Genomic DNA, 248,961 nt, shown 5'->3' with positions numbered 1-248,961 from the left:
TAGAGTACAAGAGTAGGGATGTGATGCTGAGGCATTATAAGGCACTGGTGAGGCCACACATTGAGAATTGTGAACAGTTTTGGACTCATCTAAGAGATGTGCTAGCATTGGAGAGGGTTCAGAGGTTCATAAGGATGATTCTGGGAATGAAAGGGTTATCATATGAGGATCGTTTGATGGCTTTGGGTCTGTACTCACTAGAATTTAGAAGGATGGGTGGGGAGATCTCATTGAAACCTTTCAAATACTGAAAGGCCAAGACAGTAGATGTGGAAAGGGTGTTTCCCATGGTGGGGGGAGTCTAGGACAAGAGGGTACAACCTCTGGCTAGAGGGGAATCCATTTAAAACAGAGATCCGATGTTTCTTTAGACAGAGTTTGGTGAATTAGTGGTATTTATTAGCACAGGCAGCTGTGGAGGCCAAGTCATTGGGTGTATTTAAGGCAGCGCATGATAGGTTCTTGATTGAACACGGCATCAAAGGTTATGGGGAGAAGGCTGTGGAGTGGCTTGGAAGAAAAGCATTAGCCATGATTGGATAGAGGAGCAGACTCGATGGGCCAAATGTCCTAATTCTGCTCCCATGTCTTATGTCAAAGGTAGTTTTCATTGAGATTTTCCAACTGCTTCTTCCAGTGCTCTTGGCTGGGGTGGTGCCTTTGGTATATAGAATGTGAATGATCTTGATAGAACCAAATAACCTATGCATTGAGGTTATTAGCCAATTAGCTGCATTTCCTGTGCTGCTTTCATCAACCATCTGTATCTGTGGTCTTCAAATAGTTGATTTATTGTAATATTTCCAATCCAATAATACCATACTTTTACAGTGCAAGAACTCCTAGATCCCCTTGACAGTTTCATCTAACTAGTCTCAATGTATTCAGGTATAGAAAACCAAGAGTCTCTTCCATTTATCAGGTTTACACAAAAATAATGGCTGCTCTGGTTAGGAAATTTTGTGCATCTGTAAAAGCAAAGCCAGAAAAAGGAGTAAGTTGCAGCAGAGGAGACAAAACTTGGAAATAGAGGAAGGAAGAGTGAATAGAGTTCAGAACATTGCAATTATTCAGCAACACAGTTGTACTGTCACTGTAGAACATTCAAGCCTTGTTGTAGCTAAAAAGCTTGACATTTCAAGTTTGTTTGTAAAATGGAGAACTGTACAAGGGTGCAATACTTTACTAAAGCAGGAACATGAATTTATATTACACATTTCAGAATCCTTCAAAGGACTTTAATTTTGAAGAGTGCCATTGATACTTGCAAGGACTTCAGTTCTAACATTGGTGTTCTTGTTTTCAAATTCTATCATGGTTTCATTATTTTTCCATCTTAAGAACTTTCTCTTGGCTTCAACCATCTGACATCTTAGGGCAATTGTGATTCTTGGTGCATCTTGACTTCCATTGTTTTCTCAGGCTGTCTCTCAGTATCAGGAATGATTTACTTCCATTTTGGTCTTATGGTTTCTGAGGACAAAAATGAGAATCATACTCGTGCACAAATGGGGTGGTCAGCGGCCAATGAGACAGGCAAGTGGGTGGTTTGAGCAATAATTTGCACCATTTGCTCCTTATATATTGGCTGTTTTCTTTTAATTCATCAATTGGCATAACTGCCAATGGGAACTTAAGGACCTTGCCTGGGTATTAAGCTGTGGAACTCCTCTGCAAAACTTGTGATTTTTGGATCATCTGTCCTACTTAGCAGGTAATAAAAGGTAAAACTCAACAAAATTATTAACAGTGATCTCAACAAATGAATGATCTGTCCAATTAAATTTAATGTTCAAAATTGGCTATATTTCTCAGCCTCGATTATCATTCAATTGTTTGCTAGTGATGTGTTATGGGATTTTCAAAAATTAGTTTTTACCGAAATTAATCAAAATATACTAGTAAGAGATATTGCTGGTTATCTTCCAGGACAGATTACTTTTGGGCCAACTATTGGGATTAACATCCCCAGTATTGTCTCAATACATGAACCATAATTGTATTAACGCATAGGAACATTGTATTACATAGAACATAGAATAGTACAGCACATTACAGGCCCTTCAGCCCACAATGTTGTGCCAACCCTCAAACCCTGCCTCCCATATAACCCCTCATCTTAAATTCCTCCATATACCTGTCTAGTAGTCTCTTAAACTTCACTAGTGTATCTGCCTCCACCACTGCCTCAGGCGATGCATTCCACGCACCAACCACTCTCTGAGTAAAACACCTTCCTCTAATATCCCCTTTGAACTTCCCACCCCTTACCTTAAAGCCATGTCCTCTTGTATTGAGCAGTGGTGCCCTGAGGAAGAGGCACTGGCTATCCACTCTATCTATTCCTCTTAATATCTTGTACCCCTCTATCATGTCTCCTCTCATCCTCCTTCTCTCCAAAGAGTAAAGCCCTAGCTCCCTTAATCTCTGATCATAATGCACTCTCTCTAAACCAGGCAGCATCCTGGTAAATCTCTTCTGCACCCTTTCCAATGCTTCCACATCCTTCCTATAGTGAGGCGACCAGAACTGGACACAGTACTCCAAGTGTGGCCTAACCAGAGTTTTATAGAGCTGCATCATTACATCACTACTCTTAAACTCTATCCCTCCACTTAAGAAAGCTTATGGTGTATTAGCTTTCATAACTACCCTATCTACCTGTGAGGCAACTTTCAGGGATCTGTGGACATGTACGCCCAGATCCCTGTGCTCCTCCACACTACCAAGTATCCTGCCATTTACTTTGTACTCTGCCTTGGAGTTTGTCCTTCCAAAGTGTACCACCTCACACTTCTCCGGGTTGAACTCCATCTGCCACTTCTGCATCCTATCAATGTCTCTCTGCAATCTTCGACAATCCTCTACACTATCTACACCACCACCAACCTTTGTGTCGTCTGCAAACTTGCCAACCCACCCTTCTACCCGCACATGCAGGTCGTTAATAAAAATCACAAAAAGTAGAGGTCCCAGAACAGATCCTTGTGGGACACCACTAGTCACAATCCTCCAATCTGAATGTACTCCCTCCACCACCACCCTCTGCCCTCGGCTGGCAGGCCAATTCTGAATCCACCTGGCCAAATTTCCCTGGATCCCATGCCTTCTGACTTTCTGAATAAGCCTACCATGTGGAACCTTCTGAAATGCCTTACTAAAATCCATATAGATCACATCCACTGCTCTACCCTCATCTATATGCCTGGTCACCTCCTCAAAGAACTCTTATCAGGCTTGTTAGACATGATCTGCCCTTCACAAAGCCATGCTGACTGTCCCTGATCAGACCATGATTCTCTAAATGCCCAGAGATCCTATCTCTAACAATCTTTTCCAACAGCTTTCCCACCACAAATGTAAGACTCACTGGTCTATAATTACCCGGACTATCCCTACTACCTTTTTTGAATAAGGGGACAACATTCGCCTCCCTCCAATAATCCAGTACCATTCCCGTGGACAACCAGGACATAAAGATCCTAGCCAGAGGCTCAGCAATCTCTTCCCTCACCTCGTGGAGCAGCCTGGGTAATATTCCGTCAGGCCCCGGGGACTCATCCGTCCTAATGTATTTTAACAACTCCAACACCTCCTCTCCCTTAATATCAACATGCTCAACATCAACCTCACTCATATTGTCCTCACCATCATCAAGTTCCCTCTCATTGGTGAATACCAAAGAGAAGTATTCCTTGAGGTCCTCGCTCACTTCCACCGCCTCCACACACACCTTCCCACCTTTATCTCTAATAGGTCCTACCTTCACCCCTGTCATCCTTTTTTTCTTCACATAATTGAAGAATGCCTTGGGATTTTCCTTTATCCTACTCGCCAAGGCCTTCTCAGGCCCCCTTCTTGCTCTTCTCAGCCCCTTTCTTGCTTCCCTATATTCCTCAATAGACCCATCTGATCCTTGCTTCCTAAACCTCATGTATTCTGCCTTCTTCCACCTGACTAGATTTTCCACCTCACTTGTCACCCATGGTTCCTTCACCCTACCATTCTTTATCCTCTTCACTGGGACAAATTTATCCCTAACATCCTGCAAGAGATCTCTAAACATCAACCACATGTCCATAGTACCTTTCCCTGCAAAAACATCATCCCAATTCACACCTGCAAGTTCTAGTCTTTATAGCCTCATAATTTGCCCTTCCCCAATCAAAAATTTTCCTGCCCTCTCTGATTCTGTCCTTTTCCATGATAATGCTAAAGGCCAGGGAGCGGTGGTCACTGTCCCCCAGATGCTCACCCACTGAGAGATCTGTGACCTGACCCGGTTCATTACCTAGTACTAGATCTAGTATGTACCTTCTTGAATCTAAGTATCGGATTTAAAAAGATTGTTTGGAAAGGAAGTGGCAAAGGTGTTTCTTTTAGTTCAATTAACCTACTTGTTTACTATTCCTAGAAGTCTACTTACAGCCTCTTTTCTTTTGTTCACCTTTCCATCCCTTTACCTAAACAACTCCTTGTCCCAACTGGTTTCATCAGCCCATCAACCACACACAGTACCGGTCTATCTGGGTTTTGCATCCCATGGTTCATGTTTCCAAACATTTCCTCCTCCTGGCTCCATCTGCCCATCATTCTACCATTATCTGGTTCCAGTCACCCCCACCCTCAACCCTTGGCTCTATTTGCTCACCATCACTCCCTCACCTGGTTTCATCTATCTGTCTTTGTCTCACTCTTTGCTCTCCCTTCTTCACTCAGTCCTGATACAGGATCATAACCCGCATGTCCATTATTACTTTGGCTCCACAGATGCTACTTGACCTGCTAAGTTCTTTCACTTGTTTATTTTTTGACTTCAGCCTAATTATAGCTCTGCCAGTGTACTGACCGATATAAGGAAGAATGAAATGGAAGTAGATTACTTCCATCCAGTTTTCATGGGTCACTTGAGGATACTGAAGTCTTGATCTGGGCAGACCTAAAGAGCATATTCATTGTGAAAGTGTTAAACAGAAGTACATCCCTCACACTGGAAATGGGAAATTGATGCATGCCTGACTTTTTTTTTCAACATTTTGCTAGCTGAACTAGTTGCAGATCATCTGTCCGTTCTATTACCAGGCAAGGAGTTGTTTAGACTTCCTACATTACTTGATTGCTGGGTGGTGTGGCTGGAAGGTCCTGCTCTGCCCTGTATCTTGATAAATAAATGCATTGGTTACAAAGTCATTGATCATTTGCTTTTTGATCTTTTCAATTGCCAACATACCATCGCTGCAATCACTGGGCAGGTATTAAGGCATAGATGAATATACATAATTAATAAACATTAAGATATTATTGAGAAAACATTATAAACTTTGTTCCTCCTCTTCTATTGGTATATTACAAGTTGGGACTAGGAGGGAAAAGGTGGAACCTGGCATTTCGCAACACATTTTACTCTCTAATTTAACTTTGATAAACAGCATCCACCTAAAGTAATGAATTACACAAAGCCATTTACATTGGCACTCAGACTGCCTATTCAACACACAGACATGTCACATCTGACAGACTTCCTGGACTGTAACTGAACTGACCTAATGACAAGATGGAAACACATCAAGTTTCTCCTCTTCAACACTTCAATAATTGATATCCAAGAAGATTGAGCTTTAGAAGATATATTGTAAAAGACTTCACTTCCTACCCTTTGCTCAAAGTTAGTGGCTTAGGTTGTTGGGGACTAGACTTGTAACATGCCTAAATAGCCATACATACACTCACTGGTCACTTTATTAGGTACACTTGCTTGTTATTGCAAATGTCTGATTAGCCACTCAATGCATAAAAGTATGCAGACATGGTCAAATGGTTCAGAATGGGGAAGAAATGTGACCCTAAGTGACACTGACCATGGAATGATTGTTGGTACCAGATAGGATGATTTGAGCATCTCAGAAACTGCTGATCTCCTGAGATTTTCATGCACAACAGTGTATAGAGTTTACAGAGAAAGGTGCAAAAAAAAAAAAATCCAGTGAGTGGCAGTTTTGTGGGCGAAAACATGTTGTTAATGAGAGGGGTAGAAGTGAATAACCAGACTGGTTCAAGCTGACAGGAAAGTGACAGTAACCCAAGTAACCATGTGTTACAGCAGTGGTGTGCAGAAAAGCATCTCTGAACACATATTGAATCTTGAAGTGGAGGGGCTGTAGCAGAACAGCACGCCAGGTTCCACTCCTGTACCTAATAAAGTAGCTACTGAATAAAGTACCAGTACTGTTAATGGTATGAGTCAACTTCTTAATTTTTCAGTTTCAGTTATAACTTCAGCTTTGCTGTGTGCAACAAGTAGTGAATTTTAATGGAACAGCATGAAAACATGAAATAGAACACACAATCACTGAAGTTATGAAAAATAATGATTCAGTGCTGCTGTTCATATTCTAACTTGTCCAAAAGGCTAGTTATCTATCGTCCATGTATGTCTTGTTTTAAAATTCTAGTTTTAGTTATCAAACTTTTTGTGTCCTCTCCTAGTCCTGTGAACGACACTTTTCTGGATGAAAAATGCTATATAAATACAGTTGCATTTGGAGTCTAACCCATGTGAAAAACAAATAGATTTTAAACAGTGAACTTCAAGTAACTCATTTAAGATTGCTGTAAAAATCACAAGCAGGGTTGTTTAATACATGTCCTTTATTATGCAGTAATGCACTTGCCCATACACTGATTTCAGAATCAAATACAACCCTGATGAAACTTGCTAGTTTTCTAAGTTTACTAGTTACTTTGAATGTATAAATGATAACATATACAGGTTTCAATTACTCAAAAATATAATCTGCAAAAATGCAATACAACAGCGTAATTTTTATATGTTGCAATTCACATATTTTTTTTGTTCCCCTCACAGCATAAACTACTCTTAAAAAAAGAAAAGAAATTCCTGCACTTATTTACAAAGAAGCACCGATCCACAGTGCGTAATTATTTATTCAATACTCACTTCGAAGTGCACTAAAATCTAGGGTACTCTCCCGCTACATTTCAGTGCTCACACATTTACCACAGTGATACATATAAATGTTGGAAGAGTTTTTTTTTTATTAAAGTGATGGATTAACATAGGAAAAACCTGTTAAGGTGATGGAAAAGGTAGTTTATAGTGTGAAGGAAATTCAGCATTTACTTGTTTAAAAGTCATTGTTGTGGTGACATTTTAAAAATTGAAGACCACAATGAGGGAAGCATTTAAACAGCACATGGTTGGAATTTCAATAAGAAGCATTCCTGGTTGGATGTACAGAAGTTCCTTGGTACTTTTAAATTTGCAATGAAAAGGGTAGCAGCAAGTCAGTGTGCTTCATCGACATTAGAACTTAAAATGAAAATTTTAGCAAAATATGTGCAGACAAGTGCTTTGAAAGGTGTTCCATGCAAATCAAAACCTTAAGAAATTATTGCAGCTTAATTATGTTTTTAAGACGGAGTCAATTAGATTTCTAGATGGAGAAAGCCAGAAAACCAGATTTATAACACGTTCTGTTGGCTTCTTGCTCCATTGGCACATCTGTATTTATTTGCATTAATAGTAGTTCTCAACCTTAGAAAACATGTAATGTAAGGTTTCTTAATTCTAATGAGAACATTAAAAAGTCAGTGATCAAATGAAATTATTGTACACCAGTAAAACTGGCCCTCGCATATTGTAACTTGTGATAATTTGCTGATTTGTGCAATCACAAAATCCAAATATTACGTACAATAAGCCAAGGTCAGGGTAGGGAAATAGGAGGAACTATGATCAATGGCAACATAGGAAACAGGATTCAAACAAGCTTTGTAAATTTATGTCCACAAATTGGGGGCTTCTACTTGGTTACTGGAAGGCTCTTGGCTGTACTGCATGTGGAATGTAATTTGCTATTACCACAAAATGAATTATAATTAACTTGTTATAAATCCATTTTAAGAAATAAATTACTTGTGCAAACTATGATTACATAATACTGAGCATAATTTGCAAGTTTCTGAGTTCTCAGGCTTAACTAGCTTGTCTTTCATAATTCTCTCCTTGCACGCAAGTAGGAAGCCTGCAGGAGTCTCTAATTTTGAAGATATGGCAAATTACAGATTGCTAAAGTGACCTGCTGCATGTTTCCAGTATTTTCTTTTTTAAAAAATTCATGATAACATTGATTGCTTCCATTATGCATTTTCATATAACAGACCAGATCAGCCTCCACAGATTGAACTAGGATTATTTTATGATGCATTTCACACTAAAACAGAGCTAAGCATTCAGGAAGTTATTAATTCCCAAATATTTGGCAACATGAGATCATGAGCAGAATGACAAATGAAAAGCTTTCAAAAATGAAAAACACAGACTGAACTCATAAGATCTTTCCTGCCTACTTCGTTTTCCTCTCTCTGCTGTGCCGCTCCGCCAGCAACCCCTCTCCTTCTAACACAGGCAATTCAATGCAAAAAAAAGAAACAAGCTCAACAGTTATTATTAACAGAAACAAAGATGCTATAATTTACATCACAATGAGGCAACTTATGAACAAAAATCTTTCTTTACATTTGAGAGCTGAAACAACAATATCTGATGAGTTTCAATATCACTCTCAACATGAGTGCCATCTTGAACTATACAAATTATTTGATCAAGAATATTATACATTTTTAAAAAGACTTCCCTGGATATCTACATCAGCTAAAATGTTATTGAAACATTGAGTCCCTTTGCATTCCAGAGCACAATGTAAATCTACACATATCAGGCTATTGTCCAAATCTTGAACTAACTACCTAGTGCTCCATGAGTAAATAGCATGTTTATTTTAAACATTAGAATAGCTATCACCTGCTTTAAAAGAACTGATTGTATATACTCTTTCAATTTTGTATATAGATGAAAATCCAGAGAAAACAGTGCCAAAAGCCAATGTATATTATTTTCCGATCCCTTTTTTTGCCTCTTAACTCTATCAAAAGAAAACATGATGTAAAGCCCAACTCTGAGCAGGAAAAAGAAAAAAAAATGTGGAATAAGGAATGAATAGGGAAATTCAACATAAAAATTGCCAATGACATTTAATTATCCCTTAAGTAGCAGAGACTTCAGTACTGTATCTGCAATTTTTTAAGTAATATATTAAAATGTAGGTGGAAAACTTGACACTAAAAGGCAGAAAATATCAACAATGGAATACAGCCTTTCCTGATTTATCAAAATATTGTTAAATTTAAAGTAAAATAATCACATAAATGTGAACAAATATTACTGAGTAGCTATTGTAAGTTCAGAGATATCATAATTCACTTACTTTAGCAGGATCTTATTTAGAAATTGTAAAGGCTTACTAATTACAACTGGATAATTTTGAGTTGGCACAGATAAATAAAATATGCAGATTCCAACTTACTTGAAGAGGCATATCATCAGAAAGGATACAAAATATCAAGTAATACAATATAAGGAGGAAGGGGGAAAGTTACTATTTCAACTTTGAGAATTAAGCCTTGTATGTAGACTAACTTACCTCAGGCTGAAAATATATAGATGCTCATCTATAATTGATTCTACCTAGAGAAGTATAGGGTGGGTGATGAACATTTTCCAGCAGTTATCCATCTGCTGCCTAATAAAGGTTGCTGATTGAACAGTTAATCTAAATAATTAGGGCAACGTAAAACAGGATACCCTCTGATTTTTTTTGAAATCGATTACTTCATGGAATCAGAACTGAATATGAATGAGTAGAAGAGTACAATAAAATTGAGCTTAAACAGATCCCTGCTGGAACTTTGCATATCAATACTACATAATGGTACTCAATCCCACTTAACACCTGTAATTTTTTGTTCATCCTTCCTATAACTTGAACATTTTGTATTAAGTAGCTTGATACAAAATATTTGCATATCGTCCTGTTGGTTAATCAATTCTTACCATACATTTCTGTAATTCCAGTGCTGAACTGTCCTTTTAAAAATGTATCCTCAAAAATCAAAGTTACAGTATTTGTAAGTTGAAACTTATTTATAAACAGAGCTAGTTAACAGTATAATATTGCCATAAACCCAATGAGGAGATGGAGAGTGGAGCTGGAGAACAGTAATCAAATTAAATTTCAGTCACCTGTCATGAACACTTTTAGTATAATCAAGGGGGTGTATCAAGGAATCCACCTTCATCAGAGAATCCTTGACTAACTTGAGTTTTAACACTAAACTTTTATGGATGCAGGACCTTGGAGAAAATGTACACACATTCAGAAATTGATAATTAACTTGGTTACAGTTGCTCTAAATGCACATGGTGCTTTTCAACAGATGTCCCAAGTAGTACAATTGTGATGATTTCCACAATTTGTTCTGTAGTCACCCGAAGCCAGTACATGCTAACCCATCAGATCTTGGTGCTGATGGCAAATTCAATTTCAGATGTATTTAGAATAAGCAGTCTCTAACTAAACCATTTCCAAGATCCATCAAGCAGAAGTTGGGTGCTACACATTTCTTCAACCTAGTTTGCATTAATTTGAAAATGCTCAATTTCTACAGCCTTATCTTTAATATCAAGAAAAGCTGGTGATAACTTTTGAAAAACATTCATTTCATGATTTGCAGTTGTTCAAAATAAACACCACATGTATACGTATATTTTCTTTTCACACATTCTGTAAAATTAATACTCACTTTATGCACAGCAAAGCACAATGATATTCCCCAGTAACTTGCCTGACAAAAACAAAATCATGTAATACACCCAGTCACAAAAGGATGAAATTCTCCCAAGTTGATCAAATGAACAGGGAAGTAAACAGCTGTCAATAGAAACTTTAATTTTCAATGATGTGCATTGAAATACTTATCTGGTAGTAGGTTAATATCCAATTCAAGCACCCTGACAGGATCTAAGAATTGTTTAGGAATATGCTTGAGTCCAATGACTCCTCTTCAGATTTCCATTTACTTGTTAATATTACTGGTAACTTTTGATTAGATTCAAGAGTTGTTTCAATTATGTTCAGCAGAGAGAAAATAAACCACACTGAACAGGTCAATAAATATAAACATCATTTCAGGCCTGCTCACTCAGATAACGACCATTCAACACAGATCAGACTGTTTTCATTCAGTATTTCACCATTAAAAAGTTAGATTAGGAAGCAGTAAGATAATGTAAATTCAATGAGATTTTTAAAATGATGAATAAGCCCCAAGTCTTGGTCTGTTTTCATCTGCCTTCATCCAGATATTTGATGCTTACTGAAAGCTCTGCGGTTGATACATCATTGTAGCCTCTACATGAACTGCAACTGAGACAACAGAAAAAAGTTAGAATAAACTTTTAGCGTGAAAAGGAACAAAGAAACTAGTTTGCAAATCTGTGAGCAATCAAAATTTGTGGTAAATACTTCAGTTGGGGGAATTGTTGCCAGTGTAATTAATGATATGAAATTTCTGCTTCATACCAAAATTATCACATTATCTATGAGAATGACTGGATTTTTGGAAACTTAGGGAAGAAGTTACTGACTTTGAATCTGTCCTTCATAATGAGGGTCACAGAGTCAGCCCACCAAGTCCCTGCTAACCATTACGCATCCATTTATACTAATGCAGTTTATTGGCTCCACATTCCCATCAACTACATCCAGATTTTATTACTCAACAACAGATCAGTAACCAATTAAAGAAAACCTACAAAAGCAGAATGTGCAAACTTGATACAGACAACACTGGAGGTAAAGACTGAATGTGGTTCACTAGAGCAATACGCAGTAGTTCTATAGACGCAGCCACAGTGCCACCCTGAGTATTTGATGACAGATTATTTGAGAAAAAATGTCAGAAGAACTGAACAGTTCATGTGCAATGTTTACCTGAGCCCCATTAACTGGCGCAAAAGGATTAGTTGCCCTCATTACTGCTTGAGGATATATCATTGGCTGTTGTGCTACCATAGGCACAGTTCCCATTGCAGGTACCTGTGAGTGATTAAAAAGACAAAAATAATCAATAAAAGAAAACCTAAAATGATTATATGCAGCTATTAGGCAGGATAATCACATTTCTAGAAAGCAGAGAATTCAGTTTCTTTCTATCCAGTTTTGATGCAGTATTAGCAGTCATGTCTACTAAGTTTAGAAAGTTAACTCTAAGGAATAAATGAAATTGATGAATAAATATTCAAAAAGTTTGCTCAGTTATTTTTAAAGACTGTATTTGCTAATAACAGCAGAGGAGGCAATCCAAACACTTTGGTTTAGATTGCCTTTTCAAGTACTAACTTAACCTTCTACCTTCAGCACTCCCACACCCCAGACGACCACCCCGCCTCTTCCAATTCACTGTGGTAGTAGCAAGCAGTTCTTCCAGGAATGCACAGATAACAAGCACTCCTGAGACAATTCAGCCCAACAATCTACATTTGAATCAAGGAAGAATGGAATCAAATATCATTATTGATAGTACAAATTAATTCCTTCAGGATGCTGAAAGAATGGAAAGATTAAGTAAAAGTTGCTCACCATTCCATACATAGGCACTTGAGGTGCTGACACTGGGAAAGATATTGGGGGTGCCACCTGCATGCAAATAAACACACCTGTTAAATAATACTGCAAATGCCTCCACGATTTATCATTCAAGTGGATTATAGGAAAAAGGAAAATCTACTAGATCTCATTTGTTCTTCAGCAGGAGCCTCAATAAATGGCTGAATATACACTAGACTGCCTGGTGATACCTCCTTTCAAGTTACATGGTATAGGATAGTGCTCCAGGGTATTTAGTTAAAAAAAAACGCAAAACTGCAGGAGACAGAAAAAAATGGCCATAGATATACTCAACTATTAAAATCCATTTTTCTACCTTGGCAACATCTCATATTTGGTTTCTATTTCACAACACACTTATCTGCATTCATACTAGTAACAATCTCAGACATATCCCAGACCCCGTCAGTGAATGTACCCGTACTGAATGAAATTTTAGAAACTGAATCCATGTCAAAACCATCTCACAAAGAATTATTGGTTAGCTGCAGATTCATGTCCATTTTGGAAGGTCAAATATGATAGCAGAATATAGCATTAATGGCAAGACTCTTGGCAGTGTGGAGGATCAGAGGGATCTTGGGGTCCGAGTCCATAGGACACTCAAAGCTGCTACGCAGATTGACTGTGTGGTTAAGGCAGCATATGGTGCATTGGCCTTCATCAATCGTGGGATAGAATTTAAGAGCTGAGAGGTAATGTTGCAACTATATAGGACCCTGGTCAGACCTCACTTGGAGTACCGTGCTCAATTCTGGTCGCCTCATTATAGGAAGGACGTGGAAACCATAGAAAGGGTGCAGAGGAAATTTACAAGGGTGTTGCCTGGATTGGGGAGCATGCCTTATGAGAATAGGCTGAGTGAATAGGTTGGAGCGATGGAGGATGACAGGTGACTTGATAGAGGTGTACAAGATAATGAGAGGCATTGATCGTGTGGATAGTCAGAGGCTTTTTCCCCAGGGCTGAAATGGCTAGCACGAGAGGGCATAGTTTTAAGGTGCTTGGAAGTACGTATAGAGAAGCTGTCAGAGTTAAGTTTTTTTTTAAAAAACGCAGAGAGTGGTGAGTGCGTGGAATGGGCTGCCGGCAGCAATGGTGTAGGCGGAAACGATAGGATCTTTTAAGAGACTCCTGGATGGCTACATGGAGCATAGAAAAATAGAGGGCTATGGGTAAAGCCTAGGTAGTTCTAAGGTGGGGACATGTTCGGCACAGGTTTATGGACCGAAGGGCCTGTACTGTGCTGTATGTTTTCTATGTTTCTATTTTCATTTCAGACCTTTGGGCAAAAGAAAAATAATTTAAAAATCAGTTATGAATTAAATTTGACCCAGCTTTGACGCAAAATGAAGTGGTAAACAGTCATTTTCCCTTTTCCCATTTGAGCATTTTGGAAAAGGATGCAAGTGCACTAACATTGTTTCATTTCACAGAGTTGGGGAACTGCAACTTCAAAGGTTAATGAAGCCATCAAGGGTATCTATATCCAGAACAGGGCATTAATTGAGAGTACCTGCCTTGATGACAAGGCAGTATGCTGAGGCAGCAGATCGCCAACTGTAGCGTGCAGTTTGTGACACTGCATCTATGGATACCAGTGAATTTTTAATTGAACCAGACAGTTTTGTTTTGTTCAGATGTTCATAATGAACTAGGGCATTAAGAAGAATAAATTAAATGAAGTAAGTCTTCTTCTAGCTTGAAAAGAGTGTGGAAGGTCATCTCCAGTAAGTATTATCAAAAGAATGGAGGAAGAAAAATATACTTGTTTTGTATGGGAGGTAGTGCACAGCAAGAGGACAGCAGATAGAACCAAGAACAAAGGCACCTAGATTTATGAGGAAGGTTCAGTGACCAACTGATGTAGTTTATATAGGATGAGACAAGTTAAACACGTAAAACCCTAAATAGATAAAGTGTAAAATAACAAACAGTGCCCCAGGTCTTCTTAAATGCTGGCAGATATGGCTGGATCTGCCACATTTATTGCACTTAATCAAGCAGTAGCTAGGGACAATTCAGCAGGGAAAGGTGCTTTCCGAGATCATCTGCAGTGTGCTGTTGGGATTCCTCATGGAATTCAATAGGTAAAGTCATCCTCAGTATCAAGGACTCAGAAAATGAATGAGACTGAACTAAACATACTTGAATATATACAAATGCATTAACAAATAGGAGTAAAAGTTAAAATTTTAGTAATTGCCAAGAGAAGATATATCAGTTTATCCGATGATTAGATACATAAAAAGTGGATTATGAGATGAACATACCCAACAACAAATATTTTTCAGCAATGAGTGTACAGAATGAAAGAAAACTGTGATTAAGAGTAGGGCAAGGAAGCAAGATGCCCATTAATAAAGTTGAGCAGACCTGAATTTTCATATTTGCCACACTAGGGAAGGGCAGCAAATCCACTTTCCCTTAAAGGATTTGGTAACATTGCAATTTTATGTGGTACAGGTGGCCCCCATTTTCCGAATGTTTGCTTTACGACACCTCGCTGTTACGAAAGACCTACATTAGTTACCTGTTTTCGCTAACAGGTGTTTTCACTGTTACGAAAAAAGGCAGTGCGCGCCCGAACAGCCAAGCTCCTCCCCCGAAACTGCATTCTAGCCGGCATTGTTTAAACACATGCTTTATCTCGATTTATTTTGTGCATCCGTTAGCAAGATGAGTTCTAAGGTATCGGAAAAACTAAGAGCTCGTAAGGGTGTTACACTTAGCGTAAAACTAGACATAATTAAACGTTCCGATCGTGGTGAACGAAGTAAGGACATTGTCTGTGCATTGAACTGCCTGCGTCCACCATTCGCACTATTTATACGCAGAGAGAAAGAATTTTGAAAGCTGCCAATGTTACTGTTGGTTCTGCTCGTAGCAAAGTGGTCTCTCTTAGTCGGCATCCAATGGATAAAATGGAAAGTCTATTGCTTGAGTGGATTGATGGGTGTACAAAGCGTGGTGTTCCGTTAAGTTTTCTTATACTTAAGGAGAAATCAGTCAGTCTTTTTAATAAGCTGAAACAGAAAGCACTGGATGATGGTGATGAATGTGTTGCGAAAGTGGAGTTTAAAGGTAGTCATGGGTGGTTTGCTCGGTCTCTGAGGTGAGGGCAGCTTCATAGTTTAAACAGTGGTCCCCAACCTCCAGGCCACGGACCGATACATTGCCGCAAAGAATGCAGTGGTGCAGCAGTAGTCAGAATGCACCCAGCACATCTTTAAGAAAAAAGCCGAAATAAACAAGCTAATTAACTAGATGCCGCCCAGCACATAAATGTTGGCCCAGATCAGAGGCGATTGTCGATTGCATCAGGTGGTTATACGTATAAGCAAGTGTTTAACTGTGACGAAATTGTAATTTATTGGAGTCTTCCCGATTCAGGTAAGTGAAACTACACTGTACATACATTATTTCTACTTTATATAGGCTGTGTATTTTTATGTGTTATTTGGTATGATTTAGATTAGATTAGATGATGAGGACACGCAGTCCTCTTTTATTGTCATTTAGTAATGCATGCATTAAGAAATGATACAATTTGTTCCTCCAGAACGATATCACAGAAACACAAGACAAACCAAGATTTAAAAAACTGACAAAACCACATAATTATAACATATAGTTACAACAGTGCAAAACAATACCGTAATTTGATGAAGAACAGACCATGGGCACGTAAAGAAAAGTCTCAAAGTCTCTCGGAAGTCCCATCATCTCACGCAGACGGTTGAAGGGAGAAACTCCCTTCCATGAGCTTCCAGCGCCACAAACTTGCTGATGCAGCATCCTGGAAGCACCTGACCACAGTCCGACTTGAGTCCGTCCGAAAACTTCGAGTCTCCGACACCGAGCACCATCTCTGCTGAGCGCTTCGACCCTGTCCCAGACCCCGGCAACAGGCAATAGGCAAAGCCAAGGATTTGGGGCCTTCCCCTCTGGAGATTCTCAATCGCACAGTAGCAGCAGCAGCAGCAGCGAAGCAGGCATTTCAGAAGTTTCTCCAGATGTTTCTCCGTGTTTCTTCACGTCTGTCTCCATCAAATCAGGATTGTGCACGGCAACCTACTTCACAAATACGCTATCAATCGGAGCGGCCTATGATTTGGCAGCTTCATAGCTTAAAGGTTACTGGAGAGAGTGTTTCTGCCGAGAGCGCTTCCGCGAGATTTTCGCAGTGCTGGACAGTGCTGCAGAAAAGTATTTCTACTTATATAGGCTGTGTATTTATCAAATCATTCCTGCTTTTACTATATGTTACTGTTATTTTAGGTTTTGTGTTATTTGGCATGATTTTGCAGGTTATTTTTTGGGTCTGGAAAAGCTCAAAAATTTTTCCTGTTAATAAATGGTAATTGCTTATTCACTGTACCACATTCCAGCTTACGAACCGTTTCATAGGAACGCTCTACCTTCAGATAGTGGGGGAAACCGGTATCACAATCATCATGGGGTCCATCGGGTGTATGGGGTGTTAAGGGGGGGAACACCTCTGGTGGGGGAACATGTCGCGTCCTTTTCAAGGCCGTTAGTCCACCTTTGGTCCCCACCTGGCACTCAGCTCTCAGCTGTGGCTCCCCGTAGCTGTTTGCATGTGACAGTGGCCCTGGGCAATGGCTTCGACAAGCCGGCTAAACCAGGTGAGGGTAGCCAACAGGTCTCAAATCCTCGGTGAGATAGGGAGTTGTCTATCCCAGCATGCGAAGACAGACTCCAGCGGATTGAGCGGACGAGACCAATGGAAGGTCCAATGGTCAAGAAGGCGGTCTGCAAGCGTCGTGGAACGTGTAGCACGGGACAAGACACATAAGATGTCCTGGTCATCCACTGCGCCTAGGCCCATCTCCAGCCGTCTCGACTCTGTCTTGCCACTGGATCCAGATGGGAATTGGGAAGAGAGAATGAGGTTGACGCTGTGCAACTCTCCCTCACTAAAATCCAAATCACACGCTAGTCTTGACACCATTAAATGGTGTCGAGGTCTTCATCAACATCGACGATGGACGAACACAATCATCATAACTAATATACTCATTTTTATCAGATTATATCATAGTTGGGCCCTTGAAGACAGAAATGGGTGAAATTATTATGGGGAGCAAGGAAATGGCAGATGAGCTGAACAGGTACTTTGGATCTGTCTTCACTAGGGAAGACACAAACAATCTCCCAGATGTAATAGTGGCCAGAGGACCTAGGGTAACAGAGGAACTGAAGGAAATTCGCATCAGGCATAAAATGGTTTTGGGTAAACTGATGGGACTGAAGGTTGATAAATCCCCAGGGCCTGATGGTCTGCATCCCAGGGTACTTAAGGAGGTGGCTCTAGAAATCATGGACGCATTGGTAATCATTTTCCAGTGTTCTATAGATTCAGGATCAGTTCCTGCGGATTGGAGGGTAGCTAATGTTATTCCACTTTTAAGAAAGGAGGGAGAGAGAAAACAGGCAATTATAGACCAGTTAGTCTGACATCAGTGGTGGGGAAGATGCTGGAATTAATTATAAAAGATGAAATAGCGGCATATTTAGATAGCAGTGGCAGGATAGGTCAGAGTCAGCATGGATTTACGAAGGGGAAATCATGCTTGACTAATCTTCTGGAATTTTTTGAGAATGTGACTATGAAAATGGACATGGGAAGGCCAGTGGATGTAGTGTACCTGGACTTTCAGAAAGCCTTTGATAAGGTCCCACATAGGAGGTTAGTGTGCATAATAAGAGCAAATGGTATTGGGGGTAGGGTACTGACATGGATAGAAAATTGGTTGGCAGACAGGAAACAAAGAGTAGGGATTAATGGGTCCTTTTCAGAATGGCAGGCAGTGACTAGTGGGGTACCACAAGGCTTGGTGCTGGGACCTCAGCTATTTACAATATACATTAATGATTCAGATGAAGGGATTAAAAGTAACATTAGCAAATTTGCAGATGACACAAAGCTGGGTGGCAGTGTGAAATGTGAGAAGGATGTTATGAGAATGCAGGGTGACTTAGACAGGTTGGGTGAGTGGGCAGATGCAATTTAATGTGGATAAATGTGAGGTTATCCACTTTGGTGGCAAGCACAGGAAGGCAGATTACTATCTGAATGATGTTAAGTTAGGAAAAGGGGAAGTACAACGAGATCTAGCTGTCCTTGTTCATCAGTCACTGAAAGTAAGCATGGAGGTACAGCAGGCAGTGAAGAAAGCTAATGGCATGCTGGCCTTCATAACAAGGGGAATTGAGTATAAGAGCAAAGGGGTCCTTCTGCAGTTGTACAGGGCCCTGGTGAGACCGCACCTGGAATATTGTGTACAGTTTTGGTCTCCAAATTTGAGGAAGGACATTCTAGCTATTGAGGGAGTGCAGTGTAGGTTCACGAGGTTAATTCCCAGGATGGTGGGACCGTCATATGTTGAAAGATTGGAGCAACTGGGGTTGTATACACTGGAATTTAGAAGGATGAGAGGGGATCTGATTAAAACATATAAGATTATTAGGGGATTGGACAAGCTAGAGGCAGGAAACATGTTTCCGATGTTGGGGGAGTCCAGAACCAGAGGCCACAGTTTAAGAATAAGGGGTAGACAATTTAGAACGGAGTTAAGGAAAAACTTTTTCATACAGAGGGTTGTGGTTCTGTGGAATGCTCTGCCTCAGAAGGCAGTGGAGGCCAATTCTCTGGATTCTTTCAAAAAGGAGTTAGACAGAGCTCTTAAAGATAGCGGAGTGAAGGGATATGGGGAGAAGGCAGGAAAAGGGTAATTGTGGATGATCACAGTGAATGGTGGTGCTGGCTCAAAGGGCTGAATGGCCTACTCCCGCACCTATTGTCTATTATGTAAGGAACTAGTAGTAATTCAGCTTACATTTGAGGGAAAATACAAAGTAGTTATCTTTCCAACCTACAAACACTTTAAAGTTATGATGAGAGTTCTAGTATAAAAAATACAGGAATGAGTTGATAAAGAAGCAGACAAGGCAACAAATATCCAAGTGCAAGATTTTCTTAAACTTAAGTGAAAGATGTTCTCTGTTTAAGTTAAGGGTAAAAAATAAAGCCCAGGAGAAAGTAGCATTTTATCCACTACCATAAAGTAAATATTATACACTTTGCATTGCAAACCTTTTGTGAAATTCCAATCGTTTTTAGTCCAGTATGAAGCATCACAAATTGATTATATCATTTAATGAATTATCATTCGGCTAACATCCATCATCGTTATCAGGTGCCGTGCCTAGTTTGAGCTTTGATTGCAATGGCCCACACACTCCTGTTTTGGGTCAACTGGATCAATTCATTGGCATTCATTTCCAGTTCTCTGGCCGCTGTCTCCATCATCATTTGTCTTTGTCTTCCTCTTGCCTTCTTCCCTTCAATCTTTCCCATAATTACGGTGCATTCTAACCCCTCTCTCCTAATCACATGTCCGATGAAGTTACGTTGCCTCTTCATGATCTCATACATTTCTTTTTTTTGTGTTTGCGCTGTTCATGACATCCTTGTTAGATATTCGTTTCATCCATGATATTCTTTGCAACCTCCTCAAAAACCACATCTCTGCTGCTTCGATTCGTTTCCTCATGTTACTAGATATTGTCCAACATTCTGAGCCATATAACATAACTGGATAAACTGGATAAACATAACATTTCAGTACTCTGAGGTGGGTTGTCATGCCTAGTTTAGTATCGGTCAGTATATTCTTCACTCTCGTAAAGGTGTCTTTTGCCATCCCTGTTCTTCTTTTGAAGTCCATGTCGCACCTGCCATCTGATATCACCCAGCTTCCTAAGTAGCAAAAGTTCTGTACTTGTTTTATGTCTTCCCCGTTTATTCTCAGTCTACAGATAGGATTCTCCTTCTTTTTCGATATCACCATATATTGTTTTTTTGCAATTGATAGACCGACCCATTTTTGCACTTTCTTCAACAATTATATCAATTAAGTTTTGTAGTTCTTCCTCCGTACTTGCAATTAACAGTGTCATCTGCATTTCTGAAATTATTGATGTTTTCATCGCCAACTTTGATTCCCAAGGTGTCTCTAATTTTTTGTAATATTGTTTCACTGTACACAGTAAATAAATCAGGGGAGAAAACATACCCTTGTCTAACGCCTCTCTTGATTTTCACAAACTGACTCACTTCTCCATCTATTCTCACAGCGGCAGTTTGTTTCCAGTACAGATTTCTGATTAGGCGAAGGTCTTTCAAATCTAGTTCTAGAGTTTTCTGTAATATTTCAAATAACTTATTGAGCTTCACTTTATCAAATGCTTTTGTGTAGTCGATAACAAACAATCTTTTTGCACTTGAATAGCTCGTTCTGATAGTATCCTTAACATCAATATCGCGTTTCTTGTTTCAGCTAACATTAGACAACACTAGAATTATTTTTTCCTATACGGTAATCATCAGCTTATTTTATAAAACTGAAACAGATCAAAACAAACTCCATGGATTATTTAAAGCAAATTATTCTAGATTTCTAGTTCAAAGCTCTTCTCTCTAGTGCCTACTGGAACGATACATGGGTACAAAAGAACATAGAACAGTACAGCACAGTACAAGCCTTTCGGCCCACAATGTTGTGCTGACCCTCAAACCCTGCCTCCAATATAACCCCCCACCTTAAACTCCACCATATACCTGTCTAGTAGTCTCTTAGATCATACAAATAGAAGTGTTCATATTTCTAAACAGTCAACTATAGGCAATTACACTTTTAAGAAGGAAAAAATATATTCAACAGTAACATGGTACAACAAATTTATTTCTGTAGCTTAAGAGGTTTAACTTGCACCCTTTTAATATATGATACTTGAATGGGTTTCAGTCAAAAAGACCAGCCATTAGATCCAAACAACCTTGGACATTGTATTCAACTCAAACGTGAGGTTTTAATTTTCTGCAGTTTTTACATTTTTGTGCAAGTTTGACGGAGTATTATTCTGTTTTAAAAGTGTTGCAAATTGAGGTGGTTTTAAATACAAGGTGTTGGTCATAGGTTGTAGTAGAACCATTGCACTGTTGATACACAGTAAACAATTCAGGCTAGTACTTTATTCAGCAGAATCCACATTAATGAAGTTCCAAACATACCATTGGAGGGACATTCATTGGTGCTGCACTCCAGGAGGTTGATGTAGTGGTCTTTGGTTGCCAATTTGTTCCTCCTGTCAATTTCTTTTCCCCACTCTGGGTCCACTGCTGATCCATTCTAGCACATAAGAGATAGAATTCAATTTTTGTGAGGGAGAAAAACTAGTGGTAACTTTCACCTTAATCAATTATGAACATGATTTAATACTCCTGCTGTAAGCTGAGATTTTAGAAGGTAACTTTCCTCATTATATGTTGCAGTTCACATTGCCTTTCAATGCCTTAACCAGCATGTCAATTCTCACACTAGTATGCAAAATCCAGGACTAAAAAGAGATATGCTTCAGTTAAGGAGGAGAAGCTGCTGCAAGGAAGGCAGAATTTTTAATGTATTATTGGAGTCCTCAAAGTGGTTGTAGTAGGCAAAGCATTCTTATTATTATGATTACACTTTTCAAGACAATTAAGCCAGCTAGGTTTCCAGCTCTAGGTGATTGGTGTTGTAACATAAACCTACTTGTGTAAAAGTTGCTACCAATATTATTACAAGAGCCAATTGTATATTTGATAATCCAAAGCATTCACATGCTGGTAAACCTTTGCTGTACCCTCACCAAAGCCTCCACGTCTTTCCTATAATGGAGGGGCCAAGTGTGGCCTAACCAGATTATTATACAGCTGTAACATGACCTCTCGACTCTTATACTCAATGCCCTGACCAATGACGGTAAGCACGTTGCATGCCTTCTTTGTCAATCTATCTACTCATTTCTCCACCATTATTTTTTCTGTTGTCTGCAGAGTTACTAATAGGTCCAGTCAAGTCATATGTTTGTTTTATATACAGCCTTCCACCACTACCTTCTATTCCTTCAATGGGCAAGCCAATTCTGAAACCAAACTATCAAGTCACTGTGGATCCCATGTATCATAATTTTCTGGATCAGCCTGGCATGAAGGACCTTGTCAAATGCCTTACAAAAGTTTATGTAGACAACACCTACTGCCCTACCCTTATCACCTCAAAAAACTATCAAGTTTGTAAACTAAGATGCACCCTGCACAAAGCCATGCTGACTGCCTCAAATTAAGCCACATTTTCCCCTAAAATAATCTCTACCCCAAAGAATCCTCTCCAACAGATTATCTACCATTGTTGTGAAGTTCAATGGCCTGTAATTCTCAAGATTTTCCTCTTTCTCTTTTTAAACAAAGCAACAACATTTGCAATTCTCAATTTCACTGCAACCTTGTCCATGGCTAGAGAGAATACAAAGATCTCCAAGGCACCAGCAATTTCCTATCTTTCCTCTCCCAATAACCTGGGACAGATTCCATCAAACCCGAAGACTTATTTACTTTAATGCCGTACATAGGTAGCTGCAAACTGAGCAAAAAAGAAATTGTGTTGAAAAAAAGTTTATGAACGCTATTTATTTTGTCGTATTAAAGTGCTCCCACCAACTAATTCTAGACTATTAGAGGTGTCCACTTGGATTCCTCTGCCATCCCCCTTAACCACCAATGACAGAGTTTGGGAGGTGGCAAAGCATTTTTCCTTCCAAACTCTGATCTTGCTACTGCTGCTCTTTCTCATGGAGTTTCTGTACACAACTGTTTTTTGGGATTTGAGGGGCCAAAAGACAAATGCTATCTTGCAGTCATTCAGTGCTGGATTATTTTTGTAGGTCAGGCCTGGTCTGACCAACCTGTAAAGAGGGGTAACTTTGAAGGTATGAGACGTGAATTAGCTGAGATAGACTGGCAAATGACACTTAAAGGATTGATGGTGGATATGCAATGGCAAGCATTTAAAGATTGCATGGATGAACTACAACAATTGTTCATCCCAGTTTGGCAAAAGAATAAATCAAGGAAGGTAGTGCACCCATGGCTGACAAGAGAAATTAGGGATAGTATCAATTCCAAAGAAGAAGCATACAAATTAGCCAGAAAAAGTGGCTCACCTGAGGACTGGGAGAAATTCAGAGTTCAGCAGAGGAGGACAAATGGCTTAATTAGGAAGGGGAAAAAAGATTATGAGAGAAAACTGGCAGGGAACATAAAAACGGACTGTAAAAGCTTTTATAGATATGTAAAAAGGAAAAGACTGGTAAAGACAAATGTAGGTCCTCTACAGACAGAAACAGGTGAATTGATTATGGGGAGCAAGGACATGGCAGACCAATTGAATAATTACTTTGGTTCTGTCTTCACTAAGGAGGACATAAATAATCTTCCAGAAATAGTAGGGGACAGAGGGTCCAGTGAGATGGAGGAACTGAGCAAAATACATGTTAGTAGGGAAGTGGTGTTAGGTAAATTGAAGCGATTAAAGGCAAATAAATCCCCAGGGCCAGATGGTCTGCATCCCAGAGTGCTTAAGGAAGTAGCCCAAGAAATAGTGGATGCATTAGTGATAATTTTTCAAAACTCGTTAGATTCTGGACTAGTTCCTGAGGATTGGAGGGTGAGTAATGTAACCCCACTTTTTAAAAAAGGAGGGAGAGAGAAACCGGGGAATTATAGACCGGATAACGTCAGTGGTGGGGAAACTGCTGGAGTCAGTTATCAAAGATGTGATGACAGCACATTTGGAAAGCGGTGAAATCATTGGACAAAGTCAGCATGGATTTGTGAAAGGAAAATCATGTCTGACGAATCTCATAGAATTTTTTGAGGATGTAACTAGTAGAGTGGATAGGGGAGAACCAGTGGATGTGGTATATTTGGATTTTCAAAAGGCTTTTGACAAGGTCCCACACAGGAGATTAGTGTGCAAACTTAAAGCACACGGTATTGGGGAGTAAGGTATTGATGTGGATAGAGAATTGGTTAGCGGACAGGAAGCAAAGAGTGGGAATAAACGGGACCTTTTCAGAATGGCAGGCAGTGACTAGTGGGGTACCGCAAGGCTCAGTGCTGGGACCCCAGTTGTTTACAATATATATTAATGACTTGGATGAGGGAATTAAATGCAGCATCTTCAAGTTTGTGGATGACACGAAGCTGGGCGGCAGTGTTAGCTGTGAGGAGGATGCTAAGAGGATGCAGGGTGACTTGGATAGGTTGGGTGAGTGGGCAAATTCATGGCAGATGCAATTTAATGTGGATAAATGTGAAGTTATCCACTTTGGTGGCAAAAATAGGAAAACAGATTATTATCTGAATGGTGGCCAATTAGGAAAAGGGGAGGTGCAACGAGACCTGGGTGTCATTATACACCAGTCATTGAAAGTGGGCATGCAGGCGGTAAAAAAGGCAAATGGTATGCTGGCATTTATAGCGAGAGGATTCGAGTACAGGAGCAGGGAGGTACTACTGCAGTTGTACAAGGCCTTGGTGAGACCACACCTGGAGTATTGTGTGCAGTTTTGGTCCCCTAATCTGAGGAAAGACATCCTTGCCATAGAGGGAGTTCAAAGAAGGTTCACCAGATTGATTCCTGGGATGGCAGGACTTTCATATGAAGAAAGACTGGATGAACTGGGCTTGTACTCGTTGGAATTTAGAAGATTGAGGGGGGATCTGATTGAAATGTATAAAATCCTAAAGGGATTGGACAGGCTAGATGCAGGAAGATTGTTCCCGATGTTGGGGAAGTCCAGAATGAGGGGTCACAGTTTGAGGATAAAGGGGAAGCCTTTTAGGACTGAGATTAGGAAAAACTTCTTCACACAGAGAGTGGTGAATCTGTGGAATTCTCTGCCACAGGAAACAGTTGAGGCCAGTTCATTGGCTATACTTATCAGGGAGTTAGATATGGCCCTTGTGGCTACGGGGATCAGGGGGTATGGAGGGAAGGCTGGTGCAGGGTTCTGAGTTGGATGATCAGCCATGATCATAATAAATGGTGGTGCAGGCTCGAAGGGCCAAATGGCCTACTCCTGCACCTATTTTCTATGTTTCTGTCAGTGACAAATCGGGATTACTCACAATGTTTATTTACAAACACTCCAAATTGTAGGATGATTCAGGTATAAATATCAGCTGGAATCTGGAAAGTTATCTGCTTTAACTACCCCAATCCTATACATTTGCTTAAGCTACATATTTACAACTCCTAGGCCAAGGAAGATATTTCTTTTCTCATTATTACTGCTGCATGCTGTTCTGCTGAACACTGAGGACATACTATTTGGCACCAGAATGTACGGCGACACTTGCAGGCTGCCCCCAGCATATATTCAGATTGTGTTGGCTGACACATTTCAATGTAATAAACAAATCTTAGAAATGGATTTAAATTTCTCTGAACTTCAATTCAGAGGTTTCTATGCAGAACAGACTCAAAATATGAATAAGTATTTTAACAGTATTAATTACTTTCAGTTTAACTGTTCCAATATGTACCTGTAACCAAAATCAAAGTGGTTCATTTACATAAAATGAGATTTGAAAAAATACATGCAATATACAAACTATTTTGGACATTAAGGACGAAACTCATATTTCCTCACCAGTTAATGGCATGGATGAACTGAAATGGAGACTGACAATGTTAGTGATAGGGAAGACAGCAATTTACAGATGGTGAGAGGATGTTACGAAAATCGAAGTATCTTTGGAGTCAATCGCATGCCAAAAGATGTTAGACAGAAATACACTGAGTTTAAGTTACAATCAAGGAATTTGTTGCACGAGAGTTGTTTTGTCCCTTCATCCCTTCTCCTCTACACCTTTCCTGTTTAGTTCAGTTTCTAATGAGGGTAAATAATAATCCAAACAATTTTATATTTCCACCTTTCCCTCCTCACCTGAATAGATCCATTTATCACTTGCCAGCTCTTGTTCCACCTCTTTATTTTGGCTACTCCCCTCTACTTTGTCAGTTCAAAGAAAGGTTTTTGACCTAAAACATCAACTGTCCATTTCTTTGTACTGATACTACTTGACCCACCAAATTCCTCCAGCAATTTGTTGCTGCAGGTTCCAGCATCAGTCTTTGGGGTCTCCATTTGAAATATTTCCCACTGTGATAGATACTTTAACTAACACCAAATCTACTCCCCATTTCCATTCTCCCCCTCGGTTAATTTCCACTTCCTGAACCAATAACATATAATATTAAAATCCTTACTTTTTCATTGGGGTTCCTCCAAAATTCAAATCTATGAAAAAAAGGAAAAGTGAATGGAACTTCAATAGTCAATTATGGTCTTGATCAGTACCATAGAACAGAGGCAATAAAAATGTCGCGATACCAGGCAGTTTTATATTTACTTAAAGAAATACAAAAGCAAACTTGATTTCTTTACACGTCTATGTATTCAAGGCTCATTTCAAGATATAAATAATAACCTAAAATTAATCACTTAGTTCTGAATTTTTTGTAAGAAATTGTAAACTGACGCTTAGTTTGAATAAATTCAAAAAAAGTCCAAAGCACAATTCAGGACTGTTCTGCTATTGCTTGGTGCTCTAATTAATAACTTTTTTCCCCTCAATCATCAGTAACGACATAGATTATTGTATGGCTATTTGTGGGATCTTGTTGAATTTGGCTGATTTAACTCAAGGCCCTCCATTGGTTGAGGTCGACCATGGATGCTGTGTCCCAGCTATCTATGATACGCAAGCCAGGGTAGTACAATATGGACAACAAGCTGTTGCCCATGTAGTAGGCTTCTCCTCTCCACACAGCTGATGAATTCAAAGGAATACTCACAACACGCTGGAGGAACTCAGCAGGTCGGGCAGCATCCGTGGAAAAGATCGGTCGACGTTTCGGGCCGGAACGTCGACCGATCTTTTCCACAGATGCTGCCCGACCTGCTGAGTTCCTCCAGTGTGTTGTGAGCATTGCTTTGACCCCAGTATCTGCAGATTATTTTGTGTTTTGAATTCAAAGGAATGGTAGAGACCAATACAGTCTGGCACCAGTGTTATCGCAGGAGTTGCCAGTCGGCGTTGAACTCAACATAGGACTGCCTTGGGGTTTATTTGCAAAGCTTTCCCTATGAATGGGTATAGCCACAGGGCAGCAGAGGTTTGAGATCAGTTTTCCTTCTCCACAGCTGACCAAAACAATTGGTTTTAAGGTGCCAGTAGTCCACCTTTACCCCTTTTTCTGTCAGTAGAAACAATTATGCTGAGATTATTGGGCTAAGATCTATCCTGTAACAATAATTTAGAAGCAAAATACTATTTAGGGAGTACTTCAAGCTATTCTAAAGATGCTATACAAAAGCAGGTCTTGTTTTGTAATAGATTTGATTACAACTTCCCTCACAAAAAAAGTTGCCATAAAAAAAATTTCGTAAAGAGGCATGTGGCAGTTTTGTCTAAAGTCTTCAAGTACCAATATTTTACTGTTAATTTTATATTCTCTGAAATAAAGAATCACCCCAGCTACACTGGCCTCATCTGAGTTTTTTCCTCCCCTTCTTTGTCCCATTCACTCCCAACCCTCTCTACAACTTAAAACTAACTTATTTGCTTACTTCCTCAGTTCTGATGAAGAGTTTTTGATATGAAACACCATTTTTCTATCCAGGGATGCTGCCCGACTTGCTGAGTTTTGCTAGTTTTTATTTGCGTTTTTATTTCAAGTTTTCAACATTTGCACATTTTATTTTCAGCATCAAGGTTCATCGCCATGGCCGGAGGCAAAGCAGGGGTGGGGGAACACCAAATCAGATTGAAACACAGGATGATGAAGCCTCCTCTACCCAGCATCTTATTAGCAAATATGCACTTGCTAGAGAACAAAATTGAGGAACTGAGGGCAAGATTGCTGTATCGAACAGAAATGAGAAATTGTGTTCTTTGTGTTACAGAGACATGGCTTACTCGGAGTATGCCAGATACAGCTTTCAGACCTGAAAGCTTCTTGATGCACAGGATAGACCAAACTACTGATTTGAAACGGCAAAAGGCGGAGGTCTGTGCTTCATCATTAACTCTCTGTGGTGCTCCAATGTGGCATTTTTGTCGTGGTCATATTCCCCCGATCTTGAACACCTAATAATCAAATGCAGGCCGTTCTATTTACCAAAAGAGTTCTCCTCCATGACCCTGACCACAGTTTACATACCACCAGCAGCAGACTATAATCAAGCACCTGAGATATTGCATGATGCTGTCACCAAATAAGAAATTGTCCACCCAGCGCCTTTCATATCATTGTCGGTGATTTCAATCAGGCTCGTTTGAAGAAGTCCCTGGCCCAATTACCATCAGCACATAACCTGTAGCATCAACCTATTAGACCACTGCTAAACTAAGATAAGGAATGTCTACCATTCCATGCCCAGGCCGCATTTCAGGAAATCTGATCTCTTGTCTACATAATGGCAGAAGCTGAAGAATAATGGGTTGCAGAGGCAGAGGAGCAGCTATGGGATCGCTTCAAGTTGGTGGACTGGGCGCGTTCAGACTCATCTGTGGATCTGAATGACTATATCACGGTTGTCATGGACTTTATTAAAACAGTTGTACACAAGTGTGTCCCTACAAAATCATTCAGAATCATCCCCAAACCGAAGTCAGAGATGAACCAGGAGTTCTGCAATCTGCTGTGGGCTAGATCAGAAGCACTTAGGTATGGTGATTAAGAAAGTTACAGGAGGTCCAGGTACGATCTCCAGAAAGCTATTTCATAGATCAAACTTTAATCAATGAAGGATGCTTGACAGTTGTGGCAGGGCTTGAATGCTATCACCACTTACAAAGTGAGAGCAAGTGACATACTGTAAGTGACAACAGAGCTTCACTTCCAGATGAGCTCAATGCCTTCTATGGTCACTTTGATCATCGAAACATGGAGGAACCATCACAAACTCCCCCTGATGATCCCTTAATTTCAGTGTGTGAGGCTGACATGACAGTATTCTTCAGGAGAGTGAATCCACGGAAAGCATCCAGCCCAGACGGGGTACCTGGTCGAGTGCTAAAGACCTGTGCTGATCAGTTGGCTGGCGTGTTCATCAATATCTTTAACCTCTAGCTTCAGCAATCTGAGTTACCCACCTGCTTCAAGCAGGCTTCAATTATACTGGTGCATAAGAAGAACGTGGTATCCTGCCTCAGTATCTACTGTCCACTAGCATATGAATCCACAGTGAAAAGTGTTTTGAGAGGTTACTGATGAAACATATCAACTCCTGAGAAGCGACTTGGATTGGCTGCAACTTGCCGACTGGCATAACAGTCCACAGCAGATGCCATTTCATTGGTTGTTCACCCAAACCTGGAACATCTGGACAGCGAAGATGGACACATCAGGATGCTCTTCATTGACTATAGTTCGGCATTCAATACTAGCATACCCTCAGAAATAATCAATAAACTTCAAGACCTTGGCCTCAATACCCCCTTGTGCTATTGGATGCTTGATTTCCTCACTTGCAGATCCCAGTCAGTTCAGATTGGCAACATCATCTCCTCCACAATCTCCATCAGCACAGGTGCATGACAAGGCTGTGTACTTAGCCCCCTGCTGTTATGACTGTGTGGCTAAGCACAGCTAAAGTACCATCTTACTTACTACAATGAATCACAGTGGATTTAATTTGGCATTTTTGACACTGATCAACGGAAAATACTTTTGTGTCAAAGTGAAAACAAATTTCTATAAATTGGTCTAAATTTATTACAATTGTTAAACAGAAAATAATCGATTACATAATTGATCACCCCTTCCAGTCAGTATTTAGTAGATGCACCTATGGCAGCAACTACAACCTTTAGTTTGTGTGGATATGACTCTATCAGCTTTGCACATCTGGACACTGCAATTTTTCCCCATTCTTCTTTACAAAACTACTCTATCAAATGGCATGGAGATCGTGAGTGATCAGCCTTTTTCAGGTCCAGCCACAAGTTCTCAATTGGATTGAGGTCTGGGCTCTGACTTGGCCATTCCAGGACATTAACTTTGTTGTTTCTAAGCTATTCCTGTGTAGCTTTGGCTTCATGCTTGGGGTCATTGTCTTGCTGGAAAACAAATTTTCTCCCAAGTTGCAGTTCTCTTGCAGACTGCATCAGGTTTTCTTCCAGGATTTCCCTGTAGGTTGCTGCTTTCATTTTACCCTCTACCTTCACAAGCCTTCCAGTGCCTACTGCAGTGAACCATCCCCACAGCATGATGCAGCCACCACAATTCTACGTAGTAGGGATGGTCTGCTTTTGATGAAGTGCAGTGTCCTGATGGCCAAAAAGCTCAATTTTTGTTTCATTAGACCATAGAACTTTCTTCCAGCTGACCTCAGTGTCATAGGTCTCTTGGTAGCCTCCATCACTAGTTCCTTTCTTGCACGGTCACTCAGGTTTTGAGGGTGGCCTGCTCTAGGCAGATTTACAGCTGTGCCATATTCCTTCCATCTCTTAATGATTGACTTAACTGTACTCCAAAGGATATTCAGTGACTTGGAAAGTTTCTTGTATCCATCTCCCGACTTGAGCTTTACAATAACCATTTCGCAGAGTTGCTCGGAGTGTTCTTTTGTCTTCATGATACAGTTTTTGCCAAGATACTGACTCACCAGCAGTTGGACCTTCCAGATACAGGTGTATTTTTACAACAATTGAAACACTTTGAATGCACATTGTGATCTCCATTTAACTAATAATGTGACTTCTAAAACCAGTTGGCTGCACCAGTGATGAATTGGTATGTCATATTAAAGGGGGTGAATACTTCAGCAATTAATTATTTTATGTTTTATATTTGTAATTAATTTAGATCACTTTGTGGAAATCGCTTTTCACTTTGACACAAAATACTTTTTTTCTGTTGATCAGTGTCAAAAAAAGCCAAATTAAATCCACCGTGATTCAATGTTTTAAACAATAACACATAAAAACTTCCAAGGGGATTAATACTGTATATGGTGACATACATGTACTTTTGATAATAAATTTACGTAGAACTCTAAAACTTTGAAGTACTACTTTTATAAAAGAAATTCACTTGCTAAACAACACAGGCTATTGTGTTCTTATATACGTACTGCCCACAAGGTTTGCGAGGGATGAATCCAAGTCCGTTGCTAATAGTTTGTTATTCTGTTGGCTCATTGATGGTGGTGCTGTCTGATTTTTGGCAAGGAGAGTTGGCATCAACATTTCACCTGGTTGACCGAAACCTAGGGAGAAAATAACAGAATTGGAAGATTAAAACAATCTTCTAAAAGATTTGTAAGATCCTCCAAAGTAAGATTATCTATTTTTTCTAAGTTATTGAGGAATTTTGTGATGCATACGAGTTCCTCATGTCTTACAGAAATGTAAAATTACTCCTCAAACTCCTTTGCTACCCAATAGAAGCAAAAGTATTCTTTGAGTGAAGTCAGTGATAAATTTACTCACTTGTAACTATGAGTTGAAATGCAAGGGTAAAAGCTGGCAACATTTTATCTTTACCTAAAAATACTAAATATATTCTTTAATAACCTTGTCTACGTTTTTGGCTATCTCTTTTACATGCACAGAATCAGATATCGCTGTGATGATTGTACGTTATAGTACCAATTGTTTGGCAACAATAAAGTATAAAGTATGTTCTTGTGTCTCCACATATAGGCTTTGTGAAGTTCCTTGGCATGTTTTGTAATAGCATAAGTGTTATATCAAAACAAGATGATTTTATGTTCACTGCAAGATACTGACTAAAGTACACTGATCTATAAAAAGTAGTGGATATAGCCGAGTCCATCACTGGTGAAGACTTCCCCACCATTGAGCACATTTATATGGAGCGCTGTCGCAGGAAAACAGCATCCATCAGGGACCCCCACCACCCAGGTCATGCTCTCTTCTTGCTCCTGTCATCAGGTAGGAGGTACAGGACCCTTAGGTTCCACACCGCAACCTATGGACTCACCTTCCAGAACACAATACCTGTTCTCAATGTTTATTTATTATTTATTTTTTCTCTTTTTGCACAGTTTGTTACCTTTTGAACAATGGTTCTTTGTCTGCCTTTGTGTGCAAACTTTCATTGATTCTACTGTGTTTCTATGTACTTACTGTGAATACCCGCAAGTAAAATAATCTCAGGGTAGTATATGGTGATATATCTGTATTTTGCTAACAAATTTACTTTGAACTTTTACTGAAAAGACTGACAAAATCAGAAACAGGCATGATCAGGCACATTTAAAAACAAACACAAAGATATGCCCATACTAATATCCATAGGCTTATAGGTGTGTGTAAAAATAAATATGATCTCTAGTTAGCAGATTTTACTCAGTCAAGCAATGAAATCCAACTCACCATTCAGTTAGAAGGAAGACACCAGGTCAAAATGGAAGCATGTAAACAGAATGAGTCATAAGAAAGCTGAATCAATGTCAATACAGAGCATGCTCAATAGGCAAGAAGCTCCAAAGATATTAGAAAAATCTACTATTCATTTTCTCCATGTAAATAAAATGAAGGTAGAAACACTTCTACAACACAATGGTAACTGATGCTTAGACGATTCTTAATTTTATACCCTACGATTGATTGATTTCTGATGACCAGAAGGTATTCAATCAACTTAGAGAATTTCATTAGAGAATCTGATTATTCCTTGATATATTGTTTGATTAGTCAACCTGAATGCAATGTTTGGTGGATCAGGCTTTGGGACTAAATAGCCCATTCACTCTGTATTGCTATTAGTTTATCACTGTATATTGAATGGAAATTTAAAGGTGTTAGAAATAAACCACAAAAAATGCTTCAAATAAATTATTTCAAGGTGCACCTGATTTAAGGTCTTTGGGCATTTCTATGACTGGAATGTATAATGGAAACTACTAGATGTCCCCAGGTAGCATACCATATTATAGAAAAAAAATTGAATGATTAACAGGCCAATATGTAGGTTAACCTTTTTTTTGATAACTATCAGGACAATTTCCCTTACCAGAGAATGAAGAATGTTGAGCATCTTGCTTGGGGAAAAGGTTAAACTGCAAAGCCTTAAAAAAATTGGCTTTGCTTAAGTATATAACATTATAACAGAAAATGCTGTAACAATTTGTGACATATAGGAAATATTTAGTATGATTAAAGCAACTTAGGACTTGTTACCGCTTGCATTCTGGGCATCATTGGCACCCAACTTGGATCCAAACACCGAATCGAAGTCCACATTCATTGGTGTTGGAGCAATCATCTGAGGAACAGGCTGAGGAGTGAATCCTAGGGAAGAAAGTTTGATCCAATGAGTCATTCAGAAAACAAAGGGAAGAGCTACTGTACATACATTAGATATCCCAGAATGGTTTATAAAAATTACTTTTGAAATGGTGCAGTCTTTACATAATTCCATAAACACCAATTAAGCCAATACTTTGACTTATTTTGAAGGCATTCATTGATGTCTGTCAAAATTCTCTAGTCATCATCAATGAGACGTAGAACTTTATACATCCAAAAGAGTATACCTCTAACACAGTACCATTCTAAAGTGCATGGTGAAGAATGAACAAATAACTTGCAGAATTGCTTGTTAAATGAACTGAAGTAATAATTCAAAACCTTGTTGTTTTCCTAACTTATTTTTCTCATTACAGCACTGCTCTGGTTGATCTATAATCTGTATGACAATACAAATACACCTTTTCAATATTAACTGTTTCCAAAGAGGGCTATGTACATTATTCCAAAAGGGGATCACATATGATCTTCTTGACTCCAAATTTGAAAATCTGTGGTCATCCAACCTCACTTCTCCCGAAATACTCAATCATGGTAACATAAATTTTTAACAAAGTACCTTGTATGCACCTAATGCTCCATCATGTACTTTCCAATTAGATATATGTAGTTAGTGATTTCTAATTCTCCAATTATGAAATCTGATGCCTGTGAATCTAACTGACTAATCTTGGGCTGTTAGGAACAAGGGTTACTGAGGGACTAGTTTATCAAATGTAAAAACATTATGAGTGAATTGGACAGGGAAAACAGAAACCTTTTCCTCCAAGCAGAGGGGATCAATAATTAGGGGGGCACAGAATCAAGTTAATTGGTAGGTTAATAGGATAGCAGTGTTGTAATTGAGCCACTAGCTCATAGTATTGGATTGATCTATCAGTGTGGAGCTTACAGATTCTTCCTGAAAGGTGTAGGTTTCCCCTGTGTGTTGCCATGTGTCCAAGTGTTGATCAATTAAAGGTTGATTGTAATTGACCATCGTGTACAGGCAAGTGTAGTGCCAGAATATGGTTGGAATGTGAGAAGAACTGATAAAAATGGGATTTGTACAGGGTTAGCATAAATGGATACTTGCCAGTTGGTGTGGACTTGGTGTGCCAGGGTGTTGGTTTCCATACTAATGACTATGATTAAAGGAGAATGGAGAAAAAAAATCCACCTGGTCATGGCCTACAGCTCACCATCAAATCAGATGATAGAGGCAGAAAAACATTTTAAAAATAGTTGAATAACCATCTATAGAATTATAAGTCAAGAGCTGGGAACTGGGAGTAAGCTGATTAAATTCAGTTTTTGGCTTACATGAACAGAGAGAATACGAACCACAGCACCCAGTTTTACTCCCCAAATCCCATCCAACATTTCCTACAATAAATGATAAAATGATTTTCAATTTTCCTTTTCCATTTGGTGTTTAGATCTACAATTTTAACCTTGTTCAATTCTGTAATTTGTACCTGTAGGTTACACTGTAACATTATAAAACACCCAATTCAGATACCTCACATGAGCCACTTTGAACTTTTCAAATACATACCTCTGCAACCAAACCCAAATCTTGTAATTTTAATTTTTCCTCTGCAAGTGACATTAACTGTCATCAGGCAACTCTCAGGTCTTCTAAATGTTCAAATTCCAGACTATTTTTTAAAAATGAGTTTGACACTTAAGTAATGCATCCATTTCTGGCCACTAAGAAATCAATTTCTGGACAATACATAGAAGAGCAAAAATGAAGGAAAAAATCTTTATTGTTTAAACTTAAACTGTAAGCACATGAGAAGATGTGTTCAAAACTAGGAAGAGAAAAATGTGCAAATGATTCAAACAGTTTCTCCCCATCAAGATTTATTAGAGTAAGCATTCAGGAGCTGGATGGAACAGAGTATTTCTGGGTACAGGCTCTCTCTAGGTCACAAATATTCAACTTATGGACAACCTGAACATATCAACAGTGCGCATGGGAAACTGGCAGGATAAATTTGCCGATTGCTGTAGAGCTGTCGGTATCTTCTGCCAGTTACAGATAGGACACTTATACATGTCTCCCTTCCTTCTCCACATCCCCACGCATCTAAGCTGCTACACTGGGAGCTGGATTGAGCCAAGGAAGCCTGGGAACGCTGAACAAAATCATTTGTGCACTGAGACCAACAGGCAGCCACTCTGCCCACCCTTGCTCACTCTTCCATCACAATTGCTTCTGTGACCCACTCTCACTTATTTCTTGTTTGCTTCTGACTTATGAACAGTTCCCAGGAACAGAATACCTACATACAAACTAAGGTACGCCAAACAACTTCTGTCATTAATCATCAACTCTTTCATTTTCTGACAGATGAAATCTTTTTGTCCATACCAGAAAAGATTAGATTGATGGGGTGGAGGGTAGTAGCTAGTAGGTAAAGACAGGAAGAAGATAAAACAATATCTGTGTGCATGTTTGCAAAGGACTGTGGTTCAACAGAGTGGGGACAGGCAGTGTGGGAAGAGAGATAATACACAACTGAGAGCGTAAGGCGGCCTGATGCTAAAGAAAACCAAAAAAAAAACCATGTAACATTAACTGGGTGAGAAGCCAGGAGGAAACAAGTGAACAAGGGCAAAAGGCAGTGAGAAAACAGAGATGCAGATAACTTACTTTTCAAAGGAAAGCAACTCACCAAGAAAGGGGTCATGGGTAGAAATAACTTCAAGAACAGAAGCTGATCCTTTTGAGGTGAAAGAGTCTGATCCGAAAAAAGGAAGAAAAGTCCAGAAATTCGGATAACACAAGACTTACAAAGAAGAGTATATAACATGGTTCATTTGAACCTGTTTCCATTGTTAACTATGATCGTAACTGATCTTCTGGTTAGCTCTATTTTTCTGCATTAGCCCAATATTTTTGTACTCTAAGAAGTCTTGATCTCTCTTTTGACTCAGTGATAGTCCTCTAGGGTGGAGGTCTAAGTTCATGACTGTCTGCATGAATATAGTTTCTCTATCTCAATTTTACATGACCTATCCCACGTTTTAATTCTTGGCCTAGACTCCTCAACCAGGAAAATATCCTTCCCACAAGCACAATGTTAAGCCCTGTAAGAATCACCCTCATCTAGAGGATACAACTTTAGTCTACTCAACCCATGCTAACCCACCATCCAGCAAACAACTTGGTGAATCGTTATTGCATTCCCAATGACCTGTATATTTTAGTGTGCTCACACATAATTGGAGTGATATTTCACTCTTCTCGAGCCCTTTTATAAGGCCAACTTTGCATTTTCCTTCTTAAATACCTTTAAGAGACTTGTGAACAAGGATTCCTTTGAAAATCAACATTTCCCAGTTAGTTACTAATTAAAACAGTTCCTCTCTGCTTTGTGAGGTCATTTCTGAGATCAAATGAGAGGTCTCTCAAAATGGATGACCTCTTTTTTCCCCATATTGTATTCCTAATCCACTCATTTAGCTTGATGGTATGCTCTTAACACTTCTTTATATTCTTCTTTCTGCTCACAATGTAGTGTACATTTGAATGATAAGCAGACTTTAAAATATGACATTTGGTTTCCTCAGTTAAATTGTTCATATTGATTAAGAATAACTGGGGCCCAAACACTGATCCTTACAGTATGCTATTGTCTATCAACACTTGTTTCTTTATATTCCTGGCCTTTGTCTGTAGGCAATACAAGGAAATATTTTATAACCAATTTCATGTGCTCTGACTTTGCTGATCAACCTATTGAAAATCTGTATACATTACATCCACAAATAATTTTATTAGCCACATCCTAGAATAACTCCAAAAGAATGGTCAAACATAATTTCCCTTTCATAAATCCCAGCTGTCTGCTCAATCATCTAATTCTTTTATAGATACTTCTCTACAACATTCTTCATAAAGTCTTCTAGTATTCTCTAGCCTAATATGTTAGCCTACAAAACTGGTAGCTCCTTTCTGCTTACCTGTCTTAAATTATTAGCCCTGTTTGCTAACCCCAAATCTGTAGACACCATTCTGGAATCTATAGAATTTTTGAAAAGAAACACCTTTATTGTCATCTCTAAAAACTCTGGGATCTAGATTATCAGTACTTTAGGATTTATCAGTTATCAATCTCTCAAACTTCTTTAGTACTAAATTTCTACTAGCTCTAATTTGCTTCTTTAACTGTATTTGGATTTTTTCTCTTCATTCCCCAATACAAATTCTCCTGTCTCTGACTCTAACAGACACATTTGACATCCCTTTGCTTTTACATTTCTGATCAGTTTCCTCTCATTGACTCTTTTTTTAAATAAAAAAAATTCAGTATCTTGGATCTCCTCTATGAAAGTGTCTGTGCTCTCCCAAGAGGTAGAATACATCAATTAGCTTCCGTATTCATAAGTGACAATTTAGTAAATGTATGATATGTGACTACATTTTTGGACATTAAATATATGGGTGTAGAGCTTAAAATTTGCAGTTCATCTATTATGAAATTAGCAAAATATTTAACGTCATTCTCCAAATTATGACAGGCTAAAATTTATCATTCTTCAAGAACTAAAAATTAAAACTATCCTTGATTTTCAAAGAGTAGTCAAAGATTCTGTCACTTAGAGACTACTATTTCCTTGAAAAATACGATAAGCTTTCAACTCAATTGTACTGTAAAATAACAGCTTATTTTTTTTTTTAAAAAGTAAGGAAGTCTGGAAATCAACAGATAAAATCTCCGGTTTGATATGGAAGTAGGATTGAAGTAGGTCCACCTGCATTTGGAAGCTTGCATAGTGGCTAAATACTCATTTACTGTGCATCAATTTCTATATTTTCATATTGCTCTAGATATATCATTACTACACTGTATTTATTATACACAATAGATACCTGCATCAAAGATGTCTACCTCAGGAAAATGTTCAATTTTTGTGGATGTAGCAGGACTTGGTTCAGCAAAAGAGTTGAATACATCTAGAAAAAAGTTACAGAAATTATGTGTAGTACTAAACTTTTCTCACTTCACTAAATGGGTTTATTTTGGCCTATATTTAACTCACAATAAACTTTACCAAAATAATTTCCAGTCAGTGACACAATGCTGTTTTGAGAGCCAGCAACAGGCAAATTATTCACTATACTTCCTATGTCAGAAAAAAAAATAACTGAACATTAAATATACTTTGTTAGCTGTGAAGGACATTCTGAAGTGAATGTACAACACCGAGAAAAAAATTCACAATAATGATCCATTTGTTAGTACCAAATCATTTCCCCTTGATCCTCCACAATAACTGCAAACTCATACCTATTTCATGCAAATCTGAAAAAATGGCATTAATTCAGTCAAAATACTGACACTCAATCAACAAAGTCTGCATGAGAAACTCGGTGGGTTGAACAACATCTGTTGGAGAAAGGAACTGTGAAGATTTGAAACCCTTTATCAGGACTAAGAGGGAAGATAGCAAGTAAATAAGAGGAGGGGGTGTAGTGTAACAGGTGTCAGTGGGAGATTGATGTACCAAGGAAGGGTAAAGGATGATGGGCAGGTCAAGCCAGGTAAGTGAGGGGGTAGGGGCAGTATTGGGAGATGGAGCAACCAATAATTAGAGGTCAAATATGTCTTCAACTACAAAGTCAAGTGCCAAAAATACATGTCATTGCAATAATATGTCCTTCATACAACTCTTGAAGTGCGACCTTTCTCAGTGGAAGTTTGAAACTGCCCATCATTTGAGGCAAATTCTCAATCTGTTTCTGTTGCTGATATATATTGATTCAAGAACAAAATGGTCATTTTTGGAACCTAAATTTCTTAGCATGTGGCTCTAGATACCTGTACAACTTGTAGGATATCATGTATGAACAAGCGACATGATGATTCTTCTTTAGTTGTTTAAATTGCCAATATTATTCATGTGGAAACTTTGGGAGTTTACAAGTCTTATTTTTTTAAATCATGTGATACGAGTAAGAATGTACATATGATAGATACACACCTGCCGCAAAGAAAAATTCTACCTGCATAGATATCTGAGTAGCACAGCTTGGAGACCAAAAACAATGGCAAAGGGTGAAAGGAAACAGCAAAAACAATTACAAAACAGCCAATTAAATTACAACACGTTAATGTATGAGAACCTATTTTAGTAAGAATGAATAGTAATTAAAATAATGTGGCGATTTCCATTTAATGCAAAGATGGTGAATGTAGCACAAGGTCCAGCTGTGGTTTGTATTACAATCAGAAGCAGAAAGGGGATACATTAGATGGAGAGTGAGAAACACTAAGGGGAACCAATGTCGGCTATATAGCAACAAGATAAAACGACAATAATGACGTAACCTCTCCTAGACAATCAATAGAAGCTACTAAAGAAATACTTCTCACAACAATTATATATCATTCTTGCTCTGCAAATTAAATCCATCTACCTTTACCTTGCCTTTTGAAAGCCACAGGCTTTTAAACTCACGGCATAGCTCCAATACCTCTACTTCACCTGCCATTTGACTCTACCTTTGTCTGTCGATAGACCTTGACACTTTAAATTTAAAAAAAGACACAATTCTTCTTGATTTCAAATGCATTTAACTATTAAAAAACCTGATGCATAAAGCTGTAATCTAACCTAATTAAAGAGTTTGCACTTACTTCATGTAAAAGAGCCACATTCTATCCTAATAGAATATATGATTACAACAGAGCAAATTAACCACAGAGATATCTTGATGTTTAAAACTTTATTATTGTCTAAAATTATCTGAAAATTATCATTAAAAATATCAGTGTCACCAGTTTAGGTACCATTGTTTCTACAGAAATGTGAACTGCTTATCAGCTAGTGTCAAAGTGACCTGTAAACACTCAATACATTTAAAAATTAATTCAGGGATGCATGTCCGATTTTGAATTATCTGTTGGCAAAAAAGCTCAAGATCTGAATGTGCTTAAGTAGGGAATATGCACTTCTGTGCTGATTAATGTTATCTCAAAATATTTCAGTCACAAGTCACAAATCTAATTACCAAAGAAAAAAGCACCAAAAAGCTTATATTCATCTATTCTAAACGTACATCTACAATATAATAAAGTGCTTACCCATAACCAGATCTGTACTCCAAATCCAAGAAAGGGTGAACAGAGACAGGATCTGAACTTAGTTTGGAGTTGGGGATGTAGAAGTCAAATTCTCAGGATTTAGAATGAATGAACAAGATATTTGCAGGTTTGTGAACTTCCGGTAATTTTTTCACTTTATACAATCAGAGGTGGGCAGCCACACATAACCAATAATATGACCCAAATGTGATGGAGTAATTTGTTAATGTGCACAAGTTTAAAAAAAAATGCTTTTTCAGCTAGAAGGGAAGATGGCAATTGAGGACATTAGAGGTGGGGGGGGGGAGCGCTGAAATTTCATAAACCGATACAACTAATTAAGAAAACAAATTCCATTTATTTAAAATACAAAACAGCATAATCATTAATACTAGAGTACTCATGTGGCTGACCCAGTTGAATATCAACTCAATGGCAATCCTCAAATTATTGATGGGGAGGCGGGGGGGGGGGGGTAGGGAGGATACTAATGTAATGTAGATGGTTATACTCTCTTGAGAAAAAATCATCCATTGACTTAAACAATTAACCTTCAACAACAACAACCATCTTTGTGTGAAATACAACTTTGACCATCAAAGTGCTTTTACTTTGATGGCTATTCAGCTCCTTACTGATGTTAAGGATAATCACTGTGACTTCACCTCTGGAATTCAACTCTTTGGTCAATGTTTGGATCATGGTTGCAAAGAAGTCTGGAGCTAAGTGATCTGGCTGAAACCCAAACTTGGTTCATGAGTTAATGAAAGTACTGCTTGATATCACTATTGAGAACACCTATCGTTCTGTTAATAACTGAGAGCAGACTGTCATTTAGTAATTAGTAGGACTTTGTCCTGTTCTTGTGAACAACAAACATCGGGGCTATTTTCAACATCATCAGATGGATGCTGGTGTTATAAATGTATTTAAGTAGTGGTGTACCTAATCCACAAGTACATGTTCTCATTAAATACAGCTGGGATGCTGCTTGGTCCCAGACTTTACTGTATTCTCAGCCATAATTTTTAGCATTATAAGATTCATAAGTCCAAAGTAGATCACTTCAACCACAACTTCTGTCCATTTTCTTTGTCCAACAATGCCCTTTTCATAACTAGAGTAGGAAAGAGTAACTCAAGTGAGGAAACTTGACCATACAAGTTTGTTTTTTTATTTCTTCTTTTAAGTAATTGATATAATGAAAAAGGTAGACCATATTATAGGTCTCTAGAGGACACTGATAATTATTTTCTGCTGAATGAAAATGTGTACCCGGAATCCTTCTTGGTTGTCTTCCAATTTCCTGTCCATTCACTAATTTTCTCCCAGTTTCATTTCTGCTGAAAAATTGTTAGAAGTCTGGTTTGCAGTCTTTGTTCCACTTTTCTGTACTGTAAGCTCAGCAAGAATTCTTTGAGATATATGAAGGTAAAATGAACCATGCTATTGATTATAGTTCATTCACAAACTGATCAAATTCATACTTTATCAAAATGAAGATGGTGTCAAAATAATTGTTCGAGTTGATAGGAACCAACTTACCTCCCCAAGCATTAGCTACTGATTTTGATATTTCAGGGGTGCTCTGCACTGTTGGTACAAAAGCTGACTGCAGATTGAAGATATCATCAGAAAGACTGGGTGCACTGTATCAGAAACCAAAAAATTCCAAATTTAACGATACATGAAAATTTCCAATATAAAAAATTTGATCTGACATTTCTAGATTGAAACTGCAAATTGCAGGAGAGTCGTTCTCAGTGCTTAACAATGATATCCATGCATCTTTTATTGGTTTGAATTTATATCAGTATGCTGACTGTCAATACTGAATCCATTGAGAAGTGAATGTCAAAGATTTACACTTTTTGCACTACCTTTAGTCATCATTTTTGATCTCCAGAAAATGGGGCCCTAAATGCTCAAAGCCTGTCTCCTCTCTGGGAAATGTTCCAGAAGGTAGGGTTATCAACATTAAATACTCCCCCCCACCCCCAGAAGTTCAACAAGGGGCAAGAATTACTGCAGATAACACAAAATACTCTGCAGATGCTGGGGTCAAAGCAACACTCACAACACGCTGGAGGAACTCAGCAGGTCGGGCTGCATCCGTGGAAACGATCAGTCAACGTTTCGGGCTGGAACCCTTCGTCAGGACTGAAGAGGGAAGGGGCAGAGGCCCTATAAAGAAGGTGGAGGGAGGGTGGAAAGGAGAAGGCTGGTAGGTTCCAGGTGGAAAAACCAGTAAGAGGAAAGATAAAGGGGTGGGGGAGGGGAAGCAGGGAGGTGATAGACAGGAAAGGTGAAGAAGGAATAGGGGAAAACACAATGGGTAGTAGAAGGAGGCGGAACCATGAGGGAGGTGATAGGCAGCTGGGGGAGGGTGCAGAGAGAAATAGGAATAGGGGAAGGGAGGGGGGAGGGAATTACCGGAAGTTGGAGAATTCGAAATTCATACCAAGGGGCTGGAGACTACCTAGATGGTATATGAGGTGTTGCTCCTCCAACCTGAGTTGAGCCTCATCATGGCAGTACAGGAGGCCGTGTATGGACATATCTGAATGGGAATGGGAAGCAGAGCTGAAGTGGGTGGCTACCGGGAGATCCTGTCTGTTGTGGCGGACAGAGCGGAGGTGCTTGACGAAGCAGTCCCCCAATCTGCGTCGGGTTTCACTGATGTAGAGGAGACCGCACCGGGAGCACCGGATGCAATAGATGACTCCAACAGACTCACAAGTGAAGAGCTGCCTCACCTGGAAGGACTGTTTGGGGCCCTGAATGGTGGCAAGAGAGGAGGTGTAGGGACAGGTATAGTACTGACGCTTACAGGGATAAGTGCTGGGTGGGAGATCCATGGGGAGGGACGTGTGGACCAGGGAGTTGCAGAGGGATCGATCCTTGCGGAAAGCGGAGAGGGGTGGGGAGGGAAAGAAGTGCTTAGTGGTGGGGTCCTGTTGAAGGTGGCAGAAGTTGCGGAGGATAATGTGCTGGATCCGGAGGCTGGTGGGGTGGTAGGTGAGGACAAGGGGAACTCTGGCCCTGTTGTGGTGGCGGGAGGATGGGGTGAGGGCCGAAGTGCGGGAAATGGAGGAGATGCGGGTAAGGGCATCATTTATGACGGCAGAAGGGAAACCACAATCCTTAAAGAAAGAGGACATTTGAGATGTCCTGGAACAGAAAGCCTCATCCTGGGAGCAGATGCGGTGGAGACGGAGGAACCGGGAATAGGGAATGGCATTTTTGCATGTGGCGGGGTGGGAAGAGGTACAGTTGAGGTAGTTATGACAGTCAGTGGGCTTGTAGAAGATGTCAGTGGACAGTCTGCAGAGATGGAGACCGAGAGATTGAGAAAGGGGAGAGAAGTGTCCGAGATAGACCAAGTGAATTTGAGGGCTGGGTGGAAGTTTGAAGTAAAGTCAATGAAATTGACGAGCTCAGCATGGGTGCAGGAAGCAGCACCAATGTAGTCGTCAATGTACCGGAGGAAAAGTTGGGGAGCAGTACCAGAACAGGTTTGGAGCACAGACTGTTCCACATAACCAACAATGAGGCAGAAATAGCTAGGGCCCATGCGAGTTCCCTTAGCTACACCCTTAGTCTGAAGAAAGTGGGAAGAGCCAAAAGAGAAGTTATTAAGTGTGAGTACCAGTTCCGCCAACTGGAAAAGGGTATTGGTGGTGGGGAACTGGTGAGGTCTATTATCCAGAAAGTAGCGGAGGGCTTTGAGGCCTTCTTGATGGGGAATGGAGGTGTATAAGGACTGGACATCCATAGTGAAAATGAAGCGGTCGGGACCAGGGAACAAATCTGATCAACTGATTTTGAAAACACAAAAAAGCCAGAGTATGGAAAAACTTGGTGTCATAGTCCAACACATACTTTAGCAAACTATTTTCACTCATGCTCAGAAATCATCATGAAAACACTACATGAAAGAAAGCAGTATTCAAGAGGCAAACATTTAAAATAAAATTATGAGTTACGTCAACAACAGCTTCTGTAGAAGATTGATACCAGTGCTGGGCAATTATTTGTGTGCAATTTCAGCCTTGATATTTGCTGTCTATAAAAATTTGGTGATTAAGCAAAATAAAATTATGTTAAGTGAAGGATATGCATGTACTTTGAAGGAATTCCTTTTCTACTTTACATTGAGTCATAGAGCATAGAATTACTATTCTGCCTAGACTAGCCCCATTAATCTGCACCTGGAACACAGTTCTCTATACCCCTCCCTCCCATCCATGTACTTATCCAAACTTCTCTTAAATGTTGAAGTCAAACCCACATCCACCAATTCCGCTGGCAGATCATTCTACTCTTTCACCATCCTGAGTCAAGTAGTTCCATTTCATGTTCCTCTGACATATTTCACTTTTTAACTTTAACCCATGACCTTTAGTTGTAATCCCACCCATCCTCAGTGGAAAAAGGCTGCTTGCATTTACCACATCTACACCTCTCATCATTTTGTTTACTCAATCAAATCTCCCCTTATTCTCTTGCACTCCAAAGAATAAAGTCCTAACCTAGTCAACCTTTTCCTATAACTCAAGTACTCAAGTCTTGGCAATATCCTTGTAAATTTTCTCTGCACTCTTCAATCTTATTGATATCTTTCCTGTACATACGTGACCAGAACTGAACACAAAACTCCAAAGTAGGCCTCAACAACAATTTATACAACCTTAACATAACATCCCAACTCCTGTACTCAATACTCTGAATTATGAAGTCCAATGTGCCAAAAGATCTCTTTACGATCCTATCTATTTGTGATGCCACTTTCAAGGAATAATCTGTATTTTCGGATCCCTCTATACCGCTGTTCTGCTTCTAGAGGCATTGCCTGTTTTGTATGCAGTTTATTTTGTACAAATATTGCTACCCGTTTGTAAGCTATTTATTACATCATTTCCTGTGTGTGTCACTTTGGATTTCCACTTAAGCAAGCCCTCTAATATGACATGGTTGCTCAAGAGGATGAAATCAAAGCAGCAGGCAAAGAAAGGAACCAGCTTCCTATCATGCTTCACACTAAATTTTTACCCAGTCCTCCTCCTGAACTTGCATCCTCTACTTCAGATTCAAACCCAAACTAAGATGAATCCTCATTTAAAGTAGAAAGTAAGAAGAGCCCAAGGTCACCCAACTTGGAAACAAATGGGTGTTGACTACTTGATAAGAGTACACAAGGGCTGAAGAGTTCACCATGCATCAGTGGCTCACCTTTCAACAGAAGCTAGTGCAGAGCCAGCTGCATGGCCCTCACTTGCTGCACCAAGCTGTGGTGATAAATAACCATCGGACAATAGTTTGAGTGAGATGCACAGTTTGGCCAGAGGAGCCCTCAGGCAAAGTCAGACCAAATGTGGACAAGATGGTCATCCTGATTGTGGAGGAGAATCTTGGGGAGTAGTAAGAAGAACTGGAGAAATAGTAACAATATATTGCAGAGCATGGTGCAGCAAGCACCAGTGGTCTCCAGAAAACTGAGCCAAGAATATATTGATACTTCCAAAGAACTAGACACAGATACAACTGTAAATTCAGGGCCAGCAACTTGGCCAACACAACCACGGTGGGGAGCCAGCTGAGGGTCCATCAGATGTAGCCTCTTCCCCGTACATTCTAAAGAGATGTTCTAGAACAGCAGAAATCACCGGAAGCAGAGCCAGTGGATTTGTCGCAGAGTCAATGGAGGGGAGGTCTTCTTACCCATCTTTCATTGACTGCAACCATATTCCCAATAAAAGGGATGAGAATCCAATCCCTGAAGCTGCATATAGTAGTTCACATCTTAAGGACATAGCTGACAAGATCCCACTACTCGACTCTTCTGCTGAGATTCTCTTGTTGCTTGGCAGACTCCTTCTGTGCACATGAGGTTTGTGAACAGTGCAACGGTTGGTATGATGCAACTTATGCCCAATGACCGGACCTGGGTTGGGTCACAGTGGGTGCAGCCTGCCTTGATGGTGCTCGTCAACCCAGTGTCACAAATTTAAGATTAATGAGTGCCAAGTCATTTTAGACCTTGTGAGAGCTGTATCTATATGAAAGTGAAGATTGTAGGAGTAGCTAAAGACAGCCTTTGTAGTGGTTATAACATTTGTAAGCAACCTCTCTGTAGAGCAACTGCATCAAGCAAAGGTTAGAATCCTTATTGTTGTTCAAAGACAGATATATTTAGAGGAAGTGCAGTGCATCACAAAGCAGAACCCTCTTTCAGTCCAAAGTTACCTTAGTGAACTAGGTCAATACTGAGGGAAACAGCAAGTTGGAGGACATATTAAGGGACATCTCACTTCAGAGGTACCTCACCCAATCGGCATATTGGGTGAGCACTGTGTCACCGGTCTACTCATCAGACATTACCATGAGCAAATATGTCAAAGACAACATTCCTGAAGCAAGAACAGCTAAAGACCGTGCAGAAAGACTGTTTCCAAGACCAGTCTCTGAGATAGTCCTTGCTTTGCCAAAGACTTAATGGAATTATTGTTTGACTTTTGGTTTCAGTAGTTAAGTTTCTCATCATGGATGTCAGGCTGGGAGTGTTCTGCCTCTAGAGACACTGTTTATTTTGTATGTACTTCTTTGTACAAACATCACTCCTGATCACAAACATTTTCTTTTTACATAATTTCCTGTGTGGGTTAATTTAGATTTTGATTTGGAGCAAACAGAGTAGAAAGACATCCATCTCCATCCACTCCTTATTTGCCCCTTGAAATAGCTTTCTTAATATTGGTAAACACTTAGTAGATGTACTTTGAACGATAAACATAATAGTTCCTTTATCGCTATTAAATTGTCATTGTACCACGAGTTCACTCTAGTTCACGGCATAGCTATAGAATTTTGCATTTGTCCATTACCTTGTTTAATGCTGATCGTGGAATAATTGTTAATATTAGTATATTCAGGCACGTGATGATTCTGTATTGAATCTAATATGTGTTTTACTTTTTGCATTTTTATAAAGTTTTCTCATTAAAAACTCTGAAGGAAGCTTCTGGCTCGGGTGATTTTTAAGAAGGTGTTTAACACCCTGCCTACCTTTATACACAACACTCTGTGAGGGCAGTAGAAATGTAGTCTTCAGTGGCTGACCGTTCATGATGCAAGTTCTACCCTGGTTATTCTCTTAAAGTGCAACACCTCACACTTGTCTGGATTACATTTCACCAGCCATTTCTCAGCCCATTTTTCCAGCTGGTCCAAACCCACTGCAAGCTTTGATAGCCTTCCTCACTGTTCAGTATGACCCCAATCTTTGTTACCATCCTCAAATTTGCTGATTCAGTTTACCACATTATCATCCAAGTAATATAGATGGCAAATAACAATGAACCCAGCACAAATCTCTGTGGCACACCACTAGTCACAGGCCTCCAGTCAGAGATACAACCATGTATCATTCTTTGACTTCTCCTGAGAAGCCATTGTGGAATCCAATTTGCTATCTCATCCTGAATGCCAAGTGACAGAACCTTCTTGACCAGCAGCTCACGTGAGACCTTGTCTATAGACTTGCTAAAGTCCATGTAGATAACATCCACTGCCTTGTCATCTTCAACTTTCCAGGTAACTTCCTCGAAAAACTTGAAGGTTAGTAACGACTTACCATGCACAAAGCCAGTTTTACTATTCCTACTCAGTCCCCATCTATCCAAATATTTATATATCTGTACTTTAGAAAACCTTCCAATAACTTACTTACAACTGACGTCAGGTTCATTAGCCTATAATTTCCTGGCTTATTCTTAGAGCATTTCTTGAACAACAGAACAACATGTATATCCTCTAATCCTTTGGATCTTCATCCACAGCGAAGGATGTTTTAAATACCTGTGCCAGGGCACCTGCAATTTCAGAACTATCCTCCCACAAAGTCTGCGGGAATACTGTCAGACTCTGAAGATTTATCCATACTAATTTGCCTTAAGACACCAAGCACCTTTTCCTCTGCAACTTGTATACAGTCCACAATCTCACTGTTGTTTTGCCTTAGTTCTACAGACTGTGTCCACCTCCTAAGGAAATACAGATACAAAAAAAATCTATTTGAGATCTCTCCCATTTCTTTCAGCCCCATGCATAAATAACCACGCTGATCTTCAAGTGGACCAATTTTGTCCCTTACTATCTGAACAAGTTGTTTATTTCACTGTAAGTATTCAATGTTACACTAATTTGCACATTACTAAATCTGTATTCTTGACGTACTTGGTATTTTAAAAATCACAACTTTCATATACAAGAACTTTAACAAGTTTAATTTTACTCCTACAATCCAATTCCTGATAATTTTATTTTTAATAGTTTCTATTATATTTCCATAAAATATCTAAAAGAATTGACAATTTTCAGCATGCAACTCAGATGAATTAATTGAGCTCAATTTGTAGTTAAATGGTGAAATTAAATTTATGGCTCACAGCTTTCACAAAGTATTTTGGGTTAAACTAAAAGATATTCACCTGTTAGTACTTGTTACTGGTGTGGCAACTGAGAATAGATCAACTGCTGTTGTTGTATTTATGCTTTTCCCTGATGTGGAGCTTGGAGACACAGTGGTGGATGCAGTTGCAGACTGTGATTGTATCGGTAGCTCTTTATGCCGCTGTTCCTGTTAAGAAGAGTTAATTCAAATTTATCATGATGTCCTTGCAAAAGTGTAATATGTATAAGCAAAATAAATATGAATTCAGCTGTTAAAATAATGAGAAATATTATTTACCTGTATCAAAAATCCAGGTCAAATAGCATCACACTACATATGCTGAGATTAGATTAGGTACTTCGAATTGAAGGGACTGGTTCTAAATCAAGGTCTCTCAAATTCAAATTTTTGGCCAAGTTTTTACAATCTAATGAAGCCCCGGTTAAAAAACTTCAATATTCTCTTCAAAACTACGTCATTAATTGGTTTGCAGACTTGGAATGTCCTAAATTCAACTGACACAATTTAGGAGAGCTCACGTTGGTCATGGTTAGGATGTGATAAGCTGCATTACTACCCCTAAACTGGGATAAGGGTGGAAAATAGACATTCACAAGTCATGAATCAAAAAGTAAACAATTTTTTAGCCATTGATATCACTTAGTCTATTTAAAATAATTTTCCAAATAATATCCTAAAAAGGAGCAACGCAGGGTGAAAGGAAGTCAATGGGTAGTAGTCATTATCTGGCAGGTTTTGAAACTCAACTCCGGACTAAATGAGGAATACAAGGCTAGGTCATGCATTGTGATTTTCTTAACAGTTACTTAAAATCACACATATGTATACACACACACACATTTTATTTATATATATTATATACACACACACATACACACACACACACACACACACATATATATTTATAGAGTTAGTGTGCCTAAGACTTTTGCACAGTACTGTATTTGTAAAAAGTGGAGTGGAGAGTGAGTTTGTAAATCTGGTGGGAGCAAAAAAATGTTGGGAATGGAGAGGGTGGAGTGCTGCAGAGGGGTGTGGGACAGGTGGCAGAGGAGGAGCGCTGGGGAGGGCAGTGGCACAGGTCCAGATACACCCAGCCCTGAGAATCCAGGCAAGCCATTTGATTCCAAACAACTGGTTTATTGATCATTACAGAAAGCCTCTCTGGTGTTTCCCATTCCCTCCCCTCTCCCAAACACGATTCTCTCTCCTTGCCCCCTTCCCACTCTCAGTCCACAATAGACACCCATATCAGAGTCAGGTTTATCACCACTCACATCATGAAATGTGTTTGTTTGTGGCAGCAGTACAGTGCAAAACATAACATTACTACAGTACTGTGCAAAGAAATAAATTCTCTCCCCCCTTTAAAATTTTGTCAGAAGTTAAATTCTGGTAAGATGGCAGCACACTTGGATGCAGCAGCCTCTCCAGGGTTAACCAAAGGTGTTTTCGTCTTTTTCCAATTGTCTTTTTTATGATTGCAAGACAATGCTAGAACATTTAGAACTTCAAGTATTGCAGATCTATCCCATCAGCAAGTTGCTTGTTGGCAGAGGAGCTGGAATCGGTGCGATGCAACACCCTTTTGGACTTTGGTAATGCAAAATATTGCTAGTCCATTTCATTGGTTTATTGGCAAGACCGAAAGTGGGGGAAACAGTGTGGCCTCAGTTATAGTGAGGACTAGGCTTCAAGCTGCAGCCTTGTCTGATGCACCAGTCCAGGAGGGAGGATGGTGGAGATGGTGTGGTGCAGTGTCCATTTGGGGCTAGCCCTTCCATCAGTGCTTCCCTCCAGTGTTTGCTCTGTGGAAGACATCCTGGATTGCATGCGTGCATTCTTCTGCAGACTGCTGAGAATTGCTTATTCTTGCCAAAAATACCCATGCACCGTCAATTTACAGGACATGGCACACAGGGACTTTTATGTATAAAAATATATACATCTTATATGTGCTATACATGTGTCAGACATGGATATAAGCAGCACTGGGCCCCACAGGGGACTGTATTGACTCCTTTCCTGTTTACCCTCGGACTTTAGATACAACACTGAGTCATGTCATCTGCAGGAATTCTCTGATGACTCAGCAATAGTTGAGTGGATAAAGGGAGGACAGGAGGAGGAATACAGGGCCCTGGTGGAGGACTTTGTCAAATGGTGCAAGCCAAATCATCTGCAGCTCAACGTCAGTAAGACAAAGAGGAAGTGATGGACTTCAGGAAGACTAAGCCTGCACCGCCCCCTGTTACTATTGATGGTGCGGATGTGGATGTGATGAGGATCTACAAGTACCTGGATGACAGAATAGAGTGAATCACCAGCACAGAGGCTGTATACAAGAAGGGCCAGAGTCATTTCAATCTCCTGGGGAGTATGCAGGCCTCTCCTTCACATGTTCTACCCATCTGATGTCACCAGTACAATCTTCTCTGCAGTGGTGTGCTGGGGCAATGGTGTCAACACGGGTGATGCCAACAGGCTCAATGAACTGAATAGAAAGGCTGGCTCTGTTACTGGAGTTAAACTGGACACACTGGAGGCTGCGGTAGAACAAAGGACCCTATGGAAAATCCTGGCAATTCTGGCACCTTGCCTGAACAGATGAGCACTTTTAGACACAGACCAAGACAACTGTGCTGCTCCAAAGAGCACTATATGAGGCCACTCTTACCCTTGGCCATTAGGCTCTATAATGATTCAACCTGTAGCTGGGGAAGTGATGACCCCGTCCTGAGAAACTGAAACGACTTATTTTTTTAAAATTCTTTCTTACTTCTCTTGTAATATTTGTACATCTGTGCGCTTGTAATGTTTCTGTGTCACTGTAATTTCCTTAGGGATCAATAAAGTATCTACGTGCCTTGTGCTGTGTATGAGTGCGGGAACTGCATCTTGCACCTTGTCCCCAGAGGAACACGTTGCTTCATTTGGCTGTATCCATGGGTATTCAATGTGTGGTTGAATGATAATTAAAAAAACTTAAACTTGAACCTTAAATGTTTTAACTATTTTGTTCTCCCAAATGAAATATTTGATGGACAGAATTGTATTAGATACATTTGTTGCAAACATCTTTCAAAATTGTAATAAAATAGATGAATTTTATTTTGGACCCACAACAATAGAATGTAACTTCAAAATCTAGTTTATCTGTCAATCTGAGATAGTTCTCAGATCCAAAATACTTTTAGCTGCGAAGTACATACTCTATCACTATACAAATTCAGGCAAAGGTTTAGTGATAGTTTTGAACATGTATTACTTGAGTATTGAAAGGAGATGTGTTGGTATAGACAACATAATACAGGACATTCAGCCCATGATGTTGTGCTGATTTTTAAACCTACTCAGAAGATCAATTTAAACCTTTCTTCCTACATAACCTCCATTTTTCTATCAGGCAGGTGCCTACCTAATAGTTTCTTAAATGCTCCTAATAGATCTTCCCATCTTCCTCTACAACGAAACCTGGCAGGGTGTTCCATGCATCCACCACTTTGTGTAAAGAACTTACCTCGCGACAATTCCCCCTATACTTTCCTCCAAACACCTTAAAATAACACTCCTTTGTCTAAGCCATTTCTGCCCTGGGAAAAGGTCTCCAGTTATCCAGTCACCTCTCATCCTCCTTCAAGAGAAAAGCCCTAGTTCGCTCAACCTATCTTCATAGGACATTCCCTCTACCCAGGCAGTTGAATGGATAATTATGGACTTCAGGAAGGCAGAGGCTGCCCACTCCTCAGTGGACATCAATAGTCTGCTGTAGAGAGATTGAAGAGCATAAGGTTCCTTAGTGTGTACATATCAGACGATCTAACCTAGACCCAACTTAGGCATGTTAATTTGTTGCCAATTTATTGATAAGGCAAAAGCTGCCAAATTAACATCCTCTGAATTGGAGGATGAATGTTAAAATCTTGTTACAAGTTTGCTCAACACATAGTGATTACCAGCTAAAAAGCTACAATAGAGTAGAAAATGACGAAAAGTGGAATGAGGTACAAAATGTACCACAGCTTCTTCTCTTCAGCCTGACCTCTAACTGCAAGACACCTGTTTGTTAGAATCCATAACCTCACAGAACCTACCAAATAAATCCCTCACTCCATCCCAAAGTTTGTAACTCCAAGGTCAAAGATCCAAGATTTGATTAAGAGCACTTTAAGAATGCTGAAACAGTATTAAGGGATATTAATGAATGCTGAATCAATTTTTCACCACTCATTCACAAAATGAGCATCCAAATAACTTAACAATGAACACAAGAAGCTGGTGTTCATGTTTCAGTACACTTTAATCACAAACCAAGTCAGGATACATACAGGAAGTTAAATGCTAAATGGGGAAGAAAGCCACAAACCTTGAGAGCTTGTAGTCTAGCTTGTTCTTCTTCCAGAGCTGCTTGCTTTTCCCGCTCGTCAACTTTACTCAAAGACATCCCTGTATTGGAAAGAGTGGAAACTGCATTCGATAGGGTTGTTGCTCTGCAGAGTGGGAGGAGACAAATTTAAGTAGTATCAATTAAGCTCAGTGACAACAGTACTATTAATGATTTAATATACATTTGTAACTATCCCTCTTGCACTATATTTATGTGCAAAAATTAACTTGCATTTATTTTAATTTACTGTAACTTGACTCCTTTCCTCTTTAAAGACTTTTATCTGTGCAAATTTACTTTGCTTTAAAACACCCTACTTCAAATGTAGCTCACTGGCTAACAGCGCTGTCAATAAATATACTGAAAAAATAAATTGTGGATCTACTGTTCATCTATCTATTCAAAAACATGACAAAGCTTACTGTGTAATTTAGTTCCCATTCTTGAAAGGACTAGAATACATATATTGAGGACAGACAGAATTAACTGACTTTAGTGTTTTATAATTTGCAACAGTGGCATCAACAATGAAGACAAGTTGATTGTTGTAATGTTCAGCTTGTAATGTTGGCCATGTTAAAAGCTGTAATCATTGCATACTTTAAAATATGTATTAAATAGTCTCTGTATCATTAAGTATTTCTGAACAGTTGAATTAAATGAACTGAAAAGACGCAATAATTGTTGAAGGGTATTTAAGATTTTTGTTTTAAACTATTAACTTTCCCTATAAAATTATACGATACAAACATTTGGGCACCCCTGGTCAAAATTTCTGTTACTGTGAATAAAGCAAGTAAAAGATGAACTGATTTCCAAAAGGCATAAAGTTAAAAATGACACATTTCTTTAATATTTTAAGCAAGAAAACTTTTTTATTTCCATCTTTTACAGTTTCAAAAGAACAAAAAAGGAAAAAGGCCTGAAGCAAAAGTTTGGGCACCCTGCACGGTCAGTACTTAGTAACACCCCCTTTGGCAAGTATCACAGCTTGTAAACGCTTTCTGTAGCCAGATAAGATCTTTCAATTCTTGTTTGGGGGATTTTCGCCCATTCTTCCTTGCAAAAGGCTTCTAGTTCTGTGAGATTCTTGGGCCGTCTTGCATGCACTGCTCTTTTGAGGTCTAGCCACAGATTCTCGATGATGTTTAGGTCCGGGGACTGTGAGGGCCATGGCAAAACCTTCAGCTTGCGCCTCTTGAGGTAGTCCATTGTGGATTTTGAGGTGTGTTTAGGTTCATTATCCTGTTGTAGAAGCCATACTCTTTTCACCTTGGCTTTTTTCGTTTACAGACAGTGCGAAGTTTGCTTCCAGAATTTGCTGGTATTTAATTGAATTCATTCTCCTCTCTACCAATAAGTGTTCCCTGTGCCACTGGCTGCAACACAAGCCCAAAGCATGATTGATCCACCCCCGTGCTTAACAGTTGGAGAGGAGGTTCTTTTCATGAAATTCTGCACCCTTTTTTCTCCAAACATACCTTTGCTCATTGCGGCCAACAAGTTCTATTCAAAAGGTTCAAAGGAACATCTAAACAAGCCTGATGCATTTTGGAAACAAGTCCTAGGACTGATGAAGTTAAAACAGAAATTTTTGGCCACAACGAGCAAAGGTATGTTTGGAGAAAAAAGGGTGCAGAATTTCATGAAAAGAACCCCTCTCTAACTGTTAAGCACAGGGGTGGACCGATCATGCTTTGGGCTTATGTTGCAGCCAGTGGAATGGGGAACACTTATTGGTAGAGGGAAGAATGAATTCAATTAAATACCAGCAAATTCTGGAAGCAAACATCACACTGTCTGTAAAAAAAAAAGCCAAAGATGAAAAGAGGATGGCTTCTACAGCAGGATAATGAACCTAAATGCACCTCAAAATCCACAATGGACTACCTCAAGAGGCGCAAGCTGAAGGTTTTGCCATGGCCCTCACAGTCCCCTGACCTAAACGTCATCGAGAATCTGTGGCTAGACCTCAAAAGAGCAGTGCATGCAAGACGACCCAAGAATCTCACAGAACTAGAAGCCTTTTGCAAGGAAGGATGGGCGAAAATCCCCCAAACAAGAATTGAAAGATTCTTAGCAGGCTACAGAAAGTGTTTACAAGCTGTGATACTTGACAAAGGGAGTGTTATTAAGTACTGCCATGCAGGGTGCCCAAACTTTTGCTTCTGGCCCTTTTCCTTTTTTGTTATTTTGAAACTGTAAAATATGGAAATAAAGTTTTCTTGCTTAAAATATTAAAGAAATGTGTCATCTTTAACTTTATGCCTTTTAGAAATCAGTTCATCTTTTACTCGCTGAGCTGTTCACAGTAACAGGAATTTTGACCAGGGGTGCCCAAACTTTTGTATGCCACTGTATCTATTTCAATTTTATAAGTAAATAGTAATGTCCATTACAAAAGTGGGTAAAATAAAATCTGAAAATTTGAAGAGATTTCAATTGTATTTATCATCAAATGACCATCAGAAATAGGGTATCTTTAGTCAAATTTCAGGAAAGTTTATAATTGCCAGGTTAGAAGAAATCAGGCAGAGTGGCCAAACTATTAGAATGTGAAACACAATCATCATCCTGAGGATGGGTCTCAGCCCAAAATGTTGACCGTTCATTTCCATGGCTGCTGCCTGACCTGTTGAGTTCTTCCAGCATTTTGTGTATGTTACAACATTGACAAGTTTGGTGATGACAAATCTGTATGAGAGTGAGCAGTAAGGTACATGCAGAGAAGCCTCAGTGGGAGATGTAGACATGTTTAATTTTCTGTGTTATATTTCACCTATTCAACATGGAAAACTGAGATAGAGAAAGCCAAAAAAAGTACGTTTAAAATGGTGACAGGTTAAAAGATTTAGAGAGATCTGGGTGTCTGCATACACAAAAGGTACTAACTAGCAATTAGGAAAGCCAACTGTTGCCCCTTATTGCAAGAGAATTTGTGAATAAGAGCAAAAGTATCTTCTGTCAATGATCTACTCAGTAACTTGGGACAGCAGATAACTTGCTTCCAAACTGGCTAGTGGTTTGTGGGTGGGAGGGGTTGGAAGGTTATGAAACTAATATGCAAACCAAAGCCTCTTCCACAGATGGGGCTGGAAGTTCATTACATGGTATACTCCTTCGCCACTCATGCAATGCTCAGTGTTCCCAATGCCTGGTGTCAAAGTCCCTAATATAACTTCTTGAATTTTCTTTCTCCATTTTGACCAGTCATAGGCTAGGCATTCCCTGGAGTCAGTATAGACGTTACACTTCTTCAAGGAGGCACACTTGAATCTTCTTTTTCTTGTTAACCTCCTTCCATGACAGAGCTCAGAAAAGAGTGTCAGTTTTGTAATTTGGCATCAAACATAGTCAATGAACAATGCAGTATGTACAACATAGAAAACTGAGTGCAACTAGAGTCCAAAGCTGAGGATGTTGGCCGGAGAGAAAGCTGCAAACTTTCCCTCACTCTCCAGTGAAAACAGTGGATTTTGCAGGGATAGTATTGATAGGTTGTGTCAGAGGAATAATGGCACCCAATGGCAACTCTTTTGCTTGCATCTTCAGAAACAGCTCTATTTCCACCTTTAGTATCTTTATTTTTCCCTTTCAGGGTTCTTTTGAAGACCCTGACCTGGAGTTACACACAGGCTTTGGTTCTTTGCGGGAATGGGACCCATTCTCTGGGTTCCACGACTGGTCGTTATTCAACATGCCAAGGGTTTGGCCTGAGTCTCCATCGTGTTCAGAAGCCTAAGATCTCGGGACTCTGGAGATGGGTGGATCGAGGGTTGGCGTCACTGCCAGAGATTCATGTGTCGTTGGGGAGGCCAGAAAATCTTTCATTGTGGGCCCAACGACCCGAAGTCTTGGGATCTTTGGACACAGAGCTCGAAAAAAGTGATGAAACGGACTTTTAACATCGTAAACCAGCGAGTTGTTGTTACGTCTCCCGCTCACTGTGAAAATGGGGGACACCTCCCTCTCCCTTGCCAGGGAGAGAGAGAACATGTGGTTTGTCAAATATTGGATGAAATGCGAAGCCTTTGGGGTAACTTTGGTCTGTGTCTTTGCTATTGCTTAGCACACGCTTGGGTTCGGTGATGGTACCAATGCGCTTTTTTTTGCTGATGGGGGGGAGGGGGGATCATTGCTTGCTACTGCTTACGCGCAGGAGGGGGGCTTTGGGGTTCTCATGTTTAAACGTCATTCATTCCTTGGGGCATTCTCTGTTTTCGTGGATGTTTGTGAAGAAAAAGCACTTCAGGATGCATATTGTATACATTTCTCTGACATTAAATTTGACCTTTGAAACTTTGATAGTATTTTCCAATGCCTTGAGATGCCCACTACATGCGATCTAGATCCCAGAAGCATATGAGGGCAGTGAAGCATTGCTACACAACACAACATTAATTTTGGGCTAGGTCTGAGGTTCTGATCTTCAAATACACTTTAAAAATTCCTCCATACATTAGTGACCTCTTCTACCACTGCAAGCTTATTTGCATGCCAACAAATCTTGTGAAACCCTAACAGCAAATGTTCCATTATTGAAACTTATTTTAGCTGATTTGGGCACCAGCTCTGAATTTTATCTCTATGCCTCTCCACTTGTATCTCCACCCCCTCCCTCCACGCCACAAGCTGCTTTTTTATAAACCTACAATGACCATGCTTCTTGCTGCCTTGGTAAAACACCCGGCACATTCAAAAACTCCACCCTGGACATTCTCTCTTCCCCCCCTCTTCAATTGGGCAGAAGATACAAAAGCTTGAAAACACGTACCACCAGGCTCAAGGACAGCCACTGTCCCGCTATAATAGACTATTAAATGGTTCCACAGTATGACAAAATGTTGACCTCACAATCTAGCTCATGATGATCTTTTATTTTATTGCTTACCTGCACTGCACTCTGTAGGTGTTATAGTTTTTCTCCATTGTTATTGTTTTACCTTGTTCTACCTCAGTGCACTCTAATGATTTGAACTGTATGACTGGTACGCAAAATAAACTTTGCACTGTATCTCAGTATATGCAACAATAATAAACTAATAGAATTACTAATATGTCCTGAAATCTCCAACTGTGGATTAATGTCATAAACACTTAAGTCGTTGGGATGTTTTCATATCTTGAATAAATTTCTTGCTGCGATCCTAATGGTAATGCTCACCTGTTTGCTGCAGAGAGTTCTTTTGTCTTTTTCCCTTCCAGAGATGCCAGGTGCTGCTCCAGTGCTTCAAGGAGACTGCTTGGAGCCTGTAGTGACAATGCAATGAACCAATGGTTAGATTTGAAAGTGAAATTTACCAAACCCCATTTTAATGAAACTCACATTTTCATTGCTTCAAGTGGCTTCTGGTGAATCAATAACAACAGAGATTCGAAGAAGGCAAACTTCTTTTCACCTGCACCAATGAAATCTATACAAAGGTCAATACCAAGAAATTGCATTTGTACTTGTACTGTAAGGGGAAAAAATGTAATTTGATCTATACAAGATCATTCCAAAATATCAAGCTTTTTGAATGACAGAAACACCATTGGTTCATTGTACTTTTTGCATTTAATACAATAGTTACTTTGTATTAGAAAGCACAAGTTAAAAACAATACTCAACTTTGAAGGTCTTGCAAATGCTAACATCCAGAATAATAGACCCACTGTACTTCCTCAATAAGCCACAAGGTGACAATATTTTATAAATAACTAGCTCCTCGGTATACATAAATTTAAGCCCAAAACAGTGCAATTATAAAGCTGTTTGAGTACCTCACCCCTCTTTCCTCACTGTCTACCCCCCTCCTCCAACTTGCTTATTAAGTGCTAAATATGGAATCTACTAGTTTAAGAATAAACCAACCACAATTTTAATCTTAGTGTGCTTAGCAAAATGAACTGGAATTATTAACTTTAGGTCTGTTCATTAATGCACAACCATTTTGAAACATTCAAACTTGCATTTTCTGAGAGATTGAATGGAGACCAGAGTCAGCCTAATAAATAAATTACTGACACTATGGCTTGGAGAAGTGATAAGCTACTCAGCTTTTAGCGTCACCATTATGTAAAGGAGGAGCAGTATCCATTAAATTCCTTGATAAAGAGGCAGAACAATCTATGGATACATCACAAGGAACTTAGGCAATCATATGGAAAAATAAATCTTTAACTGGTAAACTATAGTTGTGCAGATTATCAGAGATAGCATATTTTCCCTGAAGAGGATGCTCTGTGATTGTCAAATTCATTTGGTCAAAAATGTCGCAAGCTTTAATATTAGTGATTTTCTGCAATAAAAATGCATATCTGGTCAGAAACCTCCAATTTTTCCTCTAAATCTTTGCATGGAATTTGAAAGACATTCTGAAAATCTATATTTTTTTTACAACTCAGTGCAGCATCTTAAAACCATAAATGGGATACTTAATGCTTCAAAGCACTTTGGAAGCAGTTTTCTCCCCAAAAGTTTAACTAAATTACTGTACAACGGACACTCAATTTTAACAATGGTTTTGATCACGTTGTTTCATCTGCTGCACAGGTGAGAGACGGTGAATTCTTACTCATTGAAGGAATGAAATTGAGTGAAGAATTGGGCTGGAGAAAAACAATTTGTAATAAACGAATTTTTAAAAGATTAATGTTGCATTTTTGAAGATAAAAACAGCATCATTTTATGCCCATTGATGACTTGAGCCATGCAGGTTTGGTTCAGGCAAATATGCCCAGAACATAACAAAATCAATGCTATCCAGAAACATGCATATAATATGGCATTAGTCAAAATACTTTCCTACTTCTTGCATCAAGAGCAAATGTTGCGACGCACATGCTTGTTTTTCTTTGCATCTTCCATTCTTTTCAGAAGATACATTAATGTAGTGTCTCAACATTAATAAGATTTTAATAAGCTTTAAGATTAATAGCTTAAAAATGTTCGCAAGCACTTACAGCAAAAGATACAATAAAATTATGAATGCATTACTCTGTGACTATGTTACTACATGCAATTTGGGTTTACGAGTGTATTTACCTGCCTTCAAGATTAGCATTTAATAGAAATGAAGATTACAGCATGAGCACAATTCATTCGCCATGTGGCTATCACCCTCTCATAATGCCAGAATTACTTCAATGTTTTTAGTGATCCTCTTGCATCTTACCTATCATTGTCAAATTTGCTCCCTTTGCCCAAGATTCCAGCTGCTTGGGAAAACTATGGTTAGTATTTTCCTCTGAAATAGATTTGACCACTATTTTGTATAAATGAAGATTTGGAACACTTTTGCATAAAGAAAGTGCACTTAAAGAAATCAGTTAATTTATGCAATTTCAGTTGGCATCTCATAGTATTCACACAAAATTTTAGAAACTATTCATGCTTATATACATGTGAACACCTCAAATTTCCGGCACCAACTTTACTGACAAAACTTAAAGCTATTCAAATCTTTATTTCCAATAGCCTTTTCTTCTGCTACCCACAAAATTTAAAACTCAAAATCTGCACCATTCAACCTCTACTTTTTAATAACCTCCTAATTGTTTATCCATGAACTGCATTCCATGTTGATTAAGAACTTATGCTGGCCTCTATGGTAAAACAATAAATGTGTTTATCTATCCAATGTCTAAATCTATCCCTGCAGCCAACCCATTGTCTATGTTTGCCTCCATTGATCTTCAACATATTATTCACAACAAGCTGCACCCTGCCAATTCTCGCAGCAATATATTCAGCAAGATAGTTATCAAAGTCAGAAAGGTTAGTGTTGGGATATATTGGTCAACCACCCTTTAAGTCCTATTCTGCTGAGGAAAATCTTTTAGCACTACTTCATAAACCACAATGTTAACAAGCACAAAATTGAATTCACATACAATATACATGAATAAATCATGTATGCACAGAGACTCATGCTCTCTGTAGAAAAAGAAAACTTAAAACCCAGGATAAGGAAAATGGATAAAGCTAAATGATATATGTACACTGACCTGAGTTAGATCTGGAATGTCACCCTGATCAATTCCAACTTGCTGTGTCAACAAAGAAAAAGTTCACATTACTTCATGCAGTGGCAAGTAAATAAAAACGGATAGTGACTTGCATGCATATAGAAATGCTTAATATACAGGAAAGCAAAGTGGGGTTGTGGGAAGGAGAACGGGGATGGGTGGCAAAACTAGAATGGGTTGCGATGGACCACAGATGAGAAAAAATTGATGCTCACCTCTGCAGTTTTGAGGAATTCAGACAGCTTTGTCATTCTAGCCAAAAACTTTTTATAGATGTCTAAGGCCTCCTTGCACTGATTTTTCTTCATATCGAAGTATTTCTCTAAAAGATAATCAAGATAAGAGGTCTAGTACAAGTTTAAAAAAATCTGTTCCATTTCAAGAGTTCGTTTCAAAAAAACATTTAAATTCTTAAATATACATTTATTCCATACCTGCCACTGTATTTGTTTTTAAAGCAGCTGTAGTCAGAACCATTGAAATGCATGAAAACAGGAAATAAAACACACCTAATTAACTGCAACATTGCTGTTGAAATTGGTACAAGCCAAATAATTTCATAAAAATTGCTAACGTCCCAAATTGCACTTCTCATATCAAAGTTTGAAACTATGACTCCCAAAATATACTTTATTTCACATCAGGTATTAATATATTCTAAAGTTCTGAAATAACTAGGAATGAAATGCTTATAAAGGCTGAAAGTATGGCTGTTTCCCTACTTCCAAATGAAAAGAAGATGCATACTTAAACCTGCTTCTACATAGCTAAGATTGAATAGTCAATCACAATAGCTTGAAGCAAACAGAATAAATTGGTAGATGGTACACTGAGAATTATCACTCAATAGAACCCTTTAATGTATATGTGCAACAGCTAGCACTACCATATTTGTTGGCCTGCAAAAGCCCATTTTACTGAAGATTTAGAATGCTGAAAGCAGTAGCACTCAAAGGTATTAAATACAATCCTTTCCTCATGAATCATTGTTGGCATATCATGCCAAATAAGGCATGTTTGGTGTAGTTGAAGGGGTAGGACCCCCTTTTTAAAATAAGTTCATACGTTTAAAGTTCTGAAACCCTTTACATAATTAATTATACCGTTCATCCCTGTATCCTAGCAATCCTCTCATTGACCAGATTCAAATGTCTTAAAAATCAGTCAAAACACTTTATTAAAACAAGTCTATCTTTGAAAAAGAAATGAAATAGCAGTCAAAGTCCAGCTGAAGTAAAATACTATGATCAATGCTGGCAATTAGGAAATCATAAATTAGGTAATTTAAAAGAGGAAGGAAATATTCCATCTGCAATCAGAAAAGACTGGCATTGCTGCCATAACAGAAAAATAATTCAATCCTTTTGGTTGTTTTACCTTACCCACATGGGAAATATCTTGTACTCATAACAAACTATTTTTCATCAGTCCAGGAATGCAAAGCATGAAACTAAAAGGGTGATATCTTGGACCTGTTCATGAAAGTATTTTTATTTAAATATTAGCATCCTTCTAGGTTTATGTAGCTTCGAATACAATCCATCTTCATGTGTCAAGGGAGGTGTCTCCAGTAGCTAGGAATGGAAGATGGGTTAGGTGTATGGGTAGGTTGCAGGGTCGAGAGCAGGAGTTTCCAACCTTTGTTATGCCATGGACCCCTACCATTAACTGAGGAAACCTCTGGTATAGAGGATATTGCTCGATAACTAACGGTATACATTTCAACATACATTGTATTGTATTAAATATGATTAAATTTGATTGAAATGCTTGCTCAGCAGAAACCTCTAATGTCAATGATATGTGGACAACATTTGAAATCACAGATTTTTAGTGGGAACAATATCCATCTGTGGAGGGAAAGGAACTGTCATATTTCTCGTCGCAATATTACATCGGGACTGAGGCAGAATCTCAATCACAAACATCAACAATTCCTTTACCTCCACAGATGATGCTCAAGCAACTGAGTTCTTCCAGTAGTTTGCTTCTTGCTCCAGTTGTACATAAAATAATAATTGAGGCAATATTTGAAATATATACAAGTTTGCCACTGAAGTGATGAGTTATTTAAAACAATTGATCAAAACATTGGTCAGGCTAGAAACCACATTTGTTTAGACTGCAGACTTATTTTTTCAGATTTATTTCTTCACAAAGATAAATTGCTGAAAATAAGACTCCATGTTGTTCACAAAACTTAGCTAAAACCTTTCCCAGTGGTAGTAATAGCTAACCTTTTAAGATCAGTCATCCAGGACCAGGAAACATCTTAAACAGGCCTTACTAGATTTGTTTGTGAACACCAGCAATTACCACCAAATCCTCTTCGGAAGTTAGAATGAAATCTTGAAAATGGTATTTGATTAACATCAAGCCAATCGCAAGTGTGAGTGATTATACACAAAGACAAGGACCAAAAAGAAAACAAACAAATTGGTTCCAGTCAGATTGCTGGTAAATGATCACTTTTAAGTTCATTTTTATTTTTAATTTCACTGGCCCATTTTATGCTTCAATTACATTTGCCTCCACAAATAGAAAATGCACACACGAGGAAATCTGCAGATGCTGGAATTTCAAGCAACACACACAAAAAATGCTGGTGAACGCAGCAGGCCAGCCAGCATCTATAGGAAGAGGTACAGTCGACATTTCGGGCCGAGACCCTTCGTCAGGACTAACTGAGAGAAGAGATAGTAAGAGATTTGAAAGTGGGAGGGGGAGGGGGAGATCTAAAATGATAGGAGAAGACAGGAGGGGCAGGGATGGAGCTAAGAGCTGGAAAGTTGATTGGCAAGATACGAGGCTGGAGAAGGGAGAGAATCATGGGACGGGAGGGCTAGGGAGAAAGAAAGGGGGAGAGGAGAAGCCCAGAGGATGGGCAAGGAGTATAGTGAGAGGGACAGAGGGAGAAAAAGGAGAGAGAGAAAAAAATTAATAGTAAATAAATAACGGATGGGGTACAAAGGGGAGGTGTGAGGTCACTTCTCTAACTTCCATTAATGCCCCATCTCCCCTTCATACCGCATCTGTTATTTATTATTATTAATTATTAGTTTTTCTCTCTCTCTCCTTTTTCTCCCTCTGTCCCTCTCACTATACTCCTTGCCTATCCTCTGGGCTTCTCTCCTCCCCCTTTCTTTCTCCCTAGGCCTCCCGTCCCATGATCCTCTCCATTCTCCAGCCTCATATCCCTTTTGCCAATCAATTTTCCAGCTCTTAGCTTCATCCCTCCCCTCCTGGCTTCTCCTATCATTTTGGATCTCCCCCTCCCCCTCTCAAATCTCTTACTATCTCTTCTTTCAGTTAGTCCTGACGAAGGGTCTCCGCCCAAAACGTTGACTGTACCTCTTCCTATAGATACTGCCTGGCCTGCTGCGTTCACCAGCATTTCTTGCGTGTGTTAATAGAAAATGCACAACAGCTTATGTTCAGCACCGCATGTTGCAGACAAACTGAACAGCTATTTTAAAAAATTAAGTATTCTGCAAGAAGTTGTTGAAATAGGAAATTCTGCTGTTGATGCCACAACTTGCAGGTTATGTAATAGCACTGCTATTTGGACAAGAAAGGCACTTAAGAATATGCCACAGAGATATTTTAAACTTGCAAGATTTTCAGAACAGATTAAAATTAAAACAAAAATCAATGAAATTTTATCACTTATTATAATTGATAAATGGTCTGCATCACATTAGGCACTGAGTTAATTCCAAAACTATATCTGCATGGAATAAGTTATTATAATACCTTGTGCTGCAAGTTTGAATCTATAACATTTTATTGTAACAACATTTTTGTGATAATTAAGTCTTGTTCAACTGAAAGCAAACATACATACATACACACACACACACACACACATTTATGCACCCTGTTGCCTACCCAGTAAGTTGATGATCCCTTCATTGTAGGCAGCAAAAAGCCTGATGGAATCTTTGAACAGTAGCATGAAGGCAGCATTTATTACTCCATTAGTTAGTTCGTTTGGATTTGCCTGCATCCAAAGAAGAAAGGGGCATTAAACGTCAAAGCTAAAATTGACATGCTATGCTTAAAAGGGTTCATGAACTTGAGCATGTGCCAACCACTTGCTGGTAAGTGGTGTTCTTTGACAAGCCAGCACACAACACCACCCCATTTATCAACACTGGACCTGGTGATATTATCGTAAAAGTTACACCCATTAAAACTCTGTTTTACAACTTATCCAAAACTCCTATGTTCAAAAGTGAAGGGAATTCAGTTATTCCATTGCATATAATGACCACATCTGATCCAAATATGAAGTGCTTTATTCTGTTAATATTTAAGTCACTACTTCAATAATTGACAGCTTCACTTAGCATATTACGGCTACATTTTCCATAGGAAATAGAAATATCAATAATCAAAACATATTGCAGATAGGTAAATTGACCTACACCTAACTTTCTTTAGAACTAAAATGCCTTCAGAGGATGAAATAATATTATACTACTATAGTCTAAATCTATAGCCTTTTCAATATTTTGTGTGGTGCATATGATGCACCATAAAAAAAACTTCCAAACTGTTAACAATAGTAATAACGTTAATGAAGTTCATACATACTAATCAAAACAAGAAATTGCATTCTGGTACCTGCCTGTCCATAACCCTCACCCATACTAACATCGTCAGGTCTAATACAGAGGCAAAAACGCAGTTTTGTCACGCAGTCTGAGGTGCACCGAAAACAAAGAGGCCTGCTTCACTGAAAGAGATCCTCATTAAGACGCATGCAGAAAGATTAACTATTGACATCTTTGCAAATGACTGATGAAGTTGGCTATCTTCTCACTGAAAAGAAGCTATCCGGAAACTAATTCTGAATACATGTATTTGAGCAATTCAAAGAATACTCCAAAGTAATTTAGTTTGTTATTTGCCTAGACTTTAAGATCCAATACAAACAGCCCAGTGGACACTCGCATTTGATTCTAAAATAATAATGATTAAAATATAGTTTGTACAGACGAGTTAAAAGAATGGGTATTTTGGAGTGGCAGAGGATTATAACTGGGAAAAATACAATGCAGAGCTCAAGACCAACTCCTTCAGATAAAACAGCAACATTTGGGCAATGATTAAATTTCAATCTAGAATTAATATCTATCACACACTGACTGCCAAAGGAAAAGCATCAAAAAGTAACAAAGTATCTCTATGGGGGTAGTTGAGAGGGGTTCATAAACATACCATTCTGTAAAACCAATGTAAGACCTAATAATTTCCCTCAAGAAATGCTTTTTTTAAAGTGGATATTTATTCAAATTAAAATCAGTAGGGCCATCATGAAAATTCTTACCTCACACTGCAACAAAAGATTCCAACCCCAAATCATCTCCTTTCCTAGGTTTCAGTGAGGTGCAACTTTAATTAATTGGCTGCAGCAATACATGTTTTGAATGGTATTTTTGTGCCAAAACAAAAAAAATGAGCTATCAGCCTGGAACCATAAAATTCTTCAGAGTACCACAAGGTAACTAAATAGTTCTGACACAACAGGTGAGATAATGTGAAGAATTTAAAAAAGAGCCAAGTTAGTGGACCAAAGAGCAAGGTTAGAGATACAATGTCAAAAATATTATGGAAAGTTTTAAGGAGGAATAAATCAATGCATAGAAAGAACCCAGTCAACTGGGGAGCAAAGAGATCTAGGTGACTGAGGTTTAGGCTGCATAAGTTTATGCAGAATAGAAGTGAAAAGAATATATTGGAAAAATAAAATTTAAAGATAACAAAATGCAGATTTTAAAATATTCTTAGCTGATTCTTTGCATCACCTTTTCAAAAACATTATGACAACTGGCACTTCAAATTGAAACAGCATTCTAATTCTAGACATAGTAGCAACCTGAAAGATAGGTTTCTATGAATGTCATCTGTTGATTTCTCCTAATTATGGGATTCTTATTTTTTATAATGCAAATGTGATGTAAGAATAATCTTACTCAAAAAAATCATTTATTAAAACAAAGAATGGTAATATTAAAAAATGGTAGCTGGCAAGGTTTGTGGAGACTCATTTGTTATCTTTCCTAAAGAATTGTCTGTTATCTGTCAAGTAGGGTACCGTGCACAATTCTGATTTGATGGAGACAGACGTGAGAGTACAGAGGAACATCTGGAAAAGTTCTGAAATGCCCGCTTTGCTGCCGCTGCTGTGTGGTAACTGGAATCTCCAGAGCAGAAGGCCCCGAAATCCTCGGCTTTGTGTGTTTCAGCAGCTGGGGAGAGGTCGAAGGTGCTCGGGAGGCTGTATCGGAGAGGCTGGTAGGAAGCTCGAAGTTTTCGGACAGATGGACTCGGTGTCGGCTGTTTCCAAGGCATCGGCAAGTTGACGGTGCCTGGAGGTTTATGGCAGGGAGTTACTCCCTTTTGCTGCCTGCTATCAGGGACTCGGGAGTCGATCAACTCGGGGACTTTTGAGACTTTATTTACTGTGCCCATGGTTTGTTCTTCACCAAATTATGGTATTGTTTCACACTGCTGTAACTATATGTTATAATTATGTGGCTCTGTCAGTGTTAGTCTTTGGTTTGTCCTGTTTTCTGTGATATCACTCTAGAGAAACATTGTATCATTTCTTAATGCATGAATGCATTTCTAAATGACAATAAAGAGAGGACTGGGTGTTCTCATAATCTAATCTAATATTTTTGAAATTAGAAAATGATAATTGCATTTTAAATTTGGAACATATGATGTTTCTAAATTATCAGACAGATATATTATACAAGTATAATTGCAATACAAACACAATGGTCACATCAATAACCAGTCTCATCTATTTGCTCTGTACTTTTGTCTCTTTCCATCCATAAATTATCCAGACATTAACTATCAAGGTAATAGAAAGGGAAGGAAACAACTTTAAAAAAATTCAAACAGAACAATGAAGTACTGCGATAATTTCAAGATGTTCCGATGTAAAGGAGGCACATTTAAAGGCAGAGTTCAATTTCCAATAAATCTTAATTTTTAATACAAATTATTTCAGTTGGTCACTTGCAAGGTTATAAAAATACTTGCACGTACATCAAAATCTAACAGTGCATCAAGTTGATTCTGTATTAGTGGCAGTGTTTTCAGCAATTTCTCTGTATTCATTGTTCTCATTACTCCATCCGTCCTACAAGAATACATAAAAAGTCATTGCACGTTTCATTTACAAGTTAATATTGTTAGATAAGAACTTCTCCTATGCATCATCTGTTTGCTAAGAACATAAACCCCTGTTTATAGGCATTGTTTTTTTAAACAAAAGAGCAAAAATATCAAAATTTGGGCTTCTATCCAGATCTATCATAATTTTAAGCAGTTGCGCTGTCAGATCACAAAGCTGAACATGCTACAAATCCATTCCGACCCAAAATTAAAAGCTTGCAGCATTTTTAAACAGAATATAGACATTTCATGCAAGTTAATAAATCCTATTAAATTTTCTGCTATTGCTCAGTAAAATTAAGACAACTCTTTTGAACAACAGTGTATATTCTCAAGAGAAGTCCCAGGATTAATTAAAAATCAAACCAAAGCAAGGCAATGATTGCACAGCGTTTATGTAGACATTAAACAAAAATGTAACCAATCAAAAAACAATAAATAGATTTACAAATAGAAACAACTAAAATAACAAACAAAATGAAAAATGAAGAAAAATTACAAAATTAAAACTGGTTACCAGGAAAGTACTGAAATTTACATTTCAGGGCAGAACATCGTAAAATATTCCTGATGAGAATTCATTAGGCTGAAACTTTAAACATTTTCCTCACTAATATAGTTTTAACTTTTATTTTAAACATTCTTATTCCAATTTTATAAAAAGTAACAAAGACATCATACTGATAGCTATAGCAGCATTATAATAATTACACTGCAAATACAGTGGATTCTGGTTAATTGAGACAGGGTCAGTACATTTTGACCCAATTAAGCAGTTGCCCCAATTAGCTGATTTCATAAAAATAATTAAAAGGTATAAAAACAAAACTACCATTTAACTGAGTAACGAATTATGTATTTAAATGAAAAACAGAACAAATCAGAACACTACCAGTACCTCTACAGTACTACAAAAGTGGATAAGTTCTGAATAGTTATCGATGGAGAAATTCATCTGCTAGTGAAATCATTTCATTTTCACTCCCAGTCGTTTCTGGCATCTCCAAGCCAGAATGCTTGAAACCACAGTGGACAAAACAGTTCCAAATTATTTTGCTGCTTATTTTTTTTTTAACCAACTATCAGTGATAAATATCACTGCTTTTTGAACACAAACACACGCAACTGATGCTATTTAAAAACTAATTGCTGTAAGCACAGTGCAGTGTAACAGCCAGACAAGTGCACACAGCTGTAGTGAGTCAGAAACTGTTAGGATACAGTCTCCTGCCTGAATAAGCTGGCATATTGTCCAAAATAAATGAAGGGAATCCCAGCTATTTTTTCGATTTAGATTTTATTCTTTAAGAGTTGTCCCAAATAAACAGCTGCCCTGATTAACTGATGGCCCAATTAACTACAAATTGTATGTGTACTTCCTCACCTGACCTATTTAACAATGTGATTCCACATTTGTAAACAACAAATGCAGACTGAAAATGAAACAGAAAGGGCAGTTCCTTCAAGGGGCTTGAAATATATTTTCTTAACCAGCCACTCACTGCACTGAAACATTAACTTTGTTTTCTACAGACACTTCCTAATCGGTTCAGTACTTCTAGCAAATTTTAATTTCATTTCAACATGGGAGTAAATTGATAAGAATACATCTCAAATACCAACTTGTCTGTTTTCTTTACAGTTGTTAATTAGCTTTGCTAAGTGCTTCCAGAATGTGTTTCAGAATTTTAGTGTTTTCAGATTTGTTTTTCTTCACTTGTACCAAATATAAATGTGTTCCACCCATTGTATTTAAATTGTTTGGCAACCTTGAAATTTGGTAAAAGTACATTCAAATAATAGCCTCACAGTGATGTCAATTATGGAGTTGTAGTATGTACCAAGTACCATTTTGACATTATTTTCATTGAAGTATCTTATAGAATTAATTTTATATTAATTTGCTATATTGCCATATTTATTAATGTCCAGCCAGTTCAGCAATACTTAAATGTCATACCCTCTCTTCATTTTAGTGAAGTCAAATGCCATTAGTCTGTAGGAGAGTGCTTTCTCATTTAGGTATCTGCTGTACCGTCTGATGAAAGTTGACATATCGTATCCTATAAAGGTAAAAGAAATGTGGTCAATGATAATTTTCATGCCTTCTTCTCAAACCATTAAGTCCACTTCAACTACTCCTTAAAACATGTTCAAATATCTGTAAAGATCATTAAAACTTATTTTTAGATGTTTATTTATACTATCAATGTTAAAAATCAAAAGAAAGTTAACCCATTCTTTCGATTAATTTTTTTGTTAAAATCATACCTAAATAATTCACTCACAAACTTACCTTGCATGGCACTTTTATCCAAAAAGTTATTCAAGTTGAACAATGTGTTTCTTGAAGCCAAATACTGGATAAACCGCTAAAAGAGAAAAAAAAATCTGATTCAAATCTCAGATTACAATTAATACCCAATTTATTTGATCTAAGGCACCCATGGAAAGTATTTACTATTCTGCTGCTTCCAAATGGATTGCTGGTCCTGAACATAAATGAGCAAGAAATTTCAATAATGAATTAAAATAAATTAATAACAAGTCCAAAACCAAATTTTGAGAATTTGGCTAAACTGATACATTGATATTCTTCTGTGCCATTTTTCTGCAATATATATCTCCCTAAAATTGACTTTAAAAGTCCTTAAAAGAAATCAAAATTTGTAAATATGAACTCCGAAAACCAAAATAATGGCCTCCTTTTTTCAGGAACAGCTTCTGTGGGGGAGAAATTTTTCACATTAGCAGTACTCCGCTTCACAGCTCTGACTGCAAAAGCAGCTCTAAAGTGAATGCAGTGCAACCAGCGTTCTTTCATCAGCTGGAAAGTATTGGAAAGAAACAAGTCTATGCTACACTGGTGGGAGAGCAGGGGCAGAATTCTCCTGGAAGCACAGGTAGAAGAACCTGCACAGGCTTCTGATAAATTGTACATGCAAGGAACAGTTTCCTTCTGAAAAGTGAACCATGTGCTTAGCTGGGGATCTGAAGTTCTCAGTGCCATTTTGTATGTTTTTTTTCAAACAAAAAAGCCCCAGGGTTTCAAAGGGAATATGAATTAGAACATTGAGTGGAAGATCCAAAGCATGCACTGTCACAACAGCAAAATGGACACATTAGTGAACAAAGGCCCAGCTCACTCTGAGCTCAGGACCCCCCTTTAACTGTGTGGCTCAGTTGCTTTGTGCTGCTATACTTAATGCACCTTCTTCCCAGTAAGACCACCATTTAATTTACAAAACCCAATTCATCATATGACTGTGGTACATATTCACAAGCTTAAAACAACTTTGACAGTAGAGTTAATGAAAAATTTCCATTTGCAAAGGTAAATTGATACCTTATAAAACTCTATTATTATGTTTTTTTTTCTCTCTGCTAGATTATGTATTGCATTGAACTGCTGCTAAGTTAACAAATTTCACGTCACAGCCATGATAATATACCTGATTCTGATTCTAATTCTCTGCCTAGAGCTGGCTTAATTGTTTATGGGTAGGATCAAAATAAAGTCGATCACTTTATCATTTTACAAAATGGCAACAGCAAACATCACAGTGAAATTAATAAACATGTGGGACAGTGAGATATAAATAGAAATCTGACAATCACTACAGAAGAATGCATAAACCATGGTTGGAAGCTACAACTATCATTTTCAATAGATTACTAGTGTGGTTTGAGTTTGTTTTATTATGCTTCCTAAGGAGTGTGACCAACTTCTAAAGGCTAAGATGATTCTAAACATTTGTATATATTTATTATGATGGAAATTAGGTAGGCTCAGGCTAAATGACTTCATTTGAAAATAAAGTTTCAAAAGACAGTTCAAGATAAAGTAAAAGACTAACCTTCGGAAGATACATAACAGATTTCAGGAAATTAATAAAGAACTTTATATAGACATCCGCTAGTCTCATGAGACCATGGATTTGCGCCTTGGAATGTTTCCAGGATGCAGGCCTAGGCAAGGTTATAAGGAAGACCAGCAATTGCCCATACTGCAAGTCTCCCCCTCTCCACGCCACTGATGTTGTCCAAGGGAAGGGCATTAGGACCCATACAGCTTGGCACCGGTGTCGTCGCAGAGCAATGTGTGGTTAAGTGCCTTGCTCAAGGACACACACACCGCCTCAGCCAAGGCTCGAAATAGCGACCTTCAAATCACTAGACGATCGCCTTAACTACTTGGCCACACGCCAACACATAAAACTTTATGAATTGTTTTAATTAAAGTAATACTGGATTTAATATCTTCCCTTATACTAAATAGCTTCCCTTAAGTGAATCCTACAATGCTTTGGATTATAACGACACTTGCAACTATCTTGGGGAGAGGAAGAAAACCACACTTTTGCTGAGCTGTATCGATACCAAGTTGGTTCCTGGATAATCATTTTCTATTGTATGGTATGTAGAGATAAAGTATTATCACCGTTATCATAGCCTGGAACTAAAGCACCATCCACAGAGCAAGAATTTCAGGTTGTATACATTTTCTGATAATAAATGGAACCAGCTGAACAGCTTTTGTACCAGCCAATAGATCCTGCTGCTTGCCTCAGCCAAATCAAATTAAACACATTATTTCTGTTCCAGTACAATGTGGCTTCTGTGCTCCAACAAAACTGTTAACAGAAAATCAATTACATTTCCTGGAAACTCTACAGTCATACCTTGTGCAAACTGGAAGGTTAAGCTGTTTAAAAAAAAAGAGGCATATACGCCAAAATGTCAATAATTTTCATTTTAAAAGAGTGCATTAAAGTTTAACCTGTGGTATATTTAATCGACACAATAAATAAAACCTAGCTGCACAAAATAATCGTCATGATCCTGGCACATTGAATACTTCATAATTTCCTTTCTTACGGGAGTGGGAAATAAATGAAAAAAAAGTTAAAACAATATAGAAAGATTTGTTTTTCAAAAACTCCAGATGTTGGAAATTTGAAGTAAATAGAAAATGCTGGAAACACTCAGCAGGTCAGATAGTATCTGCAGAAAAAGAAAAAAAGGGTTAATGTTTCAGGTCAAAGACCATTCATTAAAATGATAGGAAAGAAAACATGCCTGCAATTTAAAACTAGAAAGCGAGGTGAGAAGGCAAATGAAAAACTGAAATTTTTTTTTAATACAGGGAATACCCAGCATGCTAATGAAGAGATAACAATTGAGCTTATAATATGAATGGCTTGTCAGTTCTGATAAAGACTAAGAAAGCGAGTTACCTAATGTGGCAGAAGATTGGGCCTTAATGTAACAGTGCGAGAGACGATAGAAAGATCAGTTGGAGTGGGAGCTGGACAGAGTTAAAGTGCCAGTCAACAGAGCTCAAAGACACCCTTGCAGACTGAACACAAATTCTCCACACACAAAATGGAGGAACTCAGCAAGTCAGGCAGTTATCAACTACTCTGTGACTTGCCGAAATCCTACAGCATTGTCTGTGCTGCTCAAGATTTTCAGTAACTGCAGGATCTCCTCTATAAATTCTCTAGTGTTCACTCAATCTTTGTTCGGTTTTGCTGATGTAGAGCTGACATACATAGATGGGAAGCACAAATGAAGGACCACATGTAGTGTATGAAGGGGAGTTGTAAGTGGAAATGAAAGAAAGCGTGTGTGCACGCAATGGTGAAAATTGCAAAGCAACTATCCCTTGAATGGAAAGGCTGGTTTGCTGGAAGGTAATGACTACATAACTCCATTGTTGCTCTGTACAGAAGGACAAGGGTTGAGGTAAATGCAGGAAGCAAATATGATGCAGTTGAGGGCTCTGTCAACTATGATAAAGTTTCAGAGCTGAGCGAAGCATCACATTTTGGAGGCAGCTGTATAGAAAGTTTCATCACCACAGTAAATATGATGGACATTCACTCTGGTGTTGAATCTTTCCATACAGCTGCCTCTGAAAGTGTAACAGAATCCTGAGATGAAGATGGATGGAAAGTATAGTTAAGAGAGCGATGAGAGTCTAGAGGTTTACAATGCCTTAATTTCAGATGATGGGCAAGCAACTAAGCAATTCTCATTACTAGTTGCCATTTATTAGCCTAATCCAGAATGCTACGTTTTGCTGAATGCAGACTTAGACTGATTCTGAGGAGCTGCAAATGGAAATGAATGTTCTGCTATCAAAAGCAAACAACCCCCTTTTTCTACATAATAGGAGGAAGATCATCGATGAAGCTGCTAATAGATGTCTTGGGGGATGGAATGGTTGATCCTTTGTGTAAAGTGCACTTCAAGTCATTGGGCTTTTTTTGATGCCCCATATAACTGGATGCCTTGATGCTGCACTTCACTTGGTCAAGAGCAATTATTCTCATCTCATCTCTAAAATTCAGCTCTTCAGTGATGCTAATGATTAAATCTGGAGCAGTGTGGTCTGGTCAAAACCTGATCTGAGCACTTTGAGGAGGTTATTTAATAATACAGTGGCTGACAGGCTTTAATCACTCTGTCAATGCCCGAATATAGACAGGTAGTAATTAACTGGTTGGATTTGTCCTGTTTCTTTGCTAACAAAGGTCACACCTGGCTGATTTTCTACATTGCCAGGTAGAAGCTCATGTTTGAACTGTAGCAGAACAACTCAGCTGGATGGACAGGTACTCCAAAGTGCTGGTCCTCACTGCTATTGCCGGCACATGGTTTGATCCTGTAGCCTTTATGCTTTCAGCCTTAGTATTTTACAGAGTGATACGAATTTAGTAAAGCATGGCTTCTGTTATGATGGAAATTTGAGGGGACAGCCAAGATGGATCATGTATTTGACACAAGAAAATATACCAGGTTTCATAATTGCTTTTTAATGGCTTGTCTGATCTCAATGACAGATGTATGACAATAATCACAGGACAGCCCTCGATAGTTGAATGAGTAAACCTACTGCCATTGTTATCCTGGCTGATATAAATAATTATCAATGGTTGCATTGGTGATTGGTGAAATGGGAGAAAAAGCTGTTTTAGAAAATAAATTATGCTTCCACCTGTCCAAATATCTTTTAAGTCAAACATTTAAACAAAGTGCAGAAGCAGAAATCCTACTACTCATAGAAGGCCTGCACAATCACACAAATACATTTTTCATTTAAAAATAATCTTCGAAGCTACCCAGGTGGGATCCAAATGCAGACTATAAAAAGCAGAAAATGAGGTCACAACTATTTCTGATCAAAGGGATATTAATTTATAATGTTAACTTTAAATCTCTTCACAAAAGCTGTCTGAACTGCCAAATAATTGTTTTTATTTCCGATTTCCAGCATTTTTAGTTTGTTTTGCTTTCCATGTGTTGACAATAACCTTTTAAATGGCAATAGTCATTTGATAACACTTACCTCATTCCCATACATCATCAAGTGATGTGTTGTGATTAATGCCTTAAACACTACAACCCAACTGCTGTTGGTTGCCCTCTCAAATAAAGTATCAGCCATCTGTGGTATGTTCACATTCATCTCATTGGTACACTGGATCAAATCTAGAAGAAACCGAAAGGAGAGACAGGAGAGACATTTATGATGCATGATGCTGTTGCTATGTCTATTTGAGATTTTAAAAATTGCTTCCACCAACAACTTATAAACTTAACTGAAGCAAACTTGTATGATCAAAGTTACCTTCCTCTACTCGTTAAATGTAGCTGTAGCTTTGATTTGGTATTACCATTTTAAGAGTTCCAACTGATAACATGCATTAAGTGAATTTAATTGAAGCTTTTGATGGCATATCTTACAACAATTCACAGCAAAGCTGGCAGTGAACACTTTATGGGGTAGATACAGTACAAGAAATATAGAAAGACATCAAAAATTATTACTTGAGTCACATGAAAAATGGAGTGGAGAGAAGAAGAACATAAATCCTATGGTTTAAGTAGCGTGGAAAGGAAACTTGTCTTTGTTCAACAGGAATTGTGTATGAGACACTTGACAGCAGTTGTATAGTGGCAAAACTCATAAATATACAGTAATTATACAAGCACACAGCAAAACCAAAGGCTTTTCCAATTTTCATACAGCTTAAATAAATGCAGAAGATAATTTTCCAGAATATGCACAGGATAGTTTTCTGCCTCATTTTGTCTTGAATTAAGAAAGATTTAGCACTAAATCCTGAGCTGGTTTTATTTAGTAGCCTAATAATGCATGAATCTTCATTTAATAGCCATCATAATAAGATCAGTTCAATGCAATATCCTGGAGAGAAACAGGGAACAGTAAAGTTTCTGCATTTGGCTAATGCTGGCTTCAATGTGATCAGATAACACTGAGTCTTTTAAGAGACCCGTAGATAGGAACATGGAGCTTAGAAAAATAGAAGACTAAATTCTAGGCAGCTTCTAGAGTAGGGTATGTGGTCGCACAACGTTGTGGGCCGAAGGGCCTGTAATGTGCTGAAGATTTTCTATGTTTCTAGAGACTGGGCAAGTCTACAAGGTAAAACCAAAGCACTGCAGTGTGAATAATTAAAAATGAAGTTGCCACACCAATTTATATCTTAAAGGGACCAGAGGCAATACACAACATAAGTGATTAAGTGCACATAATCCATAGAGGAAGCGTGGACACAGGCCCTTCGGCCCAGTGAATAAATGCTGACCATTAAGCATTCATTTTAAACCTTAAGTTAGTCTAACCCGGTTTATTCTCCTCAGAACTCCATCAACTCTACCCTAACTTCTGCTAATCACTCAAACATTAGGGACATTTTATACTGGCTAATTAACCTAAGAATCTGCACATTTCTGCGATATGAAAGAGTATCCCGAGGGATACCAAAGGTCATGGAGCTATGATGCAGTGGCTTACCCAGCTGCACCACTGTCCCATAACAAGGCAAAGACTAGTGTGAATCCTAGCAAACTGGAAGAGATATAGAGAACATCACAACAGAGCAGCTTTTTAAAAATATGAAGCAATTTTTCAAGCTTTTGAATCCAGAGTTTATCCAAATTAAAAATCACAAGAACACAGAAGAAAAGTAAGAGCTGGTGGGTTCCAAACCAAAATTTTTAAAGGAAATAGACAAATGCATTGAAAAATTAGTCAGGCCACCTACAAAACTAGTTCAAAACCAATCCTTCAGACAAGTTAACTGAATTTAAGAAAAATAGTGAAAAGCAATTCTGATGGTAATCAAGGAATTAAAGACCAGTTTGCCAAAAATTTGTTCTGAAATTACTGAACTCTAAAGCAGATTGAAAATTCGTGCAAGTCAATACATATAGAATAGCTTACGTCTGCTAAACCAGTTTAAAATTTTCATTAAGTGACAGATTGAAGATAGGGGAATTCCTACCATGGATTTTCAGAAAGTCATTTGATACATTTCCTGTTAGTAAACTTTGAAGCTCGTGAAACCAAAGGCAAATTTATTAGCCCTGTTATGTAATGGACTCAATGGCAAGATGCAAAGGATCCCCAAGTAAACATGACAATCTATGCAGGAGATCTATCTCAGCTCATCACTCTGCAACTGGGTCCTGAATTTCTTGTCAGACCATTCATGGACAGTGAGACTGGGCCCTCACCTGTCCTCCACTACTATCCTGAACACTGGTATACCACAATGTTGTGTATTGAGTCCCATACTCTACTCCCTCTTCACTTATGAATGTGTACATGCATTTAACACCAATACCATCGTCAAATTTGCAGACGACACAACAGTGATCGGGTTGATCTCCAGCAGAGACAAATCAGTGTACAGAGCAGAGGTACAGAACTTAGTGAGCTGGTGCTCAGAGAACAACCTGTCTCTTAATACAGCAAAGACTAAGGAGCTAATTATCAATTTTGGAAAGTCACGGGATAATGAGTATGCTCCAGTCTACATTAACGGAGACATAGTGGAGAGAGTGTCCAGTTTCAGGTTTCTGGGAATACATATCTTAAAAGACCTTACATGGTCCACTAACATCACTACAATAGTTAAGAAAGCACAGCAATGCTTGTTTTTCCTCAGGATGCTGAAGAAAGCTGGTCTACCTGAACAGATGCTGATGACCTTTTACTGCTGCACCATAGAGAGCATCTTAACATACTGCATCTCTGTGTGGTATCTCAGTTGTACAGCCGCGGATAGGAAAGCACTTCAGCGGGTCATCTCTAGCGCACAGAAGATCATTGCGACACAGTTCCCAGCCCTGGAGGACACTTACAGCTCTCGCTGCCTAAGGAAAGCTACAAGCATCTGTAAGGACAATACACACCCATGCAATCATCTGTTTGAACTTCTTCCAACTCGCAGACGTTATAAGATTTTCTACGCCCACACTTCCAGACTGAAAAATAGCTTTTCCCCCAGAGCTATAATTGCTCTGAACCAATCGACCAAGCATCATCCATAAGTTCATTATATTGCTACTTTAATACTGGTTTTATGGCTGTCATGCATCAGAGTTGCGCTTTTGTACTGCTGGGCATTGCACTGATACCCCAATCTTATTGGACTATGTTACTTCCACATTTTTAGCAATTTATGGTAGGTATTAGGTCATCCACTTTGAATCCATGTGAAAGTTCATTTGCTATACCTTTGTCATTTGCACAGTCATTCAATGACTAAAAGCTTAGTATACTATTGAGTCTGAGTAACATTTTTCTGTATCTCTATGGCACACACAAACTTAAAAAACTTAAGTGAATGAATTTGATTGTAAGTTTGAATGAGGTAGATAGGGTTGTGAAAAAGCATATGACATGTCGGCCTTCGTCATTCTGGACATTGAGTGTAAGGGTTGGAAATTTCTGTTGCTGTTGCATAAGACTTTGGTGAGACTACACTTGGATTATTGTGTATTTTTGGTCATCCTGTTGAAAGAAAGATGTCATTAAACTAGAAGGAACTATTAAAGGTTTTCCAGGATTTTGTCTAGTCTTGGGGTTGCTGAGTTACAAGGAGAGGTTGCATAGACTAGGACTATTCCCTTGGAATGAATGTGGGAGATTAACTAGGTGAGGAGGTCAGATGCAGTGTTGGTTAAATTGACAACCACTGCCAGCGAGTCCCAGATGACTTCTTCAGCTAAGTGGCTTCTTTACCTTTCCTACATTATTAATCAAAATGTGCTCATGTATTCAGTCAGCCACATTTCTTCACCAAATCAGCTTTACTTCTCTCAGGCCCAGAAACCACCTGCAGTGGAATTAATGGGCAGTCTGTTCACCTACAATGAGGAGGAGGGAATGGGGAGGGAATGGGGTGGGAAATGCTTTTAGAAACAATATTCCTGGTGGGCCAAAGGGCTTGTTTCTGTGCTGCTTACTCTATGGGACAGAAAGCAGCTGTTTGGACATATTTATTGAAGAAAGCTAATTAGCACAGGAACAACTCTTCGGCCCACAATGTTGTGCTGAGCAAATTAAATTAGTAATCAAATACCCAACTCATCCAATCCCTTTTGTTTGCCACAATTTCCAGTCTTCCACTTCCTGCACATTCATTTGCCCATCTAAAAGCCCCTTGAAAAATATTGTATTCGCCTCCACTACCACCCCAGGCAGCAATTCCAAGCACCCACCACTGTGGGGTGTGGCGGGGGGGGGGGGGGGGGTTAAAACCTCCCCTCCCCATTAGGCTGTGACCACAACTTTTCTACGGTTTTTTGCAGCCATGGACAGAGCAGTTGCCATACTATGCCCTCTGGTAGCTTGGAAAAAAATACTGGCAGTTTAATCTGTCTCTCATAATCTTATCAGCTTCTATCACATCTCCATCAGCCTCTGCTGCTACAGAGAAAACAACCCAAGATGGACCAACCTCTCCTTCTCGCTCATACCCTCTAACCCAGAGGGCATCCTGGTAAACCTCTTCCACATCCCCTCCAAAACCTCCACATCCCTCCTATAATGGGGTGATATGACTGAATGCAATACTCCAGTCCATCTCATCACCCTTTACTCCCTGTATATCCATGACTGTATCGCCACTCACAGCTCTAATCTGCTAATTCAATTTGCCGATGACAATACATTGATTGGCCTTATCTCAAACAATAATGAGATGGCCTATAGGGAATAAGTCATCTCTCTGTCACAATGGTGACACAGAGAGAAAATAATCTCTCCCTCAATATTGCAAAAGCAAAGGAGCTGGCTGTGGATTACAGGAGGAATGGAGACAGGCTGACCCCTATTGACATCAATGAATCTGGGGTTGAGAGGGTAAAGAGCTTTAAGTTCCTCAGCATCCACATCACCGAGGACCTCGTGGTTTTGTACACACCAGCTGTGTGGTGAAAAAGGCACAATAGCGCCTCCTTCACCTCAGACGGTTGAGGAAGTTTGGAGTGGGCCTCCAAATCCCAAGAACTTTCTACAGGGGCACATTTGAGAGCATCCTGACTGGTTGCATCACTTCCAGGTATGGGAACTGTATCTCCCTTAATTGCAGGATTCTGCAGAGAGTGGTGTGGACAGCCCAGCACATCTGTAGTTGTGAACTTCCCATGATTCAGGACATTTACAAAAATAGGTGTGAAAAAGGGCCTGAAGGATCACTGGGGACCCGAGTCACCCCAAACACGATCTATTCCATCTGCTACCATCTGGGAAACGGTACCGCAGCATAAAAGCCAGGACCTAAAGGCTTTGGAACAGCTTCTTCCATCAGGCCACCAGACTATTTAACTCATGGTGATTTGAGTGTATTTCTATGTTACATTGACTCTTCTCTTTATTATAAATTATTGTAAATCACCATGATTGCACATTGCACACTTAGACAGTGACGTAACAAAGATTTTTACTCCTCATGTATGTGAGGAATGTAAGAAATAAAGTCAATTCAATTCATACTAGGACACTGATTAATAGTCTTATTACAGTTAGGTAGGTGTCCTTGAGCCTGGTAGTACATGCTTTTGGGCTTATGTATCTTCTGCCCAGTGTAAGGCTGGGAGAAGAGAGAATATCTGGGGTGGGTGGGTCTTGGATTTTGCTGGCTGCTTTACCATGGCGATCAGATCTGTGGACAGAATCTGTGGAGCGGAGGCTGGCTCCACAATATGTTAAGCTGTGTTCATCATTTTCTATAGTATCTTGCAATCATGGGCAGGGCTGTTACGTATCCAGAAAGAATGCTTTCTGTGGTGCAACGATACAAATTTGAGGGTCAAATTTCTTTAGCCTCTTGAGGCAAAGTTTTCTTGACCCTAGTGTCAAAGTTGGACCAGGTCAGGCGATTGGTGATGTTCACTCCTAAGAACTTGAAGCTCTCAACCCAGTCACCCTCTCAACCTCAGCATTGTTGGTATAAACAGTAACATGTGCACAGACCCTCTTTCTGAAGTCAACGACCAGCTCTCTTGTTTTGCTGACATTTAAGGAAAAGCTGTTGTCATGACAACATGTCACTATGCTCTCTTTCTCCTTCCTGCTCTCCAATTCATTGTTATTTGAGTTACAGTCCATTACAGTGGTATAATCTGCAAACCTGTAAATCAGGAATTCCCGACCTGGGGTCTGTAGATCCCTGTTAATGGTATGGGGCCATGGCATTACAAAAAGGCTGGGAATCCCTGCTGTATATGGAATTAAAGCAGGATCTGGCCACAAAGTTGTGAGCATTTAGCAAGTAGAGTAGGGGGCTGAAGACACAGCCTTGTGGGGCACCAGTTCTGAGGGTAACTATTAAAGAGGTGCTGCTGCCCTACTAATTGCCATCTATTGGTCTGGAAGTCAAAGATCCAGTTGCAAAGGCAGGCTTTGAGTCCAAGATCAAGGAGATTAGTGATGGGTTTGCTTGGAATTATAGTATTGAAAGCGGAGCTACAGTCAATGACGATAAACTAATGCAGGGGTTCCCAACCTTGGACCAATACCATTAAGCAAGGGGTCTGAGGATCTCAGGTTGGGAACCCTTGGTTTAATGCTTGTATCTTGATTACAGTACCTTGCTTACAGTGCCTATAAAAAAGTATTAAATTATTCCTCTCCCCCCACCCCAGAAATGTTCATGTTTTATTATTTTACAACAGTGAATCACAGTGAATTAAATTTGGCTTTTTTGACACCGATCAACAGAAAAATACTCTTTCGTGTCAAAGTGAAAAGAGATCTCTACGAAGTGATCTAAATTAATTAAATAAAAAAAACACAAAATAATTGATCGCACATGAATTCACGCCCTCCAAGACAGTATTTAGTAGATACACCTTTGGCAGCAATTACAGCCTCGAGTTTGTGTGAATAGGGCTCTATCAGCTTTGCACATTTGGACACTAAGTTTTCCCCATTCTTCTTCGCAAAACTGTTCAGGCTGTCAGATTGCATGGGGATGCTGAATGAACAGCTCTTTTCCAGTCCGGCCACAAGTTCTCAATTGGATTGAAGTCTGGACTCTGACTTGGTCACTACAGGACATTAACTTTGTTATTTTTAAGCCATTCCTATGTAGCTCTGGCTTTATAGTGGGGGTCATTGTCTTGCTGGAAAACAAATCTTCTTCCAAGTTGCAGTTCTCCTGCAGACTGCATCATGTTTTCCTCCAGGATTTCCCTTCATTTTGCCCTCTACCTTCACAACCCTTCCAGGGCCTGCTGCAGTGAAGCATCCCCACAGCATGGTGCAGCCACCATCATGCTTCACAGTAGTGGTGGTGGTGTTTTTGATTATGTGTTTGGCTTACACCAAGCAGCGTTTAGTCTGATAGCCAAAACTCTTGATTTTGGTTTCATCAGATCACAGAATTTATTTTCAGCTGACTTTAGAGTCTCCCACCTGTCTTCTGGCAAACTCTAGATAAGATTTCATGAGAGTTTTACTCAACAGTGGCTTTCCCTTTGCCAGCTGCGACTGGTGAAGCACCTAGGCAACAGTTGTTGTATGCACAGTCCATCTCAACCATAAGCTTGTAACTCCTTCAGAGTTGTCATAGTCCCTTGGCGACCTCCCTCACTCGTCCCCTTCTTACACAGTCATTCAGTTTTTGAGGATGGCCTGCTCTAGGTAGATTTATAGCTGTGCCATATTCTTTCCATTTCTTGATGATTCCAAGGGCAGTGACTTGGAAAATTTTTCTGTATCCATCTCCTGACTTGTGCTTTCAATAACCATCTTGAGCAGTGGTCTGGAGTGTTTTGCCTTCATGGTGTAGTTTTTACCAGGACTCTAGCTCACCAGCAGTTGGACCTTCCAGATACAGGTGTATTTTTACTAGTCAATTGGAACATCTTGATTACACTCAGGTCTCCAAAAACAGATTTCCATTTAACTAATTATGTGACTTCTAAAACCAACTGGCTGCACCAATGATGATTTGATGTGTCATATTAAAGGGGGGGGGGGGTGAATACTTATGCAATCAATTATTTTTTTGTTTTATATTTGCACTTTAGATCACTGTGTAGAGATCTGTTTTCACTTTGACATGAAAGAGTCTTTTTCTGTTGATCAGCGTCAAAAAAGCCAAACTAAATTCTCTGTGATTCAGTGTTTTAAAACAATAAAACATGAACACTTCCAAGGAGGGTGAATACTTTTTATAGGCACTGTAATGGTATTGGTCCATGACATTAAAATGGTTGGGAACCCATGGTCTAGATGGTCCAAAGATGAGCGCATGGTCAGGGAAATGGTATCAGCTGTAGACCTGTTTCAGCAGTATAGGAATTGCAGTGGTTTAAGGCTGCCTGGGAGGCTGGAGTTAAGGTGTGCCATGACCAGTTGCTCAAAGCACTTCATGGCAGTGGTCGTTAAAGCACATTATCTAGTTCTTCTTTGGCACTGGGATAGTAGTCGTCTTCAGAATGAAGTAGTAGGTTGTTAAAAATGTCAACAAATACAGAAGAAGAGGAAGAATCTGAGCCAGAAACTGTGGAACTGAAACAAGAAATTAAAGAAGAACCAGCAGATCTGCACAGGATCCAAAGCAATGGCCAGGGACATCATCCAGGTCACATGCTTTCTGTGGATCTTTCTCTTATAGACTGATCTTATGGCTGTAACTGTGACTGTAAGTTTAGATGCATTAGAGGCTGTCTGGTGACTTTCCAGTCTCCTGATGCATAGAATACATTAAGCTCATTGAGAAATTATGTGCTGTTGTCAGCAATGCTGCCTGACTTCATCATATAACCCATTATAGTACAATTGTTCTGCCACTACTGTCAGCTGGTCTGGCAATCAAGCTTGGACTGCCTACATTCTCATCCAAATCTTTAATATAAATGACAGACAGCAATGAACCGAGCACTAATTTGTGATACATGCTGCTCACAGGGTTCTTGTCTAAAAATAGAACCGTCTATCACAACCGTCTATTCTAACATCAGGATAATTTAGTATCCAGTTGACAAACTTGCCCTAGATTCCATGTGATCTAAATTTCCAGCATAGCCGATCTTGTGTACCTTGTCAAAGGCCATACAAACAATGTCTACTGCATTCCCTCATCGATCTTCTGGGTTACCTCATCAAAAACTAAATTTGAGGCAGACAATTGCCTCCACACAAGTCATGCTGACTATCCCCAATTAACATTTTTCCTTCCAAATGTATACACGTCCCATGGTTCAGAACTCCTTCGAATAACTTACCCATCACTAAAGTTAAACTCACCATTTTCTTGTTTCAAGGCTTTTCATTTATAACCTTTCTTAAAATAAAACAACAGTATTAGTCATTCTCCAGTCCTCTGGAACCACAGTTATCAATGGTACAACTAACTCCACAAGATGCCCTGTAATTATTTTCCTTGCTTCCCAGAAGTTGCTGAATCCACGGAGTTCTTCCAGAAGGTTTTCTGGTACGTGTTACAGCATATTTAGTCTCTTGTACCTCAGTCTTTCCCTCCATGATCAGCACATACTCAACAATTATCCGTACAGCATTTTCCTCTTTTCTGTCAACAATGAAATAGTTATCTGACAGGTTGTTAAAATTTCAGTTAGCAGTGAATTAATGAGGCAGATTTGTCCTGTAGAAACAGCCTTCTGCTCTACTCTCTTTTCACTAAGCACAGCTCCAATGCATATTTAAGTAGGCTGACGACACAACTGTCATTGTCTAAATCAGCATATAAGAGGAACCAAGAGGTACCATGACAACAACCTCTTACTCAATGTCAGTAAGACCAAGGAGCTGATTATTGACTTCAGGTGGAGGAAACCAGAGGATCATGAGCCAGTCTTTGACTGGTGGTGGAGAGGGTCAGCATCTTTAAATTCCTTGCTGTTATCATTTCAGAGGATCTGTCCTGGATTCAGCACATAGTGCCATTACAAACAAAGCCTCTACTTTATTAGAAGTTTGTGAAGATTTGGTATGTCATACAAAACCTTGACAAACTTCTATAGATGTACAGTGGGGAGTACATTGACTGGTTACATCATGGCATGGTATGAAAGCACTAATGCCCTTCCGTGGAAAAGCCTACAAAAAGTAGTGGATACAGCCCAGTCCAACATGAGAAAAGCCCTCCCCACCATTTAGGACCTGGACTACCAGGTTCAGGAACAGTTTTTACCCCTCAACCATCATGCTATTGAACCCAAAGGGATAATTTCACTCAGCTTCAGTTGCCCCATCACTGAACTGTTCCCACAACCAATGGACTCACTTTCAAGGACTCTTCATCTCAAGTTCGATATTTATTGTCTATTTATTATTTTGCTTTTTTGTTGTTTCTTTGCACTTTGATAATAAATTTTACTTAATCTTTGAAATGGAAATTAACTAAACTAGTTTCAAAAGATTTTTATTTTCGTATGACCAGTTTGAGATCAGATTCCAGAAACAAACTACTGTTATCCAACTCAATGCATTACCCTGTTCCTTGCAGTTTATTTCTTTGGAATACACATACAATGTGAATAAAATGATACGTTTGGATTGTCCATTTTTCCCACAAAGAATTAAATGAGAGAAATTAGTTACACAAATATTGCAATTGCACCATAGCAAAGGATTTTTATGTGCAATATACTATTGTTATTAATGGAATTGCAAAGAGAGAAAACAAGAAAATAGCATTGAACTGGCCCAATGACGCAAGAAGTATGCTCATGCTAATAGTTCTTGCTAATGCTAATAGCCACTTTGTTTTTCCTCAAGCATATCGGGATCACTGCTGACTAGTAGACCTTGATTTTTACACCATGTCTGAGATGGTCAGTTTAATATGTTTCTTAATGTAACAATAATTATAGTTAAACTTAATCGAAAGGCTACTTAAAAAAAACATGAAAGGCAACTGGACCAGAATAAGGGAAACATTTATCAATTCTAGAAATAAGTCTCACACCATCACCAACCTTATTGACTCTGGCGATGTCCCATCCACCGCCAACCTCATAGTTTCCATAGTGACCATCCTGCGCTTTCCTACGCTGCATCAACGACTGCATTGATACTGCTTCCTGCACCTGTGCTGAACTCGTCAATTTCATCCACTTTGCCTCCAACTTCCACCCTGCCCTCAAATTCACTTGGTCCATTTCTGACATTTCCCTCCTATCCACCAATGTCTATTATAAACCAACGGACTGTCACAGCTACCTGGACTATACCTCGTCCTATCCTGCTACTTGTAAAAATACCATACCTTTCTCTCAATTTCTCCTTCTCTGCCGCATCTGCCTCAGAATGAAGCTTTTCATTTGAAAACAAAGGAGATGTCCTCCTTTTTCAAAGAAAGGGGCTTCCCTTCCTCCACCATCAACGCTGCCCTCAACTGTATCTCTTCTATTTCACGCAAATCTGCTCTTACCCCATCCTTCCACCACCCTATCAGGATAGGATTCCTCTTGTCCTCACCTACCACCTCACCAGCCTCCACTTCCAGCACATAATTTTCTGAAACTTCCACCACCTCCAACTGGATCCCACCACCAAACACATCTCCCCCCCCCCCTTACTTTCCACAGGGATCACTCCCTTGTCCATTTATCCCTCCCCATTGATCTCCCTCCTGGCATTTATCCTTGCAAGCAGAACAACTGCTACACCTGCCCCTACACCTCCTCTCTCACTACCATGCAGGGCCTCAAACAGTCCTTCCAAGTGAGGCGACACATCACCTGTGAGTCTGTTGGGCGTCATAAACTGTGTTCGGTGTTCCCAGTGTGGCCTCCTGTATATCAGTGAGACCCAACATACACTGGGAGACCGTTTTGCTGAGTAGCTACATTCCATCCGCCAGCAGGATCTCCCAGCATCCACCCATTTTAATTCCACTTCCCATTCCGATATGTCCATCCATGACTTCCTCCACTGTCGTGATAAGGCCACACTTAGGTTGGAAGGACAACACCTTATACCCTGTTTGGGTAGCCTCCAACCTGATCATATGTACATCAATTTCTCAAACTTCCAGTAATGCCTCCCCCCACACTTCACCATTTCCTATCCCCTTTTCCCCCTCTCATGTTATCACCTTGCCTTCTCCATCACCTCCCTCTGATGGTCCTCTCCCCCTTTTTTTTTCTTCCATAGCCTTCTGTCTCTTTCACCAATCAACTTCCTAGCTCTTTGCTTCATCCCTCCCCCTCCAAGTTTCACCTATTGCCTGGCATTCCTCTCTTCCCTCCTGCCACCTTTCAAATCTACTCCTCAGCTTTTTATCTCCAGTCCTGCCGAAGGGTTTCAGCCCCAAGTGTCGACTGTGCTTTTCTCCCCCACAGATGCTACCTGGCCTGCTGAGTTCCTCCAGCATTTTGTGTGTGTTGCTCTTTCAATGGATAGATAGAACTGAGAAATTCTAAGGGTAGAAAGACCCTAATGGGAGTTAGCTACAGGCCCCCAAACAGTAGTCTGGATGGAGGGTGTAAGTTGAATCAAGAGTTAAAATTGGCATGTCGCAAAGGTAATGCTACAGTTGTTATGGGGGACTTCAACATGCAGGTAGACTGGAGGAATCAGGTTGGTACTGGACCCCAAGAAAGGGAGTTTGTGGAGTCCCTCCGAGATGGATTCTTAGAACAGCTTGTACTGGAGCCTACCAGAGAGAACGCAATTCTAGATTTAACGTTGTGCAATGAACCGGATTTGATCAGGGACCTCAATGTAAAGGAGCCATTAGGAGGTAGTGACCATAATATGATAAGTTTTAATCTACAATTTGAGAGGGAGAAGGGAAACTCGGAAGTGTCAGTATTACAGTTGAACAAAGGGAACTATGGTGCTATGAGGGAGAAGCCAGCCAAAGTTCAACAGAACAATACCCTAGCAGGGATGACAGTGGAACAGCAATGGCAAGTGTTTCTGGGAATAATGCAGAAGGTGCAGGATCAGTTCGTTCCAAAGAGGAAGAAAGATCCTAAGGGGAGTAAGGGGAGGCCGTGGCTGACAAGGGAAGTAATGGACAGTATAAAAATAAAAAAGTATAACATAGCAAAAACGAGTGGGAAGCTGGAGGATTGAGAAACTTTTAGAGCAACAGAAGGCAACTAAAAAGGCAATACGTGGAGAAAAAATGAGGTACGAAGGTAAACTAGCCAAGAATATAAAGGAGGATAGTAAAAGCTTCTTTAGGTATGTGAAAAATAAAAAAAAAATAGTTAAGAACAAAATTGGGCCCTTGAAGACAGAAGCGGGTGAATTTATTATGGGGAACAAGGAAGTGGCAGACGAGTTGAACAGGTACTTTGGATCTGTCTTCACTAGGGAAGACACAAACAATCTCCCAGATGTAATAGTGGCCAAAGGACCTAGGGTAATGGATGAATTGAAGGAAATTTATATTAGGCAGGAAATGGTGTTGGATAGGCTGTTGGGTCTGAAGGCTGATAAGTCCCCAGAACCTGATGGTCTGCATCCCAGGGTACTTAAGGAGGTGGTTTTAGAAATCGTGGTCGCATTGGAAATCATTTTCCAATGTTCTATAGATTCAGGATCAGTTCCTGTGGATTGGAGGGTGGCTAATGTTGTCCCGCTCTTCAAGAAGAGAGGAAGAGAGAAAACAGGGAATTATAGACCAGTTAGCCTGACGTCGGTGGTGGGAAAGATGCTGGAGTCAATTATAAAAGATGAAATTACGACACATCTGGATAGGAGTAACAGGATCGGTCCGAGTCAGCATGGATTTACGAAGGGGAAATGGTGCTTGACTAATCATCTGGAATTTTTTGAGGATGTAACTATGAAAATAGACAAGGGAGAGCCAGTGGATGTAGTGTACCTGGACTTTCAAAAAGCCTTTGATAAAGTCCCACATAGGAGATTAGTGGGCAAAATTGGGGCACATGGTATTGGGGGCAGAGTACTGACGTGAACTGAAAATTGGCTGGCTGACAGAAAACAAAGAGTAGCGATTAACGGGTCCCTTTCAGAATGGCAGGCAGTGACCAGTGGGGTACTGCAAGGTTCAGTGCTGGGACCACAGCTGTTTACAATATATATTAATGATTTAGATGAGGGAATTAAAAGTAACATTAGCAAATTTGACGATGACATAAAGCTGGGTGGCAGTGTGAAATGTGAGGAGGATGTTATGAGAATGTAGGGTGACTTGGACAGGCTGGGTGAGTGGGCAGATGCATAGCAGATGCAGTTTAATGTGGATAAATGTGAGGTTATCCACTTTGGTGGTAAGAACAGGAAGGCAGATTATTACCTAAATGGAGTCAAGTTAGGAAAGGGGAAGCACAGCGAGATCTAGGTGTTCTTGTACATCAGTCACTGAAAGCAAGGATGCAAGTACAGCAGGCCATGAAGAAAGCTAATGGCATGCTGGCCTTTATAACAAGGGGAACTGAGTATAAGAGCAAAGAGGTCCTTCTGCAGCTGTACAGGGCCCTGGTGAGACCACACCTGGAGTACTGTGTGCAGTTTTGGTCTCCAAATTTGAGGAAGTGCAGTGTAGGTTCACAAGGTTAATTCCCGGGATGGCGGGACTGTCATATGTCGAAAGATTGGAGCGACTAGGCTTGTATACTCTGGAATTTAGAAGGCTGAGAGGGGATCTTATTGAAACATATAAGATTATTAAGGGATTGGACACGCTGGAGGAAGGAAGCATGTTCCCACTGATGGGGGAGTCCAGAACCAGATGCCACAGTTTAAGAATAAGAGGTAGGTAATTTAGAATGGAGTTGAGAAAAAACTTTTTCACCCAGAGAGTGGATATATGGAATGCTCTGCCCCAGAAGGCTGTGGAGGCCAAGTCTCTGGATGTTTTCAAGAAAGAGATGGATAGAGTTCTTAAAGATAGCAGAATCAAAGATTATGGGGATAAGGCAGGAACTGGGTACTGATTGTGGATGATCAGCCATGATCACAGTGAATGGCGGTGCTGGCTCAAAGGGCCGAATGGCCTACTCCTGCACCTATTGTCAATTGTCTGTTGTCTATAACACTGTTAGTTTTACTTACAACATGTGATAAAAGTGATTATATAAACATTAGATAACAAAAACAATAGACAAAGCTGTTTGTATAAACTTGGCTTTGTTTCTTATCTACTATGTAAAGTATATAAATATTTACTAAGAAATACAATTCAAGCCCAAGCAGGTGCATGGCTGCCAATTCAAACAGAACATTAAAATCCCCATGGCCAAGTGTTATTGGAATAATCTCAACCCAATAAATCATAAAAAAACAAATTGGGGGTTGGGGGGGGGGGGGTGGTGAGAAAGAAGAGCCAGGAAACAAAGAATGAATTCATAACTCAAAATTTGCCTGCTCTAGCTATAGTTAATTATCTTGCTATTGAACTTTTACAGGACAGACCTATGAATTTAAATTGGAAAGATAATATAGAATTTGAAGTCTATACATGCTAGAATTTGTACCACACTATGTGGGATAAGAAAATCTACCCTGATCTAATAACACAAAATATACAGAACTGTCCAGGTGACTCAAATGAAAATTCCAGTCGCAGTTGATGACAAGTTGACATTTGACTTTCTCCAAAATACACATGGAAAACTAGTTCTTACTTGTGACTGTTAAGTGAACAACATGCCAGTTGTTCAACAGGCTGATGAACTGGATGCCCAAGATGTGCAAAATCTACAACCGCTACACACATTTTAATTCCACAATCTCCCAGCGGCCACACATTTTAATTCCACGAAAGCAGGATCTCCCAGTGGTTACACATTTTAATTCCACGTCCCATTCCCATTCTGATATGTCTGTCCACGGCCTCCTCTACTGTCAAGATGAAGCCACACTCAGGTTGGAGGAACAACACTTTATATTCCTTCTGGGTAGCCTCCAACCTGATGGCATGAACATTGACTTCTGTAACTTCTGTTAATGCCCCATCTCCCCTTCATACCCCATCCGTTACTTATTTATCTTTTATTATTATATTTTTTCCCTCTCTCCTTCTCACTATACTCCTTGCCCATCCTCTGGGCTTACCCCTTCCCCCTTTCTTTCTCCCTACGCCTCCGGTCCATCCCATGATCCTCTCATATCCCTTTTGCCAATCAACTTTCCAGCTCTTAGCTCCATCCCTTCCCCCTCCTGTCTTCTCCTATCATTTCGGATCTCTCCCTCTCCCTCCCACTTTCAAATCTCTTACCATCTCTTCTTTCAGTTAGTCCTGACGAAGGGTCTCGGCTCGAAACATCGACTGTACCTCCTCCTATAGATGCTGCCTGGCCTGCTGCGTTCACCAGCAATTTTTATGTGAACTGCTATTTGAGTACTCTTTTCCTACTATTCACTCCAGCAAGATGCTCATAACAAGCATGAGGGCAGCAGCCTCAAGCCACTTTGTTTTTCCTCAGGCATACAGGTATCACTGCTGACCAGTAAACCATAATTTTTTTTACACCATGTCCGAGATGCGGGTATTTTTATAAATGTGCAAAATCTGTCTATAAAAAACTCTGAAAATAGGTTAATTTAAATTTAGAAATAATAAATCCCTTATTTTTAATAAAATGATAAAACAAGCATATGTAATACAAAGATAAGATGAAACTTTGTTTGTCTCTACAAGGGTACAATTGAGAGCATCCTGACTGGCTGCATCATTGCCTGTTATGGGAACTGTACTTCCCTCAATTGCAGGACTCTGCAGAGAGTGGTGCGGACAGCCCAGTGCATCTATAGATGTGAACTTCCCACTATTCAGGACATTTACAAAAGTAGGTGTGTACAAATAAGGCTCCATTTACCACCTAGGCACTAAGGGTTTAGATGAGGTGTGTAAAAAGGGACCGATGGATCTTTGGGGACCCAAGTCACCCCGACCACAAACTGTTCCAGCTGCTACCATCCCGGAAATGGTACCACAGCATAAAAGCCAGGACAAACAGGCTCCGGGAACAGCTTCTTCCACCAGGCTATCAGACTGATTAATTGATACTGATACAACTGTATTTCTAAGTTACAAACGTTTGTATATTGACTGTCCTGTTGTACATACTATTTATTATAAATTACTATAAATTGCACATTGCACTTTTAGACAGAGATGTAATGTAAAGATTTTTACTCGTGTAGGAAGGATGCAAGTAATGAAGTCAATTCAATTTGGGAGCTCAGGATTGAGTTCCACATATAATGCAGTCAGGTGGTAAGCTACACACACAAACACACACGAAATAGCTTATATGCATAGCTGATTCTATGTCCATAATGTGACACTCAGGGAACATAAGGTGACAGACAGGAAATAATAAAGTATTGGTGGACTTCATGGAGGTGTTGATCAGCTCTACTGCTTGAGAAAATTAACCTTTTTTTTTGAGTCTGGTGATCCTGTTGTGGATGCTACATAGTCTCCTCCCTGATGAGAGTGGTACTAATAGTCCATGAGCAGGGTGGGTGGGATCCTTCATTATATTGCTGGCCCTCCTCTGGCACCTTTTTGTACAGTCGGCCCTCTGTATCTGCAGGGGATTGGTTCCGGGAACCCCCCACAGATACTAAGATTTGCGGATGTTCAAGTCCCTTATATAAAAGCCTAAGAGAGCTCATAAGGGTGTTATGAAAAGCGAAAACAGCGTTCAGCATTTGTTTTGCAGCCAACTGTTATAGAGGCAGCGCACACCCCGAGCAGTGAGAGTGCTTTATCTCAATTTATTTTGTGCATCCATTAGCAAGATATGTCCTAAGGTATCAGAAAAGCCTAAGAGAACTCGTAAGGGTGTTACGCTTAGCGTAAAACCAGACGTAATTAAGCGCTTCAATCGTGGTGAACGAAATAAAGACATCGAGCATGCGTTGAACTTGCCTGCATCCACCATTCGTACTATTTACACGCAGAGAGAAAGAATCTTGAAAGCTGCCGATGTTACCATTGGTTCTGCTAGTAGCATATCATTCCTGCTTTTACTATATGTTAGTGTTATTTTGGGTTTTATGTGTTATTTGGTATGATTTCGTAGGTTATTTTTTGGGTTCGGCTTATGAAAGGTTTCATAGGAACACTTTACTTTCGGATAGCGGGGAATACTTGTACAGTATTTTTGATCCGCGGTTGGTTGAATCCGCGAATACGGAGGGCCAACTGTATACATGTCTTGGATGGCAGGTAGGCAAGTGTCGGAGGAGCATTTGACCACCCATTGTAGAGCCTTCCTGTCTGCTGCTGTGCAATCTCCGTACCAAGCAGTAATGCAGCTTGTTAGGATGCTCTCTACTGAGCATCTGTAGTATGAAGTGAGCATGGATGTGCAAAGTTCAGCTCCTTCGGTTTCTGCAGAAAGCAGAGGCATTGATGAGCTTTCTTGACTGTGTACAATGTGTTTTGGGACCATGAGAAGTTGTGCAAGATGTGCACTCTCAGGAGTTTGAAACTGCTTACAATTTCCATTCTGTGCTGCCGATTTAAAGGTGAGCGGTGCAAGGTTTCCTGCAGTCGATAACCATCTCCTTTGTCCTGGTGACAATAAGGGGTTACTGAATGGCACCAAGTCTTGAGTTCGTCCACCTCCTCTCTATAGACTGTCTCATTGTTAGCGATGAGCTTCACCACTGTTGTGTCATTGGCAGAGTTCAAAGTAAACTTATTATCAAGGTACATATATGTTGCCATACACAACCCTGAGATTCACTTTCTTGCAGGCACTCTCAATAAATCCACAGAATAATAACCATAACAGAATCAATGAAAGACCATATTAACTTGGGCAATCAACCAGTGGGCAAAAGACAACAAACTGTGTGAATACAAAAAGAAAAAAAAAATAATAATAAAATATAAATAAGCAATAAGTATCAAGATTATGAGATGAAGAGTCCTTGAAAATGAATCCATATCTTGTGGGAATATTTCAATGATTGGGCAAATGAAGCTAAGTGAAGTTATCCCCTTTGGTTCAAGAGCCGGATAGTTGAGGAGTAATAACTGTTCCTGAACATGGTGATGTGAGTCCTGAGGCTCCTGTACCTTCTTTCTGATGGCACCAGTAAAAAGCAAGCATGTCCTTGGGGTGGGCAACCCTGATGATGGATGCTGCTTTCCTGCGAATGTTTCCTGTAGATGTGCTCAATGGTGGGGAGGCCTTTACCAGTGATAAGCTGGGTCATATCCACTACTTTCCGTAGGATTTTCCGTTCAAGGGCATACTAGGCTGTGATGCAGCCAGTCAATATATAGTTACAAGGAGGTTTGTAAACCCTTTATTATTACCTGTTTTTCTGGATTAATTACTCAAAATGTGGTCTGATCGTCATCTAAATCACAATAATAGACAAACACAATCCGCCCAATAACACACAAAATTGTACTTCTTCTTGCTAATATTGAGTACACCATTTAAACAATCACAGACTAGTTTTTAAAAAAGTATGACAGCCTCTGGGATAATGCCTTTTACAAAAGCTATTTGGAGTCAGGTGTTCCAATCAATGAGATGAGATTGGAGGTATGGGTCGTAGAGGTGCCCTGCCCTATATTAAAAAAAAGACAGTCAGGTTACTGACAGAGCCCATTGTTCTCAAGAAAGATCTGCTTACATGCACCATGCCTCGATTAAGATAACTTTTGAAGAACCTTAGAAGAAAGAGAGATGTGCATGAAGCTGGAAAAGGCTACAAAACTATTTCTAAAGACCTGAATGCTCACCAAACAGAGGAAATTCAGTACTGCTGCCACTCTCCCTAGGAGTGGGTGTCCTGTAAAGATCACACCAAGAGCACAATGTGCAATGCAGAAGGGGGGGAAGGGGGGGAGGGTGGGCGCAGCCCTCCAGTAAAAAATGATATCGTATCCGTTAAATAGGGGCCGTGGACAACTCTGATTTGATGGAGACAGACGTGAAAGCACAGAGGAACATCTGGAGAAATTTCTGAAACGCCAATTCACTGCTGTTGTTACCGCGCGATTGGGAATCTTCCGGAGGGAAGGCCTCAAAATCTCCGGCTTTGCCTGCTATTGGCGACCTAGATTGAGGTCCAATTGTTCGGACAGAGATGGTGCTCAGTACTCGGTGTCGGAGAGCTGATCAGAGGCTCGAAGTTTTCGGATGATTCAGAGTCGGACTGTCGTCGGGCATGGCAGGGAGGGTTTTTCTTCCTTCTCCCGTCTGCGTGAGATGTGGGACATTTGAGAGACTTTGAACTTTTTACTGTGCTCATGGACCTCTTTATCAAGTTATGGTATTGTTGCACTGTTGTAACTATATGTTATAATTATGTGACTTTGTTAAGTTTTTTCAGTCTTGGTCTGTCTTGTGTCTTGTGATATCACACCGGAGGAAATATTGTATCATTTCTTAATGCATGCATTACTAAATGACAATAAAAGGGGACTGTGTGTCTTCATAATCTAAAAGAACCCAAGGGTAACAGCAAAAGACCTGCAGAAATCTCTAGAACTTGCTAAAGTCTCAGTTCACGCATCCACCATGGAAGAAATCATTCTCCCAAAAAAAAAATTGCTGCACAAACTCAAGTTTGCAGAAGACAACCTGGATATTTTACAATGCTTCTGGGACAATGTTCTGTGGACAAATGAGACAAAAGTTGAACTTTTTGGCAGAAATGCACAGTTGCTATATTTCGAGGAAAAAGGGCACTGCACATCAACACCAAAATCTCATCTCAACTGTGATGCATGGTGGAAGGAGCATCATGGTTTGGGGCTGCTTTGCTGCCTCAGGGCCTGGACAGCTTGCAATCGTTGAGGGAACAATGAATTCAAAAGTGTATCAAGACATTTTACAGGAGAATGTCAGGGTACCGGTCCATCACCTGAAAATTAAAAGAAGCTGGATGATGGAATAAGACAATGATCTAGAAGACGAGGGTAAGTCAACAATCGAAAGGTTTAAAAAGAAGAAAATTTATGTTTTGGAATAGCCAAATAAAAGTCCAGACCTTAACCCAATTGAGAGGCTGTGCATGACTTGAAGAGGGATGTTCAGGCAAGGTATCCCAAAAATATTGATGAATTAAAACAGTTTTGTATGAAGGAATGGTCAAAAATTCCTCCTCGCCATTGTGCAAGTCTGTCCATCAGCTGCAGGAAATGTTTGGTGGAGGTTACTGCTGCTAAAGGAGGTTCTACCAGTTATTAAATACAAAGGTTCACATACTTTTTCCAGCCTGTACTGTGAATGATTAAACAATATGTTCAGTAAAGACATGAAAGGTACATTTGTTTGTGTGTTATTAGTTTAGGCAGATTGTATTTGTCTATTATTGTGACTTAGACGAAGCTCAGACCACATTTTATGAGAATTAATGTAGAAATCTAGGTAATTGCAAAGGGCTCACAAACTTTTTCTTGCAACTGTACTCTTCATTACACATTTACTTTTCAACTTTCCAAGATGCATACTTTGGAAATCAATCATATGAAAATTGTCCCCAACTCTTTGCCAATTCAACAAATATAATCATTTTACAGTAGCAAGTAGCTTGCTGAATTGGAAAACCTGTTGCACCTGTAAACCAACCTTTTGCAATTCATGCATAAACATTCTGAAGTCGCTCAGCACAATACCATACTGAACCCAATGGCACTTTGTTCACCACTGACTGCCAACCCGAGAAACAGCCATTTATTTCAACTTTCTGCCTTTGATTGGTTTATCGATTCTCTGTCCATACTAATACATCACCCACAACTCCATGCACCATTTCAATGCAACTTCAATGGATTTGCTGTACTTGTATCACTTGAATCTGGAGATATAAGAGCCTGCAACTGCTAAAATCTGAAGCTAAAGATAAACTACTGGAGAAACTTAATAGCAAGCAGCACCTGTGGAGCAAGGAGATATTGTTCTGATCCATCTAAAAATTGACCATCCCTCCACAGGTGCTGCCTGACCTGTTGAGTTTTTTTTCCAGCAGTTTAACTTCCCTTTACATAAATATGAATGGGCTAAATGAATGGACCTCCTAGTCAGAAATCTATCATTGATCTCATATCAGGTGTTCCCAGTATTATGCTGGATTCCACAAGAAGTCCAAATAGGTCATATGCAAGTTCTGCAGTCAGCACCCTACTGAGGGGAAAGCTGTGCAGCAGACTGAACACAAACCTTAAAGAATTGTTCCTACGTACTTTCCCAACCAAGTCTGCCCTTTTGAAAATGCCGTCCAGTACTTCCTTCATTATATCCCAGATGACCAGCCTATGCAGTGAATCTCTAATGACAACTTCTCCAGATGCCCCTTAGTTGAAATCCAGAGTTTCTTTCTTAACAGTTTTCTTTGTCTTGCCTTCAGCACTTTGATGACTCACTCGCTCCCAAAAACTAGAATAAGACACAGCAAAGTGCAACCTAACCACAGCATAATAAAATTCAGATCTGGACCAGTATAATCTCACTCAGTAAAAATTGTTAGCCAAGAATAGACCATCACAAACAAAATGCTGGAAAAACTCAGCAAGTCAGGCAGCATCTATAGTGGAGAATAAACAATTGAAACTTGAGGCAAAGAGCCTTCATTAGGATTAGAAAGGAGGGGGCAGTGGATAATGCAAAGGTGCTCGACAAAATGGTCTCCCAAGGTGTGTCGGGTCTTGCTGGTGTAGACAATGAGACTGGAGCATAGGACAGAGCTAATGATCCTGATAGACTTGTAGGTGAAGAATCACCTCATCTGGAAGAACTGTTTGAGGCCCTGAATGGTGGTGAGGGATGTTGTGCACAGGCAGGTGTAACACTTGCAGAGATAAGTGCCAGGAAGGAGATCAGTGAAGAGGGACGTGTGGACAAAGGAGTCATGTAGAAAGTGATCCCTACAGAGAGCAACAGATGTGCTTAAGAGTAAGATCCTGTTGGAGGTGACAGAAGATATGGAGAATAATGTAGTGGATATGGGGGTTCAAAAGCTGGTAGGTAAAGACAAGGCAAATCCTATCTCTGTTATGATGGTGGAAGGATGGGGTGAGGGCAGCTATGTGGGAAATGGAGGAGATGTGGGTGAGGGCAGCATCGACAATAGAGGATGGGAAACCCCAACCTTTGGCAGAAAAAAAAGAACACCTCAGACGTTCTAGAATGGAAAACCTCAATCTGAGAACAGATGCGGTGAAGACAGAGGAACTGAAAGAAGTGTTCAGCATTTTACAAGTGACAGGATGAAAAGAGGTACGATTAAGATAACTGTTAGAATCAGTAGGTTTGTAAAAGGTGTCAGTGAACTGTCTATCTCCAGAATTGGAGACAGCGAGACTGAAAAAAGGACCAAATAAAGTCAGACATAGGCCAAGTAAACTTTGGGACAGGGCGGAAGCTGGAGACAAAGTTGATGAAATTGATGAGCTGAGCATGGGTACAAGAAGCAGCACCAATGCAGTTGTCAATGTAGTAGAAGAAAAAGCTGGGGAGCATTATCAGTGCAGGCTTGGATGCAGGTCTTTACATACTTCAGCGCTAAACTCTTTTCAAATGATAATCATATGCAGATAAAATAAATATTACAATTGTTTCACTGATTATTTTGTGAATTCACTGAAGTCTGGGAATTTTGGTATTATAAAAAGTTAGCCAACTTCTGAGCTTGTGACTCTTTTCCACAGTGTCCTGGTCAACTTTTGTACTTTAACCAATGCCATCAGAAGTACACTAATGTCATCCAACATAAGGGAATCACTGTGGTTGTCTAGTGACTTCCTGGTTCTAATTCAGTTGTGTTATATTACACATAATGTGGTGTAAGGAAGGTACATATATTTTGCAAGTGGGTAAAATGTGGAAGGATTGTCCATATCCAACTTTGTATGTGTGTTTGAACATTAATATACCGTACAAATTAATGTGCATTCCAGCTAATATATCTGATAAACTGCTACACAACATTATGCTGCATGTAGCACTTTGTAACCTTTTGCAAAATGAAAAGGTTGAATGACTGGCCCTTTGATGTTATAATTGCTTATGACTATCTGAAGGGAAACGTTCTGTGTCTACAGAATTTTGAAGGGACACATTGAAAACTGGAACATTAGTATCAGAAAAGTAGCATTAAAAGTTAAAAATTGACAAGTGGGAATATTTGACTGAGAGTAAGTTAAAGAATTCAAACATTGTGAAATAAAATGATACAGATTCTCAGTGCCCATAGATTCTAGATAGTATGCCAAACTTAAAAATATCATTCTTATTTGAACATTGTAACATTTCAAACTCTAAAAATGCATAACTTTTTGTTGTTTTAGAATTTTAACCATTTAGTCATGGTTTCTCGGCCTTTTGGCTACAATCAAGTATGTGTGTGTAATGGCTATAAGACTGCTTCTTGTTTATGTGATTTAAAACCAGATGGTGTAGTGATGAAATAGTGCTTTCAGCCTCCAAGATCAGAAATGGAGTTTACAAATTATTAATATTTTGTCACAATTTAAATGGTAGTACATATTATTTTAAATAGATCAGTATGATTTGAAGCCAAGAATTAGTTGCACTGGTTTAAATATACCGACCTTTTCATTAGAAAGTATGTAATTGCGAATATTTGATAATATTTAAGGAACTCCTTTACAGCTCGTATAAACTAAAGGAGATACATATGTAGAAAATTGAATTGAGAACTCCAAAAAGCACACAACCAACCAATAACAGTCCTCAAAAAGATCAATACTATTCAAATAGTTCTTTTCTAAATATCTAGCCTGTATTGATGGCAGAATGCACAACCTGAGCTTACAAGTAGGCTGGTGCTAAATTTCATGCAACAGAGGGTGGGTGGGTTTTGGTAGTCCAATTATACCAATAATCAAACATTGAATTAAAATCTACTCAGCGTGGAGAATGTGAGGCAGGGGAAGAATGAAAGTGGGGAGAAGAAACAAACCTCTGAGGAGGAGCACAGCAAAAGCAATTTGGGAATCTGTCTCCAACAAAATTATTTTATAAGCAATTCTTTAAAAGCAGCCATCTCTTAATACCACAAACATGTGACCAGTGCCATGGCTCAAAAATATATCACCTTTTCTTTCATACCATGTTTTAAAGTTGTCTATTAATAATTGGGGAGTATCCATAACCATAATTTACAGGAAGGCTTATTTATGAGAAAAGATCACTATACTTGCTCTGGCTGGAGGATTGAGGATAATCTGATCCAGTTTGTGAAAATGTAAGGATCAGAATAGATCTGGATAAGCCACAAATGGAAAAAATTAAGAACAAACATAAAACAAGTCAATGGAGACCCAAAATCTATTAGGATTTGCTCCAAGTGTAGTAGAAATTCTCATTTCCGGTTAATTGAGCCAGCTGCTTATTTGGGACAACTCTTCCAAAACTAATTTGGAAAACAGCCAGGATCCCCTTTGTTTATTGTGGACACCGTGCCACTTAATTGGGACAGGAAATTGTTGCCAATCAGTTTTGAACTGGTGTCAGTCGAATGCATTTGTGTGGCTGTTCAGACACTACACCGTGTTTAGAGCAAACAGTTCAAAGTTAATTTATCAAAGTACATAAATGTCACTATATACAACCCTGAGATTCATTTTCTCACGAGCATTCACAGTAAATCCAAGAAACACAAAAGAATTGATGAATGACCAAAACCAAAAGGATGGACCAACAACCAATGTGCAAAAGACAACAAATAGTGTAAATACAAAAAGAAATAATCATAAGTAAGCAATAACTATCGAGAACATGTGATGAAGAGTCTTGAAAGGGAGTCCATGGGTTCACTGATGGGGCGAATGAAGTTGAGTGAAGTTATCCCCTCTGATTCAACAGCCTGATGGTTGAGGGGTACTAACTGTTCCTCAGTTGGGTGCTGTGGGTCCTGAGGCTCCTGTACCATCTTCCTGATAGCAGCAGCGAGAAGAGAGCAAGGCTAAGAAGGTAGAGGTCTTTGATGATGGATGCTACTTTCTTGCACCAGCGTCAGATGCATGTTCTTCTGTTCAAAAAAAGTGTTTTTTGTCACTGACAGTTGGCGAGAAATAAGCAATAAGACAATTCAGTTTGTTTTGCTCACTGCAGTTTCAAAGAATTCAGGCTCGGAGATGCCAGAAACAGCCAGGAGTGAAAATTAAGATTTGGAGGTTGCAATCATCTAAAGCACTGTTTGAAGGCAGTCCACTGTCTGCACTAGGTGTCTGCACTGATGTTGTTCATTTACAGTGTACACCAAATAAACTCCTCCATCAATAACTTTTAGGAACTAATAGCCTTATAGCACTATAGTAGTTTTGGTAGTATTCTAAGTTATTCTGTATTTCTTTTAAATACATAATTTGTTACTCAGTTAAATGATAGTTTGTCTTTTTTTTAAATATACCTTAACTACCATGAAACTTTGGCTAATTGAAGCAGCCACTTAATTGGGCTAAAATGTGCTGATCCTGATGTGTCACAATTAACTGGAATCCACTGTATATGGAGGTTTCAGAGCTCAAGTTACATCAAATTAAACTGCAGATGTTTGGCAAAACAAGCTCGAATTAATTAATAGCCTCCTCCTACACTGGAAGAACTGCATTGGTTCAATGAAGCTCATCACCTCTCCAGAACAATTAAAGGGCAGTAACTATGGCACTACCAGCATCACCAGTAAGACAAAGGAGATGCTGATGGACTTCAGGACAACTAAGCCTGATCTGCTCCCTGTTACTATTGATGGTGAGGGCCTACAAGTACCTGCGGGTGCAGCTGGATGACAAATTTGAGTGAAGCACCAACACAGAAGCTGTGTACAAGAAGGGCTAGAGTCACCTCTACTTTCTGAGGAGACTGAGGTCCTTTGGAGTATGTGGGCCTCTCCTTCATATGTTCTACTGGTCTGCTGTCACCAGTACAATCTTCTCTGCGGTGGTGTGCTAGGGCAATGGCATCAGAACAGCTGATGCCAACAGGCTCAATAAACTGATTAGAAAGGGTGTGGTAGAACAAAGGACCCTACGTTAAATCCTGGCAATTCTGGACAATGTTCTCACCTTCTGCATGCCACCTTGGCTGAACAGAGGAGCAATTTTCATAACCGAGCAAGACAACTGTGCTGCTCCAAAGAGCACTACATGAGGTCATTCTTACCCTCGGCCATTATGCTCTATAATGAGTCAACCTATAGCCAGAGAAGTGATGACCACCTCCTGTTAGACTGTTTGAGGCAACTTACTTTTAATCTTTCTTACTTCTCTTCTATTATTTGTACATCTGTGCACTTGTAATGCTACTGTGACACTGTAATTTCCTTTGGGATCAATAAAGTATCTATCTCTATCCATACAATTCAAACTAATGAAAAGGAACCATACAACCTTTTCAGGTGAGAAAACGTAAGAGGCCAGAGTGGTTAAATGAGGAGGGAAGGGTGTCAGGTAAAAATATTATCGGAAGTTGGAGAAATCAATACTCAAGTCATCAGGATTGAGGCTACCTCGATGGAATATGAGGTGTTGCTCCTCCAATCCAAGAATGGTCTCACCCTGGCAGAAGAGGAGGGCATGGACCGACATGTTGGAATGGGAATGAAGATAGGAATTGAAATGGTTGACCACCAGCATATTCCTCTTTCCACTATTGGAGTTGAGATGCTTGATAAAGCGGTTCCCCAATCTAATAATGGGTCTCACCGATGTAGAGGAGGCCTCATCGGGAGCACAAGATACAGTAAGCGACCCCAGCAGATGCACATTTTAAGTGTCGCCTCACCTGAAAGGACCACTTGGGTGCCCTGAATGGAAGTGAGGGAGGAGATGAATGGGCATGTGTAGCACTTCTGCTGCTTGCAGAGTTAAATACCAAGAGGGTGATTAGTGGAGAGGGATGAATGGACACGGGAATCACAGAGGAAGCGATCCCTGCGGAAGGCGGAGAATAGAAGGGGAGATAAAGATGCGTTTGGTGGTAGAGTTCTGTTGAAGATGGCTGAAATTGCATAGAATGATGCGTTGGATGCAGAGGCTCAAGGAGTGGTAGGTTAGGACAAGAGGAACTCTATCCCTGTTAAGACTGTGTGAAGATCGGGTTAAGTGTGGATGTCTAGGAAATAGAGATGTGAGTGAAGGCAGCAACAATGCTGGAGGAAGGAAAACCCTTCCCTTTGAAGAAGGATGACATCTCTAATGTCCTGGAAAGGAAAGCCTCATCCTGGGAAACAGATGTGGCAAAGATGGAGAACTGAGAAAAGGGGATGGCTAGTATTTTTACAAAAGACAAGGTGGAAAGATGTACAGTCAAGACAGCCATGGAAATCCATAGGTTTATAAAAGGTATCGGTAGACAATTTGTCTCCAGTGATGGAGACGGATTGAGAAAGGGGTGAGAGGTGTCAGAAATAGACCAAGAATTTAAGAGCAGGGTGGAAGTTGCAGGCCAAGTCGATGAAGTCGACAAGCTTAGCTTGGATGCATGAAGCAGCATCAATGTAGTCGTCAATGTAACAAAGGAAGAGTTGGAAACATTACCAGGAAAGACTTGGAACACAGACTGTTCCACGTAGCCAATAAAATGGCAGGTGTAACTGGGGTCCATGCAGGTACCTATGGTTACGCCTTGAGTTTGGAGAATGTAGGTGGAGCTGAAAGAGAAATTGTTGAGGGTGAGTACCAGTTCCACTAGATAGAGGAGGGTGACGCTGAAGGGGAACTGGTTGTATATGTTGCTAAGAAAGTTGAGAGCTTTAAGGCTTTTTTGATGGATAGAAATGTAGAGGGACTGGACATCCATAGTGAAAATGAGGCAATCAGTGCCAGAGAATTGAAAGTTATTGAGGAGATCGAGAGCAGGTGAAGTGTCGCAGATATAGGTGGTAAGGGACTGAACCACGGGGGATAAAATAGGGTCAAGGTATGTGGACATGAGTTCAATGGTGCAGTAGTAGACAGAAACAATAAGTTTACCAGACAATTAGGTTTATGAATCCTGGGTAAGAAGTAGAAACAAGCAGTGCAGGGTAATGGCACTACTAGATTATCAGAAGCTCACGTAGAGGTTAAATCAGACACCGAAGGTTCACATTACTCAAATTTAATCTCAGACGCAGACAGCAATTGAAAACAGAAGTAAAGAAGTAGGCAGAAACCAAAAATAATAGTGTGACTACTGAAACTGGAAGGATTATGAATCTATTGACAAGAACTTTCAGCATCTGCACATGTGCAATTTGGAATGGAAATCCATAAATTGCCTTTTTCTATTTCTTAATTTCTGTTTGTAAAGATTCTTTAATTTGACTGAATATTCAGCCTGCTTTCTTTGACCACTACTACTGTTCAATAGATATCCCTACTTTTAGCCATTACCACATACCATCATGTGAATGAGATTAAACATACTTTGGAACATCTCCATGTTCCATTTACGACACTCCATCAAACATGATCCCTTGAGCTAAGTAGTATTTACTCTCATCTTGTCAAGTACATTTCCTATGATAAAACGTTCTTCATATTTTTTAAAAACATTTCTGTAACGGTGATTCATTACCAAAGCCTATCTAGTTGTTTTCTTAAGAGGTTGTAGACTTGCTTGCTAGCTGGATTATTTTTGTGGGTAGTGCACAGGCTGCATTAGACAGTTGACACATTTACCAGTGGATATATATCCCAGGATGTTGAAGAAAGGAAAAGAAATGGAAGCTGTTCGGGAAAAGAATAAGGGTAAGAGTAATCAAAGGGTGCTAGGAAAAAAATAAAAGCATACAAACAAATGAGTGAATGTGATCTGGCTACAAATAAGAGAAAGGCCAAGCCACAAAGAGTTAGGCGTTTTCAAAATGTAGAACTAGTCTAGGTACAGCCATACACCAGCAAATGGTACAAACCACTTATATGAGTTGCCTGCAAGGGATGGCATCAAACAGGAAATTAGAAAATGTAAAACCGATACCACAGTAATAATGGGTGACTTTAATCTACACATAGCAGGTTATAATAAATCACCAATTACACCAACAGGCTTCAAAGCAGTAAAGAGCAAGGATGTTTCACTACAATTACACTGTGCTTTTGTGAGAAAGCACCTGGTGCACAGTTTTAGTCTTTTTACCCGTACATGCCATGGACAAAGTGCAATGCAAATTCACCAAAGTAATGAATAGCGGAAGTTTCTCCAAGGATATACTAAGCCCAGACCAAAAATTCAAAATTATGAGATAGTCTCATTGAAACATACAAAATTATTTTGAGACTTGACAGGACAAAGACAGAAATGGCAAGAATTGTCATATGAAGACACACTGGGTCAATTAGACCTATATTTATTAGAGAAAGGAGATCTTCCCCCTAGATTGGGGATTAGAACTAGGGGCTATAGTAATAGGATACGGGATAAGATCTTTAGATGAGAAATGTTTTCACTTACAGGATCCGAGTCTATGGAATTCTCTACCACAGAAGGCAGAGGAAGCCAAATCAAAGAGTACATGATAGGCCTTTAGACACAAAAGACATCAAGATGAATGGGGAGAGAAAGGGAAAATGGTATTGAAACAGAGGACCAGTAATGATTGTTGTGTATGGTACGCTCGAAGGGCCTACAGGCCTATTTAAACTCCTTTCTAAGTTTCCACACCAGTTACAACAAGTCCAGTATGGAACACTATAAACATATATGCAAGCACACATATATGAACTGAACAACAAAAGGAAATAGCAACACACACAAAATACTGGAGGAACTCAGCTGGCCAGGCAGCATCTATGAAAAAAAGTGCAGTTGATGTTTCAGGCCGAGACCCTTTGGCCCGAAATGTCAACTGTAATTTTTTCCCCATAGATGCTGCCTGGCTGCTGAGTTCCTCCAATATTTTGTGTGTGTTGCTTGGATTTCCAGTATCTACAGATTTTCTCTTGTTTGTGAACAGAAAGCAAGAAATATTTTCTGAATTAACTGTCTTTTAGAAATGGTGATTCAGTGGTGCATTATCAAAGTATGAATGCAGAATACAACTCTTGAGATTAGTTTTCTCCAGATAGCCATGAAATACAGAAAAAACAAGGTGGTCATTGAAAGACATCAACTCCACACCCCCCCCCCACACGAAAAAGAAAAAGAAACAAAACTCGCAAACCCCAAAACCCCTCCCTCGCACAAAAACTAACGGATCTCCCACCTGCACATGGCAGCTAAAACATCAATCCCCTAACCAAGACTCTCCCATGCAAAAAAACAGCGACAATAACGTCAAACCACCAACTTCTTCCTGCATACGAAAATCTAACAGGTTGCTCATACAGAAAAACACCATTAAAAACATCAGACCTCAAATCCCCAACCCCCTTTGCCCAAAAAGGTAACATATTGCCCACCTGCCAATCGGCAACAAGAAAGAAAACACAGAAATAAGAGGAGACATAGTCCACATCAATAATTGCCTGGTTATCACTCTTAACACAAAGGACAAGAAACAGGTGAATTCATACACTTGAATTCAAGAAGGGCAAACCAGAAGGCACATACATTTTTCAACCATTTCTTTTGTTTCTAATGCAACACTGGTCTGAAATGTTGAAATGTACTTTTTTTGAAGATGCAGAACACTTCTGCACCTGTAAAAGTACATTTCTTCTGTGTGGGCAGCTTATCAGCCTTGCCATTCTATGTAGCTACTCAGCTTAAAAGTAGCAACGGCTGGCATATGTAGCCTGACCTCATTCATCTCAATGGTGTTGCCAATTTTAGTAAAAAGTGTACATGCTTCTCTATTTTGTCCTTGTTTTCAAATTAAAAATTTGAATTTAAAAAGGAACATCTAACATATTTAATACTTTAATAATACTAAAAATAATTTCATTTATCTATATAATACTAAAACTCTCATGCTCTGTCTATTTGTGACCTCCAATTAGCGCAAACGGTGCATTACAGTGGCACAGTCGAATTAAAATGAGCTAACTTACAGAATGCAGGCAAAGTTCAGGGTTATACATTCATATAAAATTGCTCATTCCCCACAAATCAACAGGCTGGCTTTCACCCGAGAGCTGATCAGCCATCACGGAAATCGGGACACGACAGCCCGACGCATGTCCACGGGCAGCCTCAGCAGTGACACCTACCAGAGCAAAAGGGCAGAGCAGCTCTATTTCGCTAATCACCATCAGCATGTGCAGGATTGGGACGGATCTAACTGCCACCCATCAATAAGAGATAATTCTTATTGTAATGATGTACTTCGAAACACCCATAAAACCGTTTGCTGCAGTCAAAGGACGGCAGTGACTATATCACGTCCATTTAGGACAGCGCCAACAACAATAATCAGGGTCCTTTGGTGTTGCTGCTTCGTATCTTCTACCCAGCATTAGAGTAAAAAAAATGCTCAGCCTAAAGGGAAGGGTAACATTATGGTCAAGAGATGACGCTAAACGTTGTCGGGAAGCAGAAAGGAGAGGGAGAGAACAAGAATCGGATGAGGCCAGGGATGCACGACTCCAGGATCAAAGAGTCAGGACAAAAAAAAAGACGAGAGAAGAGGAGACAGAGAAGAGGCATGCACGTCTCCAGGATCAGAGAGAAAGAATAAACAGCAGAAGAGATGAAGAGACGAAGGATGAAAGGGCTGAACATCTCCGGAATGACAACGAGAGGCACAAGGGTGGCAGATAAACCAGAAATGATGCCATCAAAAGTATCTTTCGTTAAACGAGGAGCAGCTCTATTTGCTTTGCTACGTGTCGTTCTTCTTTAATAGAGAGAGGTTTTCTACTTCAGTTTCCAAAGCAAAGTGATACCAATAGTATTCAGGAAAATTGAATGTTCATTCTGGTCACATCAGACTGCACCACCCTTCTCTCAAAGGGTGCCCCAACAGGTCACCCCGTTGTCTAGTACTTTTTAAATTTCTCTATCAGACATATGGAATCATATTGAAAGGATTTTGACAGCACATACCACTGCAATAATTATAATCTTTGTTCCTATCTAAACCAATGTAATTTAAAATACCACACATCAAAGTTGCTGGTGAATGCAGCAGGCCAGGCAGCATCTCTAGGAAGAGGTGCAGTCGACGTTTCAGGCCGAGACCCTGCCTGGCCTGCTGCGTTCACCAGCAACTTTGATGTGTGTTGCTTGAATTTCCAGCATCTGCAGAATTCCTGTTGTTTTTGTTCTTAATTTAAAATACCGACTGGTCTCAATAGATTCAAAAACCTCAGGCAAGATGATTTGGTTTCTAAATTCATTTCAATTTCTACTTTCCTCAAATAAAAACACACCTTTCCTACTATACTTCACATCTGCCAATTTTAATGATCTGCAACACTTAGTAGAAATGTATTTTAAGCCAGCAGTCCCCAACCACCGGGCCGCAAAGCACGTGCTACTGGGCCGCTAGGAAAGGATATGATTTGGCAATATGAGTTGGCGATATGAGTCGGCTGCACCTTTCCTCATTTCCTGTCACACACTGTTGAGCTTGAACGCATGCGAGGTTATTACCCGCGCGTCATCCATGTCAGCGCGGAAGGAGATCAACTCTTCGAGCTTGCAAATGACGGCGGGCTGAAAACTATGTTTGACATAACATCTCTGCCGGCATTCCGGATCAAAGACAAGGCTGAATATCCTGAGATAGCCATGAAAGCACTGAAAATGTTGCTTCCATTTCCAACATATCTCTGCAATAAATGTAACAAAAACTAAATCGCGGAATAGACTGGAGATAAGGAAACCCCTTCGAGTATCGCTGTCTCCCATCACCCCTCAATAGGACCGTCTTGTTGCAGGAAAACAAGTATTCAGCCCAGGGCTCCCACTCATTCTGCGATATTGGTGTGTTGCAATGATTTTATATGTTCATACGGGGAAAATATGTGCTGTGTGTTTAATATCCTTAAAATGTTATGATGCTATTGACTTATAAGTGACTTATATAACCATATAACAATTACAGCACGGAAACAGGCGATCTCGGCCCTTCTAGTCCGTGCCGAACGCCACTCTCACCTAGTCCCACCGATCTGCACTCAGCCCATAACCCTTTCCTATCCATATACCTATCCAATTTTCCTTTAAATGATAATATCAAACCTGCCTCTTCCACTTCTACTGGAAGTTTGTTCAACACTTACTTCAAGCTACCCTGTCCTCCCCTGATAATTGACTAATCACCATATTCGTGCAAGGAAGATATGAGCTGTGTGTTTAATATTAAATTCATTAGATAAACCCTTTTAGAAACGAAATTGAGTGTATTAGCCACTTATCACCTGTATTCCGGTTGTTATTAACACTCCCCCCCGCCCCCCCGAACAGAATCGCCAAAAACGATTTGCAGAAAAATACTGGCACGTTCACGCATGCGCACATAGGTGCCCGCGCAAGGCTTCATGGTCATTGTAGTCTTTCTCGGGGTAAATACAACGTATTTGACTGCTACTCTTATCCGTTGGCAACCCTACCCACCTCCCCCGGGTCGGCCAGTCCGCAAGAATATTGTCAAATAATAAACCGGTCCACAGTGCAAAAAAGGTTGGGGACCCCTGTTCTAAGCCCTCCATCAAACTGGTTTTGAAAAGCATCATTCTGTTCGCTCACGAAATTCAAGAGCTTTTCCAATTTTTATGCAGTCTGCTCCTCTTCATACACAAATCACACATTCAAAATACACTCATATCAGATACTAAGTGACCACAACATTCTGTATTTGTAGTGTCTTAATATAGAACCTGCCCCAGGACCTCCAAAGTCCTCTTACTGAGGGTGGGGGGTGGGGTTAGGTGGGATGGAAATCATTGTCATAGGCAGTTATACAGTGGATTCCAGTTAACTGGGACATATTGGGACCTGTACATTTTGACTCAATTAAGCAGCTTCCCCAATTAGCTGAAGTTTCATGGAAATAGTTAAAATGTGTTTAAAAAAAAAGACAACCGCTTAACTGAGTACACCCTATCCTCGTTATATGCGAGGGATATGTTCCTTGAAGTTGACGCATAATGTGAATAATTATTTAAATAGAGAAAATAGGGATGTGTTCCAGAGGGCTTCCAAACATGTTTTATCTGTAACTTATTCACATTGTTATACCAATACGACACAAAAGCAGTACTACAAGACAACATTTGTATTATATTTAATCAAATTAAGGTAATATTCAATGTAATAAATCACAGAAAGTTAACATCCTCTGGTGTACAGTACTCACCAACAGTGGCAGGTGTGTTCGCTCCAGGAGATGAGTGGTTGTTGTGGTGTCGGGCAGCTTTACATAGATAAGGTGGATGGTTGTGGTCGTCATGATCATATCAAGCACAGCAAGGGGTGAAGGAAGACTCACAGAACTCTTAGAACTCCCGGCAGCAGAAGATTACAGCGATTTGCATATAATGGTGAGGGTTGTTTGCTTGGCAGTATTTTGTTTTAAATTTGCTCGTAGGGAAGAAGGGTTGACAGCAGGGAACGACTGAAATGCTGACTCCGTTCTAAACTTGGGTCCATGTCCATCGCCATTTGCGTCATTTGAGTCCTGACGAAGGGTCTCGGCCTGAAACGTCGACTGCACCTCTTCCTACAGATGCTGCCTGGCCTGCTGCGTTCACCAGCAACTTTGATGTGTGTTGCCATTTGTGCCAAGTGTTCTGACTTCCACCATTCCCCTCACCGTTGGTAAACTCCTGGGATTTTCAAAATCATCTGTTGCTTGCAGCATCTGAGAGATAGTTCGCGGTAAAAAACGTACACCTTGAATGTGGATTACACCTTGGTCGAGCGGTTGAATCAGCGATGTTGTGTTAGGTGGAGGGAAATGCACTGTTATGTTAGGATGAATGCTATCCAAATGTTTAGGATGGGCTGCACATTGTCAAGCAACAAAAGAACTTTAAAGGCAAGATTCTGTTCCCGGCAGTAGCATCCCAGAGCTGTAGTACCTTCAGCTGATGCCACACTGTTTATAATTTCCAACTTTTTTTCAAGTGTTAAAGTGGTTCTCTGCCGCTCGGATGACGGCCCAAGACATGACATCGGACGCTTAGGAGGCATAGTTAAATATTTCACACACAAAATCACTGCACCGTAGGTAAAACCAACAGAAAGTTTAAGATCTCGCATCCACACCTTGCCAAAACCAATGCAAGAGTGGCGGGAGAGAGATTGTGAGGCGCGCGCACCTGACTTCTATTGGTGGGAAAGCGGTGTTTCTCGTCCCAACAGTGAAACTGTGAAGCATACGCACGTGGCTTGTATTGGCGGGAAGGCAGTGCTCCTCGCAATACTGTGAATTTTGGATGCATATAACGAGAAGTTGGTAGAAATAGGTTCCTCGCATAACTGTGAATCCGCATAGTCCGAAGACGCCTACAACGAGGATAGGGTGTAACATATAATGTAAATGAAATACAGAATAACTTGGAATACTGCCAAAACTACTACAGTACTATAAAACTGTATATGAGTTCCTTATAGTTATCAACAGAGGAACTCAGTCTTTGCTGACATGCTCTTTTCATTGACTGTAAATGAACAAAATCAGCGTAGCACCTCGCCTTGTACAGATAGTGGACTGCCTTCAAACAGTGCTTTCGACAATTGCATCCTCCAAATCTTCATTTTAATTGTAATATTGAAGATGGTTGTCGATACCTTCAAATTTTTGTTGTTCCTAACTTGTCAAAGTAGTGAAATAGTTTCATTTTCACTCTTGGCCATCGATGGCATCTCCAAGCTTGAATGCTTGAAACTGCAGTATGAAAGAGTTCTGAATTGTCTTACTGCTTATTACTCGCCAATGATCAGTGACAAAAATCACAGCTTTTTGAACACAGACAAGGGACGCTACTTAAAAATTGTTCGCTCTAAACATAGCATAGTGTCTAATGGCCACATGCCGTACATGCAACTGACGCAAGTTAGGAACTGCTCAGCAACAGTCTTTCCCCCCAGTCAAGCAGCATTGCCTTTGTTTATTTGGGGGGGAGCAGTCTTCTCCCCCCCAAATAAACAAAGGCAATGCCAACTATTTTCTTAATTTGCTTTTGTTCTTTAAGAGTTGTTTCAAATAAGTGACTGCCCCTATTAACTGATGGCTTAATTAACCAGAATCCACAGTATTAGCTTGGGTATAGACACGAGAGGCTACCATTATCTATGGTTATCTTTAATTAAAAGACTTTACATTGGAAATGAATGAATAGCTTCAAATCAGAGGTTATTTCAGAGGTACTTTGCTACGTGTTTTGACTGGAAATTTGGCGCTGAAAACCTGCAACAAATATTGAAAGCCTAAGCCCTTTTCTTCATATAGTCTTGGTCACTGCTGGAATTTTAATTGTGCAACACATGATGGATTTTTGTCCAAGTGTACCGCTTTTTCCCTTTTGTCATCAGATGTCTGAATGGTCATCGACATTACCTTACAATTCCTCTTACATATATCTATTTTATATTTGTCATTTATATAATTTTTGTCTTGCACTGTACTGATGCTACAAAACAAATTTCACGTCAGTGATAATAAAGCAAATTCTGAAGTATTTGAAAAAGCCACTCTATAATTTGTGCATAGTGAGATTGATCACATTTGCTGTTCCTTAATATAAATGAACTTATTTTATCATTAAAAGCAAACAAAACTCAAGACATGCAAATTGAGATACAGCACATAGTTAAAATTCATATTCTTTCAAATATATATCAAAAAGTTCAGTTTTCTGAATAGGTAATGCATTGAAATAGACAACTACTGTAACAAAATTAGAGATTTCACTCTGGATTGTGTACTGCAGTGTAATTTTATCTTTAAGATTAAGCCAGCTGATCCATTTGTATCTGCCATATTCACAAGTATCTCACTGCCAGTACCTTCTTTATTGATGAAGCCACATTTTTATGCCACTTTTGTTTTAAGTGCTCTTCACCATAATGTCATTTCCAAAGTTCATCACTAACTTTCAACTCTCTAACTAAATAAGCTATTCACCAATGAGTCTCCACACCAGTTGCCCTCCTAAACTATTCACTGTTGCTAAATCCAATCCTTTTGAAACTGAATCATTATCCTCACCTTCCCCTCAAAAAAATCCTTTATCACTCTACCCTTTCAATCTGCCAGTCCTTCCTGAACCATGTTTCATAGTCAAAGTACATTTATTATCAATGTATACTTCATACAACCTTGAGATTTGTCTTCTTACAGGCAGCTACAAAACAGAAACCCAATAGAACTCATTAAAACAAAAGACTACCGTCAAACATCCAACGTGCAAAGAAAAAACATGCAAACAATAAAAGTAAGCAAATAGCATTCAGAGCTGAAGTTCACAAAAGTGAGTTCACACTGTGATGGTTGCAGCCCACAGCAGAGTTTGGTGCAAAGATGAGTAAAACTAGTGGTGTTAACGATTTGAAGTTCAGCGCGGAGATGAGTAAACCTTGTGGAGCAGCGATTTGAACCAGCCCGTGTCTTGTCTCTGGCCCCGACACGCTGTCCTTTTCAAACTGGCCAGTGCTTAAACTGTCCAGACTTTGCTCTCAGACTTGGACCCTGCCACTTTGATACACTCTCGGGTCGGTGTCCTGCCACCTCAATTCGGCCCGTACTCAACCTTTCCAATTCAGCTCGCCATTTAAATCGATCAATCCTTGGGTCTTTCCTCGCTCTCAGGTCTGACACAGGGCCCCTCTGCCTCGACTCTGCATCACCTCCACTCACCTTGCCTCAGTTCTACCTAATCGAATTTCCTCCAAACTCACTCCAGTCTCTCCACTCTCCGGTTCAGACCCTATTGCCTTGATTCAGCCCGTACACACCATGCCACAGTTGTTCTGCACCTTCAGTTCCAACTACAAAAATGCCAGATCTTTTTAAAACTCAACTCTGACAGGGAAGTTATAGTCTATTGTTTGCAGTGATGGTTTAGCAAAAAAAAGTGTAATCAATGAAGTATTTAGTTACGTAAACACGAGGAATTTTGCAGATGCTGGAAATTCAAGCAACACACATCAAAGTTGCTGGTGAACGCAGCAGGCCAGGCAGCATCTCTAGGAAGAGGTACAGTGACGGTTCGGGCCAAGACCTTAGTTGTTTTCTTTGTTTTATTTGCCAGGTTTTGCCAGCAAGAGTCGCTGAGGTTTACCAGTGCTGTCTTAAGCTGCCATAGTTACCATAGGCACCATATTTCTACTGTCATTAATTTGTTCCCCATAAGTGAAATGCCTTCAATTATATTGGCTTGCCATTGAATGAAACCATGACAGAGAATTCCTGGGGCATGGACCAAACCCTAACCTCCAAAAGAGTGCAAAATAAACAGATTACAATGAATTCCAAGGACTCTTGCACTAAATACTAGGGAGGCTTTATTATTGCACATCTTTATGATTTAATCAAATGCAAACAAGTTTATACATGTCAGTGAGAAATACAGAACCATACACCAGAAACAGGAAGAATAAATGTGTTTAAGTGGAAGTGAATGATTGATGGATTAGTAGCTGCATGACATATTCAAATTCATGACGCATCTTAAATCAACAACAAAAATTTAAACTGCTCATCCACAGATTTAAATTCATTTGTGGCCATGATCCTATATGTGGAACCTCCCATAGCTCTGTTGGTTTTATGAGCACCCTGTTCTTGTTTGTGGGATCTTCCAAATTCCATGGCCCCTTCTGCCATAGAATGCATTTCAATGATCCAAGATCTAAAACTTTTTGCACCATCTTTTTCAAATACCCACCTTTGACTAAGTTTTGTCTACCTTCCCAAATCTTCCCGTTGTAACTTTATTTTCTGATCTGTCTGATCAAAAAGTAAACTTGGGGCAGAATTGACCTTTGTTAGCGGGTAATGCAAACTAAAATTTCTATTCTCCAATAATATTCAGTACCCCATGCAGGAAATTATACATGTCTCTGGGTGAAAGTAATGCCGGCTGTTACAGCCTATGGTTGAAGAATTTGCCAACTAGGATGTTTTTCAGAAAATACTGTTTGAATATTAAAAAAGTGAGCCAATTTCGTACTTTCAGCAACTTAAGTTATGGTGAAACACAAGACTGGAGTGTGAGCAACACACTATTAGTATAAATGGAAATCAAAAACACTGAATATCCCCTGTGCTCACAACTTGATACAGGTCTTACTAAGATCATACAAAGAATTACATGATCACGACTTAATAATCTTGTGTCTATTTTGCTGATCAAAATATCACATTCATTAAGACACCAAAATAATATTACGAATTTTGTTTAACTGAATTTGCACAAATTTCACTGTGTGGGAAAACATTTACAGAAATACTTGTGTATTTCCTGTGTTATACCTGATAGTGAAATATTGGAACATTTCATCTCATATATATCAGAAGATATAAATTTGCAGGTGGAGATTCTATTCATATATTGAGAGAATATAAGCAGTGTTTGTTTTTCTTCCCCTAGTAATACTGCAAAACAACGTCCTTGATCAATGTCTCATATTTAACTATGTAGTTAATTTTATCTTTTATTTGGGTCTCAAAACAAACAGCACAGTGAAGTATGATAGGAACAATGTTGCAGATAATAGGCAGCAGAAACCGTCTGCAGTTAGGGAAAAGGGAACCTGTGGGAAGCTAGAAACAAGAGTAGTAATGGGATTTAAAAACATGATTGAGAACAGGCATGGTGTGATAAGAAATGTACAAAATTTTAAAACAAGAAGGTACACTGGGGAAGGTATATCAGGATTTAGGAATCAATAGAGAATGTCACAAAATACCAGAATTTAGGACTAGTTGAAGGATCCTAGGGAGGAATTCCCCTCCTCAGCCCCACTCCCCGGCCTTCTCCTGAAAACCTTTGATGCCATGTCCAATCAAGAACCAATCAAGTTCTGCCTTAAATACAACCAACGATCTGGTCTCCACAGCTGCCTGTTGTAACAAATTCCACAAATTCACCACCCCCTGGCTGAAGAAACTTCTCTGCATCTGTTTTAAATAGATGCTCCACTATTCTGAGGCTATGCCCTCTTGTCCTAAATTCCCCCACCATGGGAAACATCCTTTCCATATTGACTCTGTCTCGGCCTTTCAACATTTGAAAGGTTTCAATGAGATTCTTCCCCCCCTCCCCATCCTTCTAGTACAGACCCAGAGCTATCAAACCTTCCTGGTATGAAAAACCTTTCATTCCTGGAATCATCCTATGAACCTCCTCTGAACCCTCTCCAATACCAGAACATCTTTCCTTAGAGGAGGAACCAAAATTGTTCACAATTCTCAAGGTTAGGCCTCAGCAGTGCCTTATAGAGCTTCCGCATCACATCCCTGCTCTTGTATTCTAAACCTCTTGAAATAAATGCTAACATTGCACTGGCCTTCCTCACCACCAACTCTACGTGCAAGTTAGCCTTCAGGGTGTTCTGCACAAGAATTCTCAAAACCCTTTGCACCTCAGACTTTTGGATTTTCTCCCCGTTTAGAACACAGTCTGCACATTTATTTTCTAGAACCATAGTGCATGACCATGCATTTTCCAACATTGCATTTCACTTGCCACTCCTGCCCATTCTCCTAATCTAAGTACTTCTGCAGCCTATTTCCTAAACAGCACCTGCCCCTCCACCAATTGTATTATCTGCAAACGTGGCAATAAAGCCATCTATTCCATCATCTAAATTATTGATATACAGCATAAAAAGAAGTCCCAATACCGACCCCTGCAGAACACCACCAGTCACTGGCAGCAAACCAGACAAGGATCCTTTTTATTCCCACTCACTGCCTCCTAGCAATCAGCCAATTCTCCAACCATGCCAGTAACTTTCTTAACTTGGAAAGCAACCTCATCTGTGGCACCTTGTCAAAGGCCTCCTGAAAGTCAAAATATACAACATCCACTGCATCCCCTTTATCTATCCTACTTGTAATCTTCTCAAAGAATTCCAACAGGTTCGCCAGGCAAGATTTTCTCTTAAGGAAACTGTGCTGACTTTGTGCTATCATGACCTGTGTCACCAAGTACTCCATAACTTCATCGCTAATAATTGACTCCATCATCTTCCCAACCACTGAGATCAGGCTAACTGGTCTATAATTTTCTTTCTGCTGCCTTCCTCCTTTCTTCAAGGGTGGAGCAACATTTCCAATTTTCCAGTCCTCTGGCACCATGCCCGAGATCAATGATTTTTGAAAGATATGCCTCTACAATCTCTACTGCTAACTCCTTCAGAACCCTAGAGTGCTGTACATTTGGTCCTGGTGACTTGTGCACTCTTAAGTCTTTCAGCTTTTTGAGCACCTTTTCCCTTGTATTATTAACTGCACTCACTTCTCTTCCCATACCTTTCAACATCTGGCACACTGCTGCTGTCCTCCACAGTGAAGACTGATGCAAAATACTCATTTAGTTCATCTGCCATCTCCTTGGCCCCCGTTATTATTTCTCCAGCCTCATTTTCTAGCGATCCTATATCCACTCTCATCTCTCCTTTATTTTTTACATAATTGAGAAAGTTTTTACAATCTACTTTGATATTGCTTGCTAGGTTGCTTTCATATTTCATCTTTTCCCTCGTAATGACTCTTCTAGTTCACGGTCCTCAACCACCAGTCCGTGGACCAGTACTGGGCCGCAAAGCATCTGCTACCGGGCCGTGAGGAATTGATATGAGTCAGCTGCACCTTTCCTCATTCCTTGTCATGCACTACACTGTTGAACTTGAACATAGGGTTGCCAACTGTCTCGTATTTGCCGGGACATCCCATATATTGGGCTAAATTGGTTTGTCCCATACGGGATCGCCCTTGTCCCGTATTTCCCCCGCTAAGGTAGAGCATTCCTATGAAACCTTTCGTGCTGAAATGGCGTGAAGTGAAGAAGCATTTACCATTAATTTATATGGGAAAAATTTTTGAGCGTTCCCAGACCCAAAAAATAACCTACCAAATCATACCAATAACACATAAACCCTACAGAGTAAATCAACAACAGAATGGTTTAAAAAGAAGAAATTTTGTTTTTTTGGAATGGCCGATTCAAAGTCCTGATCTTGATCCCATAGAAATGTTGTGGAAGGACCTGAAGCAAGAAGTTCATGCAAGGAAGCCCACCAACATCCCAGAGCTGAAGCATATAATGTTTTATGTTATTTATTTAATTAATTGGGTTCTCTTTATCTAATTTTAGGACTTACATGAAGATCTGATCACATTTTAGGTCATATTTATGCAAAAATAGAGAAAATTCTACAGGGTTCACAAACTTTCTAGCACCACAATAGATAGGGTAAATGCAAGCTTTTCCCACTGAGGTTGGCTGAGACTACAACTAGAGGTCATGGTTTAAGAGTGAAAGATGAAATGTTTAAGGGGAACATGAGGAGAAACTTCTCTACTCAAGGGCAGTGAAAATGTGGAACGAGCTGCCAGCACAAGTGATGGATGCAATTTTGATTTCAACATACAAGAGAGGTTTGGAGAAGTACATGGATGGAAGGGGTATGGAGAGCTATGGTCCAGGTGCAGATCAATGGGCCAGCATTGGCTAGATGGGCCAAAGGGCCTGTTCTGTGCTGTAGCTTTCTTTGACTCTATAGCTTTAATATAATTTGTCTTCATGGTGGACCAAGAACCATAGATATTTCACGGTACTTTGATTCTGGTCTTTAATTTTAAGACTTAGTCAACTTTAAGAATTTATAGAACATATGGCTATCACAAGCAATGTTAGCATTTAGTAGCCATTGCCACTTGCCATTGTCCAAAATTTCAGAGCACCGTCAAGAGTCAAGCATAACATTGTAGATCTGGGATCACATATAGAGCACAAGCAGCAATGATTAGACTTTCTAATACTCCGTACAAAACCAGCTGTGTCCAACAGAGAGAAAGCATCCACTGTTCTCCACATTGTACCAAGCTACCACTATGGTTACCTCCACACTTTTGTACCAAGCTGAAACATTCAAGAACTTTATCAAGCTTCACCTGTAACAAAACTGACACACCTTTAAGATATTTCAGTCCTGTGCTCTGGAATTCCCCTTAAAAACAACAGCCCACAATTATAAAACATGTTGAAGATTTGCACTCATCAAAACAGAAAAGATTTTAAAAAAATACAAAATACAAGAATAAGATATTATGACACAAACTGAAGCTGGGAAAAGAATGATTTCTAAAAGAAAACTGGTAGGCAAAGTCAGGTTTATAGACTTCAAAGCTATAGAGTTTGAGATGAAGGCAACCCTGTGAACAGTTGAGGCAAAGGTTGTGGTAAGTGAATGAAGGATCATTAATACAGCAATTCTCTTCCTTCATTCAGGAGATTCATTTGCCACCAGTACACTGCAGAGTTGGTCTGAATATCTACATTATGTTTGCAGCAATTAGATATGAGCTTTGTGCTGGGCTTGAGATTTTAATATTTGTACACACTTTACCACAGGTGACCAAAGGCCACGCAGGCATGTTGCCAGTAATGAACTTCATCAGCTATGTCCTCTTTTGCTAATGGTGGCAATATGGAAAGTGGTCCCATCAAGGACCTTATATTGTTGGGTGCTATTGTTCTACTTTCTATCAAATGCTCAAAGGAATGAGGCAGCAAACAACTTGAAGCTCTGCATCCAAATATGTAAAGATACAAGCATTACCTGCATATTGCAACTTGGTAACTGAGGTTCCAAAGCAGAGATTATATGCTCTCAACAGTTCCCATTTCATTGTGGATCAGTGAGCATAGGAGTTAGAAAAGAACCAAACCTAGTTTATTCACGGTAAGATAGATTTGTACAAGTATTATTTTATAAAGTGTGGAAGTGGAAGGAAAGCATTGGTATGGACAGAGCAGCAAGTTATAAAAAAAAAGCAAGGACTGGATAAAGGTTTCTTTATCTAGTGAGGTGAGGCAGAGATTGGCTCGACTGAAAGTACTTGTGTTTTGCCTTCACCTGCAAGTGATTCATGTAGGTCTACAACTGATCTTTCAGCTTAGTTCTGAATTCAACACCTAGTCTAGGGGTGGATGCAGATTGCACTGAGCCAAGAAGCCACACACACTTAAATTTTACATCTGGTACAGCCATTATTCATTTGTACCAAGGGTCATCGATCTGGATGAAAAAAAATAGCTGCAGGCTGGTAGATAAACGTTGATGTATGGCTTGGCCTGGAATTCAATTTGAATCACAGGCCATGCCATACAACAACATTTATCTACTTGTTCCTAGTTGATAAATTCATTCACCCAGGACAGGAACTTGTACATGCTGCAAGGTAGGTCAACTATAATCTAGCCCATTACACAGTTGACTCCAACAAGATTCCTACTTCCCCATACAAATCCTTTGCTTCAGAGCTAGCTACTGTACCTTTCTGACAACCTCACTGATAATCGGGTTTTACTCTTCTCTTGAAAAGCATCTTTGAATGTTTTTAGATTACATATCACAAATTAGTTAGCTGCTCAGTGCAAGCTCCAGGCATAATTACAATATTGGCCCTAATATTGCAAAAAGAGATAAACTTCTTGATAAGGAAGGTGAGAATGACTGCCATTGGTACCAAGGCCACATTTGACCCAGTTCATCGTCAAGAAACCTTGATAAAAATTGAACGGATGGCTTTGGTTATGCATGGTGGTTAAACATCTCAACTCCAGGACAATTCTGCAGATTTCCTTCAAGGAAGTAACTTCAAACAAATTATATTCAGGTTGTCTATTACAAACCTCCCCTTCACAAGGTCAAACTGATTGCACAACATTCAATCCTGTTCACAATTTGTCAACACAAATTCTGTACCTATAGGGGGTCAGAAACCGAATATGCAGTAGCAAATGACTCACTTCCTGACTTCTCAAACGTAATTCACCATCTGCACTACAGATTCAAGATTCAAATACATATTATCAAAGAATGTATAAATTGTATAACCTTGAGATTTGCTTGCTCACAGTTAGCCTAAAAGCAAGAAACCCGAAAAAACCTAATTAAGTAAAAATAAAAGACTAACACTCGATGTGCATGAAAAAGAAAAAAAATACAAAGTGTGCAAACAATAGAACTGAACACAGCATTCCGAACCGAAGCTGAGTCCTCAGATCCGAACCCAAAAGTTCAAAGGTTTTTTTTCAAAACCCAAAGCAGGCCCAAAGCTTCACTTATCAGTTCATCATATTAGCAGGCACAGAGCAGTCTTCATAACCTCTGCCCTATGTAGACAACCATCAAGAACAAGCGAAATCAGCTCTTGCCACAGATCCCAACACCCTGTCTATCTGGGTTTGTGTTTAAATTGTTCAAACAATGCAACAACGAAAGGTTCTGGTGCTCTCGGAAGAGGAATGAAGATCACAGAAAGCAAGCGAAATTGGCTCTCGCTCCCAATCTGGGGCCACCATTTAAATTGTCTAAACAGCATATTGTACCTCGCCCTATAACCCAGGCATCACTGCTGCAAAAGGCTCCAGGTCTAGACCACGCTACCCAGCAATGCGCTCTGGGCCCAGATTTCATCGCCCAACCGAAAGCCACCCTCAAGCTCTTCAATCAACTTGTTGCCCAGAATGACCCAACCTCACACCTGGACCAGTTTCATGGACACCAAATCTCCTCTGCTCGGGCCATGACTTCTTACTGCCCCCAGAGCAATCCAGCCTTACTCCCAGGTGTTAGATCTCCACCTGCAATGATTCTGCAACACATCATCCCAGCTCATTCCTCCAAACCCCTGTCGCCATTACTCACCCCTTCACTGCTTATTGCGATAATTTAACACAATTTACCTCAGTAAAGGAGGTATTTTTACATAGGAAAACATAGAAAACCTACAGCACAATACAGGCCTTTCGGCCCACAATGCTGTACTGTTTTGGTGACATTTTAGTTGGATTCCTTAGCTTTTTGATTACCAGAAGCTGCCGCATACATTCAACACATCTTTCCCTCTGACCCTCACAAGAGCACTGCAGAGTAACTCTTATTTCTCTTTATGTTCAACACCACCCAGAACAAGTTAGTCAGATTCATCATGCTGAGGAATCATTCAGCAATAACTTGTCTGTATTGTTTACAACATACTCTGCAACAACTTGCTAAGGTTTCTTAAACTGCAATCTCAATCCTCAACTTCAGTCACACAGAAAGACATGGTAGGAGACCCATGACAATGTTGTCACCAGCAAGCTTCCCTTCATAAAAGTTCTGGTGAACGCAGCAGGCCAGGCAGCATCTCTAGGAAGAGGTGCAGTCGACGTTTCAGGCCGAGTCCTGACGAAGGGTCTCGGCCTGAAACGTCGACTGCACCTCTTCCTAGAGATGTTGCCTGGCCTGCTGCGTTCACCAGCAACCTTTATGTGTGTTGCTTGAATTTCCAGCATCTGCAGAATTCCTGTTGTTTAAGCTTCCCTTCAGGTCTCTTACCAGCCTGGCATGGAAATAATTCTGCATTTTTTCATCATCACGCACTCTAAATAAGCCTTCAACATAAAGGGTACAGCAGTTCAAAATGCAGATCACTGCCTCTTTCACAAATGGTAATAGGAATGGCCTTTAACACCAGACATTTAAAATGAAATCATAAAATTGTTGAGGTTACGTAATTCATTTGCAAATCCTTGGTCATGTTCCTGATGGATGAGGAAATTAGATCATATTCTGCTGACTTTTAATATCTACATGTGGTTGTGCAATTCTAAGCTACATACGTAGTTTGAATTTATCTCTGTCTAACTTCCAGATACCAGTACACTTTGCAATTCCATCATGTGGATAGTTACAGAGGTTCAAAGTTCCTATTACAACATGCAAAACACCACGTACAATAATATGCACTATGCTGGATTTCAAGGCGTGAAGTCACCACAGGAAAGACAGCTTGCTATTAAGTTATCCTTATTTGCACTTTCTCAATAATTACCTAAATTGCCTCTGGAAAGCACTAATCCCTTGAGCCCATACTATTTATTTCAATGACATCAATCTACTTTCAACAACTTTCCTTGGCAGTTACATAAACATAAGAAAGTATGCAGATACTGGAAATTCAAGGCAAAACACACAAAATGCTGGAGGAACTCAGTAGGTCAGGCAGCATTTTTGGAAATGAATAAAAGGTCAATGTTTCGGGCTGAAACCCTTCATCAGGAGAGGAAAAAAAAGTTGAGGTCAGAGCAAGAAGGTGGCAGGCGATAGATGAAACCCAGAGAGGGGGAGGAGTAAAGTAAAGAGCTGGGAAGATTTTTGGTGGAAGAGATAGAGGGCTGGAAGAAGAGGCATCTGATAGGAGAGGTCACAAGATCATGGAAGAAAGGGGAAGAGAAGGAGCACTAGAGGGAGGCGATAGGCAGGTAAGAGATAGGAGAGGGGGAAAACAGGAATGGTGAAGGAACTGTAAAATAGATAAGTCAGAGCAACTCAGGTTGGAGAAGCAACACCTTATATTCCGTCTGGGTAGCCTCCAACCTAATGGCATGGACATTGATTTCTTGAACTGCCGGTAATTGCCCACCACTTTCACCATTCCCTATTCCTGTTTCCCTCTCTCTCCATCTCCTTACTGGATTGTAAATCCAGTCTGCTAATATACCTTGAATCCCTTGTGCTCTAACGTTCCGAATCAACACACCAAGTAAAAACCTTATTAAAATCCATAGACAACATCCATCACCCCATCTTCAAAATCTTTGGTTACTTCCTCATGGAACTCAACCATATTCGTGACAATACCCGTTCACAAAACTGTGCCAATTTCTAACTAGCCCCTGCCTTTCCAAGTGAACATAAATCTTGTCCCTCAATCTTCTCCAAATAACTCCCCTAACACTGGATTTAGGCTCTATAGCTTGTAGTTTCAAAGATTAAACCAAGTGCTAATTTTGAACAAGGTAACAAGCTGCTTCTCATCAGCTAAGATGCATCCAAACACAGGCTGTCCCCGTGTTACGAACGTCCAACTTACGAACAACTCATACCTACGAATGGCCCGCCATAAAGCCTATTATATTAAAAATTCATCGGCGTCCGCCATTTTAAGTCGGATCACATTGCTGTTAACACTGTGTTGAGTGTGCAACTTTGTACTTGGCTTAAATTTTTCTTAGCAAGATACACCCTGACCGCCTCCCCACTTTCCAGTCAGCACCACCCCCACGTCCCATTTAAACTGTCTCAGTGCAGGTGGACTTTAGGACCCGGGGGAGCTCAGGACTCGCCGCCCGTGGCTGCTGCTGAATTCACAGTGTTTCTGTTCCGTTGACGGAAAATGATCACGATTGAAAATAAAGTGGAAATAATAAAGCGATCGGAAAGAGATGAAACGCCATTGGTCACTGGAAAAGCGTTAGGCTACAGTTGGTCAACGAATGAACAATTCTAAAGGATAAAGTGAGAATAATGGATCATCTGAAAGGCCCTGCCCCAATGAAAGCCACAATTATTACTAAACGCAGTGGTTTAATTACTGAAATACATACGTTTCTTGTGTTCTATATGCATAGAAAGGTAAAATATATACTATATACTGAGACAAACGTTTGACTAACTGACACTAATACCAGATGTACCTGTTCCGACTTGCGTACAAATCCGACTTAAAGATGGACTCAGGAATGGAACTCGTTTGTAACCCGGGGACTGCCTGCACATGAAATCTTTTATACATAGAACATAGAATAGTACAGCACAGTACAGGCCCTTCGGCCCACAATGTTGTGCCGACCCTCAAACCCTGCCTCCCATATAAGCCCCACCTTAAATTCCTCCATATACCTGTCTAGTAGTCTCTCAAATTTCACTTGTGTATCTGCCTCCACCACTGACTCAGGCAGTGCATTCCACACACCAACCACTCTCTGAGTAAAACACCTTCCTCTAATATCCCCTTTGAACTTCCCACCCCTTACCTTAAAGCCATGTCCTCTTGTATTGAGCAGTGGTGTCCTGGGGAAGAGGCGCTGGCTATCCACTCTATCTATTCCTCTTATTATCTTGTACACCTCTATCATGTCTCCTCTCATCCTCCTTCTCTCCAAAGAGTAAAGCCCTAGCTCCCTTAGATCCCCCTCAATTCGCCTACCAGCCCCGACTAGGAGTTGAGGATGCCATTGTCTACCCGCTGAACAGTGTCTACGCCCACCTGGACAAGCCAGCGAGCACTGTGAGGGTCATGTTTTTTGACTTCTCCAGTGCGTTCAACACCATCTGTCCTGCTCTGCTGGGGGAGAAGCTGACAGCGATGCAGGTGGATGCTTTCCTGGTGTCATGGATTCTTGATTACCTGACTGGCAGACCACAATACGTGTGCTTGCAACAGTGTGTGTCCGACAGAGTGATCAGCAACACTGGGGCTCCACAGGGGACTGCCTTGTCTCCCTTTCTCTTCACCATTTACACCTCCGACTTCAACTACTGCACAGAGTCTTGTCATCTTCAGAAGTTTTTGGATGACTCTGCCATAGTTGGATGCATCAGCAAGGGAGATGAGGCTGAGTACAGGGCTAGGTAGGAAACTTTGTCACATGGTGTGAGCAGAATTATCTGCAGCTTAATGTGAAAAAGACTAAGGAGCTGGTGGTAGACCTGAGGAGAGCTAAGGTACCGGTGACCATCCAGGGGATCAGTGTGGACATGGTGGAGGATTACAAATACCTGGGGATACGAGTTGACAATCAACTGGACTGGTCAAAGAACACTGAGGCTGTCTACAAGAAGAGTCAGAGCCGTCTCTATTTCCTGAGGAGACTGAGGTCCTTTAACATCTGCCGGACGATGCTGAGGATGTTCTGAGTCTGTGGTGGCCAGTGCTATCATGTTTGCTGTTGTGTGCTGGGGCAGCAGGCTGAGGGGAGCAGACACCAACAGAATCAACAAACTCATTCGTAAGGTCAGTGATATCGTTGGGATGGAACTGGACTCTCTGACGGGTGGTGTCTGAAAAGAGGATGCTGTCAAAGTTGCATGCCATCTTGGACAATGTCTCCCATCCACTATATAATGTACTGGGTGGACACAGGAGTACATTCAGCCAGAGACTCATTCCACTGAGATGCAACACAGAGTGTCATAGGAAGTCATTCCTGCCTGTGGCCATCAAACTTTACAACTCCTCCCTTGGAGGATCAGACACCCTGAGCCAATAGGCTTTTCCTGGACTTATTTCCTGGCATAATTTACTTTTTACTATTTAACTATTTATGGTTTATTACTATTTATTATTTATGGTGCAACTGTAACGAAAACCAATTTCTCCCGGGATCAATAAAGTATGACTATGACTAAATCGGGCAGCATCCTGGTAAATCTCGAAGTTGCTGGTGAACGCAGCAGGCCAGGCAGCATCTCTAGGAAGAAGTACAGTCGACGTTTTCGCTAACAGAAGGTGTTTTCACTGTTACGAAAAAGGCAGTGCACACCCCGAGCAGCCAAGCTCCTCCCTCGGAACTGCATTCTAGTCAGCACTGCTTAAACACGTGCTCGTGAGCAGCCGTTAGCAAGATGAGTTCTAAGACATCGGAAAAGCCTGAAAGAGCTTGTAAGGGTGTTACACTTAGCATAAAACTAGACATAATTAAGCGTTTCGAGATAGGAGAAGATGACCTGCCTGCTCTGATGGAAACAGACAATGAGATGACACCCCAGTGTCCCACCACCCCAGTGGTCCCAACCTCCGGGCCGCGGACCAATACATTGCCGCAAAGAATGCAGCGGTAGCCAGGACACACCCAGCACATCTTTAATGTCGGCCCAATCAGAGACAACACAATTGGTAATCGCCTCTGATCTGGGCCGACATTTATGTGCCAGGCGGCACCTAATTAATTAGCTTGTTTATTTCGACTTTTTTCTTAAAAATGATACTACACTGTACATACATTATTTCTACTTTACATAGGCTGTGTATTTTTATGTTATTTGGTATGATTTGGCAGCTTCATAGCTTAAAGGTTACTAGAGAGAATGTTTCTGCCGAGAGCGCTTGCGTGAGATTTTCGCTACCGTGGACAGTGCGGCAATGATTGTAGAAAAGTATTTCTACTCTATATGGGCTGTGTATTTATCATATCATTCCTGCTTTTACTACATGTTACTGTTATTTTAGGTTTTATGTGTTATTTGGCATGATTTGATAGGTTATTTCTTGGGTCTGCGAACGCTCACAAATTTTTCCCATATAAATAAATGGTAATTGCTTCTTCACTTTACGACATTCCGGCTTCTGAACTGTTTCTTAGGAACATTCTACCTTCAGATGGCGGGGGAAACCTGCACTTTATTTATAATGTATATAATATTCTTCCAACAAATGAAAAACACTAAATATTGTTACTTTGGATATTCAGTGAGATCCTTGTAACTGATGCAAACTAATGAGTTTTAGAACATCTGGTAGCAACTTGGTAAAAGATAATTGAAGATCACCTCTTTTCACAACATCAAGACTGTTACAAGCTTTTGATAGCATGTGAAGAGCAAGATTAAAACTACTTTCAACCAGATAATAGGTGGAAATGCAGTTAAAAGCAAATTTTCTTTCTCCCAGAGCTGTGTAAACTTATTTTGAATATCACCAGCTATCCAGAAATTTTGCTTGTATGTTTGAATTTTGCTTGAGCATGGTCAAGCAGGAGCAGAGATAACAATTCACCACACCCTACACACATGATTTAGCATATTTTCCCATTCATTTCATTCAGGATTCAATTAATTTACATATATTCATTTCTTTTTTATTTGTATATTTTGATATTATTCATCAAAATAGTAAACTTCTCATGGCCCATTCAGAAACTCCTGTGACCCTCGGGTTTCTTGTTTTTTCACTTGTGGTCCCTATGAAATCTGGCATGGCACCCTGGGGGGTCATATGAGCCCCAAGTTGAGAACCACTGACTAGGTGGCCCGTCTAGCATTCTAGAATGCATTGCCATTCAACAAGATCATGGCTGATCTTTAATCTCAAGACCATTTCCCTGTATTGCTTGATTCCTGTAATCTAGATGTCTCTAGAAAAGGAAGGAAACAAGTTCCTACATAGCTCTTCATTACGCACAAATAACGTACAACAAGCATGCAGAATTAGCTTTAATTTTCATAAGGGATACTAGCTGCCCTTTAATAGCAAAACAAAATTAGAAACTTGTCAATCTCCTCCCAGTGAGGATTCTGACAAGGTGAAACATACATGAAGAAACTTATCAACACACGCAAAATGCTGGAGGAGCTCAGCAGACTCAGCATCTATGGAAAAAGGTGCAGTCGACATTTCAGCTTTCGGCCCAAAACGTCAACTGTTCTTCTTTTTCCCCCCATAGATGCTGCTTGGCCTGCTGAGTTTCTCCAGCAATTTGTGTGTGTTGCTTGGATTTCCAGCGTCTGCAGATTTTCTCTTGTTTGTGATGAAACTTACCAGTCATTCATCCAATGGTCATCACTACCAGATAGAAGAGCACAGGTGCTCAAGTTTTACCCCATTTTAAACACCTTGTTTATTTAACGGACTCTTTCCCATTAACCAAATCATTAAGGCCATTAATGTTACTGGTTTTCATAGATCTGTTTGAAAGCCAATGTGTTCCCCACCCTTCATTACAAAAAAAAAACACAAAACTTTTAAGCAGCAGCAAGTTAAATATAGGAAAGATCTCAATAAAATTGAGGGAGTACAGAGGAGGTTTACTAAAATGTTGCCTGGGTTTCACCTCCTACGTTACAGAGAAAAGTTGAACAAGTTAAGTCTTTATTCTTTGCAGCATAGAAGGTTGAGGGGGGACTTGATAGAGGTGTTTAAAATTATGAGGGGGATTGATAGAGTTGACGTGGATAGGCTTTTTCCATTGAGAGTGGGGAAAATTCAAACAAGAGGACATGAGTTGAGAGTTAAAGGACAAAAGTTTAGGGGTAACATGAGGGGGAACTTCTTTACTCAGAGAGTGGTAGCTGTGTGGAATGAGCTTCCAGCAGAAGTGGTTGAGGCAGGTACAATGTTGTCATTTAAAGTTAAATTGGATAGCTATATGGATAGGAAAGGAATGTAAGGTTATGGGCTGTGCAAGTCGGTCAGACTAGGTGAGAGTAAGAGTTCAGCACGGAATAGAAGGGTCGGGATGGCCTGTTTCCATGCTGTAATTGTTTTATATGGTTAAATAACACCCTTTGTTACAAAGGTTTTGTACATGAAAGCTTGTTTATTGGGCAGATTTATACCAAAATCCAGACATCCATCAATTTGTTTTAAATAAAATCAATAACCAATTTCCCCGGGATCAATAAAATATTACTATGACTATAACAAACTTAAGAGTCCTCCAGTGGTAGAGGATTCCAAATATTACAAGAAAATTCTTAAGAAATGTCTTCGCATTTCTGTCCTAAATAATTATTACTTATTTTATGATCCCTGATCTTTGTTTGTGGAACAATCAATCCATGTATCAACTCAGTTTTACCTTCACAGAATTTTGTACATTTCATGCTGCATGGCTCTATGATTATGCTTTCAATGAGGAGGCCTCTCATTCATTGAAGCTCTAACGAATAGAGAGCTAGCATACTAAATTTCTCCTCCTCTAATAAACCTGTCTTTCCAGGAAGGAATCAGGAATCTTCAGCGCAGTTCTTCTGTGGTATACATTCTTTTGATTTTTTTTTTGAAAATCTACATCTATAATTATTACTTTTTTTCCATGTATGCTTTTCTTCAGACTACAGCCTTAGAAATCAGAACCAACCAGCCATAATAACTTTTTTCCTCACCACTGTCCATTAAATTAATCCCAATTCTGCTATCTTCAGGTTCAACTTGATTTCAATTGATAATATTCAAATTCTCCTTGATCTTTTCCATTGAATTCATTGATTCATATGGATGTAGAACTACAGTTTTTCAGTAGTGTGTTCATTCAGTTACTGGACAGTGGCACAGTTTACTGTACATCTCCACAGTAATGTTTCATATATTGGCACCTTGAAGCACGACCCAGTTTTCAAAGCACCATCACCTCAACTGATTAAGAACACTCTGAAAAAATAACCCAGTACCTCCATTTTAAAACAGCACTGGAAAATATTACATTACGTTTACCCCTTTTAGATTGATATCCATTTTCATAAATCACGCTCACATCCTTTACAAGTAAGCAGCTATAAATGCCTACCAAATTCCTTTAAGATCTGTGCAGTATCTTGCTCTGTGAAGCCCTTAATAAAATGAATAGAGCTGTTTCTCTTTTCTTTACACTCTAATCCATTAGAGCTTCACACAGTGCGTAGCCCTAAGTCACAGAAAATTTAAAATACATACAACAGTAGGAACAAAGACCTATTCCTAAACTCATATTTGCACCAAGCATGATGATAAACTAATTCCTTCTGCCTGCAAATGATCTATAACCCTAATTTGCATTCCCTGCATATCCACATACCTATCTAAAAGTATGAAGAATGCCAGTACTGTATCTGTTTCCACTGTTATCACAGGAAACGTGTTCCAGGCACCTAAGAACATAACCTAAATTTCTCCAACTTCTTGTAAAAGCTAATACCCTGTAATTAAAGCAACATCTCAGTAATTCTTTTCTGTACCTGCTCCAAAACCTCCACATCTTTCCTATAATATGATGATCAGAACTGTATGTAATATTCCAATTGTAGTCTAACCAAAGTTTTATTGAACTGCATCATGACATCCTGATTCTTATGCCTTAAGCAATGAACGCAAATATGCAAAATATCTTCTTTGCCACAGTTTGTTCAAGTTCATTGTCATTCAACTGTTCACATGTATACCACCAAACGAAATAACACTCCTCCAAACCAAGGTGCATACAGTACATATAACTCTCAAACATTGCACAGAGTAATATTAAAGTAAATTAATAATAAGGTGCATTTACAACACAAGTTATAAAGTAAACAGTATAACACTACTGGTGCTTCATGCATGATCAGACCTGGGTGTGGCAGAAAATTCAGCAGTCCTACAGCCTGGAGTAAGAAGCTAGTTCGCATCCTTACAGTTCTTGTTCTAATGCTACAGTATTTCCCACCTGATGGTTTTGGGGGGAGGGGGGTCCAAAGAGATAGTTGGATGGATGGGAGGAATCACTGACAATGCCAAGGGACCTGCACATGCAAAACTCCTGACAAATACCGCTGACAAGTGGAACAGAGACCCCGATGATCCTCTCAGCAGCCCTCACAACCCTTTTTAGGGCTTTGCGGTCAAATGTCTTGCAATTCTCATACTAGACAGGGAAGCAACTGGTCAGGACACTCTTAATGGTACTCTGTAAAAACTTGTTAGAATGGGGGGGGGGTGGCAGGGGGAGTGGGAAGAGGAGAGCGCCATTCACCTCAATCTCCTCAGGAGCTGAGACACTTGACCAAAGAAGTGGTGTTGATTGACCAGGTGCATTGCCACTTTCAGAGTTGCATAGACTTGGACAAACTAATGCAGGAGAAATGCTGTTCAGTCGAATTTGACCTTTCTGTACTTATTCAGCCCTGCAGGTTACAGCTCTTTTGGTACAAAGCCAGGTACAATTTAAATGTGATGAGAGTTTTTCCCTCTACCATTCTTTTAGGCAATGGGTTTCAAATCTCCATGGTCATGAAAAAGCTTCTCCCATCTCCTTCAATCACTTTAAATCTTCTATCGCTCTGATGAGTGAAATAGGGTATTCCTTTTTTTTAAAAAACCATGTCAGATCCTCAGTTTTTTTTTAAAACACATGAATTAAGTCTCCCTTCAGTCTCCCCTGTTCCAAACAGAACAATCCGAGCTCCAAAATCTTTCTTCATCGTACAACTTTCCAATCTGGCAATTGTATCTGCATCTTCTCCAAAACAGTCACATCTTTCCTGTCATGCAGTGACCAGGACTGTATGTAATTCTTAAGCTGCGAGGTAACTGGCACAGTATACAGTTCTTGCAAAGTCTCCTTGTTCTTATATTCAGTGCCACAGCTCAAAGGAAAACATTCATATGTCTTTATTACCTATAAAACATATATGAATGAAAGGCATACAGCAATAACTTTTGACCTATGTTACCTTTGAGAATCTGTAAAACATGACTAATCACACACTGATTAGTCATGTATTATATATTCCATCACTACCTACAGCCAAATACATTTATCCACATTTCAAGATGAAATTCCGTTGGACCCTTTTATGACCAATTGACCAGACCATCTAAAACTTCATGCATTCTAAGCCTGTCTTCCGCACCATCAAGCACTCAAATAAATTTTGATTAATTTGCAAATATTTTGTCAGTTTAGCCCATACAATTGATATATAATTGCAAGGAAAAGTTTGTGAACCCTTCGCCGTTACCTGGTTTTCTGCGTTAATTATTCATAAAAAGTGGTTTGATCTTCAACTAAGTCACAATAATAGACAAACACGATCTGCCTAAACCAATAACACAAACAATAGTACTTTTCATGTCTTTATTGAACACATTGTTTATCATTTACAGTTCAGGCTAGAAAAGGTATGTGAACCTTTGTATTTAAGAACCGGTAGAACTTCCTTTAGCAGCAGTAACCTCCACCAAAAGTTCCCTGTAGCTGCTGAACAGACTTGCACAATGGTGGAAGAATTTTTTGGTTTTTTTTAGATTATGAGGACACTCAGTCCTCATTTATTGTCATCAAGAAATGCATGCATACATTAAGAAATGATACAATGTTCCTCCAGAGTGATATCACAAAAAAAGGGACAAACCAAAGACTAACACTGACAAGACCACATAATTATAACATATAGTTAAGGCAGTGCGAAGCAATACCATAATTTGATAAAGAACAGACCACGGAAACGGTAAAAAAAAGTCTCAAAGTTCCAATCGACTCCCAATAGTCCCCGATAGCAGGCGGCAGAAGGGAGAAACTCTCTCTGCCATAAACCTCCATGCACCGACAACTGTCAATGCATTGGAAGCACCCGACCCCAGCCGACTCCAAGTTTGTCCGAAAATTTTGAGCCTCCGAGCAGCCCTGCGACACTGAGCACCATCTCTGCCGAGCGCTTCGACCCCGTCCCGGCCGCCGAGCAACAAGCAAAGCCGAGGATTCCGGGCCTTCCCCTCCGGAGATTCTGGACCACACAATAGCAGCGACAGCGAAGTGGGCATTTCAGAAGTTTCTCCAGATGTTCCTCCGTTCTCTCACGTCTGTCTCCATCAAATCAGAATTGTGCACGGCACCCTACTTGACAGATTACAGATATCATTCACTGGAGTGGCTGCGCAAGCTGCGTCGCGCCGCCATCTTCTCCTCCGTCACCATGTAGACCATTTCTCCATGCAAAACTGTTTCAGTTCATCAATATTTCTGGGATACCTTGCATACACATCCCTCTTCAGGTCATGCCACAGCATCTCAATCAGGTTAAAGTCAGGACTCTGACTTGGCCACTTCCAAACACAAATTTTCTTTTTAAACCATTCTGTTGTTGATTTACTCGCCTTTTAGATCATTGTCTTGTTGCATCATCCAACTTCTATTAAGCTTCAGGTGATGGACCACTGCCACAACATGCTCTTGTAAAATGTCTTGATACAATTTTGAATTCATTGTTCTCTCTATGACTGCAAGTTGTCTAGGCCATGAGGCAGCAAAGCAGCCCCAAACTATGATGCTCCTTCCACCATGCTTCACAGGTAGGATGAGGCTTTGGTGTCAGTGTGCAGTGCCCCTTTTCCTCCAAAAAAAGCAGTGTGCATTTCTGCCAAGAAGTTCAAATTTTGTATCATCTGTTCACAGAATTTTGTCCCTGAAGCATTGTGGAACATCCAGGTGGTCTTTTGCAAACTTGAGAAATGCAGAAATGTTTTTTGGGAGAGCAGTGGTTTCTTCCGAGGTGCCCCTCCATAAACACCATTCTTGTTCAGTGTTTTTCATATAATGGACACATGAACAGAGACTTTAGCAAATTCTAGAGATACTTGCAGGTCTTTTGTTGTTGCCCTTGGGTTCTTTTTTCACCTCCAGCATTCAGTGATTGGAACATCTGACTCCAAATAGCTCTTGTAGAAGGCATTATCCCAAAGGTTCACATACTTTTTGGAACCAGACTAATTCTTTAAATGGTGTACACAGTATTGACAAGAAGTACAATTGTTGTTTGTGTTATTAGCTTAGGCAAATTGTGTTTGTCTATTATTGTAACCTAGATGAAGATCAAACCACATTTTATGATTAATGCAGAAAACCAGGTTATTAGAAAGGGTTCACAGATTTTTTTGCAACTGTATATTACAGAAATCAAAAGACCAAGTAAAAAATTCTGTGGAACCCCTTTGTTTATAGACATTTAGTCACAAAATAGACTTATCATTTAGTCCTCGATTACTGCGAATGTCAATTTTAATTCCAATTTGTCACATGACCAGCCTGCCAAGTGGAAAATGGTTAGTGAATTATTATCAAAGTTGCTGGTGAACACAGCAGGCCAGGCAGCATCTCTAGGAAGAGGCACAGTCCTGACGAAGGGTCTCAGCCTGAAACGTCCACTGTACTTCTTCCTAGAGATGCTGCCTGGCCTTTTGCGTTCACCAGCAACTTTGATGTGTGTTGCTTGAATTTCCAACATCTGCAGAATTCATCGTGTTAGTGAATTATTATACCTGCTTTTAAAATTATTTGTGCCAGAATGCTATCCTAGGTCACAGATGTAAAAACTAAACCTTCATTAACATGAGGTAGCAACAGAATAAGCAAATTTTCAATTCAGTGCTAGATAAGAAGAGTATGCAATATCAGGAAGAATGTTATACACATGCTACAGATTTGTAGATTACCTCAATGGTGAGAGACATAGCGATCTGAGGTGCAGTTTAACAAGTAACAAAAAAAATGAAATTTTAAGAACGCACTAGCTGCACCACTTGTTAGAAAACAAGCCATTCATGTAATTTTTAATTCTTAAATCTAATATGCTTTATTTTTCAAAAAAGGTTACCAAGTTATTACAAAGCACCATATCAAAAATTATTTTCTTTTCTTTCTCTTTTGATCCAGTGTGAACTGCTAGGAACCTTAAATATTTTCTGATAGTTTTACTTTTCTCTATTATCAGCAGTAATTTAGTCTCAACTAAGATATCAGTTGACTGGCTGCAAAAATTAGAATACAAAGAACCAATTTCAGAGAAAAGCTCAGACATACATCAAGAACCTGAATCAACAGGAATCAAATACTTTTCTGACCTTTTGCAGGATTATTTCACAAAAAATCCTATTTTCCCAGTTCCATCAGATGCATGGGAAAAGTGTTCAAAGATATTGGCATTAGTCAAGTCCAGGATCAGATTATTAAGGTGCAGCCAAATGCCCACTGATTTCATAGGGTGCACTTACTCACCAGCACCCTCCCCCCCATGAAGTGCTCTCTTTCTCTCTACATAAAGTCACACAACTAGTAACAACCTTCATAATTTGCACAGACCAATTATTATTCACAGATTTAAAAAAAACTATGAGAAACATTTTCAAGAGAAAATATTTTTGGTAACTAAACATTTTGCAGATACTGCAAAAATGAAATAGAAGTAGAAGCAGAAAACTCTTGAAACACTGAGATCAGACAGATTCTTTTACAGACAGGAAGCTAAAGCTAGCATTACAACAGATTAGCTATTTTTTTGTTTATGCTGGAAGAAATGGTAACAACTAAATTGAAGCTTTAAATTCTGCAATGCAAACTAGAATTCAGCACTCACAATTTCTCCTCTTAATTGAAAAAAGGAGTTTTGAATACTAAACCAAAACTTTTAAAGTCCAATTCACTTCAATCAATATCTCAAGCAAATCCACATTTTATTTTGCTTCAAACTTTAAGGAACATATACAATTATACCACAGAATAAGAGGTACAAATAGGCCCTTGTAGACTGTTTATCCCCATTATCATGGCTGATCTACCTCAGCTTCATTTTCTTGCATTACTCTCATATAACATTGATTCCCTTAATATCTGGAAACCTGCAGCTCTCTTTTGAATAAACTCAAAAACTGAGCCATCACAGGATCTGGAATTGCAAAGATACCAGCTTCTGAAGAAAAAAATTGTGGCTTCAGTCCTACATTGGAGGTTACAAATCCTGATTTAGCAGAAGCCTCCTTGCAGCAAGGAATGTATCTTACATACCAGTCTCATAGTATGTTATCATAATTATTTAAGATGCAAGCTTCCTTTACCAAAAAATTACAAAACACAAGGCCCATACTGTGCTATACTGTTCTATCTTACATTACTTCATTCACTTCCTTTAATGGCAGCACCTCTTTCAACATTTCCCCAGGCTCTCTGTCACAGCTTTAACCAGGTAGCTTTGTGCAATTACTATCTAAAGAGCTTCTCTCAATTCCCAAACATACTTTCAAGCACTTTGGGCAATGGTCCAGATAATTTATATTAAAACCAAAAATGTAGAATTCAGGTAGTTATCAGGTATTGGCCCATATGGCGTAATGTATTACTTGTACTGCTAAGCATAGGGTAGTACAATAACCTCAGTTTCATTGTCAATTGAGTGATAAGGGGTAATGGTGTTAGGACTACAGGTAAAATTTCCCCAAGTGATTCAATTTTAGTTAGGCTATGTCAACAGTCTGCTTGCTGTAGAATACTCAGGTTCTAATTTACAAAGAACTAGAGCAAAAGAACATGAGAGAGAAAGAGGGCATTTGGCTCTTTGTGCTTGTTTCACAATTCAATATCATAGCTGATCTACCTCAGGGATATTTTCCTGCCCAAATTCCATATTCCCAGATTCCTTTAATATCAAAAAATCTGTCAGGAAATCATTGGACAGTAACATTCATATGCAACCCAATAGATATAAGTAAAGGAAGGTGCATATTGATACAAGGCATCAGTTACTAAAAAAGCAGATTTCCAGATCACAATGGATGGAGTGAGCAGGTGTAGTTTTATTCTCACACCGTCGGAAACAGCCCAAGTTCAGGTATTTTCACACCGAGGACACATCGCTATGCCACATCGCAGAGTCTAATCTTCCTTGTGACATATAGAGAGGAAATTTAAAGGATGAAAGACTCAGCCAAGTTCTAGTGAAATGAAATTCACCAAAGGACTGTTTTACTTTTTTCACAATTCTTTCACATACGGTTTGACTCAACATCTAGTGAATCCGGAGATACGCGGTAATGAATAATTATGTGAAAAGGTCACAGGGGAACTAGAAGGCCTGTCTTCACCACTGCACTCCCCGCCCTTGTCTTTGCCTTCGAGTACTCACAGTCAAGGTGCTTCTTCTTAGGGCCCATCACCTCGTGTGTGGTGGCCTTACACGCCGCCTTGGTAACGGCCGAGCCGGTGACGCTGTGCTGGGCCGCGGTGATCCTGTCCGTGATCGACTGGCCCGACATGATCCGATCCCTCCTTGGGTATAGACGCTACACTCTGACCAAATAGCACGGAAGGTGTTCCAAAAAGCTTCAGGACCCCCTCGGTCCCACCAAAGAAAATCGAAATGACAAGACACTTGAATTCAGAGGGGAAAAAAAAGAGGTAAACTTATCGAGTCAACAAATTTTATGCCCTTTTCCGTAAGCGAAATCGAGTTGTTCCAAAAAGAAAGCGTTTATTTCCTCGGGGAGAAAAGCTCGCTCGCGCGACTAACCGAGAGAGCAAGTGGAATTTTCAAGCATATCTGATTTGGGAGTATTTGGTGGGAAGCCCGGCGATATTCGGCCAGCGTTTCTCAGCTCCCTCCCTCCCTCCTTTCCTGCCCCCTCGGGCCGGGCTCTTCCGGTTTCTCGGGCACTCACCGCCAAAATGGCGGCGCCGCCGTGTCAGGTGATTAAAGCCCGGCCGAGGAATTAAGGTAGAACTGCAGAAGGTGCTGTCTCTATTCTCAGATCGTGCTATATGTCTGTCATTTTACTGTGGAAAATGACTACGTTTTGTAGCTTCCAAAGAGGCTAGACTGTGCCATCCTTTTGTGCTTTAAGTGTCGAGGGCATTACTAAACTGTAGTGATCATTCTACCTACAATGCATCCAAAAGGTAGTTTTTTTTTATTATTTTTGAGAAACTGCTAGGCAAGTGTACCCAAGAACAAATAAAGGATGCGGTATACTTCGCCCATTTGATATTTTCGACCCGGGGACGTGTTGGCTTGAATAAAGTTTCCCCTGGATTGTGGAAACGTCACGGAGCTAATAATGGCATGTCTTTTTCGGAGTTTTTCTTTTCTCCTATTGCTCAAAGTACTTATTGTCAACGTGTTCCTGCCTAATATGTTCCGTTGTATAGTACTGGGCCAAAATTAATGAAATCCACAGTAAGAAAAGACCTTCGATGTCAATGAATGAAACATTAAATTCCTCTTTAAACCTCTCTTCCTCTTAACACACTTGTTTGAATCATTTAAGGGTTTTCCCTAATATATTTACACGGTTTCACGTGATTTAAAAAAATGATAAAGCTCTTTGGCTTAATCTGTACTATCTCGGCTGAAAACGTTTCCCGTCCTGCTGTTTTGTAACCCAATCTTGTTCAAGACAAGGTTTTATTTCTATTCCATCTGTATTCTAGTTTGAAAGTATGTACACTATCTCCAGTTTATCTTTTCTTAGTGAAAATGTTTAATCGATAAATAACTTCATAACATGCTCTGTTTGGATCTAAAATCATCCTGATCACCCTGAGCTACATCTTTTAAATATTTATCTTTTTTATTTTTTGAGGCTACTGACTAAATCCATTTGGCCCTATCATAGCTCAATACAAAGTTTAAAAAATTCTGACGTTAAATCAATTCCACAACAAATGCGGGCTCAGTTTGATTTATTAATAGCCACACAACTTACTTAAGAATACCAGGTAATAGCTATAAGAACTAGATGCAGAAAGGTTGTGGCTCAATCTCAATCTTATTTCCATAGTGCGTGATACCCTCTGTGTCCATAAATCAATAGATCTCTGCTTGAAATACGTTAAAATTATTGATCATCGATATTTTTCATCCTGATGCAAAATAAAACCTTCATGTTATGTATACAAGTTTTGTTGACAGTTATCAATAACCAGAAAGAACCCTCCCTCAAAAAAAAATTCAACACGTTAAGAACATGCGAATTTGTGTTTAGCACACAGCTCCAAAAGCTTGCAAAATTAAATTCCTATGCAAGCCCCTGCTAGTTTCTGTACACATTACTTTATATTGTAGAAATGCATGTCACATCTCATTCCGTATTAAATTGCCTAAAATCAAGGAATGAGGAATTTAGGGAATTCCCTTCCTGTTTATTATATATTAAAAGAGGTTAGTATTAACAAACTTAAAAAGTATTTATAAGGGTATGCAGTAAATGCTTGAATTTCAAACTTCATTATGGGATATCAAAAGGAATCCTTTATTCCAGGCAGAAATTTAATCAATTTAAAAATACCCTGGTTCTTTTATTTTTTTCTCACTGTAATAGACAATTTATCAACCATTTCATGACATTAAAGCTTAATTTACTTGCCTCATATGTGTGTGTGTGTGTATAAAATTATAATTCCATTTTTTTCTACATTTATCATGTATTGCACTGTACTACTACAGCAAAGTTAACAAATTTCACAACATATACCGATAATATTAAACCTGATTCTGATTCTGAATATGTCTGCTTGTAATATGAAAGATATTTTATGGTTAGGTGTCATCCTAAGAGAGTTTCGATTTGTTCTACCTTAATTAATGAGGGTGTATCTTTAATTTTCAGACTTCACATTCATAAGAAAAGTTTCATAATCTAACACAAACTAGGACATGCTGTTTTACCACAACCTGGGTGGTGATTCAACTATTATCTGTTATAACACATGATGTTCTCACCTATCATCCTCCATGATTCACACTGCACCAGATATCCATGCAGCAATCGAGTGATATTAAGAAATTATTATTTAACCTGTGTAATAAACCATGACAAAATATTTTTAAGTTTCCCTTTGCGTGTTTTGAAGAATACTCAATGGCATAATAAATATTTGTGATGCAAGATTTGCTTTTATTAGATTTACTTGTAAATATGTACAAAAATAAGTCCTAACCAGGGAAAACATCCTCACATTTATAATGTAATTGGATATATCAATTAACAGAAATTACACCAAGGTGTTTAAAGAAAACAATGGCATCAGTTTTTTATATTCTATTGCCTACTCAGGGTTCTCCTTTTCTGTATTTTTATTTGACATGCACTTCCCCCAGCTGAGCGGAATATGTCATCAGTTCCTCCAAGTGTTGTGAAACCGAGAGCAGGAAGTATCTTAAAAAGGCATATTAAATCCCTTCATCTGATAGATGTTCCTGCAGATTCTGTTCAGAATCATTCTAAAGCAGGTGGGACTGAGGTTGGAATCTCAGCTTGTATGTATATGACACCTTTCACAAAATCAGGATCTCATCTGTACAGTATGTTGTACCTTATGAAATGGTTCTTAAAATGTTTCTTCTTTTCATTTTGTAAGAAGAACCGAGGAGTTGCTTACTTTTAGAATTGTTTTCTTCACTTTGAAAGAGTGGAAAGCCTGCAGCCAATTTTTGTTTATCTCGGTTGTATAAACAGCAACAGGGTAATGACCAGGTAACTTGTTTCAGTGGTGGTAATTAAGACATAAATATGTCCATTGCTCTACAGAAGACAACCTTATTCTTATTTAAATAAAGCTGTGCAATTTCTTATATCCATCTGAGAGAGAAGATGGCATTTTAGTTTAACACCTTATCCAAAAGATTAACATTGCCCCCTCAGTAGAAATAGTCAGCTTGAATTATGTGCTCAGTGGAATTGGATTTGAGTCCACAAACTCATTCAGGTCAACGTATTGCAGTTAAACCAAAACTGAGTTCTATTTTGCCTCCATGCATTCAAGTCATGATTTTGAACTTGCCTTTGGAGGCATAGGATAAAATGTCAGCATGGTTTCCTCAAGGGGAAATCTTGACTGACAAATCTGTTGAAATTCTTAAGGAAATAACAGACAGTATAAAATAAGGAGAGTTAGATGTTTATTTGGATTTTCAGGAGACCCTTGACAAGGTTCTGCACGTGAGTTTAGGGAAGTACTGTTAATCAATATGTAGGAGCCCCAGTGAGAGGTGTTCAATACTTAATCTGCTATTTGAGAATGAAACAGGGCAAGTGACAGAAGTTTCTATAGGAGAATGCTTTGCATCTAGTGATCACAATACCATTAGTTTCAAAGTAAATATGCAAAGAAACAGGTCTGGTCATAGGTTTGAGATTCTACATTGGAGAATTTTGATGGTGTCAGAAAGGATCTGGCAAGTGTTGTCTGGAACTGGCTGTTCTCTGGCAAAGGTGTTTTTGGAAAGTGGGAGGCCTTCAAAAGTGAAATTTTGAGAGTACAAAGCTTGTATGTGCCTGTCAGAATAAAAGCTAAAGGTAACAAGTATAGGCAACCTTGCTTTTCAAGAGATATTAGGGCCCTGGTTATAAAAAAAAAGAGGTGCATTGCAGGTATTGGCAGGTAGGAACAAATGAGGTGCTTGTGGAATACAAGAAATGCAAGAGAGGACTTAAGAAAGATATCAGGAGGGCTAACAGAAGGCATGAGGGTGCCTTAGCAGACAAGATGAAGGAGAATTCTAAGGGACTCTACAGATATGTTAAGAGCAAAAGGGACAAAATTGGTGCTTTAGAAGATCGGAATGGTAATCTGTACGTGGAGCCAAAAGAAATGGGAGAGTTCTTCAATGCATTTTTTGAATCTGTATTTACGCGGGAAATGCCCACAGAGTCTTTAGAAGTAAGGCAAAATGGCAGCAACTTCATGAAATCTATACAGATTACAGAGGAGAAGGTGTTTGCTGTCTTGAGGCAAATTAAGGTGGATAAATCCCCAGGATCCAACAAGATGTTCCCTTGGATCCTGAAGGAGGCAAATGCAGAAATTGCCAGAGCCCTAGCAGAGATATTTAAATCATCCTTAGCGACAGATTGGAGGAATGCCAATGTTGTTCCGCTGTTTAAGAAAGGCTTAGCAACACACGTAGTGCCGGAAGGTTGGAGGATTGCCAATGTTGTTCCTCTGTTTAAGAAAGGCTTTTAATATAAACCAGGAAATTATAGGCTGGCGAACCTGACATCAGTAGTGGGAAAGTTATTGAAGAGTATTCTAAGGGACCAGATATATGAGTATTTGGATAGACATAGACTGGTTAAAGATAGTCAGCATAGCTTTGTGTGTGGCAGGCCATGTCTAAGAGATTTTTGAGGAAGTTATCAGGAAAGTTGATGAAGACAAGGCAGTAGATATTTTCTACATGAACTTCAGCAAGACATTTGACAAGGTCCCACATGGGAGATAGTCAGGAAGGTTCAGTCGCTTGGCATTCAAGAAGAGGTGGTAAAATGAATTAGACATTGGTTTTGTGGGAGAAGCCAGGGAGTGGTAGTAGAGGGTTGCCTCTCTAACTAGAGGCCTGTGACTAGCTAGTGGAGTGCTGCATGGATTGGTGCTGGGTCTATTATTGTTTGTCATCTATATCAACGATCTGGAAGATAATATGGTTAACTGATCAGCAAATTTGCAGATGACACCAAGATTGGGGGTGTAGTGGACAATGAAGAACACCATCATGGCTTGCAGTGGGATCTGGATCAGCTGGAAAAATGGCAGATGGAATTTAATGCAGACAAGTGCAAGATGCTGCACTTCGGTAGAACCAATGCAAAGAATGGTAGGACACTGAGGAGTGCGGTAGAAGAAAGGGATCTGGGAATATAAGTGTCATGGTCCGGTCCGTGAAGTCTGCATTCTGGTTCAAAAAGTCTGGTCCACCAATCCTTATTCCAGATTTTCTGGTTTTCCCTGGTTCCGTTGAGACACCTGATTCTCGTTTCGGGCTGGACATAAATACCTCTGCAAAGCAGGGATTGTGGGCTGGATGGTTCCCTTCCCCTTCTTTCTGAAGTCTTGCCTGCATCCCTGCCAGGTTCAACTACCAGAGTGAGACTGGAGCCTTGCTATGCCAAGATAAGGAACTATCTATTGTTGAGTTTGGAACTATCTGTTTGTGTCCCTGTGTTTAGTGTCCATGTCTAAGAAGAGTCCCAGCCCTAGGTCCTGTTCCCAAGGAGGGGTCCTGACTCTGTGTAAAGCCCCGGCCCTAAGTCCTGTTCCCAAGGAGGGGTCCTGGCTCTGTGTTCCAAGTTCCAGGTGCCGTGTTCCAGTCCTATCCAAGTCAAGGCTTTGTGTTCTTGTCCTGTCCATGTGCCTCGTCCAGTCCAGGAGTCCCTCGGCAGTTCCCACAGCAAGTGTCCTCAGCAGTCATCCTGGCCTTGCGTCCTAGAAAGGGACCCGGCCTTGCGAAAGGGTCCCATCCCTGCATCCCAGAAAGGGTCCTGGCCCTGCGCTCCAAGGAGGAGTCCTGGCTCCATACCCAAAAGCCTAACCAAGCTGAGTCCAAGAGCCTTGTCCTGCCCTGGAGTATCTCGTCTGGTCCATGTCCAAGGCTCTGGGTGTCCAGTCCATGTCCAAGGCTCTGTGTTCCAAGACCAAGTCCAGACACCATGTTCCTCCCCTGTCCAAATCTGAGCTTTGTGTCCTCATCTAGTTCTGGTTCCTTGCCCAGCCCAGGAATTCCTTGCCCAGCCTGGTGCTGGAGATACCTTGTCCTGTACTGCGGTACCTCATCCTGTCCTGTAGCCACGTTCTGTCCCGGCCAAGATCCTAGTCCCGAGTCCTAGCCTAGTCCTGGGTTCTAGTTCCAAGTCAAGACCCAGGTTCCGGGTCCTTATCCAGGCTCTGGTTCTGGAGTTCCATGTTCCTAGTCCAGGCTCCTCGTTCCTAGTTCCCTGACCGGGTCCTGTATTTCTAGTCCAAGTCTTAGCCCAGGCCCTGAATCCTAGTCTCGTCTAGGGCCTGTGCCTGTGCCTGTGCCTATGTCCAGTGCCGTTTCTTCCTTACTCACCTTGCTATCTCGATTAAACCTAGTCCTGTTCCTAGTACTTCAGTGTCTGTGTCTTGCATTTGGGTCCACCATCAATGCCCACCTTGTAACAATAGGTCCATAAGACCATAAGTCATGGCAGCAGAAATAGGCCATATGGCCCATCGTGTCTGCTCCGCCATTCAATCATGGCTGATCCTTTTTTTTCTATCTCCTCCTCAACCACAGTTGCTGGCTGTCTCCCTGTAACCTTTGGTGCCATGTCCAATCAAGAACCAATCAATCTGCCTTAAATACGCTCAAAGACCTGGCCTCCACAGCTGTATGTGGCAAAAAATTCCACAAATTAACCACCCTTTGGCTAAAGAAATTTCTCCACATCTCTGTTTTGAAAGGGCACCCCTCTATCCTGAGGCTATGCCCCCTTGTCCTAGACTCTCCCACTGTGGGAAACATCCTTTCCACATACACTCTGTCTAGGCCTTTCAACATTCGAAAGGTTTCACTGAGATCCTCCCCATCCTTCTGAATTCCAGTGAGTACAGACCCAGAGCCATCAAATGTTCCTCGTATGATAACACTTTCATGCCTGGAATTATCCCTGTGAATCTCCTCTGGACCCTTTCCAATGCCAGCCCATCTTTTCTAAGATAAGGGGCCCAAAAATGTTCAGAATACTCAAGGTGAGGCCTCACCAGTGCCTTATAAAGCCTCAGCATCACATCCTTGCTCTTTTATTCTAGACCTCTTGAAATTAATGCTAACATGGCATTTGCCTTCCTCACCACCGACTCAACCTGCAAGTAAACCTTAAGGGTGTTCTGCACAAGGACTCCCAAGTCCACTTGCATCTCAGATTCCTGGATTTTCTCACCGTTTGGAAAACAGTCCACACAATTATTTCTACTACCAAAGTGCATAACCATGCATTTTCCAACATTGTATTTCATTTGCCACTTTCTTGCCCATTCTCCTAATCTGTCTAAGTACTTCTGCATCCTACCTGTTTCCTCAGCACTACCTGCAGATGATCTTCGTATCATCTGCAAACATGGCAACAAAGCCATCTATTCCATTGTCTAAATTATTTATATACAGCATCAGAAGAAGTGGCCCCAACACCGACCCCGGTGGAACACCACTAGTCTCTGGAAGCCAACCAGAAGAAGGATCCTTTTATTCCCAATTGCTGCCTCCTACCAATCAACCAATGCTCTAACCATGTTAAGTAACTTTCCTGTAATAGCATGTGTTCTTAACTTGGTAAGCAGCTTCATGTGTGTCACCTTGTTTAAAGGCCTTCTGAAAGTCCAAATATACAACATCCCCTTTATCTATCCTACTTGTAATCTCCTCAAAGAATTATAACAGATTTGTCAGGCAGGATTTTCCCTGAAGGAAACCATGCTGACTTTGTACTATCTTGTCCTGTGTCACCAAGTACACCCTCACCTCATCCTTAACATTTGATTCCAACATCTTCCCAAACACTGAGGTCAGACTAAATAGTCTATAATTTCTTTTCTGCTGCCTTCCTTCTGTCTTAAAGAGTGGTGTAATTAATTGAAAGTGGAGTCACAGATAGATAGGGTCATAAAGAAAGCTTTTGGCACATTGGCCTTCATAAATCAAAGTATTAAGTACAGGAGGGATGGGATGTTTTGTTGAAGTTGTACAAGACATATGTGAGGTCTAATTTGGAGTATTGTGTGCAGTTTTGCTCTCCTACCTACAGGAAAGATGTAATTAAGGTTAAAAGAGTACAGAGAAAATTTACAAGGACGTTGTCGGGTCTGGAGGACCAGAGTTATAAGGAAACATTGAATAGGTTACAACTTTATTTCTTAAGACAGAAGATTGAGGGGAGATTTGACAGAGGTACACAGAATTATGAGGAGTTTAGATAGGGCAAATGCAAGCAGGCTTTTTCTGCTGCATTTGGGTGGGTCTATAACTAGAGCTCATTGGTTAATGATGAAAGGAGGAAAGTTTCAAGGGAACATGAGGTGAAACTTCCTCATTCAGAGGGTTGTGAAAGCGTGGGACAAGCTGCCAGAACAAGTGGTGCATGTGAGCTGAACTTAAACATTTAAAAGAAGTTTAGATAGATACACGAAGGGCAGAGCTACGGAAGGCTATTATCCCGGAGCAGGTTGATGGGAGTAGGGAGTTTAAATGGCTTGGCACAGACTAGATGGGCCAAAGAGCCTGTTCTGTGCTGTACTTTTCTATGACTGTATGAGACTGCTAAACAAGTTAACAGCCCATGGCATTACAAGAAAGATACTAGCATTAACAGAAGGTTGGCTGACTGGCAGAAAGCAAAGAGTGTGAATAAAGTTTTTATTTCTGGTTGGCTGCTAAGCACTAATGTTCTCTGCAGGGGTCTGTGTTGGGACAAGGTGCCAGGTAAGCAACAGACTAGGGGAACTGATTGGAAACACAGAGACCAAAGATGCTGAAATCTGGAGCAAAAACCAAATTGCTTGAAGAATTCAGCAGGTCAATCAGACTCTGGAGGTAGAGGGATAGCCAATATCCCTCCAGCTGAGAGTATGGCAGTGGGGGTAACATGTATAAAGAGGTGAAGGGGTGGGGTGAAGATTTTTTCTGGTGGTGGGGACTGGGGAATTAGAAAGTTATCAAAGTGGTGAAGGGCATGCAAGGTATTCTGGATATAGGTGGAAAGGGGTTAGACAAGTAGGAGACAAGAGAAGTGAGGCAGCTTCTGCCTCTCATCTCCCCCTACCATCATATTTTTATACTGGCTATCTATCCTCTCAGTCCTGATGCAGGGTCTCTGCCCCTTACGTCCACATATGCTGCATGATCTGCTAAGTCCTCCAGCAATTTTTATTTTTCCCATGGGAACTGATTACTTGTTTTCTTATTTTCTTTCTGGGTGAGAAAGCAATTGTAGTTCTCCAACCTGTGGTTCTTGATGGCAAGCAGGTATTTTGCTGATGTCACTTATCAAATTAACAGTTTTTAATTTTTGATTATTTTTTACAGAAGAAAACTTAAGTGAAGATGCATCAATTTTCAGTCTCTTTCCAAATGCAAATAACATAACAACTATGTCATAGGCTAATATGATATATCTGAATGCTCTTTCTGTAAGTACATGATATACCTGTAGCTGTTCTTAATTTGAAATTCACTTCGCTTAATTTTAGAGGACTGCGTATGCATGACCCCTGAAATTTGTTAGATGGAGTGTTAAAGGCTGGGCTTTGTTGTGTTTCTTTTAAGGAATGAGTGAATTCATCATTCATGTCAGTGCTTTGTAAAAACATGCTTGGGAGTTGAAGTGATACTACTTTACAATCATCAGGGAATGTGTTTAGTCCAATAGGTGATCATCCTTTAATTTGTAATGACAATAAAAGGTCTCTGTGCCCTTGTTCCTGGTGGTGAAGGAGGCAGTGGAGAATAATGCTGAGACAAGGGAGAGAGGATGGAATGATTGTTGCCGTGTATTGAACTCTCCCTGTACTTTATCCAGCTTCAGGTGATGACACCTCAGTAATCTTCTTCCATGTCAGGTGGAAAGATGTTTGACAGCCTCCTGGTATTCCTTAAGGGCAAGAAATTGCTCCTCAACCTTGCCCCTTCTCCACCATACATTTTCAAAGACTATTCTAATAAATTTTAATTTGGATATATTAATGAATTTTAATATCGATTGGCATCTCCCTAGAGCAAGGGGTTTAGATCAGGTGGAGTTTGTTAGGTGTGTTCAGGAAGGTTTCCTGGCACAATATGTAGGTAAACCTACAAGAGGAGAGGCTGTACTTGATCTGGTATTGGAAATGAGTCTAGTCAGGTGTCAGGTCCCTCAGCGGGAGAGCATTTTGGAAATAGTGATCACAATTCTATCTCCTTTACAAAGCATTGGAGAGGGATAGGAACAGACAAGTTAAAAGTTTAATTGGAGTAAGGGGGAATAAGAAGCTATCAGGCAGGAACTTGTATGCATAAATTGGGAACAGATGTTCTCAGGGAAATGAATGGCAGAAATGTGGCAAATATTCAGGGGATATTTGCGTGGTGTTCTGCATAGGTACATTCCAATGAGACAGGGAAAGGATGGTAGGGTATAGGAAACATGGTGTACGAAAGCTATTGAAAATCTAGTCAAGAAGAAAAGAAAAGCTTACGAAAAGTTCAGAAAACTAGGTAGTGATGGAGATCTAGAAAATTATAAGGCTAGCAGGAAGGAGTTTAAGAATGAAATTAGGAGAGCCAGAAGGGGCCATGAGAAAGCCTTGGCGGATAGGATTAAGGAAAACCTCAAGGCATTCTACAAGTATGTGAAGAGCACGAGGATAAGATGTGAGAGAATGGGACCAATCAAGTGTGACAGTGGAAAAGTGTGTATGGAACCAGAGGAGATAGCAGAGGTACTTAATGAATACTTTGCCTCAGTATTCACTACGGAAAAGGACCTTGACAATTGTAGGGATGAGTTACAGTGGACTGAAAAACTTCAGTATATAGACATTAAGAAAGAGGATATGCTGGTGCTTTTGGAAAGCATCAAGTTGGATTAGTCACCAGAACCGGACGAGATATACCCCAGGCTACTGTGGGAGGCAAGGGAGGAGATTGTTGCGCCTCTGGCAATGATCTTTGCATCATCATTGGGGATGGGAGAGGTTCGAGAGGATTGGAGGACTGTAGATATTGTTCCCTTATTCAAGAAAGGGAGTATTGACAGCCCAGGAAATTATAGACCAGTGAGTCTTACTTCAGTTGTTGGTAAGTTGATGGAGGCAATCCTGAGAGGCAGGATTTATGAACATTTGGAGAGGCATAGTATGATTAGGAATAGTCAGCATTGCTTTGTCAAAGGCAGGTCGTGCTTTACGAGTCTGACTGAATATTTTGAGGATGTAACTAAACACATTGATGAAGGTAGAGCAGTAGATGTAGTGTATATGGATTTCAGCAAGACATTTGATAAGGTACCCCATGCAAGGCTTATTGAGAAAGTAAGGAGGCATGGGATCCAAGGGGACCTTGCTTTGTGGATCCAGAATTGGCTTGCCCACAGAAGGCAAAGAGTGGTTGTAGACGGGTCATATTTTGCATGGGGGTTGGTGACCAGTGGTGTGCCTCAGGGATCTGTTCTGGGACCTCTTCTCTTTGTGAATTTTATAAATGATCTGGATGAGGAAGTAGAGGGATGGTTAGTAAATTTGCTGATGATACAAAGGTTGGGGGTGTTGTGGATAGTGTGGAGGGCTGTCAGGGACATCGATAGGATGCAAATCTGGGCTGAGAAATGGCAGATGGAGTTCAATCCAGGTAAGTGTGAGGTGGTTCATTTTGATAGGTTAAATATGATGGCAGTATATAGTATTAATGGTAAGAGTCTTGACAGTGTGGAGGCTCAGAGGGAACTTGGGTTTGTGTCCATAGGACACTCAAAGCTGCTGCACAGGTTGACTGTGTGGTTAAGAAGGCATACGGTGCATTGGGCTTCATCACCCTTCTTCTTCAAGAGCCGAGAGGTAATGTTACAGCTGTATAGAGCCCTTGGAGTACCGTGTTCAGTTCTGGTCACCTCACTACAGGAAGGATGTGGAAACCATAGAAAGGATGCAGAGGAGATTTACAAGGATGTTGCCTGGATTGGGGAGCATGCCTTATGAGAGCAGGTTGAGTGAACTCGGCCTTTTCTCCTTGGAGTGACAGAGGATGAGAGGTGACCTGATAGAGGTGTATAAGATGATGAGAGGAATTGATTGTGTGGATAGTCTGAGGCTTTTTCCCAGGGCTGAAATGGCTAACATGAGAGGGTACAGTTTTAAGGTGCTTGGAAGTAGGTACAGAGGGGAGGTCAGGGGTAAGTTTTTTACGCAGAGAGTGGTGAGTGTGTGGAATGGGCTGCCGGCGACTGTGGTGGAGGTGGATACGATAGGGTCTTTTATGAGACTCCTGGATAGGTACATGGAGCTTAGAAAAATAGAGGGTTATGGGTAACCCTAGGTGATTTCTAAAGTAAGTACATGTTCGGCACAGCATTGAGGGCCAAAGGGCCTGTATTGTGCTGTAGGTTTTCTGTTTCTCTGGATGGGTTTCATTTCAAGGAAATGTTGGAGGTGCTAGAAATCTTTAAATCAGATTATAGCTAGACCTGCTGAGTTTTTCCTGCATTTTCTGTTATATTTCATTGCAAAGAAGAGTCTTTTCTGTCCTTTGTCTTAAGCCTGATTTATACTTGTGCGTACGGGCTACGCCGTAGGCCTGATTTATACTTCTGCGTAGCCCTACGCCGTAGCGAGCATGCGTAGTTGTGTCTGCGTCACTCTGCAATTCACTGCCAAAGCACTAGTTGGCAGTGGGGTTCCTATGCCACTGCGTTGAGTTTCTTCATGAGAGACATGGACGAGGAAATGCATTTCAAATATTTTCGGATGTCGGCAGGGAGATTTGACGATTTGGTTCATCGTCTCCAACCATTTATTTCGCATCAGTGTACAGACATGGCAGAGAAAAGCAATTGGAAATGTGTAGGAGGAAATGCGATGCTACCAAGCGGACCAATCACAGTTGTTGCGGTCTGCGCCGCCGCGACGCGTGAGTTACTTTTTTGGGGAGGTGAGCATCAACCTACAGCGTAGAGTACGCGGTACCTTCGACGTACATTTGACGCGGAGGTATAAATCAGGCTTTAGGATATAGATTCCTGCTTAAAATTATGTAAATTGAATGTGCTATCTCTGAAAAAAGGGTGATGCAATTTAATATATGCCGATAAAACAAGGATTAGACAACGAAAATGTAATCTAGTCCAGAAAAGTAGAGCTAAAAAAATGTAATCTGTTCTTGAAACTCTAACTTCAAAACCCGCAGCAACATGTATCTAAGCGAGCAACTGTAGGAAAAACTCCACTGTATATGCACAAAATGTTGATGGATTCATTAAAATTCACATGGATGTACTTTAGGAAATAGTGCTTTGGGACATGTATATGAATAAATTAAGACTTTATGAAATATATCATGTTTATGAGAAACAAGCAACTTTCTGCTTAATTTGCTGAATCTCTCACTAACTGGAATTTTCCGTCCTCGTGCTGAGCATGTTGTAGATTTCCTACATGGGCAGATCTATTTGATCAACAGCTGCAATATTGAATTGTATGATTTTTGATCATGGTAAAAGGCAAGCCAAGTAAGCCGTGGTCTTCTATGATCAAGTAATTCCCATTTTCTTAAGTAGCTTTTTGATTTGCTGGCCAGAATTTGCTCATCAAACGTAGGTTTCTGGTTGGTCAGCCAATTTAGTGAGAACTTCACTGGTAAAATCATAATCAGTTTTGGATGTAAAAATTCAGTAACACTTCGTTCAGCTACAGTTGAAGAGTTTTAAATTGAAACAAAATCTCAACCAACAAATTAACCTGAAGTTCAAATTATGGTTGTCATTCTAAAGGATCTTCCCTTCTCTCCAGAGAATTTCCAACAAAGCTGATTCCCATCATCAGAGAGATAAGTGGTAAAATATCTTAAAGCAGGCAAAAATGGTCAATTGCTCTAAGTCCACGTCAGCTTTAATCAAAATTGTGTAGACAATTATAAACAGCTAGGAGGCATACATCTCAGTACCCATTAAGTTAGTGTTAATCATTTTTTTGCAAATTTGGATCTATTGTAATTAACCCCACTCTAGTGAAATAGTTATTACATAGAAAGTACCATGCAGAAGCAGGCCACTTGTCACAACTGGTGAATTTGATATTTTGTGTGGCACACAAGTCCTATTCATTTAACTTAATTGCTATAATTTTCTCCTTTTTATGATTAACTTTCTCCTAAATGTATCAATGCTGTCTCCATCTATTATTTGTACATTCCTTACGTTTACATTCTTTCCTGAAATCTTATACAGTATCAGTTGTAACTATTCTAGAAAGAAATGGAATTAATTAACTGTAAAACACTAAAGCCTGAACATAAATAAATGTGATTCTAAATGACTTGAAAGAAGTAGAAAATGGAGGGGAAACAGGAAATTAATGCAAAAACAAGAACAAAAAGGTGGTAAGAAGTTTGTCTTTGGTCACAGTACTAATACAGATCTGAGCTTTAGCCACAGGTCATTATAACTTCCCTACATTTGGGACCATTGACTTCAATGAATTGGTAGTGAGTCCATTCGGTGATAATGCTCTGTGAGGCCTTGAGATCAGGAATATTGGGATTTTAACTTGGTGACAATTAAGAATGCTTGTCTTTTGTTCAAGTCAGTTTGGTGTTTCAAATAGACAGAACATTGTGACTGTGATTAAAGTCACTGAAGAGACACTGAAGCTTTATTCAACCCAACAAGCAGACATTATTCTGGGGATGCTCTCAGTAGAGGCTCACAAACCCAAAGGTACATTACACTTTTATACCTTAAGATCAAAGGTAACAGTAGGTGATTCAATACAATTTCAGTAGTTACAGTGGCATAGTTTACCTCAATACTTCAGTTTGACAAATGGTTTCTTTGAGATACATAGTGAAAGCACACTGTGATTGATGAGACACCTCTGATGGTCCAAATGCCTCTGGGAGAAACTAATTTACACAAATATTCTAAAACCTTTAGACGATGGACAGCCAGACACCCAAAATTACTGTTGTCGTGACTGTCTCTGAGTATAAAATTATGGAAAGTACACAAGAACTATTGATTACCTATATCTGTAACCTAGTTTGATGTACTAAGTGACAACGTCTGTCTGGTCTGCCAGTTTGCAGTCAAGTCACAATAGTGCAAATAGCTTAGTCATGTTGCCTGATTTGATGCAAGACAATTAACACAATCCCATTGTTTTACCGTTTGGCTGTTCCATATGCAATCTCTTAGTCAATGGAGCCGCCTATGCTTTTAGCTTTGATTTACTGCTTGCAATTTACGGGAAACTGAAGGCTGATTGCAAGCTTCCTGAATTTATTTACATTTACAACGAGAACTAAAGCCTGGCTCGTGATTGAATTAATATCTGCTATATTCACATAACTCCAGAATACTACCTAACAAAGATGATGTCACATTATCCCTGTTGTTCTTGTGTTGCCCAAGTGGTAGAGATCATAGATTTAGAAGTATTTAAAGTATGCTTTTGCTAAATAGATTCTAAACAACATAATGTTCTGGATGTAACTAGATTAAGTGAGGAAAGGAAATTGAATTTAGGAAGCAACCAGGAGAAACAAAAAATTAACTTTTATTGAATATAGTGTGTATAATGGTACTGACACTTTGCAATAGTTCAATGAAGCTAAGAGTGTTTTGTTGATGAATTTCATTTGTACTCATTGCCTGAGGCTTCTTGCTTAAGTGTCCAACAATAATCAACCAGCACTGATGGATTCCAGTTGCCCTGATACCATTTCTCCATGACTGCAATGTCCTGCTGAAACCTTTCACTACACTTCTCACTAACAGCCCCAAGATTTGCAGGGAAGAAGTTTAAATAAGACCGTAAGACCAGAAGACATCAGAGCAGAAATTGGGTCCTTTGGCCCATCGAGTCTGCTCCGCCATTCAATCGTGGCTGATCCTTTTTTCTCCTCCTCATCACCATTTCCCAGCCTTCTCCCTGTAACCTTTGATGCCATGTCCAATCTTGAAGCTATCAATGTCTGCCTTAAATACACCCGATGACCTGGCCTCCACAGCTGCACGTGGCAACAAATTCCACAAATTCACCACACTCTGGCTAAAGAAATTTCTCCGCATCTCTGTTTTGAATGGATGCCCCCCTATTCTGAGGCTGTACCCTCTTGTCCTTGACTCTCCCACCATATGAAACATCCTTTCCACATCTACTCTGTCTAGGCCTTTTAACATTCAAAAGATTTCAATGAGATTCTCCCACCCCCATCCTTCTAAATTCCAGTGAGTACAGATCAGAGCCATCAAACGTTTTTTGTATGTTAACCCTTTCATTCCTGGAATCATCCTTGTGAACTTCCTCTGGACCCTCTCCAATGCTGACTCATCTTTTTTAAGTTGAGGGGCTCAAAACTGTTCAGAATACTCAAGGTGAGGCCTCACCAGTGCCTTGTAAAGCCTTAGTAATACATCCTTGCTCTTTTATTCTAGACCTCTTGAAATTAATGCTAACATGGCACTTGCCTTCCTCACCACCGACTCAACCTGCAAGTTAACTTTCAGGGTGTCCTGCACAAGGACTCTCAAGACCCTTAGCATATCAGATTTTTGGATTTTCTCCCTGTTTAGAAAATAGTCCACACATTTTCCACCACTACTACCAAGTGCATGACCATGCATTTTCCAACGTTATATTTCATTTGCACTTTCTTGCCCATTCTCCTCATCTGTCTAAATCCTTTTTCATCCTACCTGTTTCCTCAACACTACCTGCCCCTCCACCAATCTTCATATCATCTGCAAACTTGGTAACAAAGCCACCTATTTCATCATCTACATCATTTATATACAGCATAAAAAGAAGTGGTCCCAACACCGACCCCTGTAGAACACCACTAGTCAATGACAGCCAACCAGCCAAGGATCCTTTTATTCCCATTCACTGCCTCCTTCCAATAAACTGATGCTTTAACCATGTAAGTAACTTTCCTGAAATACCATGGGCTCTTAACTTGGTGAGCAGCCTCGTGTGTGACACCTTGTCAAAGGCCTTCTGAAACTCCAAATATACAACATCCACTGCATCCCCTTTATCTATCCTACTTGTAATCTCCTCAAAGAATTCCAACAGGTTTGTAAGGCAAGATTTTCCCTTAAGGAAACCATGCTGACTTTGTCCTAGCTAGTCCTGTGTCACCAAGTACCTCATCACCCTATATTTAACAATTGACTCTAACATCTTCCCAACCACTAAGGTCAGACTAACTAGTCTATAATTTATTTTCTGCTGCCTTCTTCCTTTCTTAAAGAGTGGAGTGACATTTGCAATTTTCCAGTCCTCTGACACCATGCCAAAGTCCAATAATTTTTGAAAGATCATTGCTAATGCCACCACAATCTCTACTGCTACCTTTTTCAGAACCCGAAGGTGCAGTTCATCTAGTCCAGGTGACTTAAGTACCTTTAGGTCTTTCAGCTTTTTGAGCACCTTCTCCCTAGTTATAGTAACTGCGCCCACTTCTGCTACGTCAGACTTTACTTTCTTCCTATCAAATTTGAAGCTGAATGCAATCATATTGTGATCACTGCCTCCTAAGGCTTCTTTTACATTAAGCTCCCTAATCGCCTCCGGTTCATTATATAACACCCAGTCCAGTATAGTCAATCCCCTAGTAGGCTCAACGACAAACTACAGAATGGAAATTAAGTGGGAATGCAGAAAATAAATCTTTAATGGCATGTTGTATTTCATGGTTTTGTTTGCTTGAAGCATGTTGTCAACCAGCTGCATGTAGTTTGGTGCTCTGTAGTTGCCAAGATAATTTTCAGCAACATCCTTGTATGCCTTCCATGCAATTTTCTCCAGTCCCATTGGAAATTCTTCAAATTGCCTGTCATCAATGACCTGTCTGACTAACAAAAATGCCTTCCTTAATCTTGCCAGCAGTTATTCTGGGTAACATCTGACTCAAATATCAAAATCCTTCACAGAAATTTCTGTGCCTGGTGACAGCAGATTCCATCCTTACATTCTTGAACCCAGTAATTCTTCTTTTGCCTTTGACAAACCCAAGTCTCTGACCAAGTCATTTAACTCAGATTGAGTTATCAGACACAAAGGGTTCAATATCTGTATCATTGTCATTTCATTATCATTATCATTGTATTAGTGTCATTTTCCATTCCTGGCTTGTTCATTCTGGCATCTTCATCTGCCTCCACTAGACTCCATATCTCAGGTAGCTTCAGTTCTGGAAGACTATCGTCATGCAGGACAGGTCTTATAACTGAAGGGAGATTGGTGTATTCTATAGGTTTCTTGTTTTTAACAGAAAAACCAGTCAAACTGGTGAGACAGAAGTAGCAGTCTGTCACATGATCCTTCTGCTCTTAGCATGTCATCGGGACAGTGAATGGCTTTGACTTCAGAGTACCTCTGATCCAAGCTTTAATATCGACAGTGCATGTTGTGCAACAAATGTAAGGAGCCCGGGCTTTGTCTTGGTTACTAATTTTACACCCAAAATAAGCCTTCTTAATAAGAGAAGTCATGCTCTGTCTTTGAGATTTAAGCATACACTCATCAGAAATATAACAGAAAATATCATAAATATCATGGCTGTTGCAACATTGGCAAAACATTTTGCTATCACAGATACTCCGGAAAATACAATTACTTTTTATGATGAGTACACGCAATATGCTATGCATGTAGAGCATGCGCATCAACGTGATCGCAAGCTGATATACAATGCACAGAATGGTGTGTGCATGATGCTTTTATAGCCTTTCTAAAACCTGTCCTGCCATGCAGCTTCTGTCCTGCCTAAGCATGCCCAGGCATACCTGGACAAGATAGAAAACTTTTCAGTGTAAATTGTGGGCAACATTTTAATTGACTTGAATTATGAATTGAAATAACAAATATAAGTGATTTCAAAAATAATGGTGCATGATAGGGAAATTTCCTGATCAGCAGCCCAAAATCCATAAGTTACACCCAAAAGTATTCAGGAAGCAAAATCTTTGTTGCCCAGTGTAATTGGACAAGTCCACTTCCTGACATTATTCATTTATAGAATAACGCTTAAAACTGTTATTTGACTTTTTCTAAAAATGAATGGCAGGCAATTTATTTGAGAGTAACCATTTGGGATCAGATAATGTTACTATAAGTTCCCACAATTATCTTATTAGAGGATAGTTGTGAGTTTTTGAAATCATTTTTTTTAATATATATTGCTTCTTGGCATGTTTTTCTTTTGAATTTAACTAATGAGAACGTCATGACATAAACTGGAAATGATCATGTAACAGTCAAATTGTGACATTGCTCTGCAATCCAGCTCTCAGCGAACAAACTTCAGAGGAATGTGTGGCTTGCAAAACAGCCAGTGATAAAAGGGATTATGCAAATAAAAATTTAGCTGCTCTGAAGTCAATAACCTGACTGCCACATTTTGTTCTGATCAATCAGCAGTAAACAGAAAGCCCACTGTGTCGACAGGAATAACTGGAGAGGATCAAAGTATCATTCCAATAGTTTCTCCTTGTCCATTTTAGATCTACTTTTGGAAAAAAAACTCTAAGTCATATTTTTCCCTGAAGTGCAAGAGTCATTTGTAAACCTCTATGTATGGAATAATATGAATATACAGTATTTGCATGCATATTTTTATCAGAAAGGCACAAGAGTATTATATATTCACTGTAATTATGCAAAACAGGCTGTGTGAACAAAATAAAATTATTTGAAAATCCTAGGTAAAGACTGGGGTTGTGTGATATACTAATTTCCTATTGTAACCATAGTGGAGCACTGTCATAAACTCCATAAAAACAGCAAAATTTGTTTAGAGATTCTACAAAGCTACAGTTTACAGCAGATCATATGAATATCAGTGTAGTTATTTACTTTCGGGCTTGAGAATTTTTCAAAATCAAAATGGACAAGAAACTCATGTAGGGTGATTGAAATGTATCATGAGGAGGTTCTCCAATACAACCATAACTGATTTGCAGCTTTATGTTAGGTAGCTGGATCAGTCCACTGTCTGTATACAGCTTGGATTCATATTCAGATATATGTTCAACTAACAGAATAACTAATTCTCTTGGTAGCTGTAAAAGTATGGTGAAAAATGACTGAGATAATGCCAAAATATTTCCTACAACAATGTACAAGTGAATGCAAAATGTTGGAAGGTTAGAGTTGTTGAGGGGAGCTCTCTTGGTTTGAATTTGACAAATCTGGAAGCTGTTGGTTTAACTGCAATGGAATTTCTCACTCTTTTAACAAAAACGCAGCACATAGATGAACAGCCACAGTGACGTGGCATGGATATTGGAGCAGGCACGCTGTGCCCCATCTGTTTTGGCACTGTGAAGCACCAGTTCAGCTTCCTTTTATAATTTGCTGCAAAATACTATTTACAGTTTAACCTTTAGGCATTATGGATATATTGTTCACCTGTGTCCCAGTCTTTGTACAGGTTGCTGAGGAGTTTATTTGTATGTTGAAAACCTTTTCCAACTTAATTCCAACATTGATTCACTTATTATTTAACCATAGTCATAATCTTTTTGTTCAAATTGCTAAAAAAAGATAAATTGGGCTTAGAACTTCCTTTGGACAACTCTGGAATTTAAAGAAATGCAGTTGGAACAGCTTAATCCAGAGTACAGAAATGTTGCATCCTGTTCTGGGTGTCTGATGTTTTATTGGGATTTTCATTTGAATTAACACCCCTTTTCTAGTTTAAAATTCCCCCAAATGCCATTAACAATAGAGCAATACCATAAACTTTAGGTGTAATTTTTACACCTCTTATGTAATTTTCAATGTATTCTCTGAGAAAAGAACAATTGTTCCTGTTTACTGTCACAACAACTCTGTTTCTCTTGAGACCATGCAATTTAAAGAGCTAGCACTCAAACAGTGATCATTGTGCTCATTCAGAGCTGTGATCTCCCATGACCTCAAATACAGCCACATGCTTGCTGGTCTGAGATCATGTTGTTACCACTAATACTTCTACTTTATCACAGTTTCCTGCGAATGGCTACATTTGGGAAGTTACCCAAATTACATACCCAGTAAAGCAAACTTCATCTTCCTTTCCTTCAGCCTTCAAGACTGACAGAATATGCAAAGGGATTTGACCACTGTAAATGCATTCATATGTAGTTTTGCTCCTAATAGAGACAGACCTCCCTGGCAACCTCCTGCCAAGAGGACCTGACTGAAGCCCACAGGATTTCTGAGGCATCCTTGCACAAAAACATCATTTTTTATCCTTTTCTATTATTGCAGCATCCATTAACAAGCAGTAACACATGTCAGTAGCAGAAAGAAGGCTGTGGCAGGGTCCGTTAAGAACTGGCTGCTGTGAGCGCAGTTGCCAAGCTAAAAGCCAATAGCTGCAAGAAAATACAATGCAACAGTGAAATTGACATAGTGTTTTGTTACATAAAGAAACACAGCAGAATTGTTCTGAGACCCTTGTAACAATAAAGACTGATCTCTATGAAAGTTGTAAAAACAGCATTAAGTTGAATACAACGCTGTTTTAATACTACTAGAAGCACCTAAGTCACTAATGTTTTGAAATGAGAGTGGGTGCCAAAGATGAACAAAAAACCTTATTGAAAAACTATTTTGTGAAATATGTATGTACAAAATAGAACAAAAGTAGAAAAATTAGAATTAATTAAACCCAGTGTAAAAATGAGAGAAAATAAATAAATAATTGGCAATAAATCAAAAATCATTGTCGTCATCATCATCATGTGTTGTGTCACATGATGTAAGTGATCGTGGTCTCATGACCATGATTGTTCTTGCCAAATTTTTCTACAGAAGTGGTTTGCCATTGCCTTTTCGTGGACAACATCTTTACAAGATGGGTGACCCCAACCATTATCAATCAGATTGTCAGCCTGATGTCAGTAGTCGCATAGCCAGAACTTGTGATATGCACCAGCTGCTTATATGACCATCTACCACCTGCTCCCATGGATTCACGTGATCCATATTGGCGGGGGGGGGGGGGAGATGGTAAGCAGGTGTGTTGGAAGGAGCATCTTACAGCCTTACCTCCTTTGGTTGAAACATCTCCAACCTGCCACCCAAAATCCAAGATAGGGAAGTCAAATTCATCTTTGAAAGAAATGCACGGGGGCATTTTGCAACCATTCTAAATTTTCCTTCCTTCCACATTTTAACAGATGAGGAGATTGCTTTATGTGATATTCTTCATATATATTTACACTGACAATGCCATAAGATATAGGAGCAGAATTAGGCTATTTGGCCCATTGAATCTGCTCTGCCATTTCATCATAGTGGGTTCAGTTTCCTCTCAGCCCCAGTCTTCGCCTTCTCCCCCTTCCTCCCCCATATTCCTTCATGCCCTGACCAACCAAGAATCTATCAACCTCTGCCTTAAATCTACATAAGGACTTGGCTTCCACAGCTGCCTGTGGCAAAGAATTCCACCCATTCACTACTCTCTGGCTAAAGAAATTCCGCCTTATTCCATTTTAAAAGGACACCCCTCTATTGTGAGGCTGTGTCCTCAGGTCTTAGACTCTCCCACCATAGGAAACATCCTCTCCACATCCACTCTATCAAGACCTTTCTCCATTCGATAGGTTTCAATTAGTTCACCCCTCATCCTTAAGAATTCCAGTTAATACAGGCCCAGAGCCATCAAATGCTCATCATATGTCAAGCCATTCATTTCTGAAATCATTTTTGTGAACTTTCCTTGAACCTGCTCCAGTTTCAGCATGTCCTTTCTCAGATAAGGGGCCAAAATCTGCTCACAATACTCCAAGTCAGGCCTTGCCAGTGCTTTATAAAGTCTCAACATTACATCTTTGCTTTTATATTCTAATCCTCTTGAAATGAACGCTAACATTCATCTCCTCTCATTCTTCTGAATTCCAGCAAGTACAGTTCCAGGCAACTCAATCGCTTTTCATTGTCTAAACCCCTCATCTCTGGAATCAACCCGGTGAACCTCCTGTGCACCACCTCCAAAGCCAGTATATCCTTCCTCAAGTAAGGAGACCAGAACTGCACACAGTACTTCAAGTGCAGCCTCACCAGTGCCCTGTACAGTTGTAGCATAACCTCCCTGCTCTTAAATTCAATCCCTGTAGCAATGAAGGCCAACGTTCCATTTGCCTTCTTGGTAGCCTGCTGCACCTGCAAACCAACCTTTTGTAATTCATGTACATGCACTCCCAATTCCCTCTGCACAGCAGCATGCTGTAATTTTTTACCATTTAAATAATAATCTGCTCTTTCATTTTTCCTTCCGAAGTGAATGACCTCACATTTACCCACATTGTACTCCATCTACCTGTCCCTTGCCCACTCATGTAACCTATCTAAATCTCTCTGCAGACTCTCTGTATCTTTTGAACAATTTGCTTTTCCACTCAATTTAGTATCATCAGCAAACTTAAACACACTACAGGGAGGCAGCAGAAAGGAAATTATAGACCTGTTAGCCTCACGTCAGTGGTTGGGAAGTTGTTGGAATCAATTGTGAGGGATGAGATTACGGAGTACCTGGAGGCACATGACAAGATAGGCCAGAGCCAGCATGGTTTCCTGAAAGGAAAGTCCTGCCTGACAAACCTACTGCAGTTCTTTGAGGAAATTACAAGCAGGGTAGACAAAGGAGATGCAGTAGACGTGGTGTACTTGGATTTTCAGAAGGCCTTTGACAAGGTGCCACACATGAGGCTGCTTAGCAAGATAAGAGCCCATGGAATTACAGGGGAGTTACTAGCGTGGGTGGAGCATTGGCTGGTCAGCAGAAAACAGAGAGTGGGAATAAATGGATCCTATTCTGACTGGCTGCCAGTTACCAGTGGAGTTCCACAGGGGTTGGTGTTGGGACCGCTGCTTTTTACAATGTATGTCAATGATTTGGACTATGGTATTAATGGATTTGTGGCTAAACTTGCCAATGATAAAAAGGTGGAAGAGTGGGTAGTGTTGAGGAAACAGAGAGCCTGCAGAGAGATTTAGATAGTTTAGGGGAATGGACAAAGAAGTGGCAAATGAGATAATGTTGGAAAGTGTATGGTCATGCACTTTGCTGGAAGAAATAAATGGCCAGACTATTATTTAGATGGGGAGAGAATTCAAAATGCAGAGATGCAAAGGGACTTGGGAGTCCTTGTGCAAGGTTTCCCTAAAGGTTAACCTCCAGGTTGAGTTGGTTGTGAAGAAGGTGAATGCAATGTTAGCATTCATTTCTAGAGGTATAGAATATAAGAGCAGGGATGTGATGTTGAAGCTCTATAAGGCACTCGTGAGACCACACTTGGAGTATTGTGTGCAGTTTTGAGTTCCTTATTTTAGAAAGGATATATTGACATTGAAGAGAGTTCAGAGAAGATTCACGAGAATGATTCCAGGAATGAAAGGGTTACCGTGAGGAATGTCTGGCAGCTCTTGGACCGTATTCCCTGGAGTTCAGGAGAATGAGGGGGGAACTCATAGAATCATTCAGAATGTTAAAAAGCCTGAGCAGATTATATATGCCAAAGTTACTTCCCATAGTAGGGGATTCTAGGACAAGAGGGCACGACAGCAGGATTGAAGGATGCCCTTTTAGAACTGAGATGCAGGGAAATTACTTTCGTCAGAGGGTGGTAAATCTCTGGAATTTGTTGCCACGAGTGGCCGTGAAGGCCAAGTCATTGGGTGTATTTAAGGCAGAGATAGATAGGTCCTTGATTAGCCAAGGCATCAAAGGGTATGGGGTAAAAGCAGGAGAGCAGGGATGACTGGAAGAATTTGACCAGCCCATGATTGAATGGTGGAGCAGGCTCGATGGGCTGAATGGCCTACTTCTACCACATCTTATTGTCTTATAAGGCTTTTCTGCAGCATCTTATTGAGCGCTTCTGGAAATCCAAGTAAATAACGTCCATCTGCGCCCCTCTACCCACTGCGCTATCCATTGCACAACACCCAATCCAGAATAGCTGATCCTCTAATGGGCTCAAACATGAACTGCTCTAAAAAGCCATCCTGTTAGCATGCTAGAATATCCCCCTCTTGGAATGCAACACCAACCTGATTTTTCCAATCTCCCTTCATATTGAAATCCCCCACGACTATTGTAACATTGCCCTTTTGACATTCATTTTCTAGCTCCTGTTGTAATTTGTAGACCACATCCTTTTTAGTGTTTGTGGGTCTGTATACAACTCCCATCAGGGTCTTTTTACCTTGCAGTACCTTAGCTCTATCCACAATGATTCAACACCTTCTGACCATATGTCACCTCTTTCTAATGATTTGATTTCATTTTTTACCAACAGAGCAACATTCCCCCTCTGCCTTCCTGCCTGTCCTTTTGATACAATGTGTATCCTTAGACTTTAAGCTCCCAGCTATAAGCTTCTTTCAGCCATGATTCAGTGATGCTCTCAACTCATACATGTCGATCTATAACAGCGCTACAAGTTCATCTACCTTATTCTGTATACTGTGCGCATTCAAATTTAACACCTTCAGTCCTGTATTCAGTCTTTTCGATTTTGTCTGCCTTCTACGTTGCAACTCATCCTGTTGACTGCAGTTTTGTCCTATCATTAGCCTCTTCTTGTAGGAGTCTCAATACACATTGTCTCTGTTTGTAAACCATCTACATTATCTTCAGAACTATCACTCCAGTTCCCATCCCTGCCAAATTAGTTTGAACCTATCTGAACAACTCTAGCCAACCTGCTTGTAAGGATATTGGACCCCCTCGAGTTTAGGTGTAACCCTTCCCTTTTGTACAGGTCATATTTTCCCTAGAAGAGATCTCAATGATCTATAAATTTGAACCCCTGCCCCCTGTACCAGTTCTTCAAGCACACATTCACCTGCCAAATCATCCTCTTCTTAACCTTACTGGCACATGGCACAGACAACAAACCAAAGATTACTACACTGAAGGTCCTGCTTCTCAACTTTCTACCTAGCTCCATAAAATCTCTCTTCAGGACCTCCTCACCTTGTCTACCTATGTCATTGGTGCCAATATGTACCAAGACTTCTAGCTGCTCACCCCCACCCTTAAGAATGCCATGAACCTGATCTGAGACATGCCTTATCCTGACACTAGGGAGGCAACATACCATCCATGTGTCTCTGTCGCGCTCACAGAACCTTGTCTCTGTTCCTCTGACTAAAGAAGCTCCTTTCAACACTGCAGTCCTCTTCACTTCTGCTGTTCTAATCCACAGCACCAGACTCAGTGCCAGAGACCAAGTCACTGTGGCTCCCCCTGGTAGGTCGTCCCACTCAATAGTATCTATAGTTGTATAATTATTATTGAGGGCATCAGCCACAGGTGTACTCTGCACCGGTTGTACATTTCCTCTGTGTCTCCTTGCACCTCTTTCTGGTTCTTTGTAAATGGTCTCAGTTGCCTCCATGTATATGTGATATATTGATTTTTTTTAAAAGTAGACTTCAAAATGTGAGGCTGTAGACTCAGGAGGTGTGAGGCATAATTCTGCATTGTCTTTGTCTTCCCAGTGGTGTAGGATCCTATTTTTACCTCATAATCTTGGCTCAATGAGAGAAATGAATGAAAGAATAACATATCTACAAGGGATTACATCGACGTGTCAAGGGCAGCAGATTGTTTATCCTGGCAGAAATGATGAGGTCGGCAAGGTGCAGCAGGCATTGCACATTCCATAGAAGTCATGGGTTCAAGAAGGGAACACTCACTGAACCATACACCTATCTTCACTAAATGCAAACCACATTTTTGGCAGTTTGTCATGACCACAAACATTCTGTTCTTCCTGCTCCATATCTCCACTATAGCAACAGAGGTGCAACTCCTAAAGTGTGGTGTTTGTTTGCTATCCTTGTTTTCTGCTATGCTTGTTGTCTCCAAAGCATTATCAACCTCCTACTTTTAGTCCCTCAATCTTCTAGTAGTTCCTTCCATTCCCCCCCCTCCACCTCTTGTGTTTATCTGACCCTTCAGTTAGGTTTTAAATCCTGCAGCCTCCCAATATATCTGTGGTGCTGCAGATTTTGCTTTAGAGTACTGCTCCACCTCTTTCCTGATAACAGGCGGGAGTTGTCAGAATTTCATGCTCTGCACTTTTTCCTTTGCATGGATAAGCTTTTTTATCTGTATCTTACAATACTGTAAAGGAGTTGAGGAGGAACAAATTTTTTTTAAAGTTATAAATGGCAATATTATTAAAGTGGATAGTCCAGTCAGATGCCAAGCTGTAGGTTTTCTCTTTGAGTTACACAACTTCCAGAATATACTTCAAGTCGATTAGACCGATATTGTAATGAAAAGGGAGTTGAAGGGGAACCATAAGCTGGTTCTATTTGGCCCATGACCCCCTAAGCCTTTCCTATCCATGTATCTGTTCAAATGTCTTTTAAGTGTTGTTATTATATATGCATCAACCACTTCTCTGACAGCTTGTTCCATATACACATGACCCTCTGCATGAAGAAGTTGTCCTTCAGGTCCCTTTTAAACTCCCCTCTCCCCTCACCTTAAACCTATGCCCTCTAGGTTTTGATGCCCTTCCCCTCTATGCCATCATGATTGTGAACACCTCTAAAAGGTCTCCCCTCAGTCTTCTACACTCCAAGGAATAATGTACTCGCCATAAAAAATCAGGCCCTCAAGTCCTGGCAACATTTTTTGTGAATTTTCTTTGCACTCTTTTCAGCTTAACAATATCTTTCTTATAACAGGGAACCAAAATCTTACATAATATTCCAGAAGTGGCCTCACTAACATCTTGTATAACTGCAACATGTCGTCCCAATTTCCCTACTCAGTGGCCTGAATGACGAAAGCCACAGTGCTAAGTGCATTCTTCATTACCCTAACCTTCTAGACTAGCCATCCATGTAGGATGTTATCAAAAGACTTGCTAAAGCCAGTAGAGTTTATCATTTCTGTTCTATCAGATCCCCACAGATTCCTTCACTCCAGGGAAAACAAGCTCCACCTGCCCAATCTCCCACCATAATTAAGTACTCTGGTCTAGGTGCAATCATTTCCCCTTAGTGGGGGTATCAAAAACATGGGTGAAATGAAGGAGCTTCAAAAGGGATCGGTTTTTACAGACATGCTCATACAGTTATACAGAATAGATACATTCCTCTTAGTCCAACTAAGTTGCCGACCTTATTTTGTCCTGAAGAGCAGAACTTCCAAGGTAATAATCTCTGGATTATTCCCAGTTCCCCTCTAAGAGGACCACAACCTTGTTGTAGAGTTTGGAGGCTTGTGTGCCTCAATGACACGGAGAGCTATGTTGACCGCGATCAGGGCTTTCTTTGGTCCGCCAGGTTTGGGGGTTCAGCTGAGGGCTAACAACTCTGACTAGTCAAAAAAGTTGTTGTGGAAACAGACTCAGCAAAACTGGAAATGTCTTCAGATCAATGAACAACATATGAGGATCAACCAAGTACACTGTCCACACCAAAGGGAAGCTGTACCAGAGCTGTGTTCTGTCCACACTGTGTGTGGGTCCGAATGCTAATACATGACAGAGAATGACCTTGCCAAGCTATCTTCATTCCACACCTTGAGACTCCTGAAGACTCTCCGTATTTTCTGGCCAAGATAGATCTCCAACCACACCCTACTCCTTCAGTGTCATGACCACAAAGGCCACAATCATCATGAGGAAACAATGGAGACGGATTGAACACGTGATGAGTAGAAAGACGAACTCCATCATCTAGACAGCATTTCATTGGACCCCTGAGGGGTGGAGGAAACATGGAAGACCAAAGACGACTTGGCACCATACCATAGAGGCAGAAATGAGGACCCTGAACCACACCTGGGGTACAATAGAGACAATGGCCAAGGACATACAGAGATGGAGGATCTTCGTTGCTGCACTAAATGCCAGCAGCATAAGAGGCAATAACTAACTAACTAACTCCCAGTACTATGTGGTAGTCAAGGCAGGAATAGGATGACAGTACACATGAATAAGTAGCTGAAGAAGTGGTGCAGGGAGCAGGTTTCAGATTCCTGAATCATTGGGATCTCTTCCTGTACAAAATGGATGAGTTACACCTGAACCCAAGGAGGACCAATATCCTTGTGGGAAGGTAGGGATATAGGAGTGATAGAGCTAAGGATGGGGCTGTTGGTATACAAGTTGATGCAGTGTGTAATGAGACTGTGAGGAAGGACAGGCAGATGATAGGGCAAAATTGCAGTCAGTGGGATGAGTTTAAATGTAACATGGAGGCAAAATTGAAAAGGGTGTTGAATACAAAACTGAGCTGTTATATTGCATGCACTCTGTTTACGGAATAAGGTAGATGACCTTGTAGCGCAGTTAGAAGTTGGCAGTCATGACATTATGGGCATTACTGAGTCATGGCTGAAAGGAGATCATAATTGGAAGCTTAGCATCCAAGGATACACCTTGCATTGAAAAAACAGGCAGTTAAGCAGTTAGGCAGAGGGGATGCATTGTCTCTGTTATTAAAAAAAAGTGAAATCCTTAGAAAGAGGTGGCTTAGTATCAGAAGACGTAGAATCCTTGTGGAAAGAATTAAGAAACTGCAAGGGTAAAAAGACCCTGCTGAGAGTTATACACAGGCCCCCAAACAGTAGACAGGATATGGGATATAAATTTCAACAGAAAATAGAAAAGGCATGTAATAAGGGCAATGTTATGATAGTCATGGGGGATTTCAATATGCAGGTTGATCGGGAAAATTAGGCTGGTGCTGAATCCAAGAAAGGGAGTTTGTGGAATGCTTAAAAGATGGCTTTTTAGAGCAGTTTGTGGTTGAGTCTACTAGGGGAAAGACAATGCTAGATTGGGTGTTGTGTAATGAACCAGATTAGGGAGTTTAAGGTAAAGGAACCCTTAAGAGACAGTATTCATAATACAGTATGATAGAATTCACCCTGCAGTTTGAAAGAGAGCAGATAAATATATTGTCAGTCTATTTACTCTCTCTCTCAGTGGAGTAAAAGGAATTTACAAGTGTAAAAGGAGCTGGCTGAAGTTCATTGGAAGGGGACACTAGCAAGGTTGATGACAGAACAGCAATGGCTGGAGTTTCTGGGAGCAATTTGGAAGACATAGAATAGATACATCCCAAAGCTGAAGGAGTATACTAAAGGGAGGATGAGACAACTGTGGCTGGCAAGGGAAGTCAAAGACAGCTTAGTAGCAAAGGAGAGGGCATATAATGTAGCAAAAATTTGTGGGAAGTTGGAAGATTGGGAAGCTTTTAAGAACAAACAGAAAGCAACAAAAAACGTGAATAATTTGAAATATGAAGGAAAGCTCGCCAATAATATCAAAGAGGATGTCAAAAGATATTTTTTTCAGATATAAAGAGTAAAGGAGAGGCAAGAGTGGATATTGGACCACTAGAAAATGACACTGGAGAAGTAGTAATGGGAGACAAAGAAATGGCAGATGAACTTAATAAGTATTTTGCGTCATCTTCACTGTGGAAGACACTAGCAATACACTAGAACTTCAAGAGTGTCGAGGGCAGAAGTGAGTGTAGTTGCTATTACTAAGGAGAACGTGGTTGGGAAGCTTAAAGGTCTGAAGGTAGATACGCCACCTGGACCAGATGGATTACACCCTAGGGTTCTGAAAGAGGTTGCTGAAGAGATTGTTGAGGTTGTTTCAACCCCACGGCCTCTAGTCATTCATTTTACCAGGTAAAACTGTGTGCAGATTGAGTGCCAGCTATCCTGAGGGAGACTTCAGAGACAACCAGCTACTATATGGTTCAAACACGAGGAAATCTGCAGGTACTGGGAATTCAAGCAACACACATCAAAGTTGCTGGTGAACGCAGCAGGCCAGGCAGCATCTCTAGGAAGAGGTACAGTCGAAATTTCGGGCTGAGACCCTTCATCAGGACTAACTGAAAGAAGAGCTAGTAAGAGATTTGAAACTGGGAGGGGGAGGGGGAGATCTGAAATGATAGGAGAAGACGGGAGGGCGAGGGATGGAGTCAAGAGCTGGACAGTTGATTGGCAAAAGGGATATGAGAGGATCATGGGACAGGAGGCCTAGGGAGAAAGAAAAGGTGGGGGGGGGAACCCAGAGGATGGGCAAGGGATATAGTGAGAGGGACAGAGGGAGAAAAGGGAGAGAGAGAAAAAGAATGTGTGTATATAAATAAATAACGGATGGGGTACGATGGGGAGGTGGGGCATTAGCAGAAGTTTGAGAAATCAATGTTCATGCCATCAGGTTGGAGGCTACCCAGACGAAATATAAGGTGTTGTTCCTCCAGCCTGAGTGCCTCCTATCATTTCGGATCTCTCCCCCCCCCCCCCCCCCCCACTTTCAAATCTCTTACTAGCTCTTCTTTCAGTTAGTCCTGACGAAGGGACTCGGCCCGAAACGTCGACTGTACCTCTTCCTGGAGATGCTGCCTGGCCTGCTGCATTCACCAGCAACTAAATGATTCAACCAGTCTTTCACCCCTATACCCAGGTCAGGCGACCGATTTGCACGTCAGGACCGCTGCGGGCCTCCACCAGAGTTTCCTCTGACTTTGCCCTGCCTGGGCATAGTTCACCATCTTTTGTGGAGACATTAGTAATTATCTTTGATGAATCATCAGATTCCGGAATGGTTCCAGAGGACTGGAAAATTGCAAATGTCACTCCACTCTTCAAGAAGGGAGGGAGGCAGAAGAAAGGAAATTATAGGCCAGTTAGCCTGACTTTGGTGTTTGGGAAGATGTTAGAGTCCATTATTAAGGATGAGGTTTTGACTATTTGGAGGCACATGATAAAGGGCATGATTTCCTTAAGAGCAATCTTGCCTGACAAATCTGTTGGAATTCTTGAGGGAATAACTGGCAGGATAAACACAGCAGCAAGTGCATAAAGGATGCCTGGAAGATCATCGAGGACACCAGTTGCCCCAGCCATAAACTGTTTCAGCTGCTTCTGTCTGGCAAACGGTACCACAGCATTAAAGCTGGGACCAACAGGCTACAGGACAGCTTCTTTCTACAAGCCATTAGACATAAATTCACACGTTTATACATTGTGACGGAGTCATAATGCAAAAGTTTTTACTCCCTCACGTTGTGGGACAGATGTAAGGTTTAAATAAATAAATTCAACTAAATTCAAATTCAAATTCAAATTCAAATTCAATGGGGAGACAGTCGATGTTGCTTACCTGAATTTTTGGATGACAAGGTACCTCACAAGGAGGCTGCTTAACAAAAGCCTATGAAAGATACTAGCATGGATAGAAGATTGACTGACTAGCAGAAGGTAAAGAGTAGGAATAAAGGAAAACAACAGGAATTCTGCAGATGCTGGAAATTCAAGCAACACACATCAAAGTTGCTGGTGAACACAGCAGGCCAGGCAGCATCTCTAGGAAGAGGTACAGTTGACGTTTCAGGCTGAGACCCTTTGTCAGGACTAACTGAAGGAAGTTAGTAAGAGATTTGAAAGTGGGAGGGGGAGGGGGATATCCAAAATGATAGGAGAAGACAGGAGGGGGAGGGATGGAGCCAAGAGCTGGACAGGTGATTGGCAAAGGAAGTCTGTTTTGGTTGGCTGCCAGTGAGTAGTGGTGTTCTGCAGAAGATGATACTGGGACCACTTCTTTTCATGTTATATGTTAACAATTTGAATGACAGAACTGATGGCCTTATGGCCAGGTTTGCAGAAGATAGATAGAAAGATAGGTTGAGAGGCAGATAGTGTTAAGGAAATAGGGAGTCTGTAGAAGGACTTGGACAGATTGGGAGAAGGGAGCAAAGAAGTGGCAGATGGAATATAGTGTAGGGAAGTGTATGGCCATGCACTTTGTTAGAAGGAATGAAGGCATAGAGTATTTTCTAAACAGTGAAAACATTCAAAAATCAGGGAAACAAAGGGATTTGGGAGTTCTTGGGAGCAATTCCCTAGAATTTAAAATGTTCCACTTCATTCTTTATGTATTGAGAATTCCATTTTGAAAACATTGTGATCTTGGGAGTTCTCGTGCAGGATTCCCAAAAGATTAACTTGCAGGTTCAGTCAATGATAAGGAAGGTAAATACAATGTGAACATTCATTTTGAGAGGACTAGAATATAAGAGCAAGGATGTGATGCTTAGGCTTCATAAGGCATTGGTCAGGCAGCACTTGGAGTATTGTGAACAGTTTTGGACCCTTTATCAAAGAAAAGATGTGCTGGCATTGGAGAGGGTCCAGAAGAGGTTCATGAGAATGATTCTAGGAATGAAAGAGTTGACATATGACGAGTGTTTAATGGCTCTGGACCTGTACTCACAGAAGTTTAGATGAATGGGGGGGGGCAGGGGGAAGGGATCCCATTGAAACCTATTGAATATTGAAAGGCCTAGATAGAGTGGATGTGGAGAGGATGTTTCCTATAGTGGGTGTGTCTAGGACCAGAGAATGCAGCCTCAGAATAGAGGGATGTCCACTTAGATGAGAAAAAGTTTCTTTCAGCAGAGGGTGGTGAATCTGTGGAATTCATTGCAATAGATGGCTGTGGAGGCCAAGTCATTGAGTATATTTAATCAGAGGTTCTTGGTTAGGCAGTCAAAGGTTATGGGGAGAAGTCAGGAGACTGCAGTTGGGAGGGGTAATACATCAGCCATGATGGAACGGTGGAGCAGACTTGATGGGCCAGGTGGCCCAATCTGCTCCAATGTCGTACCTGCTTGCTCTTGGCTCATTCTCTCTAAATCATAGGGCTAATGAAGAAGCATGATATGCACTTCTGCAGTGACAGCTACCCAGCATTCTGCAGCATGGATGTCAGGAATGTGCAAAACTCATTTGATTTTTGAAATAACCCTGGACCTAATATACTCAGTCCAGGGATGTTTCGGTAAATTGCTGAGCTGAGGTTAGATGCTCATCTGGCCCCTCAGCTTTATGCCAACTCTTTGGGGCAACAGACCTCACTTAAAAAAAAATTGAGTTTTTCAAAATTTCTTTATTTCATTTAATATTTTTGTTTTATATTCTTTAACTACTTTTATTTTATTTCCAGCTGTTCCGAAATATCCTTAATATCTTCCTCCCACTGCCCAGTCACTACTTGCAAACATTTGGTCTTTCAGAATAGATGTGGCAGCAAAAATCGTAGTGCATGGGGAACTTCATTAGTTACAACCATAAACCAGGTTCAGTACAATTTGGCCCATTATGTATGGTACACTCATCATTTGCCCTGGTTATATTACACCTATCATTGAACCATGGAAAATATGCAACATTGGAAGAGGCTACTATAACAGTTGAAGAAAAAGTAGATTCTTTTGATATTTAAGAAGGCAAGAAACAATGTGCAACAACACTAGTAGTCTAAAGGACTTCTCTAATTTATCCAATACAACTACAATAATACTCTGATAATCTGACACCCCACTTGCACTCAGCTTGAGTATGAGCCATGGATCTAGAGTATGAGAGGGAATGTGTTCAAAACTGGGTTTCCGGGGCATAGACCAAAGGACTGTATGCAAGCTGAAACTCGCCTGCATTCACTTCCTGCTCCGTTTGTGTAACATATGAAAAAAAATTAAATACAAGAGTGTCGTAGTGTTGGGTCGCTGCTAAACTTGGATTGCTACCCATGGTATCTAGAATGCAGCAACAGTGAATTTAACTTTAAGAACTGGTATGATACCTGGGTTGAGGAGCTGAAGAATGACATGGTATTTTAAGATGGAAAATCCACCTCCAAGGATGAGGAAGTGATACGTTCTCTGATGCCACATGGCATTCCCTTCTTTGCAAACAATGGTTATGAAAGAAAGCCATAAAAATTACTGAAATAATTCAGACTTGCCAATAAAACATTCGAAAGAGTGGTAACTGATATTTTCGCTCTTGACCAAATGGGGGCTCTGAGCTTGTTAAAGTTATTTGACCTTACCATTAAATTCCTTGATATATTTCTGTTGGTGAGAAGAGTTCATTGGTCTTTCAAACAGGAGCGAATTTTTCATAAAAATATTATCTTTGGTATCCATTTCCAAAACAAGCTAGTCTCATCTATGTTTAAAAATAAGACTTGAACCCTTTTTGTCACCTGTCTCCTCAATAACACACAGTGTGTGTGGAAAGCTTGCTGCTGTTTTGTTATTTTAGAGTCAGCTTTACCAATCATAATAAATTTTAAACCATACCTCCTTTTAAATTTGTCAAAATAAAAATAGTGGTTAAAAGAAAGCAGACTATGTGACGTTTATGAAACAATATCCAATCTCATGCAGTGTAGCAGCAACGTAGTTTGAAGCAACCAGCTCTGTGGTGCTTCACAGCTCCAGACACCCAGATTAAATCCCGAATTTTGCTTGGTCTGTGTGAAATTTGTATGTTCTGCCTGTGACCTTGTGCTTCCCCCTCATGTTCGATTTCCCTCACATCTAATTCCAGCATTATTTGACTACTGCAAATTTCTCAAAAAGTAGAAGAATGGTAGGAAAATTGAAGGGAGAGGAGTAGTCAAGTGGTAACATGATTGGATTACATTAGATTAGATTATGAGGACACTCAGTCCTCGTTTATTGTCATTTAGTAATGCATGCATTAAGAAATGATACAATGTTCCTCCAGTATGATATCACAGAAACACACGACAGACCAAGACTAAAACTGACAAAAACCACATAATTATAACATATAATTACAACAATGCAAAGCAATACTGTAATTTGATAAAGAACAGACCATGGGCACGGTAAAAAGAAGTCTCAAAGTCCCGATAGCCCCATCACCTCACACAGTCGGTAGAAGGAAGAAAAACTCTTCCTGCCATGAACCTCCAGCGCCGAAAACTTGCCGATGCAGCATCCTGGAAGCACCCGACCACAGCCGACTCTGAGTCTGTCCGAAAACTTCAAGCCTCCGACCAGCCCTCCGAATCAGAGCACCGAGCACCATCCTCTGCCGAGCGCTTTGACCCCGGCCCTGGCCGCCAAGCAACAGGCAAAGCCGAGGATTCGGGCCTTCCCCTCCAGAGATTCTGGATTGAACAGTAGCAGCGGCAGCGAAACAGGCATTTCAGAAGTTTCTCCAGATGTTCCTCCGTGCTTCTCACGTCCGTCTCCATCAAATCAGGATTATGCACGGCATCCTATTTGACAGATTACAGATATTCATTCCGGAGTGGCCACTGCCGCTGAGAAAATTGTAGAGTGGACTGAAGAGTATATTTCTATGTTCCAAGACCAGAGACACACATTTATGCATTTAATGTCTGTTTCAGGATATCGGTCATAATTATTTGCTGTTCATATCTGAAATTGTGCAATAAAATATGTAAATTAAGATTTGACTGTACACTGCTTGCCCTCTCAAAAAGTAACAAACCTATATTAACAGTAACTATCTGCAAATATTACATCATATCAATTCACTGTTTACATACATACAATTATATTTTAGTTAAGATATTTACATATAAATACTCAGCCAACAATTATAAATGTAATTGTTCTGTGGATTTCCTCAACCTGAACTGCATGGATGTTTTTGCTACTCTTGAAGTGTACGCTGCCGATCTTCTTGATTCTGAACTCAAGACTTTTACTCGCTTTCAAGTCTGCAGCAATCCTGAGCAGAGTCCTGCTTGGCAATGTCAGTCTTTAACTCAAGCTGAGGGTTTATTGTCTATTACCTTCCCCAACTATCATATGATTGACATGTACCTTTCAATCTAGATCAGTCTTTTCAATCTTTTTAATCAATTCAATATATGTAATTGATTTACTTGTTTATTTATTATTTTTAAAAATTTTATTTATTAGTATTTTTTTCTCTGCTAGATTATGTATTGCATTGAACTGCTGCTGCGAAGTTAACAAATTTCACGTCACATGCCGGTGATAATAAATCTGATTCTGATCATCTGTCACCTGTCTTCTCTATGTAGTTCCTGACTCCTGTATTTCACAATCTTCACAAAGTTTTTACTCCACACTGGCCATTACCTTCTCCTAAGCAATCTAATCAATTCTGAAGCCTAATTAAAGGTCTGTGCATAAAACACTTGTTCTGGCTCAGCCATACCTGCATGAGGTTCTACCAAGCAATTCCCTAGAATTTAAAATGTTCCACTTCATTCTTTATGTATTGAGGATTCCATTCCGAAAACATTGAAATCTTGTGATTTCTTGCATCTAGTCCATCAAAGACTAGAAGACTTTTGGGACTGATTTAGCTCCATAGGTAACTGGCTGTGTTAATAAGTATTAATGATCATAAGACCCACATCTACGTTTGATTGTACTCGTGCATGAGACAGGTGTAAAACGTAGAGAATAATTTAGCTCCATAAATAAACCTAGTCAGGTGGGCAGTAGATACTGCTCATCTGTTCAGACTGATCTGGTCACCTTTACATGATTTCACCAGCTTGCTGCTTGGGGACCATCACTTGTGGAGTTTCTCAGTCACTATGCTAGATCTGAACAAACACTCAAACCTCTTTAACTTGCACAGGCTTTCTTCCACCTGCAATTTAAGGATTTCGAGAACCAGTCTCAACTGGGTTGGTCCCTGCACTAATATAAATGTGGCTATTGTGGCTAACAATGCCACTTTATGATGCAGAGAAAAGGCAGTGACTCAAAAGCTTCCATTGACTACAGCGCTGAGCCAGTGTTACAGATCTGTTCTCTGCCTGTATCTAGTCCTTCCCCCATCAGTTTTAGCTGTCTCCTATTATTGGCCACTGTCATTCTTAGTGGATCTTTGCGTGGATTGGTGTACACAAATAATTCAGATATGTATACTTTCAAGAATTTCTGAAGGCAATTTGGTGACCATAGGCAGTTAGCAAATGGAGTAAAGTGACAGGTGGGGAACACTTGATATATTTCCTGCTACATGCTAACTGGCAGCGCTGTCTACCAAAGATTCCTACAGCTGATAGTTAAGACCCTGACTCAATCACATTAGATTGCCTGTTTTGCTGTACCCAAACCACCAGTGGGAGCTATTTATATGGGCAATTGATACCAGAGAAAAAAACATTTTAATGGTGTTATAAGAATTTAAAGGTTATAAAGTTTGAGGATTTGGGGCAAAAATGTAGATAGAATAGTCTGTAGGGATGTTGTTCCATTGGGAGTGCCTTGTTGCACAGCAGAACCTAGTACTTAGAAGCCTGATCCTACTTAAAATGAATGATGCCAGCTTGCGTTATTGTTACAAATGCCCATTACAGATGATTTCTAGCTCAAAAAAATGAGTTCCAAGTCTTTTAATATCCTACATAAAAAAGTGCAGCATGATTTTATTTCCACAAGGTGATGTAGAGAGGAGGAAAAGCCTGTAGATGGCACATTTGGATCTACAAAGCTCGAGGCAAAAGATAAAGGGATGAAAGCTTAAAAAAATCAGAAGAGTGGAAAAAGCTTTTTGTATGTAAATTAAACATGAAATGCATTTTGCACAGATTTTTGAAATGCTTGCATCAAGTTCTAGTGGAAATTCTGCTGTGGGGAAATTGGATCAAGAAGTTCTGTTTTGATTTGCTATAAGACAGAGATCATTTCCCTTTTGTATTTAACGCAGATGGTGGCATTATCAACATTTTCAGTAGACATTTCTGACTCACCAATAGGAATTGGATCAAATGCTACAACCTTGATCACTCACTGTAAAATGAGTACGTCATATAAGAAATTGGAATTTGTAAGTAAATCAGAGGGTCTCCACTAGACAGTGATACTATTTTCATTGACTTTCCACTTCCAGTTGAAAGTTATGCCTTTTTGCAGACAAGCAGCATTGACAAAGATTACTGTGCCTTTTATTCCAATTCTCCTCCCCCCAATTGCCTCCTTCTCCTCCTCCTTAATTTCTTCCCATCCCTTTCTGTTTTCAGTCCTTCCTCCCTCCTTCCTTCCTCTGTCGCTCGTCACCATGATTTTACTCACTTTGTGAAACCTGTGAGGTTCCCAGACACGAGGAAATCTGCAGATGCTGGAATTTCAAGCAACACACATAAAAATTGCTGGTGAGCGCAGCAGGCAGCATTTATAGGAAGAGGTACAGTCGACGTTTCGGGCCGAGACCCTTCATCAGTTGATCTAAATAGCATTGATCCACTTCCCAGCTGTGGGGCTCTGGCAGCAACTGCTGTCTGTGAATATATATGCCAATTTTCTCACACTTTTATAATAAAAGTGGAAAATGCTGGAAGAATATAGCAGGTCAGACAGTATATGTGGAAAGAAAAATATTTCATTCTTGGCCCCTTCATCCAAACTGAGAAACACAGAAACAGGTAAGTCTAAGTAAGAGAGAGGATGGGTAGGTTTGATGGATAGAATAACAATAATTTCTCTGAAGATGTCCTAATTTGGTAATCAGTTGGAAGAGGATTGGGACACCTGGCATTAGAACAAATCAGCACACAATTCAGCATACCAAATTTTAGACCAAGATAATTAACAAAAATCATTTAAACTAATTTGATGGGTGACACATCATTGAACACTGTTCTTATTCATTGGGCTGTATAGCTGAGAAGAGGTTCAGAGGAGGAGAAATACAAAGACTGGTTTTGCGCATTCGTTGAGTTTGGATATTGCTTCTCATTAGCTTTGTTTTCAGCATCTGTTATTGTACAATAGACTACTCACCCTTTTGAATTTATTAGCCATTCAATAAGATCATGACTAATTTTTTACCCTCAATTCAATGACATGGTTATTTAGCATTAAAAAATTGAACCATGATCTGAAGCTTAATTGACCAAGCTGCTTTTCACAATAGCTCCTAATTTGCAACCTCGGCAGCATATGGACAGATAGTGGTAATAATAATACATGTGTAACAGAATAGAAGGAATTGTGCACTAACGTCCCCCGGAGGCCATTATTGACATTGATGCTGCTTTGGATATATGCTAGTTATTTTTACTTGGTATACAGATCATAATTCGAGATATAGTAGATCATGAAAATGGCAGGCGCCACCTTTACGAGGACTGAATCAGACTGAGAAAATTGGAAACACGACAGATGAATCTTAGGCAAAGTGTGATCTGATGCCCTTTGGTTGGTTCAGTGAGAAAAGGTAAATAAAACCAAATCGCATCATTCTAAAAGTGGCTAAGAATAGTGAAACTTAGGGCTTCACTTACAAATCTTTAATGGTTTTAGACTAATGAGAAGATATATGAGATGTTTAGTTTTAAAAATGGAATACAAAAACAAGAAAACTTTGCCAAGGTTTCATAAAAGACAGAGTATTCTGCATTTGTAATATACCAAGGCTGCAGAGAACATTCAAAGGAGGTTATTGCAATGGAACCAAATGGAAAGTTAAAATGGTGCTTGATAAAGGTGCTCAAATCTCAAAATGTTTTTAAAGTTCAAGTAAACATTATTTATAGTCTCAAAAGCTTCTTAAACAGGAAACAGTTTAGCTGGCAAGAAAATTAAACAAGGCACAAGAAAAACAAACATGATTTGGAGTGTCCTGCCTAATAAGACAAGTAAAGCGCATTCAATAACAAATTCTGAAAGGATTTGTTGAAATATTTGGAGTGCAATAATTTGCAAAGATAAGGGAACGAACAAGATAATGTGACTAATTGGATATCTAATTTGAAGAGCTGATGGGCACAATGGGCCAAATGTTCAAAGTTCATTTATTACTAAAGTATGTACAAATTATACAACCTTGAGATTTTCCTGCTTATGGGCAGCCACAAAGCAAGAAACCTGAAAGAACCCAATTTAAAAAAAAAGACCAACACCCATTGCACAGAGAAAAAAGAACACAAATCGTGCAAACAATGAAAGGAAGCAATGGCATTCAGAACAAGGTCTGTATATAGCTCAGAAGCCCATAGAATGTATTGTATCATTCCATAATTCTGGAATACTGTCACATCTGAGAGCATCCTGACTGGCTGCATCACTGGGATCTGTACCTCTCTTAATTGATTCTGCAGAAAGTGGTACCATCAGCCCAGTGCATCTGTAGCTGTGAACTTCCCATGATTCAGGACATTTACAAAGACAGATGTAACAAAAGGGCCCAAAGGTTCATTGGCGATCCAATTCACCCCAATCAGAATTTATTCCAGCTGCTACCATCCAGGAAACGGTACCAAAGCATAAACACCAGGACCAACAGGCTCCGGGACAGCTTCTTCCAGCAGGCCATCAGACATTATCTCACACCAATTTGTGTATATTTGTATGTTACATTGACTCTTCTCTTTACTATAAATTATTATAAACTACTATGATTGCACATTGCACATTTAGATGAGAGAGTAACGTAAAGATTTTTACTCCTCATGTATCTGAAGGATGTAAGAAATAAAGTCAATTCAGTTCATAGTTATGTGGTTAGCTGTAAGTTACTCAATAGTTTTGTGTGATCATATTAATTAATGCTTGTATTCAAATATGTGTAGTAAAAATGCTTTATACTTATACTTTATTGTCACCAAACAATTGATACTAGGATGTACAATCATCACAGCGATATTTGATTCTGCGCTTTCTGCTCCCTGGAGTACAAATTGATAGTAAATGCTAAAAATTTAAATTATAAATCATAAATAGAAAATAGAAAATGGAAAGTAAGGTAGTGCAAAAAAAAACTGAGAGGCAGGTCCGGATATTTGGAGGGTACGGCCCAGATCCGGGTCAGGATCCGTTCAGCAGTCTTATCACAGTTGGAAAGAAGCTGTTCCCAAATCTGGCCATACGAGTCTTCAAGCTCCTGAGCCTTCTCCCGGAGGGAAGAGGGACGAAAAGTGCGTTGGCTGGGTGGGTCGTGTCCTTGATTATCCTGGCAGCACTGCTCCGACAACGTGCAGTGTAAAGTGAATCCAAGGACGGAAGATTGGTTTGTGTGATGTGCTGCACCGTGTTCACGATCTTCTGCAGCTTTTTCCAGTCTTGGACAGGACAACTTCCATACCAGGTTGTGATGCATCCTAGAAGAATGCTTTCTACGGTGCATCTATAAAAATTAGTGAGGGTTTTAGGGGACAGGCCAAATTTCTTTAGTTTTCTCAGGAAGTAAAGGCGCTGGTGGGCCTTCTTGGCAGTGGACTCTGCTTGGTTGGTCCAAGTCAGGTCATTTGTGATATTGACTCCAAGGAACTTAAAGTTTTTGACCTGTTCCACTTGCGCACCACCGATGTAAATTGGGTCGTGCGGTCCGCTGCTCCTTCTGAAGTCAACAACCAATTCCTTCGTCTTGCTGACGTTGAGGGATAGGCTATTGCCTTCGCACCATGCCACCAGGTTCTTAATTTCCTCTCTGTACTCAAACTCTTCATTACCCGAGATACGGCCTACAATTGTTGTGTCATCAGCAAATTTATATGCTGAGTTCGATGGAAACTTGGCTACTCAATCATGGGTATACTGTGAGTACAGCAGGGGGCTGAGTACACAGCCTTGTGGGGCACCGGTGCTCAGAGTGATTGTAGAGGAGAGCTTGTCCCCTATTTTTACAGCCTGGGTCCTGTCTGTGAGGAAGTTGAAGATCCAGCTGCAGATCTGAGTGCTAAGGCCCAGGTTCCGGAGCTTAGGAATCAGTTTATTTGGCATGATGGTATTAAAGGCAGAGCTGTAGTCAATGACAAGGAGCCTTACGTATGCATCTTTATTCTCCAGGTGTTCTAAGGAGGAATGTAGGGCCAGAGAGATGGCACCTGCCGTTGACCTGTTGCTCTGGTAGGCGAATTGCAAAGCGTCGAGGTTGACCGGTAGGCTGTGGTTGATGTGTGCCATAACCAGTCGCCCGAAGCACTTCATAGCAATTGATGTCAGAGCCACAGGTCGATAGTCATTCAGGCATGTCACCTGAAGGTTCAAATCTAAAAACAAGAAATCACTAACATTGTAAATCAGAAACAAAATGTTTATTCTACGTCTGTGTAGGGAAAAGACTAAATGCTATGATTCTAATCCTTAATTGAAATCAGGAAAACCCCAACCAACTAAACAGGAAATATTCATGTTGTAGTTCCTCAGCCGGAGAAATCAATGTTTCTTTTTCAAACTTGATATTTTTCTTTTTTTTCAAACAGGTGAAAGGAAAAGAAAAGACAAAGTTGAAAGGAATCATATACTCATATTTCACAGAAACAGGTCCTTATACCCAACTATTTCAAGCCGACCATGAATCACCCATCCACACCAATCATACTTTTGATATTCTACCCACATTCTCTTCCCCTTCCTTTCCACTAGCGTTCGGCTACCCACACACTAGTGGCTATTTATTGACCCACGTCTTTGAGATGGGGGTGGAAACAATAGCACTAAGGGGAATCCCACACAGTGTAGAATATATAAACTCCACACAGCACCAGAGATCAGGACCGAACCTGCCGTTTCAAGCAAAAGGGTATCAACTCTGAAAGCTGCACCACCTTCTCCATAAGAGTGCAAGAACTTTAGGGAATGTTAGTTTTAAAATGCGTTATTTGGAAACGCCAATTGTACTTTTTCCATAGATGCTGCCTGCTGAGTTCCTTCAGCATTTTGTGTGTGTTGCTTGAAGAGTCTCTAAACATGGCTCCTTGTGCCTTTTCTTCCACCTTTCTCTGCCCCACAACTCCACCCGTTTCCTCTCTACCTGGATTGATCTGCCCATCATTCTTCACCCATTCTTGGTCCACCAATCACTTAATGGGTCCCTGTCTCAACACCCTCCACGCCCACCACCACCACCTTTCTATTTTCTCAGTCCTGATGTAGGATTTCAACACAAAGTGTCAGTGTTTCCTCCCCTATGCCCCCCTCCCCCACAGATGCTGCTCAACCCACTGAATTCACCCAGATGATTTTTTACTCCATTTTATTCTGTTAACTCTGATTATACAAAAATATTACAAAAAATAAAACAGAATTCTTTGTCATGGTTTGATGTTTTGTAAAACCTCTAATTTAAAAAAACTTCCCATTTAATAATACTTTGTAACATGACAAGAGGTCAGTGAGAGAGAAAGTAACTATCTGTAAATGTATAGATTTGAATTGTAGCGCATGAAAATAAAAATGTTCTTGCATATTTCATAGTTTATTCTATTGATTCGGACAGAAATATTATTTTGTTTATACTATATGAAGAAATGGAATTCTATATTGGCCCAGTAAATATACACTTTCCCGTACTAACGAGCTAACCTTATATATTAGGTAAATGTCAACTAACAAAAAATTGTGATTGCTAATGATGGCATGTTCATCCAGTGCAAACAGGCTAGAGAATATCTCAAATATTAATGAAGCATTTTTATTTTGGTATTTTAATTGAAACTGATCTTCCAGGGTAAACTGATCACAAGACAAATCCCCCTGAGCTTGCTTTGTTATAAATGTCTTGACTATTTTGACCTCAAAGGGCATTTTGGCTCTTTTTCTGTCCTGGATCACCCCCATCTATGCACTAAATATAATACTTTTCGAAGATATTTTTCTGCCTTACAACTTTTTTGGCTCACGTGCTCTTCCATATATCCTCCGAATAATTTGTGAACGTAGCCTTAAGTTTTCACTTATTCTTGAATTCAAGAACAAGTAAAACATTTTTTTTAATTTCACAGAGTTGATTATGCTGAATTTATCTCAAAGAACTTGCACTGCTAATGCACTCTGTACAAACACTGGTGTTGAATACTTTAAATATCTATCCATGAGTTCTGTAGAACAAAGAGAGTGAGACTTTCATAAAGCTATAATTAACTGAATAAAAACAGGAAATCACTGGTAAAATGCCAGGTATTGTGAGCTGTTATGGTTGAATAGATGTTTTATATTTGATCTCAAAGGATATCTTCTCCTAAAGGAATTTGCGGATGCAAGCAAAGAAAAAACAAGAAAAGAATGGAGGTAGAAAATGGAGAATGCAGTTTCAATAAGATGGATTAAGATATTCATGACAATACCAAGCCAAGGAGCCAGAATCTTCTGTTAAAGGAAGGCACAACAGAATCTAACGGTGGACTGGCTGATTATTTCTTGCTGTTCAACCTCTCACTGCTACATTCCCACCTGCTTTAAAAGGGCAACAATTATATCAGTGCCCAAGAAGAGCAGGGTGTCCTGCCTTATACCCATATAACAATTACAGCACGGAAACAGGCCATCTCGGCCCTTCTAGTCTGTGCCAAACTCTTACTCTCACCTAGTCCCACCGACCTGCACTCAGCCCATAACCCTCCATTCCTTTCCTGTCCATATATCTATCCAATTTAACTTTAAATGACAACATCGAACCTGCCTCAACCACTTCTGCTGGAAGCTCGTTCCACACAGCTACCACTCTCTGAGTAAAGAAGTTCCCCCTCATGTTACCCCTAAACTTTTGCTCTTTAACTCTCAACTCATGTCCTCTTGTTTGAATCTTCCTCACTCTCAATGGAAAAAGCCTATCCATGTCAACTCTATCCCCCTCATAATTTTAAATACCCCTATCAAGTGCCCCCTCAACCTTCTACACTCCAAAGAATAAAGACCCAACTTGTTCAACCTTTCTCTGTAACTTAGGAGATGAAACCCAGGTAACATTCTAGTAAATCTTCTCTGCACTCTCTCAATTTTGTTGACATCTTTCCTATAATTCCGTGTCCAGAACTGTACACAATACTCCAAATTTGGCCTTACCAATGCCTTGTACAATTTCAACATTACATCCCAACTCTTATACTTAACGCCTTAATGACTGTCGTCCAATAGCACTCACATCTATGGTGATGAAGTGCTTTGAGAGGTTGGGTATAGCTAGAATCAACTCTTGCCTCGGCATGGACCTGGACCCATTGCAATTTGCCTATTGCCACAATAGTTCTGCAATGGATGTGATCTCATTGGCTATTCACGCAGTCTTGGATCTCCTGCGCAGTACTAATACTTGTATCACTCCGCTGTTTATTGACTACAGCTCAGCATTTAACACAATCATTCCTACAGGTCTGATCAAAAGCCTTCAAAACCTGGGCCTCTGTAACTCCACCTGCAACTGGATCTTTAACTTCTTCACTGGAAGACCATAGTTGTGCGGGTCAGAAATAACATCTCCACGTCATTGATAAACAACACTGGTGTACCTCAGGGATGTGTGCTTAGCCCACTACTCTACTCCCTCTACGCCCATGACTGTGTGGCGAGAGGCTGGGCAAGCTGAATTGCAATCAAGAAGTATTGTTGGCAGACGAGAAGGTGTACAGGAGCAAAATATATCAGCTAGTTGAGTGGTACTTCAGCAACAACCTCGCAGTCAACATCAATAAGACCAAAGAATTACTTGTGTACTTCAGGAAGGGTAAGATGAGGGAGCATAATCAGTCCTCATTGAGGGATCGGAAGTGGTTAGGGTGAGCAATTTCAAGTTCCTGGGTGTCAACATCTCTGTGGATTTATCCTGGGCCCAGCACATCGGTGCAGTTACAAAGAAGGCAGTGGCTATATTTCATTAGGAGTTTGAGGAGATTTGCTCTGTCACTAAAGACACTCACAGAGGTTGAGCAGTCTAACTAGTTGCATCACCATCTGGTATGGGGGTGGGGGCACTGCACAGGATGGAAATAAACTGCAGAAAGTTGTAAACTCAGTCAGCTCCATCATGGGCACTAGCCTCCCCAGCAACCAGGACATCTTCAAAGAGCGATGCCTCAAAAAGGCAGCAACCATCATTAAGAACCCCCATCACCCAGGACATGCTCTCTTCTCATCAGGGAGGAGGTACAGAAGCCTGAAGGGCCACACTCAGTGATTAAAGAACAGCTTCTTCCCCTCCACCATCAGATTTCTGAATGCACACTGAACCCATGGACACTTCCTTACTACTTTTTTCCCTCTTTTTCATTAATTAATTTAAATAATAAATATATTACTGTAATTCACAGTATTGCAATGTACGGCTGCTGCATAACAACAAATTTCATGACCTATGTCAATGATATTTACTCTGATTCTCCCCCCTTCAAATAACAGTGCTGTGCCTTACCTCCTGATTATAAAGACTGATTGGGCCTCATCTGAAGTATTACCTTAAAACTGGGTATCAGGGATACGGAACTTCATTTCTGCATAGAGGGAGAAGTTGAGCAAATTCTCCTTAGAGCAGAGACGGTAAAGGAAAGATCCAAAAGAAAGGACTTTATAACTCAACCCATTTCAAGTGGGGTCAATAACTCAGAAATGAAAGCACCAAAGCTGATATGATAAATAGGATTTCCTTTTATATATGAACTGGAGTACACTGCCACCCTACTGCTGGAGGGACAAAGTTAAAAGTTTGTTGAAAATGTCACTACATAACAAATTCCCTTCATGTCATGCATAACCCTGATCTAAAAAATATTATAGGTTCATCATCTTCAGTGGGTCTAAATTCTGGGATCAGTGCCCTGTTCCCCACTCCACAGCAGATGAATAGCTACTGAATCTTTGACCACAGTCAGTCAGGATAAGCAGCAACATATCTGCCATGATTATCCTCAACATTGGTGCTCTTGAAGGCTATATCTTCAGCCTGCTACTCTTCTCCCTATACACTCATGACTACATGCCAGGTTCTGCTATAGCTTCACCTACAAGTCTGCAGATGATACCATCGTAGTGGGCCTCACCTCAAATATCAATGAGTTGGAGTACAGAAAGGAGAAGAGAGCCAAGTGACATGGTGTCATGACAACAATCTTCCCCTCAACGTCAGCAAAGTAGTAGAGCTGGTCATTGACTTCAGCAAAGGAGTGGTGCACATGCTCTTGTTTACATTAGTGGTGCTGAGATTGAGGGGGTTGAGAGCTGCAAGTTCCTGGTTCAACACATTGATACCATGGCGAAAACAGCTCATGGGCATCTTTACATTCTCAGGAGGATAAAGAAATTTGACATACCCCCTTTGACTCTCAATAGTTTTTGTCAATGCACCATAGAAAGCATTCTATCCAGAGGCATCGCAGCTTGATAAAGCAACTGTTCTGCTGTCAACTGCAAGAAACTGCAAAGAGTTGTCAACACAACTCAGCACATCACAGAAACCAGCCTCCTCTCAGTCACATTTCTCACTGTAATGGCAAAGTAGCCAGCATAATCACTGACCCCGCCCACCTCAGACATTCCCTCCCATAGGGAAGAAGATATGAAATTCTGAAAACATGTACCATAACACTCAAGGATAGCTTCTGTCCCTCTGTTAAAAGATGATTGATAATATGGATTCTTAACCTCATAATCTACCACGTTATGACCTTGCACTTTATTGTCTGCCTGCAGTGCACTTTCTCTGTAACTGTAATACTTCATTCTGCACTGTTATTGTTTTACTTTGTACTACCTCAGTACACTGTTGAAGTAATTTTATCTGCATGAGGAGTATGTAAGATAAGTTTTTTACAGAACTTCTGTACATGGGACAATGATAAACCAATTCACCTACAATTCAAGAAGATAGCTCACAAACAAGTTTTAAAGAATAATTAAGATAAACCTGCCTTTAATGCTCATGAATTAATAATTCTCAAAATAAAGAATTAGATAGATAATTGAAGATAAAAGTCATTAGGTTACTGTGACACAAGGGCATGTGAGAGTGTTAATTTAGATCTCACTACCAAAGAGCAGTCACCCAACTAGTTCAAAGTTCAAAGTAAATTTATTATCAAAGTTGATATATAGTATGTCACCATAAAAAATGCTTAGATTCATTTTTTGTGGGCATACTCAATAAATCCATAATTGAATAATAACTGTAACAGAATCAATAAAGGACTGCACCAACGAGTGTTAAACCAGTGTTCAAAAGACAACAAATTGTGCAAATGCAAAATGAAATAAATAATAATAATAAATAAATAAGCAATAAATAATGAAAGCATGAGATGAAGTGTCCATAAGTTGTGGAAACATTTCAATGATGGGGCAAGTGAAGTTGAGTGAAATTATCCCTTTTGGTTCAAGAGCCTGATGGCTGAGGGATAATAACTGTTCCTGAACCTGATGGTGAGAGTCCTGAGGCTCCTGTACCTTCTTCCTGATGACAGCAGTGAGAAGAGATCATGTCCTGGGTGGAGAGGGCCCCTGATGATGGAATGGATGCTGGTTTCTTGCGACAATGCTCCATGTAGATGTGCCCATGGTATAGAGGGTTTTACCTGTGATGGACTGGGCCGTATCCACCACTTTTTGTAGGATTTCCGTTCCAGTGCATTAGTGTTTTTATACCAGGCCTGGCTCATGCACCTCTGGTTTCCTCCTCCTGAAGTAAATAATTATTCCTTAGTCCTGTTGACATTGAGTAAGAGGTTGTTGTTGTGGCACCACTCAGCCAGATTTTCATTCTCCTTCTTATATGCTGATTCGTCAGCACCTTTGATTCGGCCTACGACAGTGGTGCCATCAGCAAACTTGAATATGGCGTGGGAGCTGTACTTAGCTAAACAGTCATAAGTGTAAAATGAGTAGAGCAGGAGGCTGAGCACACAGCCTTGTGGTGCACTTGTGCTGATTTAGTTTGTGGAGGAGGTGTTGCCAATCCAGACTGACTGGGGTCTGTACATGAGGAAATCGAGGATCAAATTACACAAGGAGGTATTGAGGCCAAGATATTGAAGCTTATTGATTAGTTTTGAGGGTATGATGGTATTGAATGCTGAGAGCATCTTGATGTATGCATCTTTGCTGTCTGGATGTTTCAGGGTTGTGTGAAGAGTCAATGTCTGGGCTGGATGCTGTTCGCTAGTTCACCCTCCTGAAGGCTGCTCATACATCGGCCTTAGAGACTGAAATCACAGGATCATTGGAGGCTGGGGGATTTCATGATGATTCCTCCATGTTTTGACGGTCAAAGCAAACATAGAAGGCATTGAGCTCATCTGGAAGCGAAGACCTGTTGTCGACTATGTTGCTCGATCTTATTTTATAAGAGGTGATAGCATTCCAGACCTGCCACAACTGTCGAGCCTCCTTCGTTGGTTCAAGTTTTGTCTGGAATTGCCACTTCGCCTGTGAGATGGCTTTCCAGAGATCGTACCTGGACCTCTTGTAACTTTCTTGGCTGCTAGACAGGAATGCCTCTTAACTGGGTCTCAGAAGATTGCGGATCTCACGGTTCATCCAGGGCTTCGTGGTGGGGGAGTTCTCTAAATGATTTTGTGGGGACACACTCATCTACAATTGCTTTAATAAATTCCATGACAAGCAGGTATTCCATGTATTCATTCAGATTTGCCTTCCTTTCTGTATTATATGATTGAAAGAAAGAATTCAGGAGAATTAAGATGTCAGGGAGTAGCAGCCAATGATCAGTTAAGTCTCAAGGATGCAAGCTGAAATTAGTAAATTTGCTGGATATGTGTTGAATATACAATGCAAACAAAATGCATTTATTTGCTTGAGAATGAATTCAGCTTCTGCTTGCCTTGTACCAGACTATGCATAGGCAGTGATCTATTCTCTTGTTCTACTTGAAATTGATAATGTTAGAAATTCTATGAATGACTTGTCTCTGCTAGGCACATTTCGTCTCTCAGAAAAATCATGAAATATTATTGAGGTCAGAGTGTTAAAATGGCCATGGATTATTATCAACAATATAGTGAAGTCTTGCTGCCATTTTGAAGGCACACCTTTACATATGCAATCACTACCAGGCCAAAATTAAAAATCAGCAGCTATATGTGATTCCTCAACATGAAATAGTTTCATGTCAAACGCAATTTAAAAATCTCTTTTAGTAGATGCTCAAGGAGTGAAGATTTAAACACAGTTCTGCAATCAAGATCAATTTTGTGAGTCTCTCTTTTTGGCCTGCGGTCTTGCAGAATTTGCCAGAAGTGTCAACTACATAATCAGATAGGAGTATGAAGCACCCAGCATTATACTTCACATTTTATGCAAAGTTTATCTTAATGGATTTAATTCTTTTGTATATTGGAGAAAGGAACTGTATTGATTTATGTGTTTATCTTGTGATTTACACTTGTTAGATACATTATCCATTGCCCAATTTTCTGCAAAGTGGAAGCTCAGAGGTATTCATCCCAGTTTACTTCTGGATGAACATGTGTTTTTTTCTCAGACTACACTGAGTTAATGCTACTTACTTTGGCCAACTTTCCATTTAATTGGAAATTTTCTAGGGGGAAAAGTCACTAGGCATAAGTATTCTTGGGAGAAAATGTTCCAAAACTGACAAGAAAACATGATATTGGTCAGGTTACATACTGTAAATCAAATTGAAACAGGCTTTTTTTCCCTTTTATACAGTGAGGTCTATCAGAAGGTTTGTATAAGATCATCGAAATGGCATGACCAACTAACGTCACTTTGATGTTAATCTGATATCAAGTGGAAGATTTAATTCCACACTATTTCCCAAAAAAAGTGAAAAGGAGCAGATGGCCACATGGATACACATTGGTTCAGTGCAGAGCAATACGTCACTCAGCAGCTCAATGGCGTTAAAGTATTTCAGGTTGTAAATTGTATTTGCAGAGACAGCAAGACAGGTCTACTTTTAACAGGAGCTAGGCCCCATTACATCCTTCCACCCACTCTTTTTCTCTGGCTGTAAATTACATTGCTGCCCACTACAGGAAATTACCTAAGCTCCATTGTGATTCTGACTATTCCTTTCTTCAGTCAATCAAGACCCTGATCTAAACTTCATGCTATGGCTCATTTCTGCTCATTTGTGTACTCATACGTCCTAATGATTAGACTCCAGAGATACCTCTGATCTTGATTGCATCATTGTAATAGAAATTTCCAGTGTTGTAGCTGCACATTACAGTTCTACATCTAGTAGCAGTTATCATATAAGTGGGGGAGTATAGTCTGTGGTCTTTCCAGGCAAATACGAATCTCCCAGTAACAGACAGCTTGTATAACCTGTACACACAACTGATGGTCTCTTCCTGTTTCTGGAGTTAGAAATAACAATATCAGAATTTTATATTATTTTGTAGAGGACTCTTATGATGACTGCATGTACATTCCCTTATTATTTAGGTTGTCGTACTACATATTTTCATGCTCACAGACAGCGATACATTCCAGCAGGGGTCACTAGATAACAGTTTACAACCTGAAATATTTTACTGCCATTGAACTTCTGGGTGACGCACTGAACCAATGTGGATCCACGTGGCCCTCTGCTCCTTTTCACTTTTTTTGGGAAATATTGTGGAACGAAATCTTCCGCTTGTGATCAGATTAACACCAACGTGACATTAATTGGTCATGCTGGTTCAAATTAGCCCTTCTTAAGCCTATGTGACCACCACTGAGGAAAATGGTTCAAGAGAATACTAGATAAGGATTTTAATTATAAAGTCAGTTAAGTGTCTTTTGTGCAGATATGAGCATAGCTTTTAAATAAAATTATTTAGGTTATCAATGTACCTTGAGCAGCACAATCATTCATATTTTTCAGAGATTGCTGATTTAGAACACAGATGAGTATAGCAGAGGTACAGACTCTTGGGCTGAATGTGCCTCTGTCAACCATGCTACTAATTCCATTTTCCTGCACGTATTCCTTATCGCTCTATTCACGTCTGTCTAAATGTTACTGTTGTATCTGCTTCTAGTACCATTTTCCCAGCAGCTACCATCATCTATGTGAAACACTTACCTCACAGTTCTCTTTTAAACTTAATCCTGTGCCTTTTAGTATTTGACATTCCCACCCCGACTACCTACACAATCCATGTCACACATAATTGTCTATATCTCTTTCAGGTCACCACTCAGCCTCTGATGCTCAAGAGAAAACTATCAATGTGTGTCCAATGTCTTCTTCTAGCTAAAACACTCCAATCCAGCGAGCAACCTGGTAAACTTCTGTATCCACTCCAAAGCCTCCTTCATGCGGTGTGGAGACCAGAACTGCATAAAACATTCCAAACGTAGCCTAACCACAATTGTATATAGTTGCCCCTTTGCTTCCAATGTTCTAACATTAATTAGGCCACCTACATTTTCATCCATGTCATTAATATATAGTACAAACAGCAAAGATCCTGGTATTGATCCTTGCAGAACACCGTTGGTAACAGATGTCCAGCCAGAAAAGCATTCTTCTACCATTACCCTCTCTTTTCCATTGCCAAGCCAATTTTGGATCCCATTTATCAACTCACCATGAATTCCATGTGACTTAATCTTCTGGATCAGCTCACCAGGAGGGACCTTGCCAAATGCTGTGTTAAAATCCATGTAAACAACATCCAATGCCTCATCAGTTAATTTTGTCACCTCATCTCAAAATTCAAATGCGTGTGACAGAATCTCCCCTGCATACATCGATGCTGACTACCCATACTTGTCGAGTGTTTTTTTAAACCTCCGCCAAATACATTAGACTTAACTATTTCGCAACATCAGAGGGAAGGAAATGATCCCTTATAATTCATGATCAGCTGCAGAGATTGTGTTAGTGCTGACAGAATCATGAAAACAAAATACAAAAAATCATGGAGAACCACCATTTCCTTATTTACTGCATTCTGCAAATGAGTATTATTAAGAAAACAGCAACAGCTTTGAAACACAATGCTGATCTGGATCAGTGCCCACATCTGCAGTACAGGCACATGTAAAGTGATTAACTATTTGGAAGTAATAAGAGTGTCATAGCAGCTAATCTAAAAGGAACTTGTGATTAGGAAAAACTGATCTCAATATTCATTTTTTATGATTTCTAACTTTAATGTGTTCCAGTGAAGTTCACAATGAACAAATCTACAAAGTTACTGTGTTAGCAATCTTTCTCTTTCATGTTAACTGTTTCCTTTCTAAATACTTTCCCAGGACCTCAACCTTCAGAATTTATAACCTCACTAATTCTCTTTAGTTACATCCTAGGGGTTTTAAATTCCCCAGTTTGATATCAACTTCATGCCATAGATTCATAGAGTTAATTACAACACAGAAGGAAGTCATTCAGCCCATCAAATCTGCAGAGATTTTTCGAAGAGGCACTGTTCACCAAATTCCTTATTGAAAGCTGCATCAGAAACTTCTGCAACCACACTTTCAGGCAGTGAATTCCAGATCACGCATACTTTCGTCATGATACCTTTAATACTTTTGTGAATCCATTTAAATCTGCATTCACTGATTCTCAAGTGAAAGTTTCTCTTTATTCTTTTTGTCTAGATTCATTATGATTTTCTTTCAATACACTTGTCTTTTACAGTTTACCCACATAATTGAAGTTTCTGACTTTTTTTTCTTGTAAAATGTTTTTCACAGTTCAAAGCTACCTTGTCCATTATTGGAACCATTTTACTTGGGCATTAAAGGGATCATTTAAGAATGAACACCATTTAAAGAATTGGAGTTGCATGAAAGCATACTAGATATGGTTGTTATCTTTATTTTTAATTTCACATTTTTTAATTAGCTCAGTTTAAAAGATCAACCCATCATGGTAGAAATTCAACTCACAATTTTTGGTTGTTTATACTCTGTATTTTTACAGTGCCCAGCATTTCCCATTTTGAATTATCGGTGAGCAAGGGGTATAAAAAGAGAGACGGATGTGGTGGGAGCTGCCATTTTGTTAAGGGACTCTGAGGTCAAAGTGCTGCTATTGAGGTCAGAGTGCAAGCATTAATGAGGAAGGTGAGAAACGATCAGTTAATTTTTCTTTCCTTAATAGGATTGGAGGTGAAGAATATGGAAGCTAGTGTTCCTCCTGCAGGATGTGGGATGTGAGGGATATTTCTGAAGACTAATGATTTTACCTGCTGGAGGTGCATCCAGCTCCAGCTCCTGTCAGACTGCACAGAGCCCTTAGTGCTGCAGTTGTTCGAACAGTGGAGCATTGGGGATGCAGAAAATGATGTAGATGATGAATTTAGAGAGTAGTGCCAGGAAGAGTAATGAGTGAAACTGATAGTATAGAGGCCCCTCGTCGTCATTTACCTTTCAAACAGGTAGAATATATAATTTTGGATACTGTTGGGAGGGATGGCTTTTCAAATTGTAGCAGCAGCCAAGTTTGTGACACTACGGTTGACTCCAAGATGCAGCAGGGAAGGAAACAGTCTATGCAGTGGTGGAAGACTTATTTGTGAGGGAAACAGACAGGCGCTTCTGTGTCTGAGGGTGAGAATCCAGAATGGTGTGTTGTCTCCCCGGTGCAAAAGTCAGGATTGTCTTGGATCGGGTACAGGACATTCCAAAGGGGGATGGAGAACGGCTGGAGGTTCTAGTACACATTGGCACTACTGGTTACATGTATGTATACTGAAACATCGAAACATGCAGTAAAATGCATCTTTTGCATCAACAACCAACAAAGTCTGAGGGTGGGCTGAGTCAATCCACAAGTGTCACCATACTTCCAGCGGCAACATAGCATAAACTAACCCTAACTGTGGAATCTGGAGCACCCAAAGGAAATCGTGTGGCCGTAGGAAGAAAGTACTAAAACTTGGAGACAGCAGTGGGCATTGAACTCCAATTGCTGATTGCTGGGGTTGCAAAGCATTGTGCGATCTACGCTACCATACTGCAAGTGAATTAGAAAGTCAGGCAGACCACTAAGCTAAACTATGAACAAAAAACAGGACTTCACAGGTATAATCTCAGGATTATTCCCTGTGTCATGTGCTAGTAAGGTAGAAATATAAAGATAAATACATGGCTAAAGAACTTATAAAGAAAGGAAGGCTTTAGATATTTGGATCATTGGTTCTTGTACTGTACAACTCTTTGATTTTCTATATCAATTTAGACAACTGATATAAGAAGCTAAAACAAAGTATTATATTTAGTTTGTTCAAGGGTTCCTCTGGAACTTTCTGTGTAATTTGTTGCAGCCCAGAGGACAGTTTACCAAATGACATAATCTTTAAATGCTTGTAGCCTAAAAATAATAACTACCATTCACAATTAATATTACATATCTACAACTACCTCCTTATTTCATGTATTATCCAAGTTGCCCCAGTCCTTTTGTTACACCGACTTTCCTTGCACTTCACTGTATGTTTCAGTGTTTCAATAAACATGTTACAAATTAAGCTAATCTTTAGTCTTTAGATCTGTTAGCCTTGTTATTAAAGGATAGCTCTTGTTACCCAGTAACTTTTGGTTTGTGTCCTGTTGAAGTTACTTTATAAACTACAATCCACATACGTTGTCCTCTTGTCAACCATTTAATTTACTAAGCTGTGATGAATGCTATTTACTCACTTTGTGTCGGTATCATTTGTAAATTTTACAATGTATACAACGTATTCTTCACCACAGCATTAAAAATTGGACTCAGCAACAAAAAAAAGCTCCACACATCCTGACCTTTCACAATCTTCAAAAGAGATTTGTTTAAGCTTCACATTTTTCTGCAGGTTTTGGGTAACTGAACATACAGTAGGTCTTTGTTATCAAGACAGACAATATGAGGGAAGCTGTGTACATATATCTATTGATGCTTCTGGACTCATCTTCAGTGATGTTGCTGGAATCATCGGGTGTTTTGGGTCTTTCAACATCATACAACCTCCTCCAGGTGACCCAGCCGGGGCTGATCAGACCCCAACTTGTGTCCAGATGGCTAGCTACTTATGACTCCATGGCTCCCCTCTTTTGAGCCACAGCCATCTTGAGGCCCTCTCTGCCGCATCGGTGGTACTGCGGATGGCTCTCCTCTTCCTCTCTCCCACGATGCTCAAAATGCTGAAGGCTCTAACTAAAGAACAGGCTACGAATCCCCTACAACCAACCTCCACTGGGAGACACCTCATTCTCCATCCAGCCTGCTGACAGTTGCTGACCAGTCCTGCATACTTGGAGAGCTTCCTTTCAAAGGCCTCTTCCAAGCTATCTTCCCATGGGACTGTCAGCTCCAGCAGCACCACTTGCTTAGTAGACTCAGACACTAGGACAATGTCTGGTCGCAGGGTGGTGGCTGCAATATGTTTGGGGAACTTCAGCTGCCCTTCGAGGTCCTCCAACAGCTGCCAGTCCCTTGCAGAGGTCAGGATGCCTGCAGATGTTCTTTTGGCAGGTATTGGCTGCTCTCCAGCTCTGACAAATGCAATGGTCTGCTTGGGGGGTCGGGACCACTTTGCCCACTCAACTCCTGCGCTGACGGCTTCAGTGATGGTCTTCAGGACCTGATCATGCCTCCACCTGTACCGTCCCTCACAAAGTGCCCTTGCACAGCCGCTGAGGATGTACTCCAGGGTTCCTCGCTTGGAGCACAGTGGGCACGCAGATGACTCTGCCTTGCCCCACATATGCAGGTTTGATGGGCTTGGAAGCACATCGTACACTGCCTGGATGAGAAATTGGATGCGGCGTGGTTCGGCTTTCCAAAGATCAGCCCAGGTCACTTTCCTCTCAACCGCATTCTCCCATCTTGTCCAAGCTCCCTGTTGTTTCATTCCCACCACTTTGCAGGCTCTCATCTCCTCCACTACTGCTCTCACCTCCTCCTGAACTAGACGATGCCTTTCCTTCCCTCTGGTGTCCATTTGGGGAGTTGGAAAGGATCCTAGCCCAGCTCGGCCTCGTGTGACCACTCCCACCAGCCTCCTGTGATGCAGCTGCGCCCCTGCTTCCTGAACAGCTTCCTCTGCCCTCCACTTCCTGCCAGTACTTACTTGGATCCCTGTTCTAGCCACCTTTGGGTCACTTGAGTCAGAAAAACATGAGGGAGAGAATGAGAAAAACCCTGACACTATTCATGTTTTTTCCGAAGCTGTGTGTGAACTCTTGGAATCATCTGGCATACATCTGGAAATTCTGGACTGCTCACTCCATATTTATATAGAATTCTATAAAGAAAGAATGCTTGCTTATAATTCTTTCATATACAATATCTTTCCGTATGTGTAGTTGAATTTCTACCCTTGCACTTACAGTATATTGCACTTCTCACAAATTTCCACACCTCAGTGCAGTTTACACCTACAAATAGCAAAACAGTAATAACCAGATTATCTGTCTAGGATCTTGATTGAAGGATAAGTGTTGATCTCCAAACTCTGAAACACCTCGCATGTTCTGCGAAACAGTACCATGGTGTCATTTATGCTTGCCAAAAAGGAGAAGTAAGATTCTGGTTTAATGGCACAATTGAAAAACAGCTCTTCCATCTGTACAGTCATCCCTCAATACTGGATTAGTATACTAGTCTAGATTTTAAGATCAAAATCAAATACAGAAACATTTAAAAATGGCAGCCTTGATGTATCATGATCTATTATTGTTTACATTTTTTATTAGTAATGGAGAAAGCCACAAGGCTGAACAAGTCATCTATTTTTAGAGTCATAATTGTCAATACTTCTTCATTTTAGAATTGTACCAAATTCACTGTGGAAGACACTTGTAGTGTAGCAGAAATTCGAGAGTGTCAGGGGGCGGAAGTGAATGTAGTTACTGTTGCTAAGGAGACGGTGCTTGGGAATTTGAAAGGTCTGAAGATAGACAAGTCACCCAGATCAGATGGACTATGCTCTTGGGTTCTGAAAGAGGTAGCTGAAGGGATTGTGGAGGTATCAGTAATGCTATTTCAAGGACGCTAACTCACTTTTTTGATATATAGTATTTCTGTTTTTTGCATGAGTTTTAATCTATTCAATATACATATACTGTAGTTGATGTACTTATTATTTTTATATTTTTTGTTTCGTTTTCTTCTATATTGTGTATTGCATTGAACTGCTGCTGCTAAGTTAACAAATTTCACGTCACATGCCGGTGATAATAAAGCTGATTCTGATTCTGAGGATTACTAGATTTTGGAATGGTTTTGGAGGACTGAAAAGTGTAAATGTCACTCCACTTTTTAAGAAGGAAGGGAGGCAGAAGAAAGGAAATTATTGGCCAGTTAGCCTGACTTCAGTCACTGGGAAAATGTTGTAGTCAAGTGTAGGTGAAGGGGCAGTTAGTGTTGAGGAAGCACTAAGTCTGCAAAAGGACTTAGACAGATTGGGAGAATGGGTAAAAAGTAGCAGATGGAATATAGTGTCAGGAAGTATATGTTCATGCACTTTGATAGAAGGAATAAAGGCATAGACTATTTCCTAATGGGGAGAAAATTCAAAAATCAGAGCTGTAAAGGAACTTGGGAGACCTTTTGCAGGACCTCCTAAAGGTGAACTTGCAGGTTGAGTAAGTGGTAATGAAGTCAAATGCAATTCTAGTATTCGTTTCAAGAGGACTAGAATATAGCAGCAAGGATGTAATGCCAAGGCTTTATAAGGCATTGGTCAGACCACACTTGGAGTATTATGAACAGTTTTGAGCACTTTATCTCAAAAACTGTTTGCTGGCATTGGAGAGGGTCCAGAGGAAGTTCACGAGAATGATACTGGGAACGAAAGGGTTATGGTATGAGAAGCATTAGATGCCTGTACTCACTGAAGTTTAGAAGAGTGTGGAGGGATCTCATTGAACCTTAACGATAAATGGATGTGGGGATGATGTTTCCTGTAGTGGGAGAGTCGAGGACCAGAGGACACAGTGTCATAAAAGAGGGATGCCCATTTAGAATAGAGATGAAAAGGAATTTCTTTAGCCAGAGGGCAGTGAATCGGTGGAATTCATTGGCACAGATGGTTGTGGAAGCTAAGTCATTGGGTATATTTAAAGTAGAGTTTGATAGGTTCTTAATGAGCAAGGGTGTCAAAGGCTATGGAGAGGAGGCAGGAGAATGGGGTTGAGAGGGAAATGGATCAGTCACGATGGAATGTTGGCACAAGCTCGATGGGCTGAATGGCCTAATTTTGCTTCTACATCTTATGGTCTGAATTCTTTCTTAAAACTGCTTGCAATTTATATTATTATTATTATTATTATCACATTTAACTTTTCTATTTCCTTTCAGTTGAAACGAAATCATCAGATTTATCCTCTTAGTCTTAATTGTCTCATTTTCAGATTGTTATTCCTTGTAAGTGAATCCTTCTACTGATTAAATTTGAGGAAGCTCTGGTGTACTGGAAACCCTTATGATGTTTTCCTCAGCAGCATATTTCTTGGTGCGAATGTTCCAGGGAGAGTTCAGTTCTGTGTCACTGCAGGCAGCACTAATAAAAAATTTAGATTGATGAACTGGAATTGCATAGTTCCCTTGGCTAATCCTCTTGGATGAAATAAGAGTGTAATCTAATGAAGAAAATTTTACATATCCCATAAAGAGAAAACGACTACAGTTCGGAAACCTATGAACATTTCTTCAAACAAATTCTTCCAGGAAAAGAATTGCTTGAAAATTAATAGGCCTGACAGCAATTCAGCCTTGTTATCAAACCTTTAATCTTTATTAAAATATCTTTTAATTGAAGTCAAAGAAGTGGCATCTTGGGATTCTAGAGGTTACTTTCATTCAACTGCAAGTATTTTAGAACTTGGATACATGCTGTGACTTCCCTCAGGGAGTCTCTTGTTTGGCAGCCAAAATATTCCAGGTAAGCAGGACTTCTGCTTCCACTATAAGGTTTTGGCATCAGACTCTTACAAAATTGAGAGAATTTCCAGCTATAAATTTAAAAGATTGGTGAGATGACTGACCCCTTCTCACAATTCTTGATCATCTTCCAACCGTTAGGATGAAAGTTGTTGGAAAAATTGACTCATGCGTTTTTCTTTGTACTCTCTAGAGGATAAGTTCTTTAAGTATCCACCTCACTTACCATTTGTCAATGTCTGAATTGCAACACAGCCCAAAGCATCAGTAACTCAGTTAGTGACAGAGAGCATTAACAGACACGTTCATCTGAACTAAAGTACTGTCCTGTGAAGCAAACATCCAATTTATACTGCTATTTTAATAATAATAATAATCTGTAATAATCTGGAATTTGAAAGGCCAAAAATTAACCTTATCAATGATAAGCACAAAATCTACAGTGGTTTACTGACAACCTAGCCGGATGGAAACCAGTCATCCTTATCCAGTATAGCTCGTACGTGACTCCACGCATCAAAAAACTTGGCAAGCTTCAATAGATGTGTGGTGGAAAGTGTGCTGACTGGCTGCATTGTGGCCGGGTAAGGGAACACCAATGCCTTTGAGTGGAAAATCATTCAAAAGGTAGTGGATTTGGCCCAGTACATCATGGTTAAAACCCTTCCAACCATTGAGCACATCTTCATGACACATTGCCGTAGATAAGCAGCATCCATCATCAAAATCCTCACCATCCAGTCCATGCTCTTTCCTCGTTGCTGCCATCAGGTAGAAGGTAGGCGTGCCTCAGGAGTCACACCACCAAATTCAAGAACCATTACTCCCCCACAAACATCAGCCTCTTGAATAAAAGGGGTAGCTACACTCCTTTAAGGACTCTATTATATTGTTTTTTATAGAAACACAGAAAACCTACAGCACAATACAAGCACTTCGGCCCATAAAGCTGTGCTGAACATGTCCTTACCTGAGAAATTACCTAGAGTTACCCATAGCCCTCTTATTTTCCTAAGCTCCATGTACCTATCCAGGAGTCTCTTAAAATACCATATCGTATCCGCCTCCACCACTGTCACCCGCAGCCCATTCCACGCACTCACCACTCTCTGCGCAAAAACTTTATGCTCATTATTTATTTACTGTATATCTGCATTTGCACAGTTTGTTTACAGTTTACAGTTACGGTTCTATAGATTTGCTAAGTATGCCCACAGAAAAGGAATCTCTGGGTTGTATTTAGTGACATATATGTACTCTTATAATAATTTTTCTTTAAACTTTAATGCTGTTGAAATTAAAATAAGATTAATGAGTCTAACAAAAAAAAAACCTGGAACTGTCTCTTCCGGCAGTTGTGCCCAGCAATTTGTTAAGTATTTTTTCCAAGGCTTGTCTGATAGCACACATTCATTAGGACTTTACACACTACTAGAATTCAGTAGGAGTAAAATCCTAATGAATGTGTTCTATCAGACAAACTCCATACGTGGTTCTGCTTCATTGAATTCATCGTTGTTAATTACAGGGGTGAGTGGCCTGGTGGTGGGTTTGTGATGCAAGTTGTGACAGTGGTGAAGGGGAAAGCCTACCAGACAAATCACTTGGATAGAAGGGGAAGGGTCCTACAGCTCTTCTGGGAGGCTGTTCAGATCATGATGGGGTTTCAGGGATAATGTCAGGATGACTGTCAACTTGATAGGTGGGGGCGTGAGCTGGTGATTAGACAAGACACCCACATGAAGGCTAGTACAAGAAGTATGTATTTTACTTGAAGAACCAGGTTTCCAGTAACCAACTGATTGCAGGTCTCCCTTCAATGGCAAGGAAACAAGGTTCACATATATTTTTCTGTGTTACCAGTCCATGACATTGGATGCCACTAGAAATGGTTTCCATGTGATTTTTTTTAGTGAAAGATATAATAAAAAGGTAATTTTAATTCCAAAAATTAGTTAAACTATAGAGAAAGTCAAGCGTGAAACAAAAGACAATTCTGCAATGTGTTACTTCTAAGTTTAACCTTGACTTATGAATGCATCCCCCATCTTCTACAGTTTTGTACTTCTCCTGTTACAGATCTGTAACACAGGATAAGGGTAAAAGTCCTTTCAACCCCTTCGAAAACACCTCTTATCACATTGAAGGTAACTGATCTCTAACATCAGTTGCACAAGTTTACCTCCTTCTTCCTTCTTGCAGGCAAAAGTAAATGGAGCATTAGAGAAAGGGGAAGTGCATCTCCAATGAGGATACAGGTTGATCCCAGCAATTAGATTCTAGCAAAAGAAAGGCCAATTCCAGAGCTTTCTAATTGTACACGCAAACTAACTATGCATACAAAATCATCAAGAGTAGTAGGAAACTGGGAAATTTGTGAAACTTTGAAAAGCAACAACAAACCACTAGGCAAACAATATGGAAAGGGAAGATGGATTAATAAACTAAACTAGCACAAAATATAGAAACAGTAAAAATTATTTTGTAATTAAATGAAGTGGAGATGGGTGGTTAAAATGAACGTAGGTTCCTAGGAAGATGAGAAGGAGTAATAATATTGGGCAAAATGGAAATAGATGAGAACTTGAACAATTAATTTTTGTCAGTCTTCATGTTGGAGTACACGTCTAACATGCCAGCGGAAGATGTTATTGACGCAGTGGGAGGTGAGGACCACTTTGCAATCAGAGGCAGAAATGAGCAAACTAGTGGCTCTAAAGGCAGACAAGTTCCCGAGTCCAGATGGGATGTGTCCTAAGGTATCGAAAGAAATGGCTGAAATTATAGTAGACACAATTGTGATAGTTTACCAAAATTCTTTGGAGTACGTGCAGGTCTTGGTAGACTGGAAGATAGTGAATGCCACACCATTGTCTAAAAAAGGATGTCGGCAAAAGGCAGGTAACTATAGGCCAAGTAGCTTAGCTTATATAGTTGGGAAAATGTTTGAAGTAAGCATTCATTAAGGAAGAAATGGTGATCCATCTGGATTGAAGTGGTTCCATCAGACAGGCACGGTATGGATTCATGGAGGGCAGGTCCTGTTTGATAAAGTTACTGGAGTACTTTGAGGGTATAATGAGTACAGTGGATCGAGGGGAACAGGTGGTTATTGGTTCAAATGGTTCAATTCAATGGAGGGGGGGAGAGAAAAGGCTTCCTCATTAAATGTACTTACAGCATTTCTATTCTGCACATTATTTCTGCAACGCTTCAGATAATTGTTGATTGCTGGGAAAATACTTTGAAAGGTTAACTTTTGTATTGTGCTTTCCCAACAAATGATAATCCACTAAGAGAAATAATTTTTTGCCAATCTGTTTCAAATGCAATTTAGGATAACCATAAAAATGCAGCACAATACTAATGATTCAGTTTAGTCATCTCAAAAGAAGGACTAGAAATTATCACAGTATACACTGTGGATTTATATATTTCACTCACTTTTTAGAAATGACTATTATTTTTCATTTGAAATTAGACCGTAAGACCATAAGATATAGGAGCAGAATTAGACTTCTGGCCCATCATAACTGCTCCAACATTTCATCTTGGCTGATCCAATTTTCCCCTCAGCCCCAATCTCCTGCCTTCTCCCTATATCCTTTCATGCCCTGACCAATCAAAATCTATTAACTTTTGTCTTAAACATAAATAAAGAATTGGCCGCCATAGCTGTCTGTGACAACGAATTCTACAGATTCACCACTCTCTGGCTAAAGAAATTCTTCTATATCTCTATTCTGAAAGGACACCTCTCTATTCTGAGGCTGTGTCCTCTGGGTCTTAGATTGTCCCACCATAGAACACTTCCTCTCCACATCCACTCTATCTGCGCCTTTGAACATTCGATAGCTTTCAATGAGGTCACCCCTGATTCTTCTGAATTCCAGTGAATACAGCCCAGAGCCATCAAGTGCTTTTCATATCCTGCAATCATTTTCATAAATCTCCTTTGAATCCTCTCCAATTTCAGCACATCCTTTCAAAGATAAGGAGCCCAAAACTGCTCACAATACAGTACTCCAAGTGAGGCCTCACCAGTGCTTTATAAAGACTCAACTTTACATCCTCGCTTTTATATTCTAGTTCTCTTGAAATGAATGCTAACATTGCATTTGCCTTCACTCACAACACGCCGGAGGAACTCAGCAGGTCGGGCAGCATCCGTGGAAAAGATCAATCGACGTTTTGGGCTGGAACCCTGCATCAGGACTGTAGAGGGAAGGGGCAGAGTCCCTATAAAGAAGGTGGGGGGAGGGTGGGAAGGAGAAGGCTGGTAGGTTCCAGGTGAAAAACCAGTAAGGGGAAGGATGGGGGAGGGGATGCAGGGAGGGGATAGACAGGAAAGGTGAAGAAGGGATAGGGGAAAACACAATGGGTAGTAGAAGGAGGTGGCACCATGAGGGAGGTGGTAGGCAGCTGGGAGAGGGGGCAGAGTGACATAGGGATAGGGGAAGGGAGGGGGTGGGAATTACCAGAAGTTAGAGAATTCTATGTTCACACCAAGGGGCTGGAGACTACCTAGATGGTATATGAGGTGTTGCTCCTCCAACCTGAGTTTAGCCTCATCATGGCAGTAGAGGAGGCCATGTATGGACATATCTGAATGGGAGTGAGAAGCAGAGTTGAAGTGGGTGGCTACTGGGAGATCCTGTCTGTTGTGGCGGATGGAGCGGAGGTGCTCGACGAAGCGGTCCCCCAATCTGCGTCCGGTTTCACCGATGTAGAGGAGGCCTCACCGGGAGCACCGGATGCAATAGATGACCCCAACAGACTCACAAGTGAAGTGTTGCCTCACCTGGAAGGACTGTTTGGGACCCTGAATGGTGGCAAGAGAGGAGGTGTAGGGACAGGTATAGCACTTGCACTTACAGGGATAAGTGCCAGGTGGGAGATCCATGGGGAGGGACGTGTGGACCAGGGAGTCGCAGAGGGATCGATCCTTGCGGAAAGCGGAGAGGGGTGGAGAGAGAAAGATGTGCTTAGTGGTGGGGTCCTGTTGAAGGTGGCGGAAGTTGTGGAGGATAATGTGCTGGATCCGGAGGCTGGTGGGGTGGTAGGTGAGGACAAGGGGAACTCTGTCCCTGTTGTGGCGGAGGGAGGATGGGGTGAGAGCCGAAGTGCGGGAAATGGAGGAGATGCGGGTGAGGGCATCATTGATGACAGCAGAAGGGAAACCACGATCCTTAAAGAAAGAGGACGTTTGAGATGTCCTGGAATGGAAAACCTCATCCTCGGAGCAGATGCGGCGGAGACGGAGGAACTGGGAATAGGAAATGGCATTTTTGCATGTGGCGGGGTGGGAAGAGGTATAGTTGAGGTAGTTATGAGAGTCAGTGGGCTTGTAGAAGATGTCAGTGGACAGTCTGTCTCCAGAGATGGAGACTGAGAGGTCGAGAAAGGGGAGAGAAGTGTCCGAGATAGACCAAATGAATTTGAGGGCTGGGTGGAAGTTTGAAGTAAAGTCGATGAAATTGACGAGCTCAGCATGGGTGCAGGAAGCAGCACCAATGTAGTCGTCAATGTACCGGAGGAAAAGTTGGGGAGCAGTACCAGAATAGGCTTGGAGCACAGACTGTTCCACATAACCAACGAAGAGGCAGGCATAGCTAGGGCCCATGCAAGTTCCCATAGCTACACCCTTAGTCTGAAGAAAGTGGGAAGAGCCAAAAGAGAAGTTATTAAGTGTGAGAACCAGTTCCGCCAACCGGAGGAGGGTAGTGGTGGTGGGGAACTGGTGAGGTCTATTATCCAGAAAGTAGCGGAGGGCTTTGAGGCCTTCTTCATGGGGAATGGAGGTGTATAGGGATTGGACATCCATAGTGAAAATGAAGCGGTTGGGACCGGGGAACTGGAAGTTATTGAAGAGGTGGAGGGCATGGGATGTATCCCGGATGTAGGTGGGGAGGGACTGAACTATGGGTGACAAAATGGAGTCCAGGTAGGCAGATACAAGTTCGGTGGGACAGGAGCAGGCAGAAACTATGGGTCTACTGGGACAGCCAGGCTTGTGGATCTTGGGGAGGAGGTAAAACCGAGCGGTACGGGGTGTGGGAATAATGAGTTTAGCAGCTGAGGATGGAAGGTCTCTGGAGTTCATAAGGGTGGTGATGGTACGGGAGACAATGGTTTGCTGTTTTTTTGGTGGGGTCCTGTTCCAGGGGTAAGTAAGAGGAGGTGTCAGAGAGCTGCCGTTTGGCTTCAGTGAGGTAGAGGTCCATCCGCCAGACTACTACGGCACCACCTTTGTCAGCGGGTTTGATGGTGAGGTTGGGATTAGTGTGGAGAGAGTGGAGGGCAGAGTGTTCAGAGGGAGTGAGGTTGGAACAGGAGAGAGGAGTGGTGAAGTTGAGACGGTTGATGTCTTAGCAACAGTTGGAGATGAAGAGATTGAGTGCAGGTAGAAGGCCCGGGCGGGGTGTTCAGGAGGAGGAGGAGGAGGGTTGAAGACAGGGAAAGGAGTCATCAGTAGGGGGAGGGGAATCCTTGCCAAAGAAGTAGTCTCGGAGACATAGGCGACGGAAGAAGAGTTCAGCGTCATGGCGGGCACGGAACTCACTGAGGTGTGGACGGAGGGGGACAAAAGTGAGGCCCTTGCTAAGGACAGAATGTTCTGCCTCAGAGAGGGGAAAGTCAGAGGGGATGGTGAAGACACAGCAAGGGTTGGGGCTGGGGTCGGAGGAGGGTGAAGAGTGGGAGGTCTCAGGAGGGAGAGGGGGGTTGGGATGTTCAGGGAGAGCGGGATTAGGGGAGGATGAAGGATCAGAGGAATGGAGGGGTGATGAGGGGTAGAGGGAAGGTTGGGAGTCGCAGGAAGGAAAGAGGGTAGTGGGGGAATCAGACGGGCAGTAGGACCCAGCAGCAGTAACAGCGTTCCCGGTCCGGAGAGGGTCGGGACCTCGGTCCGAGCTGGATCCGGAGCTGAGGGTGGTGGAGCCTGTAGCCTGCAGGGTCCCAGAGCTGATGTCGGAGTTGGAGGCGAGTGGGTCTATGGCCCGCTGGGGGCTGGTGCCCATGTCCGGGAGGCCGTGGTTCCAGTCGGGGTCAGAGTCAGAGGTGGATGGGTCTTCAGCCTGCTGAAGGCCTGAGAAGTTGAGGTCCGAGGGGTCGGGTCCGGGCTGGAGCCGGTCATCGTCATGGGCTCCAGGCGGGCGAGCTTGTGGTTCTTCTTGTACGCGAGGAAGGAGAAGAAACGGCGGTTGGAGGTGTGAATCTGGCGGAGCATGAAGTGTAGGAGAGGTCCACGGCAGATGGTGGAGAGCGCGGCCTGGAATGGTGGAGAGCGCGGCCTGGAGTGGTGGCAGAGAGAGGGACAGGGCCCGTAGGTATTTACCTTCCTCACCACAGACTCAACCTGCAAATTAACCTTTAGGGAATCCTGCACAAGGACTCTCAAGTCCGTTTCTGCCCCAGTTCCTTGTACTTTCTGTCCAATTAGAAGATAGTCAACCCTTCCATTTCATCTACCAAAGTGCATGACCTTACACTTCCCAAATCTGTATTCCATCTGCCACTTCCTTGCCCATTCTCCTAATCTAAGTCCTTTTGTAGCCTCTCTAAATCCTCAAAACTACCTGCCCCTCCACCTATCTTCATATCGCCTGCAAACTTTGCTACAAAAGCATCAATTCCATCATCCAAATCATTGATATATATAACTTAAAATGAATCAGTCTCAACACAAACCCCTACACTAGTCACCGGCAGCCAACAAGAAAAGGTCGAAAGATCAAATTTAATTTCAGAGAAATGTATACAATATACATCCTGAAATGCTTTTTCTTTGTAAACATCCATGAAAACAGAGAAGTGCCCCAAAGAATAACAACAGTTAAACATGAGAACCCCAAATTTCCCCCCAGCTCCCGCCGCCGCGCATAAGAGGCAGTGAGCAACGATCCCCCCTCCTCCCACCAGCAAAAAAAACATACCATCACTGAGCCCAAGCATGTGCTAAGCAATAGCAAAGACACAGACCAAAGTTACCCCAAAGGATTCGCATTTCATTCGAAATTCACCAAACCACAGGTTCTCTCTCTCTCTGGCTCCCTTTATTTCCACTCTTTGCCTCCTGCCAATCAGCCACTGCTTTACCCATGCTAGAATCTTTCCTGTAATACCTTGGACTCATAGCTTGTTCAGCAGCCTCACATGAGGCACCTTGTCAAAGGCCTTCTGAAAATCCAAATAAACAATATCGTCCGATTCTCCTTTGTCTATCCTGTTTGTTATTACTTCAAAGAATTCCAACAGATTTGTCAGGCAGATTTTCCTTAATGAAACCGTGCTGACTACGGCCTATTTTGTCATGTGCTCCAAGTACCATGAGACTTTATCCTTAACAATTGACTCCAACATCATCCCAACCACTGAGGTCAGACTATATGGCCTATAGTTTCCTTTCTTCTGCCTCTCTCCCTTCTTGAAGAGTGGATTAGAACTGAAAGTGTACTAAATCACACTACCATTTTCTCGCTACTGCCATTAGGCAGGAGGTGCAGGAGAATAGGTCCCGCACCAGCAGGTTCAGAAAGATTTATTACTCTACAACCATTCGGCTCCCGAGCCATCATGGGTAGCTTCACCAGAACTCGGAACTGATTCCAGAACCCACGGACTCACTTCCAAGAATTCTATAATTCATGTTCTCAGTATTATTTCTGTAATGTATGAATCTATTTCTTTTAGAGCAATGACTCCCCCCTTAGCGCTACGTATTGACCTGTTGTCTATGTATGCGCATTGCTCTTTCTTTCTCTTTCTCTCTCTCTCCCTCTCTCTCACTGCAATGTGAAAACACCAGTTAAAACCATCTCCTGCATGCTTGCTTTCATTTAATTGATACGTAGTTGTGCACCGACGCAACAAATTGGTTATGAGTACAAACCAAAATGTCAGAAGATATCATGAACTACACTGACAGTTTCAGGACAAAACAGCGAGAGTTAAATAGTACGAGAATGCCAAAGGACCCGTGAGTTAACAGTGAAAGATGTGCTGAACTTAAAGTGAAAATAATGTGGTGATGGCTTCAGTTGGGAAAATTAATGAATTTAATAGTGTTAATGAAGGCTAGGAGTGGTATATTGAGAGAGTTGAACTGTGTTGTAAAGCGAGCAATGTGGAGGAGCAAAAGAAACCCCCTACACATCTTAGCTTAACGGGTGCAAGGATGTACAGTCTCTTAGGCAAACTAGTAACCCCCACAAAGCCAGCAAGCAAGACAGCTGATGAAATTGTTACAATTTTACAAAATCTCTTGAGCTGTAAACTGCTGGTACGTAGCTGAGAGATCTATATTTTACAAAAGGAACCAGTCAAAAGATGAAAGCATTTCTGAGTACACTGCAGAAATGTGCAAACTTTCCCAGTACTGTGAGTTTAGCGATGGACTTTCTGATGCATTAAGGGACTGATTTGTATCTGGCATGCATAGTCAAAGCACTCAAACAAGGCTACTGTCAGAAAGAGACCTAACCTTAGAACAGGCATTGACCACTGCAATATCATTGGAGACTATAGCAAAGGATACAACAGAACGACAGAAAAGGAGGTTAGAAAGTGAAATGCACAAAATGTCCCTGAATGGTGCGAAAAGCCACATGTCCAGTATAATCATCTCATCTCTGGTGTTGCATCAGTTCCAGCATTTTGGCAAAGAGCAATGGACTAAGTGCTCCAAGATATTTCAGGAAAACAATGTTACCTGATGACATCATTGTGACTGGTGTAAGGGGTTTCTTCTTTTATGTTACTGTGTAGTCTAATTAAAATGGCTTCTTTGTTATGTTATAATTGAAGTGGCTTCTTTGTTATGTTAACTGCTGAGAAGGTCCTCCCGCTAGCAGTTTGTTTGGATCATGTTACTGATAAGAGGGTGAACAAACCGATTGGGATAGATGTTATTCTTTCTGTGTGTCTGTAAGTTAGTGTGATGCGTGGGGTTTTGGGCAGAAGGCGGGAGAGAGAGACAGAGGATGGACCAGGTGCCGTGAGAACACTAACTGGGTCTTACCCCGAGCAGGAGTCCGAGGTCCAGGGTGTTCGGCGAGGAGAGGAGACGGAGACGAACTCAGGTGGAGCGTCTGGTCGACCACCGTTGGTCCCAGGCGGCAGGTCGAAGTGATCCAAGGGGAAACACAGGTTGAAGAAGGAGGGTCTTGAGCTCCAACTGATTGTGCACGAAGAGATTGAACTTGATAAGTGTGGCACCCTTTATTTTCCTTTTACATTTTATTATCTATTAATTATATAGTTTCAGTATCATCTATAAACTGTAACTCATTTAATCGTATTTGGTGTATTGTCTGTTATTTGGGTGGGGTGGGGTACATCACACAGCATCCACACAAACTATTACCCAGTTTGGCGGGGCCAAGGGCTGTTTCCCTAGATGACAGCGAGCTGAGCGATCCTGAGGCTGGCCAGGGGGGCAACACTGGCAAGAATGATGAAGAGCACCTCCAGAACCTTTGTAAAGTGCTCACCAGGCTGAGAGAGAGAGAAATGTGAGTTTTTCAAGAATGAATTCTCATATTGTGGACATGTCATTGACAAGCATGGCTTACATAAGTCACAAGAGAAGATTGAAGCAGTGCTACAGACACCCAAACTGGAAAATGTGTCACAATTCAGGCTATTCTTGGGCCTTGTAAACTACTAGGTTTCTCCCAAACATTGCTACGGTACTACATCCATTGAACGCCCTGTCACAGACAGAAGCAAAGTGGGAATGGTCAGAAAGATGTGAAAAACCATTCAAGGAAACAAAGGGACTGATAACATCCGAAGAACTGCTCACCCATTATGACCCATCCCTGCACATCAGACTGGTGTGCGATGCATTCCCTTATAGTATTGGAGCTGTTTTGTCACACATTGTGAAAGATGGATCTGAACGTCTAATTACATTTGCTTCAAGATCACTGATGAGTGCAGAACACAACTACACACAGATCGACCAGAAAGCCCTTCGTCTAGTTTGGGGAATAAAGAAGTTTCATCACTACCTCTACGTACAGAAGTTTACGTGGGTGACAGGTCACCAGCCCCTTGTGTCCATTTTCAATCCCAGGAAGGGAATTCCAGTGATGATGCTACCCGGTTACAATGTTGGGCACTATTCCTAGGAGCCCACCCTTATGATATAGAGTTTAAGGCTACCAAACAACACAGCAACACTGATGGCTTGTCATGTATCTACTATTGGCAACTGAAGAAGAAAAGTCTTCACACTGTGACCCAGCAAAAGTGTTCCATACCACTTTGGAGGACTAGTTGCCTGTAACAAATTCTGAAATAGAAAGGGAGACAAGGAATGACCCAATATTGTCAAAAGTCTATGAAATCACCATGCAAGTGTAGCCCCCCTGGCCACTCTCAGGGTCGCTCGGCTCGCCGTCGTCTAGGGAAACAGCCCTCAGTCCCGCCAAATTAGGTAATTAGTTTGTGTGGATGCTGTGTGAGGTACCCCACCCCGCCCAAATAACAGACAATACACCAGATACGATTAAATGATTTACAGTTTATAGATATTACTGGAACTATATAATTAATAGAGAATAAAATATAAAAGGAAAATAAAAGGCGCCACACTTATCAAAGTTCAATCTCTTCGTGCACAAACCGTTGGAGCTCAGGACCCTTCTTCTTCATCCTGCGACCCCTTGGACCACCTCGACCTGCCGCCTGGGACCAACAACGGTGGTCGACCAGACGCTTCATACGAGTCCATCTCTGTCTCCTCACCGAACGCCCTCCTCGGTGTCCGACCCTGTTAGCAGACTCACAGCACCTGGTCGGCCCTCTGTCTCTCTCTCCCGCCTTCTGCCTCCAAAACCCCGCGCATACAAATCTTCCAGATACAGCAAAGTCATAACAACTATCCCAATTGGTTCGTAGCATCTTCTTATCACCGCCTAACCCAGAACAAGCTGCTAGCGCAAAAACTTTCTCAGCGTTTAACATAACAAAGAAGCATTCCCAAGTATAACATAACAAAGAAGCCACTTTAATTAGCCTACACAGTAACATAAGAGACAAAACCCCCTTACGCTCTCCCCCCACCAAATAAAGTCATATCTTCATGACTTCTAAATAACTCGCCAACCAGTCCTGCAGACACACAACACACACATACACAGATACACACAGTGACAGTGCTCCCCAAACAGTGGACCTTACGCCCGTCCCACGGGCGCTACACAGGCCAACCTATCTGGAAGCTTCTTAACCCTCCGAGACCTCCATATCCCCTCACCTAAACCCAAAAGGCTCAGACACTACTAGGGATACCCCGGGCCTGCTTGCCAACTCCTCTCTCACTCAGGCCACCATTACAGCTCGGAGCCCCCTGTCCCATGTCCAGGGCCCTGCTTCTTTTCCTTCCTGATCCAGCTGTAACTCAGACTGCCCACAGCTAGCCCTCCCCACTACACCTGACTCAGTGGGTGAAGGGCCAAAGGTTTCTTCCTCAATCACGGGGAAGTTAGCGGAAGGCAGCATGTACCATATGTGCAGCACATTATCCTTCGAATCCGTATTCTTCCTCATTCCTTCGGTCGATAGCTGCTGTTTGAGTTTCTCCAAACTGAAACATTTAGCCGGGGCTACCCCTTCAGCCTCCTGCAGTCGAGACGTCAGCTTCTTTGGGGACTCCTTCAACACTCGCCACAGCCTCAGCAGTTCTGACTCAGGGTTCTTGGCCATCTCCATCTGGGATGCAGTTACCCCACCAGCTTCTTCCACCCTGACCTGAAAAGCAGCAGTTAAAGGATGTTCAGCCTCCAGTTTTTTCTTCCTGATGACGTCTTCCAGGTAAACTTTCAGTTTTTCCACTTCATTTAAACTCACGATAGTCATCTTCAGGTTCCTTTCAAGCGTCCGCCTCCCTTTCCCGAGATCTGTCCTCCATTTCGTCACCTCCTCGGGAGTGTAGTCAAACTCCCCTCCCCGGGCTCTTGATTTTCTGTTGGCCTTAGTCAGAACACTTCCTTGATCTTCCCCAGCTTGTAAGTCTTCCAATCTTTTCTGAATCGACATCTTGAGTTTCTGCTAATCCCTTCGAAGGTGGGTCATTGTTTCTTCTCGCTGGATAATTCATCAGTACGTGACCACAGTGTCGGCACGGAATTCCGTTGCTCCTTCTCCACGTTGACGAGCGTGAATTCCAAGTCTACAATGGTCGTCCCACAAGTGCAGCACTCAGTCTCCGGCCGACATTTCTGAGCACTCAGTTCAGCGGTGCAAATCTCCTCTCTCCCCTGTGCCTCATTCAGATTGATGACGTGGGTTTCCATCCCCAGGTCCACCACTGTCTGTTCCAACACCAGGAATTCCAACTGGTATGTTCGGTCATTTTCCTCACATTGCACCAAACTCCTCCGGCCAAAAACTCCTCCACATTGGACACTTCGCTTCTGTCACCCAGGCTCAGCCACTTGCCTTGCCTCATAGTCCCCCCCAGGCGAATCCAAGCTCTAGGCGGTCATCCACATACGCCAAAACTCCACACACCTTCACTTTCTCCATGGTCTTCCTAATGCCCCACAGGAAGGATGCAGGGGCTCCAGATATGCTCTTGGGCATCTTTATGGATCGGAAGAATCCTAGGGAACTAACAATGGTCATCTTCGGCTCAACAGCCGCACTCCTCAGGATCTGGCAACATCCACTCCTCAGATCCAGCGCATTAAATCACGTCGCATAATCCACACACACGCTGCCTTCATCTTCCACGCTGCTAGGGTCCAGTTGCGGCGACCTCTCTCTCACTGAGGTGTCTTCAGAGTCAACTCCCCTCCCTCGTGGTGGTTCGGAGCATCTACTAAGAGGGTCTCACCCTCAGCTACTTTCCCCAAGCCGTACCACCGCTGGGTCTCGTTTAAATTCGGTACCGGCTCAAGGCTGCTACACACGTCCTCAGAAGCAACTCGACATGTTGGGTGCCCAGACAATGCCCCCATGAACTCCAGGGTCATTAATCAATCATCGTCTTCTGGATAACTACTGCCACTAGTACCCAAAGTCTCCGGTGCCCTTGTAGTTGTCAAGGGTAAATGCTTCAGACACCGGTTGTAAAACGAACTGTACAACAACTTGATCTGTGCCCTGGGGTCGAGGATAGCTTTAGCATCGCTTCCCTCTATCCGTAACGACACCCTGGGGCGTGGCCCCTCTAAGCCTTCAGGAATAGGGTCTTTTCCTTGCGGAAATTCAGTGGTACATTGCTGGGAATGTGCTTCCCCAGAGACCCCAAGCCGTTCCCCCACTGGGCCTCCACTAAGTTTCCCGACACCTCTCTGATCAGCTGAACAACTGAAGGAGGGGCTGATCCCCCTGGCCTTGCAAGCAATTTAGCCACCCTCCTAGCCAGAGAAGACACACTGAAAACTTCCCCCCTCTTTCAAATAACTGACATCTGTCACTACGGTGTAACTGAACCTGACAGCTCTAACACTGTCACCAGCCCGACTACTCAAACTTTCAACCACTCCCTGTTGCTCTTCCTCAACCGAGCACTGCCACTCATCTAACAACTGAGAGATCCGCTCCACCCACGTCTCGCACACCTCCGCCCCTCTTGGGGTGGACACTATCCCAAGCGGGAGGCAGAGCCTACCAGAGCTAGAACATTTATTCGCACACACTACCTCCAAATCAGACCACTCTTTCCTCTCTCTCCCAACAGCATGGACAGCCCCGTGTGCTACCTCCAACTCATCAATGCCAGCCTGAACTCGAACAAAGACCGCACCCACCACGGCCTTCACCCTGCCTTGTGCAGCTGGATCCTGGACTTCCTGTCAGATCGCCGGCAGGTGGTAAGAGTGGGCTCCCTCACCTCCACCCCTCTGACTCTCAACACAGGTTCCCCTCAGGGCTGTGTCCTAAGTCCCCTACTTTACTCTTTGTAAACCCATGACTGTTGCCACCCACAGCTCCAATCTGCTAATTAAATTTGCTGGCAATACTACATTGATTGTCCTAATCTCAAATAATAATCAGGCGGCCTAAAGAGAAGTCATCACCCTGACAAAGTGGGTCAAGAAAACAATCTCTCCCTCAATGTCGCAAAAACAAAGGAGCTGGTTGTGGACTACATGAGGAATGGAGACAGACTAACCCCTATAAACATCAGTGGATCTGGGGTTGAGAGGGTGAACAGCTTTAAGTTTCTTGGCATCCACATCATGGAGGATCTCACGTGGTCTGTGCATACTGGTCGTGCGGTAAAAAAAAAGGCCCAACAGCACCTCTTTCACCTCAGATAGTTGAAGACGGCTCCAAAATTCTAAGAACTTTTTACTGGGACACAATTGAGAGCATCCTGACTGGCTGCATCACTGCCTGGTGTGGGAACTGTACTTCCCTCAATCACAGGACTCTGCAGTGAGTGGTGTGGACCGCCCAGCACATCTATAGTTGTGAACTTCTCACTATTCAGGACACTTACAGTGATAGGTGTGTAAAAAGGGCCCCAAGGATCATTGGGGACCTGAGTTATCCCAACCACAGTCTATTTCAGCTGCAACCATCCAGGAAATGGTACCGCAGTATAAAAGCCAGGACCAACAGGCTCCGGGACAGTTTCTTCCACCAGGCCATCCGACTCATTAATTCATGCTGATACAACTGTATTTCTATGTTATATTGACTATCCTGTTGTACATACTATTTATTACAAATTACTATAAATTGCACATTGCACATTTAGATAAAGATGTAATGTAAAGATTTTTGCTCCTCATGTATGTGAAAGATGTAAGTAATAAAGTCAATTCAATTCAAAAGATTTAATCTTTAGAACTGTAAAGTTAGTAATGGATTGTTATTGTGAAAACATATTTATTTGGAATATGGGTTTATGAAAGGGAAATTTAATGTTTTGTACATATACAGTTTTATGTTGCATTAATCTTAAGGGGGAGGAAGTGTAATGTATGGATCTATTTCTTTTAGAGCAATGACTCCCCCTTTAGCATTATGTATTGATCTGTTGTCTGCGTATTGAGCTATTGTCTACACATGCACATTGTTCTCGCTCTCTCTATAGCTGTACTGTGAATACATCAGTAAAAGCCATCTCCCATGTGCGTGCTTTTATTTAATTGATATGTAGTTGACACAACAATTTCTTTTTTATTTGCACAATTTGTTTTCCTTTGCAAGTCTTTTTCCTTGCTTTTTCAGGAAAATTAATCTCAAGGTTGTATATAGTGACTTATACGTACCTTGATAGTAAATTTACTTTGACCTTTCTTTCTCCACTCATGTTAAAATCTAATGCATTTCTTCTATGTAAGTCTGGAAGGGACATTGATTTGGAGCTCTGCCAATGGCTTCTCAAATATGAATATGCACAGCACACCATTCCAGGTAAAGGTTTCTGAACTAAAATCAAAATTACAGTTTATTTTGCAGTAATCCATCCTGAGCCAGGCAGGCAGGTTGTTGTATGATCTTGTTCTAGTGTTTTTGCAGTACTATTCTATGAAAGTACCTAATGAATCCATTCTCATGAGATTCGTAGATCTATCCCTCATGGGTCTGACACCAACATACCTGTTTCATTTTTGCTTTCTGGCAACTCACTACCATGATTTGTTAAGCCTTACACTGAGAAAGTTCAAGATGTTTCTTCAGCATCCTAACCCCAAATAATCAATGCATCATTGAGGGAAATAATGCATCAAATTACATCCATGGAAAGCTATCCATGTTATTTTACACTGCAGGGAGAATATACACATTTTACAGTGGAAAAATAACTGTACAAATTGGAGCTTTTTTTGATCCTTCATTGATCCGTGCACCATAGGAAGCATCCTATTCAGATGCATTCACAAACAAGAGGAAATCTGCAGCTGCTGGAAATCCAGGCAGCACTCAACAAAATGCTGGAGGAACTCAGCAGGCCAGGCAGCAACTATAGAAAAAAGTACAGTCGATGTTTTGGGCCGAGGCTTCGACTGTGCTTTATTTCCATAGATGCTGCCTGGCCTGCTGAGTTCCTCCAGCATTTTGTGGGTGCTGCTATTCCGAGGCATCATGGATTGAAATGGCAACTGCTCTGCTCATGACTGCAAGAAATTGCAGGGAGCGTGAACTCAGCTCAGCACATCAAGGAAAGCAGGAACTCCATTTATACTTCTTGTTGCCTTGATAAAGCAGACAACATAATTAAAGGACCCCACTCAGCCCGGACATTCTCTTCTCCTCACTCCCATTGGGCAGAAGATACAAAAGCTTGAAAGCGCGTACTATCAAGCTCTGGGACAGCTTCTACCCTGCTGTTATAAAACTATTGAATAGTGCTGTTTTAAGATCAGATAGACTCTCGAATTCACAATCTACCATGTTTTGACCTTGTGCCTTAAAGTCTTCTTGCACTACCCTTACCTTGTAACTGTAACATTTTATTCTGTATTCTGTTATTGTTTTATTTTGTACGACTTCAATGCACTATTGTAACGAATTGATCTGACTGAAGAGTGTGCAGGACTATCTTCACCCTACCTTCGTAAATGTGACTATAATAAACCAATTTACCAATACTCAGTATAAATTAATTTTATAAAGGGAGTTGAATTCCATTCAAAATTATTTAGTACTGGGAGCGGGATGCCGAAAATATTGGTGAAGAGAGTAAATATATGAAACTTTAAATTCACAGTTCTCCTATTTATGGGTCTGCAAGTTCTGTTCTCTCCCAGAGGTTAAGATTCAATGCTGAAATCTGATTTATAGTCGTTTTTGTTGTCTTTCTTGCAAAAGAATTGATGAAACATGAATCTGGTTTCTATTTTCATCAATTACAGAGCAATTAAAATGTCAGATGGAGGAATGGGATGCACAGCTTATTGAATCAGATTTATAAGCAAAATCATTAACATACCCTGACAAATGTAGAACATTTAATACAGTATTTTGTAAGTGTGGAGAATATATTGTCCAACTGTTGAGATTAACAATACTAAAAAATAGTGAGAGCTTACAGCAAACTGCAGGTGAAACACCCAGCATATTGTTTCTGGGCACACTATGCAATGTTACTTTTGGCTGCACTATTTGTGCTGATGCTGGAACCAAACTTGCCAAAGCCAATGCCAGCTTGTCACATGAATGACAATATATCAAGTTCTGTTGAAATTTCTTGCTTTCACTGCATTGTTAATGTTGTTTCCAAAATTATTCCTTCTTTTAGAGGGAGTCCAAGATAGTGGCCAAAAAGTTCCCAAAAAAAATCTGGAACATTTTTATTTGTTTGTCTTCTTAATTTTCTTTATAGTTTTTGTGGTGTGCTTATTGTTCTTGTTTTTAACCTTATAATTTATATATCATATTTAGGATTTTTAATTCGTAAGTATCCTATTGAGCTGTGAGTTATCATTGTTTTATGAGTGCAAATTTGACTAAAACAGTTCAATACATAAATGTGATTTCCAGATGTGAAAAGTGAAATGCAATATGTAACATGCATTTTAGGTAAAATGATTAGACTGAGGGGGTCTTCATCACGTTCTGGATTAAATACTTGTGATGAACTAAAGGCTACTATTCATGGTAGGGGAGGAAGGGAATGTCGACACAGACCATGAGAGGCCTGCTCGGGCATTTTCATGCCTTACAAGGCGCAGATTGGAAGTCTATGTGGGGCGCCACTCCTCGCACAGACACTAGAGCATTGTGTGATTAAGTGCCTTGCTCAAGGACACAAACACGCTGCCACAGCTGAGGCTCGAACTAGCAACCTTCAAATCACTGGATGAATGCCTTAACCACTTGGCCACGTGCCCAACACATTCATGGTAGAAGATCAGATATCTTAAACAAATACTTCATATGATACAGTTCACACCTGTACTCTCTCTTTTCCTATTTATGAAGCAGAGTGGGCTGAAGCTGGTGACATAACATACTACTCGTAACATTATCTGATGTAAGTTAGCATAGAAACAGGCTATTGTCCCCTACTCCTCAATGCCAAACAAGGTGTATTACTGAAACTAAACCTATTAGCCCACGTACCTCTACACTTTCCTACAATATCTGCAGTTCTGTGGAAACATCTTAGGCTCATGTATATATAGCTAGGGATCCTAAGACTTTCACACAGTACTTTAGTAATTTTATGTATTGTGCTGTACTGTTGGCACAAAAATAGATTTTATGACGTATGAGAGTGATGATAAACCTGATTCTGAACGGGTCTCTATTGTGGACTGAGAGTGTGAAAGGGGAATCATGGTTGGGTAAGGAGGAAGGGGGAGGGGAGGGTGCGGAAGCACCAGAGAGACAATCTGTAATACCTTGCCTGGTGTCTCAGGACTGGGTGTGTCTGCACCCATGCCCCTCCCCCCCAGCCGCTAGCACTCTTTCTCTGCCAACTGTCCCACACCACTCCTACAGTGCTCCACCCTCAACATTTCCGACAAACTTTGCTCCTGCTAGATCTATAAACTCACTCTCCATTCCTCACAAATACAGTACTGTGCAAAAGTCTTAAGAACCCTAGCTATATTTATGTGCCTAAGACTTTTACACAGTACTTTCTATACCTGTCTAAGTATCTTTTAGGTTTTGTAATTTTGCTCACCTCTACTACTTCCTCTGGTACCTTATTTCATATACAGGCCACTTTCTCAGGCCTGCTTTAGATTTTTCACCTCTCATGTTAAACCTATGCCCTCTAGTTATAGACTCTCCTACTCTGGGAAAATTATTGACTTTACAAGTTTCCTAGTGCTCTTAATACATCTTATCTTGTTCATAATTATTTGCTTCTAATGATTTATCTGTCCCTCATGATTAACTGTACTCTAAAATTTATTTGAGTACTTGTCCCCTGGGAACAATATACTCTGCATATGTCATCACATTTGATATAGTATAGGTGCAGTTCGCAGTAAAAGCAGTATGCATATTGTTCGTGAACTAAAGGACTAGAAACTTTTGCAATATGTGTGGCATAGACAAACAAGAAATATTTCTAAATTGAGAATTTGACAACAGGCTGTGCAGATGACTATAGTGCCTACTGTCGTCTCAGTACAATATGTCTTTTTCAGAGATCAGTGTGACTGCACCACATTTTTGCAATTCACCATATCATGCTCACTATCAACAGTTTTTACTGTTAGGCTTGTACTGAAAAGATGGCAATTAAGCTTCTTTTGTGGTTTGTATTTCTCTTTTGATCTCGTATTAGCAGAATTAATTCCTTAAAAGCATAGAGAGCACCAGAAATGTCTGGAGTTACAGTGTTAACTGAATACTTAATTCTGGGCAAATGGCAACTGGACCGCCCCATCCATTTTTTTTCTATTTTCTTCTGTGGAAATTGTTACTTTCTTCTCAGCAAATTTTCTGCTAAATACATCTCTTAATACACAGCACCTTGTGTTTCTTTTCCTACCAAAGGCATTTCTTCCACTCAGCACTTGTTCATTTCTCCACAGATATATTGTGACGAAGATGGCGCCAGTGGACAACGCAACCAAGGGCGACCTCCTCCAGACGGTTCATGAAACTACTTCTTACAATTCTTTTATGTCTTCTCTTTCTTTCAAATATGGTTCTGCTACTGTTGGAGCCTGTGATCTACATTTTGGTGATGTGTTTTTGGGCCAATTGAGTGCTGTCTCTGAAGGTGTTTGGTGAGGTTTTGAGCAAAGCGTGCGGCCTCGAGGCCAGGAAGCCTGGAGACAGGGTATGAGCCCATGATCGACTCCATTTCTGATCTCTCCGATCTCGCCATTTAAGGCGTCAAGGAAGATTGAGAACAGAAGGTGAGCGTGCGTTCTACCAGCTTCTCGCTTGCTGCTGCCATAGGAAGGTGTCTGCGTGCGACAGTATCTCCCTCCCCCTCTTGCTTGCTGCTCCTGGAGGAAGGTCCCTGCATTCGAATGGTCTCGCTTGATGCTGCTAGAAGACTGTGCCGGAGTCTTGGACAAGGTTTAATTGATGCGGTTTATGGACTGAACTCTGTAGTTCACCTTATAATATGTTTCTGGTTTCTGGTAGCTCCTCTTTTTTTCCTATTTTGGGCAGTTTTGATTAGGATGGCCTGTAGATAATGATTGACACAGCGCTTTTGTGTTTATCGCTCGTTCTTCATTGTCATTTGTGCATTTTTTTTGCACATGAGGTGGAGGTTTAATGTTTTTCTTTGAATGGTTCTCTGGTTTTCTTTGTTTCCTAGCTGTCTGTGAGAAGGCAAGTCTCAGGGTTGTATACTGGATACATGCTTTGTAAATGTCTATGATCATGAATGTACTTTGGAATGCAGCAGAGTAAGCATTACAAACTTCTGTTACTTTGTCATACTGTAACAATGTAAGTAACTAAAGCCCATTCTCAAGTGGAATTCATGCTACATCTGGTGGAGTCTTAAATCACTTTATCCAATGAATGAGCTTATTCAATATCAACACTATCGCCTGGTAGCACTACATCTACAGTGATGAATTACTTGGAGAGGTTGGTCATGACGAGACTGAACCCCTGCTCAGCAAGGACCTGGACCCATTGCAATTTGTCTACTGCCACAGTAGGTCAACGGCAGATGCAATCTCAATGGCTCTTCACACGGCTTTCACACCACCTGGACAACACAAACACCTATGTCAGGATGCTGTTCATCGACTATAGCTCAGCATTTAATACCATCATTCCCACAGTCCTGATTGAGAAGTAGCAGAACTTGGGCCTCCCTCTGCAATTGGATCCTCAACTTCCTAACCGGAAAAGCACAATCTGTGTGGATTGGTGATAACATATCCTCCCTGCTGACAATCAACACTGGTGCACCTCAGTAGTGAGTGCTTAGCCCTCTGCTCTACTCTCTGTATACCCATGACTGTATGGCTAGGCATAGCTCAAATACCATCTATAAATTTGCTTACAATATGACCATTGCTGGTAGAATCTCAGATGGTGATGAGAGGGCATACAGGAGTGAGATGCGCCACCTACTGGAGAGGTGCTGCAGCAACAATCTGGCACTCAGCGTCAGTAAGACAAAAGAGCTGATTGCGGACTTCAGGAAGGGTAAGACAAAGGGGAACATACCAATCCTCATAGAGGGGTCAGAAGTGGAGAGAGTAAGCAGTTTCAAGTTCCTGGGTGTCAAGATCTCTGAGGATCTAACCTGGTCCCAACATATCGATGTAGTTATAAAGAAGGCAAGATAGTGACTATACTTCTTTAGGAGTTTGAAGGTATGTCAACAGATGCACTCAAAAACTTCTATAGATGTACTGTGGAGAGCATTCTGACAGGCTGCATCACTGTCTGGTATGGGGGGGGGGGTGTGGGTGTGGGGGAGGCTACTGCACAGGACCGAAAGAATCTGCAGAGGGTTGTAACTTTGGTCAGCTCCATCTTGGGTACTGGACTACAAAGTACCTAGGACATCTTGAAGGAGTGGTGTCTCAGAAAGGCTGTGTCCATTATTAGGAACGTTCAGCACCCAGGGCATGACCTTTTCTCACTATTACCATCAGGTAGGAGATACAGAAGCCTGAAGGCACACACTCAGTGATTTAGGAACAGCTTCTTCCCCTCTGCCATCCAATTCCTAAATGGACATTGAACCCTTGGGCACTACCTCACTTTTTTAATATATATTATTTCTGTTTGCACAATTTTTAATCTATTCAATATACTATACTGTAATTGATTTGCTTATTATTATTACTATTTATTTTGTTTTTGTTTCTTCTATATTATGTATTGCATTGAACTGCTGCTGCTAAGTTAACAAATTTCACGTCACATGCGGGTGATAATAAACCTGATTCTGATTCTGACACTGGAAATCTAATAATTTTACATGCATCCCATTTTATTCTCTCCATATTTCCATCAGCTCACTCTGCACACTCACCCACCACCCATCACTGGAGGGAATTTACAGGGGATGATTAAATTATCAACAGTTATTTAAAAACCATTATCCAAACAGATGGTTTTAAAGTAGCTCTTAGTTTTGGAAACAAAACTTAAACCTGACTCACAAAGTACATATGGGCTGATCCTCTGCCTCAATTCTTGTTTCTTTAACTGGAGCTAACCAGTTTTCACTGACTTAGCTGCATGAAAGTTCCTTAGTTATACTTTCACCCAGTTGATAAATGATCCTGGCCAAGTTGGGTATCTCATTTAGTCTAAGGAGGGGATGCAGATTTCCACAGATTTCTCATCACCTAAGCAAGGAAATCTGCCCTCTGAACCATTGCCAGGTACACATGCGGCAACTGCTCTGATCTCCATTGTAAAAGGTAGCTATAGACAGGAAAGTGAAGACAAGGTAATATCATTTTTATTTGATTTAATTTTAATGTTTGCGGAGTAGAGTCTAAAAGCTATGGAAGGGAATAAACAGATCATGTTTCAGGCCAAGAACCTTCATCAGGACTAAATAAACAGTCAAGGGTTCAGGCCAAAACCGTTCATCAGCACTAAACTTGAACGATTTATGCCACATGCACTGCTGGAAAAAAAAGCATATCCTTGCCTGTAAAAACTCTGCAAAGCGTCACGTAGAAGATACTGTAAAGATGTGGAAGAAGGTCTTGTTGTTGGATGAGACTAAAGTGGAACTTTTTGGCCTCAACGCTAAGTGGTATGTATGGTGTAAATCTAATACTGTGCACCAGCCAAGTAACACTATCCCTACTGTAAAGCATGGTGGAGGTAGCATCAAGCTATGGGATGCTTTTCAGCAGCAGAGACTGGAAATCTGGTCAGGATTGATGGGAAGATGAATTCTGGTAAATACAGAGAGCTCCTGAATAAAAACCTGTTGGCCTCAGCCAGAAAGCTTAAACTGGGGAGGAAGTTCATCTGTCAGCAGGACAATGACCTAAAGCACACTGCCAGAGCAACCACGGAGTGGTTTCAAATGAAGAAAATTGATGTCCTTGAATGGCCCAGTTAGAGTCCTGACCTTAATCCGATTGAAAATCTCGGGCAAGACCTCAAGATAGCTGTCCAACGCTGCTCCCAAACTAACCCGGCATAGCTTGAGCAATTTTGCAAGGAAGAATTGTGCAAAGCTAATAGAGACTTTCCAAAAAGACTACCTCCAGTGATAGCTGTGAAAGGTGGTTCAACTGAGGACTGAGCAAACGTGGATGAATACTTTTGAACTGCTGACATTTTAGTTTTTGATCTTTTAGTTTTTTGTGCATTATAATTTTTCCTGTATTTTGGTCTCTACTGTGAAAAAAGGGGTCTGTGATGCACAAACAATAATTCTCAGTTAAATTGATCAAAATCCCTGGTTGTAATACTCATTTATGTGATCAAAAGATTGGGGGCTGAATACCTTTTCAAGGCATTGTATTTGATCCCAGAAGAAAAGTATGGATTTCCAACTGATAGCACAAAGTTCCTGTGTGTTACATTTTATTTGCTGATAGGCAATTTCCAGATTTCAGCAATATACTTATAGTGATTTGTATTCAGTGGTGAAGTACTCCCAATTCCCCAGGCACTCAGTACATTAAATGCATGTACGTATATAAGAAGCTAAGATCCAGTGTACAAGTTTATAGACCAAACTCATTACTGAGTTGTAATGAACAATTACAGAACTAATAACCATGACTAAACTTACTCTTATTGAACTTCTATGTAGTATCTAAATGAGACATCCACTTGATAACATGAGGCTACTGCAAGACCAGCACTCCAGATAAAATCTCTTTGGCATGAGATTTGCATGAGACCTGCATATAAATACTCGGATGTTATTATTTATTTTTCTGGTAATTCCTCCTGCTGTCTGTGTTGTACTTTGTCTCGTATACTCTGACAAACCCCGTAAAGAACACACACCACCCAAGACTAGAGGATTAATGCACACATCGGACGATTTCCAAGTGTAATTGGCTTGCTTTTAGAATCCTTGTGCCTATTTTTCTCTTGCTTTTCTTAATACTGTCTCCTTGCTCCTGGGGGATTAATGGCCGTAGTGCTAATATTCATCAAAGCATTTGAAGATTTGATTCTGAAAGTACACAGTGCACCGCAAGTATGCAGGACATGCATTCTTTTGCTCATATTGCCTTGGCATTGCTGCCCTGCTGCTCTTGGAATGCTGGGAAAAATATGTAAATAGGTTGACCACACATTATTCAGAGAGGCCAGTCCATGTACAATTGACATGCGAAGTAGGATGGGTGGCCTGGCTTGTAGATGAATTATAGGTCCCACTGCACCAAAGGGATTTAGAGTTGAGAGCTGTGTCGAGAAAGTATTATAAATAAGTAATGCTTACATTATCAAATGGTTTTGATAGAATAAACAGTGAGAACCATTTCTGTGTTGGAATGTCAGCAAGCAAAAAGCGCAGATCCAAATTAAATGGCAAAAGAAAATCTAGGAAGGTAATGGATTTACTTTTTTTGCCTCAGTGAATAGTTTTGGTGTGGAAATTATTGCTTGAAGTAGGTTTTGAAACCACCCGGCACTTATCCCTGCAAGCGTAAGTGCTACACCTGTCCCTACACCTCCTCTCTTGCCACCATTCAGGGCCCCAAACAGTCCTTCCAGGTGAGGCAACACTTCACTTGTGAGTCTGTTGGGGTCATCTATCGCATCCGGTGCTCCTGATGTGGCCTCCTCTACATCGGTGAGACCCAACGCCGAGCACCTCCGCTCCGTCCGCCACAACAGACAGGATCTCCCGGTTGACACCCATTTCAACTCTGTTTCACATTCCCATTCAGTTATGTCCATACATGGCCTCCTCTACTGCCATGATGAGGCCAAACTCAGGTTGGAGGAGCAACACCTCATATACCATCTAGGTAGTCTGCAGCCCCTTGGCATGAACATTGAATTCTTCAACTCCTGGTGATTGCCTCCCCCTCCCTTCCCCCATCCCAGTTTCACTTTGTCCCCTCCTCTAGCTGCCTATCACCTCCCTCTTGTTTCCACCTCCTTCTACTACCCATGGTGCTTTCCCCTATTCCTTCTTCACCTTTCTTGCCTATCACCTCCCTGCTTCCCCTCCCCCACCCCTTGATCTTACCCTTTACTGGTTTTTCACCTGGCACCTACCAGCCTTCTCCTTCCTACCCTCCCCCCCCCCCCCACCTTCCTTATAGGGCCCCTGCCCCCTCCCTCTTCAATCCTGACGGAAGGTCTGGGCCCAAAACGTTGACTGTTCGTTTCCACGGGTGCTGCCCGACCTGCTGAGTTCCTCCAGCATGTTGTGCATGTTGCTTTGACCCCAGCATCTGCAGAGTATTTTGTGTTTTGAAACCAGGATTGTATGGCAATATCTCAATAAAAATCATTGGGCATTTGCTTGAAAACTATAATAACTGAGAGTTATGGATAAAGAGCAGGGAAGCTGCATTAATTATTTGCCTGTTTCTGAGAGCTAGCTAAGATATAATGGTCTTTATATGCTGCATGATTTTATGTTCTCTGTAATAACTCAGAGTTCCAATTTTTTCTAATAGTTATGGAAGCAAATTTATCACTAGCACAATCTGACCAACAGGTTTAAGATGAATAGCCATTGAATCTTTTCTATGCATGTGTTGAATTGTGGATAAAGTGTGGACAGCAAGCAATTCTTATTAGTGAATAGCAAAGTTGAAATTTTAACCGCCATTTTTGACAGTGACTATCATGGCTGATCCATTTCATTCTCAGCTCCAATCTCCTCCCTTCTCCCTGTGTCCCTTCATGCCCTGACTAATCAAGAATCTTTCAACCTCTGCCTTAAATATACATAAAGACTTGGCCTCCACAGCTTCCTGTGGCAAAGAATTCCACAGATTCACCACTCTTTGGCTAAAGAAATTCCTCCTCATCTCCGTTCTAAACGGACATCTCTCCATAGGTAACATCCTTTCCACATCTACTCTATCGAGGCCTTTCAACATTCAATAGGTTTCAATGAGATCACCACCCCCCCCCCATTCTTCTGTATGTCAGTGATTAGAGGCCCAGAGCTCTTCATATGATAAACCTTTCAATCCCAGAATCACTTTTGTGAACCTCCTTTGAACCCTCTCCAATGTCAGCACATCCATTTTTAGATAAGGGGCCCAACCTGCTCACAACACTTCAAGTGAGGCCTCACTAGTGCCTTATAAAGCCTCTCACATCTTTGCTTTTATATTCTATATGCTCCTACACTTTTGAACTCGACATCATCGAGGGATTAAAAGAGCTAGTCCTGATGTGACATTGAAAATACATGTCTGAATCAGAACTGAAGTATGGCTCTTTGAAAATCAGTGCTGCTATGATCATGCCACATTGTAGGCAAGTCTCCATTACCATGAGCACATGTCACTTACTCAGATTTTGGCTATAATTTCACTTATTGATTAATGATGGAGATTGAGACTATTTTCTTTCACAGGACGATGCAAACTAACTGACTTTAGTTCCCTTGGAGGATTACAAGGTAATCCCAATTATATGTTTTTAATGAGAAATTTACTTATGTAGACTTATTGGCCACTTTATTTGGTACACCTGCTCATTAATACAAATATCTAATCAGCCAATCTCGTGGCAGCAATTCAATGCACAACAATATACAGACATGATCAAGAGGTTCAGTTGTTGTTCAGACCAAACATCAGAATGGGGGAAGAGATGTGATCAAGATGACTTTGACTATGGAATGATTGTTGGTGTCAGTTGGGGTGGTTTGAATAATTCAGAAACTGCTGATCTCCTGGGATTCTCATACACAACAGTCTTTAGAGTTTATAGAGAATGGTGTGAAAAGCAAGAAACATCCAGTGAGCAGCAGAAATGAAGTATGGTTCAAAGTCAGTGCTGGAGTGATTGTGCAGGCAAGTCTCCTTTTCCATGAACACATGTCACTTACTCAGAGTTTTGCTACAATTTCATCTCATTTATTGATTAATGATGGAAATTAATGTGATTTTCTTTCAGACAATGATGGAAGCTAATGGATTTTTTAATTCCCTGAGGGTTTACAAGGTAATCACAATTGCATGCTTGAAGAAAGACATTTATTTATGTTGAAATATGAAATTTATATTCTAGAGGATGAGAAAATAAAAGCAATGATGTAATGTTGAGGCTTTATATGGCACTAGTGAGGCCTCACTTGGAGTATTGTGAACAGTTTTTGGCCTCATATTTAAGAAATGATGTGCTGGCTTTGTAGAGGGTTCAAAGGTTGCCACAAAAGATATACAGCAGATGTGATCACATTGGCTCTTAACATAGCCTTGGATCACCTGGACAATACTAATGCCTAAGTCAGGATGCTGTTTATTCATTGCAGCTCAGCGTTTAACACAATCATTCCTACAGTTCTGATCAAAAAGCTCCAAAACCTGGGCCTCTGTACCTCCCTTTGCAAACAGATCTTTGACTTCCTAACCAGTAGACCACATTCTGTCCCAATCAGAAATAACATCTCCACCTCACTGCCAATCGACACTGGCTCACCTCAGGGATGTGTGCTTAGACCACTGCTCTACTTTCTCTATGCTCAGAGATGTCCAATTAAAATGGAGATGAGGAGGAATTTCTTTAGCCAGAGAGTAGTGAATTTGTGAAATTCATTGCTACCAATGGCTGTAGAGGCTAACTCATAAGGTATATTTAAGGCAGAGGTTGATATTATTGATTAGTCAGGGCATAAAGGGATATGAGGAGAAGGCAGGAGATTGGGTTTGAGAGGGTGATAGATCAGCCATGATGAGATGACAGAGCAGACATGATGGGCCAAATGGCCTAATTCTGCTCCTATATCTTATAATATTGTGTTTCTCATAAAAGGTAAGTATATTCATTCTTCTGTAAACTCAAGCGATTAATGTTTGTGGGGTGTGCAATCTGAATTTTGTCTGGAGTTAGTTTAAATCCTCATCTTGAAAGTTAGCTGCCATACTTCATGGCTCAATTATGACCTGGATAGATTTCAGATAGAAAGGTTCATGGCCTTGTTCACCTTGCATGACTTGCACTCAAACTTTTGTCATATATTGTGGTAGAAAGTGATTACATCACAGACAGAGAAAGAAGCAGACATGAATGATTCAAGGATTAGTCACACTAAGTACATGAATATCATTGCAGTATTTTAAATTCTTTAGTGCTTTCCTACATTCATAGAAGCAAGTAATTAAGAACTGAAGTAGTTCAAATTGTCATCATTAAACTAGAATAATCTATGCACATTGAAGCATTGGTCTGAGTATTCACAAATGAGTAATGAACATGAATTATACAAGGATGATTTTTCATCTGTAATAGATACGTTTATTGTGGGATTCTAAATCTCCAACTTTTTTTCTTTTTAGTGAGAACATCTCAAATCCCCAGGGTGATTAATATCTATGGGTACATTATGTTCAGTTCAGAAATTGTCTCGAGTTAATTTAAGTTCTCGTCTTGAACAATAGCTTCAGTCCTTCATGACCCAAGTAATAGGTCCAAAATTAATATCTTGTAATAGCCCCATATAAATGAATTTCACTGGAGTTCTTTCTGCATGGTTCCATCATTTTATTTGGAAGATAATGATGTTTTATGTCTAATATGACAAGGACTGGCTATAGTTTACATTTTGCTTTAGAATAGAGAGCTATGGAGCCAAATGCATTGCTTGCACTGAGTTGAGAGGAGCAGAAAGTGACACAGATGGAAACAGTTAACTACAAAGTGAGCAGGTGGAATTCAATGTGGCAAAGTGTAAGCTCATCTGTTTTGAAATCAGAAAAGACATCAGAAAGTGATAGTGTAGTGGTTAGTGTAATGATATTGTAGCTCCAACTATCCAGTTTCAATTCTTGCCGCTGTCTGTAAGGAGTCTGTATGTTCTCCCTGTGACCAGATGGGTTTCCTCTGGGTATTCTGGTTCTGTCTGACATTCCAAGGTCATATGGGTTAGTGAGCTAATTGGTCACAAGGGTGTAATTGGGCAGTGTTGGGTCATTGGACTGGAAGGGCTTGTACCTCTGCTGAAATGTACCTCTACCTCTGTATGTGTCCACATTCTTGGCGATAATAAAGGATTCTGAATCTCTAAATATACCAGTGCATTCTTATCGGTGAAATTTTGTGAACTTCAGAGGGGTAAAAACATTTAGATGTCCAGGTGCAAAGATCACTAGTAGTAGATTAACAAAATGTTGCCCCTTTTCTCAAAGAAGGAACAATTATTGCAGGAAGACAATGCTTCATATGCACAGACTTTGTCCAAAAGTCATTTTGGTTTCTTTCTAATTCTGAAGAGCGTGTAAAAACACAGCGGCTTCCTTCTCATCCAAAGGAAGAGATGAGAGATACTGTAAGATTCAGGTAGTCTATCAGCACATGGAGTAGCTACTGCCAGTGCCCAGCAATGGACATCCTGAGCCCTCCATTGCAACAACTCTCTTCACCAATCACCAGCCTCACAAGCAACCACTAGCACAGTGTGGTTACCACCTCACTGAGCTAGTGAGGTGTAGGGTGCCTGCCAAGGGAGGGCTCATATGGTGCAGTCTTCCATTGATTCCATTATGGTTATTCTTCTATTATAGATGTCTTGAGTATGCTTGCAAGAAAATGAATCTTAGGGTTGTACGTCGTGACATGTACAGAGATTACTTTAAATGTGTAAGTAGTGGAGAGGATTTTCAATCCACTTTATACAATTTGAAATGAGGTTTCAGATGTAAGATGGCAAGATAAATCCACCATGTCTCTCTCTTTCTCACGTACTATAGTGTTATAATCTTGACTGCTTTCTAAACTTACAGCATATGGGTGACAATAAGGCCATATGGCAGGAGCAGAATAAGATGATTCATGCTCTGCCATTTCATCATGGCTAATCCATTTTGCTCTCAACCCCATTTTCCTGCCTTCACCCCATCACCTTGGACATCCTGACTAATCAAGAATCTACCAACTTCCATGTTAAATATACCTGCCTATGGAACAAATTCACCACCCTCAGATTCACCACCCACTGAGGAAAGGAATTCCTCCTCATCTCCATTCTAAAGTGACATCACCCTATACTGAGGCAGCGCCCTCTAGTCCTAGTCTCTTCCCCCCCAACCCCCATAGGAAACATCCTCTCCACATCCACTCTATGTAGGCCTTTCAATCCATCAGTCGCCTCTCATACAACAAGCCCTTCATTCCCAGAGTCACTCTTGGTGTGCATCATGTCGGACGAAAACAAAACAAGGCAACAGGAACCCAAGAGAGCTGTGTGCCATGATGGGAGGTAGGAACAGGTGAAAGGAAAATGAATTTACTGATGAGAGTGGAATGCCACCCAGGCAGTCGTGGAGTGAAATCACCTGGCACTCGTAATGGTTGCCTGTATACCAATTCTGCCATGGACTGCAGGTCATTTTTGGAGTCGCTCTGAGCCCCAACAGGACCCATGGGAAACGATTATGCCAACACTTGTCAGGCAGGGAAGCCATCAGAACAGCCTTTACGGAATGATGAAACTGCTTAACAGGCCATTGAACTGTGGGTGATGTGCCGTGGTGCGATGTAGCCTAACTTCAAGGTTCTGGGACATCGCAGTCCAGAGGTTTGAAATGAATTGGAGACCACGGTCAGAGGAAGTATCAGATAGGGAGCCAGGCCGCTCAACACAGGTGTTGATGAATGCCTGAGCCACATCTGTGGCCATCGTCAATGGTAGGGGGATGACCTCTGGCCAGCTGGTAGTATGGTCCATCATGGTAAAGAGGTGTGTGAAACCATAGAAAGGGGGAAGAGGACCAACAAGATGCACATTGACATGGTCAAACGTTGTTCAGAAACCTCAAAAGGTGCCAATGGTGCCTAAACATGAAGGATCATTTTTGCCCACTGGCACTCCACACAGGCTGCAGTCCAATCATACATGTCCCTTCTGAGGCTGTGCCAAACAAACTTTAGTATAATCAGTTTCTGTGAGGCTTTCTGGCCTGGATGTGAGATGCCATGTATGGAGTCCAAAACAGTCCGTCTCCAGTTTGCGGGCACTTTGCGGCGAGGGTGACTGGTTAAGACTGAACAAGACAGAACCCTAGCATCCCCAGATTTAATATCAGCCAACCACAGGCCCATGACTGCTGTTTGGTAAGCCTGGGCCACAAGGTCTATAACTTGGTTGCCTGCCATGCCAGCATAGTCAGCCCCTCGTCAGTGCTAATGGCTATGGGTGCATTGGGGAGCAAGTGCACCAGTAGAGTCGTGCTAGAAAGAACTTACTTGGTATCATCAAATGCCCTGGTCATGTCCACTGACCAGTCAAGCATGTGATTAGGGGTATTGCCTTTAAACGTGCTATACAGGAGGAGCACAAGTTCAGCAGCTCGTGGAATGAATCGGTGATAGAAACTTATTCTACCTAAAAACTCCTGTATTGTTTTAATAGTGCAGGGTGGTGGGAAATTCATAATAGCGGCTATGGTTGATGGCAGGGGTTTTGCACCTTCTGTGGAGAGGCAATGGCTGAGAAAGTCAATGATTGGCAAGACAAACTGGCACTTAGCAGGGTTAATAATCAACCCGTGTTGAAAAGTGTGCAGAGATGAGCTATGTGTTTGCATTTGGATGCACTGGTGATAAGTATACCATCCGGGTAAACAACCTAAGTCTTTTAATACAGAGTCTATCAGCCATTGGAAAGTCCGTGCTGCATTTTTCAGTCCAAACGGCATGCACAGAAACTCAAAAAGGCCAAATGGGTTATTGCAGCTGTTTTGGGAATGTCCTCCGAGCACACAGGCACCTGATGGTAGCCCTTAACTGGACTGACTTTGGGGGAAAAATATTAACTTTCGGGCTAAACATGCCAAAAAGTCTTGAAATGTGTGGGACCAGTTCATGATCGGGGTGGTGATCTCATTAAGGCATTGGTAATCACCACATGGGTGACAACCTCCATACGGAGGGGTGAAGCCCGGGGACTATTCGACCTGCGTATAGTTCTGAGTCTTGCCATGTTGGCAAACTCAGCCTTTGCAATTGCCTGGTTTTCTGGGTTCAGCCTACACACGTGGGCATGGACTGGCAGGCCGGTTGTGGGAATGTGGTGCTCAAGCCCATGTGGGTTTGGTGAGGTCTGGAAATCCGCCCAGCAGTCGTGTAACTCACATGCAGTGTTGCACGTGCTTGACAGATTTGTTGTGGGAACTTACTGGGGGAGCAGGGTAACGAGCCAAAGTCCTTGACGGCCACCAGCTGGCAGTTCTTAAGATCGACTAACAGTCCATGCGCACACAAGAAATCTGCACTGAGCAGAGGTCTAGCCAGTTTAGCCGGTACTGAAGCAGAATGACCCCCGTTGTGTCCTGTGAGTCTGGATCTTGCTGCCATTGGCAGCCTCCAGCAAGCTTTCATTGCCCTTTGCCTTCTCATCAATAGGCAACACTGGCAGCACACGCACGTCATACAGGAAGCATCGCCCTGAAAGGGTGTCTGTAATGAACAGTAGACGACCCTGGCAGCTGGAACATATGGTGTTCACAGCCCACTGATGTTCTGATGTGCTGGCACTGTTGGAGCTACAAGGCACTGGGCACTTCCTGGCATTCCCACCAAAGCGAGCGTGGTAAAAACACAGGCCCCAGTCACCTGTTTTGCAGCCGTGGGCATCCTTATGTTGGGGGCCTTGCTGACCAGGCTTATTGAGGTAGAGAAAGGAGGAGGAATGATGCACCACTGCCTGGCTGAGTGTAGACTGTCAGCCATTTTAGAAAGCTCCCTATAAGGTACATTAGCACTAAATCAGGCATTTGCTGCATGAAGAGTTGTTTAAAAATTGAAGAAGGATAGGAATTTCTCAGGAGAGACAGTATGTGGTCTATTATCTTTGAAAGCTTAGCATCACTGATAAGGGGAGCAACTGTTTGGCGCACTCAGACTCTAATAGTCCAGAAGTCTGTAAAAGGTGACTTTTCAGTGATCAGTGTTTATCGTGCTCAGGTGGGTGTTCAAGCAGACTCAGCACTCTTGCAGCCATGGAATTCCTGAGCGATGTTACTACACGGTACAATTTGGTGTCTTCAGTGGTGATTTCTCGCAGGGCGGACTGGGCCTCGACTTGTACAAACCAAGCGACAGCCTCTTGCTCCCAAAACTTCAGCAGTTTCAAAGCGACTTCATTGGCCGGCATGTTCAATAACTCTGGAATCATCCTCGAGCATCAGGGTCACCAATGTAGGTTTTCACAAATAAAACAAAGTGAGGCATTTTATGTTTAATGAAACCCGTAACATTTTATTGAACTCCAAAACCTAAACAGAAAAGTGTGATAAAACTCTTTCTATAATAATGTCATCACATCAGACCAGCCTCTTAAAATGAAACCCCAACTCAATGTCAGTGGTTGAGAATTTATGTACATATCTCCCAATTACGTTACCCTACACTAGTACTAGCAACCACTCTCACTTCTGCCCCCGAAACTTGATTTTCTGGTATACTGCTTGTCTCTTCCATGATGAAGACTGATGCAAAATCCTTATTCACTTCATCTGCCATTTTCTTGTCCCTCACTACTCCAGCGTCATTTTTCAACCGTCCAATATGTACTCTTGCCTCACTTCTATTCTTTGTATATCTGAAAAATCTTTTGGTATCCTCTTTGAAATTGTTGGCTAGCTTACCTTCATATTTGATCTATTCCCAACGCCCCCCCCCCATGGTATTTTTGTTTGCCTTCTGTTGCTTTTTAAAAGTTACCTAATCTGCTAAGTCGATTGTGCACCCTCTCTTTTGGTTTTATGTTTGTTTTAACTTGTCAGCACAGTTGCATCATCCTGAGTTTAAAATACTTTTTCTTTGGGACGTATCTGTCCTGCACCTTCTGAATTGCTCCAAGAAACTCCATCCATTGCTGCTCTGCTGTCAATCCTGTTAGTGTCCCCTTCCAGTCAACTTTGGCCAGCTTTTCTCACGCCTCCATAATTTCCTTTACTCCACAGTGATACTGATGCATCAGACTTCAGCTTCTTCCTCTTAAACTGCAGGATGAATTCTACCATATTATGATCACCTTAAGATATTGAGACAGAATCAGGCAATCTGGCCCGTCGAGTCTGCTCCGCCATTCAATCATGGCTGATCCTTTTTTTTTCCTCCTCCTCAATCCCAGTTCCCAGGCTTCTCCCCATGTCCAATCTTGAACCTATCAATCTCTGCTTTAAATACACCCAACGACCTGCCCTCCACAGAGCAACAAATTCCACAAATTCACCACCATTTGGCTGAAGAAATTTCTCTGCATCTCTGTTTTGAAAGGGCTCCCCTTTATCCTGAGGCTGTGTCCTCTTGTCCTAGACTCTCCCACCATGGGAAACATCCTTTCTACATCTACTCTGTCTAGGCCTTTCAGCATTTGCAAGGTTTCACTGAGATCCCCATTCATCCTTCTGAATTACAGTGAGTACAGACCCTGAGCCATCAAACATTCCTCATATTATAAAACTTTCATTCCTAGAATAATCCTTGTGAACCTTCTCTGGATCCTCTCCAATGCCAGCACATCTTTTCTAAAATGGGGAGCCCAAACTGTTCACAATACTAAAGGTGAGGACTCACCAGTGCCTTATAAAGCCTCAAAATCACATCCTTGCTTTTGTATTCTAGACCACTTGAAATGAATGCTAATGCGGCATTTGCCTTCCTCACCAACAACTCAACCTGCAAGTTAACCTTTAGGGTGTTCTGCACAAGGACTCCCAAGTCCCTTTGCATCTCAGATTTTTGGATTTTCTCCCCCGTTTAGAAAAAAAGTCCGCACATTTATTCCTACTACCAAAGTACATGACCATGTATTTTCCAACATTATATTTCATTTGCCACTTTCTTGCCCATTCTCCTAATCTGGCTAAGTCCTTCTGCATCCTACCTGTTTCCTCAATACTACCAGCCCCTCCACTAATCTTTGTATCATCTGCAAACTTGGCAACAAAGCCATCTATTCCATCATCTAAATCAATTATATACAGCATAAAAAGAAGTGGTCCCAACACCGACCCCTGTGGAACACCACTAGTCACTGGCAGCCAACCAGAAAAGGATCGTTTTATTCCCACTAGCCGTCTCCTACCAATCAGCCAATGCTCTAACCGTGTTAGTAACTTTCCTGTAATACCATGGGCTCTTAACTTGGTAAGCAGCCTCATGTGTGGCGCCTTGTCAAAGGCCTTCTGAAGGTCCAAATATACAAAATCCACTGCATCCCCTTTATCTGTCCTACTTGTAATCTCCTCAAAGAATTCCAACAGGTTCATCAGGCAGGATTTTCCCTGAAGGAAAACAAGCTGAATTTGTACTGTCTTGTCCTGTGTCACCAAGTACTCCATCACCTCATCCTTGACAGTTGACTCTAACACCTTCCCAGCCATTGAGGTCAGGCTAACTGGTCTATAATTCCCGTTCTGCTGCCTTCCTCCTTTCTTCAAGAGTGGAGTGACATTTGCAATTTTCCAGTCTTCTGGCACCATGCCAGAGTCCAATGGTTTTTGAAATCCTTTACCTTAAGCTTCCTAATCAAATCTGGTTCATTACACAACACCAAATCCAGAATACTGTAGCTGATCCCCTGGGGACTCACCCACAAACTGCTCTTTTTTTTTAAAAAAAAACCTTTTATGCAACCTACAAATCCTCTCTCTTTGGATCCACATCAGTACTAACCTGATTTTCCCAATCAACCTGTATATTGAAATCCTCCATGGCTATCATAACATTGCCTTTTGACAAGCCATTTTTAGCTCCCATTGTAATTTGAAGCCCACATTCTGGCAACTGTTCGGAAGCCTGTATGTAACTCCCATCAGGATCTGTTTTACCCTCTTTCTACCTACAGGGATTCTACATCTTCCATTCCTATATCACCTCTTTCTAAGGATTTGATTTCATTTTTACCAACAGAGCTATACCACCCACTCTGCCTGCCTGCCTGCCTGTCCTTTTGATGCAATGTGTTCCACTGAGCGTTACACATAGATGTTAAGCTCCTAGCTATAATCTTCTTTCAGCCACACCATGACTCCGTGATGCCCACAATGTCATACTTGCCAATCTCTAACTGTGCTAAAAGATGATCTACTTTATTCTGTGTACTCCATGCATTCAAATATAAGACCCTCAATCCTGTAACCAATACCCTTTTCAATTTTGTCCCACTTCTACACTGTAACTCATCTCACTGACTGCAACTTTGCCCTATCATCTGCATGTTCTTCCTGACAGTCTCACTACACAATGCCTCTTTTTGTAAACCAACAAACCTGTCAGACTCCATCCTCCGCCCGATGGGCCAGTTCACCTTCTCACAATCCCTGGTCAGCTACTCCAAATAATGAGCAGCTCACTGATGTGACAGACCTGCTGTACACGTAGTTATTGGAGTCAAAAATAGTCTTACTATGTTCAAAGACGCATTTAACAGGGAATAAAGTACCTTTGGTTGGCCCCCGAAAGGCCACTGCTTGTATACGTGCTGCCATCTTTCCTGCCCATGTTATTGTTGCCAATATATACCAAGACTTCTGGCTGGTCACCCTCCCCCTTTAGAATGCTGTGGACCCAGTCTGAAGTATCCCTGAGCCTGGCACCTCAGAACAAACATGCCATCCTGGTGTCTCTATGGTGCCCACCAAACCTCATGCCTATGTTTCTAACTATAGAATCCCCTATCACTACTTCAGTCCTCTTCTCCCCACTTCCCTTCTGAGCCAGGGCTCCTGATTCAGTGCCAGAGACCCGATCAGATGCCCCCCCCCCCCAATTACGTTGTTCCCCCTCAGCAGTATCCAAAACAATATACTATTACTGAGGGGAACTCTGGTTATTCCCTTCCCTCTCCTGACTGCCATCCATTTGCATGCCTCCTACAACTTAAGACTGACTACCTCCCTGTAGCTCCGATCTATCATCTCCTCAGGTTCCCGTATAAGCCAAAAGTTGGTGAGCTGCAGCTCCAGTTCCTTCACACATTCTCTGAGGAGCTGCAGCTCGGTGCACCTGGTACATATGTGGTTATCCGGGAGGCTGGAGGTCACACAAAGAGTGGACCAGGAGTGAATGCCAACCTTTCAATGCTTTGAGATTCCTGTGACCTTTCTGTAATTCACCCAGAAATCAAGGACCGCTCCTTTTGGTTTAAGCGTCTTGAGCACAGATCTTGACTTTTGGGAATGAACTTGTTGAGCGACTAGCTGCATGATTCTGTAATCCCAACATCATTCAAATTTGTCAATGGAGAATTCAGGTACCAGATTGAATGGCTGCTACCAGCTCAATATTGTTGCAGAGCTGGACATGTTATGTGGTCCTTGGAAAGCACCTTGAAAGTTTGGTGTGTATGAAGATAAAATCAGATTTAACTTTAGAGGTCTTGCCTTTCCCATTACCTATGGAAGAATTTAAAGCCTGCCCTCTGATGTTCCTGCATACACGCTCCAATTGTTTGTGCTAGGCACTGATTGGTTGAATCAATTGCTTTTAAAGGGCAAAGCACAGAATAGGGAAAAGCTCCAGAAAGTTCTAAACTCTACCAGCTCCATCATGGACACTAACTCCTCAGCATGGAACACATCTCCAGAAGGCAGTAGCTCAAAAAGCAGTATCCAACATTAAGGACCCCTATCACCCAGCACTTGCTCTCTTCTCATTGCTACCAACAAGAAGAAGGTATAAGAGCCTAAAGACACACACACAACACTTCAGGAACAGTTTCTTCTCCTTCACCATCAGATTTCTGAATAGACAATGAATCCATGCACACCACCTCACCTTTTTTTTTTGTTCTCTATTCACACTATTTATTTTTAATTTTTATATAGTTTGTGGATTCTGATTAATTGGTACACATTGGGACCAGTACATTTTGGTCTATTAAACGGCTGCCTCAATAGCCGAAGTTTCATGGAAAGAGTTTAAAAAAATATTTTTATAAAAATCAAACTACCGTTTCACCAAGTAAAAAAACAATGTATTTAAATGAAATACAGAACAAATTAGAACACCACCAATACTACAACAGTATTATAAAACTGTGTATTAGTTTCTTGTAGTGATCAACAGAGGAATTCATCAAGTGTACGCTGCTGTGTTCTTTTGATTGATTGTAAATGAAAACCTTCAGCGCAGACACAGTGCAATGCTTTGACAATTGCATCCTCCAAATCTTTATTTTCTATGTAATATGTAAAATGATTGTTGATACCTTTGAATTTTTCATAGTTTCTAATTTTCTGAAGTACAATTGTTTCATTTCTCACTCCCAGCAATTTTTGGCACCCCCAAGCCAGAATACTTCAAACCGCAGTGAGCAAAACAGTTTTTAAATTGTCTTTCTGCCTATTTCTCGCCAATTATCAGTGCCAAAAATCACTTTGTTGAGCATCAACAGACGCAAACTGACAGCACTTAAAAACTGTTCACTCCAAGCACATTGTAGTGACTAAAGGCTAAACAAGTGCACGTGACTGATGCTAATAAGAAATTGTTTGGCAATAGTCTCTTTTTCCAATTAGGTGTTATACTGTCCCAAATAAATGAAGTGAATCCCTGCTATTTTCTTGATTAATTTTTGTTCTTTAGTGGTTGTCACAAATAAATGGCTGCCCTGATTACAGGATAGCCCAATTGATTAGAATCCACTGTTTCTTATTGTAATTTATAGTTACTTATTTTATTATGAATTACATTGTACTGCTGCTGCAAAACAACAAATTTCTTGACATATGCCAGTGATATTAAATCTGATTCTGACTATTCTGGGAACTTTTTTTGAAGATGGGATTGGAGGAGGATGCAAAGCTTGCCTGCTCCTATCCTTTGAGCATTGGAAGTGGTCAATATTCTACTATCCCTGAACTTACAAGCTGAAGGGAGCCATCAGCTTCTACTGGCATTGTTAATAAGGCCCTAGCATCATTGTGGGGCAAAATGCCTGCCTATGATGTTCTATATTAATCTAGCAATCATTTCAGCACTGGTGCACCTCAGGAATGTGTGCTTAGCCCACTGCTCTACTCTCTGTATACACATGACTGTGTGGCTAGCCATAGCTCAAATACCATCTACAAATTTGCTGATGATACAACCGTTGTTGGTAGAATCTCAAATGGTGACGAGAGGGCATGCAGGAGTGAGATATGCCAACTAGTGGAGTGGTGTTGCAGCAACAACCTAGCACTCAACATCAGTGAGACGAAAGAGCTGATTGTGGACTTCAGGAAGGGTAAGGTGAAGGTACACATACCAATTTTCATAGAGGGATCAGAAGTAGAGAGAGTGAGCAGTCTGAAGTTCCTGGGTGTCAAGATCTCTGAAGGTATAACCTGGTCCCAACATATCAATGCTGTTATAAAGAAGGCAAGACAGTGACTATACCTAATTAGGAGTTTGGAGAGATTTGGTATGTCAACAAATACACTCAAAAACTTCCGTAGATGTACCATGGACAGCATTCTGACAGGCTGCATCACTGTTTGGTATGGGGGAGGGCTACTGCACAGGACCAAAAGAATCTACAGAGGGGGGGTAAATTTAGTCGGCTCCATCTTGGGTACTAACCTATAGGGTACCCAGGACATCCTCAAGGAGCAGTGTCTCAAAAAAGCAGTGTCCATTGTTAAGGACCCCCAGCACCCAGGGCATGCCCTTTTCTCACTGTTACCATCAGGTAGGAGATACAGAAGCCTGAAGGCACAAACTCAGCGATTCTGGAGCAGCTTATTTCCCTCTGCCATCAGATTCCCAGAACACAATCTCACTTTGTTAATATATATTATCTGCTGTTTTTGCACGATTTTTAATCTATTCAATATATGTACACTTATTTATTATTTTTTTCTTTATTATGTTTTGCATGCTGCTACATTAACAAATTCCATGACAGATGCCAGTGATAATAGATCTGAATCTGATCTAATGTCATTTTCCATCTCTTGGTCTGTGGCCTTGTACATCATGGAACTTGCATTTATTGATGCACTTGTTACATATGAAAATCTATATTTTAAAGCATAATGGATGAATACTTGTGTTTCTGCCTCCAGTGCTTTGACAGGCAGTGGACCCTAGACCCCCACCACCCTGTAGGCAAAATACAATTCTTCACAATTCTCCACTAATCCTCCTTTTAAACCCATGTCATCTTGCTTTTACCACAATGCTATTGGTAATAGATCCTTCCTATTCACAGTATCTAGACCTCTAATTGCTTTTGAATGTTTTAGTGAAATGTCTCATCATCTGTGTTTAAAGCAAAGTAATCACAGGCTAGCCCATCTATCCTCATAGCTAAATTTCTCCAGTCTGATAGCTGCCTCATAAATCATCTGTTTCCTGTCTCTGGTATGATCATAACCTACTGGTAATGTGATCATTGGAACTGAACACAATGCTTTAGCTATGGCTTAATTAGCATTACATATTTCAAACATAATCCTGTCTGTTTTCACATTACTATGCCTTGGCTAATATACGCAAGTATACTGAAAGGTTTACCTTTACTGCGGCATTCAGTGATATGGACCACAACATCCCTTTCTTTGTTCCTCTAAACTCCACAGTATCTTGCCATTTATTGTTTTATCATATAGTTTGTCCTTGATAAGTTCTGAAAGCCACAAGCTATTTGTCATTTTTGTGTCCATCCTAACGTCTTTCTGCAGGCTGCAATTTTTATCTTCACCAGTAACCACACAAGTAATTTTTAATATCTTAATATCTTAATCATTGCATCTACATTCAAGCCTAAATTATTGGCATGTAAACGGATGTATAGGCGACCCTAATGGAAACAGGCTTCCTGTCACATAAACACCCTTCAGCCATGATCATTTTTTCCCCTGCCACTGAGTCAATTTTGTATCCAACTTTTCCTTCTCTTGAATCCCAAGGGCTTTTATTTCACTGATGTGTTTGACATGTGGAACCTACTCAAAAGCCTAGCTAAATCCTCCCTAATTGCATTTAAAAGTCGAGTTTTTGTTCATATACAAGCTTCTTGCGGTTTCTGTCAGGCTCTGCAAATATCCCTATTGAAAGACTAACATAACGAACTATATGAAACACAAGAAACTGGTTAAAAATGTTTTTTTTGCTATGTGTTTTGAAATATATGAACTTCACCTAAATTCGGAGAACTTGGTGTAACATTTCATTGGAAGGGTAAAGCCCAAACATTGCCAATCAGCTTCACAACAACAAAAAAATACGGCCATGAAAGTCTGGAAGCAATTAAATCCTTTCAGTGAAAGCTGACTAAATTGCAAAGTAATGTAATACGTTATCCACTGGACAATGATGCAAAGGAAGATATGAAGCAGGTGGCGGAGGCTCAGGAAATTAAGCAGATCAGAACACTATTTCTGCAGTCATGCACTGTGATTATTACCAAGGAGAGAGAAGAGTCAACTGGATGAAAACAGTGATTACTCCATTACAATATTAAAGTATCATTTTAAAGTGAATCAACAAATGCATTTTTGAGTACTGAGTCATGATATTGCCTTGGCCACATACTATACATAAGTTTTGATTGATTATACTTTCAGGAAACATTCAACTAAAATGAAGAATTATGATCTTCATTAAACTATACCTACCTCGATGGAGAATGCCCATATGCACATAGTAAGAAAAGCTGTTTTGTATAATGTAAGTTATTTTATTTATCAAGTACACTAACTTCATTAGTTTAAATAAGTGGCTATCCTCCAGTATGTTAATGAATAGAAGAACCACACTTTTGTGAGTATCCATTATTTTTTATTGCTATTATAGGGACCTTTGGCACATGATGGTGTTGTTCCAAATCAAACATAGTTTTTGTAGGCTAGATGTGGGTAAGGGCAAGGTTGATGGGGGGGAAGGAAGCTCCTTTCTTTGAAAAAGGAGGACATCTTAGTTGTTCCACCCATTTCAATTCTACTTCTCATTCCCAATCCAACATGTCAATCCGTGCAACACACATAAAAATTGCTGGTGAACACAGCAGGCCAGGCAGCATCTCCAGGAAGAGGTACAGTCGACGTTTCGGGCCGAGACCCTTTGTCAGGACTAACTAAAAGAAGAGATAGTAAGAGATTTGAGAGGGGGAGGGGGAGATCCAAAATGATAGGAGAAGACAGGAGGGGGAGGGATGGAGCCAAGAGCTGAACAGGTGATTGGCAAAAGGGATGTGAGAGGATCATGGGACAGGAGGCCTAGGGAGAAAGAAAGGGGGAGGGGGGGAGCCCAGAGGATGGGCAAGGGGTATAGTGAGAGGGACAGAGGGAGAAAAAGGAGAGAAAAAAAATTAATAATAAAAAAGAAATAAATAACAGATAGAGTATGAAGGGGAGGTGGGGCATTAACGGAAGTTAGAGAAGTCAATGTTCATGCCATCAGGTTGGAGGCTATCCAGATGGAATATAAGGTGTTGTTCCTCCAACCTGAGTATGGTTTCATCTTGACAGCAGAGGAGGCCATGGATAGACATATTAGAATGGGAATGGGAAGTGGATTTAAAATGTGTGGACACTGGGAGATCCTGCTTTCTCTGGTGGGCAGAGCGTAGGTGTTCAGCAAAATGGTCTCCCAGTCTGCGTCGGGTCTCGCCAATATATAGAAGGCTGCATTGGGAGCACCGGACGCAGTATATCACCCCAGCTGACTCACAGGTGAAGTGTCGCCTCAGCTGGAAGGACTGTCTGGGGCCCTGAATGGTGGTGAGGGAGGAAGTACCCTCCTCTTCTTCATGGACACCCCACTCTGGTCTTCTGCCTGCTCTGGATCTCTTTATCGCTAACTGCCGACGGGACATCAACCGTCTTGACTTCACCGCACCTTGTCCCTATTCCAACCTCACTCCTTCCGAACGCTCTGCTCTCCACTCCCTCTGCACTAATCATAACCTTACTATAAAACCCGCCGATAAGGGGGGTGCTGTTGTAGTCTGGCGTACTGACCTCTACCTTGCCGAGGCAGAGCGACAACTCATGGATACCTCTTCTTATTTACCCCTTGATCATGACCCCACTAAGGAGCACCAGACCATTGTCTCCCACACCATCACCAACTTTATCCACTCAGGGGATCTCCCATCCACTGCTACCAACCTTATAGTTCCCACACCCAGCACTTCCCGTTTCTATCTCCTACCCAAGATCCACAAATCTGCCTGTCCTGGCAGACCCATTGTCTCAGCTTACTCTTGCCCTACCAAACTCATTTCTGCATACCTCAACACTGTTTTATCCCCACTTGTTCAATCCCTTCCTAACTATGTTCATGACACTTCTCACGCTCTGAATTTTTTCGATGATTTTAAGTTCCCTGGCCCCCACCACTTTATTTTCACCATGGATGTCCAGTTCCTATATACTTCCATCCCCCACCAGGAAGGTCTCAAAGCTCTCCGCTTCTTTTTGGATTCCAGACCTAACCAGTTCCCCGCTACCACCACTCTCTTCCGTCTAGCGGTATTAGTCCTTACTCTTAATAATTTCTCCTTTGGCTTCTCCCACTTCCTCCAAACTAAAGGTGTAGCCATGGGCACCCGTATGGGTCCTAGCTATGCCTGTCTTTTTGTTGGCCATGTTCCAAACCTATACTGGTATCTGTCCCCCACTTTTCCTTTGCTACATCGACAACTGCGTTGGCGCTGCTTCCTGCACACATGCTGAGCAAGTTGACTTCATTAATTTTGCCTCCAACTTTCACCCTGCCCTCAAGTTTACCTGGTACATTTCCGACACCTCCCTCCCCTTTCTTGATCTTTCTGTCCCTATCTCTGGAGACAGCTTATCTACTGATGTCTACTATAAGCCTACAGACTCTCACAGCTACCTGGACTATTCCTCTTCTCACCCAGTCTCTTGCAAAAATCCCACCCCCTTCTCACAATTCCTCTATCTCCCCCACATCTGCTCTCAGGATGAGGCTTTTCATTACAGGACGAAGGATATGTCCTCCTTTTTTAAAGAAAGGGGCTTCCCTTCCTCCACCATCAACTTTGCTCTCAAACGCATCGCCCCCATTTCACGCACATCTGCTCTCACCCCATTCGCCCGCTACCCCATTAGGAATAGGGTTCCCCTTGTCCTCACCTACCACCCCACCAGCCTCCAGGTCCAACATATTATTCTCCGTAAGTTCCGCCACCTCCAACGGGATCCCACCACTAAGCACATCTTTCCCTCCCCTCCCCTCTGCTTTCCACAGGGATTGCTCCCTACGCGACTCCCTTGTCCATTCGTCCCCCCCCCCATCCCTCCCCACTGATCTCCCTCCTGGCACTTATCCCTGTAAGCGGAACAAGTGCTACACATGCCCCTACACTTCCTCCCTCACCACCATTCAGGGCCCCTGACAGTCCTTCCAGGTGAGGTGACACTTCACCTGTGAGACAGCTGGGGTGATATACTGCGTCTGGTGCTCCCAATGCGGCCTTCTATCTATTGGCGAGGCCCGATGCAGGCCAGACCATTTCGCTGAACACCTAGGTTCTGTCTGCCTGAGAAAGCAGGATCTTCCAGTGGCCACACATTTTAATTCCACTTCCCATTCCCATTCTGATATGTCTATCCACGGCCTCCTCTACTGTAAAGATGAAGCCACACTCAGGTTGGAGGAACAACACCTTGTATTCCATCTGGGTAGCCTCCAACCTGATGGCATGAACATCGACTTCTCTAAATTCCCCTAATGCCCCACCTCCCCCTCGTACCCCATCCGTTATTTATTTATTTTTTTTATTATTAATTTTTTTTCTCTCCCTCTCCTTTTTCTCCCTCTGTCCCTCTCACTATACTCCTTGCCCATCCTCTGGGCTTCCCCCCTCCCCCTTTCTTTCTCCCTAGGCCTCCCTTCCCTGATCCTCTCATATCCCCTTTGCCAATCAACCTTCCTACTCTTAGCTCCATCCCTTCCCCCTCCTGTCTTCTCCTATGATTTCGGATCTCCCCTCCCCCTCCCACTTTCAAATCCCTTATTATCTCTACTTTCAGTTAGTCCTGACAAAGAGTCTTGGCCCGAAACGTCAACTGTACCTCTTCCTATAGATGCTGCCTGGCCTGCTGCGTTCACCAGCAATTTTTATGTGTTTTCCTTGAAATTCCAGAATCTGCAGATTTCCTCATGTTTGCGATGTCAAACCGTGGCCTCCTCTACTGCCATGATGAGGCCACTCTCAGGTTGGAGAAGCAACATCTAATACTCCATTTGGGTAGACTCCAACCTGATGGCATGAACATCGATTTCTCAAGCTGCTGGTAATTGCCTCCCCTTCCTCTTCGCCATTTCCATCTGTCACCTTATCACCTTACCTGACCATCACCTCCCTCTGGTGCCCTCTTCCCCTTTTCCATGGTCTTCTATCCTCTATTTACCCGATTTCCCCCTTCTCCAGACCTTAATCTCTTTCACCAATGAAATTCCAAATTCCCAGCTCTTCACTTCACCCCTCCCCTCTCCTAGTTTCACCTATCACCTGCCATCTTGAATTTCTTACTCCCCTTCCCCACCCTCTTGATCCGGCTTCTCCCCTTTATTTGCTATATCTTCTAACTCTTGAATATGCCCTAGCACAGGCAGGTAGAATTGTTTTATGTTGCCAGAATGGTGAGCACAGTGATCATGGGCCAAAGGACCTGCTCCTATTTCTATGTTCTAAATTTTCTTAACATCTTACCACTTTGAGTTTCTGATGGCTTAGTTGAAACTATAACCTCAACGTGAGATTTTTCAGCCAGCCAGCGATTTTTGTACTTTGGATAGCTGAAGTAAAAATAACAAAGTATTTATTCACCTGCATTCTTTCCTTGTGGTTGGACTTCCAGCTTCAATTCATTTGCTTTATTTGACATGTTATGTTCTGCCAAAGCCAGGTCATTGTATAACCCAGATTCCAGAGTTTAAAGTCTCTCAGAATAAAATTCAGAACAGAGGAAAATGTAGCCTGCCTTCTCTTGCATTTCTTCCTGGATTCAGGTTCAGCAAATCAGAAAAGAAAGGAGAACTGAAGGTAAAAGAACTCTTAGTGGAAGGTGATCATGATATGATCGAATTCACCTGACATTTCAGAAGGATAATCTAAATTCAGATGTATCAGTATTACAGTGGAGTAAAGGGAATTACAGAGGCATGAGAGAGGAGTTGACCAGAATTGATTGGGAAAAAAACACTGACAGGGATGACAGCAGAGCAGAAAGGTCTGAAGGTAGATAAGTCACCTGGACCAGATGGTGTACACCCCAGAGTTCTGAAAGAGTTGGCTGAAGAGATTGTGGAGGCATTCAGTAATGATCTTTCAAGAATCACTAGATTCTGGAATGATTCTGGAAGACTGAAAAATTGCAAATGTCACTCCCTCTTCAAGAAGGGAGAGGGGCAGAAGAAAGGAAACTATAGGCCAGGTAGTCTGACCTCAGTGGTTGGGAAGATGTCTGAGTCGATTATTAAGGATGAGGTCTCAGGAAACTTGGAGGCACATGATAAAATAGTCTGTAGTCAGCATGTAGTCCTCAAGGAAAAATCTTGCCTGAAAAATCTGTTGGAATTTTTTGGAGAAATATCAAGCAGAATAGACAAAGGAGAATTGGCTAGTGTGGTGCACTTAGAATTTCAGGCCTTTGACAAGATGCCACACATGAAGCTGCCTAACAAGCTAAGAGCCAATGGTATTACAGGAATGACGAGCATGGATAAAGCAGTGGCTGAATGGCAGGAGGCAAAGCATAGGCATAAAGTATGCCTTTCATGGTTAGCTGCCAGTGACTAGTGGTGTTCCACAGGGGTCTTTGTTGGGACTGCTTTTTACATTATATGTCAATGATTTGGATGATGGAATTGATGGCTTTGCTGCAAAGTTTGCAGACAATATGAAGATAGGTGGAGGGGCAGGTAGTTTTGAGAAAATAGGCTACAGAAGGATTTAGACAGACTAGGAGAATGGGCAAAGAAATGGCAGATGGAATACAGTGTCAGGAAGTGTATGGTCATGCACATTGGTAGAAGAAATGAAAGGGTTGACTTTTTTCTAAGTGGAGAGAAAATACAAAAAAAAACTGAGATGCAAAGGGACTTGGGACTCCTTGTACAGGATTACCTAAAGGTTAATTGAATTGGATTGACTTTATTTCTTACATTCGTCATATACATGAGGAGTAAAAATCTTTGTTATGTCTCTGTCTAAATGTGCAAGGTGCAATTTATAGTGAATTATAATAAATAGTATGTACAGCAGGATAGTTAATATGACATAGAGGTACAATTGTATCAGCATGAGTTAATCAGTCTGATGGCCTGGTGGAAGAAGCTGTCCCAGAGCCTGTTGGTCCTGGCTTTCATGCTGCAGTAGGCAGTTTCTAAGATAGTAGCAGCTGGAATAGTTTGTGGTTGGCGTAACTCGGGTCCCCAATGATCCTTAGGGTCCTTTTTACACACCTGTCTTTGTAAATGTCCTGAATCATGGGAAGTTCACATTTACAGATGTGCCTGGCTGTCTGCACCACTCTCTGCAGAGTCCTGCAATTGAGGGAAGTATAGTTCCCATACCAGGCAGTGATGCAGCCAGTCAGGATGCTCTCAATCGTGCCCCTGTAGAAAGTCCTTAGGATGTGGGGGGGTCCATACCAAATTTCTTCCGCTGTCTCAGGTGAAGGAGTCTGCAGGTTGAGACTGTGGTGAGGAAGGCAAATGCAATGTTAGCATTTATTTCAAGAGGACTAGAATATAAGAGCAAATCTGTTATGTTGAAACTTTATAAAACACTGGTGAGGCTTCACTTAGAGTATTGTGAGCAGATTTGGGTCCCTTATCTTAGAAAGGATGTGCTGAAACTAGAGAGGGTTCAAAGGAGGTTTATGAAAATTATTCCAGGATGGAATAGCTTGTGGTATGAAGACCTTCTGATGGTTCTGGCTTGTGTTCACTGGAATGCAGAAGAATGAGGGGTGACCTCATTGAAATCTATTGAATGGTGAAAGGCCTTGATAGAGTGGATGTGGAGAGGATGTTTCCTATGGTGGGAGAGTCTAAGACTAGAGGACACAGCCTCTGCATAGAGGAGTGTCTTTATAGAATGGAAATGAAGACGAATGTCTTCTGCCAGAGGGTGGTAGGTCTGTGGAATTCTTTGCCACAGGCAGCTGTGGAGGCCATCTATATGTATATTTAAGGCAGAGGTTGATGGATTCTTGATTAGTCAGGGCATGAAGGGATACGGGGGAGAAGGCAGGAGAGTGGGGCTGAGAGGAAAATTGGATCAGCCATGATGAAATAGCAGAGCAGACCCATAAGACCATAAGATACAGGAGCAGATGTAGGCCATTCGGCCCATCGAGTTTGCCCTACCATTCAATCATGGGCTGAACTCATTCTTCCAGTCATCCCCATTTTCCTGCCTTCTCCCCATACCCTTTGATGTCCTGGTTAATCAAGAACCTATCTATCTCTGCCTTAAATACACCCAATGACTTGGCCTTCACAACCGCTCATAGCAACAAATTCCACAGATTTACCACCCTCTGACTAAAGTAATTTCTCTGCATCTCTGTTCTAAACGGATGTCCTTCAATCCTGAAATCGTGCCTTCTTGTCCTAGACTCCCCTACCATGGGAAATAACTTTGCCATATCTAATCTGTTCAGGTCTTTTAACATTCAGAATGTTTCTATGAGATCCCCCCTCATTCTCCTGAACTCCAGGGAATACAGCCCAAGAGCTGCCAGATGTTCCTCATACAGTAACCCTTTCATTCCTGGAATCATTCTCATGAATCTTCTCTGAACCCTCTCCAATGTCAGTATATCCTTTCTAAAATAAGGAGTCCAAAA

At 40.8% G+C, this 248,961-nt stretch overlaps 1 protein-coding gene across 3 annotated transcripts; it reads right to left on the bottom strand.

Annotated features, from left to right (window-relative positions):
• Nucleotides 1-6,630: 6,630 nt before the first annotated feature.
• Nucleotides 6,631-138,945, bottom strand: LOC140204237 (phosphatidylinositol-binding clathrin assembly protein-like). 3 transcript variants are annotated; one of them, XM_072270778.1, is made up of 20 exons: nt 138,425-138,944; nt 76,281-76,423; nt 71,223-71,298; nt 70,887-70,989; nt 68,798-68,891; nt 65,621-65,732; nt 61,948-62,054; nt 61,712-61,753; nt 58,887-58,972; nt 53,702-53,825; nt 49,352-49,500; nt 42,408-42,511; nt 38,648-38,731; nt 33,655-33,765; nt 31,581-31,715; nt 26,708-26,738; nt 21,628-21,745; nt 12,501-12,557; nt 11,853-11,957; nt 6,631-11,285 (listed from the first exon to the last, which is right to left on the bottom strand). In XM_072270778.1, exons 1-20 carry the CDS (start codon nt 138,552-138,554, stop codon nt 11,271-11,273), a joined length of 1,926 nt encoding a protein of 641 aa, XP_072126879.1. In that variant the 5' UTR covers nt 138,555-138,944; the 3' UTR covers nt 6,631-11,270. The 3 variants fall into 3 exon arrangements, 2 of the variants coding, with proteins under 2 accessions (XP_072126879.1, XP_072126880.1); XM_072270779.1 differs by lacking the exon at nt 38,648-38,731 and having other exon boundaries at nt 138,425-138,945; XR_011887563.1 differs by lacking the exons at nt 6,631-11,285; nt 11,853-11,957; nt 12,501-12,557; ... (2 more) ...; nt 31,581-31,715; nt 42,408-42,511 and having other exon boundaries at nt 33,676-33,765; nt 138,425-138,945.
• Between the last annotated feature and the right edge of the window lie 110,016 nt (nt 138,946-248,961).

This window comes from Mobula birostris, chromosome 10 (genome assembly GCF_030028105.1).
Source record: "Mobula birostris isolate sMobBir1 chromosome 10, sMobBir1.hap1, whole genome shotgun sequence".
In the NCBI taxonomy this organism is placed as follows: Eukaryota; Metazoa; Chordata; class Chondrichthyes; order Myliobatiformes; family Myliobatidae; genus Mobula; species Mobula birostris.
Note: the sequence above shows the minus strand (reverse complement) of the source record. Positions and strands in the feature narration are given on the sequence as shown.

Bases quoted from the DNA above. Each gene is read 5' to 3' on its own strand.
- LOC140204237 (XM_072270778.1), bottom strand. From the start codon at position 138,554: ATGTCGGGCCAGTCGATCACGGACAGGATCACCGCGGCCCAGCACAGC. The intron at 62,055-65,620 runs GTAGGCAACAGG...ATTATCTTTTAG, and splicing joins AGGGATCATCAACTTACTGG to AGAAATACTTCGATATGAAG. The intron at 33,766-38,647 runs GTATCTATTGTG...TTTCTTCCCTAG, and splicing joins GGTAGACATCTTTGATGCAG to GATTCACTCCTCAGCCTGTT.